The sequence below is a fragment of the Hydra vulgaris genome, chromosome 02, assembly GCF_038396675.1.
Source record: "Hydra vulgaris chromosome 02, alternate assembly HydraT2T_AEP".
In the NCBI taxonomy this organism is placed as follows: domain Eukaryota; kingdom Metazoa; phylum Cnidaria; class Hydrozoa; order Anthoathecata; family Hydridae; genus Hydra; species Hydra vulgaris.
In genome coordinates, this window is record NC_088921.1 from 49,441,046 (window position 1) to 49,729,403 (window position 288,358).

Sequence of the window (288,358 nt, forward strand, 5' to 3'; positions counted from 1 at the left end):
AATTTATCGCTTAAAATTATCACTTGTTTTCAAATTTGTAATAAATAAAAGTCTAGAAGCACTAAAACATCTTTCTGCAACAACTGATGATGGTGCTAAAATCTTTAAAGTACAGCGCAATTTTTAAAGCATTTTTGGACAGTCATTTGGTCCTTCGATACTTTTCTAATATTCACCTCCCTAAGGCCAAGGGGGCCTTTTTAGTCGAGGAGGCTACTCTTTTTTTTTTCATTTTTCGATTGTGGTTACAACCCTCTCTCAACTTTTTAACTCCGAAACACAAACCTTGGCGAACAAGGCTGCACTGAAGAGAAACTAAGTTAAATGTGTTACTTCCAACGGCTCAGTGGAACCCAAGAAATCATCAAAATTTAAACTAAAAAAAATTATAATACTTTTATTTTCGGGTATATAATTGAAGATTTATACAAACTTTTATAAAATACCAACTTCCTTTTGATTAAATTCGGAAAAAAATTAATTGATTTTACCTAAGTAATTTACTCAAGTAACTGACTCATTTAAACAATTACTGAAGTACTTAAGTATTTAAGTAACTTGAAACAACCCGACTCCCCGGTCTCCCCTATATGTTCATGTAAATGTTATAATACAGGAGTAGAAAAAGAGAAATACAAATGTACTTATAAAGTCCCAATGATAGAATGGGATGCGTTTGTTAGACAAAAGTGACACAAAAATCAACTTGGATCACTTGGTCATACCTACACATCTACTGAAAAAAAAACTGAAACACGAATTGTAACAAGGCAGAAGCAGTTAAATACGCACAATAATGTTGAAAACGAAATGGATTGCGTTACCGATGATAATTTGTATGAGGAAAATATCGAACAAGATGAACCTAATGGCGAAAAAGACAAAATTTATGAATCTGATAATGTCTTAAACAATTGTAATCAAATTGAAATTTTTACAATGAGCTAGCTATCGTGGCAGATTATTGTCGTGTCAGTTGCAGAGCGACTGCTGCTATTGTTAATGCTGTTCTAAATGACATTGGAATACTAAACTAATTAAATATGCTGACAGGAAAAAAGTATAACGAGAAAGGTTTTGTGTTGGACAAAAAAAATAGTTCATATTTCTATTTGATCTTAGATTATACTTATCATTTAGCTTTATTTCGAACTTATAATTAAAATTTACTAGTAAAAGATTGTTGTAGTATCTATACATAAAAATTAGATGCTGGTAGGTATTTATTTCAAATATATCCATCGTTCTCATATCTTTCATAAGAGGTTTTGCATGCTCACGTTTATGTTTAGAGTATATGATTCAGCAAGCGTGTTTTTGTAGCTTATAAATTTTTTCAAGTTTTGTTTTATGCGTACTTGCCCATGATATATTAGCATAGTTAATGAAACAGTGAATCAGCCCAAAATGTATCAATTTGAAACTTGAAATATTCACGTATGGGCGGACTCGATACATTACGCCAATAGTTCTGGTGATTTTTGATTGAATATAGTTTATCTGGGAAAGTCAGGATTAACTTTCATCAACAAGAATTCCTAGGAATTTTATACTTGTTTGCTTTTTAATTAATTTATCATTTAAATAAAGTTCAGGCAACTTAAGTGGAATGTATAATTCTTGTTTTTTATGAAATAGAGTATAATTTATTTTCTCAACATTAAGTGACAGTTTGTTTGCCCTAAACCAAATATTAACTTTATTTAATTCCACATTTATATCTGAATAGTATTATTATTGGTAAGAAATAGATTTGTATCATCTGCAAACATTATTGAATTTAGTTTTAATGATGCATTACAAAAGTCATTAACATAAATAAGGAATAGGAGCGGACCAAGGATTAATCCCTTGATTCATCCGGACTAATTCCAGACTTATCCGGTAAACTACAAAGTCCGAAAATTTTTATTCAAAAAACAGAAAGCGCCGATATTTTTTAGAATTTTAGAAACTATACCATAAACACATTATAACATAATTATAATAAATAATATCATTGAATATAATAAACAAATACGCTATCATCTGATTTTTCGCTTTTTAGTTTCTTACAAAGTTCATTAACGTTCTATTCTAATAGATGTTTTTAATAACTTGTGACTATGAAAATAGCCATTTCTTTAAAAATTCAACACATAACAGCTCATCAGTATAACATTTAGTTCATGATATAGATCTTCCTAGACTAGTTAATTACTAGTTAAAATTTATAAAAGCATTTCTGAATTTTTTTTTAAAACAAAAAACAGCAAAACTTTGAATTGTTATTATAAACAATATTGAGATTTCTTTTCTACCGAAAAAAAAAAAACTAATCAAAGTTATTAACTATAGCATAACATTCAAAAAAACACTCAGCATTCTGTTTATTCTACCTTTATTTTAAACAGTTATTCGAAGAAATGTCACTTTGTTTTTATAAACTGTTTAGCCATCACTCTTTTTTATCCGTTTCGTTTTTGTTTTTTTTTGCAATAGAGGTACATATCAGATATCATAAACAAGTAATCAGCTGTATCCCTAGTGTTTTTTGCCAAGAAAGTTAAACGTGCATGGCCAAATTGTGCAGTTTTATTTTCCTTGATTCTGGCTTCAATAGTACTCTCAGACAAAGTACCTATTGAAAAATAAATAAAATACCTTATAAAAAAAGCGCCATGAATTATCATTTTATGGACAGATTGTGACAAAGGTATGGCTTTTTAAAATGTATCATTATCATAAATATTTCAGAAAATTTGCCTGAGAAAAAGGAACAGATAAATACCAAATAAGAAACATCAGTCATAACTGTTCAATACACCACAAGGGCTCAGCAGGCTCAATGGAGACACAAGGAGCTATGGCAATTTTTAATCGATCAATTAAACAAAATGGTTTGCGCTTTAAAAATTATGTTGGAGATGGTGACAGCAGCTCATTTCTTAAGGTTGTAGAAAGTAATTCATATGGTGAAGATTTTGTTATTAATAAACTTGAATGTGTTGGTCACATACAAAAGAGACTTGGAAATAGACTACGTTGACTACGCTACGACAAGTATGAAAGAACAAATTTTAGTAGATGGGAAAAAACTTGTTGGAAAAGGGCTCTTAACTGAATCTGCAAAAACTACTTTGGCATGTCCATCAGTCAAAACTCTGCAGTTTATAGCATGAAAAAAGTTATTATTGCAGTTTTGCTTCATTGTAGTAAGTGAGACACTTTAGCTCAAAATCATCTATATTTTCCAAGAACCAATGATAGTTGGTGCAAATAATACAAAGTAAATGGAGTGAAAAGGTTAAGTTATGAACTTAAATTGTCACTGCCTGCTACTATTAGAAATGTTTTGAAACCAATTTTTATGGAGGTAAGTAATGATAGTTTATTGATTAAAAGTTTGCATGGAATGACCCACAATGCCAATGAGTCACTTAATGCAATGATTTGGTCTCGATGCCCTAAAAGTCAACATTGCAGTCAAAAAATAATTAAAATTGTTGTTTGTTCAGCAATTATTCATTTTAATGATAGTTTTAATGGGATTTATAACGTATTTAATTTTTTAAACAATACTCCTGGGCTTCATTTTGCATAAATGATCCAAAACGAGACTTATGTAGAATAAAAAAGCTAACAAGAAGTCAAGTAGTTCCTGTAATAAGCAAAGGAAATTTTTAAGAGCTAAAAGAAAAGATTTTATTGATGAACAGACAAACACAAATGGCTGTGAGTCATATGACTGGAGCATATTAATTTTTTTTGTGCGCGATGTTTTTTAATGCTTGTTTTTTTTTCTATTTAGTTTCTTATTATTGTTTTTCTCGGTTTTTTTTCCTATTTTTAGTCACTGTTTCCAGAATAAAATTTCTTAAACTTTACAATTTGACCTAAAAATTTCCCAAGTTATTCTTTCAGGTTTAATCTACAACCTGAACTAAAATTAATTTTTTCTTTAATTATGTATTTTCAGAAATTTTCGTCTTAGAACCAACGTAACTATAGTCAATTTTGGATATATATGGTCTTTTATCAATAAAATATTTTCTAGGGGAAGATTGCGTAAGATAAGCAGGTTCATACGATGGTATAACCTCTTTTACGGGTAGACTAATAATTTTTTCACGAATTTTTTTGGTTAAGAATATTCATACAAGTTCTATGGTGTTATTTATTTTAATTTCTTGGTTGTATAGTAAACATTCTTTGATTGTTTTACTGTTAAAAAAATTTACCATCCCCGTTATAACTATTTATTATTCAATATTTTGTAATTACGTTAGAACGAAACAAGATTATAAAAAATTTATTACATCCTCAATATTTCATACTTATCTACTGCTAATTCCATGGATTACATGAGATAATACATAAGCTATACAAATTATGCTGGTACTTGGTGAAGTCATGTCATGTCCTGCTGCCTTGTAGGATACGCCATTTTAGGCAAAGGCTAGGAGATGCCAACTCCGACTTAAAACACACCCTGCATTGGCGCTCTTAGTTGAGTAAAGACTGGAGATGGTGTCTCGATAAAAATACTCATCTTGGGCAGATGTTAAATGCATCCGGCTAGTGTCTTGTAGAAGACCTCCTAGGCAAAGACTTAAAGGGTAAACAGATTCTATCTGTTGACCAGCCTCGCACCCCTTCTTCATCTATTAGGCTGGCGCAGATGTGTTTTAATACATTGTTTCCAGTTTAGGATGTTGAATGCCCGATCTTTTTGACTTAATGCATGGGTTTTACTTGTGTCTTTGTTTTTATGACTAGGCAACTCATTCTACTGTCTCCTAATGAGGGTACAGCTCTAAAACTCAGCTTTATGGTTCCAAGGCCGGCTGGTAGTCAGGTTTCCCAAACTCTGTGGTAGCTCTCAGAGAGGCTGATTCCATCAACAGCTGAAAAATATCAAAGTATTAACAGTGCCATGTTGCGCATGGATGGTATCCCTGTTTGTACTTTTGAAGTGCATTGCCAAGGCCACATTTGGAGCCCTTTCTTACGGCTTAGAGTTTATTAAAAGTAATGAGACAATTGCTTGTTTTAAACAGTGTACTGAGTACTATCTATGCTTTGAGTCAAGTTCTTTAACAAATTTAAAAATGAATAAAGTACTAAAAACTAAAAAACGGAAAAAACATCGTCATCACCAAGTTCTCTAAACCTATCATTCATTAATATTCGTGGTCTTTAAAGTAGCTTTTCTTCTGTTGAGTCTTATTTCTTGCAAAGTTCACCAGACCTACTTGCTCTTTGTGAGACTAATTTGAGTTCAGCTGTCTCATCTTTTGATCTTAGTGTTGATGGGTATCTTCCTTTAATTTGTAAAGATTCCAATAGTCATATGCTTGACCTGGGGATTTACATTCGTAAAAATTCACCCATTTGTCGGGAAACTAGGTTTGAATCCACAGATTATTCTTTTATGTGCTTTCATTTAGCACCACTTTACTCTATTGCTTTTCTCTTTATTCTATATTGCTCTCCTTCATCTTAAGACTGCACTCTTTTTGATGTTATTTCTGATCATATTGACCAAGCCCTCTCTCTTTATTCATCAGCCAATATTGTTGTTGTCAGTGACTTTAATACTCATCACACTGATTGGCTTGGCTCTAGTGTCGGTGACTCTGCAGGCATTAAAACCTACAACTTTTGCTTTTCTTAATTTCTAACTCAAATAGTCAACTTTCCAATTCGCTTTTCAGACAATCCGAATCATTTACCTTCTCTACTCGATTTATGTCTTGTTTCTGATCCTAGCCAGTGCACAGTTTCTCTACATTCACCCTTAGGTGCTTTTGATAACAGTTTGATCTCTCTATAACTATTATCTCATTTTTCTTCTTCCCCCTATCATCGTACCTCTTACAACTACCTTAAAGCTGACTGGGACTCTTTACGTGATTTTCTTCGTGATGGCCCTTGGGTAGAAACCTTTCGTCTTCCTGTTGACAAATATGCTTCCTACATAACTTTGTGGATTCAGGCTGGCGTGGAATCTTATATTCCCTCTCAACGATTTCAGGTCAAGTCTCACTCTCCTCCATGGTTTTCTTCACACTGTGCTGCTACGATTGCCAATCGAAACCGTTACTTCTATATTTATCAGCAAAACAATTCTCCAGAAAATAGACGTCTGTTTATTACTGCTAGAAATCATTGTAAAAAGGTTTCGTCTAACGCCAAAGCCAGCTATTCTCAGGTCATGAAATCTCGTATTTCATCACAAAAATTAGGCTTTTATGACTTCAGGAGAATCTTTAATAGTATCAATAATAAGGGCAAATCTTTAATTCCACCTCTCTTGTATGGTTCAGACTTTGTCATCTCACCTAAAGACAAAGCTGAATTGTTTGCTAAAAACTTTTCATCAATATCATCTCTTGATTCCACTAGTTGCGTTCTACCTGATATTGCCAACAAACAGGTTGATCCATTGCTTGACATTCATATCACTCCAGCATCTGTATCTAAAGTGATTTCCTGCCTAGACTCTTCTATAGCTTGTGGCCCGGACAACATACCTGTTATAGTCTTGCAGAAGTGTTCTGCAGAGCTACCGTCTATACTTTCAAAACTATTCAACAAGTGTTTATCAGAGTCTTGTTTTTCAGCGGTATCTGTTATCCCTATTTTCAAAAATTCTGGAGAGCGAACTGATTCTTCCAACTAACGTCCCATTAGTCTTGTTCCTATCATAAGCAAGGTTTTTATATCTTTAATTAACAAAAACTTAATCTCTCATCTTGAATCTAATAACTTACTTTCTGATCATCAGTATGGATTTCGATCTTCTTATTCTACAGCTAATTTGCTAACAGTAATAACCGATAGGTTTTATCGTGAAGTAGATAAAGGTGGAGAGGTTAAGCCTATCGCTCTTGACATTTCTAAAGCTTTTGATAAAGTTTAACACGCTGGTCTTCTCCATAAGCTTTTTTCTTATGGTGTATCTGGTAGCATCTTTCAGATTATTGAATCCTTCCTTTCCAATCGTAGTATAAAAGTTGTCCTCAATGGACAGCACTCTTCTTCTTATTCTGTAACTTCAGGGGTTCCTCAAGTTTCTATCCTTTGGCCTATACTCTTTTTAATTTACATTAACGATCTTCCAGGTATTCTGACATCTAAGGTGGCATTCTTCGTTGATGATACTACCATTTATTTTTGTCGCGATAAGAAGCCAACACTATCTGACTGCTTGGAGGGGGCATTTGAGCTTGAAAAGGATCTTATTTCTGCTACAACATGAGGCTTACAGTGGCTGGTGAACTTTAATTCAGATAAAACTCAATTTTTTCAGCCAATCGTTATCGCAATAATTTAGATTTTCCTATATTTATAAACGGTACTCGATGAGTCATCTACCCTTCATCTTCTAGTATTAACACTTCCTTTTTTTTTTTTTTTTAAAAAAAAAGCTCTTAATTCCGATCTTTCTTGGAAACCGTATATCAAATCCGTTGCAAATTTAGAATCTGCTAAGGTTCCATCTCTTTATCAAGCTCGATACTTTCTTACTTCGGATTCTATTCTCTATCTCAATGAATCTCAAATCCGGCCTTGTATGTTGCCATATCTGGGGCGGATCTTCTAATGATGCCCTTTCTCTTTTAGACAAGATGCAAAAACGCATTTTAAACATAGTTGGACTTGCTCTTGCAGCCAACCTCCACCAGTATTACATCGTCGTAATGTTGCTTCTCTTTCTCTTTTCTACAAATACTATAAATGGACACTGCTCTAAAGAGCTAGTGTCTCTTGTGCCATCTACTAAAATTTATTTTCGTTATACTCGTCATTCAATTAAGTCTCATCCTTTTTTCTGTGACTGTTCCTAAGTGCTCCAAAAACTCTTATTCGTCTAGTTTTTTTCCTCGAACATCAGCTCTTTGGAATTCACTTCCTTCATCTTGCTTTCCTGATTCGTATAATTTGCAATCCTTTAAATCCTTTTTTTCGTCTGTCAATCGTTATCTTGCTCTACAATCTTCATCTTTTTCTTCCAGTATCTTTCAACTCTAATTAGTGGTTGCTTGCAGCCTTGTTGGAAGCAATGACGTTAAAAAATAAAAAAAAATGTTGCTTCAGATAATACGTTTTGAGACGCTCAAGATGAGATGCTCAAGATGAGATTTAGTCCCTGTGTAATAAGATTGTCTTTACGCACTTTACGCACTGAACGGACGTGTTTCAAGAGCAAGAAAAAAATAATGGCAAAAATTACGATTGCACAAATGAAAGAATTTATGGATTTACACGAGAATACTATACTGAAAATTTTTAATGACAAAATAGAACGACTTGAGGCAAAAATATTTATTATACAGGAAGAAAATAAAACTTTAAAAACTGAAGTATGCGAACTAAAAAAGTCGATGGAATTTATAAACGAAAAGTATGAACGTGTGTTGACTGAAACTAAAAAAAACGTACCGACATCTAACGAACAAAATAAAAACATTAAAATATATGAAAACGAAGATATTATTAAAGATAAAATGGCGGAGCTTGAGGATCGAAGTCGCCGAAATAACCTCAGAATAAATGGTATTGATGAAAGCATATATGAAACTTGGGAACAAAGTGAAAAAAAAGTTCAGGAGATTTTGAAATCTAAACTTGGTTTTGCAACTGACTTTAGCATTGAGAGAGCACATAGAGTTCGAAAAATCGGACGGATGAAAAAAGCAGAACTATTATCGTTAAGTTTTTGAACTACAAAGACAAAAGCATGATACTGGACAACTATGTGAAGATGAAATTATGGAATCAACACCTATACATAAACGAAGATTTTAGCGAGCGAACGAATGAAACAAGAAAGAGACTTTTTATAGAAGCAAAAGAACTACGATCAAAGGGTAAGTTTGCCAAAGTCATTTATACTAGTTTCACGAGATTTTTAAATTTAAACAGAAATTCTTTTTTTTAAATATTTTTATGCTAATAATACTTTTAAAATGGATTCAAACAATTTAGAATCAAAATTTTTTAATTTTTCTCATACAAATAATTTTGAAACTAACGAAAAATTTGATCAAGATCTAAACAATTTTTTTAATACAGGTGCTCAACAAAGCAACCCTTTTTATTTTTATAACAATAAAATAAAAGAATTTCTGGAGCGGGATTGTATTAATGTTATTCATTTCAATATAAGAAGCTTAAAAAAAAACTTTGAAACATTTTGCAATAACTTGGAGGAAACTTCAAATATTTTTAACATAATATGCGTGACAGAAACGTGGTGCAGTTCTGATGATGCTACGTCAAACGCAAATCTCCACCTTTCAGGCTTTAATATGATCCCACTCGCGCGTAAAACAAATAAACGAGGTGGTGGTGTTCTTATTTACTTAACCACAAGCTTGCGATTTATTATCAGGCCTGACATGAGTATTTCCGATGGCGATAAAGAAGTTTTAACGATTGAAATTACAACCCAAAATAATAAAAATATACTTTTGAGTTGTTGTTATCGCCCACCTTCAGGCGTAATTGAACAATTTAATAGTTTTTTAATTACTGATATAATAAAAAAAGGTTTTCAAGAAAAGAAATTAAATTACATAATTGGTGATATGAATTTAGATTGTTTTGAATATCACTCAAATAAAAATATTAAAAAGTTTTATAATGACTTGTTTGAAAATGGAGCAATTCCTTTAATAAATAGACCAACAAGGGTAACTGCAACATCTGCCTCGTTAATAGACAATATCATAACAACTGACACATCTTATAATTTACTAAAAACAGGAATAATTAAAAGTGATACCTCGGATCATTTTCCTATTTTTTTATCTATAAATATTAATACAGATTCGATATTACATGAAAAACAGGTCATTATCAAACGCTTTATTAATGATAAAAATATTTTATCATTTAAGGAACAATTATCCTTAATAAACTGGAATTCAGTAAGTAATTTGTCAGAGGCAAATAATATGTATAATGCATTTTTTAAAGTTTTTTATGAAGTTTATGATGTAAACTTCCCTAAGTGTAAAATTAATAAAACAAAAAAAAGTTTAAAATCACCATGGGTAACAAAAGACCTTAGAAAATCCTCAAAAATAAAACAAAAACTATATATTAAATACCTTAAAGCAAAAACAATTGAAAGCAAAACACTCTATAAAACCTTTACCAAACTATTTGAAAAAAAAAAAAAAAACCTTAAAAGAAATTATTACAGCGACTTATTTGATTAATATAAAAACGACTATAAGCGAAAATGGCAACTTGTTAATGAAATCACTTGTAACTATAAAATGAAAATATGCTCTTTGCCAAAGGCAATTAAAATAAGTACTGACATTTTTTATAACCCTACCATAATAGCAAACGAAATAAACAAGTTCTTTGTATCAGTTGGACCAAACTTAGCCAAAAACATCCCCATAATTAATAATTCAATCAATTCAAAAAAATATTTGACTTCCCCTGAAATATCTTCTCTAAATAAATTTAAAGTATCTTTTGATGAATTTGAGACTGCTTTCAAAATGCTTAAGACTAATAAAGCAATTGGTCCAGACGATGTAAACGGAAATATTGTTATTGGTTCATATGACATAATTAAAAATATTCTCTTTAGGGTCTTTACGTGCTCAATAAACCAAGCAGTATTTCCCGACAAACTCAAAATAGCTAGAGTTACCCCAATTTTCAAAGGAGGAGAACTTACAAACCTCAGTCATTATCGCCCAATATCAGTTCTCCCAGTTTTTTCAAAAATTCTAGAAAGAATATTATATAATAAAATTTTTAACCACTTATCAGAAAACAAAATATTATATAGTAACCAATATGGATTTAAAAAAAATAATTCTGCAGAACATGCAATACTTCAACTAACAAGAAATATTGGTGATTCATTTGAAACATCGAAATACACATTAGGTATTTTCATAGATCTATCGAAAGCTTTCGATACTATAGATCATGAAATTCTTTATAACAAACTAGAACATTATAGAATCACTGGAAATACTTTATTATTACTAAAGAACTATTTAACTAATCGTAAACAGTTTATTCAAATAGACTCATCATTATCATCAAATTTATTAAATATAACTTGTGGAGTGCCACAAGGCTCAATACTAGGCCCATTGCTGTTCCTGATATACATCAATGATCTCTTCAAAGCCTCAAACTTAATGACAATTATGTTTGCGGATGAACACTGAGCTTATTAAAATCTCTGACTGGTTCAAATCAAACAAATTATCAATTAATATAGAAAAAACTAAATGGATGCTTTTTTACCCAAATTCAAAAAAAAAATTAATTCCAAGTATTACGCCACTTATTTTTGTTGACAATATTGAAATAAAGCGAACAAAAATTACAAAATTCTTAGGCATTTATATTGATGAAAATCTTAAATGGAAACACCACGTTAACAACCTAAATAACAAAACTGCTAGAACTATAGGAATATTATATAAATCAAGAAGTTTCTTAAATAAACATACTTTAACTCAATTATATTATTCCTTTATTCACTGCCATATTAACTACGCTAACATTGCTTGGGGTAGTGTGAACAAAAGTATACTAGAACCTCTTTATCATCAACAGAAACACATTGCACGTCTTATAAACTTTAAAGACCGTTTTACTCATGCCAGGCCTCTCTTACTTGAAATGAATATTTGAAATATATATCAGTTAAACGTTTATAATATTTTATGTTTTATGTATAAATGTAAAACCAACGATTCCCCTTCTTCCTTTCATAACCTATACTCAATAAAAGAAAAAAACAAGTACAATCTACGAAATGATAATTCTATTCGATTACAATTTTCGCATACAAATTTTGGTAAATCTTGTGTTTCTTTCCGAGGAGCCTTTCTTTGGAATAAAATAGTTTTGAAACATTTTGACTTTTCTCATGAATGGACTTATACCTCTTATAAAAGGAAACTTAAGAAAATCATTTTGTCTATTGATTATATACTTTTATACTTTTAATAGGAAATTTATTTGAAAATTTCTATTTTTTATTTAAATTATGTTTTTCTTCTAATATTGTTAAACACAGTTTTTTTTTTATTTATTTTAAAATATGTAACACGTAAATTTGTAACGAATTTGCAGCGGTTCTCGACGACAAGACCTTAAGGTCTTCTACGAGTCTCCGCATTCTTTTTTTTTTTTTTTTTATTATTTATAGTAAAAATCCTTACTTGTAATTGTTTATATTATTATATCTTAACTTGTAATTTTATAAATATTGAAGAAATGTAAAAAAGAAAAAAAAAAAAAGAAAAAAAAAAAAGATGCAACTTTTTATTAAGAAAAACGGGTTTTTTTAAAGTTATTCTCCGCGGAGCTTTATTTTGGTATTTCATGAGTGAAAGTTTTTTCAAAAAATAATATCATTAACTTTTTTAGAGATAGGAAAGATTCATTATTGTTTTTTTTTATGGTTGAGATAATTACTTTTTACTTAAGTATAGACCTTGAAGATGCAATTTTATTTAACTTTTTTTTGTTATTTTTTTTTATTTGTTATTTTGAGTTACATTAAAAAAAGCTCATCTTTGGAAACTGGTTTCCTAAGATGAGATAATTGGGTGCGTTGAAAATGACGCGATATTTGGTATAAAGATTTTTTTTTAATGAACTATTCATTTATATTCTTTAAGAGGAAAGATTAAATTATGATAATCTGCAAAACTAAATATAAATATAATATTTCGGCTGCAAGAAAACGATATACTGTTAAAATGCTCTACATACGCAACTTTCCCCTATTCAATTTTATTGATTTTAATTCAAATTGTTCTTCATAGTAATACGAAACTTTTTCTAAAATTTTATTTAATGAGTTAATATGGTTTAAAAATCATTATTAAAACAGTAATTGGGGTCCTAACATGGTTTTTTGAGCCCGTAAAGTATCTCTTTAAATTTTTTAAAATTATTTTTCTTTTTTTATATGCAGTAAAAGGTGTTTTTTAGGTCGAACATCAGTGACACAATTTAGATGGTATAAGACCACCTTAAATAGAAGATTAATAGGTATTTACCCATCATTTTATTTACCCGACATTTTTTATGTTGAAAATGTTGCAGAGACCAACTTCAAACTCAATTTTCTCTCTCAGACGGTGTTTACAGATTTTTATTTTTATGCCAAATGAACCGTAAGTGTCTCTATATTACTGGACTTTAGTTAAAATAGGAATGGGTTACTTGGATAACTGAAAGTTATCCAAGTAACCTATTCCTATTTTATAAAGCAATGCAATTTATAACTATGTATGTAACTAAATGTACTTTAAACTATTCTCATTATTATCATAAACATTCCCACGATTATTGATGAAATACAGAATTAACAAAAAGCGTTTCACAACATTTTTTTAACTAATTAAACAATAATTGTTTACACAAGTTAACAATAAAAATGAAAACATTTAATCTTATCATTTACAAAATTTGGTCGAATACATCGTATTACTAATTTACAAAAAAGTCAATTACATTAAAAAAGTGAACGTACAGAACAAAAACCGTTAATTTTTGTAGATAATATCCTGTCTGGATAAAACAGCGCTTCCTCCACCTAAGAAAAATTCATAAAATATGAAAATAATCTTTAACATAAAATTAAAAAATTAAAAATTTTGCACGAATATTAGATAATAAAACAACAACAATAACGATTTTTATTTAAAGTATTTTTTGTAAACGTTTCATAAATGAATATTAGCAAAATTTCAAGAAATAAAAAGAATTACCAAAAGTGAAAAACGTTAAACAAGGAATTGGAAGTTTATAAACCGGGTTAATGACCTCGGGTACCTAATTCTAAAAATATAAGTAACCAGTCATTTCAGGAGAAAAAAAAACAAACGTTAATGAAGAAACTATAAAACTGGTTTCAATGAAAAACTGGTTCAATGGTTTTCATAAAATTGTAAATGCTCTATGGTTTCCATCCTGTATTTTTCACCAGAAGTAACTTGCCAATTTAAATAAAGTTGTAATTAGATCGTTGGAACTGCAACTGAAAAGTATAATAAACTTGTGAATTCTTTTGTTGCAAATAAATGTATCAATTCAAGCATAAACCAGAACTTCAGATTTTTCCTGCGATAAAAAACTAAAGGTCTTTAGGTTTTACCACGAAAAAGATGATTTGGTGAAAATGTTTAGTAGAAAAATTTAAAAGAACAACCTGGTACTGGTATCGTGGAGATGGAAATCCTCATTTTTAGGAGGTAGTTCAAAGGTATTTATTTTTTAAAGAACTGGATGCATCGGTTCAAGAAAATATCGTTATAATAAGACACGCCAGTGAATGGAAAAGCTTTAAATCTTTTGATCTAGTTTTTTGTCTTAATTCATGTTTAAATTACTTCAATTCATATTCATTTCATGGTTCATTTACAAGCTCAAAAGTAGATGTATGATATAAAACTATACCTCAAATAAATTTTTGCCGTATTTGACAAATATAAATTTTATTGGCAAAGATTATGAGTGATAAAGTGAAGACCATCGTTATTGTCAGTTTTCCTGATTATATTTTAACCAATTTTGTGGAAATTTTGTGGCTTTATGTTGGAAAAACTTAGTCAAAACTTTTTTTTAAATAAAAAGCTTTAAGGGCATACATTAGTATGTGTTTTGTAGATTAAATTTTTATCATTTTTATTAACTTGGTTTTGACAAAAATCTACAAACTTAGACATATCTAATTTTTACTGAGTATTGAAGCTCCTAAATAGCAGAGTTTTTTCAAGACAATTTAAAATACTTAAAACTGTTAAATCAATTTTGCTCAGTTTTCTAATCAGTGTTTTTAGTGTTTCTAACTAAGGAATTATCTAACTACTCTTTGTGAAGAATATATTTTTTGTATCATCATTTTTGTACTCATCCAAACACTGTTGCTTGCTATAATCTGACATGATAAGTTTATAACACAATTGGTTAATATAATATTTTAAACTATTATAGAAAAATATTTGTAAAATGACACACCCCAGTGTATATACAGTGTCAGTGCCCTGGGGTGTATATATGTATATACACCCCAGGACAAAAAAGCTCCTCTAATTCTTTCTTTTTTAATTATATATATATAGGGGAGAGTGGGGCACCATGAAACATTGTAATTCTGAAGGCATCTTACCCACTTTCATATACTGAAACAGTTACTACTAGAGCTATGTTTTGAAAAAAAAATTATATTGTTTGACATCTTTAGGCCTGTGAGGGTTCGAAATTTGTGTTGACAAAGTAATTTATTAGTTTTTAAAGTTCATAGTTTTAAGGTATCTTATTCAATATGTCTATCGACAAATGACATTATTTTGTAAACTACAGTCCATAAGCTCTTTACTTCATTAAACAAAATCATTGAAATAGCAAGTTGATACTAAAGATGAAGAGATTGTTTTTTATTAGCAAGTATTGATAGCAAACAACTTGATACAGCATTTGTTGGGGGCCTGAAAAGTTTAGAATAGTATTCCATTGGGTCATAAACAATTCTATAAATCATTTATTTTAATATTTACAGTCAATTTTAAAGAGATTTATGTAAATATAATACAAGGAGATCCAATTTTAATACAAAGCTATTTATTGACACTTAAGAATGACACTTAAAAACGATATATTATCTGGTCTTCTAAAATGTGATTTGGACCACTGGATGCATTATTTGGGCTATAACTATTAATTTGGGTAGGGTACCTTAAAACAAATTTCTAATTTTACTTTAAATAGTCTTACAAATTTAATCTGCTATATTTTGATAATTTATAAATTTAATTTTGTAAGAATCAATTTATTCTACAAATTAAACCAATCCCCTAAAAAAAAGGCCTATTAAAAAAAAAAGTTATGTGGTGCCCCACTCTCCCCTATATATATATATATATATATATATATATATATATATATATATATATATATATATATATATATATATATATATATATATATATATATATATATATATATATGTATATAATACTTATGTTATAAATATTTTATATACACACACATAAATCAAAATAATATAAAATTTAATATAAAATGACATGCACGCGAAATTCCGTGACATGTCTTTCCTTTGTACACAAATTACATACTGTATGGATCTCCGCTTATGTTATCTAGGTAAACATTGCGATGCCTTGCTGCATAATTTAATTTTTCTAAAAGTAAAGTTTTACAAATGATACATGTTTTACAGATAGTGATATTTAAAGACAAGAGAAAAAATTAAGTTCAGTTTTCATGTCGTTACTCATTAGTTACTAGTTCTTTTCGGTTCTTACTTGTTAGCTACTTTCTACTTGTCTTTTCCAGTAGTTAATAGTTAGTTACAAGTCTTTTTTCATAATAGTTTAATAGTTTGTTACTAGTTCTTCTGGTCATTTAACTCATTATTAAACTAAATTTAAGGTTGTTGTAAACTTTTTTTGTTTAACATCATGTCAAGATAATATAAATAACAATATAAAAAATTAGTAATATAGAAAAAATACATAATACAGAAAAATATAATTTTTAAGACATTGAATTTATATAGCATTTATGAACCTTTAGACACAAAGATTATCTTTTGGTATGTAGTATGTTAATAGTTTATTTTATTCATAGTATTTTGTACATTTTTTTATACAAGACCACCAAGAAAGAAGGGCAATTGAAATAGTTTGATCTGAGTAATCAATAACACCCATTACAGTAAAAATCACAACTATATATGTTAATTTAACCAGTTAATTGTATTTTAGAGGTGTACCATTTCAAGATAACAGAAATAATTGCATAACCAATACCAAAGAGGCAACAACCTATAAGTAAAGTCAAGACAGTCAGCGCTTATCATCCAAAGCAGGAAACAATCTAAAACAAGTCTATGCGAGCTTATTAGATGAAGAAATGTGAGGCTGGTCAACAGAGATTTGAATGTGAGACTGGTCAACAAAGTCTTTTCCTAGGAGGCCTTCTAAGACATTAGCTAGATGCAGTAAAGATTTGCCTAAAATGAGTATTTTTATTAAAACACTATCTCTAGCCTTTACCTAGAAAAGTGAATCCTTTAAGGTAGTATTATTTGAAGCAGGTTGTACTGGATTCTGCTACCAGTAGCAGAGTGGTCATGATAACCTTGAACCTGATGATCATAATCCTGACCTTGTAATAAATCTTGTTTTAAATAAGGCTAAGTATGCATAGATAATTGTATAAGTATATGAATAATTGATAATTGTATAAGTATATGAATATAATATGTATAAGTTATAAAATCCAACTAGTGGACTTTAACCAATTTAATGCATGGTGCTATAACCAAGAGCATGTTAATCATCTCTTTATATATTACAGAGTGTTTCTTTAGAATTTAAGATTTAGTAGTTTTTTGATACTTACCAATACTTGGTTCGGGTGATGCACTTCTTTTCTTTTGAACAACTTCTTCATTACGCCGAGTAGTTTCGACATCTGAAGGTTGGTTACTTACTACTTTACCATAATTCTGGACTAAAACAAATTTTGATTTTGGTTTTAAAATCGATTTAATACTGAGCATAATGTATTAACTGTTCAAGATAAAAAAAAATAAAAATAAAAATTGCATTAAAAAATTTATTAAAATTTACATGGAAAAGATGGATACATTGCACTATTAATGTAACTTCTAATTTGTGGTGATTGTGGTGCACTAAAGAAATTATTCATTGCTTGTCTCTGAACTAAAGGAGAATATGATGATGGATAAGATCGGAAAAATGCTCTTTGTTGCTGATAAGGTTCAGGGAGTAACTGTTGCTGTGCTGGAGGAGGTTGCATATACACTTAAATATAAAAAACTAAAATGTTTAACTTTCAAAGTAATTTAAAGTAACTTTAAATATTCAAACTTACTTTAATTATTATTTCTATAGATATAAAAAAACAATTACAATACAATATTTATTGTTGAAATTTTTACTCAGTAGTTGTGCAGTGTTTGCTATGTAAGCAATAGGTATGAAATTTAAATGCCACCACATTCCTGTTAAAAAGTTACCCACCAAGTCCCTGGTAATACTATGCTTAAACCTTTCAGCCCCAGACAAAATACAGTAAAATATTTGTAAGTAAAATGTTATCGTCTATTTAAAAGCTACAAAATAAAAAATATTTGTCAAAATTTCACAAAAGAGACCTTGTTTTTTTTGTCAAAAAAATGGTGGTTTTTTTTGCGGTGACCACATTTTTTAGTTAATGTGGTCACATTTACTAAAAAATGTCATAACCTGCATAGCAGGTCACAGGGACTGTAAGGATTAACTTGTTTCTCTGCACAATGGAGTTTTTCAAATTATGTGCTTCAAAGTTATAAGTCTGAGCTGTAATAAAAATTGTCACCTCTGTCAATGTATACCATTTTGGCACTAAAATAAATAAACAAAAAAAAACTTTATGTGACTAAAGCCCTATTTTATTCAACCAAAAAGTACAATGATTGACTAAAGTTAATTGGAATCTCTAAAATCTTTTTTTATGTAATTTAACAGCAAAGTATCTCAATATATATTTTCTCGAACAAACCTAAAGCTTGATAAAGGCTGAGGGATTCTATTTAAATAATTATGGTACTGTACAGTAGACCACCTAATACAGTTTTAAAAATTCCATTCCAAGTTATTATTATTTAATTCCAACCGAAAAAAAATCAGTTTTCTAAATTTAAATTTAAAAGTAATAAAAATACAACTTTTAAAAAAATGCACTGATAAAGTGTTTTAAAGCAATGCACTGGTTCAAAATCTCATTTTAAAATATTGCTACTTCTAGACAAAAGTAATTAAGAAAAATTAAAAGGTCTTTTTATTGGGTCAAAGTGAACAAACTAAAGTTCATGCATCAATATTAATGTTTTAATTATTAATTAGCAATTATTTAATTTATTAATTAAACCATTATCTTAATGTTTTATTCACAAGCCAACACATTCATTTACATTTACGCTTACTAAAAAATGGTTTTATAGTAAACAAAATATTTTTTCAAACAAATGTGTTTTTTATAACTATGCATTTTTGAATGCATAAATACAAATGCATCAAATAATAAAAAACTTACAAATGCATCAAATAATAAATCCTTGCCCAAGTTTGATTTAACTTTTAAAAAACTTACTTGGATATTGTTGCGGAGAAAGATAGCCATTAGAAAATAAAGCATTGGCATTGGATACTTGTGGAATTGATTTCTTGACAGGTTTTTCCCAATTCGGTTTTGCTCGAACAACACCTAGTGCATCCAAGTTCTGTCCAAGGTATGGCATGCGACTTCTGCGATGCCGACCTAAAATGTTTATGAAAAAAAATTAAGTGATGCCATTTTATTTTTAAAGCTTGTGGAAAATATTGAAATGGCTTACAATCAAAAAAGTCTATTTTAATTAAACAAATGGGTTATGTAAAAGTAGTTCCTTACTAATTTTTGGCTCATCTGTAGATCTTTTTTTTTTTTCCTGTTGGAAGTTATTTTCAACTGTTTCAGATAAACCAGCAGCATGTGCTATTGAATTAGAGCATTTAAAACAGGATTGAAAAAAGGAATAAAAAAAGGCATTTGAGAAAATTAGAAAAAGAGTATAGATAAATAGATATATAAAAAATATAGACATATAAATATATATAAATCAATCTAAAAAATATAGATACATAAATATATAAAAATGAATGCAAAAGTTGAATTTGTTTTGTTTTAGCAGTGCCTTGAGAAGTTTGTATGCCTGATTTTTTTCAAGTTTTTTTAATAAGACGTTTTTTTAATAAGCTATATAAGTAGAACTTTTTAAATTAAAAAAATATTTTTAAATTTCAAACCTATAGCATCTTTTTGATAGTCAAAAGCTGTTTCCTCACCAACTAAACAAAAAAATTATGTTGCATAAGAAATTATTTTTTTCAAGTTAAACTATTTAAATTTACAAATTAAAAAAATTAGCATAGTTATTTAAAATATATATTTTTAAAAGCTGCAAATATTTTATATATATGAATGTTCATTATAAATACTTTAAATAAAACTTTTTAAAATAATATTTATAAATATTTTTCAAAATATCTTTTTATTCAACAAGAGCAATAGTAAAAAAACTTTGTTCTGAGTCTCAGTAAAGTTTTAAAAATTTGTTGAGTCTAGGTAAAGCGTTATTTATCCAACTGTTTAGCTAATTAGTCTATGATGGCCTAAAGGAATATCAAACATATCTACTAGTTAAATCAAGTGGTCAGTTTATCTGTCTTTGTTAGTTATTTGAGATAAATGAGACCTACAGTTTTCTTTGCCTTTAAGCAGGTTTGTTGATCGTTCAAACACTCTATGTTCATTATTTACAGGGTGAGGTATTTCAGACTTTTCAATACCATTTTCAGTAACCTATATAAAGATAAAATTCATGACTTAAATTGTCAAGATTTTTATTTCAAAATATCGCATTTTTATTCTCCCACAAAAACTTGTTACTGCACAATAATAATTGTTTTTAGGTCATTCTAACAAATATAGTTTTATTTACAAATATTAATTACAGTAAAGCCATACAACTTGCTATTGAATAATATTAATTGTGGCATCAACAAAATTAATTATTTCATTAAAATATAAAAAAAAGAATTAAATCAGTGGCTCCCAACCTTATGGCGTTAAAGAAAAAAGTCCAAAACTTAAAATAAAAAAATGTGTAGTAGCACAATTCCAATATTAAAAATCTCCAATATAATCTGTTTATACAGATATATATATATATATATATATATATATATATATATATATATATATATATATATATATATATATATATATATATATATATATATATATATATATATATATATATATTCATTATCATCATCATCATCTTATATACATCTGCATAAACTATACTTAAATTGATGGATAAAATTATATAAGATATATTCAGTGACGGATCCAAGGAGGGGGGATCCAGGATCTCAAAGGCCCAAAAATATCTTAGAAATTGAGGACCTATTTTTTTTTTTTTTTTTGGAGACGCAAATATGGTACAAAATACAAAAATATTTCAATATCTACCCATAGCCCCGCCACACACACACACCAAAAAATCCTGGATCCGTCACTGAATATATTTATAACTTTGTTTTTTGGTTTTTTTTCGCAAAAAAAAAAAAAAAAGAATTGTAAATTTATGAATGGTGATGGAATGTATAGTAGCATGGTGTTTGGGTGTAACTTTGTACGAACGTTTCAAAATTAAATCAGCACTTTATATAAATAAATATATATTTCATTTTAATTAATTTATGAAATAATTTTTGAAATAAATTTACTTTATATTTTATCAAAATAAAAATATGTTTAATATGTTTAGGGCGGAGGTGTAACTGATTTACGGGAGATTAAAACGAAGTCATTTTTAATTGAAATTAACGAACATATATTACCCCCTCCCTAGACCCCTTGAATCAAGTACACCTCCACCATTTTAGATTTATTTCTTTGCAATTTTTTTTGGTCTGTGTTCTCAAGCAGCTTGTTTTGCTTGTTAATTTATTTCCGCTAGCTCAACTTGTCTTTTTTTTCAACTTTTAAACTTCTATATTATAATACACAGTTTTTTGAGAGTTATTGCGTGTAGGGGCGATTTTTGGAATAAATCGAGGGGGAGGGGAAGGGGTAGAGTTTTCAAAATTTAAAATCTTCCGACTAAAATTCCGACTAAAAAATCGACTATAAGTTAAAAATTACCATTTTTTGGGAATGTGGAGGTCACACCAATCCCCTTTTCCTTAAAACTGACCTTGACTAGTCAAGGTCAGACTGCATGCCTCTTAATTATATTTCGTGCAGATCATAAATTTATAAAAAATTACGAGTACTCCAGCTGTATAATTTTCAGATGAGGTAGTATTATATACTATATATTATTTATAAAACATTGGTATAAACGATTCACATGTGTCATATGCTACATAATATATAACAATGTTATATATTATACAATACTGATTTATATCATAAGAAGCTGAATTATGTAACAAATTGACCACATTTATAAATGAACTGCTGTTCAAAACATGTAAATTATAGGCAGTTCTGATTTTATTGGGCAGTACTTTTGGTTGCTCTGTAAAATAACAACCTACAAATTGCCACGTTAGAATTATTTTGTTCTATCTTCATATTTTTAAGTTTTGAGATAAAACGATTTAAAAAATAAAAACAGCTTTTTTACTTTTTCTCCGCAACTATTTTACTTATTACTTTCAATTCAATCGAAAAACATTCTAAGGTACATAGCACTGATGCAATCGAAAAACATTCTGAGGTACATAGCACTATCAGTATAGGTACATAGCACTATCAATAACTCAATATTTTGAAAAGGTGGAGATACAACAAGATAATTCTAATGTCGCGAAATGTCAATAAGATTTTAATTTTAAATAATTTCTTACAAATATCTGTTTTTTACCCGTCATAATAACTTTTTTTTAAAAAACAAAAATAATATTTTATCAATTGGTCAGGGCCGTCCTAAAGAAATTTTAAAGAGGAGGGGGGGGGGGGGGAAGCGTATCTGTTTTTTGCCGACTAAGATGTATATATATATATAAAAAAGGTCCTCGTTAGCTGGCATTTGCCGATGGCCAACTATAAATCTAATTTTGCTAACTCCAGCGTCCAATATGCCTCCTACATCCCCCCTCGGGACGCTTCTACATTTGGCGTTCTCCCTAAATTATTTTCAAAAGTCCAAACTTATTTTAATTTTTATCAAATCTCTCCCCCACCAATTAACCGGTCAAATTATTTGGAGATAATAACAAAAACTCTTGAGAGAACCAATTTGGGTGCCACTGATTTAAAATGATTGACTTTATAACCTCGTTTGTGGGCGGAAAGCTGAACAACGAAGTTTCTAATCTTTCTGTTTTACCACGCTCTGGAACTTCAGGTATAGTAGAGCGAACGTTATTGACTTGCATCTGTTGAAGACGTTTCTGAGCAATTATAGCGCGTGCTTGAACTGCTTTTATAGCAGCTGAAATTACAAAAAAGAAAGAAAAGATTATATCATAAAAAAGCTTAGTGGTATTGGAAAAAAAAAAAATTAAATCGTAATGAAATGTCGCGTCATGTTGCATCGTAACTACTAGCAACTGTCTTCCATGAAAAGAAATTGTTTTTAAAAAGATTTTTATGAATACCTTTATAGCCTTCGGCATATGCTTTGGCTATCTCAGCGAATTTTGTATTGTAATGCTCATAATCTTGTTTTTGCTCCTCTGTAATTGGAATTTCTGAAGAAACAATAAAATAAACTATCTTGGTTACGGCAAATAACTTTTACAAGCCCATACACAGCATTCATATGGCAAGTATCAACCGGTAAAATATTTTGTATTTTATAAAATAGTGAATATAAGAAGTGATACAATCGTTAACAATGAACATAGGGAATAGTGTGTGATTTGTTCATGGTTTGTTCCTAATATTTCTTAAATGATTACTAACCATGAGACTTATATCATGACACAGATACTATAGGAATTTGAAAAAGGATTTCTTGACAAGGGATTTTTGTAAAGGAAAAAATGGTTGAGAAAAAAAATCAGTAAGCTAAAGTTTGAATTGATTTTCTTTGCCCCATTCATTTGTTCATGACAAATTTTTCTTTCCCTATTAATCTGTCTAAAAAAAATAAAAATAAAATGAAACAACACAATAATACTTCGTAAAAAAACATCAAATCAAAGGTCGTTAATAAAACTGAAAAATAATCTGTTAATGTGTGAAAATCCTATAAAAATAAAATTTCTGAAATTTTGAATTGTCCCCTTTGTTATGATTACTTTCTGCCATAAATAAAGATAAATAATGTATATATACATATATATATATATATATAAAGAGAGAAAGGTTTGTTTAGTTTTTGATGAACATACCACGAGGAACTGCTGTTACACCAGATCGTTTGCTCTTTTGTATTAAAATATCAATATCTTCACCTAAGTAGGGTTCTCTCCCTGGAAACAAACATTTTTGAAAAAGTAAAAATTCAATTGATTGCGTGTCCATAGAAAATGTATAATTGTTTTGTATACAAAATACGGGGGTCAAAATTGATTATAACAATGGTTAGTAGCGTGCTGTTAATAACTATTTTAAGTTTGAATTTATTTTTTGAGAAGTATCAAATTTTACAATAATCTATAGTTTTTAAATTGTGTAAATAAAAAAAAAACCAAGTGCATTAGTTTAAAAAAAATATTCTTGATATATATTGAAAAAATCAACCGTTAGCTCCCATTAAATCAAACTCACAATAACTTAATCTTCCAGTTAATTGAGCTACTTTTAAATTCCCGTTGAATCTTTATAAATATTTTGCATAAGAAGTACTGGTTAACTCAAAACACCAATAACTTGATAAGTTGAACCATTTTAACTGTTGCCGAGCTAATATTGCCTTGATACTTTGAACTTTAGTGGAAAAATAAAAACAAAATTGATAGCTATTTTTTTTTAATAAACCAAGTTTTTCTTTCAAAAATGGTAAAAATTTTATTCTCTAGTAAATTAAAGTCAACTTGTAAACTCTCGCTATTATCTAAATCGTTTTCCAGGAGCAGAGAGATTTGACTTGGTAAATAATAAAATATGGTCTTTGCAAAATACCAAGATTTTCCTTTTTTCAAATATCCAACTATTGTTTGATTGCGAGTTTTTAAACAAACTGCATAACAATGTTCAGTTTTTTATAATTTATTTTTTATTTCCCATGAAACTTGTTTCATGGGAAATTTGACTGTACAGATATTAGTCAATAAGAATCTTGTAACTTAATTGTAATTTATACTAAAATTTTCTAATCTTTAAAATCAACAAAACTAGTTTGTTCCAAAGGTAGCGATATTTGAGAGTCATTACAAGTCTTTCATGACTGACATTTTCTAAGAGCAAATCTAGCTATCATAATAAATCTATTTTCCATAATTGCACTGAATTTGCTATCGTGCCAATCAAAATTTGCTTTAACTGACATAACAAAGAGATAGGGTTGATGTTGTGTTGATATATAAGTAGCAAACGCATAGTTTGTGAAGCATTGATGCATCACTTGTAATTTTAAAACACAATTTAGTAAATAAATCTGACAACGTCAGGATGTTCAATTAAGTTGAAATTTAAACTAATGCATTAACATCGACATCGGCTTCCAAATGCATCGACCGTTTAGCTAATGAATCTGCATCGGATTTGAATGCTATTGGCTGATGCCGATAATTTAAGAAGCAATTTTTTTTTTACTGATTTGTTTTGCGTTTTTTATACATATATAAAAAATTTAAATGCATATTCCTAAAACATTTATTTAAAATTTTTAACTATATCAAATGTAATTTAAAATATAAAATACAAAAATTACAATAAAAATAATTTAAATATGGAATATTTTGTTTTAGAGTATAAATTTAAATAAAGATGCATTGTTATTGGTCTGTACCCATCGGTGTTGTCAAAAAGTAGGAATTGGTGCAACTGTACTAATTATTAAAAAATAAAAAAGTGAAGAATTTCTTTAGGATTGAACTGATAAATATTGCAAATCAAAATGAACAATCGAAATGATATTTAAAAAAATATATATATGGTATAACAGGGTTAGTTCAGCAATTTTTACTTAATCTAACAGATCTTATGAATAGTGAAACACTTTTTTCATTATTGAAAAGATAGTTTAACTTGATGGCGTTATATCCTACAATGCAATTTAGATAATAATTTAAATACAACATAATGATAATTAAAGCTAGAAGTGACGTAATAAATATTATTGTTTCAATAAATATTTATAAAATAAATTAGAGAATAAAATGCGTTATTTAACTTTGTTAAGTTTTATAAATATGAATATGGTATGACTAAATAGTGGTAAAACGCCATTATTGGGCCTATATAATAGTTGTTTTAGTCTGTTATATAAAAAATTGTTTTAGTCATCCGTAAAGTTATAAATTTCAAGATATTCTCGAACAAAAATCACCTTGACCCCAACCATGGATATAAACCCTTTAACCATCAAAATTTGATTATATGCATCAGTGGCTGTTCTAGACCGTTTTCGACAGCGCTGACCGTATTTGTGCGCTGCCCCAATTCAGAAATTGAGGAATTTTTTTTTTACGGCAAATATCGTTTTTTTTGCGAAAAAATGCTTACGTACGACAAATTTCCATACGAAAAGGCGCAGGCACGGAGGGCACCATCGCCCAAATCATTTACCTAGAATAGCCCTTGTATATATATATATATATATATATATATATATATATATAATATATATATATATATATATATATATATATATATATATATATATATATATATATATATATATATATATATATATATATATATATATATATATATATATAATATATACATATACAGTGGGTTGCCAAATTATTAGAGACACTTTTTAAGTAATTTTAAAGTTTAAATAATTTTTGCGAGCAAATAAATTGTTTTTAAATAATTTTTTTGTGTATTTTAGTTACTAATATAACTATAATTGTTTTTAAACTGTGGCAATTGTGTCAGTCCACCCTATCTGTCAAAAAGTTAGGTTATTACTTAATTAGCTGTCAATTGTTGAAAAGTGTGGTTGGAGTAAATTCAAAATTGATTTCAATTATTTATTTTTGGAACAATTTTTTTGCAAGTTTTTCGAGTTCAGAACTATTAAACCAAAGTATTGGTTAATAGTTAAATTAGTTATAGTTAATAATTTATTATTTTTGCTAATTTTAATGCATAAATCCTGACCTGTAACCATTTTCACATCTCATTAATTTTTTTAGTATGGGCAAGTCTCCAGACTTAACCTCAAGAAAAAGAAGGGAAGTAAAAACCTTACTTCTTCATTCTACACATTCTCAGAGAGAGATAGCAGCAATTGCAAGTGTTTTAAAGTCAGTAGTGAGCCAAATTAAAAGAAAAATTGGTACAAATGTACCTCTAGAATCAGACCGTGTTGGCAAAAGTGGCAGAAAAAGGATCACTACTTGACGTTGTGACCGTAAAATTAGAGATATCTGTCTTAAAAACAGAAAAAAAAGTGTGGCTCAAATAGCTACAATAATGAACAATGAAGGAATTAACCTCTCCAAAAGGACGATTCAGAGAAGGTTGGCTGAAGAGAATTTAATGGGCTGTTGTCTAACCAAAAAACCACATTTAACTGAAGCCATGAAAAAAAGCGACTGGAATATGCTAGAAAACATTTGCATATGACTATTGAAGACTGGAGTAGAGTAAATATAATTTATAATATTGTAAGAAACTAGAAAAATTTAAGGTAAATAATCTAAAATATCTTTGAAATGCTTTACAGGTCTGCTTCTCGGACGAATCAATATTTCAAATTTTGATGGACAAAAGCTCATTTGTTCGACGACACCTAAGAGAAAAATTCCACCAGAACTGCCTTTTGGAAAAGGTTAAACATCCTGTGAGTGTAATGGTGTGGTCTGTGATCTCAGTCAAGGGTATGGGCTGCCTTTACATTGTGGAAGGGACCATGAGGCAAGACCAGTACAAGCGAGTACTGGAAAACAGACTCCTGACCCAGGTTCAAGAATGGTTCCCTGGTAATGAAGAGTATATGTTCATGCATGACTCAGTACCGTGCTATAAAGCTAGAAGTGTACAGCATTCCTAACTGAAAAAAAAGTGCGTGTTTTGCCGTGGCCAGGGAATTCACCGGATATGAACCCCATAGAAAATTTATAGGAGTTCACAAAACAGGAAATTGCCAAAGAAATCATCACTACCAAACAGCAATTGATAGAAACCCTTATAATAGAGTGGAATTGGACCCCCAGTCATCAACACAATGCAAAAGTCTGCACAGAAAGCATGCCCCGACGCCTGAAAGCCGTTATTGTTGCAAAGGGTGGCATTACGAAATATTAAGATTTATTTATAATATTAACTTATTTGTTATGTTAAAACTTTAAAAAAAAAAAAAAAAGCTATAAATAAGTAACTGCATTGTTTTATATTTAAAATAAAGCTCTCTAAGAAAAAAAAATAACTACAAGATACATATTTATTCATTAAAATAGTTTATATTTTAAAATTACTTAAAAAGTAAAGTGTCCCTAATAATTTGGCAACCCACTGTATATATATATATATATATATATATATATATATATATATATCCCTTAAAATCGCCTCTGTAAAAAACTTAGATTTATCTAACATACCGATAAACGCTTGGTTTTAAGAAGTTAAAAATAAAATATTTTGAAATAGTTAAATATTTTAAACAAGTAAAATGTTTTTATTTTTAAATCTCGGATTTTTTTTTTTTTGAATACGAACCTCCAAATTGTAAACAAATGTTTACAATTTGGTGAATGTAAAATGAAGACCAGAAAAGAAATCGGCACGATTAACCGTATGGTTAAAAATTTTGTTTAACCTGCTAATCAATTCACAGCGAATTTAAAATAGCCATCTAGGTTTATTAGATCTGTTAACAACTGACTAATAGCAAGTAAAATCTGCCGACTATAAAAAATTTGTAATTCAAAACTGATTATTTCAAAAACGAGTTTTTTTTTACTTTTGCTAAAAACCATTAAAAAAAATTGTAAGGGAACGATAAATATTCCTTGAATTTGTTCAATATACTAATAATGAGAAAATAGGAGTTAAGAAGAAAGAAAAGTCAGTAAATATATTTATTTACTTTATACTAAAAGTTAGTATCTTAGTTTCAAGAGTTGTCCTCTTTCGCTTGTCTATGCGTTTTTTTTTATATACTATAGGTACTAAAATCCGCATAAAAGTGTTTAATGTATATTATTTTAACAATATAAAAAAACGCTTGTACCTGCGTAAGCAACAACAATCATGCAAGCTAATATTGTCAGCATCTTAACACTTCAATGTTCTCAAGTTAATTTTTTCTGCAAATAAAAATTTTGCAAATAATTTGCATGCACGAGACTACTTGCAAACTTTCGCTGAGCAATCAGGCTACGACGCTTCAATGCTCACAGCTGCTGAACAGCAGGTTTTTTCCAGGACATCTGTTTTTGAAAAAAAAAAAAATTATAAACGTCTTTTAAATTTTATTAATAAGCATTTTTAGTGTTAGATTGGTTTGTTTTTCTGAATATTTATTTTTTTGTAAAAGTTATTTTAACAATTAATAATGCTAAGACCGATTTTATCGAACATCATTTGCCTCAAGAGCGATTTTTTCAAAAGCTATGAAATTTCTCGTGATTTAAAAAATTTCGGGTAATAATTTAATTATCTAACAAGATAATAACTTGCGATTAACAAATAGATTAATAAGATTGTTTAAAATAGAAAAAAAGTAGAAATAAAATTTAGTTAAAAAATAATAATATAATCTTGTTTGTACTAAAAAGCGGAAAATAAACTTTTTAATTTAAATTAAATAGTTCAGTAAACTAAAGATTGACAGGTCTTCACAAGGTGCATTTCGAAACAGATCTGTCAATTTTTAGTTTACAGAACTATTAAATTTAAATTAAAAAGTTTATTTTCCGCTTTTTAGTACAAAAAAGATTTATTAATTAACAAATGTTTTTGCTATATTTTATTTTCTACTCTTTCTCTTTTCAATCAGTCACGGTAATTAACAATGCGAATTATTGTTATGAAATATTGCACTAATCCTACTAGGACCTAGTAACAAGTAACATTGGTTCAATATCTGTACAATGTTTATCTCAATATAAAACTCTAGGCCCTAAATATTTTTCAAAATATAGTAGCCTTAAAATATTTGGACTAAGAGTATTAGACAACCTTAGACGAACATGAGATCACCCTCGTCTAAAATCTAAAAACCTGAAAAATAATAAATAGCTAAAATCGATTTTCTGGTCCTCAAAATTTTATATTAATTGCCCGATTTAACCCTAATTTGGGTCTGCTTGACCAGTCTGATTGAAACTTCTTAAGACACATCTGCATATGTTAATACACAACTGCAGTAATAATTTTTTTAATACCTTAAGATATTATGCATAAAAAAAATGAATAATATAACATATATAGTATAACAAGAATGAATAGTATTTTGAAAACTAATAATAGAAGAAAAAAATTAGTTTCGGTTTCAATGCGCATTAAAATCGAATTTCAAAAAAACTCATAGCTGAGAAGGAAAGGATGAATTTCGCTGTGACTGCAAAACACATTTATTTTCAAATCTTCGATTGTTGGGGCTTGGTGGTTTCACTACACATCTGCTCTTTTTAACAAGTGATTGATAGCTAAAACTTGGTACTAACTTTTTAACATTGCTTATAATCTCTGGTTTATCCAATTCCTAAAGAGAGAAATAATTTCTTAATAGTAAATGCCCACGTAATAAAATAATTACAAAGGTAAACGTGTTAAAGGAAGTAACGTAGTGGAAGATGAGGGTGTGGCGGATTAGTGTCACAAAATTTTGATAGTCGCAAATTTGATTGTCGAAAATGTGAAAAAGGAATAGTGTCACAAATTGTCGCAAGATTGATTGTCGAATAACAGAATAAGGAATAATGTCGCAAATGAATTTAATGAATAGTATCGAAAATAGAAAAATGAATAATGTCGCAAAGGAGTTTAATGAATAGTGTCGAAAACAAAAAAACGGAATAGTGTCGCAAATGAATTTAAGGAATAGCGTCGAAAAAAAACAACAACGAAATAGTGTCGCAAATGAATCTAAGGAATAGTGTCGAAAACATAAAAAAGGAATAGTGTTGCAAAAAGTGAAAACGGAATAGTGTCGAAAATAGTAAAAAAAGAGTAGTGTCGCAAATGAATCTAAGGAATAGTAATTACTGTTTGCGACACTATTCTGTTTTTACTAATTGCGACACTATTCCGATTTTACTATTTGCAACATTATTCCGTTTTTACTACTTGCGACAATATTCCGGTTTTACTATTTGCGACATTATTCCTTTTTTTTTTGCGACACTATTCCTTTTTTTCGTTTTCGACACTATTCCGATTTTACTGTTAGCGACATTATTCCTTTGAATATTTGCGACACTATTCCTTTTTTTTGTTTTCAAAACTATTCATTAAATCTTTTGCGACACTATTCCTTTTTTTTTGTGACATTAGGCCTTTTTAATAAATTCGACATTATTCCGAAATTCATTTTTCGACATTATTCCTGTCACCCAAGATGAGATAACATAAGGTACAAGAAGACAAAAAAGGAATGATAATGAGATGAATAAAAGATATGGATGTGGCGTGATGTAAAACTAAAAAGAAAATTAAAATTAATTATGTTTTACTTTAAAAAAAAAATAATTAAAAATCAACAATTTTTTAATTTTTATTCTCGAATAATTTTTTTCTTATTGGTCAACAAAGTGCTTTAAGAAGTCAACAAAGTGCTTTAAGACGTCAGGAAAAATTACGTTCTTACGTCACGAAAACTACGTCACAGCCTTACGTCACAGAGCACCACCGAATAGTATTAACTAGGAGTTTCATGCCTCTATACTAATGTCACAAATACGGCCAGAGCTGGCATTGAACCTTGGGTTTCTTGATTTCAAAGCAAGCGCCTTAACGGCTGCTAATTTAAATGAAATTTGCAAAACTACCGATGAATTTTGTCGAGGAATTTTGGGCCTAGTTGCAGTACGTTAGTACTTTAACTTCAGCATTAGTACTGAAGTACGTATTAAAATTAAATGATAACTAAATCTAACATATTTTATATATAATAAAGTCTAAAGTATAAAATATATATTAAGTATCTTAAACATACTTGTTTCCGTTTATTTGCACAAAACTTGCTTTCGAAACCACCAGTAGAAAAACATGTTGTTGACTTGTTTTCGCTAACGTAAAGGCCAGAAGTAAAACTAAACGGATTATATGTAGCAGCAACAATCTAAATTAAATCGCTTTCATTTAGACGTAAAGCAACTTTATATTACCTTTATAGAGTAAGAGTTATTTCTGATTGCAAGAGGTCCAGGTGAGCTAGAAACGCGTCTATTAAAAACAATAGTATGCTTTAGAAATTAATACAATTTTACATTGCTTATAACTATCTAAATACATTTTATGTGAACTTTTTTTTTAATCTCTAACAAATTGATATAATTTTTACTATGATAAAAAACATTGCCATTGTTAAATTTTCCGAAACGAACTCGGCGCAGGAGTTTAACAAAATGACTGAATACAGACGGAACAAAAAGTTATCAGAATAAAAGCTTGGTAAATAAATCTTTAAGATCTTCAGAACTGTTATGCTACCTTTATTGTTGATGAAAACTAGCCAAGAACTCATGCAATGTGCTACAGTAGCGTAAGAATCGGGGGGCAAATTTTGTTTTTGCCCCAGGCGCAAACAATTGAAGGGGTACCAAAAAACTTGTTTTATTATAAAAATGTTTTGTCATAAAAGAATTGATTTTTACTATAAAAAGCTGCCTTTTTTTTATTTTGGCCCAGGAGATAATGACCCTCGCTACGCCACAGGTGTGCTTTTTACCAATACCTTTCACGGTGCCTACCAGAAAAAGAATTAAAACCATAGCATGTCATCAATTCCATGCTTTATTCATACTTTTCAGGTATGTATTCATGACTCTATAACATAGAGTCTATATGTAGCCAAAAATCCATCGAAGAAATTTTAACTTTATGAAAAGGAATAACAACACATTTTAATCATTCGCCAATAGCATGTGCAAAATTAAAACCATTTCAGCAGCAATTAAGTATCGTACCTCACAAAAATTTGTGACCTTGACTGTAAATATAGTTATTTCTCAAAAAGAAACTTTATATATTTAAGCAAAATTAATTAGCACAAATTAGCGTTATTTTGTGAAAACAATTCAGCGCATGAAATTTCAAAAACTTTTATTGCAATATTTGGAATAAAACTTTTACTGCAATTTTTGGAATAAAAGCTTGGTAAAAAAATAAAAATGGACGTGGTGCTGGGTACCCGGGGACTCGGCGAACCCGGCATACTCGGCAAACCCGGGAACCCAGAATCGGGGACTCGGCGTAAACTGGTTCCGGCACATCTCTAAATAATAGATAACTTCAAAAATTAAATTCTTGAAAGACTATTTTAAGTTTAAATGCGATTTGAAATAAATTAGAACACAAAAAATAAAATAAAAAGGAAAATCCAAATTAATTTAAAAAAATCGACCTACATAAACACAAGTTGTATTGAACTAGTTCAATACAATGTTTTAATGAATTCTATCAGTGACGGATCCATGCGGATGGGGGTATGCATCCCCCCTTCCCCACCGTTTTAATGATTTCTATGCAACAAGTTTTTTTTTATATACACTCAAACCTCTTTTTATACGGTCCTTTTTTATGCGATACTTTAATTGAGCGTTTTGTTTTTGTTGCGATTTTTTATGTGCGATCTCATTTAATTTAATTTTTGAACGCGCAATAATTTCAATCTCAACGATTAAAACGTGTAATATGAATGTACATACGTCATTATATAGTTACTGTTATGAACATGCAACCACAAATTGCGTTACATTGTCAGACTACAAAGGATAATTGTTATACATTTTGATAAGTTTTGTATGTATAAAATAAATACGTATGTGAATAAAATATATAAAAATACTCGTATGTGTTTTATCTAAATCAAATTTTTTTATGCGGTCCGTATCTAACCGCATAAAATAAAATGTTTTTAATATTGTTTCGAAAACTATTTTTATAGGTACTCCTGAAGTTTTGTGATTTTTTTAAAATGCGTTTTCTTTTGTGCGGTCCCTATCTACCGTACAAAAAGAGGTTTGAGTGTATATAAAAAACAGAGCGTAGAATCGGTATTACTTTTTGCGGCATTTTTATTTTTTTCAATTTTTTATCAAATTTATAAACCGAAGTTTATATAAATTTTTTGTAATTGTTTAAAAATTAGAAGCGCAACAAAAACAATAAGGGAGTAGGGTGGTGGGGGCTAAAGACCCCATACCCCAAGCCCCCACTGTCTACACCCATGAGAATATGTCACTCATTGAACAAATTTTCAAAATATAGTTTATTATACTAAAAGACATTTTAAACTGAAAACTTCTTTCATTAAAAAACATTTAAAAATTCAACAAACATTTATAAAAAATATTTAAAAGTCTAAAAATCCTCCCGCACGGGGAATCGAACCCCGGCCGCCTGGGTGAAAACCAGAAATCCTAGCCACTAGACCATGCGGGACATATCACCTTGTGAAATAATTAAACAAAATATTATAATTAATTTTTTGAACTTTAAACAAACAATATACTTTTTATTATTACTTTAGTTGCTTGATAAACAGAATTTTCTAAAGTAATTTTATATTTAAAATAAATCCATTCATCATAATCTTTATTTTAAATATACTTTAATTTAATATACTTTAATATACTTTGTAATCAAAAATTATAGGAGACGCATGTCCTGGATAGGTTCAGGGTCGTTAAAGCGAAAAATGTATAGCGAAAAATTCACCGCTTTCTATTAGCATTTTAAAACTTAGATACAAACTTTTGAAAAAATGAGCTTAATATATATTTGAATATATTTGAAGTAGCACAACGAATTATACTAAATTATTAATAAATTATTAATTTAAATTGTTAATAAAAAATTAATTTAATGCAACGTTTTGAAAACCAGGCTGCATTGTTGAAAAAAATAATAATAAAGAAAAAATTCGTTTTAACATCTTTACGCTTTAAAATTTTTCGTTTTAACGACCCGCTACCAATTAACAAGACCTCATTATATAGTGGTTTTCATAAATTAAGACGCACTCACGTTTTTTCTTCTTATAAGTAAGAAAATACTTAAATAAAAATAAAACAAAAGGGCTACCGCTATGTTTGATATATAATTTAATAGAGCAAGTGAAACTCTAAAGTACCTAAATTTTTTTTACAGTACCTTAATTTTTTACAAGTACCTTAATTTTTTACAAGTACCTTAATTGTTTATTACTCATTCTATACCGATTAACACAAAAAGGTTAATTGATAAGCTTGATTTTATTTTTAATTGATAGTTAATTAATAGTTTTTTGCCCATATTTCTCATTAATAGGCCTAAATTAATTGATTTTGTCAAAAAATTTTATATAAATATGACTTACCTGGAATTAGTTAATCATTATTTAATAAATAAACAAAAGTTATGTTAGTTTTGCACTAAAAAGACGCGAAAAATGGTCAAAAGACGTATCACTCAAGGTGAACGATGGCAAATTATTGCTCACATCAAAGAAGGAACCAAAAGTAATAGAGAAATCGCCAAGTTAATTGGAGTTTCTGAGAAATGCATTTGGACAACAAAGCAAAACTTTCTTTACACTGGTGGTGTCAGTGAGAAAACGAGGCCAGGTTGACCCTTGTCAACCACCAGAAAGGACGATAGTGCCCTTTTTAGAGCTGTCAGAGCTAATCCAAGAATTAGTTACAAAGAATTGACCACAGAATTCAATACAACGCGAAATACATTTATTTCTCAAAGCACAGTCCGCCGAATACTTATCAAATACAAGATTGGAGTCTACTCTGCTTTGAAGAAACCGCTCCTGCGTCCATATTATAAACAAAGGAGACTAAAATGGTGTCGTGAAAGAAGGTATTGGACAATAGAACAATGGAAAAACATGATGTGGAGTGATGAGAGTAACTTTGAGCTTATCAATCGCAAATCTAACGTAACAGTCAAAAGAATGGCTCACGAAAAGTATTACGCCAGGTACATTAGACCGACTGTACAAAGTGGAGGAGGCTCGATAGGAATCTGATCATGCTTTAATTACAAAGGTGTTGGTATGTGCCAAACATACGCCAAAAGAATCAACTCCAAAATATACGTAGAAGTACTGGAAAACAACCTAATTCCATCAATTGACCTGCTTATGCTCAATGATAAACCATGGAAAGTTAAACAAGATGACGCTACTGCACATACTGCATATTTTACAAAGGAGTTGTTCAACGATAATAATATCAAGACAATACAGTGGCCTCCATACTTACCTGATTTGAACCCGATTGAAAAAATTTGGGCTTGGATTGACCGTGAATTGGCAAAGGTTCAAATTTCCACACTTGGCCAGCTGAAGGACGTCCTTAAGGAGACCTGGTATAGGGTCCCAGAAGCGATGCGTAAAAATCTTGTTGAGTCTATGCCTAGAAAAGTTCTTAGTTGTATTAAAGCAAAAAGCGGATACACAAAATATTGATTGGTTCATAAATTACGCCTCCTAATGTATTGTGCGTCTAAATTTATGAATAATTTTTTTTGTACCTAATTATTACTTTAGTTGTACCTAATTATTACTTATTATTTGTAATTTTTTTGTAAATTTTTTTTAAATTTTGTATTCTGTATGTATTTATCTAATAAATAGAAAAAAAAAACTAAACCGAAATCTTTTTTCGTTATTGTTTTATCGTTAAAAAACTAAGAAATTTTATTCTCAAATATAAGTGCGTCTAAATTTATGAATGCCACTGTATAAAGATCTTACTACATTATCAATTCGTGACGTTAGAATAATAGGGTTCTATCTCCCTTTTGTACTGTTAATAGAATTAAACAAAATTTGTTAAAATCTCTTAAATTTTTAAAATTGAAAGTAAAAATTTGTGAAATTCGTTAAATTAAAAGATCAAGTTTGTTAAATTTATTGCTTAGAATGCACATTATTTATTAGGTAATATAAATTAGTATAAGATAAAATAGCACAGAGTTGACAATGCCGCCCGGCGGCAAAGTAACTTACTTCCAAAAGGCCGACTTTTTAGGGAGGCGGAAGCTGTTGACGGCGGCCTCCCATTCAATTTCTAGCGGCAAAATGTTCTTTCTTCCGCCTCAAGTAGCTTTTGACCTTCTATTGGCGGCCGCAGCCAGAGTTATTCTTTGGAGGCAAAATGTTTTGGAGGCATTAGGAAGGCTGAAGCCATTGGTTGCCACCTCAAGAAAAAATTGTGGATGTAGAATCATTTGGAGGCCGCCTCCAATGGATTTTGCCCTCTAACTGGCTGCGGTCGCCAAATTGGAGGCGGGAATATTTGCCTCTCGCCGGCGGATGTAATAAAAAATAATTAATAATTAACTAGAAACAAATGTTAAATATTAGACATCAAGTTTTATTTTATATGACTATTTACAAAAGTTTTGAGTATTTAAAAAAGTTTAATTTTTTTTAAACAAATAAATTAAGTAGAATAAATTAGTAGTTTTATTATTCAAAACAAAAGTTAAAAGTTAGAAATTTTACTTCTATGCCATTGGCTAATAAATCTTTTTGACAAAAAAAAAAAAAAAAAAAAAAAAAATTATAGTAAGTTATTAAATTGACTGATTTTGGTCAAAGTTTTTTAGAAAGTCGACATGCTATCTATTTTATCATTTGCTATCATGTTAAATACTTATTTTTAATAATTGGATATTGTAAAAGTTGTTGAAAAAATATCTGCTAATGTTTATAAAAAATTTGCAACCACGCTGTATTACGCTAATAGTTTTGTTAAATTACAACAAAAAAAATAATAAAATTTATAAACTTTAAATGCCAATATATATATATACTTTTATAAATATTATTTATATTTTATTCGATACTTTTAAAACGTTTAAAAATATAGACTTATCTACTTTTACACAAGTTTTGAGCGATTAAAAGTTTAAAACGTTTAAAATTTAAAATTTTATTTGATAGTCCTAAAAAAAAACCGCTCTGACAAAATTATAATTTTTTTTTCAAAAATTTTTTTAAATAGTCAATAAATCATATAAAACAAAACTTTGATGTCAAATATTTAACATTTGTTCTCAGTTAATATTTTAATTGCTCGCTAACTTAAAGACTAATGTGCAATAATTTTTCATTACATCCGCCGGCAGGAGGCAAATATTTCCGCCTCCAATTTGGCGGCCGCAGCCAGTTGAGAGCTATTCGACGCGGCTTCTAAATGTTTTTACCTCCAAAATTTCTTCTTCCACCATTGGCTTCCACCTCTCTATTGGCGTCGGCTTCCAAAACATTTTGTCTCCAAAAAGAAACTCTGACTGCGGCCACCAATAGAAAGACGGAAACCACTAGAGGCGGAATAAATAAAATTTTGCCGCTAAAAATTAATTGTGAGGCAGCCGCTGTCTGCTGCGGAAGAAAAGTGGAGGCGAGAATATTTACGCCGTTTATCAACACTGAAGTAGCATATCGGTAGATTTTTTTTTTCTAAATTTGTTATTTAGGTGCCCCAAGAAGACCTAACGGTCTTGTCACAGAGCACCGCGGAGGTGCAACCAGGAAGTTCACGCCTCCTTCCTTACCGTGACGCGAAAATATGTCTAGAGCTAGTTTCGAACCTCAATTCCTGCTTCTAAAGCAAGCGCTCTAACCACTGCGCCACGGCCGCACCAAAAATGAAGTATACCTTATTAACCCAAATAGAACTGTTAGTTTTTTGTGTTTTTTCCGTTTCAGATCAGAATAATAAGGTTCTATCTCCAAATTTTTGTGGTAGAAAAACTTATTTTTTGTTTTTAATTATGATATTATTATTGTGTTCAAAATTATATAATTATAATATATTATTCTTTTTATTATAGTTTATATAACTTTTAAATTGTTAGTTTTTGTTTTTTCATTGTTATATAATAGCATGCAAGGTTTTTGAAGACTTTGGGGCCTAAATAACAGTTAGCTATTTTTTGGAGGTGGAGTGGGGGAGGAAGGAGGGGGAGGGGCCCTCCGACCAAAAAAAAACTAACTGTTAATTAGTATGTGGCGGATTTAGCATAGGGCGTGGAGGGCAAGCTGCCCCTCGCACTTAGTAAGCTGGTCAACTAAAATAAGCGCCCCTCTAAAATATAAGTTCTACGTTTATTTTTAACGGAAATAGAAAACTAGGTAATAACAAACCATCGTTAACATATCTGCTTTATTTGTCCGCATTTATGACAGAAAATAAAAAGGAGACGTTTTGTTTTAAGAAAATATCTCTTATAATCATAATGTACACAATCGATGCATTTTAAACATAGTTCGGTGTATCAAAACTACTGAGGCTGTACTGTGACAGATGTTCATAAAACTACAATGACTTTGCAAACGGTTAACGACTTTCTTTTTAAAGGAGAAAAACAAAAAATTATAAGTTAACTGATTTCAACTTTATGGAGCAATTTAGATTTGTTTTTATGTGTTAAAAACGTTTTTGGTAAAAACCCGACATAACACTCCCTCCCACTAGAAACCTACTCGCGCCGGCCCTACTTTCAAAGTGTACACTAAACCTTAATCCGCCACTGCCTCCGACCCATTAGATATAATAGGCAGACTGTTTAAAAATGATATGAAGTTTAGTAAAATTTGTGAGCTTGCCTGTCCACAAATCATATTAACTAAAAGTCGCCTCCCCCTCACTGGATGGCCTGGATCCACCACTGGCGTGTGTACGTTGTTTTTATGAATGAGAGTGTTTTTGATGGTTATCACTATAGAAAATAAAAGTAAAATAGTAAAAAGAATGCAAATAAGTAATTTTCCATTATAAACTAAAGCACAGCGTATGCGATTTTCCGTAATTCGTGTTATTACGTTACACGTGTGTGATTTTCCATAATAAAATGTTTTTCCGATTCGTACTTATGCCAATGTTAACAAATTCTTTCGGCTCACTTATGCTAGTTTGCATTTATGCCGATTCGCACTTATCCCAAATTTTTGCAAATCATGTCAATGTTTGCAAATTCTTTTGGTGCGCTTTTGCCAGTTCGCATTTTTGAAATTCGCGCTTATTCAGTCGTCCTTTTAAAGAATAATTTGAACTTTTAGATAAAGATTTGTTTTGAATTTTTATCTATCTTTCCAAGTCCCGCATGGTCTAGTGGCTAGGATTTCTGGTTTTCACCCAGGCGGCCGGGGTTCGATTCCCCGTGCGGGAGATATTTTGCTATCTTTTTACATTTATTTCTGAGCTAAAAACTTGTTTTGCATAAAAGTTAAAGTGCATTCAATTGGTCAATATGAATAAAGCTCTCCCCCCCCTTTACCTTGACATCTACTTGCGCCGACCTTGATTGCGGCCATGTGCTTTCTTATTAATAGAAAGAAATGATAAGGGTTTTTTGTTAAAAAACCCTTTAATAATTGGAAGAAGCTCAAAGAAAAATTAGATTATTACAAAAACAGAGTTTATCACAAACATTGTTTATATTAATAATTTATCATTCAATCAACACTTGAAAGTCTGGATTAACACTCGGCAAAGTAAAGAACCTGCTGATCGAATTTAATGCAAACACGCGTTCTGAAACTTTTTTTACCAGAGCTGGTATTTATTGCGAAAAACAATGTATACCTCTGCTTGGTAAGATAACCAGGGCTAGTTGGCAGTAGGGGTAAGTTGCCGAATTGCGTTTATCTTTAAGGTGATGTCCTGGCATTATTTTGGTGAAAAATGGAAAATTTGAAAATATGTTATTTAACAATTGAACCTTGTAGAATTCAATAGTAAATATCTTTTTTTAAAAATAATACTGCAAAAGATTTTTGTGTTGGTGATTTTTAATGATTGATCTGAGTACATGATCTGTAAATGATTTTTAATATTAATATTGATTTTTCTCAGTTTCTTTTTTTTATTTTATGAGTAGCTGTAGGAAAATAATATCTCAATAAAAAATTATTATTTTAGCTTCAAATTTTCAGGATATGTTCATTATTAAAGTTTTTAGTGCCTGAACATAAAAAAAAAAAAACAATAAAAAAATAACTTAACCTGCAATTACCCTATCAGCTGAGTGTTTTATCGCTAAAAATAGTTTTTTTTTACTATCAAGTCTGCCATTTTAGATTGTTTAAATTTTTTTTTAATATTGTTTGTTCAAGCTTAAGTTACACTAGTATTCTGGCATTATACAAAATTTCTTTTTTTTTTTAACTTTTTCTATTTTTATTGCTGAGTTAGCAATTATTTTTTTTCAAACTAAAAACCTTTTTGCAATACGTTTTAGATTTTCATCTAATATACTAGTAATTCGTCAAAGATATTTATTATGAGTAAAATATAAGAAAATAAAAATAATGCCAGGATACCACCTTAAAGCCTTTCATCAGAAACTGTCACATTGAATCTTTCTAATTGACAATTTCACCTTGTTTTCGAACAAAATGATAACTTTACGAAGAGTCGTACGAAAAAATAATGATTATAGATATCATTTGATTTACTATTTCCATTCAGTTTTTTTTCAATAGTTGTGATTTTTCAAGATCTACAGGCCGTTTATTGAAAAGATTTTGAAGTTTGCTCATAGTATTTACTATGGTAAAAAAATTGTTTATTTCATTAAATTCATTTTTGAAAAAAAAATTTCAAGATTAATTTACTTAAAAAAAAATTGGTTCTAGTGTTTTGGTATATTATACGAACTATTATACTATAACTACAAAAAATTAAATATAAAACCATCAAAGCCATGTGTACAAAATGGCCAAAACTCGTTGAATCTTTTAAAACGATTGAAGAGTATTAAAGTTCCTCCATCGACCATTTGTTAGTTGAATTAAAAGATAAATTTAAATCATCAGAAACAATTACGTTGTAGTCGGTCAGAAAACCTTAGTAGAGCTATCTGAAATGACACAAAAAGCTACCATAATTTAAGACGAGGAAATAATTGTGGGAAAAAATGTGGCTCCAATGTCAATAATCGATCATCAAGTTTTCCTAGTGCTCTTGGAAATGTTCTTCCAGCTACTACGCAGAATGTGAAAAAATGGAAAGTGTAATTTGACGCTTTCATGTGTACACAAAAGCAACACAAGAGCATGAACGACTTTCAGAGTTAGCTTTAATGCACAACCACTACGAATATAAGTTTGATATAGGTGTGGCTGATAAACTGTTGGCAAAACTGAATCCGAAGATTCAGTATTACTTGTAATGAACATATATTAATGAGACTATTATAAATTCATCAAGTTTAGGGTTTTATTTTTCAGAATTATTTTCGGTATTAATTTTGTCTAAATACATTATAATAGTAACTATAGTTGGAGATAAAGGGGTGGGGGTTAGACCACCAACCATATGTAAGCATGGGAGGAGGGGGTATAAAAATGTACGAGGTGCAACAGGGGGGAAGTGGTAGGTTCAAGTCTGGAGATTTTTGCGTACATAATATATGGATTGCCCCTTACTGGACAAAAAATATTTTCAGATTCTTTTGGTTCAATAAATTTTGGAATGGTGACACCGAAACACAGATCTGATGAACGTCTTTTGTTGGCTCAATCATTGTAAAACATTTTAGAATTTAAATTTGTCATAAACATACAAACATTTATGCTTAATATGTATTAGGATAAATCTCAAGCAGACACATACCACAATAAAAATTAACAAGTAATTATGCTAAGAGATGATACTTTAACATTCGAATTTAAAATAAAATAACTCAAATGTACGTTCCAGTTTATGACTAGGAAGGTCATTTTACTTAAATCACAAAAATGTTAAAAAGCATAAGTTTGTTTTATTTTATTATATATCAAAATATAAGTTTATTTTATTTTATATATCTAAGATTTATATATATAAGAGTATTAAATTTATATTATATATCTAAATTAAAAATTTATACCTCATATCTAAATAAATATTATATATAACCAATTGTCGTATTTGCTGCTTCCATTATGAGCAGGTATAAAGAAACATACATGCAAAGGCAATTCTGCCAGCTGCTTTCTAATGATCCCCCCCCTCCTCATAGAATCACCACTGCATAAATAGGGTAGATTAGGGTGTTATGAGTAAGGCCACGCGGTTAAGGTTTTTTTCGGTTCGGTTTTTTTCGATTCAATTTTAAACTTAAACCCATCGGTTCGGTTTTTTTCCGGTTCGGTTTAAAACAAAATTCGGTTCGGTTTGGTTCGGTTCGATTAAAAACAAAATATGGTTTTAAAGATAATTATTTATATATATATTTTTTTAAAAATACCCAATTATAAATTAATTTTTATTTTTTTAATGTTTTCTTTTATGTAAACAATTTTCTCGACATTTTCAATGGCCAATGTGGTTCTTCTGGCGGTTACGACATTACCGGCAGTTGAAAAAACTCTCTCTGATGTTGCAGAAGTTGCTGTTATACATAGGTATTTTCGTGCATAATCAGATATAATTGGGTACTGTAACTTCATTATTTTCTACCATTCTAAAACATTTGTTTTTTCGTCTGCTGTTTCGGCTCCTAAATAATGCTCAATTTCTAAACTCAATTTAGTTGTCGTCGAAGCGCTGCGTGCTGAAATATCTTGTTTTAGTCTTTTTTTAAGCAACTCGTGGTGATTAACTTTAGTATTTGGATTGCTTTCATTGTCTATTTTACTACTTGTGATTGGAAGTTTTTCTTTTTTTTTTGCTTTTTCCTGCGTCAATAATGCTTCTTTTATATCATCAATTTTTTTATATTCAATTAAATGCAGGCCTTTGTAACGCGGATCTAAAAAATTAGCATAACAATTAATCAGCTGCTCAGCACCATTGAGAGGATATCTTTCCTGTAGTTCACTTATCAGCATTTTTATAAAAATTCTTGTTGGTTTGTTTTTGTGATTTTGCTGGGTAAGTAGTTCTTGGTGCAAGGAATATAATTCAGGTATTACATCTTGGATTGTTGGACTTTTATCAGCTGATAAACCTACTGAAATGTTGTAAATTTTTTCAAGAAACGGCATGCTGTATTCTAATGTCTTCCATTGATCATCTAAGGGGCATGATCTTTCAAATTCTTCATTTGATTTTGCAAGTGTTTTGATCGCTTCTTTGAGTTGAAGGACTGACTTTATGCACATGTACTCAGAATTCCATCCTGAGTTAATTTCATCACTTTCTTTAGCAGCTAAAACAATGTTGCTGCCATTGTCATTAATGCAGGCTCTGTGCAATTCTTCATTTAAGTTCAAATTAGCAATAAAAGTATCCAGGTTTACTGCGATTGCTACCCCAGTGTGTCTACCAGTAAATGGTGTGCAAGCAATGAGAAAACTCAATAAATTAAAATCTGAATTAATGTAGTGAATTGTAAGACTCATGAAGGAATCATTGTTTCGACTTGTCCAGAGATCTGTTGTAAAACTAATTCCAGTCACATTTGGAAAATCTTTGACAAATTCTAGTTGTAACCCTTCCTTAACTTTGTCATACAACATTGGAAGTTTATGACGTCTAAATGTTGATGCAGATTTGACAGTAAATTTATTATTTACTTCATCGATAAATTCTTGAGCTCCTTTATTATCCAAAACTTCAAAAGGTAGACCTAGAGTGCAGACAAACTTTGTTAAATCTAAGTCAAACTTTAATTGCTTTGGATTATTTAACCCATATTTTTGATTTTTTAATATACTACTTTCAATTGTTGTTGTTTTGTCGTCTTTTTTTATATCAAACTTTCGTTTATTAGGTGCCTCTATGGTTTTTAAAAGATGTTCCTTCCAAGATGTTTCATGTTTGGTTTTAACATGGCTGGTTATTGTTGAAGTACTGCCACAGTTTATTTTGTAAGATTTAAAGCAAATTTTACATTTAGCTTCAAATTTATTCAGCTTTTCAAAGAATTGCCAAATACCACTTTCTTTCGGCATCTTCAATTTCAATAAAGTATAAATTGCTTGTATGACCGGAAAAAAATTAAATAAAATAAACATATATACATATTTGTTTTGGTCAAGTAACAGATAACTAAGTAAATCACAAATTATATTTAAAGTATATTCACAAATAAATTTAATCGAAGGCTTATTCAAATTTAAAGTTTACAATTGTTTGTATGTTTGTCAAGCTATTATGAAAAATAAATATATGTTAAACAGTAAAACTTATTTGTTTTATTATTTATCTAAATTAAAAAGCAACGTTCTTATAATAAAAATATTATACAATATATTTTAATTTTTAAGTAAAATAAAAAATTACAACAGTTTAGAAAAAAAAGTTCAATTTACTCACATGTTACAGTACAATGGTATCAAAAACTGTTAATAGCCAATATTCTTCTTGGTCCGCAACATTTGATATAGTTTTGCGGCAACTGTTTACGACTATTTTGGAGTTATGTTTACAATCTCATCTTTTTGACTTATTTTTTTTCTGTGGTTTAATAATACTAAACTTTCATAAATAAAGTTTATTAAAAAAATATAAAATTAAGTTTTATAATTTTTAAAATTTTTATATAGGTTTTTTAGCTTTTTTCGGTTTCGGTTCAGTTCAGTTGATTATTTAAAATATTTTTATCGGTTCGGTTCGATTCGGTTTTCTTAGTTCGGTTTTAACCGAAAGAACGGTTCGGTTCGGTTAACCGCGTGGCCTTAGTTATGAGTACCTTGAGAAAAAATTGGAATATTTTAAAAAATAATTATGTTGGATGCAAAATTTTTGCGAATAAACAATTTTTAGCAATCACTACTCAACGCCGTTAATGCAAGTTCTCAAACTTTTTTGTCTTGTTTGTTCTCGGTGATAACAAACATATTTTTTTTCCGGTCTGCAACATTTGTTTTTAAACAATATGATATGTTAAGTTTTAAAAGATATGTTAAGTTTAAACAATATCTATATATATTGTTTAAAACTTAACATATCCTTTGCGATGGAGTATGAAAATATGTATATATATTTTCTACAAAAAAAATAAAAATTATATATATTCAAATAAAATATATATATTAATCTATGATAATTTAAAGACCGGAGTTTTAATTAAATAGTTTTATGGCATTATAAAATAGGGATGGCTCACATCACAGTAATGTTTTAATTTTGAGCTTAGACTTTTAAATAAACCTTAAGAGGTTTAACTTTAAAAGTCTAACTAGTCGTATGTCAATTTGTGTGTTCTTCACACTCATACTAATAAAAACTTTCATATAAAATGGAAAAAACAGATTTTAAACTTGAAATAACTAATTTTTTTCGACCTTTATATTGTTTGCAGACATATGACTGGTTAGAAATCAAACATATAACTTAAAACTTGTTTGAAAAAGTTGTTTTCTCAGTTTAATGTTTTATCTTCATTGAGAGCAGCACTATTTTATACCAAAATATGGTCCATCAACTATAAAGCAAAATTTTATATCTAAACTTGAGTAATTAAAAAAAAATTTAACTTTGTTTGATTTTAGACAAACTAAAGCGCTAGGAGAAAAAAAAAATTTTTTTTCTAAAAATTATTCGGGTTAAAAAAATGGAGCGAAACATAACCTTTTTATAAAAACGCAAAATTCGTGTATTTTCCAGTACATGCATTAACCGCGTTGAGTACCCATGATCCACTTAGATATTTAGGCACCTGAAATTTTTTCTAAAAAACAAGGAGGTTTTAAAAAAACTAGCTAAAGTGCTCATACTACCCGGACCACTTGGTTATATGAGCACTTTAAATTAACTCAAAAAAAAAAAACATTAAGTAAAAAAATACCAACCTGACACTTAGAACTAATCTGCGGAATATATTGATTCGTTATTAACAAAAACCTATCATTCAAAAAATCAAATTTCAAGCCACTTTATATTGAAACAATACTACTTTGTTTTATGCAAAAAAAAAAAAAAAAAACAAAAAAAAAAACTCGTTGTTTTTTAAAATTCATAAACTCAAACCTTTTTAAACGATAAAATTAATAATTTTTTGAATTTAAATTACAGAAAGATATTTAGTATTGTTAAAATATTCAAAATTTTTACGATGTTTTGTTTTTGTTCAAAAAGGAAATTATAGGGGAGACCGGGACTAATTGCCTCCGTTTTTACTCTTTGAACTCTGTAGTCCTAACGGCAAAATTTTTTGTAAATAATAAAGCGCAATCTTAAACAGTATAAATTTAGGTAACATTTTAAAACTGCATTTATTATAACAAAAAATTTCTTGGGGCCCTTCTGGAGCCTCAAAAAAAAAAAAAAAAAAAAAAGTTACCTAACTTACCCCATCCCAAGGTAAGTCGGCGCAAACTATAAAAATGATTATTAATGTACTATAAAGTGCAAAATTTTTACTATTTATTTTAGCAACAATTTTATGCCAAAAATTTAATATTACTTTTAGCTGGTACCAAATATTAGTACATATAACAGCCAAAACCCACTTATCTGTAAAATAAAAAAATTCTTTATCTGTAAAAAATTTTCTATATCTGTAAAAAAAAAACAACCTAAAAAAACTTATTTTTTATGTTTTTGTAAAAATAAATAAATTTTCAATATTGTTAAAAACTTAAAGAAAAAATTTATTAATTTTATAAAAATATATATTATTTATGGTAAATGCTATGAGCCAACTTACCCCGCGAAAATTTTGCCAACTTACCCCAAAAGCCTTTTGCTAAATAAACGGTCTATAGACCTGAAAAACGGCAACTATTGTAAAAAGTTTGATTGTAAAAAGTAAACCAATTTGTGACTAAAGTTTTTACAATATTTTTTTTTTCATACGACTATTTTCTTTGTAAAGTAAAAAGAAAGTGATGAAGAAAAGTTACTTTTTAGTCCAAAAAACACATTAATCCTAATATCTCTCATGCGCATACGCGAATCCTAACAATACTATATAGTAAATGATGAAATGGTTGATTAGAAAGGTTCTGTGTAATTTTTGTCACTTTCTTATGAAACGCTCTGAAAGTAAACGCAATTCGTCAACTTACCCCTGCTGCCAACTAGCCCCGGTCTTCCCTACTGATTCCTGTTATCACCACCAAGTCGATTCAAAAAATACAAGGCAACTTTAATTTCACTGCTTAAATCTTAGAAATCTTCTAGTGTGCTCATATTACTCAATCTACCTATAGTACATACAACAAAAAGTTGAAATTTTTTATACAACATTGACATAGTAATACTATGTTATGCAAAAAAATCCTATACTATTAGTAAATATTTAAATATCGAGTATATGAAATCCCTTAACAACTTGAAGTCCCAAGTAATCTTCCCACTCTTACGAAGGTATAAATTACGTTTACAAGTACCACATATGAAATTGGGAAAAGCCATAATATTTTTTTTATAGGCATTATGTATGTATCATCAAGGTGACACTCCATTAAGCATAGTAGACTATCTGATTGACTATCTTATCTATGTTTTTTTAAATGACTTTTGCATCCCGCATGGTCTAGTGGCTAGGATTTCTGGTTTTCACCCAGGCGGCCGGGGTTCGATTCCCCGTGCGGGAGAAGTAATTTTGCTTATTTAAAATATTTTCCTAAAATTCTTTCCACGTTTTATCTAATCATATCGACGGGTATTTGGCATTATTAATTATTCTATACTAAAGCCTTTTTTTTACAAAGTATGTCTCAAAAAAAGAAAAATTCAGATACCTAAGGGCAGGGCCACCGAGAACTTTAATGACGCCCGGGGCATAGTAGCAATAAGGCGCCCCTCTTATAATGCATATTTTTAAAAGGAATTTAAATTAAAAGCATGTAAAATTATACAAGCTAATAACCGCGTTTTTTTTTCTAATACTGTTGCTTTACATTAACATGTTCATGAAAGCATTCTAAATTAAATAACACTTATACAGCACATTTAATATTTACTGATTAGAATTAAAAGACAAATTCTTTGAAATTAATATTGAAAATAATTTTTTCACAGAAAGTGTTCAATTATTTGGTGTCCAATAGAGGATACTCGTGATTTCAACACGAGTGTCTCTATTCTCTATTAGACACTCGTGTTGAAAATGAATATTCTTTATATTCATTTTCAAAACGATATATTCTATAACTATATTATTAATAAAATAAACGATATATTCGATATATTGTCCAGTGGGCAGTATATATTGAAGCCAATAAATATTCCTTATGTTTACAAAATCTTCATCGACGGGACGTCTTTTTTAGGTCACCTGCTGAGTAATCCTACAATCTTTTTTTTAATAAATTTTTAGTTTTGCTTAAAGGTTTTTCACCTTCTGTGACAAATAATGGCATTGTGTTAAAAATCCGATAAGTCTCATTTTTCTATATGATATTAAGATGCAAAACATCTTTCTGGAAGTTGTTTTCTAATTAAAAAGCTTTAATTTTTACCTTTGATCTTTCGACCAAGTGAAAGAGAATCTTAAAGTAACAGTTTTCACAATGCCAAATCTAGATTAAATTTTTTGAATGAAACGATGATGCGCAACTTTGAAGATATTTCCTTCAAGCTGATGTTTAAGGACCTTAGTGAAAAAAAAATTATTTACAGGTTCATCGTGGTTTTGCTATTATCATACGTTTTGCCGAAAATTCTATCTCATAGTCAAGAAGAGACATCTGCTCTTCATCATCTGCTCTTCATGATGTTTCAGTTAAAGCTCAAGCAAGCCTTTTGGGCAGCAGTGATTTTTCTGCAGTAGTTTTGCAATTAGTTTTATAGCAGCAAGCTGAGCTGATTACCTGGTCTCCAAAAGCTTGTAAAGCTTCTATCTAGCGGGACTGCACCTGAAGAATAAAATAAGATCTTATTATTTTTAAGAATTTATTTATTAAAATAATCAATAAAACTTATACATAAAAAATTTTGTATTGATAGAGGAAAGCAACAATAGATTTTCCAATGCTGAAGACCGACATTGCTGCAACATCGATTGACATCGATAACTCATATAATCCTGCCGAAATCGACGCATAATTTGGTATGGTAATAAATGCAGTCTAAAAAGTGATTGACGAAGAACACAAATAGCAGTGATAAAAAAACTGATGTTTAAGGAACGCTGCTAACCACTTTTTTTATCTTGGACTTTTATTCTCCAATTACTACACGTTTTTGTTTAACAGCTACCCAGCCAGTGATCCAGTTTAATAGCTGGTCTCAAATGCCATAGATTTGAACCTTATAAAAAAGTCATTGTGTGACACTTTGTTGAATGCTTTGGCAAAGTTAGCAAAAATCGTCTTAACTAGGCGTTCACGGTAAACTGCTTCTGGCAAAATGTTACGGGGTTCAATCGGGTTTGTTAAGCGGCCTTTGTGGTGTATAAAGCTGTATTGAGATTTTGAAACTAGATTGTTTACAGTGTTTCATAATTCAACCTTTGATAATTCTCTCCGTCACCTTTTACAAAGTAAAGGCGAGAGACATCAGCTTGCAGTTATAAGCCTTGACTTTGCATCCTATATATAATATAGACTAGAAGACGTGTATACGCATCAGAACAAGCTAAAAAAAGTTAAAATTCAATTATAAGCACTTCTAAAAATTTTTTTGTCCTTCGTCTTCTGGCGCCCCTATTATCTTGGCGCCCGAGACACATATACCCCTCTTGCCCCTCCCTCTCGGCGACTCTGCCTAAGGGGGTGTCCATTAATTATGTCAACGATTTTTCTTGGCAATTTTTAAAATTAAAATTCTATGTTTATTTAAATCGTTCAAAAATTATATTTGGAACGAAAACATATTCTTTTAGATTATATATTCAAAATACATGGCCGACGATACAGGCTTTGAAGTGGAGGAGCACAATCGCCAGTTTCTTAAAAAAAAGTCCTCTATATCTCGCATTTTCTAAAAAAAAAAAAAGGTCCTTTAGAAATATGTTGTGTGTGGAGGGGGATGGAATGAGGCACGTGCCCCCCCCATGGTGTTGTCGGCCCTGAAATGGGGTTATACAGTTATGGCTAATAAGATCAGACCAGCCAATATTTAAAGCAAAAAACCGTTTTTGTACTGTACATTAAACACATTTATTAATAGAAAACGTTTGAATTCAAAAAACATGAACTTAAAAAAAATAAAAGTCACAGAATAAAACATGTTTTAGTTCTTTGTATGGGCTACTCAAACTTTTAAGGGATCGTCCATAAATTACACAACGCTAAATTTTTTTTAAAAACAGGAGTAGGAGGTCATATTCATAACAGCCAATTTATTAAACTTTTTCTTTGAAGCTTTTACTTTCTATTTTACCCAACAGTTTTCGATGGGATTAAAATCAGGTGAATTGTCTGGCTATTTGGCAAAAATATTTGCCTAATAGAAAGTTGTCTATTACAAGAATATTTTCCCAATGGAAAGTTGCCCCGCTGTTCATAAAAATATTAAATTTTCTAATTGGAAACCAAATAGAAAAATTGTTCTTGTTCCAAATAATTTGTTTATTCCAAATAATTGGCGAAACCGAAAGCCTCACCTTTTCGTAAAAGATGTAAACCAGCACAACCGTTGGCAGTGACTGCACCTTAAGTTATAATTGCTGGACATTGCCAAACGGAAGGTGCAACACATCGACAATTGAAGCGTGAATTTGGTGGCCGGCAAATATTGAATTTGTGTTTAACTTGCGAATTGTCTGAAAACATGTCGCCATATTTTAATTAACTTAATCTTGATGTTTTTTGCAAAATTTGAGGCGATCACGAACATTTCTTTGAGGAAAGCGCGACTTTAATGCAAGAAGGTAAGATAGAATATCAAGTCCTTGACAAGGCGTCCTCGAACTGTGTGGGTACTAATTTCACATTAGGAGGCAGTTGAGTAAGATTTTGTGAAGTTGAAATCTGTATGTTCTTCACAGCCATACTGGTTGTTCTCGATCTTCTACAAGATATTACTGGATTAATGCTAATTGTTGGCTTGATACGTTGAATGATATCATGAACAATTATCCTGGACATCTTTAATTTTGCAGACGACCAGTGGTTCATTCTTTCACACTTGCATTAAACAGTTTTACTTGTGAAAACATTACAAAGTTTTACTTGTGCATGTTTAACAAGTGTTGCTGTACTTGTGTTGCATACTTTTAGATAATAATAATTGAATTACACATCATTTAAATGTAAATAGAGCATATAAGTTGTTTTCCTTGTGGTTGATGAATACGCAATCACAGACGTAACGCGTAAAACGAGTTCCGAGTTCGATCCCTACGACGTCCCTGGTATTACCGCTCTCAACTTGTTTTTCCGCGCAGCGACCTTGTTCGTCGAGGTTTGTGTTTCGGAGTTATTGAGTTGAGAGAGGGTTGTAACCACAAAAGTAGCCTCTTTGACTGTAGTGGCTTTCTCGGCTTTGTTGAGGTGAATAATAATAATAATAAATAAAAAAAAATTGTTAAGTGTGATGCCAGTACGCATATTTTGCATTTTAAAGTAATCACTAAAAAAACGCTGCAAAAAATTGAAGGAAAAAATTATCGAAATTTCAAACAGCAATACTCTTAAAAAAATTAGCAAAAAAAGAGTTTATTACCATAAAAGAGAGTAACTTTCTCTGGATCAATTAACCTATACCAAAATCCAGGTGCAAAAACCGTTTCCATCGAAAAAAAAGCATGCAAAATTATTGCAACAAATTTTCCTCTTCCAAAAATAGAACATCTAGTATACTTGTTAAAAAATGCTAAGATAGTGACGTATGCAATAATTTACAAAACTATTTTAAATTAATAATACACAACAGCAACGCCAGAAATAACCAAGTCTTTTTAAGAATACCGAGTGTAAAATAAGCACATGACACAATACAAATATTTAGAGGTTTATAAAGGAAGAAAACGAAATTAGGAGTAAGAAAATGGCAAGCACGATAGAGAGAAGCAACTTTAATAGATAATTTTGCAATGAATTAGGTATACGGTTTCCATGAGAAGACAGTAGCAAAAAATTTACTTACGAAAGAAGATTGTGCTATAATTACATAAAAAAAAGGTAAAGGATAAGAAAAGTTCTAAAATTTTAAATAAATTTTTAATAACACAATACTATTGAAGTTTATTGCTTTCAACAAATATGTAACTAAGCTAAGCTGTTTTTAGATCTAGAAATAAAATATTTATTAAAAAGATTTATTAATTTGATAATTGTATAATAATATTAATAATAATATAAATATTTTAATATTCCAAGTATCTAGCTTTTATTTTAGCATCTATATTTCTAACTAAAACTTAGTTCACATTTGGAGTTTAAAGTACACATTTGAAGTTTATAGTACACATTTGAAGTTTACAGTATACATTTGAAGTTTACAGTACACATTTGAAGCTTATAGTACACGTTTGAGGTTTATAGTACACAATATATATTTGACTGAAAATAATAAAGGTGATGTATTTTAAGTTTAAAACAAAGTTGTATTTACAACTTTAGTGCTAGAATTGTATTTCAACATTGAATATTGGTAAATAAAATTAAAAACTTGAAAAACTTAAGACTTAACTTAACAACAATACAAGCAAGTTAATAACAAAATTTTTGCCAGCTATAATTTAATCCACTCACACTTTCTAACTTTGAAAATTATAAATTTTTAACTATTCCTTTCAAAAATAAGAATCAACTAACTCAATGCTCAGTATTTGTTTAGTGAGTGAAAACAGAGTATTTGTGATTTAAGTAAGCCGATAGCACAAGAAACAAAACAACAACTGAGTTAGTCAAGTCATAAAGACTTTGCTTAGGTGCTTACAAAAATATGAGTACAAGAGTTGATTCACCAATGCAAAAAACAATAAACAAAGGTCAGATTAAATGTCTGTAGATTGAATCGTGGATGTAAAAAAAAAAGAATAAACTATAAGTATAGAATTCAAACCTGCTGCAATTAAATCATTTCCCATATCAAAAAAAAAAAAAAAAAAAAAAAAAAAAAAAAAAAGGCTTTTTTAACTTCCAATTAAAATTTTTTGGATATAAATACCTTTAATTTTATTAAGATTTTACAAAATTAAAATTATGAAATTTTAATTAAAAAAATTATAATATCCTAATATTTTATAATTACTTTATAGTTTTATAACTATTTTTTTTTTAGTAACCATTTTATTTTTTTATAATTAATTAATATTTTTTATAATTTTTTTATATTACTTAACTTTTTATATTATTTATTTAAAATACTTGAGATTATATTTTATATATAAACAAAACAAAACATAAATTTTTTTTTGTTCAAAAATTCAAATTATTAACTTTTGCAAAAAACCAGAACAAAATTAAAACATAAAATAAAACATTTTTCAAGATTCAATGACGTTACCTTTCTCATTTGTAAATCAACATCAAATGGTATACTAACATTATGTGAATTTAAACCAGGACAATATGGCATTATAATATCACCAACAGCAATTGATTTTATAAGCATTGTACCACCAGAAGAAGGAAGCAAGAGGAAGTAAGAACTAATGCCATCTTTAGATTGCTCAAGTAAAAGAGTGAAGTCCTAAACGAACATGTGTGTGTGCGTGTATACATATTTACCGTTTACTTATATATAAATAAAATATTTTTATTCATATATAAAAGTAAAAAAAAAAAAAAAAAAAAAAAAAATGTTTTAAATAACTTAATCACAAGTTTTACCTAGTATACAGTAGTGGCCTTCGGGAGCCTTAGGAAAATGAATTCATTAAAAAAAAGTAAGTCTGCCCTAGAAAAGATCTAGTCGAACAGTTTATTTGACTAAGAACTAAGTGACAGACTAGTAACAGAATCTACTTAGAATCATTCAGAAACTACTTAGAATCTGAATGTTACATATTTTAAACTGAGCCCCACTGAGAGACTAAACACTAATTAAACCATGTATTCACTACACAGTAGCATCATCTTCAGCAATTTTCATTAGTTGATTTTGAAACAACACTTAACGACGACCATAAAATTAACTTTCTCACATTGAGACTTTTCAACAATTAAAACATGTTACTATGTTGTTAAGACGAATGCGAAGCTGTTAATAAAGTAATAATAAATACAAACACGTATAATTGATAAAAACAATAAATACTAAATAAAAAAAATAATCGCATGTAAAAATCATACCTCCTATAAAATTTAAATAACTGTTGAACTTAATATAAATGTTACTTCTGCTTAATATGATTATTACTTCTTAGTATGTTAAATAATGTTTAAGTATAGAGTTTAAACTTTTTAAAAGTTTTAACTTACTCTGTCGATTGTATTTCTATATTTAACATACTCTGTTGATTGTATTTCTATTTTTAACATACTCTGTTGACTGTATTTTTATTTTTAACATATTCTGTTGATTGTATTTCTATATTCAACACACTCTGATGATTGTATTTTTGTCTTTAACATATTCTGTTGATTGTATTTTAATTATCAAATTCTTTTTTGATGGCTAATAAGAAAAAAAACTAAGTAAAAGAATAAAACATTTACACTGTGGCAACTAGCATGTTTGTCCACCTTCATTTCCAAAAAACTAGATTGCAGATAACGTTGAATCACTCCATATAGAAAACCAGATTGTAGATAACGTTAATACAATCACATCACGTAGAAGCTCTAAGAAACTTTGTGAAGTAAAAACTGTTAAAAATGACAATTTTTCATCATTTTCAATAGTTATTACTTCGCAAAGTAAATCATCTTTTTTTTAGATTTTTAGATTAGATCATTGGAAACATTTTATTTATTTATCAATTACAGAGAAGTAGATGCATTCAATTCAATATCAATTACAATGAAATTCAATATTAAATGGAATGCAATTCAATATTGCAATGCAATTCAATATTGCAATGCAATTCAATATGCAATGCAATATGCAATGCAATGCAATATGCATGCAATGTGCATATGCATGCAATGTGCATATGCAATAAGCAATGCAATATGCAATTCAATATGCAATGCAATTCAATATTAAATGCAATGCAATTCAATATTCAATATTAAATTCAATTAAAATGCAATTCAATATCAATTACAGAGAAGTAGATGCAAGTAGAAGTAATTTCATTCTGCAAAATTCCTAATGGGCTATGATAGTATTTACAACTATGAGAAACATGCTACCACTACCACCAATGACTAGCAATTCACATGATGCTGCAAACTAGAATCTTCATAGAGGGTTTATACAAAAAGTGTGCTTTCTGATATGAAAAATGCTGCTAAAAAACTACATGTAAATTTTTCCAGAGAAAGTTAATTGATGATTACATTTACTCACCAGAAAACATTTTAGCAACCATGAAGACAGAAAACATTTTAGCAGATGCAACCATGAAGACAGAAAATTATCAATTACTTTAATTACTCTTACACATTATTTTATTTTAATTTTTTTTTGAATGTAGTAATTCTAGAACAACAAAATCTCAAAATTCACATATAGTTAGCATTCAAACTTTTAGGAATCTGTATTGCATTATCAACTATTAGTCAAGTTTTTGTATTATTTACCAATTTAGCAACCATAATGTAAGTGCATAAAAATAACCCTGCTTCAAACAAAGTGTTTTCTTTAACTTTAGGTTTTTTTTATCATACTGTTATATTTATTGTTTATATTATAATTTGAAAAAATTGAAACTGAGAAAATAAAAAATTTTAGCTTTTTTTTTTTTTTTTTACCACGGATCCATCTTTTCATGTTTTGTTTTTATTAAGAAAATTTATAAAAATTTCTAAAAACTAATGAAAAAAAGATGACAACTGAGCATTTTTTAAAAAAAAAGTCAAAAAAGAGTTAGCAAGCAGACAGTACAGTTATTGCTTATTTTTATATAAAAAATAATTAAACATAAAAATGCACACAGAAAGCAGAATTTTTTTTGTTAAATTTTGTTTTAACATTTTATTCGTTGTTAATAAGTAAAAATATATCAATACATCATATTTGTAAGGGTTTCAAAATCAACACATCATATTTGTAAGGTTTTGCATTAAATTAGTATGAGAACTGCTGTGTCAGATACATTATTATTAACCTAGACTAAAATTTCAAGCCTTTATTAAAGAATTTAGAAATAAAGGAAGCTTGGTTAAATGATAAAGAAGGACTTTAATAATATTTAAAAAGAATAATTTGGAGAAGGTAAAACCAAGGTAGCCCAACAACAAATAGATTATCTTGATAATTGTAACAAGAAATAACAAAGATTAATGATGAAGCAAAATAGAAAAATGATTCTGTCACAAATTTGAAATCAAGAGCTATTAAATTTTTTAACCAGGTTATTTGTCATAACTTCCAAAAATTGATCTAAGATTCTCTAGACATACAAATATAAGGATTTAATTAAATACAATGTATTTGCAAGTTTAACCAGCACTTTATGAGCATGTAATAACCTTTACAACTTTTAAATTTTTATATTTTGCAGTGACTTTAGAAACGTCTGTGACTTTCCAAACTGAGGACAAATTCACTGTTAAGCATTTGCAGAAATATATTGTTTAAAAAATAAGCTAAATCAGAAAGTTTACTTAAGTTTATGTTTTATTAGAAATTATTTAAATTTAAGTCCTTCGAAAGCAAGTCGTGCACCAAGTTTTTCATGATCAAACTAGCAAAATAAAATGCAAGCTACAATAAATGAAGACACTGAATACATTATGTGAATTAAGCTTGATGGTTAGTTAATTGAAGATTTTTTGCAGCAAAAACATGTGAAAGATTGAGTTAACAGTTGGTTGTAAACAATTAGGAAGCCATCAGTCAAAAAAAAGTCTGATTTGTGATACTGCACATCTTAAATGCAACAATATTTACATTTCTTTTTTAAACTATATAAACATTCTTTAGTTCCTTTTATTTTCATCTCTTTATTTACCAATTTTTTTATTTACCAATAACAAATTCGGAAATAATTTTTATTTAATAGCAAAAGCATTTTAATACATATTTTTATAACTAAAGTAAGATCGGCATAAAATTATTTTTTTGATGTCTAGAAAAGCGAGACCTACAAGGCAGCAGGACAAGTGGCAAGTTGTACTGGATAACATGTTTACAGTTACCAGGACAGGTTATCAGGGTGATCTTATTGATTCTGATCCTGACATAACAAGTACATTAAAGTAAGATTTCAGTATTTCAATTTAAAAAATGAAGATTAAAAATTGAATTGAGAAAAAAAAACAAAAAACATAAGTGGTTCACAAGTGGTGTTAATGACTTTATAATTTAGAAAATTACGTACAAAAGATAATAAAACAATTTATAAATAGCTTGATTATAATAAGTTCTAATATTAATAGACCCAAAATTAACTTGATTTTTATATGATTTGTTTTTAATATTTAATATAAACTACAGGTTTTAAAATATTTTTAAATCAAGTTTGGTTTGTTAAAATTGATTTTTATCTTTTATTTAATACTTATATCTAACATTGAAGAATAAATACAAAAAATAATCATGCATATAAAAAAAAATATAACATAAAATAAATTTTTAAAAAACAAACCTCCTTCTGTAAGTATGCATTAACACCTATAAAGTTATTTTGATTTTTCTCTAAGTCATCCCATTCTAATTTCCAACAAGTAGCAGGTTTTAGTAAGTGAGGTAAACCATAAAGAATTGACTCACATACATCAGAACTTTTAATCAACTGTTTTGGTTTTAAATTGTAAGTATTCCACACAGAAAACTGTTTACTTTTAGCCTTCAAAACATTATGTACATTGAGATTTGTTTCTAGCATCTAATAACAACAACAAAAATAAACTTATCAAACTATTTTAATAACACAATTAAATTGTTTCATTCATTTATTGTGGAGTAGGAGGGGGAGGGGTGTTAAGTATGGTGTATATAGAAGTGGGCGTAATGGGTGTGTATATATATATATATATATATATATATATATATATATATATATATATATATATATATATATATATATTTAGATGTTTGAGTTTTGACACATCAACAAATTTCAAATTTCATGCAATAATCTCTTTTTTTTTTTAAACTACGACCATATAAAGTTTTAACCTTTGGGTTAAAACTTTATATGGTCGTAGAAGGGGCTGTAAACATTGCAGGGTCATAAAAACTGAACACTAAGAGATTATTACATGAAACTTGAAATTTGTTGATGTATATGAATTTAGATAAAAATAGTAAAGAAAATATTTTATAAACTTGTTGCTCCCACGTTAAGGGCTGGGTGGGCCCAAAGATTAGGGTTTTTTTGTTCCCAAGCTCTAATCACCCCAATTCTTTGCAAAACATTCTTTTTTGATATAAGCATAAACATACAAAAGTTTGTAGTTTTCACAATGCCTGTAAGTGTCAAAACTCAAACATCTAAAAATCAAGTGTACATCACCGATAGTTATCATCAGTTAAAATATATTTGTTAAAAACAGTATAAAATATAGTATATGATTGTAAAAATAAACATAATAAAAGCCATAAAATTGATAACAAACTTCCCATATAAACAAAAAGAATTATTAAAAATTATTTTAACAAATGTCAAATATAACAAAAGAACCGGTAAGTTATATTAAATGGTAAGAATCATTTTAACATGATTTACTTGTTCATCCATATCAGGTTTTTCTCATCCTATATGAATACTTTCTTTAATTTTTAATTTAATTTTGTTATTGGCATGATCCAAAATCAAAAAGCATTCATCATTATAATTTGTAAAACATTTTTCTTTTGAGTGAAGATGCTTATAAATAAGAGAGTTTTTATCTCTTCTGTAGTGATCAATCATTCCTGTCTTTAAGTTGCAAGAAATTTTGCCAATATAACAGGATTTACATCCTGCACAAACAAACTTGTAAACGACGAATGATTTAAAATCTACAGGAAGGTGATCTTTAGACGAAAAAAAGTTAGAAACTTTTAACAAAATGAATTATAAATTTACGGTAACCGACTTACAATGTCTCTTGATAACTGTGTATAGTCTTAGCTTCGTTAGCTGAGGTATTTGATCAAAATAAGGAAATTTGAAAAAACGAGAGCTTGTTAGGTCTTCAGACAAAAATGAAACAACATAATTATCTTTATTAAAGTAAGAGTTGTGAATTTTTTCTACTATCCAAGATGGGTACATATTACCTTAATATATTTTTAACAAATAGAGTTAAATCCATAAAAAGAAGTTTCATTTTAAAATATTTATACAACTAAACCCTTTTAAAGCTGTCAACATTTAACCACAGCACATAAAAAACACTGAGTCGTGATTTTTTATTTAAAAGGGAGTTTCAGGTGCCCTAATATATACATTTAAGAATATATGTATATATATTTAAGATCAATGTTCCTTTATATAATATTTAATATATTATATAAGGGAACATTGATACCCTCGTTATCAAGTAAATTAAAAAACTGTTATTAATGGCTTTGTACATTACAAGATTTTAAAATGAAATTTAAAACCTATCAATGAATTTACTATTTACTAACTCATCAACCTCACATTTGGGCAGGTGAGGGGGACAAGAATTTTAAAATAGTTTATATTTTAAAACAGAATATGTATATACATAACTATAAATTATGTATATATATATATATATATATATATATATATATATATATATATATATATATATATATATATATATATATATATATATACTTATATACATATATATACTAGACTAGAATATATATACTTCTGATATATGTTAATATATATATATGTCTGTCTGAAACCAGAAATCGAGCCGCACCCATAAGAGCACAAACTTTAACTTGTTTCTCCTTGAATCAGCTTTGTTGTCAAGATAGGTGTTTCTAGATTTACGTGAGTTTTATTTAATTTATTAAGATATTTTATTAGAATAAACCTAGGATAATCTAGGTATTAATTCAGATTATAGGAAAAAGAAAAATGAAAATGAATTAAAAAAGCTTTTACACACATATAATCATCATTGTTTTTCAATATATACCATCTTAAGACAGAAAGTTCTTATTTTAAATATACACCATGTTAAGCATCTTCTTTCCTTAACTCTTTTTTTTTTTGTGATGACTTTTTCATGTCATCACACATTCTCTCCAGATTTTCTTATTTCTACCTCTACTTTTTCTCTCCTAAAACTGGTATCAATGATGATACCCAATCATCTGCATCTTTACACTTTTATATGCCCAAATCACCTTTATTAATTAAAATAAAATATTAAATTAAAAATATTTCTTGGTTCAAAATGTGGTAAACAGCTGTTACTTTAAATAGTCATATACTTGATGATTAATTAACCTTGATTGGTTTTGATATACCTTGATTGGTTTTGATATACATTAATTGGTTTTGATATACCTTGATGGGTTTTGATATACCTAGATTGGTTCCTTAACTCTATCATCAAGTATATAACATTGATAATTGTGTTTTAAGTATATATGCTCGAATTCATGACTGCATTTTTGCTTATATGTTACTCTACAATTTTATAGTCAAAATTGAAGAATTCTTTTTAAATAAAGTAAAATCAGTAAAAATAAAGAAGTAAAAAAAAATGCAATGAAGAATGGATCATCAAGTGAAATTTTACAGTTTTATGAAGATGTAAAAAAAAAGTCAGCATTAACTCTAAACTAAGTTAGCATTAACGCTCAAATTCAGATAACTGCTCTCATTCTAATTTTGACCAGATAAATGGATGAAAAAAACAAAGAAAAAGTAATGCAACTCAAGTCACCATTCCTAAAAATATATATTCAGAAAATATGACTTTAATGGCAAATGTTTACAACATCTCTCCTATATTTTTACAATGAGTTCAAACTGCAGAAGTAGATATGGGCAGAAAAAAAATCAAATCTCTTAACAGCAGCTAGATTGAAAGAAAAAAATAAAGGATTTACAAATATTGCCTAAGAAAATATTAGATCAAAGTCCAATTATATACCATTATTTCGATGTACAGAGATCAAAATAGGAAACAGACATTGGTGCACCCCAGACTATTTTGTCAGAAAAAATAAATAGTGGTCAATTGCTTTCTTCAATCTGGTCTTAATAATAGTCAGGGTAAAGGGTGCGCTAGTGGTCAACTCCTATTTAAACCCATATTTATGTATAATTTATTAAATTTCAAAAACTATATTATCATTTTACAGTAAACTATTATACAGTAAACTATGTATGTATGTAAAAAAGTAGGACCAGATAATCTTTTTTTTTAAAAGATTAAGAAATTAATTTGAAAATCCAGAGTTTCTTTACAATCTTGAAAACATATTAAGGTAAAACGGTTGGTTGTTATTTTTTCCATCCTATAGACACATACAATTATATTACAACCAGGTTTTAGCTTATACAAAAACGAGCAAGATTATCCATATCAGGAGTTTATCCCCAGATAAAGAAGAAAAATAGTTGAGACTATAACCATAAACAAAAATTTTTTTACCATGAAAAAAACTAGAAAAATTTCCGGCGTGATGTTAAAAAGAACATAGAAATTGGTTTACAAACATAAATAATTTAAGGAAAAGCAAAAATGACTAGAAATTTTTATAACTTTCTTTATTCAGGTGTGCAATAATGAACAGGTAAGAAACCTAATTTAACCCTCAAGTACATAACTAATTAAAATAGCAAGCAAGGAACTAATCAAGAAATAATTTTAATTTACTAAAAATAATGTCATTGTTATACTTCAAAAGAGTTCTTAATATAACAACAAATTCATTGAGATTTTAAATAAACACTCCATAATAAAAATATGATTTTAAATGCAAAGTATATGTAGCTTTGAAATCTTTTTTTTTTTAGGAATGAATACTTTATGTTGATCTTTCCTCCATGTCACAAAAATCTACTATTTTTGACCAAAAATTTAAATTTTTTTTCTTCAAAAGTAAGCCTTGAGGTAAAATACTGGGTAAGTTTTACAACCTATTTTTTACAAACTTATACAAAATTTAACAAAATAGATATTTTTGTTTTTAAAATTTCTTCAAACTGAGTCACCCCAATATATATATATATACCCATTTATTTTTTCATTAATATAATCCTGCAAGTTTTGATTTTTGAAGATTGTCATTCAAGTTTTGGTATATAGAAGAAAAAAAAAATTTTTTTACTGTTTCTACTAGTCTTTTAAACTTTAGACTTTTCTTAGAATTTCTTTAGTTTGCTCTTATTTTATAGAAAATGTTTGTTTATAATGGTATATTATTTGATTTCTGATGAGTCTATTGATGAAACACAGTGTTAAATGAAAATTTTTTGTTAAGTGATCTTCTACTAGTTTATTGCTTTGTTCTTTTAAGAACAATGAGCACTCTATTTTGTAGAATACATTTTAAAATTGTTTATATATATAGTCCAATAAGCAACATTGGTAAGGAAGGAGCCATGAACTTCCTAGTTAAATGCTCTTCTGCAGTGATCTGTGATAAGACCATAAGGACTTCTGGGAGTGCCTTAATAAACAAACAAAAAAGCTGTGACAATACCATAAAGACTTCTTGAAGCAAGTTAATAATCACAAAAAGAAAAAAACAACAAACAAATATCTTTAAAAACAAATTCACTTCTAACAAGGTTGAAAGCGACCATTAATTAAGCTAGAAGGTAAGACAACTAATCGAGAACAGAAACAAAGTTAGCAGAAAACAAAGTAGAAAGTTAAAGAGCAAGAAAACAATTAATAGAGGACCAAAAAAATCTAATAGAAGATAAAAAAAACAACTAATAGAAGACAAAAAAAACTAATAGAAGATCAACAAAAAAAACAACTATAAATTGAATTAGTAAAGAAAACATGAAGATGGGAGAAGATTCCAAATCACCAATGTTCAAGAAAAATCACCAATGTTCGAGAAAAAACTAGATAAATCTTTTTTGAGCATGAAGAAACATTTACAGTGAAAGGATGCAACTTAGATGAATGACAAATTATGCAAGGTTGAGTTTTAGTTGATAGAAAAAGTGACGATAGCACACTTGAGCAACACTTATGATAGTATTTGTAGAACAAAGAAAGAGATGCAACCTTGCCCCATAATGGAACAGATCCAACAACATCCATAATTTAATATTGCAAACTACTTTAACTAAATTAAACAACGAATTAAAAACTTCTTTTTTAAATATAATATGATTGAGCATTGTTGCAAACAAAATTTTTACCTAACTATAATATTTAAAATATTTAATTATAATTTTATTTTATTAGAAGCTAGAAGAATGTTTTGAAAAATCATATAAGCATTATGTAAAATGGTTTATATGTAAAATGGTTTGAACAATGTAAAATGATTTATATGTATATTTCTTCAAAAATTGTTTTGAACAATGTAAAATGATATTTATGCATATTTCTTCAAAAATTGTTTTGAACAATGTAAAATGATATATATGTATATTTCTTCAAAAATTGTTTTAAACAATGGAAAATGGTTTAGACGCATATTTCTTCAAAAATTATTTTGAACAATATAAAATGGTTTATATGTATATTTCTTCTTAAATTGTTTTGAACAATATAAAGCTTCCTTGCATCAGTTAAACTGATTAATCTTATTTTTCAAATTTATAATGCGATAAAAGAATAAAAGAATAGGAAAGAGAAGATTTTAAAAGTGGAAAGGGAGGAACTCCCAATAAGTTATAAACTTTTTACTTAGAGCAAATAATTATTAACTCTATTACTTTTAAACTTTAACCAATTTAAAAAATTAAAAAAAAACTTTATATAATTGTATAGCTAATTATAAATATTTACTAAATAGTTAGCAGATGATGATGGATAGAAAAAGATTAAAGATTTTAAAATTTTGCATAGTTATTTAACCATATGGGTATATTCAAACCTCCAAAGAGTTTTCTTGTGAATCATACAAACAATTAATTTTGATTTTCAACAAACCGTTCAGCCACGTATTTTTATCAGGTTATAGTTTTTTAAAAAATCTAAAATTTTATTAATGTATGAAAACTCAATATGCCTATCTCTATCGGTTAAAAGTAACATTCCCCTCAATAAAAAAAAAAAAAAAAAAAAAAAAAATATTTAAAACTCTTAAATGAGTATCAAAGCAAAAAAACCTTGACTCAGCAAATAATCTTTTTTAAAAAAATATTAAACTTCATTATTTTCTCAAAGAATTTTAATTAAAAAAAAAAGCAAGCTTTAAAAGCTTTAAAAACTTTAGTCACTTTTAGATAGTAAAAATCAAATTACTTCTTAGGTAAATTTTACTTTTCTCTTGTAGAATAGATTTTTAGTAAACAACACACACAAAAAAAAATGTTATTTGTCCGGAAGAATTTTCATTTTTCTAATATTTCACTGTACAGACTCATTTGTAATAACACTAGAAAATTACAACTTTGTAACTTCAAGGCGGCTACTTATGGTTCATATATTCTTTTTATATTAACTTTGTTATGTTTCGCTTAGTAAACCTAGTTAACCTTATTTACCCAGTATAAGTAAAATAAAACTTATAACAAAAGGAACTTACCATCATATTACCTTTAAGAAAGTTTAATGGATTTACTAACACATCACAAAGATCACATTTTAGTGAAAATCCTGTAAATATAAAAAAAGAATGAAAAAATTAAGTTACATCAAAAGGGTATTAAAAGTTACATTATTAGTTATGGTTAAATTACATTATTATACAGTTGAACTTATGTAACTTGAATCCTTGTGAGTGTAAGCAAAACCTATCTATTTTTGTTTAAAATGTTTTTTTCTGAGAGGTAAAAAACATCGTTCCACTAATGTGCTCACACAATAATCAAAAAAAAAAACTTTTAACCAAATTAATTTGTTTTATAGAAATATTTTATGAGTTTGCCAACTAATTTGTTTAATAGAATATTTATGTTTTCCACTTTTAGAGCATAATTAATAATTAATGACTTTTTCTTTTGATTTTCCCATGAGCTACATTGCTTAAGTAAATATTTGTCAAGTTTTCATCAAGTCATTATTTTTTTAGGTTTTCAGATTTAGTACTCATGCAAACACCCAACTCTTATTCTAACCTGCAGTTATTTGAAATTTTGCTTTATCAAAAAGATTTTTTGCTCCCCTTAACAAAAATCCTGTCAGTTATTCAAAGTTTTTCTTTGATTGAAGATAACATTGCATTGCATTTCAAAATATAACAAAAAATTTAACACATCGCAACTTAGTGAAGAAGGAAATTTCAACATAACATCTGCACGAAAGAAGACAGACCTGAAAATCAAAGAAAAATATCTTGCTCTTCAAGATTTGGAAAAAACATACCTTGTTCCTCAAAACACTTTAACTTATTGGAATAAGAAAATAGAAGACATAATCAGCAAGTATGAATCTGGTGAATTTTGGAAAATTATATACAATTGGTTTATGAGTTCTTGTGAATAAAATGTACTGATTGGTGGACACATCATTAGGGAGAACATTGTTCACCTTTTTTCATCTAAAAGGTGAACAATGTGCAGGAGGAAAACTTAGCAAAGTTCATTTAAGAGGGTAGGAAAGTTGCTCTAAGCATAGATAACTACCTAGCTTATACTAATGTTGACAACCTCAAAGCAATTGAATTAGTAATTTTACCACCCACAACCTCTAAAAATCAATTAATTGTTACAGATTGATTATAACAATGAAATAATTATGAAAAACCTACACCTAAAGTTACCAATAATCTTTCATCATTGGAGAAACTATGTAACAATAAAGATATCATATTCAAAAGAGCAGATAAAGATGGTGGCCGCTCATATAACCAACTCAATCAAAATACCAGGAAGTTATAAAAGCATCGAAGGCTTTTTATTGCACGAATGTTGTGAGGTGTCAAAATACATCGATACTGATAGAGTGACCCCAAAGATCAACATTCTTGAACTTATGTGCATGTTGGTCAGGTCATGGGACGCTGTTCATCAAACACTGTAAAGAATTGTTTTAGAAAGACAGACATTTTTCAGAAAATACAGATTGTATGTATCAATGGTGCAATGTATTTATTCCTTTCAAATTGCTTAAAGAGAACGTCAACAAGCTTAGATCATGTGGTTTAGTAGATGAAGACTTTACTGTTGACAAATTGTTAACAAAGATTTTGAGATTTGTACAAGTGAAAGAATTGCTATCACAGATCAAGAAAATTCTGGATTCCATAGGAGATAGATGATGAGCCAAAAGATTTGCCTCTCAAAAAGCCAAAATTATCAGAGATTGTAGGTGCAATAGAGTTACTTGAATGCTGGTCTCTTTTTGACAATAATGGGGGTGAAATCAGACTATCACTAAGTCTCATATCAAAGATGTTTAACAAATACACTTTAGAAACAAAAAAAGCAATTAAAATTGAACAAATTCTTAACAGTTTTTTAAAAAACTGTAAAGAATTTGTTATTTTACAAGAAAAAGACTTAAGCACCATTTTATTTTATTTTATTAGGTCTTCTTTTTTACTCGCTAATTTTGAAAAAATTTGAAGTAGGTCACTTTAAAAAAGATTTTCAATTATTTCAAATTATGGTTATTCAAAGTAAATTCTTATACCGCAGTGGTCTGAAAAATCTGATTTTTTACCAAAGTTAAAAAAAAAAAATTTAAGTAATTTTTATTTTTATTATTTTTTAAATTCTACATTATCCAGGCTATTCAAAAATATATAGATTTTATACTTTTGTATTAAAGAAAAGTCAATACAAATTTATAATTATATGCATAAAATCAGTATAAATTTATAATTATATGCATAAACGTAAAGATTTTTTTTTAAAACAAATATTATAGTATAAAGTTTAATTTGAAATAATATAAATAATTTTTTTGAAATTATATAAATTTTTTTTATTGTATATTAGCTTAATTGATTTATGTTTGAAATAAAATATTTTTTCTTTAATTTTAACTACTTCCTTAAACTTAGGTTCGCATACATGGACTTGATCAACATGATTTAAAAAAACCTAAAATTTTAAAATTTTTTATACAATCCTACTTGCTATTTAAATTATTAAAAATAATTCAAATACTCATTTTGAACTGATTTTTATAAAATATTCTTTAAAATTAGCTATATGAAAATACTTAAAAAATGCATACTTTGGTAAATTTAAAATCTATGTAAAATGCAAAGTGCTATTTACATTTTGAACATCTTATAAATCACCTAATAATTACTAAAAAATCGGCTGCGTATAATTAAAATAAAGGAATTTATATCTATTTCAAAGTATACCATATTGACACTATATTTGTGTTGTTTATATGTCAGATTTTCAAAGTATACCATATTGACACTATATTTGGGTTGTTTATATGTCAGATTTTCATGCAAAAATACTTGTGAAAAAAAACAGAAATCATCACCTACAATTTTTAACAAAAATATTTAGTTTGGCTTGTTATTTTTCTTTTCCAAATGCTTTTAAAATAATTAGGGTTTGCAAAAACCTGGAAAATTTCTACTTCCCGGATTCACAATTGTATAATTAATTCTTGGAAATTTAATTAATGCCCGGAATTTCCTGATAAATCCTGGTATTATTTTATGCTTTAAAACTAAAAGCAAAGTATAACTTAATTAAGTATATTGCAGTAAAATGAATAAAATTTGTACCTAAAGTTATTAATTTTGTCTTTAGGAAATATGCTTGCAGAAAGCTCAAGCTAGATAGCTTAAGCTTTCTGCAAGCATATTTCCTAAAGACAAAATTTCTGCAAGTATATTTCCTAAAAACAAAACGAGCATAGAGTAAAAAGGGCGTTTTCCTCCACAGGACTATTTTACAATAAAATAAGAAGTTGCTTAAGTGATAATAGTTTAGATAGTTTGAACTTTCTGCAAGCATATTTCCTAAAGCATTTTTTTTTCTGCAAGCATATTTTCTAAAGACAAAATTTTCCTCCACAGGACTATTTTACAACAAAATAAGAAGTCACTTAAGTGATAATAGTTTAGATAAACTATTATCACTTAAGCAACTTCTTATTTTATTGTAAAATATTCCTGTGGAGGAAAACGCCCTTTTTACTCTATGCTCGTTGGCTTAATCGTCATTAAAAAATCATAAACTTTCTGAATCACCCTGAGTACAACCACTTTCAAACAATGACACTTTTTCTTGATAATTTAGAAGTAAGAGTTTCGTCTAATCTTGACAAAGAATTTCTGAATGTTGCTATAAAACTAGGGCTTCATTTAAATGCTCACTGATAGTTTACCGCATTTCCTTATATGCACTTTTCGGTATTTCATCATCTTCTTCACTTATTAAATCTTCAACGTTGTTCAAGGAATTTTTAGGCTGATTTAAATTTGTTACATTTAATATATTTAAAAGCTTCAACATTATTTTTTTATTTTTAAAATTTGAAGATGTTTTAAAAACTTCACCTATGAGCATTAATTTGTTTTCTCCCTTATGTAGATAGTGCAGTATACTACTTAATTCAGTCCTTCCGTCTTTGATTCTGAAGGCTAAGACAAAAGTTGACAACTTGTTGCAGTATTCAGTTTTTTTAATTTAGATAGCACAAACTCTAACACAATGTCAGCAGTTATAAGATTTGCATTGCATCGACAAAGGGCTTCCACTGCTGTTTTTACTGGACGTAAAAATTAGCGCATTCTGTTCTATTAAAGTTGGTGAATTAAAATTATTACCTATACATGGTAAGAGTCACGTAGATAAACGTGATGAAAGTCACGCATTCATTTATAGTTTTTAATGACTATTGTAGTTTTATAATTGTCATGAGAATTATAACTTTGTATTTATATACGATTTTATATAATAGAAGAGAAGGTTGAAAATTGCTCAGATAGTTGTTTTATATATATATATATATATATATATATATATATATATATATATATATATATATATATATATATATATATATATATATATATATACATAAACGAATACAAGAATGCAACAAGCTATTTCGGCTATTATGCCACCAGTATTTGATGGCAACCATCAAGGGTTTATCCGTCAACTGCGAACATATATTGCAGCAATGTACATTGACAAAGTGAAGAGAAAAACGATAGCATTAACATGTTTGCCACCACAGATTTATTCTGCATTAGAAGATCTATGCTTGCCGGCATACCCAGAAGACGATTCAGTGACTTACGAAGAGATCAAGGAAAACATTATGAAGCTTTTTAAACCAAAGTCATCGTTAATACTACGCTTTGAATTTGCAACAATTAAAAAAGCAAGTAACAAGAGTGTGACGAAATTTTCACAAGGGATTGCAAGAGCTGCTGAAGGATGAAAATTTACGGATAGAGATGAAAGGATGCGCGACCAATTTATCCATGGCTTTAACGATGGAGCTACGATCAAACCGCTATTACTGGAACCTGAAGAACTTACATTTGCAAAAGCTGTTGAGGTTGCTGTTACTTTGGAACGAGTGACTCAAGAAGCCTGACAGTTAGATGGTTCCGATAATGTGATGGTTGCAGCAACATTGCTACTTCCCCAAACAACTGGTTTTGCCGGAACAAAAAAATTAACATGTTTTAATTGTGGGAAATTTGGACATTAAGCACGGGACTGCGAGGTAAAATGCAAGAACTGTTCACACAATCATCGAGCCAAAGACTGCATCAAACGATTGCGAGGTTAAAAAGGAAAAGGGAGAATTTGGAAATAATGGCATCCAGTATTCTCCATGAAACAGCGTTGCCATTTTAAAAGTTAAAATAAACGGAATGTTCCGAACAGCATTAATTGATTCTGGATGCTCAAATACAGTGGTTCATGCTAAATCTACACATGGACTTGTTTCAAAAAGTGAAAAATTCATCACAACCTTGGGAGGAACTGTGCAGGTACTAGGTGAAATGGTAATCAAATTGGAAATTGATGGAATATATCGGATGGTTAATTCGTCAATTGTAAAGGACAAACCATTCAGGTTTGATTTGATTTTTGGAATGGATGCTATTGAAAAATTCGGAGGAGCCGTAATCTATGGTGATAAAAACTGTACCGCCTGAATGTTAGCATGTGACACGGCAAAATGTAGTGCAAATTATATAAGAAGTAAAGAAAACGAAATAAACGAAAAGAACGAAATAAATGAAAAGAACAAAATAAACGAAAATAACGAAATAAACACGGCAAAATGTGGTGCAAATTATGTAAGAAGAAAAGAGAACGAAATAAATGAAGATAACAAAATAAATGAAGATAACAAAATAAATGAAGAGAAAGAAATAAACAAAAATAACGAAATAAAATATCAGGATTTTACAGCAAACTTCGACAGAAAAAAGTGGACGGCATCATGGAACTGGAATAAAGAGCGCACAATTAATAATACGATCCGCGAATACAAGATAAGCGAAGAGCATGAACAAAGTTACCGAAAAGAAATAAATGAATGGATTAACTTTGGCATTCTTGTGCCGCACAATGAGCAAGCATTGGGACCACCTAAAGTATTGATACTGCTCATGTGTGTTGTGCAAGAAAATAAAGTTAAAAAGATACGCCCAGCGGGAGACTTCCGAGCTCTCAACGAATTTGTAAATTGTCACACAGCAAATGCCGACGTTTGTCAAGAGAAACTGCGTCGTTGGAGGAAAATTGAAAGTGTAAAAATTCTTGATCTTAAGAAAGCCTACCTTCAAATTCACATTGACAAAAAACTGTGGCCGTATCAAACTGTGATTATAAATGGGGAACGGTATTGTTTCACTAGAATGTGTTTTGGCATCAACGTGGCTCCAACAATGATGACTACTATTGTGAAGATAGCATGTGATAATTACATTGATGATATATTTGTTGCTGAAAGTGTAGAAAATGTAGCGAAGCATCTTGAGAAATTTGGGTTGCAGTGTAAACCTCCAGAAGACCTAGAAAAAGGATGTGTCTTAGGTTTGAGAGTCGAACAAAATAAAAATGGGAAACTGATATGGAAGCAGGACAATGTAGTACAATTCGAATCTTCAAATGCAGTCACACGATCACAGCTTTTTAGCAATTTAGGTAAACTTATTGGACATTACCCGGTGGCAGGAAGTTTGCGTTTACAAGCTTCATACATCAAACGATTAGCTGGAAATATGCTTCTCTGTTTTGGAAAAAGAGGACTTGGTTGGTGGGAAATGGCTGGTACCAGTGAATGGAAAAGCTGAGCTTTACTGTGATGCATCATCCATAGGACTGGGTGTAGTTCTTCTAATTGAAGGAGTAGTTATTGAAGATGCAGCATGGCTACGACCGACGAGTGATACGCATCATATTAATATAAGTGAACTAGATTCGATACTCCGAGGGTTAAATTTAGCCAGTAAATGGGATATAAAAGAACTCACAGTATATAGCCATAGCAAGAGCACTGTGGGATGGTTAAACGCAGTTGTAAAAGAAGAATATAGCATGAAGACTCGGGGAATTTCTCAATTGTACAACGACGGCTGAATACGATAAAGGAAATAGCAAAAGATATTAAGATTATTGTACAATGGATTCCATCTGAGCTAAAGCTGGCCGATCGACTTTCACGAATCCCTCAAAAATGGTGCAGAACAGTGTGTGCAAACGGATTAATCCAACAGAAAGACATATAGAAAGTTCACTCAATTGGTCATTTTGGTGTCGATCTAACATTGCAACTTTGTTTACGAAACAACCAGAATGTATCACGTAAGGAGGTGTCAGCAGTAATTGCAAGTTGTAACCAGTGCAACTCCATCGATCCTTATTCCATAAAATGGAAGCATGGTCAGCTGAGTGTAAAGCAGAATTGGAATCGGGTTGCCATCGATGTAACTCATGTAGGTGCAGAACTATACTTATCAATGATTGACTGCGGCCCATCACGGTATACAGTGTGGCGTAAACTGGTAACCAAAACAGCAGCTGAAATTATTGGAAAGCTGGAAGAAATATTTTCCTTATTTGGACCGCCAGTTTGCCTTCTAATGGACAAAGAATTTCGTTCACACACGCTAACAGGGTTTGCTGACGAATGGGATGTTGATTTAGAATATCGAGCAGCTCATCGAGCTCAAGGCAATGGTATCGTTGAACGCATACATAGAACAATTAAAAGAACAGTCGCCTGCTCACGTTGCTCAATCGCTCTGGCAGTATTATTGTACAATGAGACGATATCATCAAACTGTAGTAAAAGTCCATCGCAGCAATTTAAGCAAAAACATTGTTTATTCCAGGTGTCGATACACATAAGAAAGCCGAAAAATATGAAGTGAACAACATATTCAAGGAAGGTGACAATGTTTAGGTAAAACCAGCTCAAGAGACAAAATGCAACACAGTCACAAGTTCAGAAACAATTTCATACTCATTATCTGACATTTTTATAGAATCATTAATACTGACGCCTTTTTTATGCAATTTTTTAACTTATGAAACCTTTTAAGCATTGATAGTAAGTTTCTCCATCTTGTTTTACAATTTTTGATTAAATGAAGATTTTTTCCAAAATCATTTTTTATGTATTTTTGAAGATAGTCATCATTTTTAGTTAGTCATCTTTTAAAAATCACAATTTTTCTAACTTTATTAATCACAGGACCAATCACTTTGGTTGTAATTACTACATCTTCAATTATTTGATTATCCACTATAAAGCAACTCTCATCACCACCATTATTGCTACCTGATTTTATATATATATATATATATATATATATATATATATATATATATATATATATATATATATATAAAACTTTCACCAAATTTAGATTCATTTTCCAAATTTTCAATGTGATTGTCAACTTCCTCGACTAACTGTCTCTGCATACAAATTGATGCTAATGTATTATATAAAACTAAAATTATCACCAGTTGAATACTATGAGCAAAGCATAGCTGTTGATAAATCTGTAACAGTTTTCCAATTTTTTTCACTACGCTGGCTCCGCCTATCATCATGCACACAATACTATTATCAAGATTTAAACCAAACACAGAGAGTTTTTCTTTAAATAAAATTACACAATTCTCAGCCGGCATTGTCCCTACAATCCTTACTAAACCAAATTTCCAAAAATTCCAATACTAAAGCTACGAGTATTTCCAATTAACATGCATTAGTACTAAACTTTATAGCTTACTATAAAAATTAGTACCAGTATACAATACAAATACAAGTGTTAATCGGTAAACGCAGGTATTAATCATTGCAAAAGCTGAAACTTGGGGCCAATGACACTTTTTGGTAGCCATGGTGTTTTGAGAGGAGGAGTGTAAGTCTGTACATGTGTTGTCTATCATAACTGCTGTGGTAAATCCATGTATGCAACCTCTATGCGATACAGTAGTCATACACCCAGGTTCCAAACAGTATTTGGTCCTGTCCTGCGTGTTTCATGAAATTTACGATCGGAAAAGCGCTAAGGGCACATTTGGCTCAAACTCACAAACTTGCACCAGGTGGAGTTTGGTACCAGTGTAATAATTGTCTATATAAGGGTGATGTCCAACTCAGTGTGGGAACACATCTGAGGTACTATAAGGGTATTGTGGGGGTGGCAGAGGAGAAAAAGCAATTTTCTTGTGCGAGTTGTAATTTCTCTTCAGATAACTTTTCGAGATTTCAGGTGCATAAGCAAAGAAAGCATGTAGTGGAATGGAACGAGCAGCTGAAAGAGAAAACAGAGTTTGCTTGGACAGACAGGGAACAACAGTACTGGTGGTTAAGGAAGTCACCTTTGCTGTGCTAGGTATTACGACGCGGACTCAAGAAGCTGTAAGGAAAACTTGTTACTTGGATAGATAAAAATCTATCCAAGTAGCAAATACAAATACAAATCTATCCAAGTAGCAAAATCTGGTTGAAGTACGCGCACAAGTTAACGAAATGGTGGAGGAAGCGCTGCAAGCTAGTGATGAGGCTCAAGTAACACTCCTAGTTAACACAGGCAGGGGAGCAGAATTACAACCTGCTGTTATTAATATAGCTGATTTAATTGAATTAGTTACTGATGTTCTATAAGATATATATATATATATATATATATATATATATATATATATATATATATATATATATATATATCTTATAGAACATCATCAGAACGTCAAGTCATGTTTTATTTTATATTAGCGCCACTTTTGATATTTTAATTTATAGTTTGTTTGTTTTGTTATAATGATTGGTTTTGTCAAAAAATGAAAAAACATTATTGCAAACTTTAAATGACATCTTATAAAGAGTTTATTTTTTTATAACTAAAAAAAACTTTTATGGATATAACTCTATTATCAATTTTTTTGCTTGAATTTACGCTTGAAGCAAAATAATAGTTAAGAAAAATAATATCTTGTAATAGTTACATCAACTTTATATAATTAACAGATTGTGCAAAATCAAAAAAGTGAAAACAGAAATTTCCTTATAATTTAGAAAGAATTTTCAATAAAAAAGTTATTTAAACTTAAAAAATAATAGATTTTTTTTTCTTGGTATTTCTTCCTCCTTTTCTATTTTTTACAAAAAATGAAATGCCTTGTAAACATGTTATAACTTATAACACTGCATCAAAATTATTCATAAAGCGTACGTTTAACTATTTTGCTTTAAGGCAGGTGAAAGCACAACGGCATAAATTTTTTAATAAATGGTACTGAAACTTAAACATTTGTTTGTCACATAAAAAAAAAAGGCCTGGTAAAGTAATTAACTTGAGTTTTTTTTCTTTGCATAAAGCAATATTTTTTGTTTGTTAATAACTTTTTAAAAAGTAAAAAATTATTGTTTGCAAAGTCGCAATTTTAAAAAATAATGAAAAAAAATATTAAGATATTTTAATTCATTTATACAAATGTAGAGAAAAGAAAGAAATTAATTTGTTAAAAGATCATAAAAAAATGTAATATTAAACTTAATTATTTAATATTAAAAAAAAATTCAAGATTTGTTTTTCTTAATTAGTAAAATAAACTTGTTTTGCTGTAGCTTATTTTATTGCGGAAGCTAAAAAAGTTAATGTCCTTAAATAAAAATAAAAAAGATAAATTTATGATGTCAAAATCATGACAAGGTAATGTGCTTAGCCACTTTTTATTCAAAACAAGGCATGTTTATTTATATATATATATATATATATATATATATATATATATATATATATATATATATATATATATATATATATATATATATATATATATAATATATATATATATATATATATATATATATATATATATATATATATATATATATATACATATATATATATATATATATATATATATATATATATATATATATATATATATATATATATATATATATAAATATATATATATATAAATATATAAATATATATATAAGGATGATCTAGTTGTCCTTATGTGGTCTGATTTAGCCTAACTTTTTTTGGTGGTGAGGTTCATAAAAAGCTGAAACTTTAATGAAGTGGAGCAATATTTAGTGATAACAGATTTCAATTGAAGTTTTGAGATTGATACAATTTTTTAAAATTAGATTATAATCAGTAAAAAAAACCCCTTGTAAAACAGCGTGCAACTTCTACTATATTTTATTATTTATACTTTATCAGAGTAAAAACGGTTAAATAAAAAAACTTCAGATATTTCATACTAAAAAATATTCCTATTAAAATTAATAAAAATATACAAGCATCTAGACTACCAACTGCTTGTCAAGTGCTATTAAATTTTTTTACACACTTCTCTACACAAATTTTAAAGAGATTCTACAAGTTAAATTAACTTTACCATTTTATAACCAAACAATAATGCAAAAATTAAACCAAATAAAATGGAAAAAGAAATTATGACATTATTTGATGAGTTTAAAAGTCTGCTAAAAATTAATCATGGCCATAGAAACATTAACACAAATAGTTACACAAATCAACACTTAAGAACCAACGGGTTAAAAGACAAGCTTACAAAAACAATGAGGGTTCGGCAACAAGATGTGCTAGATAAAATAGTTGATGCAAAGATTAAACAGTTTCTGACCAGCATGATGACTGATAGAAAGGCATCTGTGGGTTTAGTTGCCAACCTTATGGAAAAAAAAGTTATCATGACAGAAAAATTGCTAAACAAGAATGAATCCATAAACATTCATAAAAAAAAACAACTGCAATCAAGTATTTTGAGATGTAAAATATCACTTAAAATAAGAGAAGTTTGTCTTGATCATGGAACAAATGAACCTGGATGTAGTTACGAAATTAGGCAGCATTCTAACAAAAGAACCATCATCAACACATCTTTGCTTATACCACACAATATTCTGAATTCACCCTAAGTAAATGAAGCAGCTTTTCCCAACAAGATTACACCTAGGATTGACTAGGGCTAGTTATAATGGGGGCAAGTTATAGTAGTGTTCTATTAAGGATGATTTTTATCTATCATTTAATAATAATTTTACATTTTGTAACAATAATGATAATACGTAGATATAAAAAAACCTAAATTATTTAAATAAGAATTGTAAAACTTATTTATAGTTTGTTTTTTCTATATAAAATACTAATTAGCGCTTTCATAATTTTTTTTGGTTTTACTGAAAACTAAAAAGTATATGAACAAACTAAAATAATGGAAGGTGAAAAACAAACAAACAGATAAAATGAAAGTAGCAAATGCATCTTATGTTGTCCCAAAGATATATAAGCTACTCTGGAGTCCCTAATAAAAGGGGGGATGTTTATTAATTTTCCGAAAATTTTCCTACCCATCCCAAGCTTATTAAAACCCCCTTGTTAATTAACTTTTACTGTGAAAATCGGCCTTAAAAATTAGAAACTAATTATTTCAGTCACTGATAAAAACAAAATTTTTCAGTGTAAACAAGTTTTAAAAATCATCGACCAAGTAAATCTCAATTTATCGGTAATGAGCTTTTAATTTATTTCTTACCAAAGTATAAAACTCATATCAACATATTAAATCCTATTGAAATTATAAAACAGCTGTTAGAAAATGCCGATTTGATTGTAAGCCGCGCTAGATTTAAATAGCTTTGTGCATGTTTTGTGAAAAATATATGTTTGGATTTATAAACTGAAATTTTTTATAAAAAGTACTTATATAGTAACATAAACTCCCCCCCCCTCATTTTGTTAAAACTCCCCTGTTCATTAAATATGGACTAAAATTAATCTCCACCCCCCACCCCCCACCCACCCCTTGTTTTAAGGAAGAGTAAAAATTGAAAAATTTCAAAGATTTACACCTAAACAAAAAATTTAAATTTAAATTTGCTACTACATACTACCATTAAACATTACCCATTTTTACCAAAAAAAGTCTGGTACATTTGTTAAAAAACTTGAGGGCAACTGCATCACCTTAATATATATACATGTATATATATATATATATATATATATATATATATATATATATATATATATATGTATATATATATATATATATATATATATATATATATATATATATATATATATATATATCTATATACACATTTACATATATTCACACAAACACAAGCTTAAATTTGAGATTCAATGAAACTTGTTTTACTTCCCTAAAAGTTTAATCACATGTGAAACATTATCCTCTGTGTAACATTGCCCTATATGAAATTTTCTGTGTAAAACATCCTATGTGGCCCTTTGTGTGAAATAATAAAAACTGTCAATAACCAAACAACATTAGAAATAAAAAGTTTATAATTAATTCAAAACCATTTTCTTTATGAAGATCAAAATCAATGTATAATTGAACATCATCAGGAAGATAATCTACAAGCCAACTTTTGAAGAATTGCTGGAAACTTTCTAATGCTAAAAAAAAACATTAGTAAAAATATAAAACTTTATAAAACAAATAGGGAGAACTCCATAAATTCGTAACCTAAACAAAAAAACCATATCCTATTCATATAATTTATGTAATCAAAACAGAGAGATATAATTTATGATTCACTGCTCCACTAAAAATAAATATCATAAAAACAATGCGATGCATTGTTTTTATGATATTCATTTTTAGTGGAGCAATAATAATAATCATATGGTTTAAAATTAAAAATACTATTGTTTTCAAAAAAAAGTTGACTTATAACTTATGAAGATCTCATAAATATTCTAAAAGAATAAAACAAACATACAATTGTGAAAATGTAGTTCCTCAATGTAATCAACTATCTCCTTAAATTCATTTTCTTCTGATTCTAAATTATAGATTAAATTTTACAGCAGCAATTTTATTTTTGTTTAAAAGACTTTAAAAATAATCACAACAGATGTTTAACTATGAAACAACCTTACAGAGTTTAAAAAAAAATTAGTAAAAAAGTGAAAAGCAAACTAAAAAAAATTAACATAATTTTTTTACCATACAGTTTTTGTATATAAACAAGAGGAAATCACAATAACAGGAGAAATTATATTTTAGAAAACTAAAAATGGTTAAGTATATGTATTAAACAGTATATTAAAAAAAAAAACATTTTTTGAATACTAACTAACAGGCTTGGGTCAAATACATATTTGTACTTGGTAGAATTAGGCTAAATTTGCATATTTGTAATTGTATTATATTGAATTAAAAATTTTCTAAAATATTTACATTTGTATTTGATTGAAATGTATTTTAAATTTCATATATATATATATTATATATATATATATATATATATATATATATATATATATATATATATATATATATATATATATATATATTATATATATTTTATATATATATTATATATATATTTTATATATATATTATATTTACATATATATATATACATATACATATATATACATATACATATATATATACACACATATTTATATATATATATATATATATATATATATATATATATATATATATATATATATATATATATATATATATATATATATAAATCTCAAGCCAGGTCAGGTGTATGGTCTTCATGATCACCCTGCTACTGGTAACATGTAACCCAGTACAACTAGTTCGATATGCTGCTGACTTGTGGAATTCGCTTTCTAAGCAAAGACTGGAAGGAGTTTGCTTCCTGTCATCGGTGCTATTTAATATCGGTCATGCCTATAGTAATATATATATACACATTTTTTTTCAATTTTGTTTTTATTTGTGTCTTTTATATAGTTGGAGGTGCCATAGTTACTATGTTAGCTTACCTATATTATACTTTATATGTATGTTTGTCTTCTTTCTAAACTTCTGGCGTGGTGATGACTCACCCGTAAGTTGCTATCTGCATGTTTGTGTTCTGACTGAACCTCTGGTGCTGTGTTCATTCACCCGTAAGTTGCTTTATGTCTGTTTGTGTTTGTTTAAATGTTTAAATGTTTTGTTTAAATGTTTAAATCTGTTTTGATGCAGTATGAACTCATAAACTAACTAGTTACTCCAAATATAACGCTACGCTCACCTTAATCTCTAGTTTTTGTTAGATGTAATATTTTCCCTAATGCATTTCCAAAATATCATGCCCAATGCTTTAAGGTACAGTTTGCAGGAAGTAGCTCCTTTTAATTATTCCAGGTCAGGTCAGGTTAGGTTCATGATCATCACAATCACCCTGCTACTGGTATCTTGTAACCCAGTACTACTGGTTCTATGTCCTGCACCCTTGTAGGGTGTGCTTTTTCAGGCAAAGGCTAGGATAAACAAACTCTGACCTAATCCTCTGCTTTAGGTTGAGTAAAGACTAGAGATGGTGTCTCGATAAAAAAACTCATCTTGGGCAGATGTTAATTGCATCCAGCTACTGTCTTGTAGGAGGCCTCCTAGGCAAAGACTTTAGGGGTAAGCAAAATAATTTTTTCAGAAGTGGTTTGAGGCTAACTAGCCTCAAACCACTTCTTCATCTATTAGGTTAGCATAGATTTAAACCAACCACACATTGTTTCCTGTCTAGGATAATGAATGCTGGATCTTCTTGGCTCTTCTCATGGGTTTTTGCTTGTGCTTCCTACATAGTGGCTATGTAACTCTTCCTGTTATCTACTAATTAGAAGATAATGCAACTCTTCCTGTTATGCTATCCAACTCTTCTTGTTATCTCCTAATTAGGAGATAACAGGAAGAGCTGCATAGCCACTATCTAGGAGGCACAAGCAAAAACCCATGAGAAGAGCCAAGAAGATCCAGCATTCATCATCCTAGGCAGGAAACAATGTAACACAGGTTTAAATCTATGCTAGCCTAATAGATGAAGAAGTGTTTTGAGGCTAGTTAGCAAAATTATTTTGCTTACCTGTAAAGTCTTTGCCTAGGAGGCCTCCTACAAGACAGTAGCTGGATGCAATTAACATCTGCCCGAAATGAGTTTTTTTATCGAGACACCATCTCTAGTCTTTACACTCTAAAATTCAGTTGAATGGTTCTGAGGGTAGCTGGTAGTAAGGTTTCCCAAACTCTGTGGTAGCTCTCAGAGAGGCTGAATCCATCAACAGCTGCAAAATATCAGAGTATTAGTAATGCCATGTTGCTCATGGATAGTGTCCCTGTTAATGCTTTTGGTGCGCATTGTCAAGGCCACATAGAGAGCTCTATGTTACGACTTAAGGTTAATTAACAGGACTGAGACAATTGCATAGCTTATTGCTTAGGAGGCTGTGCTCTATCTAGGAATGAGTCGAGTTCTCTTTAAATTTAAATCATACCAAAAGTAAATCAAAATATTAAACATAAAAAACCATCCCCACCTAACTAACTGTTTTAATATATCTTTTATAAATATTTTTGGTCTGCGAAGCAACCTTCCTAATTTAAATTCTGCTATTCTTCATCTTAGTGTTGATGCATACTATCCTTTGATTTGTAAAGACGCCAATAGTCACATGCTTGGCTTGGAGGTATACATATGCATCAATTCAACTATTTGTCGTGAAATCAGGTTTCAATCTCTTGACCATTCCTTTATGTGCTTCCGCTTAGCACCTCTTCACTCTATCACATTTCTCTTTGTTTTTTATCATCCTCCTTCTTCCCAAAACTGCACTCTTTTAGATATAATTTCTGATCAAATTGACCAGGCTCTCTCTTTTTACTTCTCTAATATTGTTGTTATTGGTGACTTTAATGCTCATCATACTTAATGATTGGCTCTAACGCCATTGACCCTGCTGGCACTAAAGCCTATAACTTCTGTATTTCTCATTCTCTTACTCAGATAGTTAACTTTGTGACTTGCTTTACTGACAACCCTAATCATTTACCTTTACTCCTTGATTTATATCTTGTTTCTAATTCTAGCTTGTGTTTAGTTTATCTCTTTAAATTTTTCATCTTGTACTTCCTTTTTAGACTCACCTTATCATTATTACTACTCTAAAGCTGACTGGGATAACTTACTGTCAGACAATAGATACGGTTTTTGATCCTCTCGCTTTACGGCTGACTTGCTAACTGCTGTGACTGAAAGATTTTATTGTGCATTAGATGGAGACAGAGAGGCTAGAGCTATTGACATATCTGAAGCTTTCCACAAAGTTTGATATGCTGGTCTTCTTCATAAGCATGTTTCATATGGTGTATTTGGGAAAGTTTTTCAGATTATCAAATCGTTTCTTTTTAACTGCTTTATTAAAGTCATCCTTGAAGGACAACACTCTTCTTTATTTCCAGTAACTTCTGAGGTACCTCAAGGTTCTATTCTTGGGCCTGTTTTGTTTCTTATCTACATTAATGATCTTCCTCACAACCCTTACACCTAAAGTAGCTCTTTTTACTGATGACTCAACTTCATACTCCTGTCTTGACAAAATATCATCTTTTTTCAAATGCTTAGAACAGGTTACCGATCTTGAATCTGATCTCACTTCTGTAACAGATTGGGGTTCGCAGTGGCTTGTAAAATTTAACTCCAACAAAACTCAGTTATTTACTGTAAACAACTATAACAATGCTGTCAACATTCCTAAATGATTGAATTGCGACCCTCTCACTGATTCTTCTTCTTTACGTCTTCTTGGATTATCGTTTTCTACTGACCTTTGATGGAAACCATATATACAATCGATTGCTAAATTAGCATCCAGTAATGTTGCTTCTTTTTATCGTGCTCGCTATTTTCTTACTCCTGATTCCATTTTCTACCTCTACAAATCTTTTATCCGTCCCTGTATGGAATACTATTGTCATATTTGAGCTGGTTCTTATATTGATGCTCTTTCTCTTCTAAACAAGGTCCAAAGATAAATTGTAAATATAGTTGGATCCACACTGCTAAGCTTGAGCCTCTTTCCCATCTTTGAAAGGTTGCATCTCTTGGACGCTGCTCAAAGGAGCTATCATCTCTAGTTCCATCAACTAAAACTTTTTCTTGTTTCTAGTAACTCTCAACTTAATAGTGGTTTTTTTTTTTCAAGAAAAAAAAAGAAAAAAACTGTTTTTTTTAACCTCAACCAGAAAAATAGCAGAAACATAATAATAAAAAAAAAAAGTTCTTTATTTCAGTCTGTTCAAGTAGCACTAAATAAAACTCAACAATTTGTAACAAATTAACAGAGGAACCTGTAAACAAATTGGTAAAACAATTCAACAGATTCCTCAATTATCTTGTTACTAGATTTTTTTTAAATATATTTTTGTAAACTGTACTTCCCCAAATCAGAGGGGAGCCACTACAACCTACTCTTTATTGTCTGCTAGCACCCCCTAAATGTGTTCTGTATAATAAAATAATACTGGATTTAAACATTTTTTGAATAAAGAATACTTTTAGGGGTTGTTACAGGTCCTTGAACATTAAATGGCTCCCTAATATTATGAAAAAATTTTTTTTTTTCAAAAGTATGTCATGCTGGGTCTCAAATGAAGCAAACTTATAAAAGAATTTCAAAAATATGAATCATTTCATAAATAATTATTTTAGATTTTAGTTAACAGAAAAAATGACATTTTTAAACTAAAAACGAAAAAAGTGAATTCAACAAGATTTTTTTATCATAATTTTTTTTCTTGTTTTTTTTTTATAAAATAATGATAAACTTTGAAATTTTTATATAATTTAGCATTATTTTTTATTATTTCTTTATATACTTATTTTATATAGCAACCCTTGAAAATAATTTTTTTTTTTTTTTCAAATTAAGTTTTGTCAAACTAGTAAAATAAAATGTTATATGGGTAAACGACTTGCAATAAAATTAATATTTCTTAAAGCAACTTATGTCAAAATAGCAACTTATAACAAAAATATCTTTGTGGGGGTATTTTTAAACTCTCAAACGACCTTCTGAATAACCAAAAAAGAACAAACATTAATAAATAACTAGTGAGCCTAATTAAATAAACAAATATTTACTGAAAAATAACTTCTCTAATAATTATTTTTTAGTATATTCAAGTATATTTTTACATTCAATAAAACTTTATTTCAATATTTATTGTTTTATTTTGTTACATAACAGTCTTTAACAAACTTTTTTTGCTGTTCTTTAAAGATTGTTTATTAGTAAGCAAGGCCAATGCTACACTCTAAGGAAAAACATTTATAGATTGAAATCTTATATAATTTTTTTTATAAATAAAGTTTAGATAACAATAAACAATAAATTGAGACAAAAAAAGGAATTTATTTGAAATAAAAAAATAAGCACAGAATTGAAACTATAAATGATCTGACCTGCACTCTGTTGACTAACTTGGATTTCTAAATTGATTATTTTTGACACATGAACTATTTGAACTTTCTAAGTAAATATATTTAAATTTAAAAGAACCAATAAAGTTTTAGATATATCCTATATATATATATCTTACAAACATATAAAACAAAAATTGTATTACTTTTTAAAAATATATAAAAACTTAATATATTTACAAATAATAAAAAAAATTATCTAAATTATTATTATTAGTAGTAGAAAGTATAACAAATTAAATCACTTTTTAAATATAACTGTTAATAAAATCAATTATTATAAATAAAATTATATTTAAATATATTTATAGATATTGTTATCTGAAAATTCACATTACATATAAAATTATAGCAGATCAAACATATCTTGCATAAATATCCAAAAAACTATGTTTTAAGCTGTAAGCTTTTTATTTTTTTATTATCTTAAAATTTAAACCATAACATTTTTTTAAATATATTAAATTTACACTTTATGCTTAAAAAAAATAATTGTAGAACCCACACCCAACACACACACAAACACACACACACACACAGATATATATATATAAAAATTATAAATAATTGCTGTTTTTAAGGAATAAATTGACATAATTTTTTAATAAGTTAACGATTCTATTATTATTATTATTATTATTATTATTATTATTATTATTATATATCATATAAACTATATAAAAAATAAGATTTATTGTGTGTAAAAATAATATTTAAAGTTTTACAAAATGTCAACAATTTTTAATTCATTTTAATTTTTATGTAAAACCAAAGCTATAACTAATAAAGTCAATAAAACTTCGCACAATTAAAAATCATGTTCTTTTTTCTATAACTTAGTCACCAAATTTTTTTAGAGTTTATATATATATATATATATATATATATATATATATATATATATATATATATATATATATATATATATATATGTATGTATATATATATATATATATGTATATATATATATATATGTATGTATATATATATATAAGGGGTACAAGGGAAAAACAGGGAATGTCAATTTTTTTTGAAATTTTGAGATAGCCCTGCCAGCTGATTGTGGATTGCGATAGCTAGCTTCTGTCAAAGTACTGAAGTGAAAAAACAAGTATAGTCAGGTAAAAATAGCCAATTAAATCTATTTCACAGGTTTACCACCCACTGACAAGAGAGGCAAGCACAACAACAGACCGAAATCTTTCATGGAGGAGAAAGTAACCTCCATCATAAATCAGATACGTTCATTTCAAGGACGACAGTCTCACTATACTTTGAAGGATACAAAAAAACTATACCTCCCAGAGGAGCTGAATTTGACCAAAATGCATGCAATGTACCTGACAGCTCATCTAGGGGAAGCATGTTTAAGAGAAAGTTACAGGTATCTGATTTCTATGTAGTACTGCTAGTTTAAAAAAACTTTCCTCTTCTGGTTTTTTATATAATTTAACTTAAGATTATTTTTTTTTTTTAAATTGTTCGAATTTTTTTTTTAAGCTATGCTAAGAGTGGATAATTAAGTAAAATAAAGATTTAATGAACTTTTTATATTTTGTCAACTTTTTATTTTGTGGCTCGTTGACTGTTAAAATTTTGTAACCTTATACAAAAAATAACATAAAATTATGTCTCATCCTACCTTAAGCTAGGTTCTCTGCTCTTTCTTTATTGCTAGCCGCCTGTTCTGCCTCAGTTATGACCTTATTGTGTTTGGTGGGTGTGAAACTCTTAACTTAACAAACAAAATAAACAACATAATTAATAATGTATTTTTTCTGTTACAAACAGGCGCATCTTTGTTGATAAGTTCAACATTGGATTTGGGTATCCACGCAAGGATACTTGCTCAACTTGCGACTATTTTAAAATAGAAGTTGCCAAAGATCACTCAGAAGAGGAGTTGTGGCGACTGACAACAGAAAATGAACTACATTTGAGGAAGGGTCAAGTTTTTTATGACCGAAAAACTACAGCATTGTGGAAAGCTCAGATACTTCCAGATTTTGCTGCAGTTGCGTTTGATTTCTTGGAAAATATACCAACGCCTAATACAACAATGAATGATGTTTACTACATGCAACAATTATCAACGTATACTTTTAATGCACACAATTTAGGGAGTGGTGACATCAACCTTTTCTCCTATAATGAAACTGTGGGGAGAAAAGGCTCTAATGACGTGACTTCTATGCTGCATTATTTTTTCACAGAGCTGCTACTTACTGAAGTTACAAAGCTGGAACTGTTCTGTGATTTGTGCCCTGGTCAAAAAAAAAACTGGACCATCATATGATTCCTGCATTTCATGGTTCACCACAAAAGACGTTTCACCAATGTGAAACTAACCTTTTCTATTCGCGCACATTCCTTTATGGAGTGTGACAGGGACATGGCTGTCATCAATCAAAAACTACCAGTGAACACACCAGAAGAATGGTATCAGCATTTCAGGGAAACAAGAAAAAACCCATCCCCTTTCAAGGTTGTCACAGTAACCAACACTATGCTACTGAATGTGGAAAATCACATTTCCAACTTCTATTTAACATCTTGTCCAGTCAAGACACAACCTCTGTGTGAATTGATCTTCTCACAAGACCACCCTTGTCTGATGCAGTTTCGTGAAAGCTGGAATGGATTATTTACCACAGCAGTCATGTCAAAGCCTGTTGGTAAAAGAAGAACTTTACAGGCAGCCCTTCAACCATCCAACAGGTTACCTCTGCTTATTTCAGCTGCTAAGTTCAAAGACCTGCAGAAATTAAAGCATTTTTGCCCACAGGAGGCACAAGATTTCTATAGCAGTCTTCCACATCATGTACAATCAACCGCCAACAATGATGAGATTGATGCCTCTGACATTGACAATGAAGAGGAAGATTAATTATGAATAGCTGCTGCCCTCTTTCAAGGCCTGTTTTTTCCTTGTATTTTTTCTTGTATTTTCCTTTTATATTTTGATTTAAAAATATTTTTGTAGTCAAATGAGTTTAATATGTTTTAATTCATGTTTTAATTTTTTGTTCTATTTTATGTTCAGTTATTTTGTAATTGTAGCTTGTAAATGTAGCATACTTGTTATTTCTGACAATGTTGCATGTTTGGTTAAGTCTCTTTGTCATTTATGAGTGTCCACACTAGATACTTTAGTCTTATTAGAGAAGAAAATTTTGTGCAACGCAAAAACAGGAAATGACATTTTTGGACATAGGTGACATAACACTCTCTAAATTCCAAACAATAAATTAAAAACTTTTTATATAAACTTATTTCAAACCTTGTCTGGATACTGATTACAGACAAACAAACAAAAAACTACTGTACGCTTCACTGACAGGTAGCAGAAGTCTTAAAAACTTGATTTTTAGTTTTCTCAGTAATATATATATTAGAGGCTATTCTAGACTGTTGGGCGCCGCCAAAATTAAAGTTTGAGGACCTTTTCTGTTTTTTACATTTTATATGGTGAATATATAAAAACACAGATTTTCCGCTAAATTTTCTCTGGGATGGGAGGGGGGGGCGGGGTGTGGTACCATTGCCCAAATTTTTTTCCTAGAATAATCCGTGTATATATATATATATATATATATATATATATATATATATATATATATATATATATATATATATATATATATATATATATATATATATATTGTAGTAAACCTATTAATAAACTCATGGAAGAAAAGCAAAATACATACTTTTATTAAATCAATATTGTTTTCATCTACCACTTTGGCAACTTGTTTTTTGATGACTTGATGTTGATGATTTGTAAATAAACAAATGTCAATGTGCGATGGATGACTGTGAAATTTCTAAACAATATAAATATTTATAAATTTAAATAACTGAATACGAAATGTAATCTTCAATGTGTGCACAATATAATCTACATAGTGTCAACATGTTGACAACATTGTGTGCACAATGTAGTCTGCAGCATACATAATGTCTAAAATACAGTTGTTAAGTTCCTGTTTCAGATGCTGGATATAAGTTGCTTATTAAGTAGGTGGATTAGGTTTTTATCTCAGATACTGGATATTCAAACCAAGTAAAACCTTTGCAACCCTCATTCCTCAAAAAAAAATATATTCAAATATACTTTGACAAAACAAAAGTTTTAGTATTGACACCAAAAATTATTCTAGAGTTTTAATTTCAAGTTTTTTTATTATTCCTTTTCAGGGTTTTACAATAAAGGTGCCTTTTGGTGGAGCACCTTGATAACTATATTGACATATTTAATGTTTTTCTTTACTAAACTTAGCATTACCATTACAGTTATGAACTCCATACTCTTACACCATCAGTCACCACACATGTGTTACTTTTTTTTGGCAGAGCCTCTTTAGTGTAAAGAAAAATCTAGTATCAAATTAAAAATGTAATAACAGCTCATTACTTAAGGGAGCAGTTATAAGAAATAGAAGTTCTTAAGGAGCAGTTATAATAACTTTTAAAGATCTTAAGATTTTACGTGGAAGATTTTACTTTCAGAAACTTTCATTAGGGTAAGGTATATGTATGGTTACATAAAGCAGTGGTTTTGTGTGGTTCATTTTTTTAAAAATAGTTTCATATTTAGTTTTATGTTAATTTTCTATTTATTAAATATGGATGTCATACCGAAATAATCTGTCATGACATCAGTACATAGACCTACTTAGCGTTTAGGCAAGTAGTATGAATAATATAATACAATATGAAGGACATTAATTTAAGCAAAACTGTTTTTCTGTTTTTGTACTAGTCACCTTTAAAAAAATGTCTAAAAAAAATGAAATAAAATGCTTGAAATAAAGTCAAGATTTTTAAATCTGAAATAAGTAGAATGCTAGTGCAAAAAAATAATAATAATAAAAAATAATAATAATAATAAAAAATAATAATAAATGTATGTATATATATTACTGCATATAAATGGTTGGAACAGTATTAGTATATTATGCAAAAAAAAAAAAAAAAAAATTACTTGAAATGAAACAGAGCTACTTTGAAAATCTGCCACACATTCCCTTAAAATAATTGCCAAATTATCTAAAAGAAAATTACAAAAGCATTAAACATTTGAAGACCACTTAGTTAAAACCATAGTTATTTTTTATTTTTAAAAAATTTGAATTGAAAATCATTGACTTAGTATCTCACCATATATCATCATAGTTTTGATAACTATTACCCCCTGATTCACAAAGGCTTCAATAATCATAATAGTAAAACTTAAAATTTTTGTCTTTCTCTTACTCAGATAGCTAACTTTGTGACTCATTTTCCAGACAACCCTAATCACTTACCTTCACTCCTTGACTTGTGTTTTGCATCTGACACTAACTCAGTTTCTTCTTGTTCTTCTTTATATAGTTTAAACCATGCTACAGCCCTCAGAATTAGAAAAACTATTAGTGATCGGCATAAGGTTGGCAAAAAAAAGAGACATTAAAGTTTTACCATAAAACATAGAAATAAGCAATTTATTGCAGACCTCAAACACTTTAAGGTTGGGATTTCCGAATGCCGACCCTAATTCCAAGAGCTGCATGCTAGGATGTCACTAAAACTTTGATTTTGTATTTCTACATCAGATTCATCCAATACTTCTTACTTCTACCTTCAGGATGACTTATATCAGAATTTTCTTCATGATCATGATTCTGTTTAGGCTGATTTTTTTTGTCACTTTTTGTAACCATATGGATTCAGGCAGCCATAAAAGCTTTTATACCTTATTGTCAATTTCACATCTCAACACACATTCTACTTTCTTTGCAACCGCAATTTGCAATTTGCAAGTTGCAACTGCTTATCATTTCTTTTGTCTTTTCTCAAGAACAACCCTCTGGAGAACTCTCTTTTTATTTAATGCAAGAAATTGATGTAACAATGTAATGTCTGGCATTAAGGTCCATTTTTTTCAGATTATAAAATTTCATATTTAATCTCAGAAGTTGGGAAGATGGGTCCTAGAGACTTTCACATTTGGAAAGAAATGGCATACAATCCCATGTAAAACGCTCCTAAATAAAATAATAAATTGCTTATAACGATTGTTTGCAGTAGATACATTTTATTTAAATTATCAAAGAATATTATATATTACTTTTTTTTATCAATATTATATTTTTGATGATTAATATTATAAACAAAGACAATTTTAAACAGCAGTTGCAACTTCTTTATGACGGTTTAAAAATATAACATCTTCAATTAACTTTATTTTGAGACTTATTTTAGGAACTATTAAATAAATAACTTTGAAACATAGACACACTAATATATTCAAAAACATAAAACTTCTTGGATGCCAAATTATTTTTAAAATTTATATTAAGGCTGCAGGTCACTGTGTCATAAATCGACACTCAGGTTGAACTTTATCCAACTTAAAAAAAAAAATATGCCATCAAATAGATATTCATTAGAATATTAAAAATTAAACATTTTAAAAATCCAAGTGTGCATTTTTAGACTGGGGGGGAGGGGTCCAAAATCCTATTGAAAATATTACTAATAAGAGGGCAGAGGGGCCTTGACTTTCCAATTGCCAAATTTTTTATATAAAATATAAATCTAGCATAAACTATGCAAATATATTTAAATTTTTTGTTTTATTAAATTCTTGGCGCGAAATGCTTCAAAAATTTAAAGATTGGTTTAATAAATTTTCTAAATCTTAAAAAAATTGTATTATAATACTCATGGCATTGTTATTTTTAGCAAATAAAAAATGAATATAAATAGTTATTGCTGTGCTTGCTGGGAAACAAAAACTAAAAAGAGTCTTATTGCAGTCCATGATACTATTGAAAAACTGGTGCAGACGTATTATACTCTGGATACATGAAAGAAATTGCAGCCTATCCTTCTTCTATATGTGGAAATTGCAAAACTAATTTGTACATGCTTGCAAAAAGAAAGAAACCACCAACCAGATGGACACAGAAGATAGAAAAGGTTAGGTTTAAGCTAATTGCATCTTTTAAAATAGAATTTTAAAATATCTGCTAAATTATAAACATGTCAATTCTGTCATAAAAAGCTCAAATGTCAGTTTTGAATAATTATTATATAGATTAATTGGACTTCTAAGAAGTGCAAGTCTGACATTATTACAATTGAGATTGATGAAAGCTCTTCTACCTCTCTAGAAAACACATTAAAGATCTGCTCTAAATGTCTGTCAATAATAGGTAATATAAACAGAAGATTTTAAAATATTACATGATATTGGTATAGTCAAATTACCATCAACAATATTTATTTAGGTCGTGGCTTCGAGCACAAATGCTGCAAATAAACTGCTGTAAAAAACCTTACATCATTGGCATTGGAACAAGGTATGCACAGTGCAGAGCAGGTGGCTTCTTCAATAATCAAGGAAAAAATGAACAAAGAAAAAGTAAATTCAGGTGATCTATTTTATATTTAGCCACCTGCGGAAAACCGCAGATAATAAGAGTTGGTTGTCCTGAGAACAAAGGAGACAGAAATAAAACCCACCAAATCTCTTTTGAAACATTCAAGCAACTTTGAATAAATCTTGATTTTTCAAACAGTGGAACTGGAAAACTGATTTCTACTCTTAACAAGGCCACAGGAAAGAGAGTTGTCCATTCAGAAGTGACAAAGTTACTGTCAGATCTTGAATTAACTGTGAAAAATAATTACAGTGTTCAATCCATGCAACTTGAAGTTGGGGATAAAAAGGTTGATAGGAACTTGGTTTTTGTAAAAGATTCTTCAGATTTTGTTATGAACATTATAAGTGAGAGAGCGTTAAATCCTTATAATACCATTGTACGAGTTTCAATTGATGGAGGTGGAGGTTCATTAAAAATATGTGTTAACATCTTTGATGCAGATGAACTTAAAGTTAACAGTAATAATGTAAAAAACAGAAGTAAACGGCGGGAAAGTTGCATCTCTTTATCGAACTAGACACTTTTTTACTTCGGATTCTACTCTCTATCTCTATAAATCTCAAATCCGGCCTTGTATGGAATACTGTTGCCATATCTGGGGCGGATCTTCTAATGATGCCCTTTCTCTTTTAGACAAAGTGCAAAAATGCCTTGTAAACATAGTTAGACCTGCTCTTGCAGCTAACCTCCAACCATTATCACATCGCCGTAATATTGCTTCTCTTTCTCTTTTCTACAAATACTATAATGGGCACTGCTCTAAAGAGCTAGCAACTCTTGTGCCTTCTACTAAAATTCATTCTCGTGTTACTCATCATTCAACTAAGTCTCCTTTTTCTGTGACTGTTCCTAAGTGCTCCAAAAACTCTCATTCCTCAATTTTTTTTCCTCGAACATCAGTTCTTTGGAATTCACTTCCTTCATCTTGATTTCTTGATTCATATAATTTGCAATCATTATCTTGCTCTACAATCTTCATCTCTTCTCTTCCAGTAACTTCTAACTCTAATTAGTGGTTAGTTGCAGCCTTGTTGGAAGCGAAAAGAAAAAAAAAAAAAAGAAAAAAAAAATTTTAAATGCCTACATTGTTTATTTTTTTTTTTACAATTTTTTTTGGCAACTTATTAGAAAAAATATACATACATATTCTTATCATAAATATGTAGGGTCATCTGTCTGTGGACATTTTGTTTTCTGTGGTAAGTTTAAAAACAATATGTAAAGAAAAAGTAAAAAATGAATTTTGTTTTCAGTCAATCAGAAAAGAATCTTGGCAAAAAAAAAAAAAAAAAAAAGTTAATAATGATTTATGATTCTTTTACTTAAAAAAGTTTTATTGAAAAAAAATTTGCAACCATGTTTAATGTTATTTTATTGATTGAAGTTACACAAAATTCTGTTATACAATCAATATCTAAATTTTTAATTGTGTTTTGTTCAAACTTTGATTTTGTGAATAAGTTGTTTATTTACTATTAAACAACCATTAAAAGTAATTTGTTATTTGATGTAAAAGCGCTTTGTTTACTTTAAAAAAAACATGACAAAAGATTAAAGTTTTGAAGTTATAATTTATGTTATTAAACATGTAACTTTAAATAATTTATGTTAGTAAAAACGTAACTTTAAATAGTTTACGTTATTAAAAACTTTAAACAATTTTCACTTTAAGTTTTAGTTTTTTGTTTATTTTTTAAAATTTCTTTTTTGTTAAAAATTTGTTCCATTTTTTAATTTAGTTTGTTTTATTTTCTTTTTTTTTTAGTTTAGCGCATTTAATAAATTATCAAAACGTCTAAAAAGCAATGGTCAAATTGTAAAAGAAAATTATATACGTCGTCAGGAATACCCTTCCATTGCATGCCGTTTCTCCTCAAGTCTGGACTTTTAGAAAATCATTAACAATGTCACTAATAAAGTCATGTCTAACATGTCATCTCTTACACATGTATCTGACCTTTCCTAAGGACAGAACTATTTGCAAAGAATCTTTCCTCATCTAAATTATCTCTTGATAAATTAGAGGAAAAGTTAACAATGACATTACTCTTTGTATTATCTAAATAAACAAGTTAATCCACTGTTTTTTTGATAAGTTTTTATTGATAAAGCATCATGTAAAAAAAAAAAAAAAAAAAAAAAATATATATATCGATGGCTCCGCGCAAAATCGGACTATCTGCTATCTCCGCCCATTACAAAATTGATCTATCTGCAATCTCCGCGTAAAACAAAATTGGACTATCTGCATTTTCCGCCAGCTTCATTTTTGAACTATCTGCATTCTCCGGGCGTTTAAAGTTTTTATTGCATGAAATTTTGCGCCTTGACAAATTGTGATTTCACTACAAATGGCAGATCTGATGATAAAAGTTGTTAATAAGAAAACAGTAATGGCATTATTTTCCATCTATTCCTGAGATATAAATCTGTTTAAGTTTTAACACAAAGTTTAACGTGCCACATTTGATTTTGTTTAGAAGTAATTATCTTAAATAGTTATATGACCTATAGTATGTTAATGCAAATGAAAAATTTACAATACTTTTAAAACGTCATTTTAGCACCTAAAATAAGAACAGTCTGCATCTACTTTAATCTCAATTCTGAACTTAATTAGTAAGCGTATACATCATGAATTGATCTATGTGTAGCTGATCGCAAACCACCTTTTTGTGTTCAAATTAGAATGCTACTGGATTAAGAAAGCGTTTTACAATTTTACGAGGCTTATTCGAGACATTGTTTGGTGTTTTTCAAGTTTGACTATTTTCAACAGAAAAAAAACAAGTAGTGTTACTGTGTTATCTATATTTTTTATGGTATACTATAAAGTATATAGCAGTCAGTCATGTTTTGGTTAAATGTGTAAATAACAAGTTGGTTTGTTTAGCTTCAAAAATTAATTAATTCAAGTGTATTATTGCTATCATCAAATAAAATATGGTAGATCTTAAAAATATGTTAGGACTACAAAGTTATAGATGTTTTAGATAAGTTGTGTTAGTATGTTAAATTATAATTTCTAAAGCTACCTAATAGTTACCTAAATGTGACTATAATTTAAATTCAAGTAAATAATATTGTCTATTAAAAATGTGATGATTTATTATATTGGATATACTGTAAAAGTAATAAAAGCCTGATATTCAGATCAATGTACAAGTTAAGGATATGTTTATTTAAAACAGCAGTTTTTTTTTATTTTGTAATTATTCTTTTATAGAAAAAATACAGCTATTTTTGATAGTATCATAGTTATTACTATCATAGTAAAAAAAGCAACCCTTTTTATATATCATTTTATCCCAAAGACTTGGGTATATAAAAATTATCAAATAATATTTTTTGATCATCACTACAGTTGACGTGACATCTGATTAAGCCAATGTTTAATGGTTTAGAGCTCAAATCCAACTGAACCTTAGGTTCAGTTTGATTTTGATTCTAATTATTGATAAACCAAATTTAAGAAAAGTTGGTAACAATAATGTTTAATATTCATGCATGAGTTTTTAACTAGTTTGTGTTTAGTTAAATAGCATCTCCAAAAAAGAATGGTTTTAAGTAGACAACAAAGAAAACTCCACTTGGTTTAATTGCTTATTGAACTAAAATAAGTTAATAACAATAATTTCGTTAGTTATGATAAAGGTTACTATATATATATATATATATATATATATATATATATATATATATATATATATATATATATATATATATATATATATATATATATATATATATATATATAGTAACCTAGATCGCAACTATACGATCTGGGTTACTATATACAATACGCTAACTTTATATATATATTTATTTAAATATATAAATATATATATATATACATACATATGTATATATATATAAATATATATATATATATATATATATTTATATGTATATATATATATGTGTATATATATATATATATATATATATATATATATATATATATATATATATATATATATATATATATATATATATATATATATATATGTACATACATATCTTTTGTATAAAGCTATAAAAAAATTTAAATTGATATTTATACTCAAGTTTTCCAAGTGAAATAAACAAAATGAAATAATTACATACAATTTTTTTTTGAGGCCAGCTCATAACTAACAAAATTATCATTGTTAATCTAATTTGGTTCCATAAGCAAACAGGCCATGGTAAATTTTCCTTATTGTCCATATATAAACTTTTGTTTTTGTAGATGATACTTTGCTAAACACAAACTGCTTTCAAACACATGCATAAGTAATTATCTGGTTTAAAATCAGTTTCTCCGCATTTGGTTTAGTTAGGTTAGAGCTGTAGTTGGTTTGAGCTTCAAACTATAGTTTGAAGCTCAACCCAAAGTAAACTACAACCAGATGTCACCTTAACTATTATCTTGATCAAAAAAAAAATCTCTAGGCCTAATAATAAAAATTTTTCTCTAGGCCTAATAATAAAAATATTAATAAAAATTATTATATTTTTTTAATACGCTTCTTAACAAACTTTTTATATATATGAAACCACTTCTTTTGAGACCCAAGTTAATATACTTTCGGAGATAAATAATTTTTGGTGATTTATGGAAACCACCATATTGTCAGGGTCCTTGGGCTGTGACATTTTTTAGAAGTATATATATATATATATATATATATATATATATATATATATATATATATATATATATATATATGTGATATATTTATTATGTGAGTAAATTTAAAATTTTTATATAATTTTAATGTTGTAAAAACAATTTTTCGTACCTTAGCAAATTTCTTTGGACACATCAAAGTATTAGTTTTTAATAAAGGTATCATATAATAATAGTTATGGATAGAGGTGTGACTAGGCTGCCCCACACCCAAATTAGGGGTTCTAACGAATTTAGAGACCCACTTGCAAATTTAAGGGTCGTTTTACAATGTTAAGGGCTTTTTTAGCATTTAAAATTTTTAGGCCTTTTAGGGGGAGGGGGAGGCTCTTAACCTCTATACGCGGCAGTACCCTTGTAAAAATCTTGTGTTCAATTAAATTTGACGGAAATTAAGGAGAGTGACTAGAAACAGTCAACCAAGGTATTAAATGCATCCGGTTTTCATAAGTTTAATGTCATATAACCTTATTAAAATGACGTATTTTGATTGCAGTATGGCTCAAATAGTAAATGATGATGGTTTATCGGACAGAGAAAGAACATTTTTAACAGTTGAACTCCAAAATAACTTTGAACTACCTAATATTTTTGACAAATCAAGTAATGCATTAAATATTAGGAATGATCTTAACAACGCATTAAAAAAAAGTATAAAAAAAAGCACTTTTGTGAACGTAAACAAAAGGCTGCGCGAGCAAGGTAAAGAATATACCGGTACTAAACTAGTTGATGGGGTTCGAAAAAAAATTCAAAAAAATGCCAAAGAACTTGGTCCAAGATGCGAAAGTACTATGTGTTTTCAAAAAAATCTGCGGTGTTGTGACATTAATGACGAGACAAGACAACATATTTTAACCGAGTTCTGTCTACTTGATAAAAATCTGAAAATTGAAATGGTTAAATTGTTAGTTTGTATAAGCGATACTAAAAGAAGAACAGTATTTAACCCATACGATAAATACACAAGAAATAATGAGTATGCATACCACCTTAAAGTTAAAAATACTATACAGCCTGTATGCAAGCAATTTTTTTTAAACATTCTGGCATTGTCTCATAGCACAGTAAGACGTTTTTGTCTAACAGAATTCCCAAAAGCAAATCCTTACGTATTATCTAAACCAGATTTATTTACTAGTCTTGATAGTTTTCAATTGAGTAAGCAGTATGCTGATGAGTTTATTGATTCGTTAGAAAAATTGGAGTCTCATTACTGTCGAAAAGACACCAAAAGACTCTACCTTGTTGATAACTGGACGTCTAAGGCTGAAACATTCAGGTACAATATACTTTGATTAAGGGTTTATAGCTGTTGGGCCAATATATTCTTTTACACAAAGTTTAATTAAGTTTAGCGTCTTATTTGAACTTTCAATTCTAAGTTCCGTAATCTGAACTGTGGACCATAATATAAAATTGATTTTATATTATGGTCCACAATTTGATTATTGATAATGCGTATGTTTAAAGTGAGTGGGGAGGGGGGGGGGGTTGCGTATGTCAATGTGTTATAGTATAGGTGCAAGAAAATTTTTAACTTTTGATACATTACTTCCTACATTTACTTCAATACAATACATTTTTAATAATGCGATTGACAAAAGATTTTGACGTTTGCTTAGAAAGAATTCATACTTAAGATACTTGAAATTCGAGATCGGGGCTCAAAATATTGCACCACGTTTTTTAAATTCTCAATGCACTGTTGTAACTATAAAAATCATCATTACAACATTGAGTAATAACATAATGAGTAATCAGAGACGTATTAATTATTAATAATAATATCAATACCAATTATGCACTAGCCCCTAACAATTCAAAAAAAAAAAAAAAGCTTGAGCCTTAAAATCTGGATTTTCAACGGGAATAAAATGGAGAGCACAAACATTTAAACCAACGCGCAACAATGTTCAAATAAGTAACCTCGCTCTGATGCAAAAACCAATTGATACGTGACCGTGAGTAATTATAAAATACTATTCAGAAACATATATATATATATATATATATATATATATATATATATATATATATATATATATATATATATATATATATATATATATATATATATATGTATATATTGCAGATTCTACAAGACTAAAGCAGCAGAAAAACACTTGGTTCCCGTAGGCCACACAGTTTTTTATGAGTTGCTTGACAAGAAAAACGTATTTATACACAAACCTAAAAAAGATCAGTGTGATGTTTGCGTTGAAATTCGTGAAAGAAAGAAAGATACACCTGACTATGTTCTTCCATCTAGTTATACTGATCACTGGTATTTAAAAACGCAAGCTCAAAATAGTAAAGATTTTGATAAAAAAAACGTTGCCCTTAATGAACTAGTTTTAACAATGGATTGCCAGCAAACTCTTTTATGCCCAGTTTTATCTGCTGGTGCTTTGTACTTTAAAAAGAAGATCAAAATTCATAATCAAACTATCTATAACCTCCACACAAAAGAGGCAACCAATTATTTATGGGATGAAACCGAGGGGGGGCTGGAAAGTGATGTGTTTGCTTCGATATTATTTTATCACTTATTAGAATATAAAGAAAAAAATCAAAACTTAAATAAAGTGACAATATATTCTGACGGCTGTACCTACCAAAATCGTTGTACTGTAATAGCAAATTCACTTCTTTTGTTTTCTTTTCAAAATAATTTAATAATTGAACAGAAATATTTGGAAAAAGGACATACACATATGGAAGGAGACAGTGTACACGTTAATATTGAAAGAAATCTAAAAGGAAGAGCAGTACACGAGCCTCGCGACTACATTGCTTTCATTGAAAATGCAAAAATTTCTTTTCCAAAGTATAAAGTAAAATTTCTCAAATACGATTTTTTTAAAAGTTTTTCAAATATTAAATATTACACAGAAATTAGACCAGGTAGTAAAAAGGGTGATGCAACAGTTACAAACATAAGATGTCTGAAATACACTCCGGAGCCAAAAATATTTTATAAATTAAGTTACTCTTCCACTGAAGATTACAAACCTCTTCGTCAAAATCTTAACATTAACACGTCAATTGAACTTATTGACACTTATCAATCCAGAATTCCGATAGGAGAGTCAAAATATAAAGACTTGATGAATCTTAAAACATTTGTGAGAAAAACTGCTTGGGAATTCTACGCCGATTTGCCTTATAACCCCAAAATAACAACTTAAATGATTTCCTGCATAATATACTTTTGATGTTATATTTAAAAATTATATTTATGGTAATATTTACAGTGCTGGATTTTTTTGCCCAATAACAGATTTAAAAAAAGTAGAAAAAATAAAGTCCAAAATGGGGTTTTTGAAATTTGATTTGTAAGGAATCAACCCTTAAATTATTCTAGATATAAAAAAAAATTTCAATGGCTGACCAATATCTAATGGGTGTAAAAATACCTAAAGCCAATGTCAAATCCGACACTGTTAATTAGCATACTAAATTAATTTAGTATTATTTATATTGTTTATTCAGTTTTGACTATTTTTGTCACTTTATGTAAAAATTGTGTTTTTAGTAACGCTTAGGATTATTTTCAAAATCCAGGGGTCATTCCTATCCTACTAGGAAATTCTTTTACTAATATACTATAATATTGTATATTAATTTATTTTAAAGTAAACAGAATTTTATCTTTGTTAGTCTAAAATTATTTTTCATTTACAAGTTGTTTATATAATGTAATAATAATAATATATATATATATATATATATATATATATATATATATATATATATATATATATATATATATATATAATATACTGTTTCTATAATATTAAAACTTCTTTTTTAAAAACTTTAAGTTTGTATGCTGAAAGAAAATGTTTATGTTTGAAAGTAGATAAGGTTTATGACTGAAAAAAAATCATATATTTACATTTATGGAATTAATTTAAAAAAATATTTTATTTACAACAAGAGAAAAATATTTGTGCATTTGGCTTCTTAGTCCTTAATGATCTGAGGGAAAAAGTTTAGATATGAAACCTGTATTTACATGAGGTTAAAGATGTAAATATAAATAAATATTTTAATATAATACTACTATAGCAAAATAAAAAAATGATATAATCAAAAACTGTATAACTTGCACAAATAAGAAATGTAAAATTGAGAAAAAAACTTTATTAAAATAAATATCAAACAAATATAAACTAAAGACAAGTTTGTATCACTTATAAGAAATTAGACATATTCAACAATTGAACTTAAAACTTGAAACTTGTTATTAGTTTACTATAAGTATTATTGATTTTAAAAGTTGAAGCAAGTTTTCTACATATATCGACAGTTTTCTGATAGCCAAACATTAGTATTACTTGCAAAGTAAGTTGTACTCTTAATTTGTATTTCTATGTAAATCTACAAGTTTAACACATTCAACGTTTAGTCACATTTTCCTGTCCTGCCCTGTTTTTCCAAAACTGAAAATCTTATTTTACCATCTATTAAATACTTTTCGCAAAGTATTTCTGTTTCTATATCTTTATCACAAAATTAGTTATTTACTACTAAAATAATGAAGAGCTTGACTTTATGTTGGATTATGTAAGTGCTGCGAGCATAATTTTTGCATTTGATATGTTAAATTTGCTGTAACACAAAATATATCACTTTTGAATTACAATCTTTTCTTTAGACAATATCAGCAACTTTTAATAAGTATAGATAGAGACTGCAGTGGGTCATGCCAAACATTGGTCTGTAGTTTTTCTTAAATTGAAACAAATTACATGACATAAATTTTTAATAAATACTGAACTAAACTAATAATAACAAGTAAAATGAAAGATGATAAAAAAACAACAATTCTAATAATTAATCATTGTTATACTAATTGCAAAAATGTAGAATGTTTGTACTATGTTTACTAAACCTGTTATACTTTGCTTAAATACTAATATATTCATACAAACATAAATATATATATATATATATATATATATATATATATATATATATATATATATATATTTATATATATATATACATATACATATATATATACATATATATATATATATATATATATATATATATATATATACATATACATATACATATACATATATATATATATATATATATATATATATATATATATATATATATATATATATATATATATATATATACATTTAATTTAAAGTTACCCAAATGTCTATATATATATATATATATATATATATATAATATATATATATATATATATATATATATATATATATATATATATATATATATATATATATATATATATATATATATATATATATATTTATATATTAAAGTTACCCAAACTCAACTTCACAAAAATTGACCTAAATTCATTTAGAAAAATGCTCTTAAACTGCAAGAATATAAACAATAATGCAACTAACATTAAATATATCAAGAAAAGTTCATAAAACTATCTGCCAAATAAACTTTTATATCACGTGTACCATATACAACTTATTTAAGTTATGTAAACTTGATGAAGAGCCATCTTTCCTGATTTTTCTAAAATTTAACCTAATTTCCCTGATAACCCCCTGATTTTTTTGCAGATATCTGAATTCCCTGACTTTTCCCTGCTTTGGCAGACATCCTGTATATATATATATATATATATATATATATATATATATATATATATATATATATATATATATATATATATATATATATATATATATATATATATATAACATTTTCAGGTCACCAAAATATTAAAAATTAATTATGGAATACTGCAAACATATAAAAAAGTATTAATGCAGTATTGTAATACAAGATTCTATAGCATTTTTGAAGACTTTTCTAGAATCTTTTTTAGATATTTGTATAATCATGAAGAATATTCTAGGATTGATTTCTCTGGAATTTCCAGTAGTAGTGAACCTCCTGAGGATGTTTATTACTACAGCAAAATCCTAAAAGCGTCTGGAATTTAATTCAATTTTAGAAAATACATTTATAAGAATATACCATTTATAGAAAGTGGAGTGGACTTCATATGCAGATCTTGCATATAAAGACCACTTAGCAACGATGCAACATAACATAAGAAGAATTTTATTTGATCTAAAGTTACTAGTCACAACAACAAGACTAAATAAAGTTGATAAAGTATATATTATGAATTTGTCAATTAGTATGTAACATAACAAACATGTTTTGGTTACATATGCTATGTTGTTATTAACAACAACATAAGTATTTTTAACATATTTATCTTAATTAAAACTACTTGATTACTCACAAACTTAATCAAGTTATGATCAAGGTTTTGTTTTTAAATAATCGCTATTAATAAATGTTTAAATAATCGCTATTATTTAAACATTTCTAGAATTTTATAAAAAACTTCAAATATTTAAAAAAACACCATCTATAATTTATGCACCCGAAAAACGCAGATAGTCCAAAAATGCATCTAGCAAAAATTCAGATAGTCCAATTTTGTTTTACGCGGAGATCGCAGATAAGCCAATTTTGTTTTACGCGGAGATTGCAGATAGATCAATTTTGTTATGGGCGGAGATAGCAGATAGTCCGATTTTGCGCGGAGCCATCGATATATATATATATATATATATATATATATATATATATATATTAGGGGCTTGACTTTTCAATTTTTTCACTTAAAAATGAATGGGTATATTTTTAAAAAGCTGACATTATTAATTTTGTTTATAGAAATACATGCTTTTAGATCTTTGGTTGCAAAAACATCCCCCATAGAAATGCTTTTTTAAAAAAAATTTTTTTTTTTTTAAACAAGCTAAAATAGGTAACTTTTTTTACATTTTTTATACATTTTTATTGTTTTGCATGATACGAATAATGGTAATATATAATTTTATGTATAAACTGTTTAAATTCATCAAATACTAATTGCTTCTGCAAGTGTCATCTTTAATTGTCATTTGCTGTCAAAATAAATGTGTTCAAATCAAGATAATTATTTTGTGTTTACTAAAATCTACAATTAATATAATTAAAGTAAGTTATTTATGTATGCTTAAAATGTATAATAGATTTAATTTTAAGCTTCATATGTAACTTATAATTATAATTAATGTATACTTTATATTTTAGAAATGTCAAGAATAAGCTTGCAGATAGCTGAAAAACCTGAAAATATGAAAGCCTGGTCTCAAAATCTATTCCACTTTAAGAAATCAAAATCAACAAGACCTCACATACCCAAAGTTTTAGAGCCACTTGATAATTTGAATAAAATGCTAAAAGCTTATTCTGTTATTGGTCGGTTTATTTGCTTATCAAAGTTAGAGAAGTCAGTTTATTCGAGATGTAAAAGAGTTGGCACAGAATTATCTGATTTATGACTCAAGCTTAGTTTACCAAAAATAAATGAAAGGTCTATAACAAAAAAAATAGAAATTCTCATTAACAAATATCATTCAGTTCAAAAATCTAAACAATGTCTTGAAGAAAAGTGGGATCATTTATTTGATATAACTAAAGTAAATGGTAACTGCCTTAACAATGAAGACAAAGCATTTTATTACTTACAAGTGGGTACTAATGGTCAAGTTGGTTATTGTACATCAAAAACTGTTAAAGAACATCCATCTAAGGCTGGCAGGAAGAGACCTAGCATACCTGAAACAGATACAGTAGAGGTCAGTGACAACAATGAAGAAGGCAATGAACAAAATGATGAACAAGATTCTAATTATATTCCTCCAGACAAAAAAGTTAAGAGAAAATATGAGAACATCATTGTGGCTGCTACTTAGTTAAGAAGTCAAAGCTAAATATTAATAAATCAGCAGAAGTTTGCAAAAATTTATCTGAATGTGGTGTTAATGTACAAGTCCCATCTAAATCTGAGTTTTATAGAGCTACAATGTCAGCAGCTCAAAAAATGGAAAAGCACATGATAAGTAATTTAAGAAATGAGAATTGGGTGTTGCACTTTGACGGTAAAAGAATGTCAGAGAAGGAGTATCAAGTTTTGGTTTTAAAAAATGCAGAAAAGGAGGTGAAACTAGCAATTTTAAAACTAGATGATGGGAAAGCCATTAGTAATTACAGTGGAATAGTTGAAGTGTTGGATAAATTTCAACTATGGAGTAGTATTAAAGTTTTAATATCTGATACTACAAGTGTGAATACTGGGAGTAAAAACGGAGTTGTAATTCAACAGCAAAGAGAATTTGAAAGAAAAAATCTTGAACCGTTTCAATTTATTAGTTGTAAGCGTCATGTGTTGGACACAACTTTGAAACATACTATGAATGAAATTCTTAACGAAGGAGTGTCAAAATTGCCAGAATTACATTACAAATTTATTGAAAACCTGAAAAAAAATTATGAAAATTTGAAGTCAAGCTTCAAGCAAGGTGAACAAATTTGTAAAGCAAAGACTAATAAATGGAGAGATGACATGGAGTTTTTGTTCAAGTTGGTACAAAGTTACCGATACATGAAGGTGAATGGCAGCTTTCCAGCTATAAACTTCAAAAGTCTGCCATCGTTGCACAATGTCAAATGGAATTCAAGAGCAATCTATGCCATTCTGGTATTTATTTTAACTGAATTAGATAATAATCAATTGTGCTTGATTTGCGATTTCATTGCATCAACTTGGTCTGATATATGGCTTTCTGACATGCAATACTCAGAACATGATTTTAAAAATTTAGAACAAGTAATAACTTCAACTTCAGCCATGAAGACCTTGAAAAGATTTTGGTAACAGGAGCCCAGAAGAATACAAGGAATTCAGAGATCCAATATTTGTACTTAAAGAGCCATAAAAGTTATGCAAGAAATTCATGCCAGAGATATAGACAAAATGAACTACAGATTTATTCTGCAAAACAACTTTTAAATTGTATCTTGTTTAAATGATAGTTATTTTGTCAAAATAAATTGTTATTTATCTGCTAATTAGTCGATTTTTATGTATTTCTCAAACAAAAACATATTTTTCTAATTATGGGGGACGTTTTGTAACTTTAGTCAATAGAACTTTTAAAATCGGTAATCTAATGTAGAATGTCATATTTTGGCACTATACCCAAGTATAGTTGTGAAAAAGTCAACCCCCTAATATATACACACACACACACACACACACACACACACACACACACACACACACGCTTTTATCATAAAAAACATATAACATATGTAAAGAAAAAAAACTTTATATTTATATTCATTAATACTTAATATAAAAAAATCATTAGCTGCAATATGCTACTTTATTTAAAAGATTTTCAATAATATAAAATCATTGGCAAAGATTAAAGTTGTTTATTTCTAACGGTTTTTCAAAATATTTGTCATTAAAAATTTTTTTATTATCGTTTTGAGTGTATTAATGTTAATGATTCTTATATCAAGTTCATTAAAGAGACTAACATTGTCTTAAAAAGACATTGTTCAAAAAATTAAAATTAAATTTTTTTTTATAAAAAGCTTTTATTATAAAAAATGCATACTTATATAATTTACATAATACAAAATAATACAACTTTCGTTAATACTTTAAACTAAAGTCATTATCAGTAATTTTATTATTTTGTTATTTTTAAAAAAAGTGTTTTGGTAATATAAAAACATTAGTGTAGATAAAAGTTTTAATGTTATTTTGTTTTTAACATAACTCAAAATCTATTTTATAGAGCATATTTTTAAAATGTTAAAATCCATGGTCAAATTGTTAAAACAAAGTTTATAAAAATAGAGCAATATAACAAGTTTTGGCAATGAATCGCAAGGAAACACTTTCAAGAAAGTTGTGCAGTTGGGTTTGATTATTGTAATTCCACCTTTTAGATTTTCTTGTGTTAGATAAACAGTTAATACCAAAGTACCTTATAACTTTTTGTGCATTCACAAATAATTATTAGGTACTTTTTACATCCTTGAATATAGCTGACAACAATATTATAAGCGGTGGAGATAAACTTACAAAAAAATCCTATGTTTCAAATTATGACTTTATATTGAATTAATTATGAATATATCCTAGTAAATTATTAAATATATTTATTCTTAGTAAATTTTAAATTTATTTATTCTTACATCTTAATTATTAAATACATTTAGCAAAAGTACTAAAAGTCCCATAACATCACATATATTCAAAAATCGGATCAAACCTTCAAAGTCATGTAATCCTCCAGAAAATTTTTGCTCAATCAAAATCAATTCATGAATCAACTCCAAAATATTCTTTGAGTTCATGCTGTTTTGTAATGGTACCAAGCACTATAAAAATAGAAATAATAAAAAAAAGACTCAAGTATAAAGTTTATTATACAATACATAATAATATTTAACTCATGATAATAAAGTTACATTTATTTTTAATAAAGTTGCATTTATTTTTATTATTAATTACTTTGATAATTATAAACTTTATAACTCCAGGTATATTATGAATATAATACGTATTATTTAGCTATTATTATTTAAAAAAAGCAGCCTCCTTAACTAGTGCCCCCAAGTCTTGGGGAAGCAAACATCAAAAAAATAAGAAATTAAAAAAAAAAAAATTTTTTAAGAATATTTATATGAATATTTTATTGAGATAATATAATCATTTAACTCTAACTATATTTAAGTAATTAACTTTCTTATTTATTCTAATTATCTATAAATATTATTTATAGTTCATACTTATTTAAACTTATTATTATTATTTTTTTCGCATTTATTTAAATGAAGTATTTAAAAATAATGCTAACTTTTGCAGATTTTCCAAGGACAAACAAACTAAATAGTTGGACTCTAGGAGGACCAGATACAGAATTGTGAAGTGGAAAAAACAAGGTCAATGCTTTAACTAAATTGTCACTAAAGAGATCTGATGGCAATGATAGATCAACAATCACAACTCGAGCTGAAATATATGCAAATATAACCTATAAAAAAACTCAGTTCAATTAGCAAGTAAAATTGAAATTATTACAATAGCTTTAACCTTTGATTTTTAGATTCACTTGTATTATATTAATTTAGTAAACAAAACAGGGTGTTAGCCAGCCCAATGGCACTACGTATACTGTGGAATTCCCAACGGATTGAAAATTCTCAAAATTTAATGACTTAATTTTTTTGTGAAGTAACTCGACATGTCAATATAAATTCCCAATATTTTTGTAAAACAATAGCAATAAATATTCGCAATATTGCAAAAATGAAGTAAAAAATATATTCCTGGCTAACAATCTGCAAAAGAACAACATATATTTACTTTTGCTAAAGCCATGATCAAGATTTTATTATAATAAACAATATATAAAAAATTAGACTAAAATACTAGTAGTAATATTTGTAATAATACTGTGTTAAACTTAATGATAAATATATAAATGTATAACATAATAAACAAACATAATAAATTTAATTAATAATAAAAAACCAATAATAATATAAAACAAAAATTAATAAATAATATAGTATAAATATATAAATAATAAAAAAAAGTAGTTTTTATTAAAAAAGATATACCTGAACTTTTGTATAAAGAATTTTTTCCAGATTTCACTGTGAAAATAAAAATTTGAATGATAGGAGTTTAAATAACTATTTTTAATATTTTATTTGTATACAATATTATTTATATAAATGAAACTATTTATGCAAAATAACGCTTATATATTTGAAAAAATTATTTATATACTTAAAAGATACAATGAGACAGAAAATATTTATATATCATTTTAAACTGTGTTTAATTATGAACATTTTAAGTACTTGTTGAAATATTTTGAATGTAAATTTTGAAATTAAAAAAAATCTAAATTTTATTATATACATTTAAAAGAAAAAATTTAAAAATGGAAAAATTTGAATATCAAGCATATATTAAAACCCGTGCTCTACTTGGAGTTTCAGCACAAGCCATAATCAATGAATTGGTTTTAGTTCGTGGTGACCAAGCTTCGAAATATAGTGCAGTTGCCAAGTGGGCTACTTTATTTAAAGATGGTAGAGAGAGTCTCAAAGATGATCTTCGCTCAGGGCACCTTCGAACCACGTATACAGCTGAGAATATTGAACGTGTGCAAGCCATTATTGAAGAAAATCTGCATGCAACACATAATATAATTGAAGCCCTGACATCGATTGTTTTACAATCAACAAAATCATTCACAACGCACTTAAAAAAAGAAAATTAACATCACGTTTGATACCCCACAAGTTATCCAACCAAAATAGCAAGAATAGAGTTGAGGCATGTAAGGAAAATTTAAAAAATCTTGATGACGATACTGACGTTGAAAGTCAAAAAACTCACATAATGAAGCTATTTCAAAGTATACCTAAAGAAGAGTATAAATAAACGTTTGATAAATGGCTTGAAAGGATGCAACTTTGTATAGATAATGATGGACATTATTTTGAACATTTAATAAAATAAAATTAAAAAAACTTTTTTTTTTTTTAATAGGGGAGTTCTACGAACTTTCCTAACTACAATAGTATTCATACAAATCTAATTACAATAGTATTCATACAAATAAAATTACTTATATATAATAATACTTATATAAAAGATATACACTAACTTTATACAAAAAAAATTATTTACAAACAATAACATTTATTACCAAGAAGTGAAAGCCATTGTTCAGCATGAAGACTTTTTTCATTAGAAAAACACTCTATTCAAAGCTATTCAAAATTTAAATTCACTAAACTTATTCCAACATTTCAAACCATAAAATTCAAGGACTACTACCCCGTTATCTGTTTCCAGGCACTTACAAATTGACAGCACCAAAGAAACCGTATGAATTATTACAAGACTTACCACAGAATAAGTAAAATTAAATAAATTGAGCCAAAATTTTATACTTATTTTATACTTCCAACCAAAACTATTTGATCAATACTTATATTTTTTGCATCAAGAATGTAACATATTAATATACGGACAATTTTGCATAGTTAATTTTCACTCTCAGTTGTCTGATTACTTTCCTACCATGAATCAACTTTAACAGGAATTAGTTACTTTGCCTGGATCACAGATTTTTTTGTTGTAGATTAAATTTAATAATAATAAAAATAATAAATTAAAAGGGAGAGATGTTGCTCATTCAAAATAATAGCCAAATACTTTTATCTTGATTACAAAAAATAAGTTAAATCTATTTTCGCAGCCCAAACATTCAAAACAATATTATTCCAAAATGTGACTTGATCACCACTAGATGGTAGTTCATAAAGAGATCAAAAAAGCTAAAGAGGGAGAGGAGATAAAAATCTGCATAAGTTATAACATTGTAATTCTCACCTTTTTTCATGTTCATCTTTTCAATATTTAAATCTGTTTGAATGGACTTTCTATTACAATCCTTTTGCAACCTTATATCTTCTAAGTAATTGATAACTATACTATACACTAAAACAACTGTTTATAAATAAATACAACAACAATACTATCATATGCTAAAACAACTAATCATATGTATAGAGTAGAGTATTTATTCTTAATTGCAAAATGACCACACAATTTATCAACACAAATTTCAAACAACTTTAAGAATTTTTTAATCTCTCCTATTTTAAATTGTTATTTAACAATATTTAAGCTAGCAATTTAAATTTTTTTTTTCATAAACAGTCAAAAACTAGTACTATTAATGTATATTTATAATTACACAACAACTAATAATAAATTATTACTTCTTTAAAACTCTGAATGAGATCAAACTTATACCTGGCAACAAAAAATCTTTAAAGATTTACTCCGAACTACATCTCACTTATATTAGGTAATAAAAAAAACTTTCAAGATGAACTCCGAACTACATCACTTTTATACTAGGTAATAAAAAAAACTTTCAAGATGAACTCCCAACTACATCACACTTCTATTAGGTAATTAAAAAAAACTCTACAATGTCTTTGATAGTATAACACTTGTTTCTTCCTGTAGCAAGCTTTATTAAGTTTTAAATTTCAAGTTTTAAAATAAAGGTGTTGGGAAGGAAATGTAACAGAAAACAAAGTAATGTTCCTCCTCCATAAAAATGGCCCCTCAGCCATAGGATAATGAATTTAAAATACATTTAAAATTTTGGCTTTGATATATATATATATACATATCATTTCAAATAATTTCATGCCAATAAAATTATTATCAAACTATTCAAACTATGCTAATTATTTTTATAACATATTTGATGTCCAATTAATCTTTTTTTATTTATCTAATTTAATCCTTTTTTTTAATATTAAGAATTGAAGACTTTATTTTCTAAACAATTTTTACTATTGTTATTATATTAATTTTATATTTCTATTTTGAAAATGGTTAATTAACATTCTAAATAAATAAACAATCTAATTTCTGTTTAAATATAACATTTTTAAATATAGCCTTTTTACAATTTCCATGCATTTTTAAAAAACTTACAACATTTTTATCATAGTGCATTTTTTACATAAACCAAAACATATACTTTTTATGTCGCTTTTTCTTTCTAATTTTTTAAAACTCATACTCAAATTTCTTAAATACATACATACATACATACATACATACATACATACATACATACACACATACATATATATATATATATATATATATATATATATATATATATATATATATATATATATATATATATATATATACATATATATATATATATATATATATATATATATATATATATATATATATATATATATATATATATATATATACATATATATGAAAAAATCTGAAACTTTTTTTATTTATATGATTATTTGAATATTTTAAAACTTTTTTGTAAAAAAATATAAAATGAAAATCTTTCAAAAGTAGAAGTATATACAAGAGAACCGTATAAGATAGTATAAATAAGAATAATATATAATGTACATTAAAGTATAAACTTAGAAATAATAAAAAAATAAAACAATTTATAATAATTACATATATATATATATAATATATATATATATATTTATATATATAGGTATGTATTATATATATATATATATATATATATATATATATATATATATATATATATATATATATATATATATATATATATACATATATATATATATATATATATATATATATATATATATATATATATATAACGATAGTAATATGTTATAAAAACGATAGTAATATGTTTCATTTTAATAATATAAAGATTTAGGATTCGCATAAATTTATCCAATCACTATAATGTAATGTCAAAACACCAACACCTCCACCAAGTCTTCTGTCATTCATGCCAGGGTGAAGCTTCCATTGGTTAACAGTAGAATCATAAATTTCAATGGACTTTAAATACGATGTGCCATCAAACCCGCCAACTGCTATAAGTGATCCATTCATAACACCAAGACCAACACCACTTCGACGTGAATTTAATGCAACAACAGGAGTCCATTTATTTGTCTTTGGATCGAATTTCTCAACACTGCTAAGTTCTGTAGTATCATCACGACCTCCAACTGAAAAGCAAATTAAGAACAAATAAATAAATTGATATAAAAACATGTGTAGAAATTTTTTTTCTAAATATGTGTTTATATTAAATCTAACTTTGATATTAACAGATGTAAAAGTTGCAAAAACCAAAAAGTTGAGACTTGCAACTTTTTAACAACAAAAAAAAGATTTTAATTTTTATCCACGATATTTTCATAAAATTTCAAAATAAATTTACACCCTTTAAGGGTGGCCAGTCAAATTTGAAAATGAAATTCCATGACTTTTCCATGACTTTTTCATGACTCTTCATAAACTTTTATGATAAATCACTAGAGTAAAATATTCAGTACTTGCCATGCACCTAGCCATTGCCACTTGTAAGAACATGCAAACCAAAAACTAATTGCTAGAAAGTTCTGAAATCGTGTCTGAACAAAAATGTCTGATGTTTGCATTATAACTTACTCTTATAGGTGTTTTACCCTAACTCTTACTACAAACTCTAATTTTTGTGCAGATTAAAAAAAATTAAATTTTTTAATCTTTTAAAAGAATATATATATATATATTTTACTTATGATAAGCTCACTATTTTAAAAAAATGAATAAAATAATCTTTATTAGATAAACTTAAATAACTCAAATAACAGTTATTTCTACATAAAACATAATTAAAGAGCTTAGTGCTAAAAGTACTCAAGTCACAAAAAAAATGTTTTAAGAGAATCTGCTTTGATGAAAGATATATTGAAATTTGTGTTGATAAACACTTTAAAATAGGGATTTAAAATGGCTGATCCAAGTAGATTTTCTCAAAACATTTGATCTGCAATTTAAGTACTTTTAGGACCTCTTTAATTGCTAACACAACTTTACTCTAAACATTTTAGGTTTCCGAATAACAAATAACTATCAAGTATAACTTTTTTTGTGCAAGAATTATTGATATGAATCTTTTATATGAATGGTTAAAGTAACAAAGTTAAAAATTTTGAACAAAAATAAATGTTCGAAAAAATCAAAAGTACTTCACTGAATTAAAACTTTCTTTCAAGATATAAAATGACTTTTAAAAATATTTTCCACTTAAAATGTTCAACCAAACAAACTATAAAAACAAGTCCTTGTAAAACTAACTTTTTTAAAAATCTATTTCTAATTTACTAATTGCATTATCCAGCTGTTCAATAAGGGTTTGCTTTTCTTTTACTTTTCACCTGAAAGCATTGGCTTTAACTAACAATTCCATGGAATTAGATTCTTTTGCTTGAATGCTAAAACGTTAAATTTCTTTGTTTAGGGTAAGGATACACGATTGAATATCTTTGTTTTCTTTTTTACACCAATAATTTCTTTAGTGATAAGCTTTCTTTTTTCTTCTTTTTTAGTAATAATTTTCTTTTTATTTTCTAAATATTGTACGAATGAGCTAACTTGCAACTTAATTCATTAGTTATTGTGAAATTGTGAACATCCTGTTTCAATGCGGTTAGATGGTCATAAACAGTACACCGACCAATCAAAGAGGTTTGTTGCATGTTCTCAATTAAAAGTTCTTTGTTGACACTAAAACCCCGCTCAACTGACTATGAGATAAAGCGAAAACTAGGATGCAAACTTTCTTAAATAATTCAAAGTATTTGTTCTCATTTAAGTAAGACATTAAAAACTTGTCAAGTTGCATTTTTAGGCAATCGAATTGCCTGAACTCTTCCTTATTAACTGCTACTACAGATTTTGTAAATTCTTCAGACTGATTTTTTTGATTCTTCAGACTGAGACATTAAACAATAATTAAACCCACTGATGTGAAAATTATCATTTTAATATGAAATTACAATTAAATTATTTTACATAATTTTTTATTTAAATTTATTAAATATTTTTTATAATAAAATAAATATATTGTGAATTAGGTAAAAAATATTGTTTAACAATCACCACCAATAACATTTATATAACTTTTATAGTTTAAATTGATTAAAAACTATCATTAAGTTCTTAAAAAAACAACTTTAAAAGCAATAAACCCAGATAATTTTGCAATAACACCTGAACTAAATTGTACTTATAAACCAAAAAGGTTTTGAAGAATATATCAGGATGTTAAAAATAAGGAAAATAATTATAAATAAACAAACAAAAAAAAGCAACCTTAACCTGCATATATAAAATTTTGAAAAACAGCAGAACCTAGATGTTTTCTCTTTGTTGCCATTTGGTGGACAAATGTCCATGTATTTGTAGAGGGGTTAAAACGCTCTACAGATGCAAGAGGAGATGTTCCGTCAGAGCCACCAATAGCGTATAACAAACCATCAAGAACAGCAACAGCTACTCCTATCGTAACAATCAAATCATAGTAAAAAAACATAACATACAAAAAGTGTTTGTTTTAATAGGAAAATTAAATTATTAACTATTTAATATTTTATATTACAATTATTCAAATTCTAATAACTAAATTAAATTAAACTAACACTAAGTTAATGTTGTGATTTAAATTAATTCCAACTAATGCCTTTTTTCATAAGGTAGATTTTGAATTCTACACCATTTCAATTGCTAAAATATTGTATAAAGCCTTTGTTCAACCCCTTTTCAAATATGCAGCACCAATCTAAAATCCATCAAAGAAATACAATATATCAGCTCTTGAAAAAGTTCAAAGAAGAGCAACTCGAAAAAGAAACCTTTTAGATCTAACTTATGAATCAAAATTAAAAAAGTTTAATGTTACAACGCTAATTCGCTAGAAATTCATAGGTTAAGAGGAGATTTAACCGAGTGCTTTAATTGTCCATGGTTTAATACAAGTTAAATGGTGTACATCTACGTCAAAATGATAGTAAAATCTGAAGAGTTAATGGAAAAATCTGTATACAGAAGAAACCCCATTCCATTCAAAAAGGAATTAATGAATGTTGTCCTTTAGGAGAAAATTTTATTTTTAATAGAATAGCCACTGTATGGAATTGTTTTCCTCCATCTATCGTGCTATCTACATCCGTGAAAGTATTTCAAAAAGGATTAGACCAATATATTAAAAGCGAATGTTAAAAGTCACCTGCTGCTATAGAGTCTGCTTATTACACACTCATTTAACATAAACATTAAAATTTTTGTTATAAATTATTTTAATTGTTATTTTGTTAAATTTCAGCAATAAATAGATATTATTAATACGCATATATAACTTATAAAAATGATTATATATAAATATACATACATACATATATATATATATATATATATATATATATATATATATATATATATATATATATATATATACACATACATACATACATACATACATACATACATACATACATACATACATACATACATACATATATATATATATATATATATATATATATATATATATATATAGATATATATATATTACATAATAATTGATTTAAACTTTTATTAATAATTTTGAACTTTTATTATAGAAATAGCACAGACTAATTTTTTAAAGCATATATAGTAAAGTAATTTAAAGTTTACCTAGTCGACGACAATTCATTGGTGCTATTCGAGACCACATATTTGCTTTTGAATCATATCTTTCCACTATATTTAAACAAGATACTCCATCCTGACCACCCACCGCATACAAGTAACTAAGAAAAATTGCAACTTCAACAATAGATATAGAGGCATAATATATAAAAGCCCTTTAAAAATAAGGTTATTTTACCATTATTTGACACTGAATATAGTTAGTGTTACACAACAAACCCCTTGATTTTTTACTTATCTCTAAAAATAATCTTATTACCCATCTAAAACTGCTACACCGACACTAGTTCTACATGTGCTTGTAGGTGAAACAGCTGAACTCCACTGATTCACTTTAGGATCATATCTTTCAACAGAATTCAAGTAGCTAGACCCATCATGTCCACCAACAGCATATAAAAAATCATCTAGCACTGCAACACCAACACCACATCTGCGTTTGTTCATGCTACACATCATGTGCCACTCACAAGTCTGTGAATCATATCTAAAATGGCACAAGCAGTATTTTAATATTTATCAATATTAAATATTCCAACAATAAGTAATATTTGTAGTATTTCTGTAGTATAGTATATTATATTACAACTAAATTAAACATAATTGCCACAATAGAAAATGTAGACTTTCAAATTATAGTTAATATTTCTGAAGCTCATAATGCAACTTTCACCAATTATGAGCTTCAGAAATATTAACTATAATTAATTTATTACAGACTCCAATGTCACAATGGATTATGAGCCGTTGTAACATTGGAGTCATGGCTCGCTGTGTTGGCAATGTGGGTGTTAAAAAAGTTGAAACAAGCTAAACTGTTGCTATATTTGATCAAGAGTGTTGTAATTGAGAGATTACTACACTCTTGATCAAATATAAATGCTGTGATGAGATCAAGAGTGTTGTAATTGGAGATTAGCAGGTTTGAATACTGGGACAGTGACAATTTAGTAAAGACTAAGGTCTTGAAACAGAATATGATTTATAACAGAGTATGATTTGAATTGAGGAAACAACAAAAGTAGAACCCCAAGAAATCTCTAAAACAATTAAATCTTTTGGAATGATAATGGCATTATCATTTTTGGTCAATGTTTTTGTGTGAAAAAATCTTGTAAAATAGAATGGCAAGTAAAACAAAGAGAGACAACCTTAGCATATGCCAACTTTAGTGTATATAATTTCCATGAGTAGTAAAAAATGACTAAAGAAGACATAAATTAGAAGATTTAGTGTTGCCATTCATTCAAGTATTGCCATTCATTATTATAGAATATAAACAACACTGCAATAATTATAAACAGTAAACAGCTGAGTTTTTATTTGGATTAAAATCAAGTGATTTTCAACTTTATCAACCCTTTAATTCCAGAAGATCAACCTAAGGAAACAATTCAAAACAAAGGATGTTCCATCCTTGGTCCTGTATTGTTTCCATCTATATTAAAGATCATTGTCAGCATTGACCAACATATGGTCCCCCAGAAGTTACCGAAAATAAAGGGTTGTAGACTTAGACTCCAGATGAGAAGTTTGTTAAGTAAAAACTTAAAAATCTTGCTAATAATAGAGAGAAGACTGATTGGACATTGGAAATCAAAAATTAAAAAAAAAAAAATTAACTTTTAGCATCAGAATATGGAATGATTTGGCCTAACAATCGATTAATCTGTTTTTCTGGGATGACAGGAAGAGTGTCAAAAGTTAAATTACAGGAAAATTTCTTAGCAAACAGTTCTGCCTTATCTTTGGGTAAGGCAATAAGATAGAACCTATGTATTAGAGATAGAATCAGGGGTGGGCTGGAGCCGGCTCGGTCCAGCTTGCGCGAGCCGGTTGTTAAAATTTTTGAAACTCGGCGAGCCGCTTGTTAAATTAACCCTAAAACCAAAAATAAGCCATTTTAATAGTATGTTTATGCAAAAAATGCACATCACGCTGATGTGCCACACACTCGCAAACATATCATGTGCGCAACACAATACACACATCATGTGCGTATGTAAAATATGAAGTGCTTGGCTCTTGCTTGTGAGTGAGTCACAAGTTGTGAAGCTTCGGCACACTGAACATGGTATTGCCCGTTTTATTATTTCCTTAGTTACTTGTTACAACTTTATTATTTTTATAATTTGTTTGTTTTCTACAGATTATATAGGGAATGCAAATTTTAACGAAAATAAATCTTTACAGAATTCGGAATTCCAATTCAATAATATATAATTATTGTTTTATTTGTTTAAAATATGCTTTGAGGAAGCAGATATCGCTTAAAGCTGAGTATCCGAGTCTCGATCAAACTTTTATACAAAAGTTACCAGCAACTGAGAAGGCTCACTCAGACTCCACCCTCAATGGCGAAATCAAAATCAAAAATTAGTAGACGCGCTATTCGAAGAATTTCATTTCAGATTTAATTCTTGAATTAAAGCTCTGACTTATAAATTATTGAGTTGAGCTGGACAGTATGTTGTACAATAAATTCAATTGATTTTTGTTTTGCAACTTTTGCATTAATGTTAAGGGCTTAGTTTTTGTTTTCTAATGCTTACCTATGTACAAAATATTGATGAAACTTATCTAAAAATTATTGATCTAAATAAATCAATACACACCGCTCCAGGGTTGGCGCGAGTAGGTGTCATGTGAAGGGGCGCCATTAAATTTTTTGCTAAGTAACAAAAAAAAAAGGTCCTCTTTATTTGAATTTTGCCGACTAATTGTTCCAAAGGTCTTTGTTTGCCGACTGACTTGTCTAAAAAAAGTCAATTTTGCTGACTAAATTAACACAAAAATTATTCCAGGTTATCAAAATTAAACCAAAATCACAGGTTAGCAACTGAAACAAGGGTAAGAAGAGGGCACAATAATGATGTTTCTGCAAATGAACAAGGCATATGGACTCATTAATTAATTAGCTAATTAGGCATATACATAGCGTAGTATGTTATATTTGGAATTTATCAGTTTTATTGTGCAATAAATATTTTGTTTAGTTATTTTGTGCAATAAATGTTTCATTTTGTTATATATATTTTATACTGTACAAAAATTAATGAAGGCAATGTACGCATTTACAGTGTTTTTTTTTTATTTTTAATAATAGCGAGCCGGTTGTTCAAAATTTGGCAGCCCACCCCTGGATAGAATGATAGACTTGCTTTTGTTAATGACATTGTTAATGATATTACATAAAAGAAATTAACACAAGCTAGGGTCAGAGACAAGAAACAAAACAAGAAGTGAAGTGAAGTGATTAAGATTGTCTGTAAAACAAAAAGTTTACAATCTGAGTAAGAGATAGAGAACAAAAAATTCTAAGCTTTAGTGCCAGCAAAGCCATTGGTACTAAAGCCAAGCCATTCAGTAGGATGAACATTAAAGTCACTAATAACAATAATACTGGCTGAAAAAGAGAATGGGCTTGGTCAATTTCACAAGAAATAACATAGAAAGGAGTGCAGACTAAGAAATAGAGTGCAGACAAAGAAAAAGGTTATAGAGTGAGGAGGTGCTAAACAGTAGCACATAAAATATTGATCAGAAGAATTAGACATGATTTCAAAATAGATGAATGATACATAAGTATATAGTCAGATCAAGAATGCAACTGATGGAGTTTTTGAAGATCAAGTGTTCATCATCCTTTGCAGAAAAACAATGTAATACCAGCCTAATAGGTGAAGAAGATTCAGCTGGTCAAAAAAATTTTTCTACTTACCCCTGAAGTATTCTATCTTAAGGAAACTGAAAATAAAGGTGAACAGTGTGTTATATGGTTGTAGTAACAAGTTAGTCACTGAGCTAACACCACACCAGAGGTTAAAACAGAACACAAACATACATATAGTAACTTATGGGTGAGTTAACATAAGACCAGAGATTAAAACAAAATACTAACATACAACTAGTAACTTACAGATGACATACACTAAGGTGAGTGAACTCATGCCAGAGATTCAGACATCACACAAACATACAACATACATACCTACATACACACACACACATACATACATACATACATACATACATACATACATACATACATACATACATACATACATACATACATACATACATACATACATACATACATACATACATAAATACATACATACATACATACAAACATACATACATACATAAATAAATACATACATAAATACATACATACATACATACTTACATACATACATACATACATACATACATACATACATACATACATACATACATACATACATACATACATACATACATACATACATACATACATACATACATACATACATACATACATACATACATGCATGCACTTTACTTTAAACATATTTGAATCATATATTGAATTAATTATTTTCATATAACACAATAGTTAATGGAGGGGAACATATGGAATGGAAATGAAGGGGAACATGGAGAATGAAAATGGAGGGGAAGATAAAGAATGAAAATGGAGGGAAACAAAAGGAATGAAAATGGAGGGGAAAATAGGGAATAAAGATGGAGGGGAACATAAGAAGTAAAAATGGAGGGGAAAATAATGAATGAGTATGTAGAGGAACATAAGAAATGAAAATGGAGCGGAATATAAAGAATGAAAATGGAGGGAAACAAAGAATGAAAATAATGTGAGATTTGAGGCAAACCTAAAATATTGTTAGAAACAATGGCACATTTTAAGGGTCAAACATTCAAAAATTTTTTACTAAAATCTAACTAATAGATTGTGTAATTAAGTCACAAAGTTATTGAATACTTTGACCATCAAATTTTTATTACTTTTACCCAGTTTTATCAATATAAAAATAGGACTCTGATGTATTGCAAGAATTGTAATGTATTGAAGTATTGTCAGAGTATTGCAAAAAATTGCCAAAATCAAGAAAAATCAAGACCATAACTTCCTTAACTTTTCTCTTTCTTCTTAACTGTCATTTTCTCTACAAATACAACTTTATAAAAAATATACTCTTGTAAGAACAACGCAATTTGTCTGTGTACCTTGATTTGCTGATATTTGAAAGAAGGAATATAATTAGCAGATTAATGAGTATAATTGTGTTATTTTCTATATAGTGCTATTACATTTAGTTTAATATATTTTTTTATTCTCAATTTAGATTATACACAGATATAGTCTAAATTGAGAATAAAGATATATATATATATATATATATATATATATATATATATATATATATATATATATATATATATATATATATATATATATATATATAGAAAAAATTAATGCTCAATGCTATATATTTATGATAAAAATTGTTGTAGCTTTAATATATTTACAACAATACTTTCATAATCTAACAAAAGAAAATATATAATTGTCCTGAGATTTTTTGCATTATCTTCTTTCTTTTCATCTGGTGTGAAGATGATAAACATAAAAAATAAGAGCATTAAAGAAGTCTCTTTAATCACTGACCCACAACTAACCACTGACCCACTACTAACCACTGACCCACTACTAACCACTGACCCACTACTGTATTAATACTCAACTAAAACAGAAGATAAATTGGTTAATAAAGAATGAGTAATAACCTCCCGAAATTCTTTTAAAGTAATTTATTTACAAGTAATTTACTTATTTAATTTGAGCTCCCTTACTCTTCCACTACTCCAGCATAACACTTATCATCAGAGTTTTACAAAACTTAAAAAAAAATTTTTATTTAACTTCGAAACTACTTTAAAAAAAAAAGATGTTTAAAATATTTTAATTGAAGTAAAGGTAAAAATTTCTTTGTATTATTTAATAAACTCTTTTTTCATACTAGATTTTTCTTTTAAAAACTTGTCATACTGTTTTACATTTAAAAAATTTGCCACATATTTTTTTTAATTTTCCCATGATCTTTCTTCTTTCCATTTTTTTTTTCTCTAGTCATATTTTTATTTTTTGTATTTACCTTGTTATTAATAGAAACTTGTTTGGTTATAAAATTCAAACAAGCTAAAATGTTGAAAATATAAGAATATTGGTACAAAAAATAGAATAGTATAAAAACTAATAGTTTTAAAAAAGTATAAAAATTTCAAATAATTATAAATATGATAATTAAGCACTATTTGAGATATTGCAATTGTTGACAGACAATTTGTGTTGATGGACCATGGAATGGGAAAAATAATTATTTGTAGGTTTTATCTTTGGGAGGGCACCTAACATAGAAGAAAGGTGGGATACTTGATCCCAATGCAAGCTTTCCTGGAAAACGCGCGCAGTTGCATGGCTTGTTTGCCCACATTTAAAGTATTTTTTTTGGACACACTGACCATGGCAGTTCACATGTTTTAACTTTTAAAGCATTTCAATAATTCATGGCAAAAATGAGGCCGTGGCGCAGTGGTTAGAACGCTTGCTTTATAAGCAGGAGATCCAGGTTCGAAACGAGCTTTGCACATATTTTTGCGTCATGGTAAGGAAGGAGGTGTGAACTTCCTGGTTAAATGCACTTCCGCGGTGCTCTGTGACAAGACCGTAAGGTCTTCTTGGGGCACCTAAAAAAAAAAAAAAAAAAGCTTAACTTATCTAATGAGAAAAAAAAACAACTCTAAGAAAAGGAAAACAAAATTGTAACGAAATAGCAAATTTTAATTAAACGAAATAAAAAAAATGAATAATTTGAAATAAGAAAATTATAAACAATTTTTTTTTTTGTATTTTTATACAATTTTTTATTTTTTTTTTAGGCTGGTTGTTATTTAACTACCGAACATGATACAAGTTGAGGAAAAACACATATTATGTTATATAATGTCTTTTTATTTATATATTATATTATGTTATATAATATGTTTTTTTCCTCAACTTGTATCAAGTTCGGTAGTTAAATAACAACCAGCCCAAAAAAAAAATTGTATAAAAATTAAAAAAAAAAAAAAATTTAACAACAATTGAAATTTTTGATATGCAATTTATTCACGATTTTTATCAGCCAGTATAATTAAGAAACTAATTTGCTGTGTACGCTAGAACTATGAGAAATTTTGTAATTATTTTTTCTTACATTTATTCAGTTTTGCATCTTTTCACTTTTAAAAATGTTTTTGCTATATTTGACATTTTTTCTCAATATTTATAATAGAAAAATAAGAAAATATGCTATTTATTTGTAAAATATTTTGATTAATAAATTTTGTCATGACAGAAGAAATTAAATGAAAGAATAGTTTCGAAAAGAAAACAAAAACAGTAAAATATTTAGGTATTTTGTTTATTTGACAAAAATTTTCTTCTTTTAATTTTTAATTTTTTCAAGTTTATTTTATTTAGACTTTCTATTTCGTATTTGTTTCCTTTCTTTGAGTATTGCTGTTTCACTCTCTATTGTTTACTTTTTTTTGCCGCAAATTCTTAAAAAAAAATTACTTCAAACATGGACGAACAAGGCGTGCGACCACATGTGCTGTCTTGGAAGGCTTGCAATGTAAATTTTGGGACCAGTGTTATTTTATCACTGTTCTGTTGGCACCTTTAGGTACTATCCTTATTGTTTTTATTTTTTTTTTTACATCAGAAAACACCTTATAATTTAATGAAGATTATTTTATTTTATAACACGCTTAAAACTTTATTTTAAGCGTTCGAGGTAAGTGAAAACAACTTTATTTCATCATCAATCAACCACTCATTTAGTTTATGATTATAGATCAAATAAGTCAAACATGACCCAAATAAGTCAAACATGTTTAACTTAACCCAATTAACACCATAACATTGGTATTCAAATTGTAACTCCTCTTAGCCTAAAATTTGAACATTTCAAAAAAATGTCAACTTAGAGATAGTTGATCCTTTAAAAAGGGCATACTTGATCCTAGAATAAGGTATTCCAGGTTCAGTTTAAAATCTAATAATGAATTTTACAATGCACTTATTTACATGTGGTTTTAAAACTAATCTAATTTTCATTTATAAGTAATAGGGTAATTCCTTGTAAAAGTGGGACAAAAAATTGAAATTTTTCAGTCACCCTCTCAGATTTCTATCAAATTTGAACCAGTGGTACCTATCAATATAACAAAAAAAAAAAGTAAAGTTTGAGCTCCCAAATCCAAACGGTTCAAAAGTTATGACATTTTAAAATTCAGCCTAAAACGTTCTATTTTTTTTCCACTTTCGCTATTATGAACTTTGTAGTAGTACTTCTAATTGAATAATTTAAGATCTAGTGGAAAAATGTGGCTAAAAAGGTACCTGACCATTTTTGAGGGTGCTGAATTCAAAAATGTAGATAAAATGTAAAATAATGATAAAATAGTGAAATTTAAATTTTTTGATAGTTATTTTTTATTTTAAAATAGCCAGTCAAATAAAAAAGTTTATTAAGGTTGATTTTGATATAGACATAAAATTTTGTGAAGTGAATTATCATAAAAAATATAGTTTTGCAATGCCTGCTGTGATGTGTAAAAATAGGTTTGGGACATCAGGTATGTGTCTAAATATAGTTTTGAAAAAACAGTTAATAATAACAAATTTCAATTAAAAAAAATTATTTTAATTTTAGATTAAATAATTACTAAATCTTGTTTGGTAATTCAGTTTCTTAGTCATGGCAAACAGTCAAAAGTGCTCTATTGGAATCAATCTAGAAAGTGAATGTCATCTCACAACATATACATTGTTGGTTGGGATTAAACTTTTTGAAGATATTCTTGAATATGAAAGAGAAGTATTAATGTGGAGGACTGGGCTCTCAATAATAAATATTAAACCAACAACTTGTCTCCATCATAAACATGTTTATTTGAAGCGTTATACAACTAAATTAACACGGTGCTACATTTAATACTCATAACAAAAATATAAAAGGTATTTATAGTAATCATGAATTTATAGTAAAACTTTTAGTTTTGTAGAAATGTTTTGAAATACAATAATGAAATTCTTGGCAGCAAAATTCTATTTTAGCTATATTTAACCTTTTAGCCGACTTCTGAAAGTGCACAATTAAATGCCATACAACTTTAAACTTTTGAAGGTTTTATTAAAATTTGTATACATATTAAAAGAGTTCATCTTTTTTTTTAGGTAGTCTTCCTGAAATCAACTTGGATACAGCAAAGTACCTATGCAGTAAAAGCAAATTCGTAGTTCCAGGTGAAAAACTGTGTCCACAATGCAGGCATAAATTGGCAACGAGTGAAGAATCAGAAGAGAACAAGTTGGAGATGAAATTAACTGAAGATAATATGGAAAAAGAAATTATACTGGAATCAACAAGATCGTTGCTCAACAGTACTTTATGCGAACCTGAAGTGTCTCCTTTAAAAGTTCATTTACCCAAAACCTCTAACAAGCCTTCACTTGGAAAGAGAAAGATAAAGCAAGTTGAAGAAGCAGTTAATAAGAAGCTTGCAACTGCTCTGGATATAACCGAATCCGAACTTGTTGTACCAAAAAATGAAGTTCTAAAGGAAATTCAAACCAAAGCTGGCGATCTAGACTTCCTTGTAGAATGCATGAAAGAAAAACTTAAAGTTTCTAACAGGACAAAACAACGTCAAATTTTGACATTAACCCCAAAATCTTGGTCTATCAGAAAAGCAGCAAATGAGTTTTTAGTTTCTAAACACAAAATTCAAAATGCAAAGTTTTTACGCGACCAAAAAGGCATCATAGCATACCCTGATGTGGTTGAACGGCATCGAATCAGTAAAGATGTTATAGAACTTGTAAAGCTTTTTTACTGTGACAATGAGTACTCAAGGCAAATGCCAGGTAAAAACAACTGTGTAAGTGTTGGGAAAAATATATATATTTCAAAAAAATTGATTTTGTGTAACTTAAAGGAGCTCTATGTGGCATATAAGACAAAATACCCAAGCCATAATATTGGATTTTCTAAATTTTGCAGTCTTCGGCCTAAATGGTGCATCCTTGCTGGTCCAAAAGGTACACATTCTGTTTGTGTGTACAATACACCAAAATGTTAAATTAATGTTGAGTGTTATAGGCCTTGAAACATCTTACCATGAAATTATTGAAAAGATTGTCTGCAGCAGAAAATCTAAAGTTTGCATGATTCACTGATGCAATAGTTGTCCTGGCATACAAGCTGCCCAAAATTATTTCCAGCAGTATCTCGCACAAAATGATGATCCAAAAGAGCAATATAACAGTGATGAAAATGAACAGTCAGTGGATTTCAAACGGTGGACAACGACAGATAGAACTGAATTATTAACAATAAAACTTCCATTAAATGAATTCATAGAGCTCCTGTGTGAAAAACTTGATAATATTACTTCTCATTCATTTATAGCGAAATCACAATCTAGCTATCTAAAGCATCTCAAAGAAACAATTAGTATTGACGAGGCTATTGTACTGGCAAATTTTGCAGAGAATTACACGTATGTAGTACAAGACAAGATTCAGAGTTACCATTGGAGCAAGAGTCAATGTTCCCTTCATCCAGTTGTCATTTACTACAATAAAGTGAAATTGGAAATATCTTCTTTTTGTGTAATTTCAGATGATTTAAATCATGATGTTGGATTTATCAATGAGGTTATGCATAAAACCACTAATCATATTAAAACCCATCTTTGTCCCACAATTAAAAAAATTCATTATTTTTCTGATGCAGGGCAGTATAAAAACTGCAAACATTTTTACAATTTATGTCACCATGCTCAAGATTTTTCTGTTTGTTGCATCTGGAATTTCTTTGCAACAAGCCATGGTAAATCTTCATGTGATGGAATAAGTGGCACTGTTAAAAGGCTCGTTGCAACAGCTAACTTGCAGAGTCCATCCAACTCTCAAGCAATGTTTGAATACTGTCAAAAGTCAATCAGTGGGATTATGTTTGTGTATGTCTCTGCTGAAGAAATGGAGCTAGTAAGAAACAAACTTACTGATAGACTTTTAATAGCAACCACTATTCCTGGGACAAGAAGTTTCCATCAATTTATACCATCTTTTCATTCAATTATAAAAATGAAAAGGATATCCGATGATGATGATTTTGCTCTAACATTTGACTTCCTCAAAAAACAAAAATATGAAATTATTAAAATTGACAATGTTTTGATGTCACAATACCTATTTTGCAAATACGACGATTTTTACTGGCTTGGTATGGTTTCTGAAGTTGATAAAGAGAATGATGATTTTATGGTTAAATTTATGCATCCACATTATCTAAGTCGGTCATACTACTGGCCAAAACGGGATGATAATTGCTGGGTGCCAAGAATGAATGTTATTTGTCTTGTTAAAACACCTTCAACATCTTCTGGGCATCAGTACCAAATCTCAAAAGAAGATGAAACTTTATTTGAACAAGTTTTATCTTTCAGTGAAAGTTATTTAATTTTTTACTTTCATTATCTAAATGATATGAATTTCAATTTTAGTAATATTTGGTTATTCCTTTTCATTTTTATTTTTGAGCTTTTTTCAATAAAGCAGGTTTGTAATATTTTTCAAAAAAGTTTGCATGTTAGTTTCTTATTTTTTAACACAACATTTGAGCATGTAACATAAAATTTGAGCATGCAACCAATATTTTGAAATAATATCTAATTATTAGAACAATAATTAAAAAAAAAATTGTTTAATGTGTTGTATAGTAAATTATATTTCTATGTATACTTTTGAAAAAATAGATAAATATGCAAGTTATGCAAAGCAATATTTTTTTTTTTTTTTTTTGTTATTCACCTCCTCGAGGCCAAGAAGGCCACTACAGATGAGGAGGCTACTTAATAGTGGTTATAACTCCAAAACACGAACCTTGACAAACAAGGCCGCTGCGCGGAGAAACAAATTGAGCGAGGTACTACCAGGGACGTGGTGGGGATTGAACTCAGAACCTCTCGCCTATGAAGCGAGCGCTTTACCACTACACCACTACTGCAATATAATTTTATATTTACTTTCACCTAAACTTTAATAAAACCTCTTATTTCACAATGAGAGTAAGGCAACTCCAGAAATAAGTGAAATGCAAACTATGAATAAAAGAAAAAAAATGGATTGTTGACATATTAAAATTCAAAAATTATTTTAAAATATTAGGAATTGGGTTAATTTCTCTTCATCTTTGTATTTAACACATTTAAAAATAGTCAGATACCAATTTGCAGTCATATTTCTCTACTAGATCTTAAATTATTCACACAATAAATATTGCTATAAAATCTATAATGGAGAATAGATGCCAAATAAAGAAATTTTTTGTCTAGATTTCAAAATGAAATATCTTTTCTATGCTTTAAGAAACCAAAACCTTCATTTTTATAAAGATAGCCTAGGACCACCTACTTCATTTGAAAAAAAAATCTAATCATTGAGACTTGGGAAACTCCGGGAATTAATGAAAGCGCAACCCATGGTTACAGAACAAAAAATTTGACTGGCTATTCTAAAATAAAAAATAACTATCAAAAAATTTAAATTTCACAATTTTATCTTTTTAATTATCACAATTTTTAGCCACATTCTTCCACTAGATCCTAAATTATTTAATTAAAAGTACAACTACAAAATCCATAATGGCGGACTTCCTAAAAAAAGAAACACTTTAGGCTAAATTTCAAAACATAACTTTTGAACCGTTTGGATTTGGGAGCTCAAATTTTGCATTTTTTCATGTTTCCTTAATAGGTACCACTGGTAAAAATTTAAAGAAAATCCAAGGGGTGACTGAAATGACTGTCTCACTTTTACATGGAATTACCCAATAGTGAATTGATATTTTCTCCTTTGCATGCGTGAAAAAGGTTTTTGAATGTATATTGCATATGTCTATATTATAGACTTTCTATTATAGACTTGAAATAAATTTTTCAGGGTTGGGTGCAATTAATGCAGATGCAGTTTTGAAGTAAAGCACTTTGTGAAATTAAGATAAAAAAATTTAAACATTTACACCAATCCAACAAATAAAAATTTTTGTTTGTTAGACCTTTTTTTAAACTATTTCTTTTTATCTTATTCAAATTTTTCTAAATAAATAGGGTAAGAGTTTCTCGTTAGCTTTTAGTATGCCAACCCTGAAACCTTTTACTTAAACATCAGACGACTGTTAAACATTTATTTCTAGATTTCATTTTATTGTTTTTTTTTATTGTTTGATTTAATAAATTAGGTTATTTTTATCGGTGGAATACTTTATTTACTTGGGACCAAGTATCCACATATAAACAGTAATACTTGATCCTTGTAAGTGGGCTACAAAAACTGATTTAGTTTATTTGTTCTGCATGAATCAACTTTTTCATGAACTGCCTGCGGAAAGAGATGAACCACATGAAGAAACTGTTTAAAAAAAAAACAAGAAAAAAATTATTACTAAAACAGGGACCAACCATTCCAACTTTTTTCCTACTTAAAAACTCATTAATAGTTTTTTTAAATTTAAAACTTACCTTTCCACACTGTTTATAGCATCCCCTGTACACCATCCTCCAACTGCAAACAAAAATTCTCGTTTGTTTTGTCGCCTACTGTTAAACCGAGGACCTTGCATGACCATCCGCTGTTCTGGCAATAATAAATAATTTTTGGCTTCATCTACTAATTCTCTACAACCTGCATCGTTTTTTATTAACATATCAGTGCTGACAACACTAACTAAAAACTTAGCATTTAGTATTGGTAAACGCACATGCTGTAGTACATCTTTTAATTTACTTCTTCGATCAATTAAGTCAAAATGGACCCATTTTAGTACAGCTCTAAATACATCTTCTTCTGATATTACATTAAGTTCATCACTTTGAATAATATCACAAACCTGCTCAACATTTAATAATAAAAACTCTTCGTTAAGGATTACATCCTGAAAGTTGCGCAAAGTATACATATGTGCAATATGAAACAGGTCTCTACATGAATGAGTATCAGCAAATAATTTAATTCCTATGCAGTTAGTAGGATCAAGTTGCTTTTTTAAAAACTCACAACAGGCTTCTTGTATCTCTGTTATTTGAAGTAAACATGCTGCTGGCAAAACAATTTGAACATTAGCTTCGTCAATTTTTATATTACCAGTGTATGCAAAATCAATTAATAGCTCCATGGCTTTTTCATCGATATCCTGAATTAGGACTTCTTCTTGTCGCCGCTCTGCCATTTCTCTTGTAAACATTGCACGAAAATAGGAAGAACAAGCTGCTAAAACAACTTTATGAGCGCGAAATCTTCGTGAACCAACTCGAATATCAATATCACATAACTCATTACACTTCAGTAGGTTATCTAGCATTGTAAGTAGAGATTTCGGGTAAGTTTGAGAAGAATAAAAAAAATAAGGTTTTATAAAAGTAGATTGAGATAATCGAAGGGGTATAGAAAATGAGGATCTAAATGCATTCTGCTTTCCATCATAAATCACTTCTGGTTGATGAGTTACTATGGATTCAAAAGATTCATTAAAACCAAACTGCATTTGAAATTGATTTTCATTACTATCATAAACACAGGCAGATAAACTCATCTGAATAAATAAATAAAAAAAATTAATACTTTTAGTGGTCTATTACAAAATTGTTAATTCAAAATTTTTAACACAAAACCTATAACTTAAAAAACACTGTTTAATTATTAAAACTTACAAGTAGTTTGTGATTTTAATATTGATAAATTATAATTATATGATACATTATCAGGGCTCAATTTGACGGCCGGACATTGCCGCCCCTCAGATCATTCTTGAGACCTGCTAGAGAAGCGCAACAAACTATTGTTGACTTTTTTAGTAAAAATGAACAATGGTTGGTTGCCCCATAAATCAGATCTCAAAAAAAGTCCGGGGGCAGCGATGTTCAACCGTTAAATTGAGACTTCCAATATATAATTATATCATATAATATTATAAAAACTAAAACTAATGCATTATAATTTATTATTATGATTAATGACAAATTATAAATCATGATAAAGTAATTTTATTTGCTGATAATGCAAACATATATTTAATATATGTTTGCATTATCAGCAAATTTAAGCTATTGTAAAATGCCAGTAAATTTTCAGTGCTTAAAATCATTGGCAGTTGATCTTAAATGAGGTCTCTACTCTAATGCTGAATGATCTGCCCTGGTAATTATGCATCAAGTTTATTGCAAAATACATACAAAAAATATATCTAAAGCACAGAATATTTTTTCAAATAGTTCTATTGCTTAATTTATTGCTTACAAATTGTATATTATCATGATTAATCCGTTCCTAAACTAAATCTCTCACCTAAACTCTACTTCACTGCATCTTTTATTTAATAATTCGATATTTATGTCAATGGTTTATAATTTTAGTTTTAAAAACTAAAATTATAAAGTCAATATATCTATAATTTTAACAAAATAAAAAAAGTGTTTCAGGTGTTTATTCTTTTAGTATTTTTTACTTTTTAAACTTTTTTAATCATTTTTCTAAAGTTCATGTCATTTTATGTTGTTTCATTTTTAAACTTTATGCACTTTTTAAAAATGATGTATAAATGAAAGAAGGAGATTCTCTAGAAAATATTATATAATGAAAAAAGCTTAATGTTATTCTTATAGTAAAATAAGTTTAAGAATTATTTTCAGTGTTAATTGGTATTATTACCGTTAACAAACTAGCAGTAGAACAAAAAATCGAAATCCATATTGATGATCAGAAAATAAGTTATTGAAATCACTTTAGATACAGAACCTGGACTGATACAAATGTCAAGCAATGGATCAACCTGTTTGTCAGCTATATTAGGTAGGATATGATTAGTGGAATCAAGAGATGAGATTAATGAAAAGTTCTCAGCAAACAATTCAGCTTTGTCTTCAGGTGAGGTAACAAAATCTGAACCATGCAAGAGAGGTGGAATAACAGATTTTCCCTTATTATAAACACTGTTAAAGATTCTCTCAATAAGTCTCTGGAGCCTAATTATTGAGATGAAATACAAGATTTTGTGACCTGACAGGCTGTCAAGCAACAACTTTATAAAATAATACAAAAAAAAAGGATGGTATTTTGAGAGGGGAAATGGCAAAAAATGACAAATTTCATTAAAAAAATGAAAAGTTTAACAAATATTTTTAAAAACAAAATAAATCAGAAGTCGCCAAAAATGTCTAAAATAATATAAAGTAAATTAACAGAATAGAGAAAACACCAAATAACTTGCAACACCAAATAAGATTCAAAATAATTAATTAAGTTCACAACAATTTTTTTTTACAATACTACTTTGATTTTTTTTAACGATTAGTTAAACTATCCATATCATTTTTTCATTTTAAAACAATATTTACTCTTCACTTTTTTTGTTAATTTCTGTTGTAGCATTTTCTAAATTTTTTTTGCACTGTTGACCATTTCATGGGCAATTTTTATACCTATCATGTCTTCTTTATTGATGGCACTTTGCATAGACTTGGTCGCTTCATCTAGCATTCTCTGAGCAAGTTGAAACTCTAGATCTGCATTTTTCTTATCATTTTCAAGATTCTTCTCCCTTTGATCTAGGTTATTGTTGTCATTTTTTTAACTTTTTCAAGCATTTCTTTTGTGAATATCATTTATTCTTTTTTCTTCTTCATCCTCAGCTTTTCTTTTTTTATAAATTCTGTAAGCATTTTGCACTGATTGAACAACGTTTTTAGAAAGAGCACCAACATTATATGCTAGATAGCAACTTCTTGCATTTGATATTCTCAGAGCCATTAATGTTTCATCGTTTAGTTTTACTTTCTCTGAAATCAAATTATTATATCTATCTGATAAATTTTTTTTTATTACTATCTGATAAATTTTGCTTGGCACTAGCGTTTCTATTCTTAATAGTTAAACAGCTCTTAACAACTTTACTAAGATATAGATACTTAGTTTTTCCATATTCTTTGTCACTTTTAAAAGCTCTAGTCCAGTAATTATTACTAATAATTAGTAATAACCAATTCTTTTTGATTATTTGTATTAGAATTTGAATACCAGTCTTTTGAGATAATAGCTGCTTGTTACAATTTCCATTCATCTTTCACAAATGATACCAATACAAAAATAAAGATAAAATTCTTATAAAAAAATTAATATTTAAATCTAAAGGAAAACTAAATTAACTAACAATACTACAAAATCTTAAGAAACTATAATATTCATAAACAGAACATGTATTAAATACAAATTAAACTATTAAAGTACATTTAAAAAAAAACCAAAACTGCGATTAAATATAAATTAAATATAAATTAAAACTTTTGCTCTGCCAAAGAACAGCGATGTTAAATATTTTACAACAACTTGATTCTCTTCTTCTGACCAAAAACAACATAGAAGATCCATTTGTTTTGTTTGCTGTGCTATAGTTGTTTCATCAATTATTAAAGTAAAAGTATTCTGACTTATTAATAGAACAGAGGCATTTCTCCAACAAAACTCCAAGACCATCTTGAAATATACATGAAGCTTTTTGTTTACTAATACTGAAATCTTGGCTTACTATACTATCTGAAAACATTCTTTGAAATAATAATGATGTATTATCACAATGTCTTACAGCAAGATCATTTTTAGCTACTTTAAACAACTTCTTAGCCTCTGCAGCTGAAATTTTATCATTTATAGAATACTCTAATTGTACTACTTTCTCTCCCAATAGAGTTTTCATTTAAATCTACATATAAATGACAAGCTGTTTTTGAAAATATAATATAGAAACTAATTTATATTTAGGCTTTTTAGGATGCTGATAAAGTGTTTGAAAACTAACTAAACTGTATTTCAAATCACTAAACCATAGTTTACTGACAGCATAATCAGAGTTTTTTTTCTCAGCCTAGAGTTTAATTTTTACTTAATTTTTATCAAGCTCTTCCAGCCAAACTCCATTCCATTTAACCATTATGGCTTTGACCTATCTATTGATTAATATAGACCCATCTATTAATTAATATACTTAAAATTAATAATAGATACTAGTAACTTGACAAATACTGAAAATTTTATTCAAAATTTAGTTCTCAGTTCAGTTTATCAACCAATAAAAATAGTAAAAACAATTTAACAATTCAAAAAACTACAGCATTCAAATAAAACTTAAAAAAAAATATTGTAAGAGAATATTTATTGTAAAATTTATTTAAATAATCAAAAATAACTCAAATTACAAAAAAAAAACTTAAAGTAAAATAAACTTTAACTTAATCAAAATACTTAAAAAAAAATCAATAAAAAAAATTTTAAAAAATTAAAAAATGACAAAAACTCACAAAGAAATAAAAAAATAAATTAATAAAAAAGACACTGAAAAAATAAAAAAAAATGACCTGAGAGCTTGACCTGAGAAAAGCAAGCTTTGGCATTAAGCAAAAAAATTTTTAAATGGTTTCTAGCAAGATCAAAGACGTTACTTTCAGGAGAATTGTTTTGGCAATAGATTTGGAACAAATGGTTACAATTAAAAATTGCAGCAGCAATAACATCAAAAAGAGTGCTGTCTTGAAATCAAGGAGAGCAATATAGAACAATGAGAAAGGTGATAAAGTGAAGTGGTGGTGCTAAACGAAAGCAGATAAAAGAATATTCTGTGGATTCAAACCTAGTTTTCTGTCAAATGGGAAAATCTTTACAAATGTAAATACCTACACCAAGCATGTGACTATTGGAATTTTTATGAATTAAAGTAAGATAACCATCAACACTAATATTGACGACAGCTCCAGAGAACACTGCAAGACTATAATAGGTATGTTGTCAGTGATACAGCTGAACTCAAACTAGTCTCACAAAGATTTAGTAGTTCTGGTGAGCTTTGCAATAGATTAGACTCGACAGAAGAAAAGTTACTTCTTAGATCACAAATATTAGCGAATGGTAGATTTAAAGAACTTGGTCATGACGATAGTTTTTTCTGTTTTAGAGTTTTTGATCTTTTAGCCTGCATAAACCAAAACCCTCAGTTGATGTAGCAGCACTCTTTACATGTTCTACTTATTTGTAAGTCAATGTAGCAGCACTTCTCACATGTTTTACCTTCTTTTTTTTTAATTCAATTCCCCAAGGCAGAGAAAGCCACTACAGACGAGGAGTCTACCTAATTATAGTTATAACCCTCTCTCAACTTTCTAACTCCGAAACACAAAGTTTGACAAACAAGGCCGCTGCACAGAGAAACAAGCTGAGCACGATACTACCAGGGATGTGGTGGGGATCGAACTTGGACCTCTCACTTATGAAGCGAGCGCTCTACCATTACACCACTACCGCATATATATACCGCATATTTGTCAGACAATGTAGCAACGTTCCTCGCATGTTCTACCCATTTGTCAGTCAATGTACATAAACAGTAAAAAAATAAAAATGAAAACATTCTGAATGTTTTGTTTTTTTAACTTTAAAAAAAATTAAATAAATTTCAGTTATTTAAGTTATGTTCCATGGTTTTTTAAAAAACAATAAAATTTAATTAGTTTCCTTAATTAAATTCAATGGTTTTTACATATAGCGTATTTAATTTTGTCACTTTTAAACACAGAGTCATTAAGAGTTGTTTTTTAACACAAACAGATACTAATAGAAAAACACTTTAACATTAAAAATAAAAACATTCAAATATTATTAACATTTAACATTATTTAAGAATTGGTAATATTACTAAAGTTACAAGTGTCATGTGAATTTGTGAAAATTTTATGTAAATCTATATCTGAAAAATATCAATCTAAAAAAGTCTGAAAATTACAATTATCAATACAAATATTAATACAAATTGTATTGATACTTTTTAAAGATATTCAACAAGCATAAATATATATCACAGTGATATATCAGTACAGTGTACTTATTGTAAATGTTTTATAAAAGTGTTTTTGATCGTATTAAAAATACTTTTATAAAAAATTTACAATTATTTTATAGAAATTTTCAAATTTTTATAAAACATAAACAATAGTAGAGATAAATAACATGATAAATCTAAAAATCTCTATTATGTATCTGAAAATTTTATCCTACATATGATTAGTTGAATAACATTCAACCTTTTTATCAAACATTTTTATCTATTTAATACAAGACTAGTTTTTTATATTAAAAAAAAATACCATCCTAAATTTAAAAAAAAATGATTGAGAGTAAATAGTTGATTGAGATTGTATAAAATTGATTCATATTTATTATATTTGTAATATAATTCATTATATTATTAATATAATAAACGTTATTAAATTTATTATTCTCTATAATTTTTTATACTTTTTTCATATATATATACTTTATTATTATTTATATTTACAATACTTACAACTCCAAGTATACTTTTTTTTTTTAATTTTCTTTAAAAACTTTTAATCAAAATTTTTTAATTAAAAAACATAAAAATTTTCTTAAACAAAATTTTTCAGTCATAAAATTATCAAACAGCTTTTTTCCGCGGACCGCACGAATGTATGTTTTGATTTGTGAAGTAAAAAATATACTTAGACCATGAACGCAAAATAATAATCTTACTTTATTTCAGGCTTAGACGAATATTTATTCCAAGCATAGACGTAAATTTACGTCTATGCTTGGACTCAATAAATGAGGAGCCCATCTGCAAAACGCGAAGTCGCAAAAATAAAAATTTTGAGTTAATAAAAAACACAGAAGTTATTTTGTTAAACTTTGTTTGTTAAACCTATTTCCACATTCTATATACCGAAATCTATCACTTATTTATATATAAGACCGATTGCAAACTTTTTTGTCCTAAAAATAGACGAAGAAAATATCAATTTCCGTTGATGAACGACTATGAGTAGTTAAGTTTTTCGCCGACTTTTTTTTAAATCAATTTACAAAGTAAGCTTTGCAAATGGGCCCCACAAATATCAACAATTATCGCACCTACGACAGCGATAATCGAATAATCAAAACCATTTGTCAATTCAATTAAACATTGCCTTCTTTTATTCATTTATTATATATTTTGCCGTTTAAAAACATTTCCAACAACCAGATACATTTTTTTTTTAAACTTATTGTAGCAACCGTAGGCCGTTTATTAATTACGTCAATAAAATAGGAGGTCAAGAAAGGTTGGCATTAACAATGTGACTTTTTTAATGAACTTAATTAGTTAAAAAAAATGAAAAAAAAATTTTTTTTTTTTTCATTTTTTTAATTTAGGGGGCGGGTGGTTATCAAATGTTGACGTAATTTATAGGGGATGGAGGTCTCTGAAAATTTAACAAATTGTAGACTAGAGATTTGGAGGTAAAAATTGCCAAAAGATTTGTTGACATAATGAATGGATAGCCCTTATATATAGTAAACACTCTGTATATCTGGTGCTGTGCAAGCCACATAGACTAACCTACAAAATTTGATCTAGTTTTTTATGATTAAATCTTGATCATTGTTTAATGTCACACACTATAAACTAAAACACGGAACCAAAATTTAATTATCAGATGATCTTCATGACTCAGCAGCAGAAGTGGACCATCTTTGATTGTCCAAAACGACAACATTTTTGATCAGCAGCTACGTAGTCTGTACAACATTATTGCTCGCTAAAATAAATTATACAATGGCTGCCTCTACATCTTATTGTAAAGGTTTAAAGAATAAATAACAAAGTTATTCATAAAAAGCTGTAACCTCATTATAGTTTTCTCTAAATGGGTTAGTCCACCTGGCTTGCAAACCATTCATCTATGATAGCAACGATAGAACTTCTAGAAGGCTATGAGGACCTCCTAGAAGTCCTCTCTCTATATATATATATATATTTTATCCTACCGATAAAAAAATTTTTTGAGGATAAATGGTGCGATGTAGTTGTTATTAATCCGAACCATTATCTTAAAATTTCAACATATATGGTTGTTGCCATAGATTTAATAACACAAAAGTTTTTTGTTAAACTTATAGCAAAAGCTGATAGTTTTTGACGTGCTTCCCTACCTAGTATCATAATTATTTCCATATTATATATTGTAATATTTCTCATAACTTTCCCCATACTATATATTATTATATAAGGAAAATTATTATAATTTTTTTTTACACGTTGAGCTAAAGTATATGTGCTGCCTAATAAAAAGTCACGCGTTAATATTTCTTGTAAACTACTTTTATATATATAACTTTATTCTCTATTAATTTACTTCTTTAAAGAGCTTTCTTCTTCATTTTTTTGTATGGTTGCTAAAATCCTCCACTTTGTTTTTATTTTTTTGTTTGTTTATTTGTTGGATGGGTTTACTTTTTCAGACTTAGAGAAACAATACAGATTTCTGATATGGGTAAACAGATTACTTAACCCATGCAGTATGTTAAATTTTTTTCAAATAAAAAAAGGAAGCATGCATTTAAATTAGCTGGTTTAACGCTCTTTAAACTAAATATCTATTAGAGGTGCACAGCATAGCCATCAATTAGAAACATTTAATTACTTACGTTATCCATCGATTAAAGGTATTTAACTACTACAAATAAATTATACAACTAATTTATGAAGGCTAATTACTATGACAAATTATCTTTTAATAGGATTAATTAGAGAGGCTCAATAACTACAATTACTTTATGTTTATAAAAAACAACGGGATTATTTTCTATTTTTTGGATATTCTACCATATAAGTACTATATGCTAGTGTTATGGATATTCTACAGTATAAGTACTATGAAAAAGTAAACAAAAATTTATCGTTTAAAATTGAGTATCCAAAAAATTGTTTTTATTATTTGTTGCACTGAAGCTATACTAAATGGTTTTTTACTTGCAGAGTTTTCATTTTAAACTGCATTATTTTTCTATTAGTTTAATATGACCAAATTTTGGTATCTTACTGATAGCGTAAGATTTTTGATGTTTTAAGACTTTCATGCATTGTGCAAACTTCAAAATTAATTACGTTTTTTTCTACGTCAAATGGGAATTGTTGTGATTGGAGCCTTGGATCTAAAATACCATCAAACTACCATACTATTAATACTTTAAGCAGTGCGCTTTAATAACTATTAAAGCGCACTGCTTAAAGCAATGCAAAATTCATAATGATATTTAAAAAATAAAAGAGTTGCACAACATTATCTGGAAATGATGTTGTGTTTTTTTTTTAAAGATTTCTTATTTAAAGTGCTTTGGTTAAGCACCTTAAAAATACGTATAGCATTGATTACAGGATCTAATGAGCACAGCTCATGCATTAATGTGCAAGCTCGTAGCATGTAGTATTAGGGATAAAGTAGTACACATTGCTTTGCTGTTTCATAGAATTAGCCCTTTAACTTATCAGCATCAAACCGGATAACAATGTACATAGCACAACAATTTTTTTTAATCAAATGCACATCAACAATATTGGTGATGTTTGTTCTGCGTTTCTAAAGAAACTTCACGCAAGTATTACCATTATTTGATAATCCAGACTTACTTAGTATAAGTACCATTATTTGATAATCCAGACTTACTTAGTATAAGTACCATTATTTGATAATCCAGACTTACTTAGTATAAGTACTATTATTTGATAATCCAGAACCATCAGATCTAGAAATATTAATCACCAGCCAAACTTCATTTCTGAACCTAGATTTCTAAAGAAACTTCACGCAAGTATTACCATTATTTGATAATCCAGAACCATCAGATCTAGAAATATTAATCACCAGCCAAACTTCATTTCTGAACCTAGATTAAATGAAATTCTTCTTAGATTTGACTTTTTTTTGTCTACATTGATATTGATGCCCATTGCTACACGTCAGCTTTGTGACTGACTTTTAGTAAAAACTCCATGCTACGAATCCATTCATGAAGTGTTGGCAAGCCATACTTCAACCTAATTGGACTTAATGGCAAACTACTAACAATATAATTTTTTTATTTTATTTATTTGACTTAGTGTTGAACCACACATTTAACAGCACTGGCTTGAATTAGTAGCTGTAGGTAATGCAGTGGGTACCTTTCCATCCATCCTAGTAACATTAACTCAGTGAAGAACAATTTTTATACTCAAGCGCAGTAGTTTCAGGTTTCCAATAATGAAATTATCATTAAAAATATCATTAGTTTAGTATTTTATCTTATTTTTAGGATTTTTAAAGAAAAAGTACGACTGGCTCCAAATTAAAAAAAAAATTCCTTAAAAAAAAAATTCACCCTGCTATAACGTGTCATTCCCCCGCCCCTTCTCTGTAAAATTGCCTTTGTCCCCATTCATTACATCAGTTGTCTCTATAAAAAATCTAAACCACGCAATTCTGCAGCACAAAGTTGATAATGGGTGTGGATTTCTTCAAATAGTTTTCTCCACTTCACAAGAGAACCTTGTCAACTCGAGTGGTACAAAGAAGGTAGGAAACAAACTTGCTTCTTGAACAAAGCTTCTGTTTTCCAGCTCATCAGTAGCGATCTATTATCAGAATGGTCTAGTTCAGTATCTTTGTTATAAGTCAGCTTTCTTGCTATTTAAGCATCTTTTCTTCTAACATTTTTTCACAGGTACCACTAGCATACAATAGCTATCATGAAATCGAGACCGAAAAATTTCAACTTTTCTTTTTTTTTGTTTTTATAGATAAATCTTCAACTGCAAGCATATGTCTTCCGAGTTGTTTATTTTTATTCTCCTCCATTAATATGGTAATAAACTTTTTTTCAAGCCATGCACTGCAAAAAGTCCGATTTTTATCTAGAACTTACTTGTTTTACAAAAAATTGCTTAAAATAAGAATTTAAGCAATTTTTGACTTGGTAATATATAAAATTATCTTGTTTCAAGAAAAAAATTTACTCGAAATTTTTAGAGAATATACATTTTTCTTTTTTCTTGAAATAAGAAACAACTTTAAATTTTTAATTAAAATTAAGAAGTGATTTACTTATTTCTAGGAAAAGTAAAGTATAACTACATAATAAAAGCAAAAAGTTATATGTGTGTGTGTGAGTGTGTGTGTGTGTGTGTGTGTGTGTGTGTGTGTGTGTGTGTGTGTGTGTGTGTGTGTGTGTGTGTGTGTGTGTGTGTGTGTGTGTGTGTGTAATTTATATTGTTTTTCTTTCAATACTATTAAATTGAAAATTTATTGATGAATATAAATCTAGTTGAGAATAGTACAAAAAATATTTTATCAATTTGTTGCTCTCAGGTTTAGAGTGGGGTGGGGGGTGGGGGGTTGAAATATTTTGGGGCTTTTTTGTTCCTAGGATCCAATTATAGCAACTTTATGCAAAGCGTCTCTCTGACATAAGAATAAATATATAAATGTTTGAAGTTTTCTCCATATCTGGAGGTTAGCTTTAAGACCAAAAATTGCAATTTCCGCCTCTCAATATACAATACTGTTTAGATTTTTGGCAATAACTTCATGAGTATAATTTTTAGAAAAAGTGTTATTACAATAAACAATGTTCTAAATTTAGTTTTAAATAAATATTATATAAACAGTAAGATTTTTATATTTTTCTAATATAAAGAATGGGGTGAGTCGTAGCGGTTCTCAATGACAAGACTACTAGGCCTTGTCATCGAGAACCGCTAGAACGTTAAACATTATAAAAGTGCAAGATACAAACAAAAATAGGCGAGTCAAAACGTGACGTTAGAAATTTCTTGTTATATCTCGACATTTTTTAATATAAAGATAAAATAATTTAAAAAATTAAAACTTTAGTAGACAGCATAAAAAAGCATTTATATAACTAATGTTTTCTCCGCAACGTTTTTAGTTATAACTTAGGTTTAGAAATAGAAAAATATTATTCTGAGGTACATAACACTATCTATAACTTAATTTTTTCAAAAAAAAGATAGATGTGAAGATAGAACAAGATAATTCTAACATTGCAAAAATATAAGCAACAAACAGTAGTTTAGATACTTTATAGAGTATTTAAACAGTAGTCTAAATACTCTTGCATTCCATTCCGTGAGAGTCTTGGAATGAGTAAAACATTCTTTTAAATTAATAAGACGTTCTACATGCTTTTGCTGACAATGTAGAAGCTTCTGCATAATTTGGTACCTAATTAATGCTTGTAGCTTATTTTATAATTCATTTAGGATTATTTTTGCATTTTTAACCCACAAAAATGTCAAACATTTATATGTTCAGGTTTTTTTACGATCATTCTTGTTCGTAAAAAAACCTGAACATATAAATGCTCAGTTTTTTTTATGAGAGTTGTAATTGATCGCCTAGCAAACTTAAATAAGTCCTTCTATAATTTTTCAATGTAATTGATTTTATCACAAAAAGTGCTCTGATAAACAATATTTAGTTTGATGATCGTTTTCTAATTGTGAGAAAGCACTAATTATTAAACCATGTATTAAGTCACTAGTTTTAATATTTCCTAAAGCACACGTAAGCGTAGTTTACTACCTATGTAAGAATATTTTACAGTATTGTTCTCCAGTTTAGTCGCCACACCAAATCAGATTGATTAAATCAATTGAAATTGTCCACCGAAAATTAAAAAAAAAACGGAACCTTAGAAATTTGTTTTATCATAATCGACTACAGTTTCCCGGTTTGAAATCACTTGAAGTACGGCGCCCTAAAAGTGACTTAGTAAAATGTTTTAAAATTTTTCACAAACTAGTTTGTACAGAACAATCTATGTTTTTTGTAACTGACAGCAATAGCTAACCCGGGTCATGTTAATAAATTTCAAGAAAATACAGTTTTTCTTACGAGATGTTGAAATTTGGAATATTATAACCTTGTAAGCTGTACATGCAATAAATATTTTAACATTTAAAAGTAGAATTAACTCTTTTAATTTCAACAAATATTTATTCTAAAAAGAACAGCTATTAGTTTCTTTATTTTGTAATTTTTTTTTTGCGGTGATGCATTTTTAATTTATTTATGGGCACGCTGTTCGTGAACATCTTTATTTTTTTGGGTCTATGTATCCTTTAGAACATGTATTTAATGTTCTAATTAAATATCAATCTAATCTAATCTAACCAAATCTAGTTTTATTATTATCATTATTTTGGAAATATACGATTTTTAACTTATTCAATATAAGAAAATCTCAACGGTGTATGGTTATTTTTTTGCATTTATAAAAATAGTTTTTTTCAAAAGAATATTTTGTTTTACTTTATACTTAATCGAAGGTTGTTGCGTCAGCGTCGGCATAAAGTATTACAAATTGAAGCAATTGTTTCAATTTGAAGTTCCAACACGGCAGTTTAATTTTTTTTCAAAATAAAAAAAAATTTGGAAAAATTCACACTATTGAAATAAATTAACTCTAAATTGATATTCTATTGCGCTTATAAGTAAAGGATTTAAGGATGCTCTGTTATTAGTTTGGTAGTCAGCAGCTTGTATACTCTAAGTTAAAAACAAGTTAAAAACATTTAGCTGGTCTTTAATGCAATTATTTGCTTAGTTTAAATCTAAACATTTTTTTAAACAACTCGCTAAGCCCATTTGTTCGAGAGAACACCTGTAAAGCACAGCCTAAGGATACAATAAAACCACTTTCTCTAATTGTTAACAATAAAAATCTTGCTATTGATGAAAATGTTCTGTCATTCCTTTTAAATTATCTAATGCATAAGTTTAACACTAAAAGTCACCTCACCCAAAAGCATTGCCTCTCTGATTTTATTGTATTTAAAAACTATAGGTCAGCAAAGCATTGCCTCAATTCATCGTGTTTTGCAGAGTAAAAGCGAACTTATCATGTTCTTCATTAAAAAAATTTGTTTTGCAAAAGCATTAAAAAAAGCAATAACTTTGCTAACAACGCGCAAACAAGTGCTAATTGCTTGTACGTTTAAACTCTTTGTTTAAGTTAAATTTATATGATTACAACATGGACAACAAACAGCAATTAATGCAAGTTGTTGAATTTCAACTATTTTTTGAAATGACAAAATATCATTCAGTAGTCTGTTCTAACACAAAATTGTTTCCAGAGTAAGGTGTTCCATTTTTATAACCAACATGTTTATAACCGATTGATCGATAAGTTTTTTTGTCACGCATAAGTTCATTGTAAATCTATGCATTTGTCATCTCATTAGAATTATCTATGAATAATAAGCCACCATAATCTCTGTGGCTTATTGTTTCCTTAAAAGTGTCAAATATTGACAATTTTTTAAAACCTGTTGAAGTCGTTGAGTATTTACTCATTTACAAACCCGTTGCAGGCTTTTTTTAAATACATAAATATATTATAAATACACAATTTAAAAAACCTGTTTCAACAACTTCCTTGCGGTATGATGCTTTTTTGTAACTTGTTACATCTCCGTCTTCGCAATCAACTTATTCAAAAATTATGACCATTCAAGTTTAAACCCCCTTGGTTTGAGGTTACAAATTTTATAAGACCATAATTGTTGAACGCTAAGATATTATTGTATGAAATTTAAAATTTCTCGATGAATATAAGTTTGGTTGAGAATAGTAAAAAAAATATTTTATCAACTTGTTGCTCTCACGTTTGAGGCAGGTGTAGGTAAAATTTTAGGGCTTTTATGTTACCAGGCTTCAATCATCGCAATTTTTTGCAAAGCAATTTTTTTTAATATAAGTATAAACATTTAAATTTTTAGAGTTCCCTCTATATCTAGAAGTCAGCTATCTCAAACATAAAAAAAGCTGTATCCGCCCCTGTCGTTGCTGACACTCTAGATGTTTTCCAGCAGTTTTCTAAATTTAAATTAACACAGTTTACTTTACTAACTTTTAGAAACTTTTGAAAATTATCTTCATTTGTCATCTCATCAGTTTCAACTATGACTAATAAGCCGCCATAATCTCTGTGACTTATTGTGTTCATAATAAGTGTAAATTATTGACGATTTTTTAAAACGGTTGAGTATTTACTCTGTTTAAATCCATTGCTGGCTTTTTATAATCATATATTATAAAAATTATATATTTTTCAAAATAGCAAGTTACACACCAGTCCACATGGGCCAGAATTCACTTTTACTGGACAAAACTAATAACTCGTCATATAACATAGATTTAAGAACCATTTTTGCCCTGTTTACTAATTTGAGGATTGCAGTTTCAATGGTGACATTAGTTTTAATTTCGGGTTGCTAAGAATACCTAAATTGCTTAGCAACCACATATTTTATTAATCTTAACCAATATGAAAAAATTGGTAAAAGTAATAACTTTATTGCATTACTCCCATAATTACCACATTGAGTATTTTTACACTACAAATGTAGTGGTAGATTTTTTACTTGGTTGATAGTGACACCTGAAATGCATTGGCAACGGTTCATATTACATAGTTACTAGCTTAAGTAACTTTTCTTAAAGCATCAATTTTATAAACTAGATATTAATGTGACAGCCTGATTTAAAATTATTTTATGCATTTAAACAATTTAACACATTCCCAATTGCTAATTTTAAGTATTTTTATGCAGTTCCAGAGCTCTATTTTATATTTCATGCAACTACTACATAATCCATATAAAAAGGAACCTAAAACTTAAACCTTTTTGTGTATAAAATAGTATAAAAATTTTGATTTTAAAATTATTTTTCAAATATATTCTAATAATTATAAAATAGATTTAGCTTCTTTTTCTTTACCATCTTAGCGCAAACTACAACCTGATGCAAACAATAGCTCTTAAGATGAATATAATGCAATTAATAACGTCAATCTTCTTTTCTTTGTTTTACAACTTAAAGTATCAAAATTCACATGGGGCCTGTTAGATACTACAGTTAAATAGGAGCAGAGTTTTCTTTATCAATTGAAGCAGTGAGTAGATTTTACTTATTATCAATTACAAATTGAATTGGTTCATTTTGTAGCCATTGTTTGTAATTCTCTTCAAAAGGAATGTTGAAAAGCCCTGTTGACCACCCCCTCGATACGCTACTGGCTGCATGTCTTTTAGGGTATGACTTATAATACTTTATTTAAATTAATTAAAAATATATATAAACTTTATAATCAGAAAATAACTTTTTAATTAACGCTCTTACAAATCTCTGTTATAAGGTAATTAAGCTGATCGCTAAAAATCAGCCGCAATCACTAATAAGACTAATATTCAAACAAAAATTATCTAAAAAGGTTTATAAATTTTGACGTTGCAAAAAAAATCCCCCCTCTTCTTCCCCGTGTCAGATTAACTAGATTATTCTAAAAATGTTCAAAGTAGAATTTTAATAAATAAAATACAGAGCCAATAAAAGATAAATATATATATATATAATACAAAATATACAAGCAAAATATACAAATATATATATATATAGAAAAATGTACAAGTTTTAAGTTAATTAGATTTTTAACAACTTTTTAAAAAAAAATTTAAAAAATCAAATTATCAAATCTGATAAGAAAAAACACAGATGAGTTTTTTGTCAAAAATGTTTAGGATATCTGAGAATTAAAATATTTACTTTTTGTAAAAAAATTTCCAATAATTCAAAACAATTTGATGGAAAAATAATAGCATAATCAGTAAACTTGATTTTTAAAAGTCTATGATGAATTTTTATTTGTTTTGAGCTACTTTTTGCACCCTGAAAAAACTGACTGGTCTTTGTATTATACAAATTATTTTTAAAAAAAATAGGTCATTCTGAGTCTTAAATGATAAAATGAAAATATAGAATTTTGAAAGATTATTTTGTATTTAATACTTAATTTAAATATTCAAGACTTGAAAGTTAATAAAAAGAAAAAAAAAGTGTTTTAAAATAAAATTTAAAGTAAAATTGAAATATTTAAATTTGGTCCAAATTATTATTTTAAAATCCTTATCAAAGTATGCCTTGTTTAATACCCATTTGACATAACTTTTAAAATAACCAATTTACGAGTAATATCGTAAAAAAAAAAAAAAAGTTTTTTTTTTTATAAGGTAATAAATATTTTCCTAACATTTAATTTCTTTCTTTTAGATGTTACAAAAACAATCAGCCATTATGCAATTTAAAAAAAAACAAAAAAACAGTAAAAATCAACACAATCTAAATGAACATTATAACTAAATAGAATTCAACTTTGGCGAAAAATAACCAGAATATTTTTTATAAGTTTAAATATCATTTAAATTGTTGAAACGTCGTAAAATTCGTTCAATTTCATAAATAGAAACAAGCAACTCAAAGAAAATATTTGATGCAGACAGCTCTCCAGATTCAATCATATTCAAAGTCTCAATAATGCAGAAAACTATCTTTTTGTTTTCCCTGAAACGCCCATAGAACGGAAAACATAACGCACCACAACTTTGACAAGTAACAATATCCTTCCACTTTAAACTGGAATTTCCTTTGCTAATTCCAGCTTTTCTGACTGATTTTTGAGTTATTTCTAAAAGTTCTTTAAATTTAAAAAGTTTTTCTCTAAACATATCAGAAATATATCCTGGTATATTATTTTTGAGATTATCTTTTACAAAACTCAGTAAAACTTTAATTGGCAAACAGTTACTTAAACTTGGCTCCCATGTACAGAAGTATTTTGATGTAAACCAAGAATCTGTTGCAAAGTTAACTATTTCGGATGAACAATAGCCTGTAGATATAGTTAAAAAATAACAACCACCACTAACAACTACATACTGACCAGCTTTTTGTAAACAACGCACAATTGGAATGCCTTTTAAAATTAATTCTGAAGGTTCCAACAAACAACCATTCATTTTAAACAAAATTTCTTCAAAATGAGATGTGTAATTAACCGGAACAACATACCATATCTTATCAGAACCAAAACGAATATACGAAAGAGTGTTAAAATGATTTGATTGTAGAGTCCATTTTGAAGTTGAAAATAAACTCTCATAAAGCAATCGTGGAACAGTTAAATCTAAATGTTAAAATAAAAGCTAGATAATATAAAACTGATAAAAAATTATTTAAAACTAGCTACTGTAAAACATGATATGACTAGACTTGTTGTAAACCTTTAATCTTTCCAACATGTTTTAATATAGAGTCCTTTGCAGAATACATTTCCTGAAGGTTTAATGTAGTATTTGATGGGACATTTCTTGATAATGGAACTTGTGTACAACATATACTTGCAGAAAGTGCTGCTATATGCCTAAAACATAAATACCCAAGCAAATAGACCAAAGAAGTATTTCCATTTTTTATATGCAATTATAATTGTTGAGCTCTTATAGGAAAATTTTCTATGAGCCTATGAAACTTTTTTTAAAAATGTTCTTTAAGAAACAGTTCAAAAAACATTTTATAAAATAACAAATTGTTAACTATTTTTAATTCTTATCATATAAAATTTAATAAAACTTAATACTTACCTATTTCCATCAGAAACATGCTTCCAAAACAGAGTTTCTATGTCCTCAGAACTAGATTCATTACACAAATACATGTTTTTAATATTAGTAGCAACTCTTTGAAAATTGTTCACAGAGATTGACTTCTTATTTTCAATTTCATTTGGTAAACTTATAAAAAACTGTGTATCTGCTGAAACAATTTCACAAAACTTTAGCTTTTCAGAACTAGGTAGCACTGTAAATGGGAGAACATACTTTAAATAAACATCTTCTAATTTTGAAATTCTTTTTCCAACATTTTTAGGAATATTCAAATGATCTGCTATTGATTTCCAGTGAAGATTACTAGCAGTTTCCAGACCACCAAACAATTCAACAGTGTCACATAGTAATGGCAAATCTAATTCACATGATCCTATTTTTGGTATGTTACTGAATACTATGTTTTCTTTAACTAACTGCCTTTTAATACATTCAAGCTTGACACTGCTATCACAATTCATTATTTTAAGTCGATGAACGTGTGTTGTCTTAGTTACAAATTTTATTTTTTCATCTGCATATGATAACGCAATAAAGTTTTCTGATGGGATTATTGAAAAAATACCTTTCATTTCATTATCTACCTTGTTTTGAACAAAATCAAAAAAATGGTTTAATTCTTCAATAGTTGCATAGAACACAGGTGCTTTCAGAAGTGAAACTTGATTATCACTGAAACAGAAGTCATCACTTTTTTTTTCTGGAAATTTAATGAGTCCTAGTGGTTTTTCTTGTTCTTCAAAATTATCATCCCATACACAATTTTCTTGTATTGCAAATTTCTCTAACTCTTGAGGCATTATAGGGGATCCACGCATACACAAAAAGTCTATAAAGTCTTCAACCTTTAGTAAAGTTGTACTTTGCGGTGAGGAGGAGGTAGCCTTAGGGCTTGAAGGAATGACTGATGCAAATTTACGCTGTGCATATTGAGGCAGTTTTAGTTTTTTGGCAGTTGTTTTGATGTTTTCACCCTTTCTTTTTGCATTCTTCATATTTTATAATTTAAATATAAACTCAATCTAAAATTACAAAAATTTAGTATTGTAAAAATAAAGAAAATTAAATTCAAACAAACGTTATAGCCTAATAATAGTTTTAAAAATATTGTTTTAATTTTGCCTTAATAATACCAAAACGAAAACCAATAGAAAAAACCAAATAGTAACCAATAACAAAAATATAATGGGATTAAAGATATAGTAAGATATAACAAAGACATAATAATAATACATATTTATTAAATAATATATATAATATACTTTATAAGCCATAAAAAGAAATTTTTAAAAAATTTTTTACGCTTTTTGTAAATAACTTTTATTTTCTTTAATTTTTTCATAAAATTAATTGCATGTAAGACCAAAGGTATTTTTACTTTCATAACTACAGTCTCAACTGTAAAAACTGATTTAAATGGCATTTTTCTTAGGTTAAGTATAGATTGATTATAAAAGCTGTTATACCATTTTACCACTACAAAATCTATAATGAAGAATGTGAGCTTAAATAAAAGGAAATTTTTGGTCTACTTATCAATGGAGCAATAGGGTTTACTTATCAATGGAGCATACCAAAAAATAAGAGTGTGGGAGAAATCTAGTAGTATATCACCTCCGCCTGATTGATCACCTCCCTCCATTGAAAACCCAAGCGAGGTTGCGCTATCAGTTATAGCTTTTAGAATTGTAACTACTACGTACGTTTTAGCGGGTAAGCGATCTTTAGCATGCACCAAAAGGAGGTGCCATAGATTTTAAAATTTACTGACTACGGAAAAATTTATTGATATCAAATATGACGCAAAAATCGTCTTAACACCGTCCGAAAAGCTTTTCACCATGCTTTTGAAATCAAAAATTTCGTACGAAGCTTGTTCTTTGGATATTTACCAATATTTGTTTATTGATATTTAAATTGTATTTATCAAAAAAATTTAAAAGTTAATTAAAATGGACAAGAATAATTTGGGAGATTGTAATGTTTGTGAGATTGTTTCTTCTTCTTAGATCTAGAAGATTTTGTTGGTAAGATTTTATATTTAATGTAAATATATTTGAACAAATATATTAATATAATATGGCATCAATTGATGACATCAATTTATTAACATTAATAATATACATTAATCAATGTCATTAAGTGCATTTAAGCCTAATTTGCACTTAAATAAAGTTAAACTACTTAAAAAAAATTAGATAAAATGTTATTAACTTTGTTTAATTAACTTTGTTTAAATGTTCTTTAAGTATCAAGAATTGATACTTTTTGATAATATACCTAATTTATATATTTAAAAGTTAATATATTTTGTTTTTTGCTTTTATATAAAATTGATGCAGGCTTTAAGTTTAACTTAAACTTGAAACTTTGCTCTAAGTTACATTCTATTTGCATTTGATTTATGACATGAACTAATGAATTTTTTTATTTATATTTTACATATGGCAAATATTAAGTAGAAAAATAATTACAAAAAAAATTAATAATAATTATGAAGTTAATTTTTTGGTATAATAAACAAGTTTTAATTTTTTTCAATTTTGAAATATAGTTATTATTCAAAATTTTCATTTATTCACTATGTGCAGAACCAGGATCAACAACAGTACCTTTAGATCCCTTTGAAGAAACTCTTGAAGAACGACACATTCTCACTACATATAGAAATGTTTGTTTAAAACTAAAATTTCATCAAATATTGCACACAGTGTGCAATATTTGATGAAATTTTCTCTTACTTTTATATTTTATTTTATACTTCTAGAGTCTATTTTATTAAGTTAAACAATTTTAAAGTAAATATTTGTAATTTTAAGAACTAAAGTAAATTTTGAAGTATTTACTTTTTTAAAATAATTTTTTAAAAATAAAAAACTAAAACAAAAATAAAATAATAGATTAATATCCTTCTATATCCTACAATCTTGGTTTATAAATATATATTAAATTATATTTTTTATTTCATTTTCTGAAATAAATTGTTGTAGATATAATGGCAATATTTATTTATTTGTTTTATAGAATTGACAAAAAAAAAATCATAAAGTTTTATTTGAAGATAAAGATCTTTCCTATTCTGGAGTTCCTTTTATTATATCTTCACAGTCTACTCTTGACTGTCAACAAGGGAAAGACCGAAATGTTAAAGTAAAGGCTGAGTACAGAGAGAAAATAAACGATGAAGCGGTAAGTTACACAACAGTTAAGTTCATGCAGAAAAAAAATTTCTTTATTGTTTTTTTATTACTGTTTTATTCTATTTTAATTGTTATCAATATTATCAATCTTTAACATTTAATACATATTGATAAAACTGTTTTTTTCAATGAGATCTTTTAGTTTTTTCTTCAAGGCAATAAGATTATCGAATTTTAGTAATTTAAAAACTGCTTTTTATCAGCACCAAAAGTGTCAAGCCTCCTTGAGAAAGATTTTGGGTTACAAGTGAGGTCATGTACTATTCAAAATTGATTGAAAGAAAGTAGATTCAAAGCAAGAGTTCCACACAAGAAACCATTGCTTTCAAAAATTCATCGACAATGAAGGCTTGCATTTGCTAAAAAATATGTAAATATGCCGGTATCATTCAGGAGGAATGTCTTTTGGACAGACGAGTCTAAATTTAATCTTGTGAAGTCCAATGGAGCTCAAAAAGTATAGAGAAAAAAAGGTGAAGCATTTACACTCAGTTGTATTTGAGACACAGTAAAATTTAGTGGAAGCAATGTTATGGTATGGGGATCGATGGCTTGGAACGGAACTGGAAAATTGGAGTTTATTGATGAAATTATGGACTCTGAGGTTTATGTTAACATTCTCAATAAAAATCTTTTTGCTTCAACTTAAAAACTACAATTAGGAAAACATTATATCTTCCAACAAGACAATGACCCTAAACATACGTCTAAGAAAGATAAAGATTTTTTCATCCAAAAGCAAATTGAGTTACTTGAATAGCCAGCGCAAAGTCCAGATCTTAATTCAAGTAAACATCTCTAGTCTATTCTGGATGTGGCACACAATGTCTAAAAAGAAAACAAGAGCAAAAGATCATGCTCCAAGAAGCTTGGGCTGATATCGACTCAGGTTGCTTATGCGTTATGGCAATGAGTTATCATTTTTTGATGCAAGATACCAAACTACTTGATATGCACTTCCTCTCTTCTTCCTATTTGTAAAGACAAAAAAAAGATGAGCTTGGAGTTGCCATGATTGCTTCAAAGGATGTACAATGAAGTAATATTTTTTAAAATTTATACCAATGCAAAAACATTTAAAATGCAGTGCTTGAGTACTTTTTGGGAAAAGATGTCACAAAAAGACTGCTTTTAATTACTTTATGTTCCAGGTATACAAGAGCTCTAAAATAAATTTAGAGGCTACATTAAAAGAAATTAACACTGACTTTAATGTTTTAAAACTGAACATTTTTTACTCCAGGTTAAAAATTAGTCTTTTCTATAGCTTAAATGTTGAGATTTTCTATATATATATATATATATATATATATATATATATATATATATATATATATATATATATATATATATATATATATATATATATATATATATATAATATATATATATATATATAATATATATATATATATATATATATATATATATATATATATATATATATATATATATATATATAGAGAGAGAGAGAGAGAGAGAGAGAGAGAGAGAGAGAGAGAGAGAGAGAGAGAGAGAGAGAGAGAGAGTTGTCTATTTTAGAGTTTGTTGGCACCAAAGTCCAGCAATAGATAGTGATTATTAACTTTTGAAAGCATCTTTTTTGGTACTTCCTATCCCTGCTAGTCAAGCAATATCTAATATATATCCAGGTATATTTTATTTAAAAATTGTTTTATAGCAAAGAAAAAATTTATATTAGGAAATATAAAAAATAAATAAAGATTAAAAAGGAAGAAAATATGTGTTATTTTGTAAATATTTGTTTTTCCTGTTTCATAATTATGTAGTACCAAAATTGTAATGATTAATTTAAAACTACAAAATAAGTTTGCAAGGATAATTGGTTATAATGCAGTATAATATAACAAAGAGTCCTTATTTTGTGGGTCATTACTTTATTGAAGATTTGCAAATAATAAGTTAACATTAAACCATTTTCTATTTTGTTTATAGAAAAGAAACCAATAAAGCTTCATCCGAACCTGCTTAGCACAAATGGTAAAAGCATTACTAAAACGCTTATTTTCATAGCCACATAGATTTTTAAAAACATTAAAGAATCAGAGCATTAAACTCCTTTCCTATAAAATCAGATTCTTCAGAAAATCCTTGGTACATTAACTTCATACTCTTAGCAATGATTTTGATAGTTAAACTTCAGGAACTGATGTTTAACTTTCGAATCATAAACTAAAAGCTGATATATATTAAAAACCTAAAGGTATTTCTAAATTTATAACAAAGAAAAGCAACTAAATGGTAAGTTTTCTATTTAAGTTTTTGTTTATTGTTTTTAAAACGTTTCTTTTATTATTGCTCTATTTTTAATCATTTTATCTATAATTTGTTATTTGTAATGAAAAACTTTTTTGTGTTCTAAAAAAGTCATTTGAATTTGTTTAAAATCTAATATGGCTGCATGTCTTATATCTTTTTAGTTTCAAACAAAGTAAGTAAATACTGCTACAAATAATTAAACAAATTTATCTTATTGTTCACAATACTGTAAAAATGAATAAATTAAACCCTTTTTCTAAGAAATTTTTTGAATTAGTAAGTTTGTTCAGGAAATATTACAACTAACTACCTTTGATTGTAAGACATAATTAGAAATATATGGTTGATTAATATCAACTATAATTTTGTGGACACAGGTGGTGCAAAAGTGAAAACTGTTTATGAAAAGCTTTCTTGATGATTACAAAAAATGTATAACATATCTTAGTACCGTGAAATGTTGTTTCTTTGAACAGTGGGGTAACTTTGGAAAAAAACTTTGAGTAAAACTCTTTCTAGTAGAGTTTTTGTCTAAAGTTTACCCCACTGTTCAAAGTAACAACATTTGATGGTAGTCTTGAAAAAATTGAACTACCTGGAGTCGTTAATAAAAGTTGAAAGCAACGATACATGATCCTATTTTACCATCAAAATTAAAATTCTTTGAAATGGTATCAGGAATTTAACACCTTTCTAAAAGGGTTTCAAACAGATAAACTTTTGGTACCAAAAGTTTATCTGTGATATAGTCAAATTCTTGGTGATATAGTCAAAGACAATTTATCCTCAAAAATGCTGTAAAAAAAAATGATGCACTTTATTTTCAAACTTGACATAAAAGACTTCAACTTTACATAAAAGCATTAAAATTGGCAAAGAGATGCAGCATCATGCAAGAGAAGCAAGCAGTTGCTACTGCGAAAACTTACAAAAGAAAAAAAGAAAAAAAATGCGGCATTAAAGCAAAAAATTGTTTGCAGACTTGTTCAAAGTTAAATTGATTTCTTATCAAACAAGTCTGACAAGGTTGCCACTAATGCAGAAAAGTAAAGTAACTTTTAAGAGTAACTAAAAACTACACTTTTAAAAGAATCTGATAAAAAAAAAAGTTATGTTAAAAAAAGTTAAAGCAAAATAGGAAGATACTGAGTTTGATTTGATTGAAAAAAAGCTAAACAAGTAGTAGACATTATTTTAAATGTGACATTTTCCTTTGATGATATTTTATTGTCATGTTAATAACGCCAAATTTTAGATTTTCAGTACTTAAAAAAGCAATTATTAATAAAGTTAATTTTTAAGAAATATTTTATGACTTAGGTTTTGTAGAAAGGTAAAATCCTCAAACACATAATTATTAGATTTTTGGTATAGAGTTTTAAGTGAAATTATTATTTCAAACCTTTTCAACTTACATACTTTTTTTCATTTAAAAAAATGCTCTGACTGTTAAAAAAAATCCTGAAAAATTTTTAGGTAAAATTTGGGAAAGTCATGAATTTTTTTTTTTCTGGAGGGTAATATCCGGGAATTTTATAATCAAATATCCTTGAAAAATAGGAAAATAGTTCTAGTTAGTCATCAAATTTTGATTTTGTTATTTCTAAAAGACATGTTTTGCAGCTCTGGAAATAAGTTTTATAAGTTGCCTGTTAACCCTTTTTCTCACTTTCTTAGTAAATTTTTATTCAATTAATTTCTGCCTTAAGCTTTCTTGGAAGTGAATAAGTATAATAAAAAAAATTTCAACTTACAAGCTTTTTGTTTGTTATTAAATGTTTTTCCTTCCAATTAAAAAAATTCTTTGTAGTTCCAAATTTGCTGTGTCTCTTAGTTTATGATTCAAAAGTTAAACACAAGATTTTGGAGTTTAACTATCAATATCATTTCTAAGAACAAGCGACAAGAGGTCCATAGACTCTAAAATCAAAACATACATACTAATTTTAATATATGTTAATTTATTTAAGGGAAATTTAAATATACAAAAAAATTTATCAAGTTAATGTTTGAAAGTTGTAATTTAAAAAACACACAAGAACATATACAACACATAAAAAATATATGTATAGACCACAATACAATGAAAATACGGAAGAACATATACAACTTATAAGTAATGATATAATATACTAATAATATAAGTAATGTTCAAAAAAGCTCAAAAGCTACTGAGAGTTAAATTTACCTAATTTTCAAAATTGTTAGAAAATTTTTTTTATAGTCCTTTATTAAAAACTCATGTGAAATGGTAAGAATGTAATTTTGTGAAAAATTTAAACTTATTTAGATTATTAAGATTTATTTAGACTTATGAAAAATTTATCTACATTAATGATCTTCTTGACAACCTTGCACCTAAAGTGGCTCTATTTGGTGACGACTCAACTTTATACTCCTGTCTTGACAAAAAGTATTCTTTTTTTGATCTTAGAACAGGGAGCCAATCTTGAATCTGATCTCACTAAAGCATATTCTGCAACAGAGACGGGCTTGTGAAATTTAACTCAGTTATTTCATGCAAACAACTATTGCAATACTATCAACATTCCATTATCGATGTCATCAAAAATCGATAAATAGCAACCCTCTCGCTGAGTCCAATTCTTTACATCTTCTTGGAATATCACTATTAGCAAATTCCACAAATGTGTGAAAATTTACAGTAGTTAGACAATTGCAACTTCCTGTAATTTTTTTAAAGTTTTTATTGATGAGTTTTTATTGATGAAACACAGTGTGAAAAAAAAAAAAAATTTTTGTTGAATGATTTTCTATTAATTTTCATTAAATTATTATTGCTCTGTTCTTTAAAAACATTGAGCACTCTATTTGTAAAATACACTGACATAATATATATTAATATATAAAATACACATATATTAATATATAAAATACACTAATATATAAAATACACTGACATAATATATATATATATATATATATATATATATATATATATATATATATATATATATATATATATATATATGTATATATATGTATATATATATATATATGTATATATATATATATATATATATATATATATATATATATATATATATATATATATATATATATATATATATATATATGTAAATTATATTAGTGTATTTTACAAATAGAGTGCTCAATGTTCTTAAAGAACAGAGCAACAATAAATTAGTAAAAAACACTTATCTAACTTTTTTCTTCAACTTTAAGTTTCACCATTGCTGGATCATCAGGAAGAGTTCTTCCTGAAGAGAACTCTACCTGATGATCCAGCAATGGTGAAAATTAAAGTTGTATATATGTATATATATATATATATATATATATATATATATATATATATATATATATATATATATATATATATATATATATATATATGTATATATATGTATATATATGTATATATATGTATATACATATATATATATATATATATATATATATTGTATATATATATATATATATATATATATATATATATATATATATATATATATATATATATATATATATATATATATATATATATATATATATATATATATAATATATATATATATATATATATATATATATATATTATATATATATATATATATATATATATATATATATATATATATATAAAAGTAACAATAAAATCATCTTTTTAATAATCAATACTTAAAGCTTTTATAAAAAACTAATTTTATAAAATAATAACGCTGATTTGACCATTTACTTTCTACAATTACATAATAATAACATAAACAGTTGGTAAAAATTTTTTAGCATGCACCAAAAGTAGGTTTTTGTTGTTTTTGAATTGTTTTCCGTTTGCGCGTAGCATAAATAACTTTCCAGGTCCGCAGTTTAAACAATTTTCACAACCTACTTTTGGTGCATGCTAAAAATCGGTAACCGTTTTAGCGCAATAAACTCCAACAACAACAACTTATAAGAAAAACAAGGTCAACAATTCTAGAAATGAAATTTACTCGGTCATGTTGTGATGTTCCAACTAGTAACCAGACTAGTCTATGGATAGACTTACAACACAGACATAGACAATTCTGTATGTTGTAATGGACACAACAAATGTTTAATTTTTTGTCCTTGTTGTGTCTATCAAATTTTTGATGGTGTCCTAAGATTGCTCAGTTAAAAAATAATTTTCACTTCATAAGTCTACAAAGCATAATTTTTTGTCTATTTGGTGTCTATGATTTTGTCTAAATTTACTTGATTTCATAAAACCAGAAATCTTTCATTACTGTATTATTTGAAGATTGTTATGTAGTAAATTTATAATATTAAAAAAATATTGAAATGACATCAAAACTCCAAATGACGATCATTGCCCATGATTAATTATTGTTTAAAACTTGCGTACATATTCATCAATAAAATAAAAGTAAAAAACATTTTTCTTTTTCACTATTGTTTTATTCACAAACCTAAATAAATTTTAACACCTATTGGAATCTTCTACTTACTAATCCACATTTTATAAAGGACAACTCCTTGATCACATATTTTTAAAATAATTTTATTGAAGGTGATAAAGATTTTAGTGACTAAGGAAAATTTTTTAAATGATAAACTTACCTTCAACTTTTTTGAAGTAATCCCAAACTGGAGAGGGCATTTTAAAAATAAATTTTCACGCACATTCACTGAGAATTGAAAAACAACTGAACTGAGTAATTAATGAACTTCAATTGAGCACAAAATAGTCCATTTTGAGGTTTTTAAATAGACATTAACTTTTTAATCAACAGCACACAACAGCTCGTTTTCAGTTTTTGAAACGATGCTGCAGTGAAAATTTAATTACTCGTTATAAGTCCAAATTATATATTAAATAGATCTTCTATACCTCATTAAAAAATCGAGATTGTTCATTTAGTGTCCGTTTTTAAAATGATTGTCTTGAAAGACAAACATTTTTTATAGACAATTCATTTTTGATAGTTGTAATTAAAATTGTTGCAATTAGTGCTTTGTCGAAGTCTATTTTTGTCCTTTTATAATAAGTCCATTAGAGATTGTCTGGTTGCTAGTTCCAACTTCATATTTTTAAAAGGTATTTAAAGAAAAAAAAATAGTGACATATATTATAATTTGTAACTATAAATTAGCTAGTTATGTATTTTTGTTGTAAATTCTTTAGAGTTTGTTTTATATGTGGCTAATTTATCACCTCCCCCTAGTAAATCACTTATCTTATGTCTGATTTATCACCTCCACCTAATAAATCACTTAGCCTTAGATAGTGTGACAATGGTATTGAGCGATAGTGATAAAAGTTATACAACTATAAATTAACTTGTTATGTATTTTTTTTGTAAATACTTTAGAATTTGTTTTATATAAAACTGAATTATCACATCCCCCCTAGTAAATCACTTCCCCCGTAGTAAACCAATAAGCTTGCGATAGTGATTCTATCATTTCCAAATAAAATTTCATCTTTCAATATCAACTCTATATCAAAAAATAATGCAATGAAATTTTAAAAAGAAAATAAGGTGTTTTTACACAATTTTTAGGCAAAGTCCCTACATAATATATTGGGATATTGCCTAAAAACATCTTTTTAACCTTAGATTTGATTTGGAGAGCTGATGTTTTTGCTATTAACTATTTATACATTTTGATAATAATTTTAATTTTCCGCGCATTGGTTTTTCAAATGTTTTTTTTTTGAGACATCTTATTGTTCATGAATGTTTTTTTTCCTTTGGTAATTTTTATAAAATTTTATTGTATTGTTTTATTTAAACAAATCTTCATAAAATTACTTCATAAAAGAGATGTAGTTCACTGAAGAGGAAAAAAAAGAAAGCATTCAAAACAACGCATTTGTATTATTTATTTTTTTATCTTTATATTTACAGCAATAAACATGATACATATACTTTTGCATAAATTCTTCTTTGTTTCTTTTAACTGCAATACAAAAGTCTAAAATATTGATAAAAGAATTTTACCCTTACTAGAATCAAAATAAGAAATTACAATATTTTATAAAAAAGCATTAAAGCAATGCTGTCTAAATTATTATTAAAATCAAGTTACAAACCCTTTCTTATATCAAAGATGTTATAAATATGCAAATTTATTTCAACATTTACTATTTGCTTGTTTGTTTTAAGGAGAAATGTTTGTGCAAGTAAACAAATTGCTGCTTTCCAGAACATTTAGAATACAGTCCATACCATCGGCTTGGTAAGCATTTATCACACTTAATCTATAAATAAATTGTATATGGTGGTTGTTTCATAATATGATTATAAGAATAAAGACATTTTTATAATATTTAAATTTTAGACAAATGTCTAATGTTTGTTTTTTATATGTTTTTGGTCCTTTTTCTTTTCCGCATATGCGACATAGAACATCTTTCCAATTCTTTTGACCTGAGATTTAATTTTGTCTATTGTTATATTTGTTTACAATTTCATTTCTAATTTTTAGTTAACTAAATACATAACAAACCTCCTCTGTTTATAAGAAAGTGCACCAAGTCACGATATATGATTACTTCTTCTAATGTAAAGGTCTTCGTCATTTATAAAGTTTTCAGCAAACTACAAAATTTTTTTATATTTAAAATTCTTGTTATTATTATAATAAGTATTTTATTCCCTAAAAAAAGGGAAATTTATAATTTTCCATAAAGAAAAGATGTAGAGATTTTGAAGTTAATTTTGTTGTACATCATGGTTCAGTAATCAGTTAATTCGTTTTTTATTATTGTTCTATTTCTAAAGAATGCTGAGTTGGTTTGCCATGAGAGCTGTTCTATACTAATGATTTATGCCTGAATGTAGATACAGAGGAAATGGAAGTCAAAATTTCAGTCTTATTGATTGACTGGTTTAGGATTTGTGGCAGTTTTAGTTTAAATTTTGTCAGTTTTTTGCTACTTATACCTCAAAGCAAAAATAAAAAACAACATTTCTAAAAAAAAAGAGCCTACATTTCTCAAACAAAAGGTCCTCATAAAAAAAAGTGGGTAGGCCATGGCCCCCATAAAAAAAAGTGGGTAGGCCATGAATGCACAGCATGAACATATCAACATTTCCCAAGGTATAAACTACATCCAAAATGCTAAAAAAAGTCCAAAACCTGGTCAAATGACTACCAGTTGGTAAAACAAACAAAAAAGCAGATCTCTTAAATTTTTTTGTATTGGCTTTTGAAACCATCTTAAATACATTTACTTTCAAAACTAAGTAAAAAACAACTATTTAAACCGTATTTTTTATATTGTATTACCATAAAATAGATTGATTACATTTTAAGACTTGTTTTTTGATTTTCTTCACAAAATATTTATTAATAAATAGCTCAATGTACTCTTTTTATGCAAACACTCTATAATACTATTTTTAAAGATGGTGAAAATGTTCATTATAAGCCGTATGCTATGAATTTCAGCTGCCCAATCTCTAATAACTCAAATTATTTTAGCAGTTCTTTAAAGATGCTTACTGTTTGGATCAATTATGCAGCGCAACAATCTTTCTTTGTACTCTGGATGATTATTGTTGGTGAGCTGGTCTCATCTCGTAATGCAGTATTGACAATTCTTAGGCAAAACTTGAGAAAACCTTTGCCTCCATCAATTCTGAGCCTAACAAAATAGCCACCAGAAATTTTGCAGAATTCTTGTTGGGGTATCAGAAGATTTGCCAGAAACACACTCCAATATTGAACAAATCTGGTCACTGATTAATGCAAATGGAGTTAAACTAACTTTAGCTTGTGATATGAAAGTTGCAAATATAATTTGTGGTCTTCAAACCCATTCAAGTACGCACCCTTGCACATGGTGTGATGTCAAATCCAAGTGTCTTGTCAAATCCAAGTGTCTTGCCAAACCTGGAAACTTGAGAACACTGGGCTCAATCAATTCAAGCCTTGAGTCTTTTCAGCAATCTGGCGGGGTTGTTGCTAATGCAAAACTGTTCGGCAATGTCATTCAAAAGCCAAACACCTGCGGGCCTGTCAATGATCTGATTTTGGAAATCATCCGACCAATGGAATTGCATCTCTTCTTAGGAGTTGTCAACCATCTTTTCAAGATCCTTAAAACTCCTTGGATAGAAGCTGTTAAGTGGCCAGCTGCCCTCTACATTCAACTGAGCTCATATTATGGGGGCCAGTTGGAGGAAAATGAATGCAGGAAACTTCTTAAAAATGTGGAGGTGCTGCAGCAATTTGCTGGTACAAACATGGTTCCCAACATTTTGTGCATAATTGAAGCATTCAAATGCTTCAATTTAGTTGTGAAGGCTTGCTTTGGATACATCCTTCAGCCAGATTTCGCTGAAAAAATTGAAAATTTCAAAAGGTGTTACTTAATGATAACTGGTGCAAGCGTAAAACCTAAAATTCACGCTGTCTTCTACCACATCAAGGATTTCATCAGTCACAAAGGATCCCCCTTGGGGCCCTATAGTGAACAAACTGTCGAAACTTCTCATCAAGATTTTTATCAACATTGGTCGAGGTATAAGTGAAACAATAATCATCCAGAGTACAAAGAAAGATTGTTGCGCTGCATAATTGATCCAAACAGTAAGCATCTTTAAAGAACTGCTAAAATAATTTGAGTTATTAGAGATTGGGCAGCTGAAATTCATAGCATACGGCTTATAATGAACATTTTCACCATCTTTAAAAATAGTATTATAGAGTGTTTGCATAAAAAGAGTACATTGAGCTATTTATTAATAAATATTTTGTGAAGAAAATCAAAAAACAAGTCTTAAAATGTAATCAATCTATTTTATGGTAATACAATATAAAAAATACGGTTTAAATAGTTGTTTTTTACTTAGTTTTGAAAGTAAATGTATTTAAGATGGTTTCAAAAGCCAATACAAAAAAATTTAAGAGATCTGCTTTTTTGTTTGTTTTACCAACTGGTAGTCATTTGACCAGGTTTTGGACTTTTTTTAGCATTTTGGATGTAGTTTATACCTTGGGAAATGTTGATATGTTCATGCTGTGCATTCATGGCCTACCCACTTTTTTTTATGGGGGCCATGGCCTACCCACTTTTTTTTATGAGGACCTTTTGTTTGAGAAATGTAGGCTCTTTTTTTTTAGAAATGTTGTTTTTTATTTAGAAATAGAGATGTTGCCCCCCCCCTTTCCTTCCCCCCCTCCCACACACAAACACTTTGAAAGCTGTGTCGACGGATTCAAACCATGCTTTAAGTAGCAAATCAATATTTTGGTCTATAAAATAAAAATGGTACATGTACCAATAAAATATTTATAATAAAAATTGTTGATATTACATAGTAGAACACTCATGTAACCATTATTTTAAAAATAGTGACCGAATATCAAAGTAATTGGTAACGCTTTGAGGTATAAGTAGCAAAAAACTGACAAAATTTAAACTAAAACTGCCACAAATCCTAAACCAGTCAACCAATAAGACCGAAATTTTGTCAAGAGTTTGGTGTGGTTATAGGCTACATTTGCACCAATTTTTATCAAATTATATAGTGGTTCATATTCTACAAGTGTTTTTATTGGCCCACTATGAAGTCAAAATTTTACTCAATTTAAACATTCAAATTAAATTTTTTTCCGTGGACGAAATTAAAAGATTTCAAAATTTGCATTACAGTGTACCTTGATGTGTATGCTATCTTTCCGTATAAGTGGCGCTCTTGGGTCAGCTAGGTAGGCATTATCAGGATCTGTGCTAACCATGACTTGAGCTAAATGGCTGCTATTTTATATTTGAGCTAAACGGCTGCTACTTAAAACCAGTTCACTCTTAATGCGAGTGATACAGAACCAATGATAGTTTTGTAACAAGTTTGTGCAGCAAAAAACAAGTAAATAATAATTATATCTATTTGGTGAGAAATTTAAAAATAAATAAAACAGAGTAAGATAAAAAATTGAGTAATAATTTATTGTTACTTTAAGATAAAAGGCTCCGCACGAAATGCTGTCTTTTTGCAGTTCATGTGGCAATGTCAATATTTTAAATGTTTCTGAAATTCCACATCTCTGTTTCAAGTAGCTACTGAAATTTAACAAATAAATGATTTTATTATTTAAATATAACAAGATCAATTTTTAATAATAACATATCAAATTTTATTAAATAAATGCATTGCTCGTTGAATAATTTCATACTTCTATTTTATTTCTCCTTTTTATAATGTAGGTTCACCAGAGGATTTATATAATGCAAGCATTTTTCCTTTGGTTTGATTATTTGGAACAAAAGGTATTTTCAATATTGCAATGATACTATTATTTCACTTGGAATTTTATGTTTGTTGTATATATATAAATAAATGCAACTATATTATTATTATAAAATAATAATTTTTATTGTTTATATAACCCATTTCATTCATTTATTTTGATGTAATATACCGCAAATCTTATTTAATGAGGAGTTAGGAAAGTTTGACTTACTGTTAGCGTCCAATAATGTTTTGCGACAACACAGTGCATAATTATATCTAGTTTGAAAATATAAGTATGATTTTTATTTATATGCTTCAATTGCTATAGATAAAGAGTGACACAACCAGGTGACTGGTGTAAAATATATTTTGTCCTTTCCCAAATATGATGTTAAATGGTTCTTTATAATACTTGCACCCAGCCTTTGCACCAGCAGCCATATGTGCATAAATTTTTGCAAATAAAAAGCGAAAAAATTTCAAACTGTTCACCTTTTTGTGTCAATGTTTATATTTTAGTTAAAGCTTTAAATGTAATAATAAATTTTATTGTAAAATTTAATTATTTATCAGTGACACTGTTTAATACCATATGTTTCCTTTGAATCAGAGCAGTTTTTATTTGGTAACTTTTCCAGCGATAGCAATCCGGCTGTTGCTAGTACTTCAATTGCATTCTTACATGTAAAAAAAAAGTCAATAAGCTACTATAGTTGGTATACCTTCACTGTTTTCGATAACACAGCTTTGACCTTTGTCATCGGATTTTGCGTCCTTTGAAACTTTGTCCTTCGTTCCCTGACCTTTGGCTATCTTTGCCCTTTGTACCTTAGAATCAGCAAGCATAAATGGATAATTTTTGTGCGATCCCGATATTTGCACACCGTTATTGTCTTATAACCGAAAGCATTACAGGATAATGGGATGCAGTAAACAGTCCCTTAAAGCGTGGTTTGAATGCGGCGCTTTTTGATCGTCGATCTTTGATGTCAAATAGCAATACTTTATCTTTGGCACCAATATATTCTTTTATCGCAGCGTAGCTTTTGTTTGTTTTGAGCATCTGTAATGTTCTAAAACAAAACAAAAAATTTCTAACTTTATAAATTCCTTCATTATTATTTATTAACTATTATAGCAAATTAGAAGAATGGTGGTATTTATGTATATCTGTATTGTATTTCTGTGTGTGGGTATATATATATATATATATATATATATATATATATATATATATATATATATATATATATATATATATATATATATATATATATATGTATATGTATATGTATATATATATGTATATATATATATATATATATATATATATATATATATATATATGTGTGTGTATATATATATATATATGAAGACCTCAGTGGAAAAACCGGCGTTGTCACATTTAAAAAGTATTGAGAAAGTATTTGTTGATCATTAATAAATGTCTTTATTTAAAGCAAAGAAAAAAAATTTTTGTATAAAAGTTTGTATTACAAAATGTTTTTTTTTTGAATAAATTTTAAATAAAATAATTATAATATAAATTTTTTTAAATTGCTTAGTTTCATTTGCTTTAAATAAAGACTTTTATTAATGATCAATAAATACTTTCTCAATACTTTTTAAATGTGACAACGCCGGTTTTGCCACTGAGGTCTTCATATATATATATATATATATATATATATATATATATATATATATATATATATATATATATATATATATATATATATATATATATATATATATATGTATGTATGTATAATTAAAATAAGGTCTTTGCAATCGAGCCTTATGAACCAAACTTGTGAGATTTTTGATTTGAAGTTTTCTTTTTTCCGTTTCTATCGTTAAATCTTCAACTGTTGCTTCCACTAATGTTTTGTTCTAAAATGATAAATAGACTCAATATTTATCAAGTCTAACTAATGCAAACATTTTTAATGTATGGATTTATAATAAAAAAGTTTTACTTCTTCAAAGTCACAAGTACAAACAGGTAACCGACCACCAAACATTAATTCAAACGGGGATACTTTCGTAGATTGTTGCCTCTCCACTTGCAGTAGGTATAAAATAACAGCAAGATATTCATTCCAATTTGTTTGATTTTCACTAACCAGTTTTTTTAATTTTCTTCAGTGGAAAATGGATTTATATTTAACGAAAGAGATGAAATGCAAAATAAAATTATAATATACATACTATAACATTATATGCATACATTACAATATACATACATTACAATATATACTAAATATATTTGATAAATTGATTTTTAACTATTTAGTAAATATGAAACCATCATCAATAGAGTATATGTGATAGAACAAGAAAAACTTATATGGTGTTAATTTTTGTTCAAAAATCTCCCGATTGCCAGTTTGCGCATGCTTTTACACTTACAGTCATAGTGGAAACCATGGAAACCATGTAAAAACAACAGTAAAATTTTAATAGACCAATCAATATCAAAAGTTTTTGCGAGTGGTTTTTATCAGTACATACGGACATTTTGCGCTAAACCTGAATTTTATTTATAAGAAAACTAAGCATATGTTTATGTACCTCATCCTTCCATTTTTTAAATTATATCTTGAGATTATACTTTCACATTGAAAACATAATATCAAAACATAATATCAAACATAATATCAAAAATGAGGTAGTAGTGTAGTGGTAAAGCGCTCGCTTCAGAAGCGAGAGGTTCCGAGTTCGATCCCCACCACGTCCCTGGTAGTACAGCGCTCAACTTGTTTCTCCGCGCAGCGGCCTTGTTCATCGAGGTTCGTGTTTCGGAGTTATAGAGTTGAGAGAGGGTTATAACCACTATTGAGTAGCCTCCTCATCTGTAGTGGCCTTCATGGCCTTGAGGAGGTGAATAACAAAAAAAAAAAAAAAAAATTTGATATTTGCAGAAAAAATATCACAAAAATTGGGCACTCTAATTATAATTGTACTTCTGAATAAAAATTGATTATTAAAAAACTAAAAATCTTTATGTAAAATAATTCTTTAAACTTAAAATTTTGTAAAACACCAAAATTAAACAAAATAAATTTAAAAAAGTTCTCCAAAAATAATTTAAAGAAATTATGAAATATAAGTAATCTAATTAGTAAATAAAATAAAGGGAAAGTTCTTCTAAGAAAATGCTGCTATAAAAATAATTTTAAATTGGTTTGTAGTTGATGGTTCTTTTGATTTCGTTGCAGAAAAGTAAGTTGGCAAGTACAGCCTGCCAATACCTAAAAAACAAAAACAAAAATTACTGTCCTACCAATTTATCATACATGTTCTATTTTCATTCAATTTGTAAATTCTATTTCATAAATCTACACACTAAAATTTGCATAGCTTGCTAAACAGCCTAGCTTTAGATATGTTGTGGATTAAAAGCTTACCTTAACTTAACCTTAAACCAATAGAACTACTATATACATCTACACCTTAATTTATTTAAATAAAAAATAAAAAGCATAACATTAAGAAAGGTGTCATCTTATTGATATTTTTATAACAGGTAATATTTATAAAAACTAATAGAAATAAATTATTTTCATATTTTGAATATCTAAATTTTTTTTATGAAGATTATATGAAAATATCTTGAAATGATATAAATAAAATCCAAGTTTAAAAAAAAAATTAAATAATTTGAACAAATATAATTTCTCAAATCGAGATTAAATCAAAGCACAAATTTTTTAATAAAAAACCATAAAACTGAGCAGGCTTGCAAGTCATTACATCTGTGATACCTATTTTGAAATTCACAATATTTAAAGTAATCTTTTTGTGACATACAAATCTGGAGTCCTTTTGGGGTTCCGCATCCCTGCATGGATTATGGCTTTACTTAGATAACCTGAAGATAAGCTTAACACAAATATCAAGGTTTTTAATAATCTGATACCTTGTATGAGATTACTATAACCTCATACAAAGTATATCTGATACCTTGTATCAGATGTTTATCAACTTTGAAAAACAAACTACAAATTGTTTTTGTCTTTGAACATGCAACATATAAATAGATATTATGAATATAAATGAGAGAAACACAGTTTTTTAAGATATGCACCAACATTTGTATGAAAAATTATTAATAAAAAACATTTAAGTATGTAAAAATAGAAAATATACACTTTATTCACAGTAGTACCAGTCTTTACATTCCTGGAGGTCTTTCAATAATGAAACTGTAATCATCAATAATCTTGTTTACCAACTTAATAATAAGTTAATAATATGTAACCAAGAAAAAAAATTTATCCTTCATAAAAATATTTAATAAAGTTACAATAAAAGTATACAAAAAAAAAAAAGTAGAATAAGATCCAGACAATTTTAAAATTTAATGAACATAACTTTGAAATTCATGAATACGAAATAAAACAGATAACAAAACAAAACTATAAAGTAAAAATAATAATTAATATAAACAATTATAAAGATCTAATAATAAAAAGATAAAGCTTGGAGCTTCAAAAACTTTCAAACATTTTTTTTTTCTCACAAAGCCTGCTTACCTCAGCTCAAATATCTGCTTACCTTAAATAAAATAAAAAGTAATATTTAGTGTGTCTAAATATCCTAATAACACAATAATGTAGAATAAACAAAAAATTACTTCATAAAATGATCAGAATGCATTTCTCGGTTAAACACAGACAACACTGATGTGCAGCCAGTCACACAAGTTAAGATATTTGTAACATTTCTTCATACTGTTTTATATATATATTTATACCTTAAATAAATATTATTTTTATGAAACATATTTTATCAACTATGACATTTTTTAAAAAATTTTTTAAATTTCAAGTGACAAATAAATAAAAAATTGTATAACATTTACATTTTAACATTCAAGATAAAGTCTTAAAAATAGTTTATTTTATAATCAAATAATAATAATAATAAAAATTTTGAATGGCTGCCAGTTTTCTAAAAATTAGTCAAAAAGTTCACATTGAAACATCAGAGATAAACTCATACTTATCTTTTACTTCATTTATAAAAAATTCCGCAAATGGTCCTTGGTTTGTTAGGCCCATATTTAGGTTTTAAGACATTTTGAAAATTAAAAATGTCAATTTTTACAAGAAAAAATAAGATATCTCAAGATATATTTATTAACTTTCAAAATCTCTAGCTAAAAAGTAAGATATTAATGCAAGTATCAATTTCAAATGTAACATAGTGGTTTATCGAGCATCATTTTGTAGACTTATTTATTATGGTTAAAATAATACTAAGAATGTGTAAAAATACATATATTCTTCCATGAACAAAAAATATAACTCCTATTTCAACATATTAACACATTAAAACATTCACATTTTGACCAATTAAGCCATGATCCTTGGTTACATAACTGCACATTTTAGTGTAGACTGAACCAAACACAAAAATATTCCAGTCTACAAGACATTTAGTTTTAATAGTCACGCAAACAATTTGTGCTGAAAGATTTTTGGCTAAAAATTAGCGCTAAAAATCTAAAATCTGTTTAATATAAATATCACAGCTCAAGTCGCAGCTAAACATCATTATACGGTCCTTGCCCAAAGCAAAAATTACTGTTGCCTTTTTATTTTTTTATTGGTGTTTTCATGCTGCCCGTTGGTGTGTGGGTGATAAACAGCTGTTTTTCTTCTTTCAATGCCTTGTATATTTCGTCGTTTAACTAAAAAATTATGAATAGTATAATAAATGAACGGTCCCATTGAGTTTTACGAAATATGACCATATCATTTTACCTGGTTGCAAAACTCAGTTCCATTGTCTGAAAGTATTGCCAAAGGAAATACAAAAGTTGTTACTAACTGAATAATTGCTTTTGCAACGGTGACAGCTTCTTTATTTGGTAAAACATATGCAACCGGCCACTTAAAAAACAAATCAGTGCAACTTAGAAAATATTTGTTGCCCATTACAATTTCCCATACTCGAGTTGTCTAAAATATTTACATATAAACCAAAATAGAATGACGTTATTGTTTCTTTTTTTTTTTTTTTGTCAGCGAACATTCAGAAAATATGATAAATATACACTACTGTATAATAAATATAAACTATTTCTAGATTGAGAGAGTATTATTGTAGCATTATAGAATATTAACTAGTTATTACTTAATTAATAGTTAATAAAAAGAAAAGTATTCTTTAATGTGTAATTGCATTGGTCTAAATGAATATACAATGTTTTAATATATATATATATATATATATATATATATATATATATATATATATATATATATATATATATATATATATATATATATATATATATATAACAAACTGATATATATATCTATATATATAACAAGCAGTCACAAACAGATTACTTTATGCTAGTTTTTGTTATCCAGGAACTCTAAAAATATAAATAAGTTTATGGACTACTAATAGGAAAAAAATTAAGACTTTTGGGTTAGACGAACAATCGTTTTTTGAACCCGGAGTCCTTAGGTATAATGGCGGCAAGGACTCCGGGACTTCGGGCTTAAAAACAATAAGTTAAAAACAATAAGTCATTAAATCTCATGAACTTTTTTCCTATAGCAGATCATAAGTCAACAGTCATGTTTAGAGCTTCTGGACACTACAGACTTGGAAAAAGTAGAGATATAAAGCCAGAGCCCTTTTGGGACTCCGCATCCCTGATATATATATATATATATATATATATATATATATATATATATATATATATATATATATATATATATATATATATAGAAGTGTACTAGATGTTTGATATACTTTGCATTACTTTACCTGTTAAGAAAGCTGCAACTTTTATTCAGTTCCATTCTTTTATTCAGTTTCAACTGATTTATTTGTTTAATTGCTGATTACCTACCCATTTTACAATATCCTTTGGCATGTTTGGCCAAAAGTATTTTTCCATATTTTTTGATTTTGATTTTGTTTCACCACAATGACCTCCAAAGGACTGCCGTGTTCTTCTGTAAATATCTTTACTTTTTCTTGTTTGCAAAAGTTTGCATCCGCGATATTAATTTCCGCAGAGCGTGAGTTTTTGTTTCAGCTTTCCATCTTAAAGAAAATAGTAAATTTTTTTGTGTAGCTTGGAACAATATATTTATTTAACTATATGTTTCGAAATTAAATTTCCTTGCACAGAGTAACTTTGAGATAAATTTCTAAGGCTTCGTTTTTCATTTTTCTTGAAACCAGCCAGGTGAATCTTTTCTGATAAGTATTGAAATACATTTCTTTTTTTCAATGTTGAACATTGTTGACAGAATGCTTATCAATACTTAACAACTAATTTTTTTCTAACAATGAAAAGTATTTATTGTATATATAAAGGCGTGGGTTTACCAAAATAGCAACTACAAACTACAAATTTATGACGTTTTCATATGTAAAATGTTAAGTTAAAATTTTAAAAATATATTTTAATGAGCCGGAGCTGGAGAAAAAAACTTAGGAGTTAGAGCCATAAGTTCCGGAATACTTAGCCAGAAAACTTAGCCGAAAAAAACTTAGGAGTCAGAGCCATAACTTTAAACAATCTTGGAACCTAAACCCGAGCTGTCAGGCGCATATAAAGACAAGTATAAAATAAGACACCTACGAATTTCATTTTCACTTGTATTCATCAATGTCTATATTTTTACATTTTCTATCAAATTTATTTAAAACAAATTGCACAACAATCATGATAATATAATAATGTATTATTTTCCTTAAAATATATCATTTAATTCTATATAACGTTTTTTAAAAACATTTTAATATAATATAATGTATATAAAGCCATACAAACTATATAAACCCATATTATGTAATTTACAATTAATATAATATTATATATTGTAGTATTCGTAAATTTCCGAAAAATGAATTCTTTGAGAGAACAGAAAACATTTGCTATCGGTAGTACGCAACAAAACAAACTGTTTTTTATGGAGTCTTTAATATTCTGAAATTATTGTTTTGATAATGAATCTTTTATTTTTTTCATCCACCAGTGTTTGCATTGCGTTTCATGAAGATCATAACTGAACATAAAATGAACTGAAAATGTATATTATCTAGAAAATAAAACAAAAATTATTAATTTCAAAAAAAAGATTTATATATATATAAATATATATAAATATTATGCATTAACTTTCCAACTTTTTCCAACTTTTTACTAGGAAGGAGGTGATAAATCAGACAAATATAAAACCACTTCTAAAGCATTTGCAACAAAAATATATAAATCAGGCGTAAGAAAAGTGATTTACTAGGGGGCTGTGATAAATCAGCCACATAAAACAAATTCTAAAGTATTTACAACAAAAATACATAACTAGGTAATTTATAGTTGTATAATTTTTATTATTATCGCTCAATACTATTGTCACACTATCTCAAGCTTAGTGATTTACTAGGGTGGAGGTGATAAATCAGACATAAGATAAGTGATTTACTAGGGGGGAGGTGATAAATTAGCCACATAAAACAAGTTCTAAAGAATTTACAATAAAATACATAACTAGTTAATTTATAGTTACAAATTATAAATAATATATATCACTATTGTTTTTTCTTTAAATACCTTATAAAAATATGGAGTTGGAACATCACAACATGACCAAGTAAATTTAATTTCTAGAATTGTTGACCTTGCCTTTCCTTTAAGTTGTTGTTGTTGAAGTTTATTGCGCTAAAACGGACGTAGTAGGTGCAATTATAACAGCTATAAGCTGAAAGTGCAACCTCGTTTTAAGTTTGCTATGGGGGGAGGTGATAAATCAGGTGTAGGTGATAAACTACTACAGAAAATGATTTTTAAATTTTTCCGGCAACCTACAAATCATCAAACATCTTAAGGTAACTATTATTTGAATATTAGTCATGTACTAAGTTTTAAAACATAAAAACCGCAGAGCGCTATTTTTAAAAAATCGTATTTGTACACTAGGGTGGAGCGATTTTAAAATTTTTCTAAATTCGATTTGCCTGAGCTGCGATTTGAGGTCTTTTGGTGAAAATAGAACTTTCTTTTTTTTTTTAATGAGATTTTGAGGTTCCTCTTTAGATTCTAATTTTTGATGGGTCAAATATTGTTGAAATTTTTTTTCCTCTAAACTATATACTTAAGAGAAGCAGAATAATATGCTGATTTTGGAAATAATATTTTTTTATATAAAATTAAAAAACAGAGTTGTTTTTTTAATAAAAAATCCCCGTCTTCAACAAAATGGCGGTTTTAGGTATAATTGTGCAAATATTTTTTTCACCAAAAAATTTAAAATAAAATTGTTATTTATAAAACAAGCATTTTTTTCTGCTTATTTTGAGTCCAAGGTTGATATGGTTTAGAAAAAAAAATTCAAAAGTATTAGGACCCGTCAAGAATTTAGAATCCTCAAGATCTCATCAAGAGGAACCTCAAGATCTCATCAAAATCAAAAATTTTTTTTAACTATCATCTTATAATTAATAGACATAGACATAGACTTTTCACAAACATTTCAGAAGGTTAAAGAATCCTCGTTACTATTGAACAGAGATACGGGGTAAAAATCGTTTTAAACAGTTGGAAATCACTATTTATGATAATCGTAAAACCACTAAACCATTTTATTGATGTTGTCGTAATGATTTTGTAATGCAGAGCCAACATCAATGGGGGCCCCCTCTCACTTTTTTCTTAAAGGACCTTTTTTTTTTTTGGAAAAAATTCTAGATATAAAGAACTTTTTTTAGAAATAGATGACTGTGTCCCTCCACTTCGAAACCCGTGTCGTCCGCCATGCTATGGTTTTTAATATTTTATTTTGTAACGATTTTTAAATTGGCATTTTACGTCTGATCACAGTCTATAAAAATCAGATTGAAATTACAAGAAAATTAGTCAGTACGCTATTGTTTGTATGTTTTATAAGTTATTATAATTTTACAAACAACAAGAAATATCGCAAAAATACTTCAGTCCTATACGCTAATGTGATGCTATTTTTTATTATCTCATAAAACCATCTCTATAACATAAATTATTGTATTCTAATTAGAATTCTTAGAAATAAAAAAGTCAGGACCGTCCCAAAGAGATCTTAAAGGAGGGTGTGTGGTGGTTGTGGTTGTGGGGGGAAGGGGTGTGATGTATATGTTTTTTGCTGAGTAAGACATATAAATAATTTTTCTAGGTCCTCGTTGACTAACTTTTGCCAACTCTAGTGTTTAAATTTGCCAACTAGTAATAAGTTAGACACCCCCTACGCCCTTCCCTCGGACGACTCTGAGAACAGTTTTTAGCTAAGAACTGTTTCATAAAAAATAATTGTTTAATCTAAAATTTTATTAGATCAATAAAAAAAAGTTACTTTACAGAAATTAGAAAAATTACTTTTAGAAAAATTGGAGAACTTGTATTAGGGTGTTTTGTCATGTGACATTTTATCGCTGAAAAAAGTTTTTGAAAAACTTCGTCCAAAAAACACAACAAATAATTTTATGTTGGTGTCGAAGAATAAAAACCCACCCATGAAAATAAATAGTATATACGTATATATAGATGTTTTTTTTTTTTTCGGGGGGGGGGACGTCGTTTTGCTTTAGAATTGATAAAGTTATTTAATTTTAAATGTTTCCATTTTGTTTATATACAAGTAAATTAAGCTAATTCTTTCGTCCCTACATAAAAATAGATTCTGCAACTATCTATTTATTATGTCAATCAGTTTTTTTTTGGTAGTCTAATGGGGTGGGTTTTTTGTTTTCTAAGTGGAGATTTTTTAAGTTTCCCCCGTCTTTAGATATTTTTGAGTGTGTTCAGTTAAATTTGCCGTTTTTTATCAACTAGTCTAAAAAATTTTGCACATGTTGAATTATATTTTTCGAGAGCTGAGATTTTATTACAAATTTTTACTTACAGTATTCTAAAGCGGGTTTACTTTTTGTTGTTGATGTTGTTGTTGCTAACCAATTAGTTTATCAGTAAGCCTTATTTATAACTTCAAATTTACTTTTTATTCAATTTACCTAATTTTTAAGTTTTTTATATATATATAATATATATATATATATATAAAACTTATTCACAGTACTGTATATATATATATATATATATATATATATATATATATATATATATATATATATATATATATATATATATATATATATATATTTATATTTATATTTATATATATATATATATATATATATATATATATATTATATATATATATATATTTATATATATATATATATATATATATATTTATATATATATATATATTTATATTTATATATATATATATATATATATATTTATATATATATATATATATATATATATATATATATATATATATATATATATATATATATATATTTATATATACACACATATAATAAGTAACAGTCTTTGAAATAATATATTTATATATTTGTCGGAAATGATGGACTGAAAATCTATGCCATGGATATCTATGACACCATCAGAAAATTAATGAAACTAATAAATGAAAAAATACTAATAAACGAAAACAAAATGCTTAAAAAGGAAAATAAAATTTTAAAAAGGAAAATGGAATCTATGTTGGATTTAAAAATGGATTATTTTACTCATCTAAAAGATTTTGAAGGTATGTCAAACAATCTAAATCTAAATCAAAAAATCTAAAATTACTTATTTCAAAAAACTCTCTGATTGAAGCTGAATCGAATTTTATTAAAAAGCGTTATTGTGAAAAAGAAGAAAAGCTTAATATTATTGAAAACAAATTAGAGCTATTTAAGTCAAAAAAAAAATCATTTAACATGAGAAATTTAAATAAAAAAATAAAATATTGTGATACTAGCCTTGAAATAAAAAAGAATGAAATAAATTCGTTAAAAAATGGAACAAAATATAAAATATCACAATTAACAACTAAAATAACAGATATTACTTCAATTCTTGAAAATTCTGATATAAACATTTCTGAATTAAAAAACAAGAAAATAAAGCTGCAAAAAAAAGTGAGTAGTTTAAAAATTATTTTGCAAAATAAAACCAACTATATTAATAACTACAATATCAAAGATGTTTAGAGAAAAAAAGTTTAGAGAAGGAAGTTGTTTCATATATTAAGACAAACATTTGAAAAGAAGAGAATCAAGAACTTCAAAAATTGGTTTCTTTATTGGATGATGAGGAAGTAATAACATTTGAAGATGGCAGATACAGTGATGACATTCGAGAAACTATCATAAAACTTCTATCAATGAACATGAGTATAAATAGTGTCAACGAAGTCATAAAAGTAGTATTACACAAACTAGCTAAAAAGAACATATCTAGACTACCATCAGCTGCTGTAAAATGAAGGTTAATGTAGGAAGCTTTGATTTTAGGTCAATTTCAAGTTGCAGAAGCAATGCTTGAAAATAATTTGACAAACAAAAACTCTAATATAGGCAGTTGTTTGCATGGTGATGGTACTCAGAAATACCATAAGCATTATCAAAACTTTCAAATTACTACAACTAGTGGGAAAACTTTATCATTTGGTTGGCAAAGTTGCAGCAACTATCTTGCAAAACTTTACTAACATAGTAGATGGCATTTAAGATGTTGTAAGCAACTCATCTACTGAAAAAGAAAATAACTTTGCTTAGTTAATAACATCGATTAAATCAACAATGTCTGATCTTTCTTCTGTTAATCCTCTTTTTAACTCACAGTTAAAAACAATAAAAGAAAAACTTTTGCCGATTGCAATTAATAACTGGAATTTGCTTTCTCCAAATATCAAAAACAATATGAAGGACATTAGTAATTTTTTCTGTAAACTCCATTTGCTTGCTAGTTTTGCATCTATAACTGATAAGATTTTGAATTTTTATGAAAAAATTCTGCTTCAAAATGATTTAAAAACTGTTTTTGCTTTTATTGGTAAAGAATGTGGTGCTGTAAGGTTAGTTTGTACCACGTGTAAGGCATTTCATTCAAGGGGTAGTGAGGAAGCTGGTTTTGCATCATGGTTTAATTCTTTTCTTTCCTCCCGTAACGATAAATCTTTTTTTGTTCCATTTATTGGAAATCATTTTAATATTTTATATTACAATGCAGCTACCCTATACTATCATAAGGATGTTATAACAGAGTTTCTTAATGCTTGGCCTAACCCTAATAATTTATTACAAGCAGTTAAAGAAGATATCTCAAATCTTGTATTCATAGCTGAAGTTAGTGCATTAGGTATTATTGACAAACTACTTACTGGTCCAATGTGGCGAACTATCGAATCACTTGATAGTGTTTTATTTTTAAATCCCTACTTACTTCGTTGAAAATTAGACTTTTGTCTCTTTGTATGGATGCATCTTCTTTATTGTTTGCGAATGGAAAAATTTTTGAGAATATCAATCTTCTTCATCAAGATGAGGTTTAAACCAAACTGTTTGAATGCACTCAAAATGATGAGTTTGATTCTTTAACTGTGCAATCACTTGAAATTATTTTCCATGCAATTCTTGTTATTTTGGAGCGTCAGTGTACTGATCAGTTACAAGGTGGTAAATATTGGAATCCATCTATATCAGTTTCTGAATCTGCTTCTAATGTCCCCAACACTAAAACCCAATGCAAATGTTCAAACTATCCAGGCTTTGACAATATAATATGGCTAAATAATAAAACAGATGAAGAAAGAAAACAATTACTTGAATATTCAAGAACTAAAGTAACAATAGTGAAAAATAAATACGATGAAAGAAAAGAAGCTCTTAAAAAAGATAAAGCTATGCACCTTTTAGCAAAGCAAGAAGGAAAAAATAGAGAAGAAGTTAAACAACAACAAAAAAAAGTTGCAGCTTGTAATGATTTAATAAATTTAAGTGTAAGGGCATGGATATCATTAGAGGAAGCAGAAGAAGCAGTTCGCAATATAGAAGAGCCATTAAAGACAAAAGTGCTCCTTTCTCAACTAAATTTTTATCGCGTAATCTTAGGTGTGGAATGTGACAAAAAACTTTTTTGTAAAACAAAGATAGAAGGTAGCAAAAAAATAAACTTGTCTTCCGAGGAATTATATCAAAATCTTCTTATTGTCAAATTTAACACCAAACGAACAATCTTTAAGGAATATAAGTAATAATTTAAAGCCTCGTATAATACGTGATGCAGCTGTTAAAAGCAAAAAAAGAATTAATGGAAAAAATTCAGGACTAAACAAATTAATAGAGCAACAAAAAAAACATTCCTTATCAAAGTTTATTAACAATCCATCTGATTTTGTAGGTTTTTCTATACAACATCGTGTTAGAGAAGATGATTCTCTTGAATTATCTTGAGAACGTGCGCAAGTGGTACAAATTAATCAATTAAAGGGTAGACGAACTACATACCATGTTAAGTAAGATAACGAACCTGATGAAGTATGGTCCTTTAATTGATTTTGAAAAAGGTGATCTTATTCTTTGTAGCTAGGATTGTGAGGTAATTTTATTTAATATAAATTTATAATTATGTTATAGTATAAATTTATCTTATTTCTTTTATTATTATGTTTTGTTTTTACTGCGTTTGAGTACAGTTTTTTTTTTTTTTATAAGTGGTATGAATCATATCTGATATATTTATATGTACCAATATTGTTTAATTTAAAGATATTTTTATATTATATATCAATAATTTTATCTATATGCTTAACTGCATATTATTATAAATATTAAAATTAAAAAAAAATTAAAAATTAAAATAACAAAAAAAAAGCTTATGGAAAATTACTTTTACATAAACTGCCAATCAAGTAAAGGAAAGAATCCAGAAATGGAGGGCTAACCTTAGGCTAAGTTACTATTACTTTTACATGAACTGCCTATCAAGCAAAGGAAAGAATCCAGAAATGGAGGGCTAACCTTAGGCTCAGTTACTATTACTTTTACATGAATTGCCTATCAAGTAAAGGAAAGAATCCAGAAATGGAGGGCTAGCATTAGGCAACATGGCAGCTCACTGATGGAGTGCAAAGTCCTATGGCTTACCTTCTCGTTGGTGCACTTCGTTAAGTAAGTTAGACAATTTTGTCTAATTTATGAACGGAATAGCCAAGGCAAATTTTGTATAAAATTGTTTGATGACAATACATACAGCCCTCGGAATTAGGATCAGCATTCGGCAATGCCGACCTTTTTATCTGAAGCGTCTGAGGTAGGACATTTTTTGCTGACCTCGTTTCTATCTTTTATGGTGAAACCTTTGTAAAAAAATGTTGTTCCGACCTATAACAGTTTAAGGTCGGCTGTTTATTGCCGCTCTTAGTTTTTATAATTCCGAGGGTTGTATATATATATATATATATATATATATATATATATATATATATATATATATATATATATATATATATATATATATATATATATATATATATATACATATATATATATACATATATATATATACATATATATATATATATACATATATATATATACATATATATATGCATATATATATATACATGTATATATATATATATATACATACATACATATATATATACATATATATATATATATATATATATATATATATATATATATATATATATATATATATATATATATATATATATACATATATATCTGTGTGGGCCACATTAAATATATTTTATAGAAATTATGTGTGAAATATGACAAATGTCCACCATTTTTCTTGATACAGAGATTGGCTCTTTTTAACGCGTTTTCTATTGTTGGTGATCTTGCGGTAGTAGTGTTTGCACAATTTGAATTTTGTATGGGTACATCTTAAGATCCAACTTTAAAATTCTACGCAATGTTGTTCTGGAAATGCCCAATTGGCTGTAATGACGGCGAGTTGAGACAGATGGATCACCTGCAACACTCTGCCGCACAGTTTCCACGTTATCTTCAGTGCAAATATTTCGATGGGCACCTCGTCCAGGAAGGTCGGCCACTGAATCCAGTTCCTCAAAACGACCAAACAAACTCCTAATCATGAAGGCTGTGAGAGCTGTTCTAGAATTAAAATGTTGCCGATATTTACGCTGCGTCAAAACAATTGATCGTTGACAAGAATAGAAAAACTCGATAATTTTAACGCACTGTTTCGTACTGTATGGTTCCATAATAAATCTCCAAGAATTCAATTATAACCTAAAAAAAGAGAAAAATAAATATGTCAAAAAATAAACAAGTTATTTCGGTTTTATATTAGTAGGTCTTCTTTGGCCCACCCTGTACTAAAAATCAAAGCTGTCCGCTATCTAATTTTTTTAACATTAGGTTACTCTTATATTAACTTTAGGCTAAAATTAAAATAAGAAAAATATATAAAAAAATGTTTTTATTATCGAACTGCTATTCAAACTTCAGAGTATACTCTAAAGTTTGAATTGCAATTCGATAATAAAAAGTTATTTCAGTAAATTTACCGATATAACGTTTTGAATGAATTTTGAAAATTGAAATTTTTGAGTTCAAATAATTCGCAACTTGAATAAATTCAACGAGTTTTTCATTCATTGTTTTTGAAAAGTTTTTATTATCATAGGTGCTGAAAATAATAAATTAGTCGAAACTGTAGACTAATAAGCGGTTAAATCTCTTTTTGAATCTATAATAATACTGAAATTATTAACAAATCGTTGACTAACTTTTGTTTTATTTATTGTAAAGATAAATTTTATATTTATATTTATTTTTTACATATTTTGAAGTTTTCGACCTGTTTTATTTCCACGTTTTTCACTTGATGATTTAATAATAAAGGTTGATTTAAATTAATAATTCAATGTTTTCTTACGCTTATTATTTTGTTACGCTTGACGTATTATAAATAAAAACATAAAAAATTAGTTTATGTTAAACAATTTTAAAGCATATTCTATAGTGAGTTGACCATCTATTAGTACGTGTTCGTTAACCTGAAAAAAATTATATTTATGAATTGTTCAAATAATTTGGATTTTCGATTTAATTTCTAATAAAACTTTATTGTTAAAGCAACTTTTTACGCAAGAAAAAAAAGATAAAAAAGTTTTTTTTTCACGAATATATTTGGAACTAAATAAGCTACAGAAGTGGTTGAAACCATTTTGAAAATAAAATATATAAAGGAATCCAATGCATTTTAAATAAAAAAGATTTACATTGGCTATAAAAATTGCCTAAACTCCCTACTTGCATGGTATTTTTTATACCAGCTGAAGTTAACAGTAAATATAATATAAAGTTAACTAAGGTAATATTGGTAAATTAGAAATAAAGTAATTTAAAATCAAAGAGAAAGCCAAATAGCTTTATGCCACCATGTTCAAAAAAATCCAGGGAGCTGCTGGTTTCAGCAGCTGCATATGGACTATAAACAAAAAGCCTGGCAAATTTCAAAACTATTCCAGAAGTTCGGCACATTCTTGGTTACTACCACCACCTAGTAGACACACACCCTGCCCCACCAGCTAAACCTGTTATGCATATAATAGCAAAAGATGTTGCACCATATGATTATGATGTTGAAAAAATGGAGTGTATGGTCATTGCGCTTTTGTTAAAGGAACCAACACTTTGACACATTGATCTCAAAACACAACATACTAAAGAAACCTCTATAAAACTAGCAGTTATGATAAAAGAAATATTGTTAGAGTATCATGTTGTTCATAAAATATCTCTTATTATTTGTGATACTTGCTCTGTCAATACAGGTTGTAAAATTTATATCATTTATTTTTAAATGCATGTGATTTAATGAATAATTAAATTTTGTTTTAGGTGGATCTAATGATGATTCTGGTGGAGTAGTAGGAATTTTAAGGTCTGAGCTATTTAACAGACCTGTTCCTTATTATGGGTGCACACATTTCGGCCCGTTTTTTAAAAAAAGTGGTAATTCTTCATTTGCCAATAACAACATAATTGCTTGCTTTAACTGATTTTAAGTTTATAAGATAACTAAAATAAATCCACAATTAAAAGAACCATACAATGTTCTGCATAAAATGTCTTCTCCTCTAACTGTAAAAAGCTGGAGAGATGATAATAGGCTATTAGCTAGGTTTATTTCTTTTAATTATTTTTAACAGATCGACATTTTGGATAATTATTTTCCCAAAAATAGGTTATGCATTGCCTTTACTTAGATACCTAATACTTAGATTTAATTACGCACCATGGTTTTTATCTTTGCTGTTAAAACATTCCCAAGAATTTTCTTTTCATTATTTCGATGCTTCGCATCTTAACAAAAAACGTATGTTGTAATTTGTATGTTGTAATGATCAACTGAATAAACCATCAGTACTTTTCTCAAGTCATCAGAACACGTCATAAATCACCTGAACTAATTGTAAAAAACAAACAAAAAAAGTTTTTTAAATTTTTCATTTACTTCTAATTTTAAAATTGAATCTTTAATAATTGTAAGAAAATATAATTTCTGAAACATCTTGCAATTTGTTGAAATCTGGGTACAAATTGCTGAATCTTTGCTGATGACACATGAGATGACCAGAAACGTGACCTATTACCACAGAAAATATAAGACTTATTTACACCTTCAACTTCTGAATAAACTTATTTTTCTGTTTCCATACTTTCATTATGGGAACAATAAAAAAGGTGTCGCTTAACTTCCGGCACACAATAAGCCTGATGTGATAAAAAAATTTAACTGCATTTAATGGTACCATTGTAAATACAGATCAATTTTTTTATCACATCAAATAAGTCTCTCTTGTATTAACATCAAAATTATTTTTGAAATTGTTGCCACAGAACTTGTAATACGTTTGATCAAATGCTTTGTTAATGAATTAACATCTAATTTCAATGGCAATAGACGAGCTGGGTAATAATGTTGACGTGCTTGCGGATTTTCAAACCAAGAAGAAGTCTGTTATAACTTGTCATATCATCTGTTGTTTTAAAGACTATGAAAAATGTGGTGTTAACGGAAACAGTGTATTATTTTAAATAGCTTTATTTAAAATATCATTGTATTAGTGTTATTTAAAATTTAAAGCGTTGTAATACGATTTAAGGACACTAGTACAATCAAAAAGAAATCCAGATGTGTAAAAAAAAATGTTTTTTGTTCAAAGAGATCTTCTAAAAAAAGAGAAAGCTGTCTTAGAAAAAAAAAAGAATCTGGATATTTATGTTTGAACTTTAGCAAATAAATATAATACAAGTGTTTCTACTATACAAAGAGTTAAATTTTGGCTATAAATCTTATTAAAAGAAAAAAGTTCCTCGTCGTAAAGAAAAGCAAGAAAATGCTTTAATTCATCTTTAAAAGGTGCTCTATAAAAATTTTGTGCTAAAAAATCTTGTTTGATTATTGATGATGAAAGGTGTTTTTAAATTTTTAATTGTGTTTTAATTGTGTTTCAGTAGCATCTATTTGTGTTGGTTTCGGAATGCTGTATATTTCTAACCTCTTTAGGGACAATAATATTTTTTTAGCAATTAATCGCAAGGAACCGAATTTCAAACATTAATGCATTTGAAAAAATTCGCTGAATTATTCTTAGTTTAGCAAGCAATTTGTGAATGTGGTGAATGAAACTTTTGTTTTGTGACTACGGGAACATTTAACTTATACATATACATCAAAGAATGCCTCAAAAAGCATTTATTGTCTTTTTTTAGATCTCATACAGGTAATCCGTTATTTTGGCCCAATTTTGCAACATGTTACTAATTTGGGACAATTTTAAACTGGCTTAGAGAACATTAAGTAGATTTTGTTGAAAAATACTGCAGTCCACTAAACTTTTCGAATTACGCCCTATCGAAAGATATTGGGTTTTTGCCAAATGAAAATAAGATTCAATGTAAAAGAAGTTAAAAAACATCCAAAATTTCAAAAAAAAATGGATTACCAAAAAAGTACAGCCGAAGACCGTGCAAAAGCTGATGTCGAGTGTAAAACGCAAAGTGCCTGCGTTCTCATGTATACAACTACACAAACTTACTTAGATAAAATCTAAAAATATTAATATATGTACTTTCAAAAGACATTTAACATTTAATACCGAAATTAAATTGTTGAATATATGTCCTTTAAAATATCCGCACAGATTTATTCTGGTAAATATCGTAGACAATTGTGCGCATCGTAATATTAAATTTTCACTGTTGTAACAGCTGAAGTTACTGAAAATCTCCTAAATACTTTGTTCTTTGCAAATACTTTTGACAATCTTTTCAAAAATTTACCTTACTTGGTTGATGTTTTTGAAAGTAAAAATTTGACTCCTTACATTATTTGTAAAAACAGGTTCAGGCAAAAATGACGGGTCCAATATAATTGGTGGAATCATCAATTGTTAGCCATAACTGGGTTCTCCAGTTATTGATGCAACAATAACATTATCTAATAGCCTTATTACTTGTAGTCGCGTACCAATGCAAAGTCCTTCCTTGGCTGTCATATTTCTGAGCATTATAACAATGCAATCTTACTTTAGAGTTATTCGATAATGTGGTACACCACTTGGTGTCAGACCGATTTGATTTGGTTGCTATACATTCATCAGTTTATCACTGTATAATAGCTTTCCCAATATTTAATACCCAGTTCACGAATTCAGATTCTTCAACATTCACGCTCTTATTTTGTGCGAAAATTAGAGTTTCAAAGTATTTACATATTTGCGAGTATTTCAAAGTACATTTCGTAATTTTGTAAGGTTTTGGTACTATGTTTTATCACTGACATACACTGTCTCCAATCACGCCCAATAACTACACTTTTTCCACCAAAAGACAGAGTACCGAAATTAGGATTAACAGCGGTCATAAATTTTTCATTAATTTATCCATGGAATTTAAGGAATAAGCAGCACATTGGTCCTTTATCTATAAAGAATGCGTCCGTTTCCATTAACTGTTTCCCTTCTTTTTGTTCCTGATCTCTTATTCCAGATGTAGAACACTCAGCTAAAGGTACAAGAAGTTTCAAGGTTTATGAAATTGTGAATTTGTAATATCAGTAAATGCCATATTTTTTAGCCTTGATGATACGCATGAGACCAATAATACTAACATGATTTTCCACAACCTCCTGAACCATCAGTATACTTGCATAGAAACTTTGTTGTAGTTGGAATAACAAATGCTTCTATGCAGAATTCTAAGATAATCTTTTGACCACTATTTAAAGATTAGCACGTATCTGTATATTGTTGTTCTTTATCAACATCATGTATAATGAAAATAATGACTTCTATAGAAGTAACCATTTTTTTCAAAAGCAATATCTTCCGTTTATGGCAAGCCAAATGATTCATATTTCTGATTATGAAGTACTTCATTTATTTCATGCAATGCAATCTGTTGATCGATTGAAGGATTAATTATTTTATGTAAAAAATCTTCTATTAAACTTTTTTTATGCTTATCTCAAAGTACCATAGGATTTTGTGGCATATTAAAAGAAAATAATGTACCACAAATTTTTCTTAACTGATATGAGTTTTTCATGGCAGCTGCTTCTGTCATCGCTTTACCCCATTCAATAATATCATCCAAAAGATTTAGCATTTTACAAACTTGTGAAAAGTTTGTGGAATGCTAAATTTTTAAAAGTTGAAGGTCATTTATGTGAACTGTTTCACATAAATGACATTCAAATTTTAAAAGATCTTCAAAGTATTAAGCTGAAAGTACATTATTTCGTAGCATCCTTATAAAATATTTTTCTCTTTGATTTGGATTAATGCTATACATTCTTCGAACAACTTTCTCTATATTTCTAAAAAAATTTACTCCATCATTTGTTTGGCTCATGAACAGCTAAAGGTAAACCTGTGATTGTTTGTGAATTGGAAATCCTAAAAATAATCAAACGGCCTCTGAAGCGCTGACATATCTTATATTCACATGTTGAATAATTTCATTTTTTTTTGTTCACATATCCTTCATTTTTGTTGTAACTTTCATGGTTGCGCAATCGTGACCTTTGTACATAAATTTATGAAGATACTTAAATGCTTAAACAGAAAAACAAAACTCTTCATTAATATGGCTACTATATTTCTTAAGCAGATAACGGTTATATAGAACAATGTCATACAATACTTGTATAATGCATTAGCTTGTATAATGACGTTTGGTACTACCGGTGTTTATTCTCTGAATACCACCATTAGTACCTGAGTTTTTATTTAGTATAGTTATAATTGATAATTGCTTGTTTTTTTACTTTTACTAACATGTTTATAAACTAGTTTATGTATTATAATATTATAAGTATTATTATAACTTATATGTATTATCCTAAATAAACTAATTTTTAAATCTTAAAAAACTGTTTAATTATTCAACTTTTCTTCAAAGGTAAACTTGTTTGAATTAAAAACTCATCATTCGTCTTTAAATATTTAATGTGCTACTCTAAATGTTTACCAATATTACCATCACAAGATAGGAAAGAAAATTTAAATAATGTACCAATTACAAATCAATTGCTTTTGAACATTATTAACGCTTGGTATAATTTCATTAAGTCATTAATAATAATTGATAATATTCACCTGGGTTGTACAGGATCCCATTTGCCATGTGTAAAATGTAGTTCATCAAGATGTTTAAAAACTTTGAAGCTAAATTGGCCTTGTTTACTTTTGATTTAAAGAACTGTGCTGCTAGTTCTACTGGTGGAGCTGCTGTAATGAAACGATTTGAAAAACTTTTACAGATTTAATTAGATTTAATCAGCATTCAAGTTGGCCAACTAAAGCCGATACTGGCCCGTCAGTTGGACCAACTAAAGCGTGTTTACTGGGCCTACTAGGGAGCAAGAGAATGAAAATGACCCAATGCCATACTTTGACAAAATTTATTTTAATTCTAATGAGGAAACTGAATCTGATATAGGAATAAATGTTACAGTTGATATATTATTTGTAAAATTCAATAAAATAAGGCTATTTATTCTTCGATAGAAAAAATTAGAAATCGTAACAATATTTAAAAAATTCTCCACTAAAAATGATTTTATTTTACTAAAAAATGTAAAAGACATGCTTTGAAAAGAAGTGTAATTAATTTATATGCTCAATTTTAGATTCTAAAACCAGGCGAAACAGTTTTCTAGATATGCTCGTACAATTTTATAAGTTCTGTGATTGTGTCCGAAAAATTTTGATCGATATGGAAGAAAACTTTTCATTTGCATAAATAAATTTATTATCGGTTTTATCGGCACATTGCAATTGTCTCACCGCAAGAATAAAAAAAAAATTACAATAGTTTAATGAACAACATTCTAGAGGAAATTGTCTTGTACAATTTGAATCAGAAAGAGTTTTTTCCGCCTCTGGCGTAATTTGTACCAAAATAAAGTTTAGTTTGGATAATAAATCTTTAAATAATTTATGTTTTTCAAGATTGTATTTTGTTAACTTAATTAAATGATTGACAACAGCTAAAAATTGTTTTTTTTTTAACTTGTTTAAAACACCGGTGTTACCACTATCGTAAAAAAGTAGTCGCGGTTTTATATATATATCTACTATAGCATGCTTATGTAACAAATTGTTATAATATTTTTGTTACATTAATTAAATATGAATGTTTAGAAAAAGAAGAAAAAAACGAAGAATAATAAAAGAAAAGATTGCTGCCCCATGCCAAACCCTCAGTCGATGTAGCAGCACTCCACTGGGAGTCAGGCTACATGTCAGCCGATGTATGTACTGAAGCCCCCAGCAACAGGCTATTTCAGTACTAAACCTCACGTAAACCAGCAGTCTAAAATATACAGATATTAGAAAAATGCAATATTTTGCATACCCTACTTATGGTCTTTTTAAAGTGACCCTTTCAATTAATAACTATATTTTTGAAAAAAATATTTTTGGAAGCATTGAAAATTAAATTAGCGTGTGTGATCTGCAAACAAGCGTCCCAAAGCAGCATTATTAAAATTTGAAAATATTTTTACAACTCGGACAATTTTCATAATTTTTTTAACTTGGCATATTGTTATAACTTTTATATTTAGCCTCATTTTTATATTTAGCTTCAGGATTGTGAAAAAAAAAGATAATATAATCTTAGGATAGCAAAATCATAAGCATTCTTTGATACATTTGCCAGTATAGTAAAATTAATAGCATAAAATAAATATATTTATAACTTCAATTTAGAAACTTTTACTCGCTTCATGCCTACTGTGTTGTCATAAATATTACTAAATGGGTTTATCTTATAAATTAAAACTAAATATGAAATCAAATCAACCCAAAAAAGCAATAATAATTATTTTTTTTCGATTTTGTTGCTTAAATTTTTTATCATTGTGTTAGCCACGTCGATTTAGTTGCAAAAACTTAATCAGTAAACGCAAAAATGACTGATACGACGGAATGCAACACAAAATGATTGAGAGCGGTTTAATCCATATTTGCTTGAAAATTCGCATAAATTATATAAATAGCAGGTTTGAACTACCAATTCACTCAAACAGCATGTTCAAAGATTCAAACAGCAGAAAATATTGCAAACCAATTCTTTTATGATTCAAAAAACTACAAACGCTTTTCTCACAAGTAAGTAATTTTTGATATTTTAGCACACGGATTTTCTTAGTTACTACTTGTTGGTTACTATTTTCAAAATTTATTTTTTAATTTTAGTTAATAGTAAAAAAATTATAATATGAATAATGAGTATAACTGCATCTTCTAATTACATATGGCTTAGTCTTATGAGATGATATATAGTACGTATGGAGTTATGAGGCTGGATGTATAGTATTTTTTTCAAGCATTGTTAATAGCTAAAAAAAATAAGCAAAAAAAAAAGAAATACGTACTGATTTATCATAAAATTTAACGAAATGACTAACTTAAACATGTTTTATGAGGAAAAATCCAGAAATAATAATTTAGATCCCATTATGGAAATGCTGGAAAATGAACATACGGCAAACGAAGTTAAAGAAATTATAGATATTAATGTTGCAGGACAATTATTTCAGACGTACCGAACTACACTTGAGCGATATCCGGATACCTTACTTGGAGATCCAAAAAAGCGACAACATTATAAAAATCCAAAAACGAAAGAATTATTTTTTGACAGGCATAGAGAATCGTTTCAATGTATTTTGTATTATTATCAATCGGGGGGAGTAATGGAAAAATCACCTGGCATACCTATTGATATTTTTGTAAACGAATTAATTTTTTACGAGTTAGACAGTAAATTAATAGAAAAAATGCAGCTTGAAAATGGTTTAAAAGAAATAGATACGAAAGAAAATTTACCATTATTTAAACCGTTTCGCATTTTATGGGAATTTTTTGAATACCCAGAGTCAAGTAAAGTGGCAAAAGTGTTCGCTATAGCTTCATTATTTGTAATTGTTTATTCATTAATTCTATTTGTAATAGAAACTTTACCAAGTTTCCAGCCACATGTAGTTATTATATCTGATAATTCAACGATGACGATACCAAGTGTCAATGCAGTATGGATAAAATATTCTAACACGGCAGTAATTGTCTGGTTTACAATTGAATTTTTAATGCGGTTGATTTCTTGCCCTAACAAACTAATGTTTTTTATAAATGGAGGTAACATCATTGATTTCTTATCAATATTACCATTCTACTTGAGTTTGATTATTTCTTCAAACAGAACAGAAACTTCGATACTTCGTGTAATGCGAGTTTTTCGCGTTTTTAAACTAGCTCGGCATTCTCGAGGGCTTCAAATACTCGGCAACACACTTAAAGCTTCGTTTAATGAATTAATGATGCTTGTTTTTTTCTTGTGCGTAATGATATTGTTTTTTGGAAGCCTTATATACTATGCAGAAAAAGACGTTCCTGGTACAACATTTATATCAATACCAGACTCCTTTTGGTGGTGTATTGTCACAATGGCTACCGTAGGGTATGGGGATATGGTGCCAATAACTTTGTGGGGTAAATTAATAGGCTCAGTTACAATTATTTTTGGATTGCTTTTGGTTGCTTTGCCAGTCCCTATAATTGTTTCCAATTTCGAGTTTTTTTATAAAAAAGATCAAAATAGGAAAAAAGTCGAAAAAGAAAAAATTACAAAAGAAAAGGAGAAAAATCGCTACTTTAAGACTTACTATCGCTTTCTTCTAAACAGAGACTTTACTAAAAATATAAAAAAAGCTCATATCAGAAGATATTCAATGTCTCAAAACCCTGATGGTTTATCAACTAAACTTGACGAGTCTCCAAATTTAAATGAGAATTGTCTCTCAAGAAACAATATATCCTATGCTGAAGAAAAATAAAACTTATTTGTCGTAGATGATTGCTCTTTGTAATTTATGCGGATGAAACTATTTTTATATTAGAAATTAAATATCGGTATTTGATTTATAAATATAAAAGTGATTTAGTCAAACATAACAATTTACAGCGTATATATATATATATATATATATATATATATATATATATATATATATATATATATATATATATATATATATATATATATATATAGTATATATATATATATGTATATATATATATATATATATATATATATATATATATATATATATATATATATATATATATATATATAGAGAGAGAGAGAGAGAGAGAGAGAGAGAGAGAGAGAGAGATGAGAGATGCAAAGCCTTTTGTTCATTTAATAGCGATTATATATATATATATATATATATATATATATATATATATATATATATATATATATATATATATATATATATATCAGACAGCAAGGATATAATGGTCCCACACTGGTCCTGTATAGGCTTCCGCGCTGGACCAGCTCCTGCTGCCGACGTTAGTGAAGCTCTGTTTTGCTACTAGGATTTTTCATGGACCAGCCGTAGCCAGCCCGTAATGGCAAAACAACGGCTAGCCAATGCAGGACAACAACTGGCAGAACAACGATTAGCCAGTTTTACATCGTGATTTTGTCTTTGTTAACTAACTGGGTCGCGCATGGGATTGTTATAGATTTTTTTTGATATTATGTATTTTATATTTTCTATATAAAATTTCCTTTATATTTAGACTTATATATATATTTCTTTTATATTTAGACTTTTTAATTATTTAAAGTTATCTTTAGCAGAATCGACTGTCATTTTTTGGTTAAAAATTAGCGTATTTTTCATTAGTTTAAGGACAATAAAATGAATTAAACAAATAATTATTGACAATTTTAATTATTATGAATAAATTTAAAAAACAGGGTTAAATTTCAAAATATATATTTACGTGACAATTAGCAATTATTATACAAAGATTTGATTCACAACCATTCGACAATGGTGCTTTTTCTGCGATTCATATTCAATCGTCAATATGATTCATTATAAATTTCTGCTTCAATTTGTAACGTTACTTTCTTCTTTAGTGGTTGCATCCGTTTTAACTTATAAACAAACATAAGCACAACTTAATAACTCATTACATATATACTTATACAACATAGTAACAACATATATACAAAATCGTCACAACATATAAACAACATGGTTATCATGTTACAATAACAATTGTTTTTATTATTGACGAAAAAGTTTAATTTATTAACATCAAACCACAGTTTCATAGACTTGAGTTAAGGATCTTTCTATAACTTTGTGAACTGTGAAAAATTTAATGATTAATGAAAATCGCAATGAAAATTTACAATTACAAAAAATGCAGGATACTTACAAATATATTTATTAAAACATGCGTTACTTGGATTATTATGGACCAAAACTCCATTAATAATTTCATGTCGTAGGATTTGACAATTTATGATTGAATATTTAATTTACTTTAGAGCAGATTCTAAATAAAGTATATAACACAATGTGAAAAAATTAATTTATCATTTTATTATAAATAGATGACTTTAAAATCTTGCCACGATATGGTTACAATTTAAAGCATCTTAAACATTTTAAGAAAGATGCACATTATCATTATAGCATTAAAATTTGAAGATTGAATCTATAATATTTAGTATTATTAACATATATCTAAAATATTTAAATTCAAATCCTAATATAGTGTTTTTCATTATTGACAATATCCAGATTTAATCTGTTTATATAACTGCAACACAAACTTGTCGGCGATGGAGCAGAAAAAGATTTAATTTACTACCTGTATCTGGTAGGTATAAGGTGTTAGGGAGCACTAAAAATGTTAGGAGACTTATAAACTACATTGATAAAAAATTCATTAAATTTGAATAAACAAGACAATTGTGCAAATTTAGACATATACATGTGTACATGTGTGTATGTGTAAGTATATATACTAATATGTTTGCATATTTATATGTGAGTAAATAATTATATTTGTATTTATGGGTGAATATTTATATATGTGTCATTAAACAATTATTTTTTATTTAATATCTGTTTAGGCAATTCTTGATGACAAGATCTTATGATCTCCTGCAAGTATCTGCATACTTATTGTAAAGTTAACAAAACTTGTAATTCTTATTGTATGTATTTTATGTACTTTATTCTTTTATCGTAAAACTTGTTTTGAATAAATAGAAAGAAAAAAAAATTAATTGCCTCTCAATCTTCCTAAATATTTTTATATACAGAAGCTATTTTATAAAAGACAGTAAAACTACTCATCAGTAATATTAAAAATAAAGGAACAAAACTTTTACTTCACTTAAACACTGAAAACAGAAATATTAATAACTTATTTTATTAAGTGTAAACTTACCAGATTTAGATGAACAAATTAACTTGAGATTTGGCATTTTGTTTCAACATTATGTTTATTGCCATAGCTTCATTAATATTTGCTACTTTTATGTGGCACATTAATCATCACAAACAATCTCTAAAAACAAAACATCAATACTATTAAATCTAATAATTGAAATTATTTTCTTGAGGTGTTTTCATATAAAATAACAAAATAAGAAAAAGCATTATTGGCAATTTTTTATAACCATTAATAAAAGCGTTTTAAAAATAAAATTACAGAGAAAAAATGACTTTGGAAGTTTGACATTAGATCGAATCAAATACTTCTTGAAATAATTAGATAAAAGAAATATAACATTATTACTTACATCATTATTTAGACCTCACCTTGAATATTGAACCCATTAAGGAGTTTACATATGCAGAAACATGTTATTATGATTAAACAACTCCAACATATAGTTTAAAAAATTTATCATGTAAAAACTCACTGATAAACCTTTCTCTCCACACTAAAAATTAGAAGATCAAATAATAAATGATATATAAACAACAATCATAAAAAATCAAACAGTCAACATAATTTTTTCATAAATAGAATAGCCGACAAATGAAACCATTAATAACTAGAAGTTGAGAAAGCGAAAAACTTGATTATATTTTTAATTACAATAAATAAAGACAAAACTGTGAAAAGCTGTTACAGTCTGGCATCTAATTTTGTCAGACTATACACTAATAATGTGTATTACAACTTTGTTAGGTTATTTATATTTATTTATTGTATTTACAAGTAAACAAATTAGCAAATTTATTTAGATAAAAGTATTAAATATTGATTAAACTCCTAAAAAAAATAAAGTCCACAACGAATTTTTTAAATTATTTTGCTAAAAACACTTATATACCCAAATCTAGATATATAGACTTGATAAGGTTTCCTATCTAATGCCTCATATGTTAATAATACTTAGGTATCCATTTTTTGACTTCAACAACTTTACATAACACAATAATATTCTTAAGCTATATTTATAAAGAAGATGTTATCTATACATTATTTCTATTAAACTATAAGAATATAAAAGATAAATGTGTTATTAACACTCAAGTTATATTAAAGAAAAGTTAAGATTATTATAACAAAAAGATAATAAAATAAAGCAAAATTATTCAAATAATCTACACAATAATATACATATATTTAATATATTTCCTTTTCTATCAAACCAACATTTCTATCAGTTTTTTTCTATCAATATCTATCATCCTTCAATTGCCTTTGTTCCCATAAATTAGGTTTTAAGTTTCTCTAACCAGTTTAGCTTGGCGAAAAAAAACTAATCTAAACACTAAACCAACTAGTTGGTTTAGTGTTTAGATTAGTTTTTTTTTCGTTTATTTTAAATTTCGTTTATTAAAATTTATTAATTTTATTTTATTAAATTTATTTATTAAATTTATTTTTATTAAATTTTTATTAAATTTTATTTTTATTAAATTTATTAAATTTAATGAAATAAAATGAAAATATATTATACAATATTTAAAAGACCAACAATTAAATATAGGTTGAGAATAGTAGTTTTGATTAAATAAAATTGTTTCTTTTAGTTTTGATTTAAAAATATTTATGTTTGCAAGCGTTTTGATGTCATTTCTAATTACTATACTCCATAATTGGGCCCTCTAGCTGTGATAGAAAACTTAGTGGCTTCAAAGTGAGTTTTAGTTTGAATATAATTATTGTTTGCATGTCTAGTAAGATATTTGAGCTGTATTTTTTAAATAGCGTTTTAAAAATATTTGGCATCGTACCTTAATTGATTTTATACATAGAAATTAAATGATGATCTATATTTTTTCGGTAAACATTAAAAATTTTTAGAATAATAGTGGTTGTGAATAAGAGAGACGGTCTGCGTTGGATATTATTCTTATGGCATGTTTTTGTTTGTTAAATAGTTTATTTACTTTTTTTATTGGTGCTGCACCAAGAAATGTTAGCATAATTGAGATAACAATGAATAAAAGAGAAGTAGATATATTTTAAGCATATTACTTGACGAAGGTATTACATATCCTATAACGAAGGTATATATAACCCTTAGAAATATTGTATCAAATTATAAAGAATTTTATAAGGATATGTTTATATACTTTAAACAGATGTTTTAACTTAATTTTATAAAGCAAAAACAAAAAAAGTAAAGCAATAGAATGAGTTCTGACGTCAAAACAAAAACAAAACAAATTTAAGGAGCAAATTGGTTATTCAGCCGTGTCGAATTGGGCGAGAAGAAATTTGTTTTTATGTCTGCATTTGATATTATTTCACTTTTTTTATTTACAAGATTTGGATTTTTGGAGAACAAAATTTCGTACTTTTCATTTATGCATAGTTTTCAGGGTTTCGTGATTGGGTTACAAAAATTGCATTATTTGATTATTTTCCATTCGACAATGAGGTTTAAATTTGCATCTTTTAGTTTCCAAATTTACTTTTATAGTTCAGTGTCATTTTTGTACCAAGGGATATTATTGGATTTGATATTAGCATGTTTAATTTTAAATGGTGTTTTGCTTGTATCAATGCATAATTTATTGGTAGAAGCATGAGCAGGATTATTGAAACTTTAGCTTGGTATACAATGTTTTTTGTTAAGCATTTGTTTGATAAAGAGCAGATGTTCTTATTAAGGTAGTTGCAGGTTTTAGATGAAATTTTGTTGTTGTTTATAATGTGAAAATTGTGTGCATTTAAATTAAAATTAGAATTTTTTGGAGTTTATAATTCATTGGGAAGTGTTTAGCAATTAAGATTAAAGGGTCATTGTATATACGAGTAGATCCAGTTAAGATTGTCTGCAAATTTGTCGAGTGAAAAAAAATTTCACTCGACGAATTCGCAGACAATCTTAACTGAATGAATGCGGTAGTTGTTTTAAAAAATTGAATGGGTGGTCTAAATTGGCATGATTATAATTTAAAGAATTTCCAGGCTTGGAATATGGTTGAAAAGTATGGTCGTTGAGATCTAATGTGACGTCAAGGTAATTTATAACTTTCATGTTGCACTGTATTGGAATAGTGATCGTTTCTTTTGAATATATCAACAAAATCTTTTTTGGTATTTTCCAGTTGGGATCCACTCATGTTTTTAAAAATAGCTAATCATCACGGTATAACCCGAAATCATTTTTACTATAAAACTGTGCAATTTCAAATAGAAAGTAAATTCCCACAAGTTTGCATACTTCTGCACCGTCAAATACTTCTATTAAAATCAATTAACCTGCCTAATTCTTTAATCCAAACTTGATAATTAAAAAGTAATGACTTTGCCGTGATTCTGTAAGATGCGTTGGCCATCTTTATTTATTTGATTCGCGAATTTTGTGTTTAGTTTTTTGTATGTTGAGGTGATAGCGTTTGTTACATAAATTCAATGTTTTATCTGCAAAATTATAAGTAAGATTACTATTTAAAAACTTTAGCTTATAAACTTTAAACTATATAACTATAAACTTTAGCTTGTAACTAATGAAACGACGTTAAACGTTTCTGTAGTAATTATATTATAGATTTCATTTTCTTGCAAACAGTTGGAAGATAATTTATTAAAATTTTTTACATTAATTAGAATGTTAATACCTTTCCAAAGTTTGCGAAGATTTTTTACATTTTCTGAGCAAAAATTTTTTAAATGGATTTTTTTACTAAGTTTAATTAATGTAACTATCATTTATTTATTTCTTTTAAAAATACTTTCAAACTTTTTTTTAATAATAAGATCTTTAGATCTTATCATTTTTTGTTGGAAAAGATTGCGCACTTGAATAGATTTTATAATTCCTTTTGTAATCCATGGTTTGAATCGAGGTTGAAGTTTTTTTAAGCGGGGCGTAGCGATCTAAAATCAATGTTGTTTCAGTAATAAGCGTTTGGAAACATGTGTTAGTATCATTGGACTTTATAAGATCGTTCCAGCCAAGTTTTGATAAATCAGATTTAAAATTTTCTTTATTAAAGTTTTTAAAACTCCTGCTACATAAATTGTGTCTGTGACGTTTAAATAATTTATTGAAATTGGGACAAATACAAAATTGAGGTAAGTGATTAGAAACAAAAGTTGTCAAAATTCCTGAAACAATTTGATCAGCCATTAAACTAGAGAAAATATTATCAATAATTGTAGCAGAGTGATCAATAATTGTAGCAGAGTGATCAGTAATTCTTGTCGGCAAAGTAAAAAAAGGGCGAATATTATAAAAAGAAAACAAGTTTAAAAAATCAGACGTTGTCATTATTTGATTGCATCAGATCAATATTATAATCACCAAGTAAAAAAATAGATTTTTTTTCAGCAGATATTTTTTGAAGTAAGACAGATATAATATTATTAAAAATATTAATGTCCATGCAAGGGTGTCTATAAATGTAACAAACAATAATATTAAACTTTTTAGAAAAAATAACTTCAACAAATGTGGATTCTAAACAATTAGATGTGAAAATCATTAAATAATCTCTTCGTGTGTAAATTAGTTTTTTCGATAAATATAATAATGTAATCCACAAGAGGATTCCGTTGGTGTGTGCTCAATGTTGTAATTATCAATGAGAATTGGATAAATTGAGGATGTTACTTTTTTTAACCTTGTTTTAGTTATATCAACAATGGAAAAATCTAAATTAATTAATGATAGTATTATGTTTAAATCCTCAAAATGGTTTTGTAACGATGATATGTTTAGATGAAAAAAGGAGAGAGCGCTTATTTTATTAAAATTAAGTGTACATAATTTGCTTATGTCATAATATTTACAAACAATGTCTAATGAAGTAGAAGTTTCTTCCTCAGAATCTAAAACACGAGATGAAACATAATTATTAATTTGATTAAAGACTTTATTTAAATGAAAAGACGGGAAAAGGTTTGTAGACAGAGATAAATCATCAGTTTTAAGAATTTTATCAAAAGAAAATAGCAATTTAAATTCATTATCTTGTACACCTGTGAATGGAAAGACACTTTTAATACAGTTTACACAATTCCGCAACGAGCGACTTAAATGGAGTAAACTGTACAAAGTACCATTTAGCCTGTTACATTTTGTATGAGTCCAAAGTTAACAAATATTACATTGAGATGAGCGGCAACTTTGGCTAATTAATTTTTTACACAAATGACAGTTTGAAGCCATAGTGGAACCACAATATTAGAGTGAATGTAAGAAACAATAAGTAGGAAGTAAATAGCTATGTTATTTATAATTGTTAAAATAAAATAATGCGTATGAAAAGATTATTAGGAAAAACCAATTACAACATCGAAAAAAGTAGCAATTCCCAGTGGGCACAAGTACGTTTTTCAAACGTTTGGTAAACCTTTAATGGTCGCCTGAGCGACGTTTGTATAGGTAAAACTTTCAAAAAACGTTTTATTAGAAGTTTTTTTATCATTTCATTAAATATTTTACGGGACCTTAAAAAAACCCTGATAAAACATTTTTCCCAAGCTAAAAACGCCAAACTGCGTATGAGCAACTTTACTTGAAAATATGAAGTATTTACTTGAAATATGTATTTTGATGTGTGTGTGTGTGTGTCTATATATATTGATTATAATTAATTTTTTTTTACGCCGTGCCTGCATGCCCGGCAGCCGGGTAGTAAAAACGTAAAGCCTACATGCCCGGCAGTTCAAGTACACATGCACTTCTTTTTACATAATTTAAAATGCCGGGAAGATTTAAATACCTGCAACTGCATTCGAATATTTTATCTACCTGGCAGTAGAATAAACTAATATATCTTCTTATGTTAAAAGTGCCGGGTGGATTATGTATGCGCAAACTTCATGCCCGGCATTTACATTAATTTTATATTTTTTCTTTTTTAAAAAGTGAAAAAAAAATCAGAAAATGAGAATGTAGCAATAATATGCGGATGCGTACTTGAACTGTCGGGCATGTAGGCTTTACGTTTTTACTACCCGGCTGCCGGGCATGCAGACACTGTGTTTTTTTTATGTATGTAAAAATTTTTTTATAAATATACTGAAAAAGTTGAACTACCATTCTCAATTATAATATAATTATAATTGAGAATGGTATATATAATTATAAGTATAGTTACAATGAAATGATCATAACCTAAAACAAAATAAGTTTAGGTTAAAAACATTTCATAAATCTTTTAATGAATGTATAAAGCTATATCTTGATTATTTCTACTCCAGCTAGCATTTGCTCTACATTATTTATACAAGTAGAACTTCTAGTAGAAATAACTTTGTATACATAATATTGAGCAATGATTTTTTTGTTTAGCTTAAACAAAAGACTTTATTCAGTAGTAACAACCATAGATTATAAAAAAATTAAGAATGCGACTGTATGTAAAAAAATAGGAAAATATTTATTTCATCTTATAAAGAATGGGAAATATAAATATTGGCAACCTAAATCTTGACTAAAGAACTAAAAAGATGTAAGATGTACGCATAAAGTGATTAAAAGACTTCAAGTTCTAAACTTCAAGAATCAGGTTATTTTTTTAAATTTAGTTTATGTATGTAAACTTCTTGATAACTTTTCAAAATTGGTTTTATATATAATACACTACAGTTAAAAAAAAGTTTAAATGTCGTGGTTAGGGACACAAGAAGTAATATTGAATAAGTATTCAATATGGTAATTAGTCTATAAATTATCGTTTATAAAGTTTTATTATTTGGTTCTATTTATAAATTTATAAGTTCCATTTATAAATTGTCCATTGTCTAAGTCTATCGTCTGTAAAGTATTAAGCCTATAGCCTATAAAGTTTTTAGCGTAGCCATATCCATCATTAAGAATGCTATTTACGACTTTAATTTTAAACAATTACCCTATTTCCAAGAAGTATACAAGTGAAAATTGCATAACAGCAACATTTTTGATACAATATATTGATGAAAAGCAATTATATGCAATATATGATTGATAGAAGCATTATATTGATAAAAGAAAAATATCGATGAAAAATAATTTTTAGTTAAAAAGTAAGCTTTAAGGAGTGCAGGTGATTTGAAACCATTTTATACTATCAACTTCAGGAATAGTACCTTCAGTCTATCTTTCGTTACTTTTTAATCCAGATTGTAAATATATATATATATGTTGAATTTTACACAATTGATCTAATGATGCATAAAACTAACTGCAAAAAAAAATAATCGTGCAGTTCAAAGATAATGTCAAATTTATCAAATTCCATGGAAATTAGTGTCGATTGGGGCCTCCTTTTGTTGCATACTTGTATTCGTTTATATACATATATTAAAAACAACCATCTAAGCGTTTTTCAACCTTCTGTTTTATTACAAAAAATCGTATATAAATACAAAGTTATAATTCCCATGACAATTATAAAACAACAATAGTCATTAAAAACCATAAATGAATGCGTGACTTTCATCACGTTTATCTACGTGACTTTTACCACGTATACGTAATAATTGTAATTCACCAACTTTAATAGAACACCTTTAGCCCTGATGGCCTCATCTAGATAATTTGGCATTGCGTTGATCAACTTTTGGGTCTCTTCTGTTGTTATATTATCCCATGCCCTCATTTAGCTTCTTTCAAGTTGTCTTTGCGTCTAAATGCTCGTTTGCCAATTTTTCTGTCCTAAATATACCACCAATTTTATATTGGATTCAAGTCCGGATTTTGAGATGGCCATTACAAAACACCGATGTTATTTGTGTCAAAGCATAACTTCATTTTCTCAATTGTTAAAAAGCATAATTTGATTGGAACCGTTGCTAGTGTGGCTGGTAGAGGACGAAAACGCAAGACCACAAGTGCAATTGATCAAAATATCATTAATGTTATCATTAATGTGAAGAAAATAGATTTATTTAGGCAGCTAAATTAGCTTAAAAAATTTAAGGAGATCATAACATCACAGTGACTCCTCAAACAAACAGAAATTGTATAAGAGAACAATGATATAGAGGTAGAGTGGTTTGAAATAAACCTTTTTTATTTTCTAAACTAATAAAACGTAAATTGGAATTTGCATCAAAGTAAATAAAAATGCTGATATCATATTGGAAATAAATTTTTTGGTCAGATGAGTCAAAATAAAATCTCGTCTCATCGAATGGAGTCCAAAAAGTGTGTCGAAAAAAGGAGAAGCTTGTTAGTTGAGTTGTTTGCGAGGTTGTGTAATGCATTGAGGAGGAAATGTAATGGTTTGGGGTAGTATGAGTTAAAAAGAAGTGGGGAAATTTACATTTATTGATGACAAAATGGATGCTTCAATGTATTGTGAAATCCTCAAAGCTAACTTGCAACGATATACTTAAAAATTGAGAATGGGAAGCGATTTCATACTCCAGCAGGATAACAATCAAAAACATACCGCTAAGAAAACAAAGGTATACTTTGACATAAATAACATCAATGTTTTGGAATGGCCATCTTAAAGTCTGGGCTTAAATCCTATAGAAAATGTGTGGTATACTTTGGATAGAAAACTGGCGACCGAGCATTTAGACGCAAAGACAACTTGAAAGAAGCTAAATAAGGGCATGGGATAATATAACAGCAGAAGAGACCCAAAATTTGATTATCGCAATGCCAAATCATCTAGATGAGGCCATCAAGGCTAAAGGAGGCCCCAATCGAAACTAATTTCCATGGAATTTGATCAGTTTGACATTATTTTTGAACTGTACGATTATTTTTTTTGCAGTCAGTTTTATGCATCATTAGATCAATTGTGTAAAATTCAATAGGTTTGAAAAGCAATTAATTTACCAATACACAAATAAGTTCTTAAAACAATACTTGATAGGATATCTAAAAAAAACTTTTATATATTATAACGGAAAACTCATTTTTTGCTATTTATTGTATCAAGGTTAGATACAAAACTTCTTAAGAAGTTATATTTTTTATATTATTTATTATCATACTCTTATTTTTTTATATGATCTGACACTATATATAAATATTGATCTATTTTGTAAACAATATTATATTGATCACTCTTAAACGAACAATTGTTCGTTTAAGAGTGATCAATATGTTGTTTACAAAATAGATCAATATTTATATATATAGTATCAGATTATATAAAAAAAATACAGTAATGTAATGAAACTTAAATCATAGATATGACTAATATCTATTTTTTAAATCAAGAAAAAACCGTTAAAAAATACAAAATACAAAACAAAAACAAAAACAAAAATAAAGCAATAGAACAATTAAAAAAAAACTTTTTTGTATTAATTTTTATACAATATTTCAAGGTTACCCTCGTTATCAAGTATAATATATATATATATATATATATATATATATATATATATATATATATATATATATATATATATATATATATATATATATATATATATATATATTAATATAAAAAATCGTTAAAAACAAAGTTCTATGTAGGTGAAACAAAACTCAAGATTTCAACTCGCATTTGCCAACATCAAAAACATACTTTTGAGGGAAAATGGAAAAATTCGGCCGTAGCGGGACATTCCAGAAATTGCCATGGTGCTTTTGGCTGGAATAAAAACAACACGGTTAAAGTAGAGGTAGACTATTTTAAGAGAAAAGTGAGAGAGTCTTTGGAAATACAGTTTCACCAGTGTTCTCCAAATGAAGGCGGTTTGAATAAAGACGACGGTGATTACGTCACATCGTCGTTTTGGAAACCTTATTTTTCTTATTTAATACGCAAGAACACGTTACATTGAAGTTTTATTATTAGTTTGTTTTTTTAACAGTTTTTTATATTACTTGAATAACGAGGGTATATATAACCCCTAGAAATATTGTAATTTAATATAAAGAAATTTTTAAGGATAAGTTTACATACTATACCAGATGTTTCAGCTGAATTAAATTTTAAAAACAAAGCAAAGACAAAAACAAAAACAAATCAATGCAACAGTTTCTTTTGATTCATAATATCGAAACATAGGTTTCCAAAAGGAATTCGTGACGTAACCTCCGTCATCCTGATTCAAACCGCCGTCTGAAGGTGCACATTCTTGGCGTTGTATTTCAAGTGCCTTCCTCACTTTTCTGTTAAAATTGTCGACCTCTACTTTTAAAGTATTTTTATTGCTCCATGTAAAATTACCATGACACTTTTTTGAATGCTCCGCTATTGCTAAATAATCCCATTTTCCTTCGTATGTATTTTTGTGATATTGGTGAATGAGATGAGATTTTAAATTTTGTTTCACCGATATAATTTTTTTTGCAAGAGCATTCAAGTTTGTACGCACCTGGGTAAGAATTTATAAGAAGAGGAGGTTTATTTTTTGTGATAAGTATATGTTGTAAATTATTGGTGATTTAAAGACTGGTGTGTAACTTGCTTTTTTGAAATTTTTTTTTTTTTTTATTAACTTTTATTTTGCTGATTAAACAATATTACAACTTTTCATATAAAATAAATAACATCGTAAAAAAACCCATAATAAAAACGTTTTTAATTTTTTATTTATTTATACATACACATACACATATTTATACATACACATACACATATTTATAATACACATACACATATACACATGCACACACATATATATACTGTTATAATCAGTCAGCGACTCAAAGAAGGTAAAGATAATGCGTTTATCATCACAACCTTTTCATAGAGCCCCTCTAGTCACTCATTAAAAAAAAAGAAAAACACTAACTTTTTAAAGTAAAATAAAAGTTTAATAAACAAAGCTCTTTTTTTTTAGTGTAAAAAATTAAAAACAAAAAAAAATATATTAAAACACATAAGAAAAAAAATATATATATTAGTAATAATAATAATAATAAGAAAAAAATTTTAAAAAATCTGAAAACAAATACTGTAAACTATAATATATATGTCAGGAATTAAGGAGATGCATTTTAGTTTATCGTTTAAACGATGAAATGCTTTTTAGGTCTTTAAAAACGTAATAAAAACGTTTTTAGAAATATGCCTTTTGCATTGTAATTTTTTATTTGAACTCGATATTTATGAACTAGAAGATTCTGGACATATTGGTTTAAGACTTATGGTAGTAGTTGCGGAGTGTTTTCTACATTTTCACGAAAGTAATGTTATTGCACAAGCGATATCCAATAATATTCATGTAAAGTCATTTAAAAGATACTATATTAATGCTAACATTTTTACTGAAAGAGTTGAACCAAATCATACTTCGTTTACGGTTCTTTGTGTGAGGTAAATTTAAACTAGGGCGTACGAAAGTTTGTAATTTAAGCCGGGCTTTAGCAGTACGTCATTGTATATACGAGTAGATCTTTGAAAAAAAAGTTCACTAAACGAATTTGCAGACAATCTTAACTGAATTGAATGCGGTAGTTGTTTTAAAAAATTGAATGGGTGGTTTAAATTAGCATCTACATAGTTTAAAGAATTTCCAGGCTTGGAATATGGTTGAAAAGTATGGTCGTTGAGATTTAATGTGACGTCAAGGTAATTTATAACTTTCATGTTGCACAATAATAGTGAGATCAATTAATAGTTATAACAATAAAAAAACAAAATCTTTTTTGGTTTTTTATTGTTATAATTATTTAGTCAAAAACATTCCAATTCCATCAACAAAAAACAACGTAATACAGTTACTAGATATAACGTATAATAAAAAGAATGGGATGGAAAGCTTTCTTATTTCATTAAAGTAAGAACAACATTTTTTGCAATAATTATGATATAAAAAGAATGTAATTATCCTAAACAAATTTCCGATATGACTGCATTTGAAAACAATCAAATAAATCTAATAAAGGACATCAAAATTTATAAAATATACAATAGTTTCTAAAACAAATTAAAAGATGACATAGAGTAAAAGTACCACAAACCGGACAATATGCAAAAGCGGACACTTATTTTTTTGGAAATTTTCTGCTTATTCCAAAAACAGTTTTAGATTTTCAAAATCTAAATTTAAAAATGTTTGATTTTAAAAAGTTATGATTGAAATAAGATTTTCTTTAGTTTTCACTCAAAACCCGACACACACTAAACCTTATAGTCCTTTAATCAATTAAAATTTAATAAACTGTTTATTATTTTTTCACTCTAATTGAATTTTTTTATTCACTTTAAAATTAAATTATTTTATTATTTTTTCAAACTGACTGAATCTTTTTCATTTAGGTTTTTTTAAGTTTTCACACTTTCGTGTTAATTAATTTTGTACTTTTGCACTTATACTGTTGAAGTTAAAGTGCTAAAGTGCACAAAGTAACCACAAAAATGCACAAGTAACGATAAAAGTGCATCGTTTCTTCGATTTCAAAAATCTTTATAAATCTGTAACTGATTGAATTTACTAAAATTAAAACGGAAAAAAAAAAAAAAAAAAAATATGAGAAGCCTTACACTGAGGAGACAATAAAAAGCGCATTGGATAAGATTAAAAATGGCAAGTTGAGCTTAAGAGCCGCATACCAAAATCCGAACAAAAATAAAATAAGACTTTAGTAGTTGGTAGTGGCAATACAAAAAAATTGAGCCCTTTTTTCGAGTTAACCTTGGTTCACATTTTTCAGATGCTTGGCGATTGGTGCTTTGGTAGACGATAAGATCAAGTCAAAGTTTATTGAGAAACTATTAAATTGAAAATGATGAAACGTTTTTATTCAAAAATGTAACGCCTGGTCGCAAATGGTACAAAGGATTTATCAATGGCAGTCAGAACTAAGCGAAAGAAAAGCTACAAATATCGCATCTTTGAGAGCAGGGTCATACACACCAGAAATTATTGCACGTTATGCTTTATGCTTTAAAAAAATATTTTGATTTAGCAAAAATAGGTTTTAGTAAAGCCATGCATTTGTAGAATTGTGATGAAACTGGTTTCAATGGTGACAAAGGTAATACGAAAGTAATTACCAGAAGTTGTACAAAGCGTCCACTAGTATTAACAGGAAATAACAAAAAAATAAACTACACTGTTCTTAATTGTGTTAATGCTAAAGGATGCCTTCTACAGCCTTTTTCTGTTTACAAATCAAAGAATCAACCCTATGATGGTTGGGCCCAACAAACACGCTTCACACAAAATCACCATCTGGTTGGATGGAAAGTAATCAATTTTTACAGTGGCTCGATAAAATGGTTTTTCTTCAGATTTAAAAAATTGGTGGTCAACATATTTTACTTTTAGATGGTCACAGCAAACACAGGCGTCATTAAGTGTAGTCTTAAAGTGTAAAGAAAACAATATAACACTAATTTGCATTCCCGCCCATTCATATCACATTCTGCAGCCTCTTGATGTTGATATATTTTCTTGAATATCACGCCAAACATCTTTGACATGGATCTTGATCCATGCCAAAGATGTTTGGCGTGATATTTTAAGAAAATCTTATGCTGAAACTGGTTTTAGCAATTTTTCCTAAAAAATTTTCCCAAGACTCCTTGCACAGTTATAAAGAAGCAACATAGCTTGCACTCGGACTGAAATTATTGCTGGTTTTGAAAACACTGGAATCTTTCCATTAAACCAAGACAACATTGACAATTCAAAATAACAAATTTGTCAAATTTTTAATAACATCTTAATAACATCATCTGCAGTTACAAAATTACCACGCAGACCAAGTTCTTTGCCTCAAACTGCCCAACAAACACAAACCTTAATTCTGCCTGCAACTCCAACTTCAATTCCAACTTTAAATTTAACTTCTCAAGAAAAATTGTTGACTCGTGTAAAAATAAGTCTTAAAAGTGCTCTTTTGAAGCAATTTCAATTTCAAATTGCTTACAGGCATCCTGCAAAAAAAGCCAGAAGTGTCAGAATAGTGACTGGTCAAGTTTTTACAGAAGAAGGATGATTAAACCAGTTAAGAGAAAAAGAAGACGCGAAGCTATTAAAACAAACATATGTTGAAATTGCAGCAGCAAAAATGAAACTTCTGCCAAGAAAGCCAAAAAAAAGTACAAAAAGTGTCCAAAGTTTTTTGAAAATGAAGAGCCAGAGATGCAGGTTTTATAGAAAGCTTGTAAAAAATCAAGTTGCAGTTCGTGGCTTTGTGAGCCTTGTCTCCCAAAAAGATATATATAAGGCGAAGAATTCTTTTGCACGAAAAATTGCAGAACCTAGTTTTTTTTTTTATTGAAATTTTTTTTTTTATTTCAAGCTCAAGCTTGCTCATGTTTTTTTATTTATTTTTTTCAAGTTTTTTTCTGTTTGCATTATTATTATGTGTATATTTTAACTTTAAAAATAAAAATATTGAGTTTATCTATGTTTTTTTTTTTTTTTATATAATTTAGAACTGTGCGTCTTTAGGGACAATATTCCAAAAAGCGGACACTTTAAAAAAAAAAATCTTATTCTCTAGAAACTTGAAATTAAAAAAATTTCTTTTTTAACTGCAAAGCTTCTCTAATAAATAACTATATTCAGGACCGGCGCCAGAGTTTTTGGCGCCCTAGGCGAATCTGACATACTGTGCCCTCACTCCCTCCACCACCCTCCTTCAACTTATTTTCACATTTGTATTTACATTCAGATGAATAAATGCATAATCATAAATAAACGAATATTCATGTAACTTTATAATGTATTAATAAATAATTTCAAAACTTCACTTTTTGTGCTTTTGTTTTTGCAAATGTAGAAATAAGTTCCGTCAGTTCAATGTTTCCAGCAATATCATGTTCACTTGAACGAGTAGCTAATCCAGCAAGTCTTTCTTGCTGCATAGACGTTCTCAAATATGTTTTTATCAGCTTGAGTTTTGAGAAGCTTTGCTCACCGCTAGCCGCGGAACTAGAAGTGTCAAAAGGATTTATAAAGCTATAACAGTGTTGGAGACACAATCTGTTAGATTATTTTATAATATAAAATTTAGTAAATATAGTCGCTATTGATTTCAGTTCACTACATAGATCAACTGCATGGATATCTTTGGAGTCTCCATATTGCAAAGCTTTCTCAAGATTCAAGCAATGTTCCATAACATCTTTGCTAGTTACACTCTGTAAACAGTGGACATCATAAAGAAAACCAAACAACGAACTTATTATTAACATAGGAGTAAATTTTTTTTCAACCAATTGTATTGCTGTGTCAAGAATAGCAAAGTTAAAGTTTACTTTGAATTTTTTGACCTACTTAAAACTAGCAATAGCGTTTGCTATAAACTGCTTAATGATAGTTTCAGTCATACGTGAGTCCATAAGTGAGTCAAATAAAGCTAAAAATTCCACAAATTTCAGAAAGTTTCCGTTACCAGCAATATTCAGTTTCTCATGCGTTCCACTAAAAGCAAGATTTTGTATACCAAGAACTCTAACTTAAGCTATCCACCGCTTCAAGATTTGCGACCAATACTGCCCTTCATTTTTAACAAGACGCAAATGTTCGGCATCAACTGTTTTATTGTTTGGCAGTCCCAGTTCGAACTCTATTCAAGACTGAAAATTTGCAAGATGTTCACTGCTTTTCTCATTCCCTGACAGAATTGCGGACATGTTATTTCAATCATGTAAACCATTGGAAGAAAGAGATGACGCACCTGTTGTGCTACTGGTAAACAGTTTGCAGCAGAAGCAATACACATAGTCATTACTTACAGAATACTGCAGCCAATGTTTGCGAACTTCATCTCAATTGACGGCGGTTGTAATGGTTTTTTGAAAATTTTGTTTGCATGCTGTCCTTAGGAAAGTCGAACTGATCGACTTGTTTTGGTCCATTTTTGACTTCGGCTTCATTCGCAGCCCGTAGTTTGCGAAATTGCGCACCTGGCAATTTTTTTCTTTCTGCCGTCGTGGATTGAAATATCGAAGGAAACTGCTAAAATTAATAAAAATGATCACATTCTATCTCTTTAATATCTTTAAATTAATACAATATTATTTTTACTTCTTTATAAAAGTTTTAAAGATACATTTTTAAACTTTTAAAGCTCCATAAATATAAATAATAACACTCTATTAGTATAAAAACACAATATAAATCAGTTAATTTGTTACTATACTACTTCGTAATTGCTATTTAATTAAAATTCTTACTATTTCTGAATTAACACGCCAGTAAAAACAATTTTCACAATGAAGTTAAACGTGCTAAAATTTTCTTTAAATGAGTAAGGAAAACTTTGCACCGTATTAATTACTACAAAATTTCATTCTGCATAAAAAGTATTAAAAAATCACGTCAAATAAAACAAAAATATCATAAGTATTTATTCTTATGTTTTATTTGACGATTTTGTTTTACTCTTTCAAATCTCCTAAATTTAATTCAAAAGAGACTTAAAAAAGATTTTGGCAGTGTTTTTGATATATTTATTTTTATGCAGCGAGTTTTTGTGCCGCCCTAGAAAACTTGCCGCCCTAGGCGGCCGCCTAGTTCGCCTAGTGGTTAAACCGGCCCTGACTATATTCCAGATAAAAATAAATCCTACTAATTCTCAATATTAAAAAAGTTATTTAGCTTTTTGTGAAGAGTATCCGGTTTGCGCTATTTTTATTCTATCTACCATACGTTATTGTAATTTTACGTATACTTTTGCAGATAAAACATCTAATCATCTGCTGTCTGATATAGGCGTGTGCACTTATGCTTTACCCCGCGACTTTATCATACGCTGTATGATAAAGTTGCTGGGTAAAGCATAAGTCGCGATGACGTTTATCTGACGGGATAAACTAGTTATTAGTGTTAATAATTTAATTATTATTTAACCACGACACAAATTTTGTTTGCACATTAGCATTAATGTTGTTTTTTTCCATTTTTAGGTCCTACATTGTTATGTGCATACTTTTTATTTTGCTTTGTAAGTTTTTGTTTTATTATTGTAAATATTGTTTGGGTACATTGCCTGTTTGATTTTTGTCATCATATTAGTATATTTTAAAATATGCTTCTATTAATCTTTAATTAGTCTTGACAACTGTCAAAATATGCTTTGTTCGAAAAATAATTGTCTTAATTCTGATGTTCTTCATTTTTCACTCAGGCGTTCACTGCTCGAGTGTGACCATTCGCAAAATTTATATGCTTTGAATTTATAAGGCTTTGAAATAGCGCGTTCTCAAAATGCACGCGGTCATTTGAGAAAGATATCTTAAGCGAGTTAAAGGATCACTCCTTTTAATTTTTTAAATCGTTTACATTTTGTTTGAGTTTTTCTTTATTTTTTTTTATCAATTTTGTTTTTATTGAGCTTATATTTTATTTTTTAGAAGGAAATAGGGGTGTGGATGAGGCCTAGTTATTTTTTATGCAACAAAAAAGTTATACTAATGCTATTCCCATAAAATTGGTTATTACAACTTTGAAATTTCTGTGATGCTATTAACTATTTTTGTTCATTTTTAGAAAATTTAGAAAAGTAAATTAAAATTTTGTGCCAACACTGACATGACATGTCACATGTTGTTGTATGTAAAGGTTAAATTTTGTTATGAGGATTACAGTTCTTATGAAAAAAAAAAAATCAAGGTAAAGAGTATTGTTTGTATATATAATTTATTTACTTTGAATCTATTTAAATTTTGTCGTGTCATTTTTATAATTTTTGTTTACACATGTTTATTATTTGCATATATGGTTTTTTGATAAGTAAGTGTATGTGGTAATATATGCTTTATAGTTGTTTTATCTATGTGTTTTTATAATAATGTAAAGTGTTTTTTTGTTTGTTTGTGTATGTGTTAATATGTGTTATATAATTGTTTCATAAATGTGTTTGGATATATTCATATAAGGTTAAATATATATATATATATATATATATATATATATATATATATATATATATATATATATATATATATATATATATATATATACATATATATATATATATATATATATATATATATATATATATACATACATATATATATATATATATATATATATATATATATATATATATATATATATTTATATATATATATGTATATATATATATATAGTGTTTATAGTTGGTACATATGTTTATATTATGTTGTTTCCAAAGTGCTGTGACTTGGTAAACATGTAGAGCAAGATTTTTTGTTAACCTTGCCAGCCAAGTGATGTACTTATAGCAGAGGGTTACACGACAGTGTTTAGTGTCAAACTGTTACTGCTTAAGGTCTAGGTGTTTTCAAGCCTTTATTATTAATTATTCTAAAAATACATAAGAATGTATTTTATTAACATTTTGCGTAATGTTGTTACTTATGTTCTGCTATATATGAATGTTATGTTACTTAAGTTATGTTATATGCATAATATATAAACTATATTGCTATTGTTGTGTGTTGTTGTTGTGATGTTGTTTTTTTGTTATCTTTTGAGTTGATAGACATTTGGCTTACGTTCACGTTGGTGTCTATTGTTAAAAATGATAAATAATTAATTTCTTTATTAAAAATCACTGCTTTTAATCATTCACTAAAAGCCAAGACAAATTATTTTGCCATATATACAATTTGTTTTATCTCAATTTGATTTTTTGTCTTTAGCGCTGTTTATTACATGATTTTGCTATAAATATTTTGGAACCACGATGTACCAGCATAAATTATTTTCTAAAACTTAACATGAAATAATAATATTTAATAACTACTACTCTGGTAAATCACAACAGCTTTTCTATATAAGGTACATTGATTTTCATTTTCAGTATGTAATGTTTTTCTTACTTTTTTACTTATTTGTAACATTTTTTATTTTAGATTTATCAGATGATGTATTTATGTGGTATAGAAGAACAAAATATTGTAAAGTTTGTGAATTTTTTAAAAACATTTACTAATAATTTTTTTCAAAGAAATAAATATTGAAGTTTGCAAAAAAGGGTTTACAACGTTTTTTTGTTTTTCTGTGTTAGCAGTATGTTTATAATTAGAATTGCAGGTTTTTAATAGTTTTTTAAATTATTATTTGCTAAGTTATTTTTTTTTCAAACATCTTCTAGCTGATATATATATATATATATATAGATATATATATATATATATATATATATATATATATATATATATATATATATTTTTAACTCTTAAGCTTTTTGTATCATATATTTTAAATGACAGTTTGTTATATATAAAAATTATTTGTGTGTGCTATTTAGAGTAGAAAAAAATTTTTTGTTACTACTTTCAATTAAAAGTGAAGCAAGTTAATCGTCGCAGAAATAAAAGAGATAGGATTAGGCAAGATGAAATTAACAATCCACAAAATGCTAGAAATGCTGCTCGGCAAGCAGCGAATAATTCAAACCCAAATGAGGAGAGCTTGGTTAGGCGAGTTGAAAATAATTGTCGCAAAAATGAATGAGATAAACTAAGGCGAGATGAAACTAATAGTCAACAAAATACTAGAAATGCTGCTAGATACTAAAGAATGCATTGTATAGCAAGAAGTAACACTATTCCAGATTATAATTATTTAGGAGAAATGAATTATATTTGTCAGCATTGTGGTGCTAAGAAGTTTCCTGATGAAGCACATTTTTTATGTTGCCATAATGGAAAGGTAGTTTTTTTTCAACCTTCACCATTTCTACAAGATTTATTAAAGGAAATTATGCAGATGGAAATGCCGATCTGAATTTTTTAAAATATATTAGAAATTATAATGCCTGTCTTTCTTTTGTTTCATTTAAAGCTAATTTAGTTCAACCCATGAATCATGGGCCGCCATGTTTTAGAATACGTGGTCAAGTTTTTCATCGTATAGGTAAGCTTAGACCAAATCAAGATGTTCCGCTGACATATTGTCAACTATACATCTATGATCCACTTGCAGCGGTAAATTTTAGAATGCCATAGTAATGATCTTTGCTTAAATGATTTAATGTTTCAATTGCAAAATATTATTAGTGAAGAGAACCTAATTGGTCCTGCATTTAAAAACATAGTTGAAGTGGAAGATGAAGAAATTCGCCGAGCAGCTATAGAAGGTCGCTCAGTTGTAAAAATGTCTATATAGTAAGATAGACGTTGCTATAATCTCCCTTCACATGGTGATGTTGCAGTTGTATTTGTTGGCAATTATGGTGCTCCACCTGCTTCCAGGAAAGTTGTTATTTACCCAAGAGGTCATCTTCTTAAAACTATATCAAAGATGTCTGCCAACTTAGATCCTATGGTTTATTCTCTATTTTTTGCAAGGGGGGATGCTGGTTGGCATAATCAATTGGTTCATAACCCTGAATGTGCTACATTGGTTAGAAATCATGTTACATTATCTCAGTATTACAATTATTGACTTTCAGTTAGACAATTAACCTAAACAGAGAAGCAAGCAGTACGATGCATTCCACAAACATGTAAACGACCTTGGAAATGATCATAATATTAGACCAGGACATGTTGTAGTTTTGCCATCAACAATGTAGGAAGTCCTAGAGCTTTATTTAATTTAATTTGTTTAAATATAGTAGTTTTGATAAAAAAAATAGTTGTTCCAGGGTTTTTGCTTTTCTGTTTTTAGATTTTTAAGAACTAAGCAACTTAGCTAGGCAAGTTTTGTTTTATATTTTAGTGCAATTAGAAAGAGCTGAAAACTATTTTTTAGAGCGATTGGAAATAGGTGAAGTGATTTTTAGTCCCTTCAGATCGCTTTGTTGTTATTTTTTTTATTATTAGAAGGGTTAATAATAATGAAAATTTTTAGACAGTAGAACTGGTACTGATTTTAGTAAGTTTGCTATTTTTTTATTTTATTTTGTGTTGGGTATATTCTTTATTAAATATATATTTCATGTATTTAACATGGAAAACTGTCTGCAATTTGTTGACAAATAAGTTTATATACATAAATGTCTATATCTCAGTATGTTTTATATTTCTCTGTATATGAATATTTTCTCTTAGAAAATATTAATATACACTCTTGAATTCCTTTGTTTTTTTTATTACTTAAGAGTAAAATATACTGACTGATATTGCTTCATTTTTTACACTTTTAGATTGTGTATTGTAGTCTAGATTCTTTGTTAAATTACAATTTATTGATGTAAATAAATGTTGTTTTATTTTTGATAAACAACATATGTATATATATATATATATATATATATATATATATATATATATATATATATATATATATATATATATATATATATATATATATATATATATGTAACAATAGTAATGTTACTAGTAGTATGTTAAATGAATACAGTGAAATTGAAATGGCTAATAATAGGCGAAGAATTTATTTGTGTAAATTCTAATAGGCGAAAATAATTGTTGTCCAAATGAAATAAATAGAGGTAGGCAAGATGAAATTAGTCATTGTTGAAATGTAAAAAATGCTGCTCGGCGAGCAGAAAACTTACATGTCAGAATTCAGTGTCAAGCAGTGTTAATGTTTGTTTATTTGATTTTAAACACTTTAGAACAATACTAAGAACGAATTTTACTAATTATAGTAACAGTTGATAACAGTTTTAAATTAAAATGATTTTAAATTTTTTTATAAATTCAAAAATAATGATGTTCTTTTTTATTGTTGTTGCCTTTGTCATCGCTTGATTAGTTTGCTTACAGTTGAAACATGGTTTTAATTTTGTCAATTTAATGATATGAAATTTACTCTATTAATCATTAGTCAACAGTTAGAGAGAAGCTGGAACTTCAAATAATAAAGGTAAAAATAATTTTGTTTATTGGTAACTTAATAAAACCAGTTAATATTATTTATTGCGTGTCTTTTTTACTTTTTTTAATATGCTGCTTTGGAAACGCTTTCTTTCTCTCCCTCTCTTAGATGAGAGTTAAATGAGAATTAGTACAGGGAGCATCAATAAAACATGTTATTACTGAGCTCTTACGTATTTCTTAATACCTCAATTGATAATGACCGTGTATATAAAATATTTTGCGAGTTGCTTGGTATTTTATGATATAATTGTTCAAATTGTTTAACCATAATTGTTCAATATTGTAATAAATAAGATAAATAAAATCTTTTTAGTTCAAGTATTTTAGTTGATAAAATATCTTATTAATTTGTGGTGTTATTTGGCCGTGTTTTTACGTTAAGTTGTCTAGCCTTTTTATAATCTCTTTTTTTTAATTATTTTTGAGAGACTGCAGAATGTCTGTAATGCGCGCTTACAAGTATCGTATGCTATGCGCTATTGTTTCTATGTTTTGTGCCGATAGAGCTGGACTGTTACAGCTACTTTTTTAATTCTTTATATTTTCTGTTATATTATTATCCTTATTCTACTAACAATAAAATGCAAATGATACTTTTGTAATTAAAAATTGTAATTATTTTTCATTTCTTTTTTTAGGTGTTGGCAGACTAAACTTGACTTTCCTTTTATGGTACCTGCTGTGTGTAACAGATTTAAAAAAGAACTTAACTGATGTTAATGTAGTCTTTTTTTGTCGTTAACTATAAGCAATGATTTAATTACTAATAACCCGTATTACGGGTTGCTTACTGCTAGTATATATAACTGATCCAACTCTAATCTCTGAATCATTTAACACTTTTTTTACAAATGTTGCTCATAAACTCAAATGGAATATTCATTCGTCTTACATTAACTATCAAAAGTATCCTAAACATCTAAATTTTTTTATTTTATTATTATCTTCAACAAATGTTCCAGAAATTTCATCTCTTATATCTATTTTGAATCCAAAAAAATCATTAGGTGTAGACAGCATTATCACAAACATTCTTATAGATTTTAACTATGAATCTTCAAATATTCTATTTACAACTATTTACAACCTCATTTATAAATAGAACATTTCCTGATATTTTGAAATTATCTCGCGTTATTCCAATATTTAAAAATGGCTCTAAACTTTTATGCACTAACTACAGACCTATTTCTCTCTTATCTAACATTAGTAAGCTTCTTGAGAAACTTATGTATTCTAGAATGTATTCTTTTCTAAGCTCATTTAATTGTTGAAATGATTTTCAATTTGGTTTTCGATCAAAACATTCTACTTGCATGTAGCATAAAAATTAGGAAAGCTCTTGATTCTGGTTATTTCGTTTGTGGTGTTTTTATCGATTTACAAAAAGCTTTCAATACCGTTGACCGTAGTATTTTAATTTCTAAATTAAATCATTATGGAATTCGCGGTATTATAAATGACTGGTTTCGATCTTATCTTTCAGATCGAAAACAATTTGTAAGTATTAAGTTTTGTGTGGTGTTCCTCAAGGTTCTGTTCTAGGTGTTCTAGGTGTCTCCTGTTTTATTTTTAATCTACGTAAACTACCTAATCAACTCTGTTCCCTTCTCTTCAGCTCATCTGTTTGCTAATGATGCAAATCTTTTACACATCAACAAGTCGTATCATTCCTTTTGTAAAAATTTTGATTCGGATCTAAAAGGTATAGTTCGCTGGTTAAATGCTAACCTAATATGTCTCAACATCGAAAAAACTGAACTATTTTTTTTTTTCATCTCCGGGAAAAAACTATTTCTTTAAAAATGTTGAAATCAAAATTAATAATAAATGGCTATATCCTTCCAGAGTTATTAAATATCTTTGGTGTATTATTTGATTCCAATCTTTTATGGAACTTTCATAATAATGAGCTAAGCAAGAAACTCGAGCTAACGGTATGCTTTTGATAATTCGTGATTATGTCGATAAAGTTACACTAATGCATATTTACAATGCATTATTCTCATCTCATCTTAGATATTGTTGTTAACCATGAGCGAGACTAGGTTTTTTCCAACCGCGACGAGACCGAGACGAGAAGTTAGTACTTCTCGTAAGACCGAGAACGAGACGAGAAATTTAACAATTTTTGAAAACAAATTTATTAAAATCCAAGTAAAAAAAAAAAAAATGTAAACATGGTTTTGACAAATAGACACAAATGACATTTGTCAAATGTAAACAACTTTTTCAAATATTAATTCAGAATTTTTTTGCCAAACTTTTCCAACAAGACAATGTTTTCTCTGATTAAGATGATTTGTTCTACTTTTTCTGGGTGTAAGTTGTGGATGATCGGACGAAATTTCCACCTCAGCTAAAAATTATTATGCTCTTCATCCAGCTTGAACTTCTCTTGACCAAATTGAAAGCTTTCTTGAATATGTTGTTCTGTGATGAAGGCTCAGTTTAGGGTTTGCAATGTCAAACAATTTCTTGAAACCTCTTCCTTCGACTGCTGAAAAGGATGCCAGATCAGTGCAAAAGTAATCCAGCATTGCAGAGTCTAACTGTTTTTGAATGGAATTGTTTTTGTCATATTTGGACTTTGTTTCAAGCATTTTGACCATGGTTCGTTGTTTCTTCTTAGGAGGAGGAAGAAGACAGTCGTCAGTTTTTTCAGAATACTCAACGTAAACTTGGCTGTGTTTTTTTTTCGAGGTGACGATGAAGTCCGCTTGTGTTTCCATCTTTTGTTTTCAAAGACTTATTGCACGCCTTGCATTCAGCACCGTCACTTGTTTTTTGAAAATATCTCCAGATTTTGTTTTTTCTTGGTGACATTTTTGATCGTTGGAATGAGGCAAGAATATTTCTTTTCAATATGAACAATATGTGTCAAGTTGAATTCCACTGGTAAATTAATGAAATTAAGTCGAAAGTGCACCATTTTATACAAAAAGTTTTTGTATTTAAAATCTAATTAAAAAAATTTAAAATCTAATTAAAATTTTTTAATTAGATTTTAAAAAAAAATCTAATTAAAAAATCTAATTGAAAATCTAATTAAAAATTTAATTTGTTTTTGTCAAAAACAAATTAGATTTTTAATTAGATTTAAAATAAACAAAATATTAATTAATTAAAAAAACAAATTATTAAGCATTTTGTAAATTATAATAATTTTTAATTTGGAAAATAATACATTATTTAAGTCTCGCTCTACTTATCGCGAGAATTTTCAATTTCTCGTTTCTCACGAGAAGTCCCATTTCTCACGAGAAACGAGAACGAGACGAGATCTCGCTCATGGTTAATTGTTGTCAAGTTTGGGGTCAAGTTGGAAACTATCGCATTAACGAGTTGCTATCGTCTCAGCGTCAATCCATTAAAATAATAAACTTTTAACCAATTAAATCAGATACTTCAGAGTCCTTCAAAAAAACTTTTCGTTCCAACATTTCCAGCGCTAGTAAAGTATGCTAATCTTCTTTTTGTTTTTGACTCCATAAACAAAAACTTACCATCTCCTATCACAAACTTGAAAGTAGACTATTACATTCTTACTCTACTAAAAATATACATAATGGAAAACTAAATGTCATTTTTTAAAACCCAGAAGTATGGTAAAAATTCTATTGTTTATCAGTGCGTCTGTGAATGGAACAGGAACCTTGCATGCATTTTGAATGAGTCCAAAAAACTATATCCTAAATTACCTTTACTCCATCTTAAACAATATCAATTTTAAAAAATTCTGAAAAACTTTTTGTTTTTATATTATCAATTAAAATATTCTTTTAATTTTCTTTTCGTCATTACTAAAATTATCATCAGTACTTTTTGTTTATTTATTTCTTTTTTATTATTAAAACCTGCAAATTATGATTTCTATATGTTTGTTTTAATGTATGTTCTATGTGCTTTAATCTATGTGTTTACGGTCCATATGTTTCAATGCATGTCTTTGCTCATTATTACTTATATTATGTTTAAAAAATGGTGTCACTCCTTTAATCAGATTTCTGTATGAGTGACACCATCAATCATTAACTTATTATTATAAATAATTTTATGCTCATAACTACCATTGTAATATTAGTTATTATTATTATTATTTTTTCATTGTATTATTGTAAACATACTTATTATTACTATAATTTGTATTAATTTTATTTTATTTTATACTATTACAATATATTACTATTATTACTATTATTATTGTTATTATTATCAAAACTATTGTAAAAATGATTTACGGAAAATATATAGCTTGTTGTTGTTTTTTAGAAAACATAAATCACACAGTTTTTTGTCTCTGGTATACATGAGTTGCATTAATGTGAAAAGACTCTGAAATAAGTTGAGAAAAAGATGCAAGGATTGCGAAGTCTTTGAATTTATTACTTATCAGCCGCGAGCCCTGGAGACTCTGACTGCCATTTACATAAGAACTACGGGTTTACATAAGAACTACGGGTTTACATAAGAACTACGGGTTTACATAAGAACTACGGGTTTACATAAGAACTACTACAAGGGTTTACATAATAACTATGAGTTTAAAATTGTATCAAAAAAATGTTTTATTTTTTTTCACATAGTTAAAATGTAAGGTTAAAAAAAAAGGTTAGTCATTGCTTCTTTCTTTAGCAAAAGATCCAAAGAGCGAACATTCAAGAAAAAGATTCAGAGAGCGAACATTAAGGGTACTTCGATCAAATTTGTAGTTTTACACGCAACATTTAGATTTTAAATAAACACTCCTTACGATTTTATTTTCCAGTATTAATAAATTTGATTTTTTATTGCAGAGCTTTTACCAAAAATATTTACTGCTTGTCAAAATTTAAATGACTATTTTTCCAATCATTAAACCCAGCAAGATTAATACTTTTTCACCAAACTTTGAAGTTACAAATTAATAAAGCACTGGTTTACGGAAAAATAAAAAAAACCTTTTTTGGCACAATTGATTGTCTTTTAATTGAAATACTTAACGCTAATTCTTTGTGTTCAGTGACTTTTTATTGACTACATTTTTTGTTGTTAATCTAGCTTGAATAGTATAATCAGTTTAACTGATTCAATTTCAAAACTACTCTAAAGTATCGGGGCGTTTAGCATTTGCATAGGGCCGTTTAGCATTTGTTTTGACACAAGAACAAATTAAATATATATATAAAAGAAGCTTTTATTAAACCATAAAATTGATTTATTTAAAGTTTTACAAAACCAGGTTCGGTGTCACTAACATAGTTAAAGGTTCGATGTCACTTCCATATTAAAGGTTCGATGTCACTCACATAGTTAAAGGTTCGATGTCGCTGACATAGTCAAAGACTAGTCAATGGATATAAATAAAATAAAAAAATTAAACAAACAAAAAGTAATTATAAAGAAAACTAAAAAAAAAAAAGTAATAATAATAATAAAAGAATAAAAATCAGAAAAAAGTGGAACATTAATAATAAAAATTCAAAACAAAACAAAAATTGAAAAGAGTGGATGAGGTGGTATGAGAGATAACGAATAAATAAGATAAAGTTATATGAGTTCTGGTCAGACGGATAATATAAATAATGAGGATAATATAACGTATTAATAGTATCCTATATACATAATTATCTTAGATACGCTAACATAGCTCGGAGAAACACATTCAAGATTAAGTTAATGAAACATGGTTATAAAACTGTATGCTATAAAAAAGACACTCCACTTGTTAAGCTAAAAGAAATAATAGCATTAAATATTGACCAAATTACTATCTATTATATATTGTGTTAATATATGGTTCATGCTAAAATAAATTAAAAACCAAAAAAAAGAAGCACAAGATGAGATTACTTCCTACTCGATTTACAACAAAAAGTTTTCAAATTAGTTTAAACAAATTTAACACAATAAAATCCGCTAATTTTGTCTTACCTCAAAAAAAAATTTTTTTTCCTATTCTAGGATTGCTTTAAAAAAAGATTTCGAATCTCTGTAAAAACTCTTCTAAAAGGATATTGACAATCAGTTATTTATTTTTATATTGACAATCAGTTATTTATTTTTATATTGACAATCAGTTATTTGTTTTTGTATTGAATATAAAAAGCATTTATAATTTCGAAGTACATTTTGCAAATAATACTTCCGAAATTTAGACTTTCGAAGTACATTTTGCAAATAATACTTCCGAAGTTTAGATTTTCGCAAATTGCACTTTAAATGAGGCTCTAACAAAAGTACTACTTGAAAAGCAAGAGCTTTTAATAGTAATTAACAATAAAACGTCCAACGGTGACTCAGGGCGATCAAAAAGCGTTTAAAACTTTTTTTACGCGCAGCGTCGACGCGTTTATGCGCGCGTTAAAGTTACTATACGTGTACAAAATATTTTTTTTAAAAGTTTTAAAATCTTTAAGACAAACATGTTATTTTGATAAATTACTCTACTTGATGTTTTTATAAAAATGGTTTTAAAAGGATGTTGATACATAGTGAAAAAATTATTGGTAATCCTGCAGTTAAGCGGCCTAAAATAATTTTTATTTTTTCGCTTGTTGCGCTCTCGTCAGAGGATGCTTTTTAAACATTAGAAATATTAAGTGAAATAATAATTAAAAAAAAAGATGCTGCCCCATGCCAAACCCTAAGTCGGTGTAGCAGCACTTCCTTGTAGCAACAGGCTATAAGATAGTCGATGTAGCAGCACTTCCTTGTAGCAACAGGCTATAAGATAGTCGATGTAGCAGCACTCCCTTGTAGCAGCAGGCTATAAGATAGTCGATGTATGTACTGAAGCCAAAAAATATTCCTTTTGTTTATATTAAAAAGTCACTACTTTGAGCAAGTCTTCACACGAAAGCGCAACAAGCGAAAAAATAAAATTATTTTAGGCCGCTTAACTGCAGGATTACCAATTTATTACATTTATTTTATCATTTATATTACAATTAATTTAATAAGTTTATCTGGTAACGATTTTCCTCAATAACTTTTATGTTTTCTAAAAGATATGTTTGATACTTTTCGATCTGATTTTACGAGAAGATAGTGCATCTGATTCATCATAGTGTTTAACCTTCATATTTTTGCCGTGTGCTTTTAGAATTTCTTATTTGTTTGTTTAAATTCTCCAGTGCATCTTCCGAGTATACCCTGATTGGCAAAGGTAGTTTATGCAATTTAGAAGAACTATGCAGATAACTCATAACGCAAAGACATGATTATAAAAATATTATGCAATCTTTTAATTATATCTCAATCGATTTTAGTAATTTCAAAAAAAAACTTTATTACTTTTAAATGCTCTTTTGATAGTATTGCTGTCATTGGTATTGCCAAACGCAGCTTTAGGCATGTCAATATATATGCTTAACCGTTCTCTGAAGAGTATCTGAATCTCTTTCTTTCTTAAATTTACAGATAATTTCTCCTCAATTGTTTTTCGCTTAAACTTTTTAAATTCCATTTTATGAAGATTAAACTCGTCATCTTCATAATAAATTATTTACAATATTTTTTTGAGTTAAGATGTGACGGGAGCAGACAGAAGACAAAAGTCTTATCATCCAGCCCCGTTGTATCATTTACATATTAAACAAAAAATAAGCTATCATATGAAAAAGATATTAAAATCTCTATAAAGTAATATTAAATACTTTTTAATAATTTTTTTTTTTTTTTTTTTTTTTCTAAGTGCCCCAAGAAGTCCTAATGGTCTTATCACAGAGCACCGCGGAAGTGCATTTAACCAGGAAGTTCACGCCTCCTTCCTTACCGTGACGCGAAAATTTGTCCAGAGCTCGTTCCGAACCTGGATCTCCTGCTTTGAAAGCAAGCCGGCCGCATACAATTTTTGAATACAATACAACTTAAGATAAAAAAATAAATAAAATCCAAAGATAAGTAATGATGCAAGAGTGACGCCGCTTTTCAAAAAAAAGAAAAGTGACGTCACCCTTTGAAAAGAAAAGCTTTGTTTGATATTTTTGCTTTATTAAATTTTTATTTTACTTTAAAAATTAAAGTGTTTTTTTATTTTAATGACTGACTAAAGGGGCTCTATGAAAAGGTTGTGATGATAAACGCATCATCCTTACCTTCTTTGAGTCCCTGACTGGTTATAACAGTATATATATATTATAAATTAAAAACGTTTTTTATAAAGGTTTTTTATTTTTTATTTTTTATTTATTTAATTTTATTTTTTATTTATTTATTGTTTAATCAGCGAAATAAAAGTTAAATAATAATAATAATAATATTTATGATCTATAATAAAGAAAAGTCTTCAAAAATATTAGGCAGCATATGATATTTTAATCTAAACACGAATCAGAGAATATTATAAATAATTAAATGGTAAACATTCAGCACTCCAAGTTTTCTAAGCAGTGGATTGGCACTGGTGTATATATTAGTATTTAATGTAAGGCGGCTTGCTTGTTTTTGTTTTTTTAAGATTAGCTATGAATAAACATATAGCTATGAATAAATGAAAAGTAAATTTTAAACAGTTTTTATCCAACATATATCTAGTTTTATACATAATTCCAATACTTTTTGAAATTTTATTTTCTACTAGATTAATATGATCTTTCCAACTTATTTGCTCATCGATTAAAACGCCTAAGAGTTTAACACAGAATGTCCGTTGCAGTTTGTATTTTTCTATTGAAATATCCAGGAGTTTTAAGGACAACGTGTCAAATTTTGAAGATTTAGAAAAGAGAGTATATTTGCTTTTCGTAGGGTTCAGAGAGAGTTTTTTGACTTTAAACCATTCATTAAGGTTATCAAATTCATGATTCATAGTGGTAAAGATTGTCTTAATGTTCGAGTGTAATAAAAAACTTGAGTGTCGTCAGCAAAAAGATTGAAATTTAGTATACTAGATGATAAATAAATACTGTTGATATAAATAATAAACAATAAAGGCCCTAGAATAGATCCCTGTGGAACTCCGCAGGCAATGTTTTCTAATTTAGTGCAGGTTTCGTCATAAGAAACACATTGTTTGCAATTTTTAAGACAGGAACAAAACCTTTTAAAATTATTATTTTTGACTCCATAACCTTTAAGTTTGTAAAGAAGAATATCATGGTCCACAGTATCTAAGGCCTTTGAGAGATAAACACTCCAAAAGTATATTGGTTGTTTTCAAATCTATTAAATATTTCTTTATTTAATTTAATCACTGCATGTTCTTTCGAGTACCCTTTTCTAAATCCGTACTGAATATTATTTAGAACTTTGTGAGTTGCGAGATAGTTGTAAAGCCTATTATGCATTATTCGCTCTAGATTTATAGAAAAACATGGGAGTATTGAAATAGGTCTATAATTAGATAACTTTGAGATATCACCATCTTTAAATATTGGAACCACTCTAGCTAGTTTCGAAAGGTCAGAAAAAACTCCATTTTTAAATGAAAGATTAAAAATAATAAGTAAGGGATATTCAATAATATCAAAAACTTCTTTAACAACCCTAGGGCTTATACCATTAAGACCTGCGCTTTTGTTTAGTTTTATTTTATTGAAAGCAAACCTAAGTGCATCAGGTGATACCTCAAGCTCACCCATTACATAGTTAACTTCTTTAGATATGATTTTTAATTTTTTTTCTCTGGTGTTATTTTGTTTGCTAGGTTTTTACCCAGGTTTATAAAAAAGTTATTGAAACTGTGTGCAATATCTTTTTTCTCATTAGTTATTGTTCTTTCATCCTCAGTATATAAATATTTCGGTAAAGTATCACCACGAGTTTTCTTTTCCTATCACTTCTTTTATTTTATCCCAAGTTTTTTATTATTTCCAATATTATTTTGTAATAAATTTGAGAAATAATTTTTTTTGACTTTTTTTTTCAAGTTTTCAAACAGGTTTTGTATATTTTATTTCGTTTTTGTTTCTTCTTAGAAGATTTAATAAGTCCTTTCGTAATCCATGGACTTTGTAGACTTTTAAGCTTGGTTTTAATTTCCTTTATGAAAACGCTTTGTCGTACGCATTAAAGAACTCGTTGTAAAAAAATTCATAGGCTTTATTTGTATCTTTGCAATTATGTAGTTGTTTCCAGTTTACTTTGAAAAAGTTATTCCTAAATTCCTTAATATTCAGTAATCTGCCTTTTTATTTCCGTTAGTACTTTTCTTTTTTTTTCTTTTTTATAAAAATCAGATATAAAAAAAATTGGAAGTGGTCACTTATATCGCTTTTTACGATTCCACTTTGAATGTTGCATGTTGTAAAAATGTTATTAAAAATATTATCAATGAGAGATTCGGTTTGAAGATTTACACGAGTAGGCTTGTTTTTTAGGGGAAGAATGTCGTATTGAAAAAGAGAGTTTAAGAAACGTTTTACATCGTTATCAGTTTTAACATTAAGAAGATTTAGGTTAAAGTCCCCCGTGATGTAAGTTTGCTTATTTTTTATTTCTTTTAAATACCATTTTAAGTGTTTTAGAAAAGATTTTTTATTTCCGCATGATCGTCTGTACAAAGCAGTTATTAAAACGCTTTTTTTATTGTGGTTTTATTCATTAGTTAATGATTCATAATCCACATTTTAAATACTGAGAATTTCTATTTTCGAGTTTGGTGGAGTTGCTTTATAAGCATATTATCATAAACTCAGGTGGTGGGGTTTGCTATATAAGCTTTGGTGGGGTTTGCTATATAAGCATATTACCATAAACTCAGAATTTATATTTTTTAGCATTGATTTAAAATTTTCTAAGTTTTTACTCATACGACGTATGTTTAAAGTTAATGTTGAAAATAACGATTGTGACGCATTCATGAGGTTAGAAACTTCCTCAATAACAAAACAGTTTGAGTTGATTATGACGTCCTCAAAAAAGTTTACATCTAGATCAATATCATTATTCAAAAGAAGTGTGTTTTGTTTATTAAAAATTTCTGTTGCATTTAATTTGCTGGTCATTTCTATTATTAAAGTATGCAAAATTAAGATTAAAATTGATTTCAAAATTAAGATTAAAATTGTTTTCTAGCAGTATCATTTCGGATTTATTGTATACATTTTTTAAAAAAATAAGTTTTTTTCTTTCGCTTCCGTAAATAACTTCTTACGAAGGTTTGCGAGAAATCTTCATTTACGTAGATGTTTAATCTTTTTAGTTTTTTTAGTTTGATTTATTTTGATTTGTCTTTAAATCTCAATAATTTTAATAAAATGGTTCGAGATTGGCCTTCTTTTTTAAAACCTACTCGATGCACCCATTCAATTTCAATTCCTTTAACTCCTAATTTTACGCGTAATAAATTTTGAACCTTTTCAGTTTTCAGTTTTTGCTTTTACTAAACCAATATTGTTCATTTTGTTGGGTTTAATATTGGACATTATCAATCATGCGTTACATTGCATGATTGAGTGGATTTTGTCTTCGTAAGTGCGTTAACGACTTTATTATCAAATATTGATAATAAAGTCGTTAAGATCAAGTCTATATCTGATGTTAAAGGTCACCATTCTTTCTGAATATTAAAAAGTTTGCGAAACGTCTTAAAGGTATTTGTCCAATTTTTAAGATCTAAATCTGCTTCTTTGGATAAAATTTCAGAAAAATATATATTTTCAGGATAGCATTTCAATTGTTCAACTAAAATATCGTGCAAGGTAGGATAAATATGTACGTTGTGTACAAGAGCTGAGTTTCATACCATTTGATATTGGTTATCGCTTGATATTGATATTGAATTGATATTGATATATTGAATCAGTGTTTATTTTTAATGCAAGAGCTTCCTCTACACTCGTATTAATGGGAAAAGTTTTATCTAAAGTTTCATCAACGTTTTTGGTCTCTAAAACATTAGACGTATTATTTTTTTAAATGGATGCTTTTTTTTTTCCATTAGCATTTGCAATTTTTGCAAAAGCTAAAGATGAAGCTTCATGATGTTCATTTCTTTTATCTTTTTCCTCCAGGAAACACTTGTTTATGAGGCCTTCCAGAACCAAAATGGCTATTTTTATTGTACATAAGATTTCTCTGAAGCCAATGATTTTCTTTTTGTATAAATGTATCATATTTTTGGCCACATTGTTTTAGTTTTTTCTTCACCTTTGAAATAAATCTAACTAAAGCAATCTTTATTTAATTTTTTTTTGTGAATTTCTTTAGTATTTTTTATTTCATTAGATAAATCTTTCCAAAATCTTAATTCATCCTATCCTACTTCAGGTATATTTTGGAATAAGATCTAATTTTTTTTTTATTATTATTATTATCTTTTTAAATATATTTATTAAACACCCACTATACAAGGTAAATTAGAGTTTTATACATGATAGTTATAAAAATCCTTGAATTATTATTATTATTTTTTTTTCTCTAGATTTTCTTTTAAACGTTATCATCTAGGAATATTTTTTTCAAGAATGTCCTTGAAGATTGTTCTTTGTTCTTTTGAGTTCCTGCATTCAACTGCACATTTTAGAGTTTGAAGATCCGTTTCAAGAACTAAATTTTTTAAGCCAATAATTTTTTTTTTTTTTACTTTGAATTATTTTCTCCAGATTTAATTCATGTTTATTACACAAACCCTTGATACTATCTAAAAAAGGTTGTCGGGCTGTTTTGTTTTCCGGCTGCGACCGGAAATTAGCTATTCGGTGATCAATGTTTAAACTATTAAGTGAGGCAAAAGGTGAACTTTTTGTATCCCATGTAAAACTTAGGTGACTAAGTTTATCATGAAGTTTTATTTTTTGGTGGTTGAGAGTTATTGTGCAGTTTTTAATTTGCTTTTTTCCGGTAAGCAAGAACTCAGTTTTGTCAGCATTCAATTTTATACATTTTTTGTGCGTGTAGATAATACAGGTATTAAGAAGCTTTTGTAGGCCAGAAAGGGTGGAGCTAAGGAGTATAATGTCATCAGCATATGCTACAACACCCATATAGTTTCCATTGATTGATGTACCTACGATGCTTTCATTTTGTAAGGTATCTAGTAGGTTTTCAGTGTAAATGTTATACAAATAAGGCGAGAGAATAGATCCCTGTCAAACTCCTTGCGTTAGATAGAATGGATATGATTTGCAACCTAGATAAGAAACATATGGTATTAACAATATATAGAGGGAGTTTTTTATCATTATAGAGTCGCTCAAACAGAATGTCCCAGTTACAGCTGTCAAACGCTTTTCCAGCATCGAGGGAACAGAGATAGACGGGTGAGTTGTTGTTGTTGTAGTGTTTAATCTTTTCACTAATAACAAATTCGGCGTGTAGGGTTGAGCTATTTTTAGTGAAACCGAATTGAAGAGGATGAGTTTCTTTTATTTCTGGACAGATTAGTAGGATAAGATATTCCATTAGTTTTACCTGATATTATTACCTCGTCGATTTTTGTACAAGGTGGAATTTCAAAATTTGTAGAGGTATATGTGATTGCTTTAGTCTTTAATCGATTTTCAAAACTGTTAGCAAATTCTTTCGTGATTGAATCTTTATCTTTTTTTATTATTTATGGTGTACAATTTCGAGTTTGCATCGTTTTTTATATTTTTGAAAGTATTCCAGAAATTTTTTGGATTTGTATTTTTTAACTTTTCGATTTTTATGTATTCTTTGTACAGGTTTTTGTTTTGAGCATTTTTGACAGCATTGCGGAAATTTTTTCGAGCCATCCGGTATCGAATAAAAATTTGAGAATTTAAATCTTTTAGGAACGCCATTTTTTTAAATAACATGAAAGAATATCTTTACTGCGGCTTAACTCGGGTATCCACCAAGATTTTGAATGCAAAGACGGTTTTTTCCCGAATAAATATTGACTAAGTGCTTCAGATGCAGATTTTGTAATAACAGTATATACCTTGATAAGTTCTTCATCATAATTTTCATTCGTAAAATTGTGACGATTAAAATTAATATTTAAGCAATTGTTATATAGTTGTAAAAAGTCATTGTTATTCCAGGCATAATTTGGAATGTTGTAATTTTCTGATTTTTTGTGATTGTTTTCTTGAGAAGATTGTCCGATAATTCCAATTATTTTTTTATTTTATTTTTTTATTTTAGGTGCCCCAAGAAGTCCTAACGGTCTTGTCACAGAGCACCGCGGAAGTGCATTTAACCAGGAAGTTCACGCCTCCTTCCTTACCGTGACGTGAAAATTTGTCCAGAGCTCGTTTCGAACCTGGATCTCCTGCTTATAAAGCAAGCGCTCTAACCACTGCGCCACGGCCGCACAATTTCAATCGATACTGGTAAATGATCACTCATATTTTGAGATGAAAAAGGAATTACGAAACAATTTGAGTACAGAAGAGACGTATACCTTGAGAAAGCTATGTGATCTATGTAAGATGCGTTTGGTAATGTATTATGGTGATACGTTATCTTAGGTCCAGAGCCTTTTGTTACGTTCACTAATTCAAGTTCATTCGACTTGATAAAATCCGATAAAACCACGGAGTAGTTATTTTTCGTAGAGCTAGCTCTCTTTAATAAATCATATAGTACGTGAGGAAAAGATTGAAAGTCCCCAAGAACAATAAATTCAGCAACACCCTCGTAGTTATTAACAACACCGGAAATTATATCCAACTGACTTTTGTATTCCTCCAGCGATGTTTGATTATTGCGCGACGATGAGAGATAAATGCCAATAATGATAATATTAGTCTGATTTTTTTAAGATTTATTGTGAAGATTTGATTATCTTCATAAAGAATAATAATGTTTTGAAACAAATGTTTCCGAATAAAAAACGCGTTTCCGCCAAATAGCCGACCCTGCTCATGTTTGTTAGCCTGGCGGAAAAATGAAGAATGGGTATTTTTATAGATATTTTTTATTATAAAATGTTCTAGTTTCGATAACCAGTGTTTACATATAAAAGTTATGTCATGAGAGAGAATCAACGATTTGGTATACTCAATGTTGGACTTTAGACCGTCATTGTTGGTGTTTGATGCGCGTAGTTTGTTATCGATTTTGGTTTTTTCGTTTATATTTGTGGTCAGTATTCCATCGATTTGTTATTGAGTGAGTTTGAGCTATTACATTTGCGAATGTTTTTAATTGTCGCGGTTTGTACTCAGCATTTTTAATAGTCGCGGTTTGTACTCAACATTTTTAATAGTCGCGGTTTGTACTCAGCATTTTTAATAGTCGCGGTTTGTACTCAGCATTTTTAATAGTCGCGGTTTGTACTCAGCATTTTTAATAGTCGCGGTTTGTACTCAGCATTTTTAATAGTCGCGGTTTGTACTTAGCATTTTTAAGAGGCTTATCATACGTTTTTTGAGTTAAATTTTTTTAGCATCTGTGTTGGTAATTTTATTTTCACATTGCGAATAACCATCGATCTTTAATTTCGATATTTGACACGGCTGTAAGAGACTTATATCCAATTCCGAATGTCTGTTTTTTATCTTAAGGTTTTCAATAATTTTAGTTTGGAAAACTATTTTTTCTTTCAACAGTATGAGTTCTTCTTTAATTTCTTTATTTTCCTTTTGAATTTCTTTTGAAATATGTAACAACTCTTTTACTGATTTACTTAAAATCTATCACTGGACAGAGTGTCCACATTCTTTGTTGAGATAATTACCTTAACGATTTCTTTGTGAAATTGCTTTTCACATAATGTTAATGAGAGTATATAAATATCTTCTAAACATAAACTTGTTTTATATCTTTTACGAAGATTCTTTTCAACAGGATTTGTAAGGTCTAGTGTTATGTTTACCTCACTAAATTCATCTGCACAAAATATCTCAACAATTTCGGCAAATAATCGCATTCGAATTGAGTTTTCTGAGATTGGGCTCATATTTGAGATAACTAAGTCTTTTGGATGAGAACAAATTTCCTCAATATTTTTCATAAAATCTTCTTCAAAAGTATAAATATCGCACTTTAAATAGTTAAACATCTCCTCGATTGATCGTGGTGCCATATTGGTTTTATAGACAATTCTTTTTCAAGTAGCGTTTTATTGATAAAAAACCATATTATAAAAAAACTTTATACATTATTTTATTATCAATTTTTTTTTTTTTTAATTGATGATTTCTGCTTTGAATAATAAATGTTTTATGTAAGAAACAGAAAGAGCTCAACAAAAAAAAAAAAAAAATTGTTTTTAAGAACCATCAATTTAATAAAACCTTTAATATATCAGAAACATTTTAAACTACTTTATACATTTCTTTATTTTAAATTGTCTAAAATGTTATGTTATTATTGCTTGAACAATTATCGAATTAGATTTCCTGTAATAATATTATATTATTAAGTTACTTTTATATTACCGGAAATACCAAAGTTGTTGAGCTTTTTCAAACATGTTGTATTTATCGAATAATAAATCATTCTACAAAATTAAAAATAAATACTTTAACAAACTTCTAAATAGAATATAATGACGAGAGCACGTTTTTTAAAACTATGTTTAATATTTATGATTTAAAAACTATATTAGAACAAGTTCTACAAGCAAAAAACTTAAATTTAAGTTTCCCACTAATTTCATTTGTTTTGATATAATAATACTTTAAAAAATGGCGGAAAACAAAGGTTTTTATAAGTTCATTAACGTTTGTATTTCTTTAACAACTTCCAATACCGCAGGAGACCGCAGTAATCCCCTTATATTTTAAAAGTAGAAATGTTAATTAACTGGAAAAAATATATATTTGTGGAACTCGGTAGAAATTTTTTTTAGCTGATATATAAATTAAAAAAATACAAATATTTGCTACTTTTTTTTAGAGAAGTCTTTAAATTTAAACGAAAAAATTAGACTTTTTTTTCTTTTTAGTATATTTGAAATATATAAAAGTCAAAAGATTATCTTAAAAATAAAAAAACACTTTTATTTAAATTTCAAATTCTCAATTTAGTTAAATAAAAAATCTCACATTTTCCAGATTTCTTTAAAATTAATAGTTTAAAAGTTGTGAGGCGTTTATTGCCATTTTTTTGTTGTTTTAAGTCACTGTGCGTCCCAGCCAGCATTACAATATGTATACTGCATGGGGTCCATATGAGTTTTCAACTAGGACTTATATCGGATATTCTCCGAGATCCCACCTGATTGTGGCTGTGGTTTCCTTATGATTTTGTCCGCGAGTTAATACTGTTCTTAACTATATCCTGCATTATATATATATAAAAGCATTAAAACTGTTTTGTAAAATAAAAATGAGTAGCTTTCAAACTTTGCTCATGTGTCGTCATTTTCGTAATTCGTCTTTATGGTTTCTCACGACTCAAAATGTTTTTCCAATCTTGTTAAAATTACTTCTTCGAGCACCTCTTGCGTGATGCAACATCTTGTTTCAATGTGAGCTGTAAAATATAGAGCTGTAAAATATAGAGTTGTAAAACTATACATCGTGAGGTTACAATTATTTTGCTTTCCACAAATCAAAAACATTGAGTTAGATCAATTTTTTTTCTTTTTATAGATGCAATATTTTTTTTTTACAAATGAATCAGTAAAAAAAAGTTAACTTACTATACCGCAGGTTCTATCTCCTTAATCCTGTTAAAAAGTTAAAATTATAATGTGCCACCCCCATTTTATCTAATCAAAAGTTATTTACGTTAAAATAGTAGCTGCGGAGGTTTTTATTACAGAAAGACAACAACAATACTTTGAAAGTAAAACATGTTATTGTTCACACGCACACGCGCACACAGACACACACTCAGATATAAATTTTTTTTTTCAGAAACTGATCTGACTGTTCTTGGTTATCATGATGATACACTTAAAATAGCACCAACTCGTCGTCTGCTCCTACGTTGAGGAAAAACAAGGAAACGAAAGTCAGCAACTAAAACTTAGACACAGAATGTGAGGAAGCAGCTAAGACTGATCAGCCGTATAAAAATAGAAAGGGAGAAAATGTTCCATGCAAGTCTGTAACAAAAAAAAAAGACTGTTAAATTCTTGTAAATTTAAGTACACACAAACTATCGGCGATGAAAAATGAACACGTAAATTTGTTGGTTTTTGGTCTATGGTCGATATGCAAAAACTAAATTGAATGACATTAGAAAAAACTTCATCGAACCATTAAAGAAACATTTATTTTCCCATCGTCTTTCATCAGTTTTTGATATGTTACCCAAAAATCAGAGTAATTTAATTAAAGTTTTGAACCAGGGAATTCTAGTATACACGAGGTTGTCAAATTGGCAGAGAACTTGCTCCTGTTGAAATATTTAGTTCCCTTGGTTTATTCAGAGCAATTCCTGCTCTTCAAAAAAATTTTTTTTCTGTCAACCAAATAAAGAAATTGGATTTTTCAGCTATTGCAGGCTATTTTAATTTTAAGCTTGTTTCCTATATCCAGATAAAGCATTTAGCATTCAGATCATGTATACTACATAAAGTCATTTTCTGATGTTTGTTAAAAAGCATGAATTAAGCTACAATCTACGATCTTTGTCGTGGCAGTTGTACTAATGGATTCTGCCTTGAATTAGCGTGCTCAAATTTCAAATAATAAAGCAAATGTCCTTCAAAGTATGTTCAAGTATATGCTTGCTGTAAATATTGCATTTTATAACAGTATTTTAAAATATTTTGTTGTCAAAATATTTGTGTTTTATATGTTATGCTTTTAAATGGGTTTCTTACCGAATTTTTATGTTTTAATGGATTAACCAGAGGTGCTGTTTAACTAATTATTCTTTAAGATATCTTTTTATTGTGCAATGTATCTTAGATATTATACTATTAAAATTTATAACTAAAGTTTTATTTCGTTGTGAAGGTCTTGGTACATTTTAGACAATTGAATTTTAGACAAAATAATGTATTTATGCTAGAGTTGTTAACCGGAGTATTTCAAATAATTCCGGAAAATTAAAATTCTTTCGAAAGGATATTGAGAATCAGGAACTTTTTTTTTTCGTACCGAACTTTACAAAACAAAAAAAACCGTGGATGTTCATTTCGCAAATGCTACTTACGAAATGTAGCCTTTCGCAAGTTGAATTACGAAATAAAACTATTTTGCTAAATACGAAAGTAGTGCTTACGGAAGTCGCACTTGCGAAACGAGCTCTTTCGCACCGCAACCAAATTTCTTTCGAAACGAAACTCTTTCGCACCGCAACTAGCGAAACAGTTCTTATCGGAAAAAGACTTACGAAACGCGGCATAATAAATATACTTAATTACGTTTTATGAATCAAATACGTATAATTAACTAAGTAATTAAAATACTAATTTTTTATATGATATTGATAAGTTTCAGTTTTAAACTTCTATAGAGGAATCAAGACTTTCATAAAATATACTTTTTAGAATGTCATTTAACGAATAAGAATTAAATAATGAAAACAACTTGAACTACGAATGCAATTGCGAAATCGAGAAACAATTCCTTTGTTAAAATCAAAAAAAGACCTAATTTAAGTGATGAATGCTAAAACTTAATTATATAATAAAATGTCTAAAAATAACTCTTACTTGTTTTCAAGTAGTATATCTTTATGTTTAGTCAGTTTCAATTTTTTTATTTTTGAGGTGCTCTGTTTTATGCTCCTTTGCTAAAAAATTTAAACACATCCTTTTCAATGATTTTTTCTTAAATGTTTTCCTTGATAAATAAAAAAGTAAGGGTGGGAGGGTGGGAAGGGCTTTTCTGTCCCTTGTACCATTGGCCCTGGAAAATGCTTTGATTTTTAACATCCCAACGTTATTGGGACTATAGAACTGCTGAAAGTTTTAAAGTTTTAGCTGTTTCGGAGAGAAGTAAAAAATTAGTCGCGAGATTTTGTAGCAAAAAAACGGGTACGTACAATACGACTCTTCCCCGGGTCTTTGCGCCTGGATAAAATTTTAACATAGAAGCTCACCAGGACTATACAAGCACTGAAAGATTCAACTTACTCCTTAATGCACTCACTAAGTTTGAATTCATAATTGGTGTTATAACTTTGTACCGCTTACTTCACCCGTTGTTGTATACAACAGAGAGGTTACAAGGGCGCACAACTGATATTGTGTATGCATACAGTAACATTTAAGAAAAATTGACGATTTGAACCATCTTCGGAAAAATGTTGAAAAAGAAACTTACGCAATTTACCAACTACTCGTATGGCAAGTAAATTATTTGTAGAACCAACGATTCCCAGAATCACCATAACACAGGCCAACAGAAATAACGTACCTGCAGAGAATTCCCATGAATACTATAAACGGGCCTTGATTATACCTTTTCTCAACACCATCATTTCAAAAATTAAATTATCACGGCCCTGTTATATTACACTTATTATATCGCAATACTATTATTAAACAATGTTCAGACTACAAGAAATAACTGGCAGAGTTGTGATAAAGTTCCCAAGAAGCAAGCAACATTATTTATCTCAATATTGGCCAAATATTGTTAACAATATATATATATATATATATATATATATATATATATATATATATATATATATATATATATATATATATATATATATATATATATATATTATATATATATATATATATATATATATATATATATATATATATATATATCTATATCTATATATATATCTATATATATATATATATATATATATATATATATATATATATATATATATATATATATATATATATATATATATATATATATATATATATATATATATATATATATACATATATATAGGGCCGTCGAGAGCTTTCATGACGCCCAGGGCATAACAGCAATTAGGCGCCCCTATAAGCATGTATGTTTTTAAATTAAAAGCATATACAGTTATACAAGTCAAAACTGTTATTTTTTTATTTCAAATGCTGTTAATTAACATCCATATTTTCAAGAACCGCATTTGGATTAATATGACTTATGCAGCACATTCATTGATTAGGAATAACAAACAGATTCTATGAAACTAATATTGAAAACACTATTTTCTTGCTTTTTTACAAACTAAATTTGAAATAGAATGCATATAGTTTGGAAAATAAGCTATAAAATCTACGTGAAAATTTAGTTGAGAAAACTTAAAGTATATCTTACATAAATATACTATATATATTTGACATGCTAAAGCATGTTTTTTTTAACGTTGTTTGAATAAAGATTTTAATATTTATATTGTAACGAAGTTTTTGTATAATCTTCTCTGAATATTTTTCACACAAAATATTTTAATGTAAACTTACTAAAGTCATGTGGACTTTAAATGCTATTGTTAAAGTGGCTATATGAAAAGATAGTGGTGACACCTGTCATATGTATCTTTTTTGAACCCCTGTCTGTTTTTATATATATTCTTCGTAAAACGTAAAAGTTTCATTGTAATTTTATTATTTATTTTTATATAAACAGCGCAATATATGTGTGTATATATATATATATATATATATATATATATATATATATATATATATATATATATATATATATATATGTGTGTGTGTATATATATATATATATATATATATATTATACTAACTAAAGTGTTTCCACAAGTGAAAAATGAAGACCCCTTCAAAGTATTAAGCGAAAAATCTTCCATAAAGCTGTCTTCTATTTCACAAGCTTTAATATCAAACGGTTCTGGATCTTTCAACCAGAAGAAAGAGATTTTTAAAGAAACACTTTTCACAGTCTTAATTTTAATTGTAAATAATAAGCAATTTTGTATTGCAGTAAAAGGTCGCTGCGTTCTTCGAGTGTAGTTAAGCCGAGTATTTTTGATTTTTGATCGTAACTAAAATGTTTAATTAACAATATTGGGCGTTGTCGGACACGTTTGAATAGAGAAATTTGCAAATACAAAACTTTAGATGCAGTTTAATATACAGCTGTTTCAGTTTTTTCCATAGCTAAAGAACTCTGACACCGAAATGACTTCTTAAGACATTTTGAACTCAAGCTGCTGCTTCTATTTGTACTTTGAGGTTGCTAGATATAGGTGCTCTAAAGTCATTCTCAATGCATGTTGAAATTAGATTGTTTCCATTACTGTCAATGTCAACCATGATATTTTTAATTAGTTTTGCGACAACCAACTTGCATTACTTTGCACTTCTCGACGTTGAAATTAACAAGGCAGTTGTAAGACCAATTTGCAGTGCTGTCAGTTTCCGCTAGCAGTTTTTTATAATCAGAGGAAAATTTATTGACATCGATAACTCAAATGATGTTACCATTGTCTGTGTATAATTTGGTATGGTTATAAATGCAGTCTGGTTAATCATTGATGAAGAGCACAATTAGCAGTGATGCAAGAACTGATCCTTGAGAGAAGCCACTCGTCACTCTTTTTGAATTGGACCTTTATTCTCCAATCATTACTCATTATTGTCTATTAGCTAGGCAACTAGAGATCCATTTTAATGACTGGCCTTAAATGTCATAGGTATGAGTCTTGTAAAAAAGTCGTTGTGTGACACTGTGTTGAATGCTTTGGCAAAGTTATTTATTATTAATTTTAATAACAACTAATTATGTCAAATAGGTATCCTCGGGAAGCTGCTTCCTTTAAATTGTTACGGGATTCTATTTGGTTTGTAAGCAATCTTTGTGATGCACAAATCCACGTTGTGACTTTGATATAAGATTGTAAACAGTGTTTCATAATCCAATCTATGATAATTCTCTCCGTCACCTTGCACAATATAGGTGAGAGACATCAGCTTGTTGATATAATGCTTGAATATTTTTAACTTAATTACGTCACTGCATGCAACATTATAATCTATATGTGTTATTGATAAATACGAATATAATACGGTTATAGTTATTATTTGGTTTAAATAACTCGTTACTTAGTTTAATATTTTAGCCATTTATCATATAAGAAAATTAAATTTCCAGCATTTTCAAGTAATAATCTTGTTCGATCATTTGCAATAGTGATACTATTGAGAATATTATGGAGAATATGCATTCAACTAGGGCTAATGTTGCCGGAATACATAATATCTTCTTTGTCATATGAGCTAGTATGGGAAAGCGAGTGACTTTTTAGAGTCAACATTGAATGGATTAGATGAAATTTGGTTCGCCATTAGGTGAACTGCACCTGCAACAATACTATTAAATTTTCTTTGTGCTCGATACGGTGATATGATCTCTTCATCAACAAGCTTCTGAGCCTTATTAATCTTAGCAATCAAAGGACGAGGATTATTGGTGTCATCATCATCATAATCATAATCACCATCATTGTTAACATCATCATCTATATCCATCATTGCTTATATATTTTGATAGATATCCCTTTTTATAATAGAGACAGGGTATGCTTCTGGTACAGGTCAAATCAGTTCAATGTCAAATCAATGGAAGAAAGTGGATTTGTAAAAAAATTTAAAAGTTTAAAATTTCTTAAACATTTCTCAAAACATATCAATGACATTAATCCCCTGTTTGTTATTCTTAAATATTTCTGACTAAACTAATAGTTTGAGCAACTTCAAAGCAGAAATAAGCATTCAAAAAAATCATTCAAAGAACAATTATCTCTGCTTCATTAGAAACAAGTAGAAGCCTCTTCTGATGCAAATCTAGTTTATGAATCATTTTTTTAAACTTTTTATTAGTTATATGACGTTTATTTTCCAAAATCTACTGTAAAAAAAAAACCCAAAGCTATAATTTCTCCATGGATCACAAAAGATCTCAGAAAATCCTCTAAAATTAAGCAAAAACTATATATCAAGTATTTGAAAACCAAAACAGAGGAAACTAAAATTCTTTACAAAAATTATGCCAAAATTTTTGAAAGAAAAAGTAAAAATTAAAAAAAATTGTCTCTAATTTACTTAAGATAAACAAGAGTAACTCAAAACGCACCTGGGAGATCCTAAGAGAACTTACTGGCACGTGGATTACAAAAACGTGCACTGTACCCACAACTTTAAAAATTAATGATGATTTTTCCTCTGATCAAATTGTGGTATGTGATGAGTTAAACAAATACTTTGTATCAGTTGGCCCAAATTTAGCTAAAAATATTCTTTTGTGATTAACAAAATGGTTGCTGATGATTTTCCCATATCGTCAACCTTAATATCTTATAAACTTTCCTTTGAGAAATTCAAAAAATCTTCTAAAATGCTTAAAATAAATCCGTCGGTCACGATGAAATTAATAGTAATGTTGTCATCGATTCATATGAGCCCTTAAAAGATGTATTATTTAAAGTTTTTCATCGTTCAATAAAACAGGGAATATTTCCAGATCATTTAAAAAAGTCACTCCAATTTTTAAGATAGGCGATCCAACAAATGTTACAAATTTACAAACCACCCAATTTCTGTTCTTTCTGTTTTTTCTAAAGTTTTTTTAAAGAATTTTATCTAATGTTATTTATAATCACCTTTCTTTAAATAATATACTTTATATCAATCAATACGGGTTCAAAAAAAAATAACTCGACAGAACACGCAATTCTCCAACTTACTCGCAGTATAGTTGAATCTTTTAAGAAGTCCCAATATACGTTGGGAATTTTCATAGATTTTTCAAAAGCGACTATTGATGACACTATTGATCATCGAATTCTCTTTAAAAAAATTGAATACCATGGAATTAAAGGATACTAATTTGTGAATGTGCGAAAATTTGTGAATGGTTCAAAATGAATAAATTGTCACTAATGTGGATAAAACAAAATGATCACTCTATCGTCCAGCTTCTAAAAAAAAACTACTGCCTCCCAACTTGCCCATCCTTTTTATAGACAAAATCTAAATAAAAAGAGAAATAAATGCTAACTTTTTAGGCGTCCATGTTGATGAAAACTTTAGCTGGAAATACCACTCTAATTTTTTGTACAACAAAATTGTTAAAAGTATAGGAGTAATGTATAAGGCGAGAAATGCTTTAAATAAACAAAGTTTAACACAATTATATTTTTCTTTTATCCATTGTCATTTAAACTATGCAAATATTGCTTGATGTAGTGTCAATAAAAGTAAACTGGAACCTCTTTATCGTCAGCATGTTTAAAGACAGATTTACTCATGCCAGGCCTCTTTTATTTGAAATGAAAATTTTAAATATATATCAGGTCAATGTTTTTAATACTCTTTGTTTTATTTCCAAATGTAAAATAAATTCCTCCCCAGTTTCTTTCCATAATATATATACCTTGAAAAATAAAAATAAATACAATTTGAGAAATGACAATTTAGTTCGTCAACCTTTTTATCAAACTAATTTAAAAAAACAAACATTGGATTTCGCGGAGTTTCTCTTTTGTATAAAATAGTTTTAAAATACTTTGATTTTTCTCTGGAGTTACCTCTCATTTAAAAATAAATTTAAAGAAATTATTTAGTCTCTGGATAATATACTTTTATATTTTTAAACGTTTAATAATTTCGTGTATTATTTGATGTATTTATGCTGCCAAGTTTTTATAGAGATATACAACTATATTTGATTATGCTTTATTGAGATTTTGAGTAAATTACGAGCGGTTCTCGATAACAAGACCTGACGGTCTTCAGCGAGTATCCACGAAAATTTAAAAGAAAATTATTTTTATATTGGTAACAAATAAATGAAATTGTTAAATAACATCTTTTTAATGGAGTTCTATAGTAAAAAAATACACAGAAAAAACAATTACTTTTTAATTATAATATAAATACAACGCATGCAAAAAAATAATGCATAAAAGTTGAATTTTTAAATTTATTTGACGCATAATTTAAATTGTAAGTGGTAACCGTCGAGTAAGTTTTGTACCGATTCTTTCAATTATAAGTTTAAACTTTTTGGGAACCTAATGGGAAACCCGACAAAGTCGTAGATCCTTCAGCTCTGATAAATACCAGATAGCACCCAATCAAGTAAGTTAGCTTACCATATGGAGCTCATCCGGAGACTGAAACGCATACCCATCAAAATCCCGTTCCTCAAAGCCCAGACAAAAACCATTCTGTACCGGTATGTCAATGTTGGCTGAAGTTGCACAGTGAGTCAAAATTCAAAAAACCCGGCAGAAAACCCTTCAAATAAAAATGCAAGGAACTTTTAAATCGAACTATAATGTAGCTAATACCACCAGTAAACAATAATTGTTCATTTTTTGGATAAGGTTCGAAGGATTCACCAATTTTCGGATCTTTTCTTGAGACTTATTGTTTTATTTTTTGTTATCGCAAGACGTACAAAAAGCTTGCTTTAGAGTGACTCTTGTAAGATTGATATGGGTAAAAACCGTTTAAATTTTAGTTTAAAGACACATGTTCAAAACATTTAGAAAAATTAAAAACTGAAAAAATTATTATTGACACTGTATTTTAACTTTAGATGTCATTCTTGAGATCTTGGAAAAAGTACCTCGAATTGAATTATTTTTAAATTTGATTTATAATGACTTAAATTTAAAAACTAAGAGATATAACTAAATTCCATAGTAATTTTAACATTTTCTCATTGATTATTATATATGAAAGCAGAAAGAAAATATCGCTTGCCCGAACTTGCCCCAATTTAATATAGGTCGCTTTAACTTTTTTTTTTTAATTGTGATTGTGAAAGAAACATCTGCTTCAACGCCTTTACAGAATATGTTCAATTATACTCTGACAAGGATACTAATTTTAACTGAATGTCAAGACTATGAGAATATTCGCTGAAAGTGGCGAAAGTTTAAAGGTGTAATTCACTTTAAAAATGGTTTTGATAGTGCCTTCAGCCAAAGTGTGGATAAACAATGATATACTGGTAAAAATGGCGAGGTCCAAATTAAGGAGAAAAGTCTTTTTCAAACAGATGTTGTTCCATTGAAATTAATCATCAGGAAGGAAAAAGTAAGGTTAAATAAGAATACCACATTACTGTAAACCCATACATCACTATTATCTAAAGAAAACAAAAAAACAATCAAGAAATGAAGCTGAACATCTTTAATCAGAAATGTATCATGAGACAATATATCTTAATGAAGTAAATTCCGCTCCTAAGTCATTTTTCTTTTTTTTCCACTTACTGTCTATTTTGTAAGTAGGGCAGTATATACGTCGTGACGCAAAAAAAATTTCTTTTAACTTCCAAGCCATGGGGTTTTAAACTAATGATTGCTATTCATTACTGATTTCAAACCTGAAAAATAAAAACCACAGGTTAAATCAGCATATTTATTGGAAATTTTGAGGGTTTCGTTTATTTTAGGACACCCTTTATTGGATGGTTATATTTTTACGTTTTTTTACGTTTTTGGTTCGCGACGTCTTTAAAATATTATAAGCTGGATATTTTTTAGTAAATACACTCATGCGGTGGAATGTGTTGTTAATCTTTTTGCCACTTGTAATTTCCATCGATTTGAAGTACCCAACATATCCTTTTAGAACTAAATCTCACTGGGTGGGTTAACCCTCCTCTTTTTTTTTTTAAAAAAAAAAAAATTGTTATGATCAATTTTTTGTTTTTACGTATTTTTAGCTCTTTGTCTTGAAAGTTATGTTGAATAATTTAAATTGTAATTTTCACAAATGACTAACTAAATGGCAAATCTATATTTTATATAGCAAAATTATATATATATATATATATATATATATATATATATATATATATATATATATATATATATATATATATATATATATGTATATATATATATACATATATATATATTCAAACTGGAAATATTTTTAAGTGATAGACAACACATATTTTTATATGTACAAAAGCTTTATTCAGCAAAATTCATAAAGTGAAAAAAAAGCTAGGAAGTTACAACTGACGATAACTCAAGTTTTAAAAAATGGGGGCAATAAGCTCCAGTATGTAAAGCATATATTTTGACATTATTTGTAGGCAATTCTCACAGATCCAGTCCATGGCTTCAACATAAGATCCATCTGGAATTTCTGTGCATTCACTAGATACCAAATATAATTCATGAATTTAGGCACACTTTAGGCACGCAGTGTCGTCGTCCTCGTCACTGTCCCTACCATCCCTATCTTCATCAATGTCCCTATCATTGGCTGCAATACATGTATTAGTGATGTTGATGCAGAAACATTGTGAGCACTAATGCTGGAAAGTACTTGTAATAATGCTTGGATGCCTGGTTGGCAGACATCTATTGACATATAACATAAATGTAGGCATCTATCATTGTCTCGCTAGTTGCATAGGACTTCCTGCCTCTTTCCTTGTTTTTTTTTTGTATGTCCGAACTATTCTGATCTATAATGGGGGCAATAAGCTCCATTATCAAAACCATATTTAAAGAAAAAATTTAAACGATTTCTACACATAAATAACTTTTATTTTCAATTTGTACTAAATCTGTTTATAAAATTAAAACATGGATTTTATTTACCTAATCAATGCTATTTGATTGTTTTAATTACTTTTTTTTATCAGTTATGTGCATTAAGCCCTTGCTAACTAAAACATTTAATTTTAAAAACTAATTCAACTAATTAATAATCAACAGAACCATATTTCTCTTAGAAATGCTATCCATTCAAAATGTTGAACTGAAACTCAATCTTAAAGTGAATATTGGAGCTATTTATGAACTATCTCTTAGACATTCCTCCAACTGCCATTTTACTTTGCTAAAATTTTTATCTTTATTTGCAGAATTTTAAATCATTGATTACATACACAGATAGTTAAAAAGAAGTACTTGCTTAGTCTATACGTAATTGTATTAAAAACAAACAACTTCAATATAGAAACAATTTTTCATGCCAAAAGAAACAAGCACTTGCTTAGCTGAAGTTTTTCAACAGGGTTTAAAGAAACTGAAAACTGAATGGATAAACCACTCATTTATAAATTCTAATTAAAAATCAATGCCATTGGTTAGAAACCCAGGAATGGTTATGAAAAGTTTCTTGATTGGTTAGTTAGTCTCTGTTTGGTTAGTATCATGAAGTTTAATGCCCCTCTCTTGTAGCTTAATGCCCCTCTCCCTTAATACAATAACAATATAAATTTTATTATATGAACTAAAGAAATGGGTCTTAATGCCCCCTGTTATCCTATATATAAAATAGTTTTGTGTGTATAATTAATGTTTTGACTCTCAGGAACCAAAGTCAGTAATTTAGGTTTTTCTGATTTTGAAGACACCTAAGCTTTGCTTTAATTAATTCCATTAGTGAGTTCAAGTCTTGTTTGCATTTGCAACACAGCTTTTATATTTTTAGTTTCACATTAGTAAATAATAAACCCATAGAAACTCTCAAAACAGTTGCTGTTTTCTTTTTGGTTGCAGTACAGATCTTATTTGACTTTTTTATTTATTTTTGGCATAGCTGACCCTGTCTTTATGAGCAACTAGTTTTAAACGTGAACAATCTATGCATAAATTAAAGTTTTCTTTTGAAGTATAAATCTCATTTATATCTACAACATTCTATACAAAGCTTATGACCAGTTGTTAAATCTAAGTCTAAAGTATTTAAAAATAAAAAAATCAATTTCTTTTTAAATACTTTTTAACTTAATTTTGCGATAGTTAAATGGATCTCAACAAAATTTGATCTATTTAACAATCACAAATTAAAATTTAAGTTCTCAAATCTATCCAAGTAGATCTTCTTATGGTGATTACAGTTAGTTTGAATATACTAGTGTGAATATAGATTTACTTTACATCATAAGTGCACAAGTTCTTAATCTTGATTTTAGCAAATTTTACTTCATACATTTTTTTTTTACTTCAAATAAATTTTTTTTCATTAGGATGTATTCACCATGTGTTTTTAATTATGATATTTAATTTCAAATTTTAAAAATATAAACTAAAGTTTCCATGAAATATAAACAATAAAAATTTTATATGTATATGTATATATATATAAATTTGTATATATATATATATATATATATATATATATATATATATATATATATATATATATATATATATATATATATATATATATATATATATATATATATATATATATATGTTATTTAAAAAAATGTTAACATACTTATACATTTATTTTATTATATGCTTATTTTAATATATATATAATAACTTATTTTAATAGTTGTACGCATTTATTTTAGGGAAGAAGGTTCAATAGCGAGGAGCGTTTGTGTAGAACATCAGAAAGGTGTAGAATTGAAAATTACCATAGCAGTGAAGAGCAAGGTTTAGAAGTAATCAAGTGTATTCGTTTATGCCTTTCTCCTAATTGCTATAAGGAAATATATGCTTGGAATGAGGTATTTTTTTTAGCTAAAATCAAATCTGAACTATTTCTTTACTTTGATGTTATTTAGAACCAATTGAAGGCAATGGCTTCTGCTTTTATTTATGTTATTGAATATTGATGTATTTTTATTATTATATATATTTGTATAAATTTTTTTAGAATAATAATTTTTATAAAATTATTTTAAAGTAATTTCTAAGTCCTAAAATCTGTTTCAACCAAACTCCTTAATACCATTAGTTGGTATTAGGGAGTTTGGTTGATGCTTTATGCAAAACTAATGTGTATAGTGTTATATTAAAATGATATGCTTTGTGAATGCTTTTATATTTCAGGCTGGTCTAAGTCTAATATATTCAATATAATTAATTATAGAGACAATTGCAGTTGTGGACAGGAAAGGCATGCAATCGTATGGTATTCCTGACCATGCATTTGATTTGTTTTTGTGACAACTTAACCACAGCTTTTTGAATTTTCGAAGATGTTTCGAAAATGTACAGAAATTAAGTAATAAAGTGAGGAATTGCTTGTAATGATTGTGTACTATAAAAAACATTTTATTTATATTATCAAAAGATAATATATAGTTAAAAATTGTATTTTTTATGATGAATGCAAATGTTTTTAAAACAATTTGTACAATTAATTTTATAAACAACAACAAAACCGGTTTTTAAAAAAACTGTTTAATGATTACATATATTTAATACTTGAAAACATAACAAAGTTATTTTTTTATAATGCTTTGTGAGCTTTCTAATGAAATGTTTTTACATGATGCTAAATGCTTCTAAATAAAGTTTTAAAAATAAATTTTCATAGAATATCAAATAAAATTTTTTATTAATTTCAAAAGTGTTTTTTTTAAATGATTTTTATGACAACAATGTGTTACAATAACCTTTTTTTTAAAGTTCGTGCAATTAATATAGTCTATAACATAACAAGGTTTTTTTGATTTGTTTTTGTGAACACAACAAAAAATTTTAAACGCTTTTAAATAAAGTAACAAATTTTAATGATTGTTTTTAATAAAAAATATTAAATATAAATTAATAAAAAATATTGTAAAAAAATTATATTTAATTAAAAAAATTTCTTCATTTTATGATTATGTTTGAATACAATTTTATGAATGATTTTATTTTATAATTAATTTTCTATTTAAAAAAGTTCGGCTAATACTATAAAAACATTAGAAAAAATTAAAGTTTTTAAGATATTCCATCTTAACATAATTATAAGCATAATTAAATAATTTTTAGTTTTATATTAGTTAACTTTTTATTTTAGAGCTTTTTTTTAGAGCTATAGTTTTTAATGATTTTTTTTTAAATTTCTCCTTCATTAAGATTTCTTTCCTTTTTTTATAGTTGAACTTGTTTTTTTTCTTACTTTTGTCAGCGTTTTTCAGTGCATTTTTGAAGCATTAAAAATTTATGGTCAAGCTTTTAAAAAAAGTAATTATATGCGTGGTCAGGTATTTAGTACGATTGCACGCCTTTTCTGTCCATGACTGCAATTGTTTACTAAATTGAGCAGCCAATTCAATTAGTACCAGAAAATGTTATTTATATTGATTTGGTAATTTCTTCTAAAGCAAGTCTTGATTAACCAAAGTCTAGCTTCTGTCATTGCTAGGCTTCTTCAGTTGTTTCCAACTAACAGTAATAACCAATAGGTTTTATCGTACATTAGATAACGGTGGAGAGGTTAAAGCTATCACTGTTGACATTTCTAAAGCTTTTAATAAAGTATGGCATGCTGGTCTTCTCCATAAACTTTCTTCTTAAGGTGTATCTGGTAACATCTTTAAGATAATTGAATCCTTCCTTTCCAATCGTAGTATAAAAGTTGTCCTCGATGGACAGCACTCTTCTTCTTATTCTATAACTTCAGGGGTTCCTCAAGGTTCAATCCTTGGCCCTATACTCTTTTTAATTTACATTAACGATCTTCCAGATATTCTCACATCTAAGGTGGCATTGTTCGCTGATGATAATACCATTTATTCTTGTCATGATAAAAAGCCACTCTCTGATTGCTTGGAGGGGGCATTTGAGCTTGAAAAGGATCTTACTTCTGCTACAGCATGGGGCTCACATTGGCTAGTGAACTTCAATTTAGATAAAACTCAATTTTGTTCAGCCTATTGTTACTGCTATATTTAGATCTTCCTATATTTATGAATGGTGTTGTACTCGACGAGTCATCTACCCTTCATCTTCTAGGATTAACTCTTACTTCCAATCTTTCTTGGAAACCATATATCAAATTTATTGCAAAATTAGCATCTGCTAAAGTTGCATCTCTTTATCATGCTCGCCACTTTCTTACTCCAGATTCTATTCTCTATCTCTATAAATCTCAAATCCGTCCTTGTATGGAATTCTACATCTGGGGTGGATCTTCCAATGATGTCCTTTCTCTTTTAGATGTAATGCAAAGACGCATTGTAAACATAGTTAGACCTGCTTTTGCAGCCAACTTCCAACTATTATCACATTGCCGTAATGTTGCTTCTCTTTCTCTTTTCTACTAATACTATATTGGACACTGCTCTAAAGAGCTAGCGCTTCTTATGTCAAAATTCATTAAAGTGTTACTTGTTATTCAATTAAGTCTCATCCATTTTCACTGACTATTCCTAAGTGCTCCAAAAACTCTTATTCATCTTTTTTTTTTTTCAAACATCAGTTCTTTTAATTTGCTTCCTTTATCTTGTTTTCCTGATTTGCATAATTTGCAATCTTTTAAGTCGTCTGTCAATCGTTATCTTGCTCTATAAACTTCATCTTTTCTCTCACAGTAACTTCCAACTCTAATAGTGGTTGCTTGCAGCCTCTTTGGAAGCGAAGATGTTGAAAAAAAAAAAATTCTTTTTGTATGATGTCATAAATGTTGTTTCATGCATATCTTTAAATTTCAATTTTGTTTTGTTGAAAAGTTTAGTTGTATTTTTGCCTTTACTGAAAGTGTCGTAGCAGTCAAAAAATTTGTCTCGTGAATAATAACTATATATTTTAAATAAAGGTTAAATGTATTTTAAATAAAATTAAAATGCAAAAGTTATATATTTTAGAATTTTGCTAAACAAATCATATATATTCATTCTTTTTAATTAAAATATTACCAACAAAGTAAATAACTGAAAATTAGATACATATTACTAGAGATATACTTGGCTTTACAAATATATCAATCAATTTTTATATTATATAAACTATACATTTTTATTAAACATTAACAGTTATAAAGCACTAGCTGGATTACCCGGCGCTTGGCGCGGGTTTCTGTCACACTTAAACGTGACCAAATTTATCTTTTCCAAATTTCATTGTGTTTAACGTGAGTTAAGTTGTTTAAATACTTTCTTTGAATGTCTGGGAAACTTTCTTTGAATGTCTGGGAATACTTTCTGTGAATGTCTGGGAAAACCTTGGGGCCGGAGGGGCTGCTGATGGCCCTAACCCAGCAGCCGTAGGGGCCGCTGGTGGCCCAAACCTGGCCCAAACCACCGCTCAGGCCTACTTAGTGCCTGTGCCAAGTTTGGTATTGATAAGTCCAGAGGTGTTGACGCCTATAGCTAACATCAAACATACAAACATTGCCTTTTATATAGAGAGAGATTAAGCATTATTGAGCAGTAATTTATAAATAATTTTTTTTAAATCTTGCTTTTGATTTTGTTTAATTTTTTTTCTTCTGTTTTTCAGCTTGAACTTGGTGAGATAGATATAAGATCAACTTCTTTCAAAGGTTGCGTTGTACAAGAATTAAGAAAAAATGCATCTTTATTAAGTCAAGAACTGTAAAATCTGGTAATTTATAATTTTTATAATTGTATAATTTCCAGATCTATTTATATTGTTGGTCATAAATCAGTTTTCTATTTAGTTTCCATCAATCTGGTAATGCAGAATTCATAAATTTAAGTGGTTATGTTTACAAACATACTCCAAGTATGTCTTTTTTTTTTAATTCTGATTCACTCAACATGGCTGCAAGCAACCACTATTAAGGAGGAAAAAAAAATTAGAGTTAAAGAGCAAGGAAACAGTTGACAGAAGACTAGAAAAATTGTAGGTTGTATTAGTCAGGAAAACTCGAAGATGAGGGGAGTTCCAAAGGGTTGAAGTGCAAGGGAAAAAACTAGACAAATAAATGTGTTTGGAGCATGCAGGGACAGATACAGTAAAAGAATGAGACTTTGCTAAATGGCGAGTCAAGTGAAAATAAGTCTTAGTTGATGGAACTAGAGATGGTAGCTTCTTTAAGCAGCAACCATGATAGTATTTGTAGAATAGAAAAAGAGATGCAACTTTAAGATAATGTGAGAGAGGTGCAAGCTTGACAAACAAAGTGGGTCCAACTACATTTACAATACATTTTTTGGACCTTGTCTATAAGAGAAAGAGCATCATTAGAAGAACTGGCCCAAATATGACAACAGTATTCCACACAAGGGCAAATAAAAGGTTTTTAGAGGTAGAGAATGGAATTAGAAGTATGAAAATAGCAAGCATGATAAAGAGAAGCAACCTTAGCGGATGCTAATTTAGCAATCGATTGTATATATGGTTTCTATGAGAAGTCAATAATACTAAAAGATGTAAAGAATAGGACTCAGTGAGAGGGTTACCATTCATTAACATAGGAATGTTGACAGTATTGTGATAGTTGTTTGCAGTAAATAACTGAGTTTCATTGGATGTAAAATTTACAAGCCACTGCAAGCTCCAATCTGTTACAGAAGTGAGATCAGATTCAAGATCGGTTACCTGTTCTAAGTGATTGAAAAGAGAAGGCTTTTTGTCAAGACATGAGTATAAAGTTGAGTCATCAGCAAATAGAGCCACTTTAGATGTAAGGTTGTCAGGAAAATCATTAATGTAGATTAGAAACAAAACAGGACCAAGGATAGAACCTTGAGATTTCCTAGAAGTTACTGGAAATAAAGAGTGTTGGCCTTTGAGGATGACTTTAATAAAGCAGTTAGAATGAATTGAATGTTCTCCAGAGTTTTAAAAAATTGGAACCACAAATGCCATTTTCCAGCAAGATTCAGTCAAACACATATTAAACAGTTTAGAATTAGAGTTGAAGAGAGTTCTGGAGAACACTTTTGTAAGACTATGACAGGAAGTTTTCTGGATCACAAGCCTTATAAGAGTTTAATTAAGATACGACTTTAGCAATGGAAGCTGGAGTGATTTGAATGTCTAACAATGGGTTAACCTATTGAATTGGAATAAAAAAAATAGTATGGCCATTAGATTCAAATGTCAAATTAGAAGAAAAATTCTTTGCAAATAGTTCTGTCTTATCCTTGGGAGAAGTAAAGATCAAGTTCTATGAATGATAAAATCAGTCCTATGAATGAGAGATGTAATGTTAGACATAGGTCTAACATTCCATCTCTTGTTCATAGGAGTGTCAAATATTATTATATAATAATGATATATAATTATATGGATATAATTTTATTAAATTAACATGGAGTTAAAAAACACTTTGTTTTATTGCTTAAAAAAAGACGTTTGCTTCTTTTTTTGCATATTTTGAATTAAAATGACAATTATCATTCAATTGTGAATAGCTTAAGTAACAATAAAATATAGTTATTTATTCTGAGTTCATGTTCTCAATAGTTAGTAAGTAAAAGTTTTTAAAGATAACATTAAAAATACAAATGTACAAATTAAAATTTTAAAATTAATAAAAAAACAAATATAATATAATATACAAATACAAATTTGCTCTAATTTTAAAAATAAATTCAAGCTCCTTTCTTGAAGTTCTTAAAGTTTAATTTTTTTATTCTCAATAAAAATTTTTGTTTATTATTTTCTTTTTCTTTTTTCTTTTTTTGTAGATTCTGTTTAGTTAATTAAAAACGGATTCTTTTTTGATGGAAGATTTAAATGAAGAAATTTCTCCGTTAAAAAGAGTCAAGAAATCAAGTCAGCATAAAATAAAGCTAACCGAGTTAACTGAGATTTCCAAAAGGGTATGTTTAAACTTTTGCTATAGAGTATGTTTTGGTAGGGGGATTTGAATAATATGCTGATATATATCTTGATGAAAAAGTTGATTTTATTGACTTTATCTCCATTATATCATTTGTTATATCTGTATTAAAAATGGCTTAAACAACTATTATGATTGTTTTTAGCATGAAAATATTGGTATAGAATTTTGTCCAGTTTGCTCCATAAAGTTGAATTTTCGTGATGTTAATCCACAAGTTCACATTAATATGTGTTTGGATAAAGATATCAAGTTAGGTATTATTTTTTTCAGTTATGAGTTTTTTTTTTTTTTTGAATCCAATCAATGTATTTATTATTTTTTAATCAGTTTATTTATCATTGTCTATCAATTTGTCAAGTATATAACAATTAGCCAAATACTGTTTAAAAAGTTTATTGTCTTATTGGTTTACTATTTATTTTATCATAGTATACTCTATCTTTTATTTTATTATAGTAAATATTTTTTATTATTATTTTATCATGCTATATCTTTCGATTTAGCATCTTGTTTCGATGATTCAAATCAGTTAGTTTTAAATGAAAAAGTTATCAGTCCTGGTTTTCATAATCATGAGTTAAAAAAAGTTATAGTTCCTACTTTCCAATCAAGTTTTGTAAATACAATTGTTACTCCTACTTCTTATTGCTCTATGGATATTGTTTCTACTTCTCAATCTCAATTCATAAACAATGTTGTAACTCCTGTTGTTCAAATACATGACATGGTTGATGCTGTCACTCCTACTCATCAATTGCAGCACTTAAATTACAACAAAGTGACAGCAATAGATCCAAAACAACAGATTTTCTCCCAGCAAAAGTCAAAAGATTTCAAACAAGCAAAAATAAATGATTTTTTTGAGAGTGATAAAAAACTGACTCTACATAAAGCAAATGATGAAAAAACGAATGTTGTTGTTCGCAGATTTCAGATAGCACCATCCAAAACATCTGGACCTAATTTGTGTTTTTTTACTAAACAGAGCATGGCAGTAAAGCCAGAAAAAAGAACTGAAATGAAAAAAAATTCCAGAAAAGACTGTCCGTTTTATAAAAAAATACTTGGTAGGTGTTTTTGCTGAATTTTTGATTTTTTTTAATATTCACATGCATAAATGTGATTATGACAAAAATACATTTTGATTATGACATTGACAATTTACAGGGGGTTATAGTAGAAATGCTTTTTATTATTATTGTTTTTTGATTTTTCGATTTCACATCAACTCATATTAGGAGGTGAGATTGTAAGAAAAAAAAGGTAAGGTTTTATAAAAATCAAATTGGTTTTTATTCAACCTAAAGCGGGAGGTTGAAACCTATAATTCTGGAATATAATTTAGGGAAATGTACTAGACATTACGTTAGAGCAGAAAACTTCTTATGATTTAAGCAGAAAACATTTTCAACCTTGTTTCAATATTATACATTAATTTCAATATTATACATTAATTTCAATATTATACATTAATTTCAATGTTATACTTTAATCGAAATTTGAATCTAACTTTTTAAGAATTTAGGCGCAAAAAAAGTTGTCATTTTACCTTGTTATCAATACACTTAACTGTAAATGTAAATGGGATTCTACTAGAAAACCGAAAAATGGTTTCCCACTGGCTGTTTAATCTTTTTGCATTACTGATTGTTGAATTTAGAAGGAAATTTTAAATGAAAAAAACTTTGGAATGAAAAAAATATGGAACTCATGCCTTATTGACAATCATCAGCCATATTATTCAAAAATATAAAATAAAAACCATTATAAGAAATACAAGTTTAGCATTGCAACAGCAAACATACTATCAGATTTATGGTAAGGTTAAAAACTGCAGTTGTTAAGAAATAATGTAACATCAAGGTAATTAACAATTTTTATATTGAATATAAATTTTATTTTAAATTGAATGGAAATACTGAGGTTATTTTGTTTAAATATTTGAGTAAAATGCTTCCTAATTTTTCTAAATTTAAATTTTTGGGTCGCTTGCATTTTTACTGCTAAGCCATCATCTCTATATAATCTAAAATCACACTTGCTATAAAATTGTAAAGTCTGGAATAAAAAGAAAAATACTGACTTACTCAAACACCTCCCATCTATCAAATGCATCTATGGTAACATCAAACAAGCACCTTGATTTTTTATCCAAAATTGGTCATTGGTAAATAATAAAGATTTTTGCGCATGGAAAATTAAAGATTTATGGTCTGCAACAATGATAATGTATTGTTCTGCAAAGTGGAGTCAATAAGTTTTTACATTTTTATTAATAAAAAAAATCTTTTCATTAATAGAAGAGCAAAAGTCAATGATGTCAAAAGTAATTATAATGTTTTTTATTGATGTTTTTGAACCAATTTATTACATTTTGTGTACTACTCTACTGATTTAATTGAAAAATGTTTCTTAGTTTGTTAATAAAGGATAAAATTTGTTTACTTATTCTACCAATTTCATCCTTAGCTGGGTTAATCAGGCAAACAGTAAGGGTTATATAAAAAATTTGGTTTATGGTCTTTTAGTGTAATGAAACAATTGGAGAAACCGTTTATATTGATTTTGTTAAAAGTATTATGGTTTTTCAAAATATATTTTTTCTTAACATATTCTTAACATTAACTTATGTACATATATGTTTAATAAAATAAATATTTTTAATTTTAGATCATTTGAATAATTAAAGCTATAATGCAAAATGACAAAGTTGGTATTAGATTGTTAATTGAGACTTGTCGTCACAATCAGAAGTCTCCATCTGATGCTCACAAATTCATAACTACTGCCTGAGGTGAGGATGCAACTTCCATTCAAACAGTATACAAGTACTACCGAAAGTATTCTACATCAAACATAAGTGATTATAGTTAGTTTTCAAATGAATCGAGGTCAGGTAGACCCAGTACCTCAACAACTATAGACAACATTGAGATCATTTAACAGCTGCTTGATGAAGACACATTTTTAACAATAGAGCAAATTTGTGATGTTGTAAACATTTCTTTTTGTTTAGTTTATTCAATAATCACCGAAAAATTGATGAAAAGATCAATTTGTTCACAATGGATCCCATATGGCCTCACCCCAGCAAATCAACAAAATCAGTTTGAACTTGTGCATAAATTTCTGACCATCCTACGAGATGAATTGAATGTTGAACGACGTCTAATTGTTGCAGATGAGAAGTGGATTTACCACAGATTGACTGGGTGCAAACACAGTATTCGCGCTTGGATTTCAAAGGGTGAAGACGCTCCGAAACGTATCAGGAGATCACAATTTGATGCAAAAAGTATGATCTCATTTGATGGCAAGGCCTATGTTAAGGTACTTCCAAATATACAATTTGTCAATTCAGAAGTGTACATGCTTTTCCTATCAAATATGCATTCTAATTTTGTCAACAAAGGCTTGTAAAGAGTAACATGGAACACAATGCTCCTTCAGCATGATAATGCCAGGCCACATGTGTCTGCTGCAGTCAGAGGCTTTCTTGCTGAGAAAAAAGTTACCCATGTCATTCAACCTCCATATAGCCCAACCTCCATATAGCCCAATAGCCCAACAGCCCATATAGCCCAATAACATATATAGCCCAACCTCCATATACCCCATATAACCTTAAGTTTATCTCCATGGCTTCTTGAACCTCTTCCTTTCTCTGAAAATCCAAATCCTTGCAATAAAATTTAAATAAAGAGAAAGCATGTCTGTCCAACAAATTAAAGTCGGGGCTGGCTTTAATTTGTTGGACAGACATGCTTTCTCTTCATTTGAATTTTATTGCAAGGATTTGGATTTTCAGAGAAAGGAAGAGGTTCAAGAAGCCATTGAGACAAACTTAAGGTCACATTCACATGATCATATGCAGCGGCAACTGGAAAAACTGAAAACCGATTTAAATGAGATTATTTTGAAGCAAGGTGCCTACTTATGATCCACTCTTAATTTAATTGTTCTATGCTTATTCTTTGTTATAAAAAAAATTTATTATATGAACTTTTTAATTGACCCTAGTATTATAGAGTTGGATTTTTTTATAATTAGATGTGGTTCATTAACAACTTATTGTATTTGTCTTGATAATTTATATAAATTCTTTGTTTTGTCTGTGTAAATGTAAGTGTATACATAGATTTTTGAATAGAGGAAATGTCTTTTTTAAATTTGTTTCGGAAGCTGCATTGAACCATCCAAAACTATATGTTTTTAAATAGTTTGAATAAGTTGCGCATATCTATAATCTGTTGTGTGCAATGTGGTATGGAGCAGTGTGGTGTGTTTTAACCATAAGATTTAAAAGTGTTATTATTAATTTCATTCATACCATTAGGCTGGTTATTCATAGAGTTATTCAAGCCTTTCATCTCATTCTTTTGATCAAAATTTCAGTTTTTTCATGCAATCGCAATTTGTACTTTTTATTTGATGGTATAAGTATTTTTTTTAGTGAAATATTGAAGTTAATTTTCTTCATTTTGTAACGACTTGAGAAGAGTGCTCAGCAGGGAAAGAAATAAACACTTCTTCAATTAGTTACATGGCCTTGGAGAGGAGAATTAACATAAAAAATAAATAAATCTTTTTTTTCTTCTTTTTTTTTTTGCTTTTCTGCATGAAACTCTGTTTCATGCAGAAAAGCAAAAAAAAAAAGAAGAAAAAAAAGATTTATTTATTTTTGATGTTAATTCTCCTCTCCAAGGCCATGAAGGCTACTACAGTCAGGGAGGTTACTTAAATTGTGGTTACAACCCTCTCTCAACTCTATAACTCTCAAACACAAACCTTGACAAACAGGGTCGTTGTGTGAAGAAGTAAGTTGAGCTTCAGCTACTACCAGGGATGTAGTATATATATATATATACAGTGGTGTGAAAAATATTAAGACCACCAAGAAAAAAAGCTTTTTTTTTAGTTTATACCACTTTTTAGATTCTAAAAAAGTTGCAGCACTACTTTATTTTATTATAAACGTGCTGTGGGTGTGGCTGAGTATTGAAATTATTAATTTTAATTTTAATTTATTAACTTTTATTGTAGAGTTATGTGTTTTAGTAAACATTTGGTATATTTTGCCTTGTGAAATGTAAGTTGCAGACAAGTGAATATGTATGGTTCAAACGAACTATAAGTGATTTTTGTTAGATTATTGCTGTTGTTAGTGATACAGTTTAATATTTTTCTGATTTTAAATATGTGATTTTGATTATTTAAGCATTTTTTTTTGTCAGATTATATTATATTTTCAAAATATGGGTAAAGTTGCTGACCCTAGTCCCAGAAAGCGAGGCAAAGTTGAAGCATTATTAAAGTTGGAAACATTTTCACAACGGGAAATTGCCAAGAGATGTGGACTAAGTAAAACAGCAGTTTTTACCATCAAGAAACGATTGGACTTTGGTTTTACATCCTCTCCAAGACGTTCCACTTCAGGACGAAAACCAGTCATGACGCCACGTGCAAGAAGGGTTCTGCTTGCAAACGTTCGAAAAAACAGAAGAATGACCAGCAAGCAGCTCCAGGGTGTGCTGCAGGAGCACCAGATCAATGTCTCAACAAGTTGTGTTCGGAGATGGCTGATACAAGATGGATTTGTAGCACGTCGACCGCGCAAAAAACCGCTCTTGACCAATGCTCAACAAATGCGACGGCTGCAATGGGCCATGGATCACAAAGATTGGACCACAGAACAATGGAGAAAGGTATTTTACCCTTTACCATTTTTTATATAAGAGCTTACAATCATGTACTTTAAGTTGAAGCAAAATGTAACATATTTTTTCATATAATAATGATGTTTAATATCATTACCCACTAGTGCAATTGTTTTATGTATCGAACATTGTAGCAATGGCTATGTTTATTGCATGAATTCAAAATGAATTGAACATGTAACCAGTGATTACAGGATGTTAATCTAATGTAAGCTCAAGGCTTTTACAGTGTGTTTGTATTTTTAGGTTTGCTTTAGTGACGAGTCTATGTTCGAGATACTCGATGATAAATGTCAGTACGTGCGCCGTCGTTCTGGGGAAGAATTTCATCCGCAATGTCTGGTAAAGACCGTCAAGCATCCTACCTCAGTAATGATATGGTCAATGATAAGTTCCCATGGTGTAGGAGCCCTTAGAATTGTTGAAGGCAGAATGAATCAACATCAATACATCAACATATTAGAGAAAAGCCTTCTACCTCAACTTCCAATTCATTTTCCTGATGGTGATTTCATCTTCCAACAAGACGGTGCACCGTGTCATCGGGCACTCTCTGTTACAAACTTTTTGAATCGTAATAATGTTCCTATCCTACCATGGACTGGTAATTCACCTGATATGAACCCGATAGAAAACTTGTGGATGATAGTCAAAAAGAGAATTGCCGACAGAAAACCAACAACAAAAGTCGCATTGATTGAGGCGCTCATAGAGGTTTGGACACATGATCCAGAAATACAAGACATGTGTCCAAGACTGATTGATGGAATGCCTAAGAGGGTTGAAAAACTTATTGCAGCTAGAGGAGCATCCACAAAATACTGAACTATGCCCATTTTATGACATTGTGTGCGTGTCTTTAAAGGAAATATTCAAAAAATTTACTTTTTCAACAATGGTCTTAATAATTTTCACACCACTGTATATATATATATATATATATATATATATATATATATATATATATATATATATATATATATATATATATACACATATATATATAAATATATATATATATATATATATATATATATATATATATATATATATATATATATATATATATATATATATATATATATATATAAAGAGAAAGAGAGTATAGTATAAATTCAAGAAATGTATTTATTTTGTAAGAAGTTTCAACTAATTGTAAGAAGTGTTTATTTCTTAATCCAGTTATTAAAAGAGTTAAGAGAGAATAAGTGGAAAAAAAACTTTGTTTTGCTCCTAATGTAAAATTGTATTTTTAAAATTTAGGCAAGTTGGCTCTCAAGTACAGATATATATATATATATATATATATATATATATATATATATATATATATATATATATATATATATATATATATATATATATATATATATATATATATAAACAAATATTTATAAACTTAGTTAATGTTGTCATAAAAACCAAATTACTTTTAAGTGCATTTTTTAACTTATAGGTGCCAGTATAACTGTAGATGCATTTTCTTATGGTGAAATCCCTGGCTGCAAATATTACCTATTAAGTCATTTTCACTCTGATCATTACAAAGGTTTATCAAAAAAATTTTCTGGAAAGGTTTACTGTTCAAAGGTTATTTTAAGTTTAATAATTTTTTTTATGTTTGTGATTTGAAAGTCAAAATCACCCTTGAGTTATGTTTAAAAATTTATATATATATTATTTATATACTATAAGATTGATGATGTATGTGTGATAAAGCCCCCTGCAGCAGGCTGTTTCAGTTTGATATCAGAGTGCTTCTCTAATCTAAATTAGTAGAAAATTACTTATCAATTTTTTTTAATTTTACACTGTGTTTTATCTACAAAAACTCATCATTTCTGATTCACAATTTGAAATGATAAAAATTTGATAAGTGATTTCCTTATAATTTATATATATATATGTGTATATATATATATATATATATATATATATATATATATATATATATGCATGTATATATAGTTTAAAGTTTGTAAAAATTTTGTCTTAGATAACTGCAAACTTAGTTATATCGCAATTGCATGTTTGTCAAGACAATGTAGTAGTTTTACCTATGAATCAATTAATTCGTTTGGGTGATGTGCGTTTAACCTTACTTGATGCTAACCAGTAAATATTTGTTTTTGTCTAAAAGTTTTTTATAATGTTAGTGCTATACCCAGAGATTAAAATAATAACACATTAAAATAATTTTAAAAAAAATGTTAACCACATTTGTTTTATTTTAATTTAATTTTTGATTAAAAAAATAGACAGTTAAATAGTCATTTAACTATTAACTTTTTTTTAATAAAAAGTTTAAATTAAGTATGGTTTTAAAAATTAAAAATTTAAGTTTAGTTTTAAAGGAATGTAAAATGGCTTTGCAATATTTTTTAAAGAAATAATTATTTCCTTTTTATTTATTTGCAAACGAATTCATTTAGTAAAAACATTAGGATTTTACTAAAGTCTCCATCATAGATTTAATTTTGTAAAAGCAACCAAAAAACTTCATTTTTTGCTTTAAGAAAGGAGAAATGTTTTTGTTTAAATCAATTTTTTTCACTAATTGAATTAAATCTTTTTCTTTTTCGTTTAAAACCTTGTTTAGTTGGTACGACAAAAGTTTTATTTATGAACACAAATTATGTTTTCTAAATATAGTTCATTTTATACATACATTTAATGCATAAAAAAATAACAACAAACAAATTGTGATAAAACAAACAAAAGACTATTATGTTATGTATAAAATACTTTTTAAAAATGAATAATAAAGAAGTATAATCTTTTTCAAATAGCAAATTTAGAATTTATTGATAATCTTTTTTATAGTTATTGTTTAAAAGATCTTTATGCAGAATATTAAAAAAATATACTAACGACACAATTTAATTTTTAACAATACAAGTCTTTTCTTAAATTCACATAAATTAAATTCCATATTAAAATATAAGAAAACAATTTTAATAAAGTGTTGATTTTTTGCTTTTATTTAATGTCGGACTTTAATAATATTGAAATTTATAATTTTTATTTTGGCGTCCATACTGATCCTATGTCATGGGATTACATATATATATATATATATATATATATATATATATATATATATATATATATATATATATATATATATATATATGGGATTACATATATATATATATAATATATATATATATATATATATATATATATATATATATATAAATATATATATATATATATATATATATATATATATATATAAATATATATATATATATGTATATATATATATATATATATATATATATATATATATATATATATATATATATATATATATATATTAGGGTGTCACAAAAAACAACGTTTTTGAAAATAATCTTTTCCCACCCCCTAAATGTGTTCTATCTAATACAAAGACACTAGGTTTAAAATTTTTTTTGAATAAAAAATATTTTAAGTGGTCTCTCAAGCCCCTCGAATATTTAATGGATCCCTAATGTTTTCAAAAAAATGTTTTTCAAAAATATGTCAATCTGGTACTCAAATGAAGCAAAATTAAATAACGATTTCAAAAATAATATTCATTTTGAAAAAGTTTTAACTTATTAAAATTATCATAAAAAAAAACAAAAAAAAAATGCATTTTTTTCACTTTTTGTTAAAAAACATAATTTTTTATGTAATAAAATCAAAAATAACAATTTTTTTCAAAATGAATATTATTTTTGAAATTTTTATATAATTTCGCTTCATTTGAGTACCAGGTTTACATATTTTTGAAAAACTTTTTTTTTAGTTTTAGGGACCCATTAATTAATCAAAGGTCTTGAGGGACCCCTTAAAATATTTTTTAACTCAAAAAAAATTTATACCTAGTGTTTTTGTATTAGATAGAACACATATAGGGGGTGGGAGCAGATTGTTTTCAAAAATGTTGTTTTTTTGGATACCAAAATATATATATATATATATTTTTTTTATTAAACAAATTCACTCTTAAGAGGTCATCCATAAACGATGTCAGTGTTTTTTCTCAATTTTTTGACTCCCCCTCTCCCCTTTGTCAAACTGTCTTTTTTTGGCCAACCCCCGTTATATAATATGTCAGTTTTTGTGTACTCCCCCCACCCTAAAAAACAATAAAAATGCTCAAAAACCATTGATTTTTTTTCTGACTAAATTATACATTTATAGAATAGTAGATCTCATCAAATTATATTATATAATAGTCGATATGTCATTAAATAATCAACTAAGCAAATAGTATTAAATATCTTAAATATAATCTTCCCATGGGTTGTTGAAGTGATCATCGATTGAAACAATAGGTAGTGAATGCTCTCCGCGTTCTAAAAGGATATCGTATTCTTGAGGCACAATCAAATTCGTTGCGTCAACTTCATTTTCATCTAACCATTCAGCAGTTTCCGAACTCTTCTGCAAGGCGATCACTGCCAGAAATTCTGTCTGACGCTTGGCAGCGGTACAAACAGTTTGGACCTATTTGATTAGAGGGAGTGTTATAGGAGAAGAATGGATAGAAGCGTGCTTTTTCAACATAGCTTGAGAGGCAAAACAGATATTTCACTTTTTACAGATTCTATCAGCTAGGCTAGACTAAGTTGATGGACAAAACGCATCCTACGGCAAAATTGGAAATCCTTTGGCAGTACGAGGAAGAATATTTTCAATATTTGATGTGATGAGCATAAAGACAGATGATGGAAACAATTCTTTTTCTCCTTCTGAGACATCTACTGCTTTGAGCCCGTCTCTATTTGGTTGACAGGGACAGGTGAAATCTTGTTCTAATTAGAGTAAAGTAAGAGCTTCTAATAGTCCGACAACAAGAACAATTTTTACATTTCACAATTTGAGTAAAATATTGACTTGTACAACGATGATCGGCAATACAACGTTGATTTTGTAATAAAAGGCTCCTTGACTCTAGCTCTAAATTGTCTGGATCAATATATTCTGCAACGGTTGGATAACCGTCAATTTGTAGATCAGACCAAATATCAGCCAAAGCCTGTCCAGCAAAACCAAAGTTCTGTTTTTCTAAATTTTCATCTATTGTCCTGCTTGATTTAAAAAGATATGTTGGTTATTATAGGTTAAAAATTACATTAATATTTTTACAAATTAACTTTTGTCAATGTAATTACTTTGAGAATCAAGATGAGCTTTGTAATGTTCGTGCGGAAAAATCACCCCAGATAATTCTTTACTTAGAGGTGCCATTCATTGCTCAGCTCTGTTGAATGCACTGCGGCCTGGAGCGTTCGTCATGATGAAAAGAGCGTCAAGATTATTCTTCAAGAAATGGTAAATCCCGATTTCAATTACTTTCTGGTATCTGAGATTTTTGTTGGGTCCTCCATTGATGCTAAGCACAACAATAGGCTTAACCATATTAGTTTGAGGATCTCTGGTAATATAGTCAAATTCTTTGATATCCAAGAGCCGCTGAAAGTCTAATCCATGAGCGAAGGTGGTCGAGGATGCGTGTTTTCTTGATCGAACAGTAATCTAGGTAGGTTCAGAATAAGTAACAGCATCTGTTTTTCCGAGACCATCTTTTTTGATCGTAATTCTAGCATATACAGATGGTATAAGCTTGTGTTTAGCAGCCACGACCCAGTCGTGGTCCGGGAGAGTTACCCGGTACTCCAAATGTATCAACAACAGCGCCTGTTTTTTGGCTGCTGTGATTCCAATTGGCACTCTAGCCTTGTCGCCTTGGCAAATGAAACACACTTCATCTGGCCCTAAAATTGAACAAACTTCTTCCACATATTTTATAGTTGAACTGCAAAAGAGTTCGTCAACATGTTTTAAATGAGATTCATTCTGAGGACTGATCAATCTAACAGGGACTGTTTTGACATGCCTTTTGCCTTCTAATGTTCCGTAACTTATCGGAAGTAGACGAGTATAGAGGGTGCTCTTACTGATTGCAAATTCAATTTTGTTCATCTCAGATGTCAATTCGTCAAGAGTTTTGATGCTCTAAATAATAAAGAAATATATTTGGATATAATTAACTTTTTTACAGAAAATGGGATTTATTTCGTAAATTATATTCAAATCAAATCTTGAAATTAGTTGTTAACATTTCAAAGATATTTACAATAGTGCAAGTACTAATTAAGAGTAAAATTCTAACCAATACAATATTAACAAACATAGCTAAGCTATCATTACCCGAAGAACCTCTGACTGACGTTTTTCATCAGCGGACGAACTATGGAGAGCAATATCCATAATCGCCTTCAAAAGAAGAGGTTGATCTACTTCTAGTGATGGTCGACCAGGTTTCTTTCTGATTTTTAGTTTTTCTTTGACTTCTGGATGCTCCAAGCAGATTTCCTCCATTCTAGCTTTTTTCAGTTAAGCTTGATCATACTTTTTTTTGGCCAGTTCTTTACATAGATGAGCTAGTTTCTTCTTTTTCTTTTTCAAATCATCCTCTTTAGCTTCAGCAATGAATCCACTTCTTTTTCTAGTCTTCAGTCCAGCAACTTCACAATTTAAAGCTGCAATCTCAGAATTGAGTCGATCTTGAGCCACTGTTCTTGTCTTTTTTTCATTTTTTGTGATCAACAAACTCAAAGTTAATGCACTTTGTTGATCATCAATAACAGATCGCTCATTGGTGGGCTCAACAAACTGTGAGGAATTCTTGTCAAATTCAAGTGGAGTATACATGGGGGCCCACTTCTTGTTTTGGAGTATTGGCCCAAAATGATAATTGCTTGCTCTTGAACTTCATTGCCTTTTCATTAAATAAATTGATTAAATACATTACTTTTGATTCAAGATCCTTATGCACCAGTTTTTCTTCTTTTAATGAATTCCATATACTATGGACTTCTTTCTGGATATTAGCCTTTTTTTTATTGGGATGAGCATTTCCATACGAGACTATCAACAAGTTTAGTAATGCGGTTTTATCCATATTTTAATATTGATTTATTAGTATTGTTTACATCACAATCAGAATAATGATTTTGCTCATCGTTAGCGCAAGCTTTTTAAAAGAGTTTCTTCAACCCACTAGAGAGAAATCAGCGTTTCGAATTTTCAATAGACTTTATGTGTTTGCATTGCATCACGTTTTACAATCAACTAGAGAGCAGTTAGAGTTTCGTATTTGAAATAACGACAATTTAATTTCAAAAAATGACAAATTTATGAGTTTAATTTTATGAGTTTACTTTGAACCACATTTTATAATCGGCTAGGGAGCAAATAACGATTGTGAATTTTATATACAAAGAGTTTATATTTATAACATAATTTGATTCGCAAATGGTAATATATTAATAAACTGATAGTAATTTTTATTTTATGTTAGTAGTTGTTATTTATTTAATGTCTCTGGAAAAATGAAACAAATTATATTAATTTATGATATTATAAATAATTTAATAAGATATAATATCAAATTCCTCGCATTTAATATTAATTTCCCCACAAACAAAACATCATTTCTATCCCATTTAGTAGTTGTAAATACCGTTAAAATCTGCTCATTAAAACTAAAAAAATAATTTAAATTGACATCATTTTGGCCTCAATACCCCTTTCCCCATTGTCAATTAGTGTCAAACTTTCCAGCACTCCCTCCCCCCCTAATAGATAATAGCTCACTTAAGCAGCCGTCTTGGTAGTAATTTTTGAAATAAAAGATGCAACCTTATGTCAATGGGACAAAGGCTCAATGTTAGCTGCTAGAGCAGGTCCAACAACAATAAAAATAGATTTTTGAACCTTGTTTAAAATAGAAATGATGTCATTAGAAGAACCAGCTCAAATATGACTCAGCTCAGTATTCCATATAAGATCTAATAATAGGTTTATAAAGGTAGAGAACAGTCATAGATTGTTGATGGACTGTTTCCATGCTGAATAATATTTTTTGAAATCACAAAATGACTAAAGTTGCTATTTTGATCTTCCAAAATAAAATCTTGCATAGTTTCAACTAGTTATGGTTGATCGGTTGAAAAAAAAAATCAGAATTTTGAAGAAACAAGGTTTGACCAATAATCAGGATGTAGTTTCAAAAATGCGTATACTAAAATTTTATAAAATCATTTAAATTTTGGAAATGCCTTTACAATAGTTTTGTTGTTTGCAATATACTACTTTAATCCGCTTTGTTAACAAGTATTAAATACGAGTTAAAAATTATTATTTTTTTGTTTTTTTTTGCTACATTTATTTTGATTACTTTAATTTTAATGGTGGTAAAAAAAATTTTTTATAAATGATTGAAGTTCTTATTTTAATGTTATTTTAATAAAAATATTTAATATATTATTTTAATAATAATATAATGTGTAATAATTGCTGTATGCAATTATTATGTATTGTTATATATTTTTTGTTTGCTTTTCTTTTTTTAAAGTTTTATATTTGTTTTATATTTTTGTTGAGACAATCGTAGCAAAAATGCAAATAATAGAAACTAAAAATAATCAATGATGTGACAAAAATGATTTTAGGAATCATGTAACATGAGCTAAATATATGCACTTAGTTACATTATAAAGGTATCTGATATTGATCTTTCAATTCAAAAAAAAGGTTGTTTTTAATGAGATTGATTTTAATGTTACATAAATGTTGCGTAAATGTTTAAAATTCAGTTATCTGCAATGAAGACTGAGTACATTTTAAAACTTTTTTGTTGAAGTGTGTTAAAGCTAAAATTGATTTTTTTTTTAAGTTGTGTTGTTTATCATTTTTAAATGTAACAATGATTTATTCCTTGATTAAAATTTAGTTTATTTATTCATTTAATTCATTTATAATTAGTCTTTTTAATCGTTTTTTTATGATAATTTTTTTTAACTCCAATTATTTTTTGATTCTTTTTGTACATAATTCATGTAAAGATTTGGCACAAACTTTAATCTTGGCTAAGTCCAAAACTTTAATTTTGGCAAAGAAAGCTTATTTTGGAAACTAGTTGAAACAAGTATTGGGGAATCTAGTTAAAACAAATATTAGGGTTTTAGCAAGAGATGTTCATCATTGTTCAATTCTATTTGACTAGCTTATTTGCTAATTTTAACATCAGATAACAATTTTTATTTCTTCCACTGATAATGGAACTACTAATGTTGGTATCCTTGTAATAAATAAAGAATCAAATTGATGTGAATAAGATATAGAATTGTTTTATTGGAGTTTAAAACTTTACATCCTTTGTTTAAGTTTTATTTTACTTTGTTTATATATATATATATATATATATATATATATATATATATATATTTATATTTATATAAATATATATTTATATATATATATTAATATTTATATATATTTATATATATATATTTATATATATTTATATATATTTATATATATATATATATTTATATATATTTATATATATATATATATATATATATATATATATATATATATATATATATATATATATATATATATATATATACATATATATATATAACTTTAGCTGTCCAGGATCAGTTATGTTCTTATTTGAGTTTAATAACAAACGAATTTTGCATGTTGGTGATTTTCGAGTTCACGAAGACATGTTGAGAAATGAAAAGCTTTGTAAAATTCCTATTAATGAACTTTATCTGGATACAACATACTGTGATCCAACCTATATATTTCCGCCACAAAATGAAATAATTGATTTTGTTGTTAAAACTGCACGCAGTTTTCTCCAAAAAAATAAGAAAACTCTGATTGTCTGTGGTACCTATACCATTGGGAAAGAAAGAGTTTTTTATTCATTAGCAAATGAATTATGTTTAAAAATTGGTGTAACAAAAGAAAAAATGAAGATATTAAAATGCTTAGAAAGTAAGGATTTGGAGAGTAAACTTACTCTTGACTATAATATTGCGCAAGTACATGTACTCCCTTTATTTGGAATCAATATAAAAGTAAGATTTATTTTAAAAGTTTGTAAACAGATTTTTTATTATCTTTCAATCAACTGTAAGTTTATTTAATTTTTTTAACATCAATATTTCAAAATGGTAGCAAAATTAATTTTTAGAAATTTTATTTAAATTCAGAAGTTTATTAAATTTTTAAACAACTTTGAAATTTAGTTTCAGCTTTAGTAAACTCTTTTAACCAACAGCCCACGCAACACAAAGCATTTTAATAATAACACTTATCATATCATCTGTCTGTTTAAGATTTTATATTTTGTACAACATACAAAGTACAAACCAATGTTTTTGGATTCAATGTTAAAAAAATAAAATCTGATTAATTAAAAATGATGTCAAACTATCCAACCAAGTTAAATAGATTCAATTAGATTCAAATCTAGCAATTGAGGTGAAAGAATATTAGAATTTTTTTTTCCTAAGAATTAAAATGTGTGTAATTCTTAGGCTTGTCGGTCATTACAAATTGTTTTGTTTGATTTTCCTTGCCTAAATATTTAGCAATCCTATACACTTAAAATTAATTACACTTTTACTTTATTGTGTTAAATACTTACTCAATTGGTTTTCTAACAGCTGTGTATCAATTTTTTTTTTTATTTGAACATTTTTTTTAAATATTTCTAAGTTAAAAAACCTTAATTTTGATTAATTCCTAATTTACAAAATGTTATAAGTATTGTTTTTATAAATGTTATATTATATAATGTTAAATGTTATAATATATTGTTTTTGCGAGTTTTATTTATTTTTTGGACTTTTCTGCTCATTGAATGGAAGTTTATGGATCCTGGATCCATTCTTTAATTTGCATTTATTTGCAAAAATGCCTTTAAAACTTTGTCATTTTTTAAAAATATCAGCAAGTTTTTTTTTCTTAAATAACCTAAGAAAGTTTATTTTCCACAACAAAATTTTTTGTTTAGATAATATCTAGTGTCTACTATAAACATATTATTGTAAAAAAACATCAATTTTTATTTGGTAGGGGCCCTTGTACCACAACCAGCCTGTGTGTCAAAATCCAGACCTGGTAATAATTGATGGAGCAAATGCTCTAGAATAAGTTTCACAACTTTTTCAGGAGTAAAAGTACTCAGTGGTTCACATGGAATAAAGTTTTTAATTTATTTTACAAAAGTCGAATTAATATTGATGAATAAAGTTCCTTGAAAAATTTTAGAAATAACTTATTTTGGTTAAAATACTTAGATAGTGTACTGAGCACTATCTGTGCTTTGAGTCAAGTTCTTTAACCAATTTGAAAATTGACTAAAGGATCAAAAACTATATAAACAAAAAACCATTGTCATCACTAAGTTCTCTAAATCTATCTTTCAATAATATTTGTGGTCTTCAAAGTAACTTTTCTTCTGTTGAATCTTATCTCTTGCTAAACTCATCAGACCTACTTGCTCTTTGCGAGATTACTTTGAGTTCAGCTATCTCATCTTGTGATCTTAGTGTTGATGGTTATCTTCCTTTAATTCGTAAAGACTCCAATAGTCACATGCTGGCCAGGGCATTTACATTCGTAAGAGTTCACTAATTTTTTGGAAAACTTGGTTTGAATCAAAAGACTATTCTTTTATGTGCTTTCGTTTAGCATCTTTGTTTAGCACCTGCACTCTATCACTTTTCTTTTTGTTCTATATTGCTCTCCTTCATCTCAAGACTGCGCTCTTTTTGATGTTATGTCTAATCAAACTGACCAAGCCCTTTCTCTATATCCTTCAGCCAATATCGTTGTTTTTGGTGACTTTAATGCTCATTTCACTGAATGGCTTGCTTCTAGTGTCAGTGATTCTGCAGGTGTTAAGGTCCTAAACATCTGTCTTTCTCAATCTCTAACACAAACAGTCAACTTTCCAACTTGCTTTTCAGACAATCCCAATCATTTCCCTTCTCTACTCGACTTATGTATTGTTTCTGATTCTCGTCAGTGATCAGTTTCTTCACATTCACCCTTAGGTGCTTCTGATCATGGTTTGATCTCTCTAAAACTATTATCTCATTCTTCTTCATCATCAGAATCCCCCTATCATTATACCTCTTACAACTACCTTAAAGCTGACTGGGGCTCTTTCTGTGATTTTCTCTGTTAGGGCCTAGGGTAGAAATCTGTTGTTCTTCGGACTGTTGTCTACAGATTTAACAAGTGCTTATCAGTCTTGTTTTCCAGCATGCTGGAAAGGGGCATTTGTCATCCCTATTTTCAAAAATTCTAGAGAATGATCTGACTTGTCTAACTACCATCCCATTAGTCTTTTTCCTATCATAAGCAAGGTTTTCGAATCTTTAATCAACAAATGCTTAATCTCTCATCTTGAATCTAATAACTTACTTTTTGATCATCAATATGGATTTTGATCTTCTCGTTCTACAGCTGATTTGCAAACAGTATTAACCGATAGGTTTTATCTTGCATTAGATAGATGTGTAGAGGTTAAGGCTATCATGGTGGGTGCTATGTGGTGTATATGCTATATGGTATATATAGTATAATGCTATATGGTATATATAGTAGGTCATGAAATTGTTTAAACTTGATTGTCTATAAAAATATAAGTTATAGGAAATATTTATTTAAAAAAACATTAAATATAAATTAAAACGTCCTTTTAAGGGGTAATTGGCACAGTTTGACAAGTGTTTCAAACTATTTTGCATGTTTTAATTATCAACTTAAACTGCTATTGTTTTAAATTAATTTTACAAAGAATCATTTTAAATTATATTGTTTGGATTAATATTGTTTTTTTCAATCAGGCTCTTTGATACAATCTAATGTAAGTGTAATCCTTAGTTTTTTCATCAGTAGCAGTTTTTGATATATTTTTGCTGATAACCTTTACTATTATGTTTCAGACATAGTTTTAATCATGATTTAACTAGTTTAAATTGCACAAACATACTTTCTTACCATGACAGTTTGCAGAAGTGCCATAAGTTTTCTGCTGATTGCAGTCTTCAAACTATTGTTTACATATTTTTGTGGCATGACAGATCATCTTGTTGATGTTGTCTTTGTTTTTTAATTATATTATTTGAGATGAGGAAGCAATTATCTGGAATTTCAATATATCTACCAGCATTAAGTCAAACTTTAGATAATCGATAGCAACCAAATCATGCATAACACAGGTCTGCAACATAAAAATTGTTTCAAATTTTATAAGTAATTTTTGTAGTATTTTCAATGCTGATTTCAGGAAAAATAGTCACATGCAGTTATTTCACAAACTGCTTGTCTAGTTTTAGCTTTTTCGATATTTTTTATAAATAGTTCAGTACTCTAGCAAATTTTGGTTTTTAATATCTCCACAAACTATTATTTAGCCTAAATTACAAGTTGTTTTATGGACATTGACAACCAGAGGATGTATAAACTCGCCAGATTGCTTCTGCAACATTTGTGGTAACTATACCATTAAAAAGCGACAAAGAAATATCTCCGATTTTGTTGAAAAGGTATATTTTGCCTATTTTGTTATAAAGTTAGGCGATCAAGATAAGTCTTGGGCTCCACACAAAGTTTGTTCAATATGTGTTGAAGAACTTGAACTGGTTTTAAACTAACTCAGCTGCTCAGACCACAAATGGACACTGTGCGGGGATTTAAAAGTTATTTCATTGTTGCTTGGTCAACAAAGTGGCTACACAAAATTCCCTTGCTTTCTCTGTGAATAGGACAGTCGAGACAAAAAGCTGCACTACATAAAAAAAGTTTGGCCCTTGAGAAAAATCTTAGAAGTAGGGATTACAAATGTGAAGAGAAAAACCCTTGTGGATCCCAAAAAGGTGTTACTTCACATTAAGTTGAAGCTGATGAAACAATTTGTTAAGACATTGTCAAAAGAAAGGAAGACTTTTAAATATCTTTGTGTACAGTTTCCTGGTTTATCCAAGGCAAAGCTAAAGGAAGGAATCTTTGTGGACCAGACATTAGAAAACTTATGAGAGATCCTAATTTTGTGGACAAAATGGAAACAAAAGAAGAAAAGGCAGCATGGACATCCTTTAAATTTGTTATTACCGGTTTCCTAGGAAACAACAAAGATCCAAACTACAAGACTATTGTCAAAGACATGCTCGACAACTTTAAGAAGCTGAGCTGTAACATGAGCATTAAAGTTCATTTTCTCGCTTCACATCTTGATTACTTCCCTGCAAACCTTGGTGATGTAAGTGAAGAGCTAGACGAAAGATTTCACCAAGACATCAAGGAAATGGAAAGAAGATATCAGGGAAGATGGAATGTCAGCATTATAGTGGACTACTGTTGGATGTTAAAGAGAGATGATCCTAAACAAGTCCACAGCCGGAAAAGCAATAAAAAAAGCTTCGACAGAAAGCAAAAATTTATTATAAGGACTTATAAGCTGAAAGAGAAATGTAAGTGTTCTTGAAATATAATTTAGAAGATGATTTATACATAAAATAAAATTCTATAATGTTCGAAAAATGTAAAAAATTGGTTGAATTTCGTTATTTTACCCAAAAATAATCCCTTTTTTGTGAGAAAACCTGACGTGATAAAAAAAATGGATTGCATTTTCAAAATCAGCGCTGAGAAATACATAAAAAACAGTTATCAAATTTCAAACAACTTTTTAAAAATATTTTTTTTGCAGGCCTGTGTAGTTTATGCAGTCCCAAATGTCTTTACTGCTACTACCTTGCTTGGTTCGTTTTAATGTACGTAATGAATCAAATCTCTCTTGAGGTGATAACAACACAACTACTAATGGCCAATTTATTATACTGAGTGACTTTTTCCAATTCAAGATTTTAAAACAAAGATTTTTTCAACTAACAAAAACAAGGTTTTTTCAAGCGTCTTCACTTCCAATAAGGTTGCAAACAACCACTATTAGAGTTGGAAATTACTGCAAGAGAAAAGATAAAGTTTATAAAGCAAGATAACAATTAAAAGATGACTTTAAAGATTGTATAACACAATATTTTCTGATTTCCCAACAATCATATTCTTAACATTTATTTTGTCCAAGAATATTTTGCCACTTGTAATCAGACCCATTTTTACGTTAATTATACCAGGCAATTCTTGTGCTTTGCTTTTTTAAAGTCTTGGCTTCTTGCATGCAGATCAACACACAGATATTTTTTTAAACATTTTTACTTCTAACAAGGCTGCAAGCGGCCACTATTAGTGTTTGAAGTTATTGGAAAAGAAAAAAAAGTTTATAAAGCAGAATAATGATTAGCATACGACTTGAAAGATTGCAAATTATATGAATCAGGAAATCAAGATGAAGGGAGTGAATTCCAAGAAAGAACTGATGTTCAAAGAAAAAAACTAGATAAATAAGAATTTTTGGAGCACTTAAGAACAGACACAGTAAAAGGATGATACTTAATTGAATGACGAGTACAAGAGAATGAATTTTAGTAGATGGTACAAGAGATACTAGCACTTTAGAACAGCGCCCATTAGAGTATTTATAGAAAAGAGAAAGAGACGCAACATTACAAAAATGTGACAATGGTTAAAGGTTGACTGCAAGAGCAGGTCCAACTTTGTTTACAATGTGATTTTGCATCTTGTCTAAAAGAGAAAGGGCATCATTTGAAGATCTGCTCCATATGGCAATATTTTATACAAGGTTCTCCAACCAGATCATCATTCCTTTATTTCAACCTTTTCAGTATATGATTTAAAAATATGAACAACAACCAAGTGTGCAGTTTTTAAGTAATTAGCTATTTGGTATGAGATTATTGGCCCTAAATTTCCAAAAAATAAAAAGGTTCATAACATGTTTTTTCAAATATTATTGACCATGATTTTCGAGTTCATGTTGTATTTCTGTAACTTTTTTTATTATTTAATTTATTCATGCTTTTGTTTTCAGTATTTCAAATATCGTCGCCTTAGAGGGCAGAGGTTCTATCTCCATTTTGGGTAGTTTTGCAGGAGAACAAAAACAAAGTTTGAGCATTAAGCATAAATCAGCAATTTCATTTTTTGTTAGTGTTAATGTTTTTTGATCAATTAGAACTATCAAACATGATAGGAATAATTCAACTTTTTTGAAATTATTAACATTGAAGAGAGTATGGCACAAATTATAAAAGTCATCATGGAGATAGAACCTTTGCCTAAATTAATTGCGAGTTGAATGGAATTTTTGAAATTTATAAACATGATGAATCCAATTAAAATTCTATTTTAATTAATACAAAATGCTTTTTATGATTGTGTAAACTATCAGATAATGACAATCATGGTTCAAACTTTTTAAAATTAGTAACATTTTGGGACAAATTTTACAATTACCATGGAGATAGAACCTTTACTCAAATTAACTGTGAATTGAACAGAACTTAAAAATTTGTAAACAATGTTTTTGTAATCAATATTATTAAATTCTAGGTGAAATCTTAATTTTAATTAGCAGAAAAATCAGAAAATTGTTATAATAGCAAAATTATATAACAGAATAATTATTATAGTAATACTGAAAAAAATGACTGACAAAAAACAAAGTCTTAGTTCTAGTTATCTTCATAGTCCGAGTTAAGAACAAAAATTGTTTTAATAGCAAAATTATATAATAGAATAATAATAGTTATACAGAAAAAAATGACTGACAGAAAACTAAGTCTTAGTTCTAGTTGTCTTCATAGTCCGATTCATCAATTTCTGACTCATCAGCAGTTGGTTCTGGTAAACTGTCTCTCATGGCTACTGCAGACGGTAGGTTGTTATACCATTGGGCATAATCTGGTGGAATAACACGTGATTTCACCATGCGCATGAGATCTTTTTTTTCGCATTCGAAAAAAAAAGGCAGGCGAGTAGGATACAATGGCTGAGGCTCTAATCCTTCGATGTTGGATCGTCGTCCTCTTCCAGACTGTACATTTATTTCCATAAAGGTAGGCGACGTAATGCTATATTTGTACTGCATAATGAATGGTCTTGACTTTTCAAACCTTGCCCACTTAATATTCAACAAGATATGGACACGGATTCTTGCGCGCTGCACCAATCAGAACTTCGTATTCTCGTGAAGTGTAAATTTTTTTATGGCTCTTACTGCATTCAATAGTACTGTGCATAGAGTCAACTTCTAAATAAGAATGACCCGACTCCATATACTTCATATCGATGCATTCCAGGTGAGTTGTTTGAACAATGTACATCATTGTCGCAAAAATAAATTGGTTTCTATTTTGTCCAGAGCACGTATCACTAAAAGAAGTCACCCTCTTCACAGAAACTGGAAGAGACTTCATATAATCTAACAGAGCTGTATTTATTTCATTGGCTCCTCGTTTACCTTCACTTTCGTCCCATAGGTAACAAATTCCTTTTTTGGTCGACGTTTCATAAATAGTAAAATTATAAATGGCAAGTTTCCGCATATAGAAAATTTGTGCATCACCTGCAAATGGAAGTGGTAACACTGCTTCGAGGCCAAAAGTTATAGAACGAATGGACTTGTCAGCAGCAGATGCAGTTTTATCAGAACTTTTTTCGTCCATAGCTTCCTTTTCATGAAATTTATGACTGTCATAATTTGGTCGTAGCGTTTCTTTATCATCACCACTGGCATTTCGAAAAGCATTGCAAATCGAGCATTGGTCTTTTTTGGGAATAAAAAATTTTATATTAAAATCAGTAACAAATATTCTTCGATATACACCGATAGAAACTGGATCTGTGATATTTTTCGTTGTGCAATAATCATCTTTGTATAGTCTATAAAGTTCCTCAATACTTAGTTCAGGACTAAGGTATTTTGCCTTTGATGAAGCCCGACAGTAGTGAGATTCGACCTAAGGAAAGCTTAGGATGTGCTCTCGAACTGCATTGGTTCGCATTTCTGAAGTCTTATTGGCTGGAGTTTTTCCTTTTTTTGAATTTGGTGGTATGAAAAGACCAATCTCATTTTTATTTTTTACAACAAACTGAACAGTTTTCTTGCTTATGTCCAAAGTCGTGCAAAAAAATTTTTGGCACACTCTAATGACATTGTTTTCATTCGCTTCCACTGGCAGATGATATGCACAGGTTATTGTTTTTGGTCTTATTCCTGAATTGTCACGACGATGTGAAACATTGCTACTTTTCACTAAATGGCATATGAAATCTTTTTTTCTATTTTCACCCTCTAGTTGGTAGTAGTGTTTATTTATTTCTAGTCGTTTGGTTTCCTCAAAATGTTCTCCACACTTGAATTTGCACTTTAAACAGTTCACCGTTCTAGGTGTTTTGGCCGGTACTGCTTTACCTTTTCATGTCTTGTATGCCATTCCTTTCTCTCTTTTGTCTTTTTCAACAAATCGTTTCCAAAGATTTGGTCTTTTGCCTTGTTTGCGTCCAATTTTTGGTTCAGTGAAAGTTCGCTTTTTTGAACCATTGTTTAATTCCATGGTGAATTCTTAGAATTACGAAAAAAACTATTTAAAATTACCTCTGTTTTAATAAAAGGTTGTTTATTCATTATATTTCGTTTGTTATCGTCTGCCATTTTCAAGAATTACGTCATAGGGCAAAGAAGATATCTCCGGTATGGTCAGATGGCAAAGGAGATAACACCTTTGCCCTTTTGGGATTCCGCACAAATGTAGATAGCTCAAAACTCGCACAAATTTATTGCTCTTCTCCTACTATGTGGAGATAGACCTGCTGCCTAATCTGATTCTAGCACTTAAAATAGATGTCCCTAAAGTCATAGTTGAATTTAAGCACAACATGGAGATAGAACCTCTGCCCTCTAAGGCGACGATATATATATATTTATTTATAAGTATATAACACTTTAACGCTATACACACACAGATATATATATATATATATATATATATATATATATATATGTATATATATATATATATATATATATATATAGCGTTAAAGGGATCACCAATTGCCAAGCCAAGTTATGTTCATATTAAAGAAAATGTTTGAAAAAAAAAAATTTGAGCTAAATTATTTTGATTACAGCTAATAATAAATGCATATCAATGAAACAAAAATTTTCGTTTTAGTCGAAGCTTACCATTTTTTCTTGGTTCTTGGAGTCTTTATAATATACGCCGCAATCTACAGACTGCATAACTTATTTCATTTGTGTTATGTTCATAACAGTTTCAATATATGATATCATTGTGTTTTTGTTGTTTTTTTTTACGATATTTTTTCTTTGCCATAATCAGCCTATCATATTTATTTGTATAATTTTTTATTAAATCCAAAAAAAAATTAATAATGCAATTAAAAATAAAATAATATATTTGGTTTTTTCAAATTTTTGAGATTTCAGCAGCAAAACTTGTTTTTAACAATTGTAAGTATAAATCTTTATCTAGATTTTTATATTAAAAAGTTAGCGTTCTTTCACATCTTAACGAAATATATATTATTTGTCCGCATAAGAATATATTATATCAAATTTATTTTGTAAAGTTTGTATAATTTATTTTATTTACTTTACTTTATAAGTTTTCGAAATGGCAAAGTTTTGCTTTACTTACTTTTATTGTTTGCGCCTCAGTCAGTCAGTCGCTATATGTACATTCGACTGCGACTGCCTATATAAACTATAATTAACAACGATATAATATAACGTAACCATAAACAACAGTATTAGTTTAAAAACATAAAACCTTTGACTTTTGCTTTCAAAGTGATAAGATGTGTTTTATAAACATTTTTATTGATGAAATTATTACCAATAAAAAAGTTTTAATAAAATTAAAGCAAATTATAATTGGGCAGGTTCTTCTAATGATGTTCTTTCCTTTCTAGACAAGGTCCAAAAACTGATTGTAAATGTTGTTGGACCCGCTCTATCTGCCAAGCTTGAGCCTCTCTCCCATCTTTGTAAAATTGCATCTCTTTCTTTTTTCTACAAATAACTTCATGGTTGCTGCTCAAAGGTGCTGTTATCTCTGTTCAATCAACTAAAACTCAATTTTGCTAGACTCTACTAAATGTTGCTAGTCATTCAGTAAGAGCTGAAAAATTGCAATTCAAAATTTGTTAGAAAGAATTAAAGCTTTAGAAAATGATATGTCTCCAAGTGCACCCATCTCGGTATCATGGGCAAGCGTTATTATTGGTAGAGCACCAATATAAAAGTCAGTCAAGCGATTACATATTATGAATGCTGTTGCTGCCGGAATGAAAGAAAGAGAGAAAAGGGAAAACGTTATAATATTTGGGATGATTGCATCAAAAGATTTGGATACTGCATGTGCTAAAAACGAAGATAGAAAACCAATTCTTGATGTTTCTAATTTAATTAACTCAAATATTGAAGCAAAACAAGTAATAAAGCTCAAAACTAAATCTGATAAAGAACCACCTTCTGTTGTTGTCCTTAACAATAAAAATGAGCGAAATTCTATTTTAAAAGCTGCAAAAATTTTAAAAAATTCAAGCAGGTTTAGCAATGTTTTTATCAACCATGACTTAACTGAGGCTGAAAGGTATAATGCTAAATTATTAAGAGATGAATGAAAAAAACAAAACTTAGAAAATTTACAACCTTTGGTTTATTATTATAGAATACGTAATGGCAGAATAATAATGGCATAGATATTAAAATCATTAACTTTGTAACCAATAGCGGCAGAGTATTTTTTGAGGGGAAAACCCATACTCTGCCGCTATTGGTTACAATGTAAAGTTCAAGTCGAACTTGACTCAAGTTCGCTTCTTGCATTCCACCCCTAATCTAAACTGTCACGAGTCATTAAATTTTGTTGGTTTTAAAAATATGTCAATTAACAGTAAAGTTTCGTCCAAAGATAACTTAATTCAAAAAAGTAACATCTAAAAAACTTATAACAAACAAATTAAAATAAATAAACAGCATATAAATAAACTTTATAAGTTTTATTTATATGCCGAGGCAACTAAACCTGATATAATCTGCGTTTGTGAAACATTTTTCAATAATAAACTTTGTGTCCAAAAGATAAGAAATAACATTAATGCAGAACAACTACAGATTACACAAACAGATATTGATATCATTTGTGTTGGTATGATTTTTGGATCTCAAAAACTACGTCTAATAACTTGCTATCATCCATCTTTTTATGCTATAAAAGATGTTTCATATCTTGAATCTATAATTTCAATTGTTTATAGTTTGATTATTATTGTTGGTGACTTGTTGGTGTTTTCTTAAATTTGGTAAATAAACTCGGTTAGTACCAATTTGCTAAAGAACCCGCGCGTAAAATCAAGTTTCTTGATTTGATTTCCCTTCTAAGTAATATATCTGTCGAGTGTCCTTTTAGCACTAGCGACCATAACTCAGTACAATTTTCTATAGTTACGAATAATTTCAACCAGTGTTAACATAAATCAGAATCTTATCACGACTTGCTTAATGCTGACATTTGGGTCTTAAGTTATGTTTATCAAATATAAATTGATATTTAAAGTTTTTTTGAACCTGTACAATAGGCTGGGGTGAATATAAACAAAAGTGTGAATTTCATCACAACAAACCATACTTATTTGCCAATCCATGTATGAAACTAGAAGCATTTGTAAAGAATAAAAATGCTTTACTGGAAGTGCCCCTTTTGACCTTATTTTTGAACCTTTAACATCAGACAGGTCCCTAATATTGTAGAAAAAAAATTTCTTCAAAAGTAAATTAAGTGCCATTTTTTAATGTTATTAAAATAATCAATTTTTTTCACGGTATTTTTGAGTCAATTTTTTTTAGAGATGTTTTTATAAAACTTGATTATTATTTTTGAAATTTTTATAAAATTTCAAAAATAATAAAAAAAAAATTTTCTATAATATTAGGGACCTGTCTGATGTTTAAGGGTCAAAAGGGGCAGTTTCCCATGTCTTATATTATTATTTTTATTATTTTTTGTTCATTTACAGTTAAACGCAACAAAATATTCTTTGATAGACCAAACTTTTTTTTCACCCCAGCCTACTGTCCAATTGAGGACTACTAGTGCATTTTTCTTAGGCATTTTCAAACTGGTTTTTATGAATTTGTACCTATCAGGAAAAAGCACCATAACAAAATAAGAAATCACTATACAAAATACATGAACAAAATCTTAGGTTGCAAAGCATTTTTGTGGAGAAGATGGATGATTAAAAAAAACAATAAGAACAAATCAGCTTACAAAAAAAACGCCAGGAATTGCAAACAAGTCTTATCTAACTTTGAAAATTGAAAATTGAATTAAACCTAGTTGAGGAAAATATCATTAGCAAGTTTTATAAATATTTTAATGATAAAATGAATATTATACATTTATCATTAAAATAACTATAAGTTTTATAATTATTTTAATGATAAATGAATATAATAATTAAGAAAAAAATAACAATAACAAGCTAACTTCCTATAATATATAGAAATTGCTAATGCGTTTAATAATCATTTTATAAGTGTTTTTACCGAAGATAATAGTTACTCTCCTAATATTATCAGTTATGTTAACGATTCAATAGTTATTCACGCTGTTTATTTTCCATGGAGTCAGTTTATAAAACCTTAATGGGAATTAAACCTAGCACTTCGTATGGTATACTGATGGTATACCTAATACAATTCTTAAAAAGTTAGCTCTTGTTTTGTGATTTCGTCTTTCATATATTTTTGAGGCTAGTTTTACATTAAACGCTTTATCTGTTAATGGCGTCAAGCTTTTTTTCTCTCCAATTTTAGAAAAAGGGCTACATCGAATCCTAACAACTATAAACCCGTCTCTTCAACTTGTTCTTGTTGTCGAATCATGGAGAGAATTATCAACTCATTATTGTTGAGTCTAAATCATTATATCATAATATCTCCTAGTCAGCATAGTTTTTTTAATAAACGTTTTACGTGCACAAATCCTTTTGAACCTACTAATGATTGGAGTATCGCACTTGACAATCATCTGATAACAGAAGTTATATATATTGACTTCCAAAAGTCGTTTGATTCCGTATCTCATTCAAAACTATTATTTAAACTTTCATTATACAATATGTGGCAACCTTTTTTAGTGGATCTCTGCATTACTCACAGACAGATCTCAACAGGTAAAGATAGATAGTTCTTTATCAGATTCGATTCGAATTGTTAGTGGTGTACCTCAGGGTAGTGTGGTGGGACCAACTTTGTTTCTATTATTTATTATTGACTTATCATCTGTAGTAAACAATCTTGAATGTTCAATGAAGCTTTATGTTGATGACTTAATGTTATACAACTCATATCATAACATGAATAGCCACGATTTAACTGTTGCTTTTCATAGAATTATTCTTTGGTCAGAAACTTAGCAACTCTCAATTGCCAGCAAGAAGTGTTTTGCGCAGGTGATTATATTTTAGATTGGTCATCTAACCCAAAAGATCTAGGAGTACTGTGAACTTAAGCCTAAGCTACAAAAAACACATAGCTAGAGTCATCCATGTAGCAAATACTAAATCCTTAATCTTAAAATGTTTTAAAACTCATAATCCTATTGTCTTAGTATGTGCATTTACCACTTATACGACCAATTATCAAATATTGCTCTCCAGTTTGGTTGCCACACCAAAATATGTTAATAAAGTATATTGAAAATATTCAAAAACGGTTCACCAAAATTGCTGTACTTAGTTGTTCGAGCCTCCCCCCCCCCTCCTCCTAAAAAAAAAAAAAGAGAAAAAATTCGTTTACAGATACTTTGTTTGGATTCTCTTGAGCTCAGATGTATAAAAAATGATTTAGTTATATGTTTCTAAGTTATGCATAATTTGGTTTGTATAGATAAAAATTCGTTTTTTGAGGTTAACAATAATAAATATACCCGCTGTCATACTTATAAGATTCGCAAGCAACAATGTCAGCTTGATATTCGCAAGAATTGTTTTTCTCAACGAGTTGTTAATATCTGGAACAATCTGACATCAGAAACTGTAAACGAACAAAACATATCTATGTTTAAAAATGAAATAAAGATATCCAATTTTGAAAAAAACTGCTTTTATAAAGTAAATGAATGAATAAAATCTTGAATTTTTATATTATTAACTACATTTGTTTATTATGTACATTGTTTTTATACTTATTTAGAGACATACTATTCATTTTTTAGACCTTTATGTCATTTAGAACATGTGTTTTAAGTGTCCTCTAAATTTAATTTTACCCAAGGCTCTGAGTTCGTGGGTGTCCCTGCATTTGACTATTTGTAGTAAAAAATAAAATAAAAGTTATTGTATAACAAAATAAAAGCTTTTTATTTAGTGTTAAACTGTATTTTACATCTCTACTTTGATCGCTACTGAGTGCTTGCTGTTCAGTTTCGCTGATTCTGAAAGTTTTAAGAGATTTGTGAACAAAATATCATCAAATATTATGATGCATTTGCCCTTGATGCCCAGTGGTTATTAGTTAAGGCGTTCTTTAGGGCAAAGTCTGGCGAGGTATAATGTAATGTCCGTGACCTTGCATTATATTTTGCCAGACTTTGCCCTAAAGAAATTCAAATTAGAAGTGTGCCTATTCAAAGAGCAACACACTAAGAAAAACACCTAATAAACTGTGTATTGTTGATCAGGCATTAAATATGGCATGTACTCTAAACAACAGTGTGTCTTTAATGACTAAAGAACAAGGCTCTGTTACATGCAGTGATCACAAACTCAACACTGCACTGCAAAGAACAGTTGATGGTAACCTGAAACTGAAAAGCGCTTTTTGTAAAATCAGCTCACTTTATAAATTGGCAGTCTTCAGTGCTTCGTTAAAAGGTGCTTGCTCCACGTTAGATGTGAATTACCTCAAAATACCCTCTACAATAACCACAAGATGGTTACTGTGGAATTAGTTAAAAAAACATTAACTAAACCTCTAAAAGAAATCTACTTGTGTTTTGTTGATAAAAAGCTCAAAAAGTTTCTCTTTTTTTTTTCTTTTATTCCATTCGATACTATACAATTTTTTTTATTATTGATACCACACAATACGAGACCATCTTTCTCGGTATCGACTTACACGATACCGATTATCTAGTGTCTAAGAAATACGCAGTGACCGATTATCTAGTGTCTAATAAAAAAACAAAATAGCGTCTATATAAAAAACTCTTATTTCGATTTCTTCGGAAACACAAAGCGCTTTATTGCAACTCAAAAATTTGTTAAAAAAGCTAACAAGAATCATACAACTGCATTATTAACCCGTTAGCTCGTTAAGAAATCACGAAAAGAACCTTTATTAACTAATATTTATAGTGTAAACTGTATTGTGTAAATAAATATAAATTCCTTATGGGTCTGCACACGAGTTAGTTATACTTATAGAAAATAAATATTTTTTTAAAATAATAAAGATGAATTTACTCAACCAATAGGTGAGTAAAACTATCTTACTTACCTCGCTTACTAAACTTACTTACCTTTAGTAATCTAAAGATTAAAACAATCATTTTTTACAGCGTTTAATTATTTATCCTAATTGAAATACAGTGATCAATGATGATTTTTATGGTTTTTTACTTGTTTCTAGAAACTTAACGATCATATGGAAGTCTATAAAAAATACGGATACAATCACATCCTTGCTTTTAAACCTACTGGATGGACATACAATGCTTCGTTTAAAACTATCAATGATATCTCTCCTGTTACTAGTGGAAATATTACAATATATAATGTTCCTTACAGTGAACATAGTAGTTTTGCTGAACTTAAATCTTTTGTTCAAGTTATAAGACCAAGTAAAATTATACCTACTGTCAACAATGGTACTGAGGAATCGCGTAATAAAATGAATGCGTATTTTGAGAGCTGGTTAAAATCAACGTAAAGCTTAATGATTTTTATAAATTTATTCCTGCATGCAAGTCGATGTGCTTACCCCATTTTGTCATTTGATTGGTGTCGCCCGATGAAATTGCGTGCTTTTTTATTTTAATAATGCTTGGACACTGGTATTGTTCAATAATAATATTGTAATAGTAGCCACATAATATAAATATTTAGTTACAGTATAAAATTTTTTGTTAAGATTTGCTTGTAGTGAAAATGCTGGTTCGTAATTTTCCAATCATTGCGCGCTAAGTAGACTGAGTTCGCGTTTTTATTTTATTTTATTTTTTTTATTTATTTAAACGCAGGTTTTGGATCATTTTTTTTTTTTTGTTCATATTTTAAATTAATTCTTAAAAGAATAGAGGAACTGCAAAAACTGGCATAAATTCGCATTTATGCCAGTTTTTTGAGCTTCGCACTTATGCCAATGTTTGCAAATTCTTTTGGCGCATTTAAACCAGTTTGCACTTTTGCCAGTTGCAACTGTTTAGCATTTATTCAGCCTCCCGCTTAATAAGTCATAAGTTCAATTCAAAAAGATGTGCAGGAAACCAAAGGAAAAAATGAAACTGTAGACCATTTGTAAGAGCACAATGTATCATGTTCACCTTGTAAATATATCAAAATATATTTACAAGGTGTTTATTTTAGGTTATTTATTTTGATAATTTACTAGTGTGTCCAATTGATTTTACTTTCATAAAAAAGTTTCACTTTTTTTTCAACTCATGAAAGTTGCCAACTTGCCATTCAACTATGCCATGAGTGACATAATGTAATAAAAGGTGAGGAGAAACCAAGTAAACCTTTGCAAAATAGTGCTGTTTGGTTTCAATAATACTAATGCTATAAAATAAAATGTAAAAAATATATTTGCTTTGAGGTTGTAAGTCAATAATGCAAAAAATTTAAAACTAAGTCGTGCATAGTTTTTAAACGTTTGATAAACTTGTAATTTTAGAAATGTGCCAAAACCTTAAAAATACTAAATCAACACCTTCAAAAAGTTTTTTTTTTCCTCTTCCAAAAACGAGTATTTAATGGATATTTAATCTAATTTGTAAGTATCATTTTTTTTTAATATATAAATTAGATAAAAGCAGATAAAGCAACGTTATCAACTTCAAATGATGCATGGCTGTCATTTTTACCTAGTCTTGCAGCGTTTGAAGAACAAATGATCAGCAAATAGCGCAACAAAAAAATGCAGTTAAACAGGTATTCAAGTGCAGCCTTAGCTTATGCTAGAAATACACGGTGGTTAGTTTGCGTTAAAAATCTCTCACTCCATAGTCCAAACAACATGCTTTCCTCAAGATTTTCTAATTAGGAAGCGCATAGGAATTGGTGTTTTTAGGAGCAATTTCACGTTTTCGCTCTTCGTCAATTTCGGGGCCAAAGTGGTATTCGTTGCCCACAAAATGGTATAAAAACTAACCTTTACTTTAATGACTGTAATATTGCGCGTTTTGAGCTTACAATTTGTATTTTTTAGTATTAATAAATTGCTAAGAGTCGCAAAAATTAAAAAACCTGTATTTTTGGATGTTTTCATGTTAAAATATGCAATTGGAAAATAATAAATACCATGTTGTTAACTCAAAATGTATTTTGGGTAATGGTTTCAATCTGAAGGTTAAAAGCTTTGCGTCTATAATGGACTCTCGCAACTTTTTATATTAAACAAAACAAAACTATTTTTTTGCAAACATTACGAAGTACAAATTTTTGAAAGATATAAAATTAAAAAATGCTGCATGTTTAGCCATATATCTTGTAAACATAATTTTATTTGTTTATATTACTTCACTGAGGTGGATAATTGGTGTAGGTTAGGATTATGACATTTTTTGAATCTGTTGTGACCATACTTCTATAACCTGAGAAATGTTGAGTAATTGATAAAAAAACTGGTTTATTGGTAGTCTAGTTGCAAAAATCTCTTTCCTCCCCCCCCTCTCCCCATTGATAATAACGTGATTTTTCATAGATTACATGAGGACACATTAAGCTTATTTCCAACCCATTTATGAACAGCCACAAAAATAAATAAAACTAATTGTAAACTATATTTAGTATTGATAAACTTCATATCATTGAAGTGGATCAATAAAAATAATTATTTTCAGCAAGTTAATTTTAACGCTTCACAGGTCATTCTTTCAAATAAATTTCACATTTGCATATTCCCATTTTTTTTGAATTTTGAAGGAGATCTTCCATCAATTTAACGCCTCGTTCAGCAATGATGTTTGTTCTTGGAATATGAGCTACACTATCTTCTTTGCTCTAATGTTTCATAATGCACTTTAAAGCAGCTGTATACTTAATTTCAGTCAATGCATCAAGCATATAGTCATGATTTATCATCAAATAATTGTTTGCTGAACCAAAGTTTTTTCCATTGATTTGCAATAAAAGTTGCTGCACTTTCAAGTTCACACCTCCATGTTGGTATAAGAAAATAGGCAAGAAGAACATATGATGCTCTAGAGTTTCATCTAGCACTCTGCAATGGAGGAAGCTTGTGCCACTTAATTTTTGGTAATTTTTTATGATTCTTGAAGTAAATAAAAGCTTCACATAACTCATAAAGGAATTTGAAGTCATCTCGCCATCCCAAGTTTATGTAATGGTTAGGCTCAGCTTCATATGTATAATTTTTTTGAAGATTTTTATAATTTTCGGTTAAGTCCTTCACAAATTTATAATCAAAACCAGGACTTGTTGATTTACAATTTACAAAATGATCCAAAACGTGTTTTAAAAAGAGATCCAGTATATGATGCTGACATCCTAAATATTGCGGTTTAGTAAAGCCTCTGGTTTCCATTTCATTTTGTATTTTTACAACTATACCATTTAATTATCCTGTGTTTACTGCTGTTGTGTCACATATAATCATTGAAATACATTTCCATGCATCAAAATCATTTAGCAATTTTTTAAAAGCTTTAAAAATATCATTGGATTTTCCACTTTCACATTTCACAATTCCTAAGTTAATTTTTTTTTTCTGATTTTAAAGTATCTCAACTGGTATTCAGTCTTGTTTATTTTCTTTCCATCAAAATGTAGGCAGAATTGTTCTTCTTGTATCATTTTAGCAACAATTTTCTTCATGCTTTCCCCTTGCCTTATAGTTAATCTCCATATTCCTGTCTGGTCAGCGCCGTGCTGTAACTTTTGGGGGCCCTGTGCAGAAACTAAAAAAAAATTTTTTTCCTTTTAATTCGTAGTAATTTATGGTATTGGAGAAGTTTTTCTAATTTATTTAATAGGGGGCCCAGTGCAATTGCACTTGTTGCACTTGCGATAGTACGGCGCTGTGTCTGGCTTGGAGTTTCTATTTCAATACCTTTTTCAAATAACTTTTTACAGATTCTAGCTGATTTATTTGTACTTATAGATTCAGTTATCACAAGATTAAATGCTAACTTTGTTCCATTATATATTCTCTTTCTTGATTTTTTTAATTCCACTGGTTCATAATTGTCTTGTGAATCTAAATCTGAACCACTTTCTTTTGATGCAGTTGAACTGCTAACTGGACAATTATTTGCTTTGCTAGTAGAAGTTGTATCTTTTGCATTACAAACTCTGACTTTTGAAGGATGTAATGACACTTGTGTGTTAGTCTGTGACCAACTTCTCCTGAACTTAATAATTGTATGTTATAAAATTTTTTTATCTTCCAGACTAAGCCATATGCCCTTAATATTGGTGATATCAAAAAGATCTCCAAAAATAGAGCATTCTTTCTATTTGCCAGGCTTTTTAAGATACTTGTCATGTGTTTTATAACCTTTTCAATTTTTCTTCACATTTACACCATGATAGTTATTTTTGCATGTTGAAAGGTTTTTTTGAAAAAAAGATTTTACTAATTTTTTGTATTTATGAGTTTGTGATATTTTTATAAAAATTATTATTGTTAAAAATTGTTATTATTATTGTCATATTGTGAACTTATTTAAAATTTACAAAATAAATTTCAACTTGTGTTTACATAGTTTTGAATTTCTTTTCCTCCTCTTTTCCAAATTAATCAAGAAAGGATTACTCAAGCACAATGAGTAACTTTAATTAAAATCAATCTTCATAAAAACGGTTGTTTTCATTGCCACAAATCCTAATAAAAGCATAGGGGAGACCAGGGTTAGTTGGAACGTTTTTTTTATTTCTGAACTTGTGGCTAAAAATGCAAATATTAAAAGCACACAATATTCATTAATAATGATTAAATTTAGTAATGTAGTTTTTAATATATCTTTAATTAAAAAGCTATAAAAAGTGTTCCAACAAACCTCTAGGGCTAGTTGGAACAGCCAATGGGGTTAATTGAAATTATAAAATACTGCATGTTTACTTATAACAAATGCATGTTTATATATATATATATATATATATATATATATATATATATATATATATATATATATATATATATATATATATATATATATATATATATATATATATATATATATATGGCCTGATATTCAAAGCCCTCAATGTGTTTGCCGTCAAAGTGTATGCTCCACTTCTCCAGATGAAGCGTGTTCACCAAGTGTTTCTTCACCTGAACAGCTCTCGTGCAAATAGTTTTGTGGATTGCTGATTGACATGACGTTGGGATTTCAATGCCCTCACTAGAAAGCTGGCGGCACACCACTGCTGCTCCGTGGAACGACAGCTTTGAGCATGTAACAAGACGTCTTGCAATGCCTGTTGGGTTATGCTTCCTTTTGCTCATTAATGCTATATTGTCATCCTCCCAAGGACTGTCTGTACTGTTCTCGGATGAGTCCGTGCTACTGTCGGAACAATCAAATAGCGCTAAGCTGGTAAGTGTGGACACAGTCGCTTCCTTTGCCCTCTTTCGCTTGAATGGGTGGATAATATTGATACTAACAGGTTTGCCTGCTGAATAACCAACGTGACCTTTGCTCTCAACTTGCAGTTTTTAGAGGTTCTCATCCTCTTTGCACAACCACTGGCCTTTCCTATTGGTCATGTCAAACAGTTCTTTCAATGAATCAAAGTTTTGTTTTTTTCTGCAGCGCTCGTAATCTTTTCAGAATTTTTTGCAAGTTTTGCACAAATGGCTTGATCAGATACATGCGAGAAGTTCAACGTTTTGCTCCATAGATCTTTAAGCTCGGCAGCAATTAAACCGATCCTCTCTCTCCGTTCATTGGCAGTGGATTCAAGAAACTTGAAGCGTCCAATGACGTGGTTTTTCAAGAGCATACGACTCCGTTCACTCAAGGGTGCTTCATAAATTGCTACATTACCTCTTCTTGATGGGGCTTGAAACTGGACTAAGTTCTTTGTTCAGGTTTCCTTGTTTTTCTCCGTGTTAGAAGAGTTCTTCTTGAACGACATGTTGTCTTCTACTCAACAACTGAAATAGGAAAGGCCTTAACGTCTATATTAATTACGTAACAAATTAAAGAAACTTTTATTAAGTTTTCAATTGAACTGTTATTGTTGATATATTTTGTTTCAAAAGAAGCAAATAACGATTATAGAAAATGAAAAAGGCAGACACTAATAAAGTATTATACGCTCAATTATAATTTGCGAAAGAGTTAAATGTATCTTACGAAATAATACAAGGATCTCTTTATACTTAAACTAGAGAAAACTTAGAGAATGCGCAATAATTAAAATAAGGCAATAATAATCTTGACACCAAATTTTTTTTTTTTTTTAGGTGCCCCAAGAAGTCCTTACGGTCTTGTCACAGCACACCGCAAAAGTGCATTTATCCAGGAAGTTCATGCCTCCTTCCTTACCGTGACGCGAGAATTTGTCCAGAGCTTGTTTCGCTTGCTTTATAAGCACCTCCTGCTTATAAAGCAAGCGCAAATTAAGATAATTAAAACTCAACTACCCGCTTTAAACACCTAACTTATGTACCAGTTTATAGCAGACTGCAAAACAGCTGAAGAAAATTTTAGAACTCTACAGAAGCTTCCCGAACAGTTACGTCACCGTGACGTCACTGTCTTGGCTGACGGCGCACAGCGTTATACGATGTTCTGGAAAATTCTCTTCATTTCTCTGCTACAGTGACGTCACGGTTGACGTAATTGTTTACGGTGACGTATATATATATATATATATATATATATATATATATATATATATATATATATATATATATATATATATATATATATACATATATATATTGTTAATACAATTACATAAAATGCTAAAATGTCGACATAAATAACATTTCAAAGTGGTTTGTGCGTGACCTTTTTCAATATTTTAATGGAATAAACGTCATTTTAGTCATTAATAGGCAAATGGTTATTCATTCGTGCTACAGGAAATAATATTTCAGAAAAAGAATCAAAAAGTCATCACCCTAATATATATATATATATATATATATATATATATATATATATATATATATATATATATATATATATATATATATATATATATATATATATATTACAGTTTTTTTTTTGTTTTTTTTTTGTTTTTGTTTTTTAATTTTAGGTGCTCCAAGAAGTCCTTATGTTCTTATCACAAAGCACCGCGGATTTCTTCTGCGAATTTCTTCAAAAGAGAATTTTAAAGGAAGTTCACGCCTCTTTCCTTACCCGTGTTGTAAAACTTGTCCGAGGTGGCGTTGAACAACGGATCTCTAACTTCTGAGGCAAGCGCGCTACGACTACTCGTATGCTCGTATGTAATATGCATGCAGCTTTTTCTCGCTATTTCTGGTTAATGCAGTTTTTATCAATATCATTTTTTCTTTTTCTATTTTGTTTCTGGGAAA

General features: G+C 28.2%; 6 protein-coding genes, 1 long non-coding RNA gene and 3 other non-coding genes across 14 annotated transcripts; 5 read left to right on the forward strand and 5 right to left on the reverse strand.

The window, feature by feature from the left end:
• Positions 1 to 13,351: 13,351 nt before the first annotated feature.
• On the reverse strand, positions 13,352 to 29,085 carry LOC100204652 (uncharacterized). 4 transcript variants are annotated; one of them, XM_065791231.1, is made up of 12 exons: positions 28,934 to 29,064; positions 23,973 to 24,053; positions 23,235 to 23,327; positions 22,911 to 23,068; positions 20,319 to 20,421; positions 19,866 to 19,907; positions 19,471 to 19,554; positions 19,171 to 19,338; positions 17,646 to 17,840; positions 17,416 to 17,526; positions 16,125 to 16,190; positions 13,352 to 13,582 (listed from the first exon to the last, which is right to left on the reverse strand). In XM_065791231.1, the coding sequence occupies exons 1-12, from the start codon at positions 28,974 to 28,976 to the stop codon at positions 13,533 to 13,535; spliced, it is 1,194 nt and encodes a 397-aa protein (XP_065647303.1). In that variant the 5' UTR covers positions 28,977 to 29,064; the 3' UTR covers positions 13,352 to 13,532. The 4 variants fall into 4 exon arrangements, with proteins under 4 accessions (XP_065647303.1, XP_065647305.1, XP_065647304.1 ...); XM_065791233.1 differs by lacking the exon at positions 23,973 to 24,053 and having other exon boundaries at positions 28,934 to 29,085; XM_065791232.1 differs by lacking the exon at positions 16,125 to 16,190.
• A 1,049-nt stretch (positions 29,086 to 30,134) lies between these two features.
• LOC100202984 (meiosis 1 arrest protein) lies at positions 30,135 to 108,890 on the reverse strand. Of its 2 annotated transcripts, XM_065791239.1 has the most exons (14): positions 108,449 to 108,890; positions 108,074 to 108,109; positions 107,308 to 107,462; positions 106,720 to 106,828; positions 89,451 to 89,515; positions 88,174 to 88,290; positions 84,446 to 84,512; positions 78,959 to 79,021; positions 78,534 to 78,632; positions 65,340 to 65,410; positions 58,339 to 58,578; positions 54,147 to 54,332; positions 31,862 to 31,987; positions 30,135 to 30,409 (listed from the first exon to the last, which is right to left on the reverse strand). In XM_065791239.1, exons 1-14 carry the CDS (start codon positions 108,636 to 108,638, stop codon positions 30,230 to 30,232), a joined length of 1,704 nt encoding a protein of 567 aa, XP_065647311.1. In that variant the 5' UTR covers positions 108,639 to 108,890; the 3' UTR covers positions 30,135 to 30,229. The 2 variants fall into 2 exon arrangements, with proteins under 2 accessions (XP_065647311.1, XP_065647312.1); XM_065791240.1 differs by lacking the exons at positions 30,135 to 30,409; positions 31,862 to 31,987 and adding an exon at positions 50,188 to 50,327.
• On the reverse strand, positions 34,240 to 34,311 carry trnae-uuc (transfer RNA glutamic acid (anticodon UUC)). Its single transcript has one exon. It is a non-coding gene; the product is annotated as a tRNA-Glu (tRNA).
• Positions 39,970 to 40,041, forward strand: trnae-uuc (transfer RNA glutamic acid (anticodon UUC)). The gene has a single exon. It is a non-coding gene; the product is annotated as a tRNA-Glu (tRNA).
• On the forward strand, positions 48,272 to 48,343 carry trnae-uuc (transfer RNA glutamic acid (anticodon UUC)). Its single transcript has one exon. It is a non-coding gene; the product is annotated as a tRNA-Glu (tRNA).
• A 2,787-nt stretch (positions 108,891 to 111,677) lies between the features above and the next one.
• On the reverse strand, positions 111,678 to 135,963 carry LOC100208461 (kelch-like protein 20). Its single transcript, XM_065791241.1, has 6 exons — positions 135,827 to 135,963; positions 128,964 to 130,033; positions 115,810 to 116,037; positions 115,536 to 115,651; positions 114,180 to 114,359; positions 111,678 to 112,039 (listed from the first exon to the last, which is right to left on the reverse strand). The coding sequence occupies exons 2-6, from the start codon at positions 130,031 to 130,033 to the stop codon at positions 111,735 to 111,737; spliced, it is 1,899 nt and encodes a 632-aa protein (XP_065647313.1). The 5' UTR covers positions 135,827 to 135,963; the 3' UTR covers positions 111,678 to 111,734.
• A 10,442-nt stretch (positions 135,964 to 146,405) lies between these two features.
• On the reverse strand, positions 146,406 to 148,863 carry LOC105845795 (protein Jumonji). Its single transcript, XM_065791242.1, has 3 exons — positions 147,806 to 148,863; positions 147,446 to 147,585; positions 146,406 to 147,348 (listed from the first exon to the last, which is right to left on the reverse strand). Exons 1-3 carry the CDS (start codon positions 148,822 to 148,824, stop codon positions 146,573 to 146,575), a joined length of 1,935 nt encoding a protein of 644 aa, XP_065647314.1. The 5' UTR covers positions 148,825 to 148,863; the 3' UTR covers positions 146,406 to 146,572.
• Positions 148,864 to 187,976: 39,113 nt separating this feature from the next.
• On the forward strand, positions 187,977 to 189,883 carry LOC100207261 (potassium voltage-gated channel subfamily A member 7). The gene is made up of 2 exons (XM_065791243.1): positions 187,977 to 188,077; positions 188,165 to 189,883. The coding sequence occupies exon 2, from the start codon at positions 188,368 to 188,370 to the stop codon at positions 189,802 to 189,804; it is 1,437 nt and encodes a 478-aa protein (XP_065647315.1). The 5' UTR covers positions 187,977 to 188,077; positions 188,165 to 188,367; the 3' UTR covers positions 189,805 to 189,883.
• Positions 189,884 to 209,609: 19,726 nt separating this feature from the next.
• LOC136076536 (uncharacterized) lies at positions 209,610 to 211,136 on the forward strand. The gene is made up of 3 exons (XR_010636352.1): positions 209,610 to 209,734; positions 210,748 to 210,886; positions 210,961 to 211,136. It is a non-coding gene; the product is annotated as an uncharacterized LOC136076536 (long non-coding RNA).
• Positions 211,137 to 243,995: 32,859 nt separating this feature from the next.
• Positions 243,996 to 281,767, forward strand: LOC100203671 (DNA cross-link repair 1A protein). The gene is made up of 9 exons (XM_065791244.1): positions 243,996 to 244,064; positions 247,774 to 247,878; positions 249,933 to 250,067; positions 250,233 to 250,344; positions 250,594 to 251,157; positions 257,264 to 257,397; positions 257,804 to 257,922; positions 265,283 to 265,724; positions 281,249 to 281,767. Exons 3-9 carry the CDS (start codon positions 249,969 to 249,971, stop codon positions 281,546 to 281,548), a joined length of 1,770 nt encoding a protein of 589 aa, XP_065647316.1. The 5' UTR covers positions 243,996 to 244,064; positions 247,774 to 247,878; positions 249,933 to 249,968; the 3' UTR covers positions 281,549 to 281,767.
• Positions 281,768 to 288,358: the final 6,591 nt, after the last annotated feature.

Bases quoted from the DNA above. Each gene is read 5' to 3' on its own strand.
- LOC100208461 (XM_065791241.1), bottom strand. From the start codon at position 130,033: ATGAGTTTATCTGCCTGTGTTTATGATAGTAATGAAAATCAATTTCAA. The intron at 115,652-115,809 runs GTAATAAGATTA...AATTTTTCTTAG, and splicing joins GGTGTAGCAGTTTTAGATGG to TTACTTGTATGCGGTGGGTG. The intron at 112,040-114,179 runs GTTAAGGTTGCT...TTTGCTTTTCAG, and splicing joins TCAAAATTTTATATATGCAG to TTGGAGGTCGTGATGATACT.
- LOC100202984 (XM_065791239.1), bottom strand. From the start codon at position 108,638: ATGGCTTGCACACGTTCAATATTCTCAGCTGTATACGTGGTTCGAAGG. The intron at 78,633-78,958 runs GTATGTTTGTTT...GTTTTTTTTTAG, and splicing joins GGAACTACATTTTCACAATT to CATTAGAAAGTTTCCAGCAA. The intron at 58,579-65,339 runs GTAAGTTCCTTT...TGTTGTTATTAG, and splicing joins TTCTTAAAGGTAATATGATG to ATGCTAGAAACAAATCTCAA.
- LOC100203671 (XM_065791244.1), top strand. From the start codon at position 249,969: ATGGAAGATTTAAATGAAGAAATTTCTCCGTTAAAAAGAGTCAAGAAA. The intron at 250,068-250,232 runs GTATGTTTAAAC...GATTGTTTTTAG, and splicing joins TAACTGAGATTTCCAAAAGG to CATGAAAATATTGGTATAGA. The intron at 250,345-250,593 runs GTATTATTTTTT...CTTTCGATTTAG, and splicing joins GGATAAAGATATCAAGTTAG to CATCTTGTTTCGATGATTCA.
- LOC100204652 (XM_065791231.1), bottom strand. From the start codon at position 28,976: ATGCTGACAATATTAGCTTGCATGATTGTTGTTGCTTACGCAG. The intron at 19,908-20,318 runs GTAGGTCTCATT...TTTTTTGTTTAG, and splicing joins GCTTAAAGGCAAAGAAAACT to TTGGTGAGGAAACAGCTTTT. The intron at 19,555-19,865 runs GTTTGAAATTTA...CTAATTCAATAG, and splicing joins CTATCAAAAAGATGCTATAG to CACATGCTGCTGGTTTATCT.
- LOC100207261 (XM_065791243.1), top strand. From the start codon at position 188,368: ATGACTAACTTAAACATGTTTTATGAGGAAAAATCCAGAAATAATAAT.
- LOC105845795 (XM_065791242.1), bottom strand. From the start codon at position 148,824: ATGAAGAATGCAAAAAGAAAGGGTGAAAACATCAAAACAACTGCCAAA. The intron at 147,586-147,805 runs GTAAGTATTAAG...TTTATGTTTTAG, and splicing joins CATGTTTCTGATGGAAATAG to GCATATAGCAGCACTTTCTG. The intron at 147,349-147,445 runs GTTTACAACAAG...TTTAACATTTAG, and splicing joins ACATGTTGGAAAGATTAAAG to ATTTAACTGTTCCACGATTG.